This window comes from Falco punctatus, assembly GCF_963210335.1.
Source record: "Falco punctatus genome assembly, chromosome: 6".
Lineage (NCBI taxonomy): Eukaryota > Metazoa > Chordata > Aves > Falconiformes > Falconidae > Falco > Falco punctatus.
Window position 1 is genome coordinate 16549707 of NC_137585.1, and position 273643 is coordinate 16823349.

General features: G+C 42.9%; 5 protein-coding genes and 2 long non-coding RNA genes across 16 annotated transcripts; 3 read left to right on the forward strand and 4 right to left on the reverse strand.

Annotated features, from left to right (window-relative positions):
• The first annotated feature begins 1037 nt into the window (after positions 1–1037).
• Positions 1038–22658, forward strand: CYB5R3 (cytochrome b5 reductase 3). Of its 2 annotated transcripts, none has more exons than XM_080392883.1 (9): positions 1038–1223; positions 5659–5793; positions 9633–9705; positions 12200–12306; positions 13655–13784; positions 15484–15567; positions 15703–15788; positions 18019–18118; positions 20215–22658. In XM_080392883.1, the coding sequence occupies exons 1-9, from the start codon at positions 1053–1055 to the stop codon at positions 20385–20387; spliced, it is 1059 nt and encodes a 352-aa protein (XP_080249009.1). In that variant the 5' UTR covers positions 1038–1052; the 3' UTR covers positions 20388–22658. The 2 variants fall into 2 exon arrangements, with proteins under 2 accessions (XP_080249009.1, XP_080249010.1); XM_080392884.1 differs by lacking the exon at positions 1038–1223 and adding an exon at positions 1594–1748.
• Positions 22659–24521: 1863 nt separating this feature from the next.
• LOC308066052 lies at positions 24522–32480 on the forward strand. Its single transcript, XR_013929005.1, has 2 exons — positions 24522–26817; positions 28767–32480. It is a non-coding gene; the product is annotated as an uncharacterized lncRNA (long non-coding RNA).
• REP15 (RAB15 effector protein) lies at positions 26813–27837 on the reverse strand (the record flags this gene model as incomplete). The annotated part of the gene is given in 5 exon segments (XM_080391569.1): positions 26813–27204; positions 27206–27233; positions 27235–27439; positions 27442–27525; positions 27528–27837. Coding segments are annotated over 5 exon segments (810 nt in total), but the record flags the coding sequence as incomplete, so codon positions are not given.
• On the reverse strand, positions 30374–149910 carry PPFIBP1 (PPFIA binding protein 1). Of its 6 annotated transcripts, XM_080392865.1 has the most exons (31): positions 149671–149909; positions 116468–116541; positions 95421–95474; positions 85779–85940; positions 83536–83741; positions 72827–72913; positions 71502–71615; positions 70813–70944; positions 64222–64314; positions 61769–61883; positions 60247–60279; positions 58853–58914; positions 58053–58137; positions 54978–55135; positions 53927–54057; positions 52326–52379; positions 51104–51164; positions 49956–49985; positions 48565–48736; positions 47032–47064; positions 44616–44757; positions 44207–44335; positions 43372–43522; positions 42021–42132; positions 41788–41876; positions 36975–37097; positions 36040–36165; positions 35001–35189; positions 34268–34447; positions 33845–33910; positions 30374–33099 (listed from the first exon to the last, which is right to left on the reverse strand). In XM_080392865.1, exons 4-31 carry the CDS (start codon positions 85840–85842, stop codon positions 33013–33015), a joined length of 3024 nt encoding a protein of 1007 aa, XP_080248991.1. In that variant the 5' UTR covers positions 85843–85940; positions 95421–95474; positions 116468–116541; positions 149671–149909; the 3' UTR covers positions 30374–33012. The 6 variants fall into 6 exon arrangements, with proteins under 6 accessions (XP_080248991.1, XP_080248992.1, XP_080248990.1 ...); XM_080392866.1 differs by lacking the exon at positions 95421–95474 and having other exon boundaries at positions 58062–58137; positions 149671–149910; XM_080392864.1 differs by lacking the exon at positions 95421–95474.
• LOC308066054 lies at positions 85949–109145 on the forward strand. Its single transcript, XR_013929007.1, has 2 exons — positions 85949–94956; positions 95458–109145. It is a non-coding gene; the product is annotated as an uncharacterized lncRNA (long non-coding RNA).
• A 22975-nt stretch (positions 149911–172885) lies between the features above and the next one.
• BMAL2 (basic helix-loop-helix ARNT like 2) lies at positions 172886–210857 on the reverse strand. Of its 2 annotated transcripts, none has more exons than XM_080392870.1 (17): positions 210452–210857; positions 202100–202247; positions 200775–200810; positions 197694–197732; positions 194895–195052; positions 192532–192611; positions 191678–191770; positions 189579–189696; positions 188618–188761; positions 186785–187025; positions 185694–185800; positions 184981–185131; positions 183574–183629; positions 182616–182724; positions 178578–178665; positions 176766–176874; positions 172886–175451 (listed from the first exon to the last, which is right to left on the reverse strand). In XM_080392870.1, the coding sequence occupies exons 1-17, from the start codon at positions 210840–210842 to the stop codon at positions 175315–175317; spliced, it is 2205 nt and encodes a 734-aa protein (XP_080248996.1). In that variant the 5' UTR covers positions 210843–210857; the 3' UTR covers positions 172886–175314. The 2 variants fall into 2 exon arrangements, with proteins under 2 accessions (XP_080248996.1, XP_080248997.1); XM_080392871.1 differs by lacking the exon at positions 210452–210857 and adding an exon at positions 203947–209987.
• An 8749-nt stretch (positions 210858–219606) lies between these two features.
• STK38L (serine/threonine kinase 38 like) lies at positions 219607–269728 on the reverse strand. 3 transcript variants are annotated; one of them, XM_080392877.1, is made up of 14 exons: positions 269520–269728; positions 240426–240570; positions 238627–238678; positions 237252–237374; positions 236589–236672; positions 233816–233939; positions 233092–233246; positions 232168–232270; positions 231314–231375; positions 229590–229707; positions 229056–229179; positions 226193–226288; positions 224448–224539; positions 219607–223501 (listed from the first exon to the last, which is right to left on the reverse strand). In XM_080392877.1, the coding sequence occupies exons 2-14, from the start codon at positions 240557–240559 to the stop codon at positions 223374–223376; spliced, it is 1395 nt and encodes a 464-aa protein (XP_080249003.1). In that variant the 5' UTR covers positions 240560–240570; positions 269520–269728; the 3' UTR covers positions 219607–223373. The 3 variants fall into 3 exon arrangements, with proteins under 3 accessions (XP_080249003.1, XP_080249002.1, XP_080249001.1); XM_080392876.1 differs by lacking the exon at positions 269520–269728 and adding an exon at positions 269167–269463; XM_080392875.1 differs by lacking the exon at positions 269520–269728 and adding an exon at positions 246406–246881.
• Positions 269729–273643: the final 3915 nt, after the last annotated feature.

Below are 273643 nucleotides of genomic sequence, written 5' to 3' on the forward strand. Positions count from 1 at the left end.
GAGAGTGGGGAGTGAGGACTTTGAGGTCTCCACTCTTCCCTAAGCGTTAATTCTCAAGCTGGAGCCTCACCTGACAGATCGTCTCCCAAGGTCCATGGTCCCAGCGCCCAGCCTGTCTCTTGGTTATCTCCCCAGTTCCCTAAGCCTCAGCCTCTCAGTCCCGAACTCTTTCTGTAGCAATGATGTTATAATCCCTCCGCTTACTTAGGGGTTTGTGGTGCAGCAGCTGTCCTCAAAGAGAAAAGAGGGTTACACAGCCAGGCACGCTTTTGTCATAGAAATGCCAGGAATAAATCACTCCATTCCTGCAGCTAAATGTCTTCACCTAGACTGTGCAGTGATGTGACCTGCTTACCTTTAGGTTGGTCTGTTAGCCTTCCTTTATTTACCAGTGCTAATCCCCAGGTTTACTGGGCAAACCATGGCCGCTGTGGATGTTCTCACAGCCGGGTGAGCTGCCTGCGGAGCCTGCAAACCCCGTAGTGGGGAGAAGGCAGGCGCTGGGGCAGGCGGGCGGCTCCATGCCCCTGCGTGAGCTGAGGGGCTGAGAGGAAATTTGTAATGTTGGGTTTTTTTTTAATCTTAATATTAGGACTGTCAAGCATACATAGTCCTTGGTTTTGTAAGAAGAAACTGTATGTAGAAATTTTCGAGGCCTGTTTACTGCAAGTTAAGGCTTATTAATGAAGAGCTTTGAGGTCTTTCACATTTAGCCCCGACACAAGGACACATTTGCTTGTTAGTCGTTCATCTGCGCATGTTGATGTGAACAAAAACTTTAGGCCGTCTGGCCGAAATGTCCTTTCTCATTGCACAGTTGGGTTCTGCTTTTTGGATAACCATTGCCCCTAGTGAGCCCGGCTGCTGGCTGTCACCGGCCTGGACGAGCTGGAGGGACTCAGGGCCCTCAGCAGTGCCGGGGCAGGGCCCTGGGCCCCACTCGGTACCGGGGCTGTGCGCGGGGCCCGGCCCTGGGGCTGGGCAGGCGGGGGCGCGGCCGGTACCGCACCAGGGCCGCGGTGGCAGCACACAGTGGTTCCCGTCTCTGGAAGATGGCGGGGCCCTGGCTGCTAGTTAGGAAGGGAAGGTGCTGGGGTTGCACTGCCCTTGCCTTCCCCATCTTTGTTTGGGGAGCTAACACGGGGCAAACGGCGTCGCGTAAGCGGTACGGCAGCACAGCGGGCAGGGGCAAGGCCGTGGTGGCACGGATGGAACCCGCGGCGGTGCGTGCTCTGTGCGGGTGAGGGGGCACATGGAAGGTAACGACGCAACGGAAAGCTGCGAAACCGTAACTACACTTTCGGTTTTTTTCGCGATTTCCACGCCTCCCGCTGCGATCCGTGCGGGCTCCGGGGTGCACCGCCCCGCCAGCCCGCCGGCCAGCAGCCACGCCCCGCGGCCGTTTCGCGCAGCGTCGCCTCAGGGTCTCGGTGCCCCAGCCAGCGGGTTCCCCCAATGACCGGCCAGAGTAGCGCTACCCGGAACCCCGGCGACAGCGCCCCTCCCCTTTGCCGGGGGGACGCGACCCCGCCGGGCGCTCACCGGGGAGGAGGGCCCGGCGCCTGGGCCCCGCCTGCAGCGGCCGCCCCGCCGCGCGCCCCAGCGGGGAGCGGCCTCCCCCTGGCGGCCAGGCGGGGCAGCAGCCGCTCGGCGCTGATTGGCGGGGTGCGGAGCGGCGGCGCGGGGCGGAGCGGGGGAAGCGCTTTCTCTTCTGGTTGGGGGCAGCGATGGGGGCGACGCTCAGCACGGTGAGTGCGCTCGGCTCCCGGGCGGCGCCGGGCAGCGGGCCGCGGGCGGTTGGGTGACGGCTGCGGTGGCACTGCATTCGGCGCCCGCCCCTCCCGGCACGGCCCTGGGCGCGCTGAGGCCCTGAGGCCTGGCCGCGGGCGAGAGGAGCGGCGCGGCGCTCCGGCGGCCCCGGGCGGGCTGTCGCTGGCTGCCGGAGCAGAGCAAGGGCCGCTGGGCGGTGTCACAGGCTGCCCGAGGCCCCTGCTGCCTTCCCTGCCGTGTGCGGGAGGGAAAACGGGGGGGGCCGTGTTGGGAGCCGCGTACGTGCCCGCCCCCCTCCCCTTTCCCCGGGACCTTCCCGTGCCTGGCAGGGCGGGGGCCGGCGGGCCGGGCGGGGGGGGGTGGTGCCGGTGCTGGCAGCCGCGGCCTGCGCGGGGGCATTCCGCACTTCCCCGAGCGGTGCCTCGGCGTCTGTGCCGGTGGCGTTGCAGCGCCAGCCGGGCGGCTTGCTCCTCGGGATCTTGTCTGCCGAGCGGCGGGTTTGCAGTGCTGTCGTCGGTAGCGTGTGGCGACACCCTCGTTCCGCTGCTGGCTGGCACATTCTCTCTTCCCTCTGATGCAGCAGCTCAAGCACTTAGGGCTCTATGTTTGTGAGAGGAGCAGGGTGGAGGTGGATGCAACATATGCTAGTTTGGGTGCAGCTGCTCCTTAGGTTACGTGAACAGAAGAGGTTGAGGCAGATGCGAAGCCTGGCCCTTAATCCTGGCATCATTTTTCCGAAGCAGATAAGAAGAATGTTTAACTATAACCACTTAAAAATAGGGTTTGAATGAGGAAGTGGGGGAGGAGTGACTGGAGCTCCCGAGGGTACAGGATTTTTCTTGTTAAGGCAGCATTTGGTTTGTGTATTTGTAGGGCAGTTCGGTGATGGAGTGTCCTGCCCTACGCTTACGTGTTTAGCTTTTTGCTCACCACGCCCTAGGGGAAAGGGCTGGCAATCTCGATGCTATGGCCTTTCTCTTTCTTGTGGCCTTTCTTGTTATCCCGCAGATATAGAAGTCTGTTTCAGTTAATAAAAATTCCTGAGCAATTACTAATTTTGTGATCTCTATTAGCAAAGATTGCTGCAACTGGAAACTGTTAAGCCACCAGATCTTCATTTAGTGATTCCTGGCCTTATGGTCATCCAGTCCTTCCCTCTGCTGCTGTAGATCTGATTCAGCTTCCGTGGTTGCGGTGCAGTTATCTTCCAGAATATCTTGATATACTCTGTGGTAAGAGTATATAGGTCACTTTAAGCACTGAGAATTTATTTATTGGCAAGGACAACTTTTTGTAATCATTCAGTCTTCAGTTCTTCCACTCTTTTCTGCCCACCAGCTGATACCTTCTAAGTGAGGAACTAAAATAGCTATCCATATTAGCGTGTGTGCTGTTTCTTTCCAGCCTAAATCCCATGAGGCTTTTGCACTAGTTGACCCTGAATAACAAATTGCCTTCCATGATGCCAACATTGTTAAAAATGTTTGTGAAAATTAAACTGCATTCAGTTCCAATAGACTCAGATCTGGCGCATTTCTTCAAGTAGTGATGATTGTGCACACTGGAGGAAAGAGTGTGTTAATCTTATTTATTAAACAGCTGTAGTGGTTTTCACTTGACATCTGATGACCAAAATATGATGCGCGAAGATGAGAGAAAACATTTATCTCTCCACATAAGTAGAGAAGCTGACTTGCAGAGATAGTATTTTGAACTCCACTCTCCTCCTGGCTTCCTGATCATCTGTTTCTGATGTACATTAGTATATGCACACAGAAGAGCACAGAGACACTGGCAGGTGGGGGAGCCCCGATAACAGACTCGGAGAAATGAGCCCTGGCCCTTCCCAGAACTGACTGGGGGAGCTGTTGGCCTGTGGGCTCGGAGTGATGCTTGTCTGTGTGTGTCAGTGGGAGGCTGGCTTTCCTTGGAGGCTAGGGGGGCATGGGATGCAAGGTGTCATGCGAAAGGGAGAGAGGGGAGATTTTTCTCAACCTGTTTGGTCTGTTGATCAGTACCCCAGGAAAGGCAAGACTCTTGTAAGGTACCTTAATGGTGTTCCTTTCACTATCTGTTCCTTGTCTTTTATCCTCCCCAAGGCTGACTCCCTTGATTAGAAGTCCCTTCATGCATAACTTGGAGAGTGGGTCAACTCAGCCTAGCTTTGTGAACATTAGATTGGAGTTGGGTAGTCTGGGAGTTTTGGCACCAATTCCCCCGCTTTGGACTTATTTCAGTCCAGGACTAGTCCATTTCCATCACACATAGGTGGAGCTTGAGTGACTCTAGTCATACCCGTTGTTGTTACTGCTCAGTGTCACATGCCCAGTCAGGTGTAGCAGCACCGTGGAGGCAGGTAACTTTGAGTTGGAGGTGTGCGTTAGTAGTGCAGTGAGAGTATTTCATCTGAGGAAAGTCATTTGGCCACAGGGGTTGGCACAGCCACGGACATCTCACAGATTCTTCATGTGACAACTGTCATGCGGCTTATCAGCTGTGTGGTGCCATCAAGTTCCTGTTCTTGCAGGGAGCAGACAGAGCCTGGCCGCGGTGTCCCCGCTCCGTTTCACCTTGTCACTCCTGTCAGCACGTGCTGAGCTGGCAGGTTGTGCTTCTTAGGGAGCCGTGGCGATGTAGATTGCATGCATGCCAGCCATCCTGAAAGTGATAGCTGTTTTACTCTAAAAAGCTTTCTGCAATACTACACTTTCATTGGGTCCCAATTTTCTCTACTTCCCCCTTCAAAGTAATTTTTCCATGCAGGGGGTGAGCATTTGGGGATTGTGGAACATTTATGGGCAGGGGTCGAGGTCATTTGGAGAGGGAAAATAAAAGGATAAAGGGATTAAAAGGTCTGACCCTGTGTAAACAAGCTTGCTCTGTACCCTTGTCTGGCTGTGTCCTGCATGCAGTCAGCGCAGTCTGTCCTGTGTCTTTGTTAAACTCCACAGCGGCTTACCTGGGGGAGGGGCGCTGCTCTGCCGGGTCTGTGTGGAGGTGTAAGTGCCAGCACCTGAAGCCAGACCGTGAGTCGGAGGGCCTGTGTGTCTGCAGGGCCGACACCCAGTGCAAGTGTGCGATGGCTAGCAAAGGTCCAGCTGAACTAGCCAGCAAGTAGGTGAGGTGGCCTGGGAGCCTGGCGTGTGATCATCTCTGAGGATGCTACCACCAAAGAGGCTGGCTACTGAAGGGGCCAGGGGTCCTGGCTAGCTGCCAGATTCATCGTGGGATCTGTGGTCAAGTGTGAGATCCCCAGTTACCGGGGGTCCACGGCGCATGTGATGGTGTGTGAAGGGGTTGTCTGTGCAACAGCAGCTTCTACGTCCAGATGCCAGCAACTGGGGAGACTGGAGTGTGGGGACAATTGCTGCAAAGACTAAGCCAGCTTAGCTACTGGTGGATCCACCTTGCATGTTATCTATTTCCCACTAATGGACCTTCATCCTGATCGGTCAGGGAAACGAACAGGAGGTGGCCATCCGTGCTGTTTGTGCGAGCATCTCTCTGTGTTACCAGTGTGGCCAGCCACATGTCTATTTAGGTGTGTGTTTATGTGTGTGTGTGCCTACTGGGCATAGGTGCTCAGCCTCACTGGTGGTCGTGGGGACATGGAGCTGTGACAGCCTCGCTTCTGTCAAGCTGCTAGGTTTGGCAACCCTCTGCCAGTGTGCCAAGTACTTCAACGTAGGAGTAACGTCAGGTATGCACAAAGCAAATCTGTGTGTTGCACTGCCTGGTGGTTTTTTCAATACTTCCTGCTCTTACTAGCACAAAGAAACACAGTTTTTTCAGTGGTTAGATTGTCATGTCATGCTACCAAGTTCCATCTCACCAAAATAACTTTGTGTTATGCACATGTGTCTGAACACTCTTTCTGTGTTGATACAGTTGGGTCGGTTTGTGACATACCCAATATGGCTAATCTACACCACCATCCTGAGGAGGCTTTTCGGGAGTCACAATCATGCAATTACTCTGGAGGATCCTGAAGTGAAGTATGCATTGAGGCTGATTGATAAGGAGGTAAGTACATGTACAGTGCTGAGCATGACCTCTCTGTGGAAATGCTTACAACTTCTTAAATCTTCAGTAATGTTGCAGCAGGGTGAATACTTGTGTTTTAAGGAATGGATTTATTTATAAATGCCTCTTGCCTAGTATAACCAAATTCTGTAGTTCTGCAAGCAGCTTGTTTCTAAGCAAGTTAGAGAATGCTGCTTTAGAGATGACCAAACTCATAGTTTCTGCAACATGTGTCGTGTGTCATGGGGTACATCACCAGAAATTCCTAAATTCTGCACTGCTAGATTGGCTATGAGACAGAAGTCATGCTGTCAGGCAGAGAAGGCATTTTTTTCATGGTCGGTAGCGTTCAACATAGTAGTTGTCAGAACTATGTTGATACTGATTCCTGTTACTAGTATGTTACAGGAAGAAAGGTGTTTAAATGATGTAGTCCTGAGAGCATCTGAGCTGCCCCAGCTTCTCTTTCTCTGTCTTAAAAGTAGAAGCAGTTCTGTACCTCCCAGGCTGCTCAGCTGGGTTTTCAGAGGAAAGTCATCACCCTTTCAGGGGTGGAACTTGCTGTCAGAAGTTGGTAACAACTTGTGGGAAGGGGACCAAAGTCATGAAAGGTGAAAAGTCCAGAGTTTCCTTGGATAAACTCACCATCAAAAGCATGAGATAGAAATCTTGGCTTTTCGGGTGTGAAGGCACACCTGAAGTTCGTTTTAGTGTTGACTTTTGAGATCAATGAGCTAGTCAGAAAGTTATCAGAAGAGTTTTGATGAAGAAGACTCTGGACTAGAACAGAGCTTTATTTGAGGTACAGGGAGTGCAGAGATAACTTGGCTTTCATTTGTTCTGTCTGTCAAAGGAAGTTATTACTGTCATTCTGAATTCTGGTTTTGTGGAAACTGAAAGCTTCCCTGTGGCTTGGGCTGGGCAGCATTACTAAATTTATTTCCCATGTGTACTTGCAGTATATATGGGAAATAAGTGCAGTAACAATGCTATTATTATATACTGCCCACTCTCATGAGATCTGTGGCACATGGTTGCAGGTACAGTCTGCCTGACCTGCAGGAGGGGAGGGAAGCTTGAGACACTGCACATGCTTCTGAGAATCAGTCTATTTTCTGCTGTAGCAGTTTGTGACAGAGAAGAATTCACAGCTCACTTTTTTTTCCCTGAATACTGGTGGGGTTTTTTTTCCCTCTCACTGTTGTTATTTTTGTATGCTTTTTTTTTTTTAATCTTGGGATGGAGGAGCAGCTGATATATATAACCAGGTCAAATGCTGCTGCATGTGCTACCTTGATCAACTGAGAATATTTCACTGATGAATGTTTATAATTTTTTGCCTAAATGGGAAATGTGTGCTGGAAACTGAGGTAAATTTTGAAAGATAATAACTTGGTGCAACAAGTGCTAGTAGCTTCTAACATCCTGCCAGAAATCTGGTGCAAGCAGTCTGATCTTTGCTCTTTGTACTAAACTGCTCAACATTGCCATATCTACCTCTCTGGGAAAGTTGAAATTAGTCAAGAGTCTTTCTGACGTGCTTCAGTTTGTATTTTACAAGCATTAAACGTGAAGTAGATGAGAACTTTAATCTAAAACCTCCTGTCATTACACAAAAATATTTAAACTTGGGAGAGAATCATGGCTCTGAGTGTGGTTGTGGAGCCTGCTCAAGACATCCATGTGGCTGGCTGGTTTACCTTCCATTGCAAGAGGAATTTAAGTACGCTGGTAGTGTTGCTTGTAATGTTGCTGCTTTTGCTTGCCCAGACTAGCTAAAGACCCTCATATTTTAAAAATTTGTGCTTTTCCCATGTTCTATGCAATTATGAAGCTGTTGATACCCTCACCAGCAAAGCACCAAAATGATTTGTGGTTAAACCAAAAAATGAACAAATGAACTCCCCGGTTTGGGAGTAGCTGGGGTTTGTAATCTTTAACCCGATGTATTTTGATGATAGTTGAGAGTACAGCTTCGCAGAAACTTTTCTTGATGGACTGTGGCTGACTGAAGCGAAGGAACAAGAAGCTTTCAGGAAGGGAAGTTGAAGGAATCACTTAGGCCAATTTCACAGCTAAAGAAAATGGACAGATGATTGCAACAGAAGACTTAAGTCACATGTACTGGGCTGCCAGGCAGCAATACACGTGAAATTTCAGGAGGAGTCTACTTTATGCAGAAACAGGTTTTAGGTGTCTGTGGTCTCGAAGTTTGAAAAGTACTGGTCTAGAGGATGCCTCGTTTGACATGCATGTATCTTTTAACACAGATTTTATGTATGAAAGCTGGAAATTGAATGTACTATTTTGTGAAGCTGTTGTGAACAGAAGGCTCTCTTTCTCTACACACTGTCTGCGTTTTACCCACCAGCTGAAACATTAACATCAGCCCAAACTGAGTATGCCATACCTCCCATCTGCTGAATGGAGAAACAGGGGTCACAAGGCTGCTTCCTAGTGTTCACCGTAGGAAAAAACTTTTAAAATATAGTTAGGTGTACTAATGTAGTTTATGCCTGAAAAAAAGGCCACAACATCAGGGGTTTTTTTTATTAATTTAGTCATAATTCATTTGTTGCCTTTCAGTGGCTTCAGCAAAGCACCAGCTTGCAAAAACTGTTCTCCAGCTTTGCATTTGCAGATGCGAGTGTGGAAAACTCCTCGGCACCTGTAACTTAGACACAAATGCATGCTGGTGGCCAGAGGCCAAGGGCTTCCAGGTGCTTGGGGTAATGCCAAATGATGGCATTGGGGAGCGTAGTGGAGATGACCCCATGCTGGAAATGGCTTCTGCGTGCTGTTTCAAGGAGGTATTTAATCTAGCCTTGACTAATGACGTGCTGAACGGCGTGAGCAGTGTCTTGGATGTGTAAACCAAGACAAAAAAAGGGTTACGATACATTATAGGATGTTTATGAAATTTTCTTCAGAAGGCACGTTCTGTCCCATGGGGTTTTAGAAAAAGTCATTGAATGAGGCGTTAAGCTGTATGCTGTTTGTTTCTGTTTTTTTCAATCCCATGAATGTGACCTGATTTTTAAGAGAGAAAACTTTGGTAGTATAAGAATTAACATTTTATTTAGTTATTTACCAAAATTTTATTCAAGATACGACTTTCCTAGTAAAGTCAGGCTGCATAAACTCAAAAATTTATAATGAAGTTCTTATCTAAATGGAGTGCTTCTTTTCAATTTTGATTAAGGATTAAGTTTTTACAGGGAAGATACTTTTAAGGCTCTTAGCATAGCAAAGGGGACCAGGTTGGTGCTACTTAATCTTCTTGACATCTACCAGTGTCTTCTGAAATCATCCTCTACACTGAAATAGTTAATTCATCTGGCTCTGAGACATCAAAATCATTTTTTTTGGCCTCTTAACTCCTGCATATTCAAGCTTTAAATGAGAATTAAAGAACTGATTAATTCTTATCTTATGGCCTTCTCACAGAAGGCAACATAAATGTTCATACTAGTTAGAAAGCTATTGTTTAGTCTTAATCTGTATATTAGTATCTTATTAAGTTTTGCTATTACATTTAAATATACATCAAAACAGTATTTGCATTTGTCTGTTTTGTTTCAATTTTTACTTTGGAATTACTTCTAAAATATTTTGAGGTAAGTTTTCAAGGCGTTTGAATGAAGAGTTGACTTCTGCAGGATTACCATGTTCAGATGAATTCATATTTGCATTATGCAAAAATTCGAGTTAGGATGCTGCACTCCTCCCAATATTTAATCCTGCAAGAAGTCTAACTAGCATATTGGTTTTACAAGTAATATCACAAACATTAAATCTCAACAACACAGCTGATTATTCTTTTTCTTTTCCTCTTTCAGGAAGTTAGTCATGATACAAGAAGATTTCGATTTGCTCTCCCTTCTAGAGACCATATTCTGGGTCTCCCTGTAGGTACGTTCCGTCTTTCCTTACTGAGAATCCAAGTGCTGTTAATTACAGTATAAGGGATTTTGTGGGGATTTTTTTTCCTAGATTTTGAACTGTTGAGTTTCAAATACCATCCACATGGCTTGAGCTGGTATTTAGAGTTTAGCAAGATTATCCTTATGCTGTGAGTCATCTGCATGGTGTGAGAACTTGTGTACTTACAGAGAGCGTACATACAGCTTGTTTCTGTGAGGACAGTAGAAACAAACACTGATCTTTACTTGTATTTTTCCAGTCTCAGCTCTCCAGTGCGTGTGGTGTTCTCATGGTGCTTGGTCTCTGTGGTCCCTTTCCATCCCCCAGGGCATCACTCTGAGCTACTCTTCCTCTAACACATGCGGTTTACCAGATGATCTGCTCGCTTCTGAATTTGCAGCTAGTCTCATGGAATTTCTTAATCACCATGGGGTAGATATTTCCTTAGGCCTTGCCATGTGGCGTGTTGCCTTCTATAATAGCTTAGTGCTGTTGTTTCCTATGGCTTATACAAAGAGCATTTAATTGCGACTTGTGCTTAACAGGGACTTGTGCTTTAACAACCTGTTGCAATGATCTGTGGATCAGCTGCTTCTTGGTAGTCCTCAGCACCTTTCCAGCATTACAGTCCGTTGTGTTTAGGCTCCCTCTTGTTTAGGGTATATTATTCTCTTGACGCTGTTAAGTAGCGGTGAGGGCAAAGCTGGTTTCCCTCCCTTGCCCATACTGAACCCTGACGAGTGAGCTGTCTCGCCTCTGTAATTGTTCTTGTCCTACACGCTAACAGAAGGGAAGCCGTGTGGGCTGAATTTGGCCTGCTGGATGCCACAGCTGCTTCTAGTGTTCTAGTAAGGTCAGGGAAAATCAGCCAGTTGTTTCAGCATAGCTTGAGAAGGTGTGTGCCTGGCCCCCCATGGTCCAGGAGCAGCATAGTCTGCTATGTGTTGTGCTGTACTCGGGCTAACCTGCGGGTGACTGAGGGACTGGTTTACTGGGGGAGGCTGGGGAGGCAAAGGTTGCTGAAAGCTGGTGGGGGTGGTAGAAGCAGCTGGGAGCAGCAGGCTTGGCAGCCATGGGACAGATACCAGCGTGCACCCTGCATGTTTAGTCCAGCACCAGCGTTTTGCTTTTACCAGCAGCTGGAGTGTTACAGGAAAAAAACATGATTCACCCTGGGGAGAGTGGGATTGTGTGTGGCCCTATGCAGAGGCTGCCAGCTACGGTCCTGTTAGGGCAGGGTAAAACTCTTAACGAGTAAGAGCACAGGGCATGTTTTCCCTTTGGGAGGAGCATCTTTTTTAGATTTGTACCAATTCTTAAAGACACGGCCCAACAGCAGTCCCATCTGTCCAGGTTCACAGTGCAGTAGTCACCATGGGTCTGCTCCTGGAGGAGGGGACAGTGAGGCCACCCCTTGCCTGGAGGAGGAACGGGAAGCTGCTGCTGCTGCTCCCTTCAGGTCTTCCCTAGCAGGAAGGAAACACCCATGCTACCAGATTTGTATAGGTTTTGCTGAGAGGGTTATTTGAATCATCCTTACATTATATTCATGTACAGCTTCAAGTGTCTTATGGTTGCTCGTTTCCCAAGTCACCAGGTAGAACATCGTCATTCACCCACTGGTTTGCCTTGCTGGCCCTCTGGCTTGGCAGACCAGCTCCTGGTAAAATCCCCTCTTTGTGCTCCCACAAAAGGCAGAAAAGCTGCATTCATCTTAAGAGATAGCTTACTCTGTTGACCTAGTGGTGATAAAATAACAAAACCCAAATCCCCCCTCCACCCCAGGTATTCCTCTTTTAGGTCTCTTCAGGATGTTGGAATTTTATAGGAAAACCTTTCAAAGGAGTTAATTCTAGGGCATTTTCATCAGAAACATAGACATTGAGGAAAGAAACTACTGTAGAGAGTTCAGTGAATGTGTGACAGGTTGAAATGTGATCGCTACATTCACATGCTAAGCTGGAGGAATAGCAGGGTTAGAAAAGTGCTTTATATCTAGGCAGCCTTAGCAGTGGCAGCTAGAAGACCTGGTAGACATGAGTGGTCTGTGGCCAAAGTAAGAACAGTTATTAACTCAACTGTAGCAGTTTATAACTGACATGTTAATAAAGAAGTGTGAACAGCACTTGATGTTTTTTTTTTTTTCTCTGGTGTCCTTTTAACTTGTCTGTATGGGAGAGACGTGCCACATCTTTTGCAAGATCTCACGTGCAGTTAGGGCTTTGGTAAATGTAAATGCGTGAAGCTATCAGAACAGATCAGCATAATATCAGCAGTGGAGTTCCAGGTAGAACCTGGGCACGGTTAACAACTCTGGCAAAGTGTTACAGTGTCAGGAAAATGAAAGAGGAAAAGGTGTTGCCCCAAAACGAGGTAGTTAGGAGAACTTTGAGACTGTATTTGCAGTCTGTGCCAAGTCAGTACATCCACTGAAAGAAGAATCTTGTGAAAGCAAACTGCTTGTTTTCTTCCCTGTGTACAGGACAGCATATCTACCTGTCTGCACGGATTGATGGAGCTCTGGTTGTTAGACCTTACACTCCGGTTTCTAGTTACGATGACAAAGGCTTTGTGGATCTTGTTGTCAAGGTGAGAATGTCATGGCATTTTACCAGGCTGGGCAACTTCTGAGCCCACCTTTACACCTGCAGTGCTACGTGAAGTGTGGTGTGCTGGCTTCTGCTCAGGTGTGTGCCACTGCGGACTTCCACTGTTGTAACAAGTGATTTGTAGTTACCTGCGATCCATGTGGCATTTTGCAAGCTCTCCTTTAGCGAGTGTGTCTCGTGAGATGCTGCATAATTTTCTGTATATGCGTACTGCAGTTTACCAAAATCTGCGTAGACCTGCAGATGTTCACACAGCTGTTTTTAAACTTTCTGAAATAAGAAATTAACCTTGCCTATCAGCTTCTTCTGAAGCTGATATAATATGATCATTATGATCATTAAGAGCAGTGATTGTTATTTTTACATCCAGAAGTGTGAATAACTGATTTAATTGGGAAGAATGGGATTTTGAGTCTTGTGATGATGTCCTTTGGTCTCTTGGTAGCAGGACTAAACAAATACATTTGAAGATGATGGGAATCTAAAACCTGAATATTTGCACTGGATTTTCCCTTAGAATTTTACTCAAGTTTTTTTTCTTCTTTACAACTTATAGCACTTTATTCATGTATGGTGAAATTAGATGTGAATTTGCCTTTTACTACCTATTTATTTTCATGAACATGATGTTGCACACTGAAGACGTGACAAGGGAAAAATGTAAATCTTTGATCGAAATATTTCACAAGACTCTCTTCCTGGTGTGGCTCTGCATGCATGCAAATGCTGCTGTTCTTGTAAAAGTTGTAGCTAGTCTCAACTTGGAACTCTTTCACACCCATGTGATTTGAAACAAAAATAATTCCAGCACAGTTCCAGCAGTGTAACTACACCCATTCATAGCTGTTGGTGAACAGTTGAATATTCAGCAAGCTGATACCCACTTTTTTTGTTACCCTAACTTTGAGATGCATAAACAGCTGGCTTCCCAAGAAGAAGGTTTAGGTATATCCCTTTGCAACTGAGCTGTCAGGGATCTTTCTCAGAAGTTTTCTGTTTAAAATCACAGTGGATTTTTTTCTTCTTTCCCTCCTTTTGAAATTGGGTGTAAATCTTGTTGATTATTTAGAGATATTTCCTATGTTATAAAAAAGCAGTGGAGAAATTGCCAGTCTGTCCAATCTGATCAAAACTGGGGCAAGAGTGGCATTTAAATCTCTTTCAGAAAACTTGGTGCTTCTCTTACTGTGAGTGAAATCTTCATTAATGGTATTTCTTAATGTAGTAATTGTGTCCTTTGTATGAGGAGTATGGGTACCTAAATATTTGAAGGGTAAATGCTCATCTTTGAGCAGTCAGATTAATTGCTTCATTGTTATTTTTGACAGGTCTACTTCAGAGGTGTCCATCCAAAGTTTCCTGATGGAGGGAAGATGTCCCAGTACATAGACGGCCTGAAAATAGGGGATACTATTGACTTCAGAGGACCAAGTGGCCTACTTGTCTACAAAGGAAAAGGCAAGGCTGACGCAGAAGATAGCATTTATCCAGAGTAAACAATAACAAAAAAATATAAAGTAATAGTAGTAATAGAAAAAAATGTCACATTTTTTTTCCAGCTGGGTTCAAATCTTTATAGAATCACAGAATAGTTTGTGCTGGAAGGGCCCTTTAAAGGACAGCTAGTCCAACCCCCCTGCGATGAGCAGGGACAGCCACAACGAGATCGGGTGGCCCAGAGCCCTGTTCAACCTGACCCTGAATGTTTCCAGGGATGGGGCATCTATAATCTCTCTGGGCAACCTGTCCCAGTGTTTCACTACAATTTTGTACAAAATGTCTTCCTCTTACCTAGTCTAAATTACCCTCCTCTAGTTTAAAACCACTACCCCTTGTCCTGTTGTAACAGGCCCTGATAAAGTCTATTCCAGTCTTTCTTACAAGCCCCCTTTAAGTACTGTAAAGCAGCAGTAAGGTCTCTCTGGAGGCTTCTCTTCTCCAGGCTGAACAACCCCAGCTCTCTCTGCCTGTCTTCATAGAGAAGTTGCTCCAGCCCTCTGATTATTTTTGTGGCCCTCCTCTGGATCCACTCAAACATGTCTGTGTCTTTCCTGTGCTGAGGACTCCAGAGTTGAACAGTGTCCTCCGGGTGGGGGTCTCACCAGAGCAGTGTAGATGGGCAGAATCTCTGTGGCTACATTTTGATTACACACTGCATGAATTGAACCTTACCTATCACCTCTATTTATTATTTGGGTTGTTATTCTCAATATACTCACCTTCTCCCACTAGACACAGGGATTCTTTTCTGTTATTAGCATCTCTGCACAAAAGAAATTGCTAGTTTCTTAAGTAAGACAACAGCTATCTTGAGGGGGATTGTTAATGACAATAAAAGTGTTTGTTATTGGTACTGTTCTCAAAGAAGGGAATTCTCTCCGTGCTTATATGGACATAGTTTATACACTGATAAAAATAATTGCTATTTGCACTGTCCAATGCTGATTTTCCAAGTGAAAATGAACTTCATCAGTAGGAAGTACTTTCATGCCAACGTAAAATATCTCACTTTGGCATAGTGCAGCCACAAATGTGTCACAAAATCCTTCTGGCAGTTTTGTGAGCAGCAGAACTCAGACACGTGGTTTTCCAGAGCTTTGTATATTGTGTTCATGTTATCCTGGATGGAGAGAGCTGTGAATACAACAAATACAACATTTTGGGCAATTTCAAGCTCTTTGTCAGATTTGGCTGAAACTGGCAAATCGGCTCAAAAAGAAGAGATAAATATACAAACAAAAAAAGTACACTCTGCGTATTTCATGTTTTCCCTTAAAATAATCTGCATGGGGTAAATAAACTCTGTGAGCAAATGAATTCCTTTTTGTAGAACGGTTTCCAGGATCTGGGCTTCTGAATATCACTAGAGGTATGGGACGTGAGCAAATAAAAATACAGGTAGTGATGGCTTGATGCTATAGTCAGGAGTAAGTAATAACCCATGCCAGTGTCTGTGTTTTACAATCTCTAATCATCTTTCAGGATTTGTTGTAATTCAGGACATCTTCACTTTTGTCTGTTTCCCCCTCCTGCTATATGGAGGAGGAAAGGTGACAAGGCTGAAAAAGTCAATTAGCTGAATGTGCTGAGAAGGGATCACAGGCACTGTTTCCTGCTTGCTTCAATGTTTTCCCTCTCTCTCTCTCTTTCTCCTCAGGAACGTTTGCTATTCGGCCTGAAAAGAAAGCTGAACCAGTTATTAAGAAAGTGAAATATGTGGGGATGATTGCAGGTGGGACTGGTATGTACATACAAAGATTCATCCTTGGTTTCTGACAGCTGGTAGATGTATTTGTTCATATTTTCTCTCGTGCTCACTTGCATTTTCTTTTGCCCCTTTGCATTCTCGTATCGTTGACCTGCCTTCCTCTTTCAGGGATAACACCTATGCTGCAGATCATTCGAGCAATCATAAAAGACGAACACGACCCTACTATTTGTCAGCTGCTCTTTGCTAATCAGGTAATTCTGTCCTGTTTTCTATTCATAAACTTCTACTTGACTAACAGAACTCCACTCAGCAAACAAAATTCTTGCTGAGAAAACCTGGTGCAGAAATACAAACCCTGAGGGGAGAAGTGAACTGAAATGTTGAAAAGTTCCTGTATGAAAGCACTGTAATGAATTAGTTTTTTAGTGTGACTACAGAAATTCTGCTTTCCTTCCAGCTAATGCTTGCTTTCCTGTGTCTCGTTGCTCTGTTTCTAATCAGGTTTATAAATATTGTAAACCTCTGCATTTCTTTGTGCAAGTTGTTAATGTTTTGGGTGGACTTTCAGAGCAGTCTGTCTTAGTGGAAATGTGAAACAGGTGGACATCTGTCTCCTCTAGCAATTGTAACTCCCCAACTTCACAGCAGGGTTTGTATGTGGAATCTTTCTGTTTGAGAACAGCGTAGGTGAGGCTAAAATTAACAGTGGCCTCCAGCAGCTCCCTCAGCTACGGAGCTGTGATTCTGCAAGGTTGTCTTCTTTCATTTCCCTTCCCTCTGTCAGTTCTTCACGTGTTTCCGTTGCTCTTTGAGGTGTGTCGTACTGCGGTGCTGGACAAAGGGAAGATCTCTCATCCATGAAATCCGTGTGATTGAGATTTGTTGGATGACCAGGCAACCCAAATGGTGGTGTGCTGCTGAACTGCAATGCCCCTTTGCCTGATGTTAATAATTTTGCTTTTAAATTTCTCCATGATAATAGCTCATAATCCAGAAACAAATATTCATTATTTGTGGTGAACCTCACTTCATGGCTGTGTTTTTTAGCTTCTTTAGGCTCTCCTATTCAATGTGTCCTCATTTCCTTTGTGCCGTATCTGAATTATAAACCAAGATTTTTCTGCTCAGAAGCTATGATCTGAGTGCCAACAGATACCCTGTTCTGATGCTTTATTACAGTAAAACTTCCTTGAGAGCCCTGCCCATGCCCTCTGGCATCGTGTGGCTGGTGTGGCTGCAGCAGCTGGTCTCTGCTGAGCCCTAGGAGTTGGCATGAAGTGCAGTCAGTATGAGGGCAGGAGGGCGAGGATTTGCTGTGAGTAATTCAGAATGACTAATACACTAGACTAAGACTAGAGCTGCTTTAGCAACCTAGAAAACCTACTGCTTCTTGCAGGGAGGACTCTGGGAACAATTGCCTGTGCATTAGCAACAGCCTGTGTAAACATCAATCCTTGACTTACTTAAAGAGTCCTTGTACCCAGTAACTGCACAAATACAAAGCAGCCTTGTGACAAATGGTCAGTCAGGAAAGCCTGCAGACTAGATGGTTTTTAATATTTTTAAACACTTAAAATATTTTTTGACGTGTTTTGCTGATCTTTTATTTGGCCCTTTTGAAAGAGCTGTGTTGGATTACAGATGACAATGTACACGGGCTCATACTGTGCATCTGACTAGCGTGCTTTCCGCTGGTAGGGCCCAGTAATAGCTTTTCTGGAACACATGCAACTGCAGATCCAGAAATAGGCACCTTCTCGGCAATAGAGGCATGTTCCTCCTTACCCCCACGGTGACAGACATAGCGCCAAATTATTAAAGCTGCAAAGGATGGTACCGTATTTAATCCTTAGCCATCTCCCTCCTTCCCAAACTGCAGCTGCTCCTACAGGATTAAAGCTTTCTTTTGGCCTTCAGTGTTGCATCAGGGAGGAGCAGAACTTGATACCCTGGGTAAAATTTGTTCCAGACAGAACTCAATGCTCTTCTGGTTATTTGTTCCACATCCTGTTTAAAAACAAAGCAATCTCTGTATGGCAGTGCTGATGAAATTTGACGTGGCAAAGGTGAAAAACCCAGCGTTCTCTTGACAGAGCGGCACAGTACGGAGGGGTAGGAAGGTATTTGCATGCAGTCGTGTTTAGTTTTTTGATGAAAGTTCAAGTGCTGAAAGAGGCCTTTACTCTTCTGATGCTACCACTAAATCCCTGAACAAGTGAAGGTTCTGTGTTTTGATACAGGTTTTGCTTTGTTTTATTTTTTAGAGGGAAGGCATTGCATGGTCAGGATTTTTGAAAGTTATGAACCTTTTTGTTAGCTCTGCCACAGCGTAGTTTTGGAAATAATGTGTTTGCTCTGTTCAGCTTGTAAAACAGAGTCAAATTATCTGTTCCATCTCTCAGGGCTGTAGCTAATGCTTTGTGGTCATCTGAGGGCTGCATTCAAATGCAGAACATAATCATTGTTTTCCTTACCCTGCAGACAGAGAAAGATATCCTGTTACGTTCCGAGCTGGAGGAGATCCAGGTTCAGAATCCCGGTCGCTTGAAGTGCTGGTACACGCTGGACAGAGCACCTGAGAGTAAGATCTAACATGCTGCTTCTGCTGCAGCTTAAGTTACAAGTATTAATGCATGTTTGACAGAAGATATGCTATGTTGTGCATACTTCTGCGCTCCTTTCTTGCTTAATGAATCATATCAATGCATCCAGTAGCATCGTTCTTCACACCCTGATGCACAGAAACTCTTAGATGTAATCAGGCTGTGTTACCGAAGGTACAAAGCTCACCTCAGGTAGTGCAACATTCCTCCCATGACTACACGTGAATATTTACCATTATTTACTCTGGAAAGAGACCTTTCTTTCTCCTTCCCCGTAAAAAAACATGTTATCTTACTGTCCTGTGTTTAGAGCATGCATTAGGGCAGCTGCAGTGGGAGTGTCAGGCACTGTGTCTCACGGAGATGTGGCCAAGTGCAGACTCGTGCCTAGCTGTCATTGTACAGCAGTTCATGGTAGCTGAACTTGTTCGTAGGCAGTGGAATTGCCTTTGAATTAACAGTGGTTCACAATGAAAATGCTGTTCCAGCTTGGTGCAGTCCAGATTTAAAGATAACACGATATAGTTGGCTGGTTCAGGTGAGAGGATGAGCTAGCTGAATGTGCCTCCCTCAGCTGTGCAAGTTTGAGGAAGGAAAGGCTAAATAGTTACAATTGTGAAAAGGCTCAATGGTTTCTGTGTCATTCCTTGTCATTTTCCTTTCTTACCGTTCCTCCTCTTGCCCACCCGCATCAGGATGGATTCACACTCCTACTGAGTGGTACTTCAGGGCAGAGAAGGAAAAGCCATATGCCTTCTCTCACCTTGTGACCACAAATACACCTCTGGTAGGGTAGAAGGAAGGGTCTTGCTGTCCCCACAGTCTGTCGCTGTTATGTCATCTCCTGCAATTAGTCTTCACCTGGAATTTATAATCATTGTTTCTTTTCTTTGATATTTGTGAATTCTGAACTGATCTTAGCAGTTGTGATAAAAGTTCCCCCTCAACGCTGTTGTGCGGACACTCACTGCCATACATGAAACCGGACCAAACCTGGAAATTTTTGGTTAATCTGTGGGAGAAAAATGTATCAAGCCTTACTTTGCCCAAAGGTTTGGGTCAGCAGCTTTTTGCATCCAGGGCTGGAGATGCAGTGGGTAAACCTGAATCATAGCATTAACTGATTAGCACCATGTGACGTGCGGAATTAGACTCTATAACTCGAAAGTTATAAAGTAGGTATGTTTATTGCACGCAGATGCACGGGGGATTGCTCCTCCACAAGCGTGCATGTCCGAAGTGACGAACCATCTCACATTTATACAATAAAACAAATGAATATTCAATTAACGCCTATACATATTCGTTACCTAAACCCCACTTCGTATGTTAATTAGCTTATCAGTCCTTTGCCTGGAATGTGGTGGTCTTGCAGGTTTGTAGGTGATTCATGTCCTTGTGACCATCCGATCTTCTCCAGCAAGGAGACTTAGCACTCCCTCCCTCTAGATAGCATTGGAATGTCTCTCATCCTTTTCTCATTCTCTTTTAAATAGCCCCTTTGTTAGAGGGGCAGGCGTCTCCTCAAAACTGTAGTTGTCTCCTCAGAGCTGTGTGCCTATGTGACCAGACACGCACCCATGACCAGTCACCATACCCACATTCCTGGGCAGACATATACAATCACAGTCGGTGTCCATCGTCCCCATTTCACACTATTTCTCCATATCACATGAGCGTTCCAAACAGGAACAACCTCATGAGCTAGATTTCCCCTAGTTAACTTACAAGCAGCGGGGTAAAGAGGAATCAATGTTGTTGTTTCACAGTGCTGGGGCTGAGAAGGTTCACAGCTGTGCTTGGGATTTCCTTGGGGCTTTTAGCAAGCTTTATTAAAAATTAGCCCTTGTTTTCTCCATACATCAGTTTTGCATCTTCAAAGCAGAGGTGGCAGCTTTCCCATGTAGCATAACTGTGTTGAGGACATTAATGTGAGTGGAATTACAAATGCTACAGCCCAGAATGTTACTGGGGAAAAAAAAAAACCAAACCCCACATCATGCTAAAGTGGCTTGTATCTGTCTTTTCCTTCTTTTCTCCTCATTCCCTTTCTCCTACTTAATTTTTTTAACAGATTGGGAGTACAGCCAAGGATTTGTGAACCAAGAGATGATGAAAGACCACCTGCCCCCACCTCAAAATGATGTTCTGATCCTCATGTGTGGACCTCCTCCCATGATCCAATATGCTTGCATTCCTAACTTGGACAAACTGGGCTACACCAAGGACATGAGGTTCTCTTTCTAAAGAGGACCGATAATGCAGTGATCTTGAGTAAAAGGGAAGAAAAAATGTTTAATGGGGAACAGGACTAAGTTAGAGATGGCTGATGCACAGTGCTGGGAAGCAACATTTACATTAAAAATGCTTCATCTTTTCTGAATTTCTGGCAAGTAAGACACTGAAGCTCAACTGTATTAAAATTGTACTGTATGTTGCACAGAGACAATTGTATTGTGGAAAGATAGTGATGCCTAGTGCGGGGCTATAGGGTATATTCCACCTCAAGGGAGGACAGTATAGCTGCTTAGGGCAGTAAACACTCATTTATGCTTTTTCTTAGCATTGTAATCAAACGGCAGTAATATCCTACTTCCGAACACTGTGCATACCCAGTATTTTGTGTGGTATGAAGTATGAAAATACACGGAATGTGCTGGATTATCCACCGTTTATGCCAAATTTTAATCCTTACAGAGCTTTTACAGTATGAAGGCCAGGGAGGAGCGTTTGCCTTGTATGTGTGGTCTTTGCAACATCAGAAGCTTAAAGGTTCTTGTTCAGTTGAAGGATGACAGTTAACCAGTTATGACTTAAGCATGACTGAAGTTGTTCAAGCTGCCTTGTTAATCAAAACAGAGGTAGACAGCAACACAAAAAATTGTTTCCTTTGTATTTTGAAGTAGTCTCTCTTAAATGCAAACACTTCTCCAGCTGGTCACAGTTCTCATCCCTGGGCAATGAAAGAAACTACAGAAAGCAGGCTGCTTTGTGCACTGTTTCACAAATAGCCGGAATTGGTTGTATGTGTGTGGAATACCAGGGAAAAAAATAACAACTTTTGTATGTATTCTTAAATAGCGGGTGGTGCCATAGGAGTACAAAAGCAGTTCTGGATGTGCTGTGCAGTGAAAAAAATGCTGATTGAAAACCGGATCTAGTTTCAGTTTCTTGTTTCCTAGAGAAGGATTTGGAACAAAGGGGGCTGAGCTCAGGTTTCATTGCCAGGGTGGGTCTCGGGTAGCCCAGCTTCGCCTGCGGTGTGGTGCGTGCCTGCAGCTGGGGGACTTGCCTGCGTTTCTTGCTCAGGCGAAGCCCCAAAGGGTTTTGCTTGGTACAATGCGTGGGAACAGCCTTAAGTCACAAAACTGACAGCAAATCCAAATGTCTCACTGAATCTAAAACCATTTCTTAGATACTCTTTATGATAGCTCTGGTTTTTATTTTTGTAATAACTTTTTTTACAGCAGCCTTTAACCTAGTCTGTAGTAAACTTAAGGCATCTTGTGTGCCGAACCTTCTGCTCCTAAACAACAGAGATACTGCTGAGATTAGAGCTGTCCTGCAAGGAATCTATGGAACTAAAAATCTTGCTTTGGTGATGAAATCAGAGTGACGGAAAGGGTGTGTGATTGTATATGAAGAAATGTGGATGTTAGTTAGCTACAAGTGTCAGTGTATAGTACCAGTTTTAAAAAGATTCTGATAGGTATTTGAGGGTTATAGCTTGCCATGTTTTCTTTTATGCCTGTACAACAGATGGGTACTGTGTGCTTACAAGGTTAATTTTCACCATGAATTAAATGGAGAAAAAGATACACAGTTATTTTAAGGAATCTCAAATGGATAATACTGTTAATAATTTTATTAATTAGATGCTTGCCTCTGAAGTCTTGAATTTTTGATGTGTGCTTCTGAAACTTGTTCTTTAATACTATGCTCCAAAGTTCAAATAATACTTAAAGTAAGTTTCAGTCCCTCTTTTAAGAGATGAAAAGCAGACATATGAGAGAAATTATCTTGCTGCTGGTTTATATCAGTGTGGGATATGCATAGATTTTTTAATTATTTAACGACATTTTCTTGTTAAAAAAATAAGTAGCTGGTTACACATCAACTATTTTGTATTACTTTGCTTATTCAATTACTGGCTTTTTTCACATCTGTGTAAGAAATAAAGTATCTTGCAGGTGAATCACCTGTGTCTTACTGAGCAGATCATCTTCAACCTCATAAAAGACAAACTATATTTGCAAAAATATCTCTATAAAGTGAAGGTTCAAAAAGAAAAAAAAAAAAGCCTGTTAGATTTGTTTACTCAAGTGCTTATCTCTTTCGTTTGAGTTTGGTGAAAACTGCTGTGTTTGGATGCTGAGTCAAGGAGTAAATGGTCTCTGTTTTTCTCCCTGTCACTCCAGTCTCCTCTTTTTTTACCTTTATTTTGTACATCTTCCTTGTGAATATGAGACTCTTTATATAAAATCCTGCTTTTTATTTATTAAATCTACTGAAACAAAACTGTGTTACAGTCCCTGTTGCTTGATGGTCCTGTACAATAGCATTTAAACCAACTTCTACCACTGACACTTAACATGTTATTAATTTCTTTTCCTTTGAACCAAGTCATCTGTCTTGTAGAAATTTGAGTATTCCTCCAGTTTTCTGACAGGATATGCTGAGTACTACTAAGGTCCACGTTACAAAGCAGCTGTGGAAATGTGAACCTCCTGTATGAATTTTGTGGAAACGGGATCAGAAGGGCTGCTGCTGCTTTGGCTTTACCAGAGGTGGGTCCCCTTCCCTTAGCTTGCCACTGTGCAAAGGCAGATACCCCACCCCCCCACCCCCCCCAAACGGTGAAGATGTGCTTGCAGGTGGCTGGGGTCTTTCTTCAGGTGCCGGTCCTGTTGCAACAGAGGATCTGAGCATGGAAGGAGGTAAGGAATGAGCTGTTCCTATCCTGCTTCGGTAGCTCACTCGGTCTGCAGCCTGCACTTCTTGTGGTGCTGCAGCAGTCCCAGCTGCGTGTCTGCTGCTCCGTGCGGGCGTTACCCCTGTCACAGCCACGGTGGCCGGAGCTGCAGGCAGCCCCTGGCTCTGTGCTCTGGGATACACGCGGCGAAGTGACCGCTTGCCCTGACCAAGGCACCTGTCCTGGCTTCCCAGCTGCCTGTACGAGGGGGGGGTCTGTCTGCTTCAGTCTTTCAAGGTAGTGTATGACGGGTAAGGAAATACGCGTCGCCTCAGGGGTTTAATAGTGTCCTCTGAAAGTTGCTGGTAAAAAGAACTTGCTTTACAGAAAAGAGCCTCATATTGTTCCTGAGCTTTTCTCCTCGTGATCCTCCTGCTTAAGTAAACAGGAAAAAACAGTGTGTTGCCTGGGCAAAGCCCGTGCAGCATCCAGGCTCTCCCTTGCATTTGTAACTTCTGACGCATTTGGGTTGAGTGTCAGTGGGGGAACGGGACTGAGGCAGCACGATCTGCAACTCCCCTTGCTTGAGCAGCATGAGGGGGTAGCAGCAGCATTTGCTTAGTGCTTCTGGGGATCATACCCTGCCTGCCACCTCACCCTACAGTTTGAATTAACAGGACAGGACCCTCTTTATAAACAGATCTATGCAGCGGTCGCAAGACATCTGCGTCGGGCTGCTCTCTGTCTGGCTTTAGCCTGGCTCCCGTCAGTGGGTGTTAGGAGTGTATGTAAGCAGCTCGTTGCAGCAAATTCCTGCAAGTGCATAGCTTCCAACCATTCTAACAGTCTTTATTCTAACAATTGTGACCCTTCACTCGTGGATGCTATCAGCCAGTGGCCTGTGCTAACCATGAAAATGAGTCCGCGCAGCAGCAGAACAGAAATGTCTGTACAGCAGGCGGCGGGAGGTTTTATCCTCCCAGGGTGTCGGAGACAGAAGAGAAAGTAGGGGTGATTGGTGATGGATCCCCCAGGGAGGAAGGGTGGGAGAGTGTGTGGCTGAGCGACAGGACAGCTGTAATGAAGGCTTCAGCCAGGCAGTGAGTGTCTGTGTAGCATACAGCTTGGGGTACACGGACCACAGTGCTGGAGCAGAAGCTGGGGGCGGGGGGGGGGCTATGCCAGACACCCTCCTGGAGTAATAAAGCACTGGTCATCCCTGCTTGAGTCAGAAACTCGTGGTGGACCCAGGTAAGATGGGTATCTGTGTCCTGTGGCCCAGGTAAGATGGGTATCTGTGTCCTGTGGCCCAGGTAAGATGGGTATCTGTGTCCTGTGGCCCAGGTAAGATGGGTATCTGTGTCCTGTGGCCCAGGTAAGATGGGTATCTGTGTCCTGTGGCCCAGGTAAGATGGGTATCTGTGTCCTGTGGCCCAGGTAAGATGGGTATCTGTGTCCTGTGGCCCAGGTAAGATGGGTATCTGTGTCCTGTGGCCCAGGTAAGATGGGTATCTGTGTCCTGTGGCCCAGGTAAGATGGGTATCTGTGTCCTGTGATAAGCTACTGGGGTGCTGGGTTCTGTTGTTTTTTCTTGTTACGAAGACCAACTTGGCTATGTTACAGCCAAGAGCAGTGGTGCTGCAAGTTTCCTTTTCTGATAAACTTTCTTCACTGAGCTATGCTTCTATGAGCTCTTGAGCTCAATGGCAGCGTAAACTATATATTATACTAAACTATACATTAGCAAGCAATGTCCCCAAAGAGGGGATGGAAAAACCACGCCCAGAACAAACAAAAATGACCCCACAACCCAACCCCTTCACTTCGCTTTTACTAACTTTATGAGGTAGGTAAATAAGATAGCAATTTAATGCAAAATTAAAGCTTTTCTGCTGGTCTTTTATAACCCAATCAATCCTGCTGCAGTGTTAGTTGTGCTGTTACTCTAAATGGGTGGAAAAAACCCCATCAAAACCAATCCAAACTCCAGCCCTCCTGAGTGGGCAGAGTCTCCCCCCTCCCTGCATCTATCCCCGTAGCTATGCATGCTTTCTACATAAAACACCAGAACTACCCCATGTCCCACCAAACCCCTGCTACACACAAAAAGTACAACAGCATCATAGAAGCGTTTAGGTTGGAAAAGACTTAAGATCATCAAGTCCAACCATTAACCCAGCACTGCCAAGCCCATCACTAAACCATGTCCCTAAGTGCCACATCTACAGGCATCTGAAATGCTTCCAGGGATGGTGACTCAACCACTTCCCTGGACAGCCTGTTCCAACGTTTGATAACCCTTTCAGTGAGGAAATTTTTCCTTGATATCCAATCTAAACCTCCAATGGAGCAACTTGAGGCTGTTTCCCCTTGTCCTATGGCTTGTTCCTTGGGAGAAGAGCCTGACACCCACCTCGCTACAGCCTCCTTTCAGGGAGCTGCAGAGGCAGTAAGGTGAGGCCTCCCCTGAGCCTCCTCCTCTTCAGACTAAACACCCCCAGTTCCCTCGGCTGCGCCTCACAAGACTTGTGCTCCAGACCCTTCACCAGCTCCGTTGCTCTTTGGACATGCTGCAGCACCTCCAGGTCTTTCTTGAAGCGAGTGGCCCAAACGTGAGTGACACCAGCCTTTGAAAAACAACTGTATCTCAATGAGTTATTTCAAAACTGAAAGGCTTCCCTTCTCCGTACTAGCCCTGCATGTGACTCCACAAAAATTTCACAGTTCTCTGCATGTTTGTTTTTGTTTCAGTTCCCCTTTCAGCCATCACACCTATGCCATGGAAAACTGCAGACGGTTTTGGCAGCTGCCCCATCTTACGGCTCAAATAGTAAGTAGAAAAATATGAATGAGATTTTGAAATTTTTATTTTGTTAAACAAAATTACAAGAAAACTATAGGTGGAGGAGTTTTGCACTGACAAAATTATTCAAGTAGCTATAAACAAAGTGAGTTTACCGATTTGAAAACTGAGCAGGTCTTCCTTTACTGGTTAACAGTAGCTGAAACAAAGTAATTACAATTCTGCAAGCCAGAAGTCTCACTTTGTCCACTAAAAGCTGATGGAAATGGAATAAATAAGTCCTTAAATGCAATCAGCTGCTAAGCTACTGAGAACAAATTCATCGTGAAATAATTTTGCCTCCTCCATACTCTTTTGCATCATTAGTCAGGTGCTGCCTCTGCTGCCATGAAAAGTAAAAATACCCTCCATCTCCAGGGCCAGGTTTTTGTCCCTGTTGGTTGATTTTTCCCATTTTCTTTAACGCCAGCCCCTGCCCTTTTGCCATGCGTTGACCTGGTGCCGCCACTCAACAAAACCAGGCTTTGGAGCCGGGACCAACCCTGCCCCTGTGTTGCGGTCACAGCTCTGAGGCCCTCTGTAGCCTGGCACTGAGCTGCTTTAAGGGGCAGGTAATTAATATGTTTATCTTATAGCTCATTTCTATTGCAGGGAAGGGCTTTTCCTCTTAGTTGGGAACCAGCTCACTCCTCCAAACCGGTGTTCTTAAGCCCTGATACTGTCCTTCATGCTCAGTGAGATCTCCTGACCAGAAGCAGTATGTCGTCTTTATTACAGACTCTGCCGTCGATTACAGGAAAAAATCTGCCACACGGTTAACAGAGGCTGTGAGTCAAATCTACCATGACCTCCCAAAGGCTCAGGGTGATAAAGCTTTCATCAGCTCCAGCCAAGACTATGTCTGGTGAACAAAATGTTCTGCAAGAATGATGCGCCTTCTATAAACATGTTTTTCTGGCAGGGTATGTCCTGTTGTTTTAAAACTTGGAGAGACTGACTCAGCCTGGCTTCTGCAGGAGCTAAGGGAATGCAAGGGGTGGAAGGGAAGGTGGGATGTGAGGGGGTGCAGAGGATGGCATGTCAGAAGAAAAGCTAAAGAGGCCAAGCTGAGCCCAATGCAGCCTCTGGTGCTGGCATGCAAAGAGCCGCTGCTGTTAACCAGTGGTTTACAGAAAGTTTGTGTATGTATTGGCCACCTCCTTTGGTCTGTTTTTTGTGCCAAGGCAGTTTTCCAACATGTCTTTTGTGGGTAGGAAGCTGTTGGTACTAGTGACAAATTGCGGTAGCACATTCCTGCCCAACAGGCGGCATTTTTGCTCCTCCTGGGCAATGCTGTCTAACCTGACTCCTCAGATGTGCCTCAGGCTTCCCTGGCACACGTGATGAACAAGCCCAGGCAGTCCCATCCCACCAGGCGGCACAGCTCTACCAGCTTCCCAAACCTGGTCCCACTTTGGAAGCGGTCACCCACCCGCGCAGCTCCCGCAGCTGCCCCCAGCACAGCAGGGCTGCCCTCCCAGCAAAGCTCGGCCAGCTGCACCGCCTGCACCGCCAGCCCAAGTTTGACTTGCTTGTCAGCTCCAGAGTCCAGACCCAGCGCACCCCACACAGGGAGGACTGCTGCTTGGTCATTTTGCTTGTCATGATCCATTCCTCCATTCCCTTTTCATGCAGAAATTGAAGAAGTTGACCAAAACCATCTCGCTCAGCCTGTTTGTGGCTGGCTGGAATTTGCTCTGAGGATCTATGAAACCAAGATAGTCCTTCCACCTTTGAGATGCATGGACCACGCCTTGGCTGAAGACTTCACAAATGACTAGGGTTTCAGCCTTGTTCTTCTGGTTGTCCTTGGGTGCCTTCTGGCCCGTTTTCTGTGCAGGACTTCGTTTCCACGTGCAGACTGCCTCAGGGAAGTCCCTTCCTTTTCCAGCAAAGGCTTTGTAGTTGCTGGGCTCAGCCAGACCTATTAAGCATGCACGTGGTTACCTGCTGCCTTCCAGATGAAGGTCATGGCTTTCTCCTGGGCGTTTCTCTACAGCTGACTGAGCAGCAACCAGCCCAACAGGCCCAGTCACTTTCCCACCTGAATTCATCTGCGCTCGTTTTCCTTGCTGTTAATTCTGGCACCATTTCTTCAGCTGGTGCTATCCCATTACAGTCTGATTTTATCTCCTTTGATCTCCTTTCCAGGACTATGAAGCAACCTTTTTCTTTTAAATCACCCAGAGTAGGCATCCAAACCTGAAGACTTCTACAGGGTGCCTGAAATGACGTGGTGGTGTTTTTTGATGGGCTGTCGGGTGTTGTATTCCAGTATTAACTGCTGCTACTGTCAGTAGCATTAGTTGTGCCGTGGCAGTGCACACCACCTTGGACTTTTGGCTCAACCAAGAAGCTTGTGCTGTTGCTGCCTGTAACCGGATTATCTCAAGGAAGCTTGGACAGTCAACACAGCACAATGCAGGACTATCAAATGCAGCTACAATAAAATGCTTCCTATTCTCCCTAGCAGTGAAAGCTGGAACACAGGCTTACCGCGGCAGCAGGAGCCAGCCCTGTTCAGCTCTAGATGTTGCTGGTGGCAAATGCACCACTCTGGTCTCTTCATTGGTCCAGGATCTCACCATCTTTCTGAAGAAACAGGCTCTGTCCTGCTGAACGCTGCTCTTCCTCCTCTTCATTCTGAATGAGTGAAGAAAGTGCCAAGGATCTGTCTTTCTCTGCCCTCTTTACTCCCATTGCTCAAAACTTCATTTGATCGATCTCTCCTTCTGACTACAGCTGTTGTGCTCCTGCCACCCAGGGAAACACCTTCTCCGATGCACGGGCTGGTCAGTCCGGCTGCTGCCCTTGGGTCCTCTCTCTAAGAAACAGATCATGTCTTACATATTATGTGTCTTTTCTTCCACAGGTCTTCAAATGTGTCATGGGCCCATCTCCATTCCTTCAAGACCTTCTCAGAGGGAACACGCTGCTGCTTCTCCTGGTATCTCTGACTGTAACTCTAATTTCCTTTCTGATCAAAGGTTCTCCATCACTTAATACTCTCCTTGCTGACCACTGCTCCAAATCTACTTGCAACTCAGGAAGCTTTTCTTCTTAGCTGCCTCAAAGAGCACAATCTTCTTCCTCCCAACTGAGGATAAAGAAGCTCAGTAGGAAAAGCTCTTGCTGCAAAAGAAAATGCCAGAATACTATGGTGAAGCATAAAGTATGCACTGAGCAATCATAACAATAAAGCCGTGCAAGGTATAAAAAGTACGCAGGTAGAGTAAGTGCAACTTCTTTCCTGAAGGGAAAGCGAGGATGCAACAATACCTAGTGGATGGGAATCAGAAGAGTAATTCCAGAGGTTATTCTGGATTAATTCTCCATTCCTAAGCATATAGGTAATTTAAGCAAACGGAAAAAAGCTGGGTTTAACCTCCATAGGCTCTTGAGCGATACACATCTATCTTGTCCTCATCACTGTAAACAAACAGACAACAAGTTTATTACACTCTAGGTTTCAAAGTGTTTATCCTCATGGTTCCCACTGAAATGTTGGGCTGGTGAATAAAACCACAGAAATTAAGGTCATGAGACAGGGGTTCTGCATTTTCTGGTACATTATCTGGGCTACACTGGGCAAAACATTGATCCATCAACTGTACCTGCACCCCAGCAACAAAAAGTACTTTGGGGAAGCTCAGCTCCTGTTGGCAAAGTAGCTAGAGCACCTCTGACTGCTGAGGGCTCCACAGGCATGAGGAGGGGAATGACACCTGGGACCAGAGAGACGGGTGCCCAGCAGCTCACGATACAGATGGATAGCAGTTGAACTCAGGGGGCCTCAGCGCCGACCTCTCTAAAGCAGCACAGTCATCAAATGTGGACTCTCATGGCTGACTGCTAAAAAGTCTGTCTAAAAGACTGACGTCTAAAAAGTCCATCTACTTTTTAGATGGTGCTTTTCACCTGCCTGGATGCTCGAGTCCCCTCTGTATTTCTGTACAAGCGTGGACATGCAGCTTCTAGTCCCTAGCAGCGTTCTTCCCTCCTCCTCCTCAGGACAGGAGCAGACCTACATCCCCCACGGAGCAAGCCAAATTCGCCTGCAAATGCTTGAAGCCGGAGGAGCCGAGGGATAATACATGCCCACGAGGTGCAGGTGCCTACTTGTCCAGCTGGGCTGCAGGGCTGGCCAGCTGCCCTACCAGCCCAACACCTCCCACCACCCTCCCCTGCCCCGCAGCCCCTGCAGGGCCAGCGTGGGGCTGCCCGGGTGCCCCCTGCACACGTGCCAGCGCCTGTTTCTCACAAGCCCATCACTGCCACGGGGCGCAGCGGGGCTGGATTTCTTAGTTGTCAGCTGAGTCCTTCTGCAGGCACTATCGACAAACGAACTAATGAGTCCACAAAAGATGGGTGATTTTGCCCCTTCTCCTTCATCTTTTTAACAGAACAAAATGAGCTTCCTAGGAAAATAAAAAGGAAAAGACGACAACACATTAAAAAGGAACCAGCTTCCAGAAACACTTTGCATTTTCCACAGACTTTATTGGATTTTACATGGCAATACACAGTAGTTACATTGCCCTCCTCAAACACGCACAAATTAAAATACCCCGGTGGTATCAACTGTGTGCACACGTGCGCAGTAAGCTTTCTCACTTTATCACTTGCTTTCATATTCCACCCCCATAAAACAACCAAGGTTCAGATGATAGGCAGCTGCAAGGGGATGACCTGGCTTCCAAACAGTGAGCGCAGGGAAGGATTGTTCAGAGCAGAAAGCTGCTCACACTGGACTTAAATAAACCATCATCTGCCATTGTTGATATGGTTGCTAATAGCACTGGACTGAAGAGAAATCAGAGAGTGTTTGTGCCTATTTCAGCACATAATGTTGCGTCGCTAGCCCCCTTTTTTCTTCCCCTGTGAATATCACAAGTCATGTTCACTAGCCAGTGTCTAGCGAGAGTGAACCTGGAAGAATACTTCTGCTCAGAAGCCTGCCCCATGTCTTCCCAGTGCTTCTGCAGCATTAGGGAGAACAGGGTCTTAAGTTCAGCTTACATGTAAATAATAACCATATGCAGAGTATCCACAGAAAGAGAGCCCTGAATTCACATCCCCAGCATCTGCACCCTAAAGCTGATGGCAGGCGTGACAAACATGTTATCTCTGCCTGAATAAAATAGCTCAAACACCCCCAAGACTGCAGAGGAAGAAACAAGTGGCCACAAATTATTGGCAGACAGGAATTAGTCAGGAACATTGAATAAAGCACCAGTTGTGATCTGTTTGCAGACAAAAGGTGAGCAGCACAAACTCTTACTTATACATTATGGATTGTTTGCCTGGCTCCAGTTAATAAAGAGAAAAAAGCAGCACCTGATATTATGTACAATACAACCAGTCCACATCAAATTTTTCACCTTGGTACATATGTAATAGCCTACACTGCACATCCTTCAAAGAACCAGGCTGGTAATAGCTCATCAGGTTTCAATAATATAATGCTAGAATATGTCTCCAATCTTATCCCAACATCTGATGGGAGCTCCTTGGGAGCCCCTGAAGGAACGTTTCTTCCTTTCCTAGCTTTGTTAATAGTGTTTCAGGAATAACCACAAAGTCTGTGCCAATCTAACATCCCTTGCACCACACCAGCAACGTGTCAGAAACAATCTCACTTCCAGCAAGGAGAGCAATGAAATGAGTGACAAACGCTTGGTAAAGCAACACACCACTGCAAGGAACAATTCCAGCTGTACTTTTTTTTGCCTTTACAAAGCAAAGAAGCTTCATGCCATTGTGCTAAAATACATGCAATGTTCAACACCATACGCATAACCACTGTAATAAACAGTTCCTTTTTTTTTGTTTGCTTTTGGCTAGGACACCTCGCGGTACTGAAAGTCTGAAAAAAGATTTCCACTGGCTAGTTAGGATTTTTAAAAATCTGATGATCTTCAAAAGCAGAGGAGCTTTACTTTAAGAAGGTAAAATGATGAGCAACATGTTTGATATTTGAATTTTGGAGGAAAAGTCCCACTTGAGGTTTAATATTATGAAATAATATATTTCCTATACATTTCTCTATATAACTTTATTTTTTTGCAACTACATCATCTTTACATTAGTCACAGCACAGAAATATCCCTTCCATACGCAGGGAGTACTCTCAACTTTAAGGAAATTTTTTAAGTTGTAAGTCACAGAAGTTTTAATAACCTTGTTTGAATGCTATAACTACTGCTGCTGGGAACAAGAAAGAAGATGTTTTAATACGTGCAGTTTCCATAGGAGTCACTGCTAGAAGAAATGTGCTTTATAATTGTTTCATCCCAAATGGAAGATCATTAAACTGTGCACTTAGTAAAAAGCAATGAAAGCAAACAGTTCCAAAGGTCAGCCTGCCTTTTCCAGTAACCAGCTGGTCTGCAAACTGGCATAATTTTTTTACAACCCTTTCCCCTTCCCCTACACCTTGGACTTTCCATCACTCTATCTCAGAAAATTTAAATTTTTGCTTTTATACGTAGTTCATATACTTCTTTTTTCTTTTTCTTTTTTTTTTTTTTTTTTATAAAACAGTATAAAAATAAGAGCAACAGTCAAGAACTACCAGAAGGTTTATGCATGGCATGGATGACTAAAATCCTACATTGGATACTGTAGGAAGGGCAGAACTGGTATTTGTGCCAAACAAATGCACTTGAAAAAGAGCAGTAATGTCTTTTTTCAGCTGAAAGCCTAGAGAAAGCTGATGCATGATATCTACAGATGCAATACTTCTACCTAAAATCATCTGTTATTTTGAAACAGTATAAAGGGTTATCTGAGGCTGTGAATAAGCAAAAGGAGCACTATCATACCACATACATTTAAATGCAACACTGAAACATATCACCAGTTTGTACATTAAATATAGTAAAAACAATTACCATTCACCAGTGTCTGGGTGTTTCTTATGGCAACTTTAGAGTAGGCACCTTTTTTTTTCCTGCCTTTTTTTTTTTTTTTTTTTAAATCTCTGTGCCTGCCAATGTTACTTCTAACAAACAGAAGCAAGAGCAATGTAATGTACATGATTTGCTGCCCGTCACGTGTAATGATGACGTTTCTTGCACATAGAGAAGTGAACCTTTGTCAGTGCCTGGTGGTTACTGTCACACGTTAGAGTCCTCATCTGTTATACTGGTGCTAGGAGAGCGAGTTGCAAAGTCTTTAAACATTTCATCTTCTTTCAACATGTGCTAGAAAGGAAAGGAGGGAAGAGTCAAGGTTCAGGCCCTCACAACTGAAATCAGGAACCCAGGATGGTCCAGCCCTGTGCCTGGCAGCAAACACCGCTGTCAGCCCTGCCAGCCACTGCTTCGTTCTGCTGAGGATGTTTTTCATTCACACTAGTGACAAACCAGCTCAGTGCTGTCTGCTAGCCCTAACAGCTCGGGAAGGCTGTGGCTGGGCTCCCACCCAGAAAATGCACTGTGAACCCCAGCTGGAGCTCACCACCCAAGGGCAACCCGCTAGCCTAGAGCCAGATGCCACGTCCTCTGCCCTCCCCAGGGGTCAGCGAGGAGAGCTGGCAACCATGGGTCACTGCTCCCTGCTGCGGGAACAGGCAGGGATCTTCCTTCTCTTTTCCCTTTCCTCTCTGTCCCCATACAAAAACCAAAGGACCTCAACTGTTCTGATAAGTTCTGATAAGGCTTTGCTACACCCATAATGTGCACAGTATTTTATATACTTTAGCCCTCAGCAACCAGTGGCACTTCACGCTATCCAAAGACTAGGTCCTGCTATGCACTGGAATCTGTCAAAGCAATTGCCCCCAAAACTACAAAACTCAGCTGCTTGACAGAGTCAGTAATAGCAAAGAGAAGTTGTACTCAGTGTATTTGTATTACACAGCATCGCTACTTAGTAGTGGCAACTGGGAAGGGGTTTATACCCATCTCACAGAGACCTTATTCCACAGACCCCACTTTCAAGCCTTACAGTCAAGTTGTTGATGCCTTCAGAAAACGCTCCTATTTGCCTCACTGTCCCTTCTGAATCTTCCATCTATAAAAAAACCAGATAATGAATAATAAATCAATAATAAATTCATTGTATGCCATGAGAGAGTGGCAATTAAGTGCAGCACATAATGTAACTGCTTGATTACAGCTGACATGATCAGAGCAAGGGAGGAGCGTGACGTTTTGGGAGAAAACAGTTATGGCAGAGTAGGTCCTAAAAAGGCTGCATTCACAGCTTGAACCTCCTTGGGCTGAGAGACCTTTGTTAGCAATGCCGTGCGACTGCAGGAAGTCAGGACCTTCACAGGCCAAAGCAGACTGAAGGCTTCCCTGGGGAAAGGAAAGTTTTCCACCAAACCTGACAGCACAGTTAGAGTCCAAACTGCTCAAATGGACTTACCTGCTCCAGTCTGTCCAAATCATCATCATCATATACTCGGATATCCAGGCCAGGCTTAAAACCCTTCTTTGTCCCACTTCCAGATGCCCGCCCCAGCTCCATAGGACACACATACTCTTCCACATCATCTTGCTTCTTCTTCCTCAGGCTCCCAAAATTGCTGAAGGCAAGTTTCTTTGGCTTACAAGTGGAGAGAAAATTGACAAGAAGTTAGAGAATCAGCAAAGAATCAACAGGTTGCTTACCCTCGCACTGGTATTTCAGTGATGAAGGGTCAAACCCCCACTGCTCTCCTCAACAAAGACCTTCTGAGTAGCTGTATTTCACAATAATTGCATCTGAACGGACAAGATGTGTCCCCTCATTCTACCATTAAGACACCACCATGTAAAGGATCCCAAATGTGATCAGAACCCTACTGCATTAAACCATGAGCATACAAACCATAAGAGACAGTCTCCCTCCTAAATACTTTATAGAACAGACAGAAGGACAACACATGAGTGCTACCTCTTGTCCGTGCACATAAGAGGCTGAGATGTGGTGCGTTCATGGCAGACACAAGAGTCAAACCCATTTGTGCCGAGTCCTGCTCTCGTGCTTCTTTCATTAGCAGTAAGCTCCCCTTCTCAGACCTTACTGAACTGCCCTCCAAACGTGGCTAAAACCAGCACACTGGAGATCCAAATGTCGGCCTGTAAGCTGACACACTGACCCAGAACAAGTGACCAACCTTTACTTTGGCAGTTGCTGTTAGGAGGACGTAGTCTGGGGACTCCATGGCTTCACGTTTCTGCTGCTGGGCCTCCTGCCCGATGAGGAGGTTGAAATGAGTTGCCAAGTGCCGTCTCAATAGTGTCTTGTTCGGTGGGATGTTCAGCAGCTGTGCCATGGTTTCTACATTGAAACGAGGCTCCAAAACCTATTAACACAGAGAATCCAGCTGAAGCCAGTACTGTCTGATGAGCTCTCAAAGACTTAATCAGGCATGCCTATCTTGGTCACTTCCTAAGGTTGCTTTGGGGTTTTTGTTCGTATTTTAGAGGAAACGTACAACAAAGAGGGAGAAAAGAGAGTTAACTAGTTGAAGGATTCATAAACCACTACCAGGCTTTCCTTCTGGAATTGTAAGTAGAAACATATTGACAGGTAAGAAAGGAACAGATAAATCCATGCTTAACTCTTAATGTGTGAAGCTGCCACAAAATGTTTACCAACCATCCTCTTCAATTCTGGAAAACACAGCCTTGGAAATGATGGAAAATAAACAGACATTAAATGTTTTGGGCAGGGATATACCTCTCAATCGCCACAACAAATTTCTGCAAGTGTTAAGTCTCTTGTCTGGAGTATTTGATGCTGTAACAATTGAAAACAATCCCAGCTGGACATTGAAATCACAAGTTTTACAAAAGTAACAAGCCTTCTTCACAAAATAAAACACGTATCCAGGTCTAGGAAGGAAGACGGTGGCTGTTTAACAGCACGATAGCAGTGTACTTCATTGTGGAACAGGAGGTGAGCACCATACGTACGTTAAATCCTGAGTGGAATATAGATAATGAAACCCATTGCTGCCCACACTAATCCTGCCCAAGAAGTTCATGTCCTTTGAACTACGGAGTAATAAATTTTGATAGCGACTTCTTACTAAGCAGAATAAGATAAGGTGTGTGCAGCAAAGGTGTCAGAACTTTGCTCTAGTGATTCCCAGCCGTTTTTTTGGTTGTTTTTTTTTCCATAAAATGGAACAGGCCAGCCTAACGCCTTACCATCAGTCCCCCATGCACACCGCTGCCCCGCAGGTTAGGTGCATACTCTGCCAGATCAACGGAGCGTAACCACTCCATCACACGATGGTTGGTCCACTGGGTGACCTCGGAAGGTGTGACGTTATTCTGTGAACAGGAGGAACACGCAGTTAAGAAGACTTTCCAGCTCAGCTGTCCCAGCCCCAATCATTACTGAAACAAACCTCTCCTGCCCTTAATGAATGCAAGTCCACTTTGGAACTGGATAAAAAAGCTTTTTGGATTGCTATCTTGCAGCAATACCAACATGGAGATGGGTCTGGACAGTGGGCAGGTCTGTATTATGCTTCATGTCATTTGATTATCCTGCTGTGCACTAGGACTACCTGCAGTTTCTACCAGCAGAACTGAAAATTTAGTTAGCTCCGTAAGCCGCTGTGCTTTTTTTGCAGATACACATTGTGAATCTAAATCCAAGAGTCTGGGTTGCTTCATCATGCATTGCCCTACGCAGCATACGCTGCTTCCAAAACAAACTGATGGCAGTCTCCCATCTGGTAACAGGGACAAACTCCTTTTACACAAAAAATTTTGAGACAGCCATCAATTTTCCAGAAAGTTACATAAGACTCTTAGTAAGAAGTGGTCATGGAACTCAGTGTTGAAGATGATTTATGGTCCAGACAGCACATCAAAGAAAACAGCCAGCTGTTGGCTAAAACGTAGGATACTTGGCAAAGGGGGGCTTGAGTCTGGGGCCACAGCAGGTGGAGGAAGGAAAGTGGTGTTCCAGGTAGTGATGGCAGAGCATGAGACTGGCAGAACAATATGAGGAAAAGGAAACCAAAAATGAAACCAAATGAAATGGGAAGGAGAAGACAGAGCAGGAATAATCAGAAACACCAAGGAAAAAACCCTAGAGGATTCCTCTTCACAGCTTCACCTTAAAGCAGTACCTCGTCAGACGGCCTCCTGCGCAGACAGTTGGGCTCAAAGTTATTTATTCTCAAAACCTGAATGGCTCTTTTGATGCTGAGGTGGTGGAGGACACTGACAACTTTCAAGGACAGCAAGTCATCCTGTTGAAGAGGAAAGGGGAGTCAAAGAACATAGATGTACTTACTGGTGGAACCAGCACCTGACTGGAGGAGACTGTTTCGGATGTTGGCTTAAAATGGCACACCTGACACATTCCAGGGTAAGATTTTAATACACGAGACACGTGATTAACGTTAAACCATCTGTCCTAAAATAAAAGCTTCCCACGTTGCACTGCACTAGCTCCTGGGCAGTGTTCTTCACATAGGGAACAGAGCTTAGTATGAGAAACCTGGGGTAACAAAGAGCGGAGAGGGTGAGGTGACACATCCTCAAGCAATCTGATCAAAGCCAGGACAGCTTTCCAGACACCGCATTAGACTCACTTGGCATTTGTATTTAATCCTGCCGAAAGTTTTAACACCACAAACATCCAGCTAAGAGTTTAACTGAAAACAATAAATTACCCTGAAAATTGACCACAACTGCAAATGATGAGCATTTTTCAAAACGGTTGTCACAAGTGATGGAACGATGGACAAGGTGACCCTACCCAGGGCTGCGGAGAAGTTCACCTTAAGACTCCTTGGCCCCATCTCACGATCCTTGTGTAGCTCCTACCTTGCACAGGCACCTGCTGCGGTTCAAGGGAAGGGCAGCAGGTTGCCCAGGAGTGCCAATTCTCCCTCGTGTGCCAAGGGAGCACACTGGACACACGGGCAGCCTGGCGGTGCTGTTACACCACACCATCTTCAGCGTGGAATGAGCCACTTCTCACATGTCACAGGGCAAGAGCCTGCGAAGGCACAGCCACACTCCTCCCCTGCAATGCACCCTACAACCATGGAATCATTTGGGTTGGAGAAGACCTTTAAGATCATTGAGTCCAACCATTAACCCAGCACTGCCAAGTCCCCCACTAAACCATGTCCCCAAATGCCACATCTACACGTATTTTAAATACCTCCAGGGATGGTGACTCAACCACCTCCCCGGGCAGCCTGTTACAATGCTTGACAACATTTCAGTGAAGAAATCTTCCCCAATCACCAATCTAAACCCTCCCTGGTGCAACTTGAGGCTGTTTCCTCTCATCCTATCACCTGGGAGACGAGACCAACAACCACCTCGCTACAACCTCCTTTCAGGCAGCTGCAGAGAGATAAGGCCTCCTCTCAGCCTCCGGTGATACCGACAAAAGCAGCTGGTTCCTTCTCCAATAGCTCAATCCTTGCAATTTTTTTTACTTAAACATTCATCTCATGGGGCACTTATTTTATAGCTCACACAGACGAGCTGTTTAGGCTCCTACCAGTGCCTACGGAAAGTGTCAGTTCGTGCAATGCTAAGGAAAGAGATGGTGCCTCACAGCACCCCTCTCTCTGCACTGGCCACAGGGCACAGCCAACCGCCTCTGGCTGAACAGGTAGCTTTTAGATGTCAGGAGCTGGGAGAAATTAGTTCCTCCCTTTGTGACTACAGTAGCAAGCAGGAGTTTTGCTTCGGCTCCATTAAAGCTCCCTTTTCTCCCTCTTGTACTCGGGGCTCCTTCAAACCACTGAGGAGGGGTGAGACAGAGCCTTCTGGCACCCAAGGGGGCTCAACTCACAGGACACGTGGACAATGCCGAAGGAGACAGAAGGTTTAGATTAGGCTCACAGGTTAAAAAAGGCTGCTGGTGCTACCCAGCCCCCTGACGTGCTGACTGGTTTGCAATACATGCAATGCAGAAGGTGTCACATTTTGCCCACCTCTCATTTCATTCCAACATATAGCCCCAAAATTCAGCATTTCAAACCCAAAATAATCATATTCTCTCTCATTTAGGGAGCCAAGCCACGAAAAGGAGGAGTATGTGACAGGCCTGGCTAGACCTCCCAGCTCGCTGGCTGTGGCTGTAGCTCCAGAGCAGCGCTACAGAAGAAAAACCTCCCCTGCACTGCAACTTGGTCACGTGCTGGAGACTTGCACTCCTGCTGAAGTTCAGTTGTAAATCGGTCCTAACTGTGCCATTAAGTGTCTCAAAGTCCAATTCTCTGCTGGTGCAAGTTGGCTGCCTTCGACAAATTTATGCATCCTTGTGCCAAGATTAATCTGGCTTAAAATGTTTTAGTATTACTTATGGATTTTATTTTGCCAGAATATTTAAGAATAGATTCTTCGTTTACCCAAACATTTCACTGCGTTCAGCTAACCTTATGATGAATCTAAGACTAGAGTTTCTATGTCATGTTTTCTGATTTCTTTATTATAAAATAATAAATATTTGCTATTATTTATTTTGAGTCAGAGTAACTTCACAAGATTTTAAAAAGTATTTCCTTCATACTTTGCATGCAGCTGTATTTAGTTGGTCGTTTACACTGAATCTGTTATAATTTTATGGTCAAAATCTGTTGAAAAATATCCCCAGTGATCTACAATTAAAGGGAAGTGACAGGAAGAATATTTATTTAAAAGGCAAAGCTCCTGCTATGCATCCCTCCTCTGTTCACCTATTACTTTTCTTTTTTAATACAAAAAAGACCAACTGTTGAATAATACAAGTCCCCTTACATTACAGCCTGTGCTGCGTCTTATCTGTGTTCAATCCCCGTTCAGTTAACACCGCGGTAGTAAAGTCTCTCAACACAAGATCAAGGTCAACGGAGCCTACTGGCATCAGATCACCGAGACTTAAGAAGCAGAAGACATAAACTGCTTCCTGCTTTTATATTAATGTCTGGCCTTGAAACACCAAAGGAAACAAACTACATAAGCAGTATTTAACATTTGACAGAAATGGACTCAACAGCAAAGTCACGCCAGGTAGCCAAGGCAGGTCAGTCCCGGGCAGCGGCTGCGGTGCCTCAGCAGCACTGTGCTTGTCTCAAAGGAGGAGAGTTCAGTGGATCAACCCTAGGCTTCCTCCTGGTGCTGTTGTAAAGCCTATACGAAATACATGCAAATGGGGCATAAAAGGGTAACTTTTACTCTGTCCATGGCATGGCTTGTGAGAGAACAGGAGCGTGATTGATTTCAACTTTGTTATACAGAAGAGATTAATATCAGCGCTGCTTAGTTTGCATCTGTGTCTCCACAGAGACGAACAAAGATCTTACCTCATCTCACCTGAAACATGACACAAAGGAAACCTGCTGGGTTGGCTTCAACTAAAAGCTACTAAATGTAGCCTGTTTTCAAACAAGCTGGCTCTTAAAACTGCAGTTTTCTTCAAAGGAAATTGCTTGGGTTTTATTCACCTGAACATCCACATGAATAGGTAAGTAGACCGAATGTTTGCTCACTGAAGAAAAAATTTCCACCTACCTCTATTAGTTAATTAACAGCAAAGGCCCAGCTGCATGAACTGTGACCACAGATTTTGCACACTTCTGTGTATTTCCAAACACTGCCTGAGCACACCAGTGTCATGCACAACTGTTAAGCACAAGATTGCCCATTTCTCGTGCATGAGCCTGTTAGCTCTTCCACCTTAAGATAGTATCTTTTAAAGCTGAAAAGAATATAGGAATTACTTGCAGGTGAGTAGTAGTATCAGAGCTTCTGTCTTCTATCGGTTACAGCTTTTGCTTAACACAGGACAGCCACTACAGTTTCAAAGGGTTCTTTAAAGACTGCAGTGGAGCCCACAGACAAGTACAGCATTTTGGCATGTCCTTTTTGGGGTAGTGATGTCTCTGACACTCTGACCTCCCTCAGCCTTCTCCCTACAATCACCCAGAAAATTTGAAGACCCAATTTATGAACAATTCAACAGATTTGAAATTATTGTCCCATGAGAAAGTCCCATGAGACACATGAGACGTTTAGCTGTTGGAGAGAAGTCTGTACTTTTGGTACACTACGTGTGCAGAGGCGTAGCCTCTGCGATGCTGCAAAAGCGAGTAAGCTCCAACCTTAGCTTACTTGCAGTACATTCAGTCATCTGGGGCAGAACTGACATGTGGAGACAGCAACCATGTGGCCCTTTTATGTTCCTCTTTAAAACTTTTAACAGTCCCAGAGTAATGCACAGAGGGTCAGCCAGCCTCCAGAAGGTGCTGACCTTCTGCTCGAGGAAGCTACAAGCCCGATAGCTGTGATCCAGCTCTCTGGCTCCTTGTGGACACTGGATCCCCTAAGACTGGTTCTGCTCTCCCTGGATGGACACGAGAATGGTTGGCTGCAACACAAGAGCTGTCTGAGCAGCCACAGAGCCCCCACTCATGGGGCCAGCCGGGGTTTGGCCAGTGGCCGCTGCCCCAGGAGGGCTGAGGGAGAGTTGGCAATGGTGGTGCCCCTTCCCCAGCCAGAGCCATCTGTCTCTTGGGGTCAGCTGCTGCCTGGACCCCTCTTCCCCTCCACAGAGCAGGGGCAGGGAGCGCGTTTGGGGCCAGGGCTGCTGCCAGGAAAGGCTTGGGGGCAGCTGAGAGGAGGTGAACACGGGAAGGGGAGAAGGCTGTTCACCGAGGCACATGGCAGGGCACAGCTGCTTGTGCCCTGGGGTGCAAAAAAGGTTGCTGTCACTGGCGAACTGACCCAAAGGGAGCAGGAGGAACACGAAGGCTGGGATGAAGTTGGAGGGCGTTACATTAATTTATTATCAATGCAGTTGCAGCAATAGGCGCAGTGAAAGCAGTTCTCTCTCTAGTCTCACCTGGTCTTTAGTGAGTACGTCAGTGTGCATTAAAGCGGAGAGAAACTGAGAACATGAAAAAGATGTCAGGAAAAGAAAAGCCATTTACTCACCACGCTCATGTAATGCAGCATTCGGCCATCCACCTTTCCTTCATCAAACTGGGTCTTATACTGGGGGAGGCCAATGTCATCCAGCCACCCTAAGGCAGAGACACACAATCATGTTAGTCTGGTAGCCAAGTTACCTAGCACCAGTTAGTTTTCTTCTCATTCTTTGAGCCCCAAATTAGCCATGATTAGGAGCCCTATCTAAAGTTGATCTTCAGCATGTAATAAAATCTTACTGGTAACCCAGTGGTAATCCAGTTTTCCATGATTGTTTTCCTCTTCAGATCCGAGTGCCTGCAGAGCAAGCTGAAGCTTCTTCCGATGCAATGGGTGCTTTATCCCAAGCTCCTGTGAAAGGAAGGAAAGCAGCCAACCTAGAGACAATACTGTATTTTATTTCTCCCTCTGCTGAATTACAAATGGTTTCATTGAGTCACACTGTACACAGCAGTTGCTAGTGACTTGGCAGGTGTATTTCCTATTTGCTGAGTATCAGCATCATTTTAGCACATGTGCAGCACTAGGGAAGTGGTGGATTAATTTCAAAATGTGGTGGATTACAAACTGTATGAAAATGTCAGTCATGATATTCTCATACCAGGTTAAAAAAATCCCACAATATAAATCATATTAGCATTCCGAAAAATACTTGATGGGATTACTTCCCTCCCTCCCACTTTGGCAGGTAAGGTTGAAAGAATTGTTTAGTTAAGAACATATGAAGGTCCCAGGAATTACTGAAATTTATTACTGCTTCCAAATGCATAACTTTCCCAGTTTACTCGCAAGTGCAGCCATTCCAGGATCTCTTCAATCCCATATACACTTTCACCAGTGCTTGCTAGGTAATGTTACCTCTATGGCAGCACTATACACTCTAACACTATTGCAAGCCACTGTGTTCATATCACGCTTTTCTTATTCCAGTTGTAGTGTGTCTACCAACTTTGAATTAGCCTAATTGAGAAAACAAGCTTACTATTTGGTGAGGAGAGTGATTTTTTTTAGAAGCTGAACATTCAAATGTTAGCAAATACTGTGGATTCAAAGTATAAATCGAATCAACTATTCTTCTGTTTCTAGTTGTAGAAAAAAGACAATTCTGTAACGATTTAAGACAAAGAGACTAATCACCACGTGTGTACCAAATCCTCATTCCTCTTTGTATAAAATGGGCAGAAAATATAATCAGACCAAACCAGCAGCTTTTTACACCCTCTCACACAGACCTAAGATAACGGTACCACATATGAGTGCTAATGAATCAGGGCTACAAGCCCATATGATAATGAGGCACTCTCATGTGCATATTTTTAGAAGGTAGCACAGCCGATTGCTATGTCCATGCTTAATGAAGTTAAATCACATAGGTGTAATTATTAGTTTCAGCACACAGCATTACATTTCTATGGAACTTCAACTAAAAAGAAACGGGTTTGGCATCACTTCATATGACAATATTTTAAAAATTCATCTTGTTTACGTCTTTATTTTTACTGGGTGCACCTTACAGACATGATTTACACGCACAGAAACAGCAATTTTTTTGTACGTTTAACTGAAAGCAGTGTTTGCAGTATTTCTCACCTTTTCCAGATCCTGCTGAGAAGCCTGGAGAAGTGTTTGCCCAGACAGTATCCAGTGTTTGCCGTTACTCATGTAAGAGCCTAGCCCTTGGTCCTGCAGCCAGTTGCAAACCTGCTCCTTTGTCCACTTTGCGAATGGCATGTCCAGCTCACTACAGAAGATTTTACCAAAAAAAAGACTGATAAATCCCATGCCTCAAATCTCCTTTTCCCATATATAATAAGAAAGCCAAACCCTAAGCCCAATCCATGAGTTTTTTGTGGGAGTTGGGACAATCTCGGTGGGGGAAAATGTGCATCATAGGTGGCTATCAGGTGAGCCTCCCAAGGAAGAGGGTTTCTCTACTTCTGAACCGTGAGCACCATGAACTGCGGATAGCTGCTGATCTCCTGCCACGATCACAATAAACATGGTCTGTTAATACTACTGAAAACAACCACTTCTGCCACCTGAGTGGCTAAAATGCTGAACTGGGATCATAATGTTTCACTTTAGCTTTTAATACCCAGAAATGCAGCAAGAAATGTACCGGAGTAGTATCTGTCACTGCCAGGCAAGGGCTCGCACCCTGCTTCTGCTCCACACAGCCTCAGGGCTGCAGCCTGTGAAGCTGTGAGCAAGGCAGGCTCTGCTCAGCAGCATCACCACACCACCCAACCCACCTCAACTCTGCAAAGACCATCTCTCACGGAGCGAATGGCCTGGGAGCCACCTGTTTCCACTTGCCAGGAGAGGGGGCATTTCATCTTGGCACTGCACTTATCCTTTGGACCCTGTGCTTGACCAGAGCTGTCGGGAAGGCAAGCACCAGCACACGTGGCACCACTTGTCTTACTTGTGAGACTGCCCCAGGTCTCGAGACCAGCCCAGTCGTGGCCCCGCCGTTGCTCTCGTCCCTCCTCTTTTGAACTCCGTCTCTGACATGTCATCTGGATTGAAGGTGGTAGACTGACTTCTTTTAAGTCTAGTTTAAAGGAAGAAAGCATATTCATTTTTTGGCTGAAGAAAAGGCACGCTGCTATCACTGCAACCGATACAAGCAAGATCTCCTAACAGGGTTTGTAGCTGTTCTTCTACCTGCTACTGACCTGCTGTTCGCTCTCAAATGGCACGCTGGCTCCTGCTCTTGAGACAGTAAACCATGGAGCCACAGGTTGGAGGGGGAAAAAGGGAAGATGTATTCCCAGCAAACCCCTGTGCAAGCCCCAGCTCTGGAGAATGGTCATTTCTCATCTTTTACTTACTTTCCAAATAACTTCTTGATCCCCCTGGCCTTCTTCTTGGAATCCGGAGAAGGTGGTGTCATCTGTAGACTATCAGTTTCTTTTGGGCGAGGGGGCAAGCCAGCCAGATCCAGGTGATCTGCAGATCCCTTCTCTGTTTCAGCTATTGCAAAACAAAAGCCCCATCAAGACCCACTTACACAAGACTGCACAGACACACTCCTGAACTTGGGAATAACTCTTGCTAGAATTAGAGAGAGCCACCACGGTAAGAAAATGGGGCAAACAGGGATGGGAAAATCCAGGAGAAACATGTTCCTCCTTCATGGACCTGACTGGGAATACTCCAAGGCAGTGCTCTGCAGCAGTTAAGTAAGTGCCTTGCATCCAAGATGGGCAAAAACCACCTTGTGAATCAATCACTGAATTAAACCTTAGGTTTACTCTTCCCTGGGGAATGCTCCTACAGTCCTTTCACAGACAGAGCTGAGGCATGTGGATGCCCAGAAACAATTCAGCGCTGTGGCAGGGAACCAAACTACGAGTCCCCAAAGCACAGAAAAACAGTTTTCCTGCAGGCATCTGTCCTAATAACCTGCACTACTCCCTAAGCTCCCCACCCAGGAAGTTCCAGCAACAAATTCTCGTCCCAGGAGCAGAAGGATCCTTTTCCCCTCACTTCTACAAATTGTGGAATATTTTGTTTCTCTGCAGAGAAACACCACAGAGTTTAGGCTCTGTCTAAACTAGGTCTTCTGAGTGATCCACAAAGCACCTCTGATTAGAGACCAAACACATCACCACCCACTTTAAAAGCATTAAATCTTTGATCTGCAGCTGTTCTTTTCTATGACAACAAATCTGAGGGCTCCTGTCCCCAAAAGGGAAGTCGTCACAAAAGCTAAACTAAGAAAGAAGAAAACTCTTTTTAAGATCAATTAAAAGGAAAACTAAAGAAATTGCAGTTTCTACTAGGCTACGTTAGCAGAGATGTGCAGGCAAGTGCCAGACAGCTGAATAAAACTACCACGTGGAGTTTATGCCACCTACTCGCTGGGGAACAGTGATAGCACAAGCCTGTTCAGATGAAGCAGCTGTGGCAAGGCAGCCTGCAGCAGGCTGACAGTCAGGCCTGTAACCACTTTTACCATCTTTTAACACGGCTGTGTAATTAGACAACCATAATTTATATTTGAAATGGACTCTCAGACTTCCAGGAGAAAAGCACGCAAGTTATGTGAATCAAGGTAGAGCATATATTGCCGGGACACGTGGTCTCAAGCCACAGAGTTAATGCTGAGGTGGCCACAACGTGCCACAAACAGCAACAAACTGCAGGCTTCACCAGTGAACCTTTCTGCTAGGCAAACTTTAGACAATTCAGCCAGAATACATTTGGACATGTTCCATTTTCCACCAATGCTTTAGATGTTAGACCTTGCAGTGGAGCAACAAGGTCGCATAAAAGATTATTTCCAGGCACTTTCATTTGCCTGCTATGGAATATGGGGATCCTGCCAGTGGCAGACAGCACCAGCGTCGAACCAGGCTTTGGCATTTGTGGTTTTTGCTTTACTTGTATAAGAAAAGGTGCTAGCTTAGAAAAAACACATTTAAATGGCATTCTAGAGAGAGACTACCAGGTCAAGGGTGGATGCATTAGTAGCAGAGATTTGCGGGTATTGCAACGTTTGCTCTTCTACCTTGCTCCCTTTCACGCACTGACACAATCTAAGGGGCCATATGGGAAACCGAGTGGGCCCGAAGCACTTGGTCTCTTCATCAGCGAGGGGCACATCGGGTGGCTGTACAACCACCCGGACTGACTGACAGAGCTCTGCTTGCTAAGACCCCACAGGTCTTACCCACCTTTGCCAGAACCCACCCAGGGAACCCCCACATCACAAGACTGGTTTTTACTGTGTGCATGGCTCCATCCCCATCTGGCTCAATTATTTCTCATGTGTTTATTATATAACAAATATAATCACATCTTAGAAAAGGAATTATGTATCCTTCCTCTCAGAACTCTCCTGAGTAAACACCTGTGAAATACACCTCGTTCCCTGCTTTGCCACCCTTTAAGCTCTTCCAGGGGCTCCAAGACAGGTGACAACACAAAGGTGCCTCCCGTATTTAAACATCACCGATTCTCACCTGCTACCTCCGTCTGTGGGTAACTTTGTGCTCAAAGTTACGGCAAAGGTCTCTGCAAATTAACCCGCAATCTCTCTCATTAGTAGCAGTTACTGAGAAATGGCACAGCTGACTTAGCAGAGGGCAAGTGTTACATGAAAACTCCTTTTAGCAATGGACAAAAGTTTTGATGCATAGCTCTGGTGTCTAGTTCTTGTTTGGAAAGTGTGTGGCCATAACCAGCTGTTAGCAGCAGTCACAACACAGCGCTGGTACAGGCAGACATGCAGGATTACTATACCTAAAGTAGGTGCGCTTGCACTTCGACTGCGATCTTCAGATATCCAAAAAACGCACATAACCACACGCAGCACAACGGGAGAGAACACGCAGAGGGACAAGGTAAAACACAGTTCAAAACTTACATCAGCAAAATACATGACAAAGGGAGGGAGGTACATGAGACACATGCGCCACACACAATGCTGAGTTCACACAGAGATTAGGATTACCAATTCACTGTTAATCCCCCTCTCACAAAAAAAGAAATGCAGTAGAGTGCTATGGTGGAGAGGGTAAAACAGCACCGCAGTCACTTCGGTGCAGGGAGGTCACTTGCTCCGCAACACATTGGGCAGGTGACTCGCACGGGCTCCCGTGAGATGGCAAGTACCAGGACACCAGCTTTACAGATGGAAGCACTGCAATCTGGATAACATAAAGAACGCAAATTCACAGGACTCTGATCCAGATGGCCCATCTTCCAATCCTTTACGACAGCCACAAGTACTCCACTTCGTTAGACAAATTAATTTCAGGGTGAAACAAGTGATTACACAAAAACACACATGAAAAACAAAAGCAGACTCTAACCCTCAGAACAGACTGTACATCTACTCCAAGTAACTACTAGCAAGTTCCCATGCTATATGTCACAGGCAAATGTGGGGAATGTATAATAAATGTATAGGTATGTTATTTCTTTTGAACAAAATCTAAAATTGTCTTTGAGTAAGAACAGGAGACTCTTCTGCTCAACAAAGCAGAAGCTATCCACCTTCAATCTTCTGAAGATAAGAGATAAATTCCTAAATCTCATGCAAGAGAAAGCCAAGAACTTTAGATGAATGTCAGCAGATCTGATGCACAAGACTCACTTGACGCTTGAACTGGAACAGTGGAAAGACTGCTATAGCACAGCAGTGAATGCAAGTAGGATTTCAGTTGGTGGCAACAGCGACTTCTGCATTAAGCAGAACATTTTATTTATTTCTTTGTCACGTGCAAATGTCATCAAATGACAATTCCAAAACAATCCACTCTCCATTACAGGTCCAAAAATTAACATGAGCTTAAATAACTTGTCAATCCTGTTCCTGTTGTCACCATCTCTTTGCAGAGCTGCTTCAATACACATAAAATAAAAGAGGGAGACTAAGAACTGCTGCATCATTTCTGTACAATCTTATGCATCAATCTTATAAAAGATAAACTGAGGATGGAGCCCAGGGAAAAAACACCCCACAAATCCCATGTGTGAAGTACTGCCAGACAGCTAGCATTTCAAAACAGCAGCAATACACTACAAGGTCCCAGGGGAGATATCACAGCATAGGCTGAAAAAGATCAAATGCTTCATTACATCAGTGAGAGTTTCTTTTCTGGTTTTTTTTGTTGTTGTTGCTGTTTGGTATTTTCCAAACATTCCACTGAGAAAAGTGCCACCAAGTCACAGTGAGGCTAAGGCTGGCCTTCCTGCTTCTTAAGACAGTTACAGCTGTTGTTAAGACCCTTCAAAATACACAAAATCTGCATGCAGGTGCATGATACCTACCCAGATTGGGGGCACTCGCAGTCCTCTTGTTATTCTTAATCTTGAAAAAGCCTCGTCCAAATGAAGATCTGGCTTTACGGGTACCAAAACTGTCCTCGTCGCCTGTGCCACCATGAGAAGGGGACTTTGGAGGGAGAGTTGCAAAATTCTTACCTTCCACAGGAGGTTTAACCTGCTCAAGTTAGGTAAATAAAAGATTCAATGTCAGGGAATTGCAAAAGGCCTTTTGAGAGAGACTGCAAAGTGACTGCTGACAGCTAATCTGTAGAGTCCCTCTCATTTGTTACTACAAGAAAACAGAATGCAAAAGCCGTAAAGGAAAACATAAACAAGACTCTCATTCAAGTACCTTCACGACCCAGGATTACCATCACTACCTTCTAAGAGTAACCTGTCTTCTTTAAGATGTTTCTCAGCTTCTGTAAGGCTGGCTTACAGGTATGGAAAAGGTAAAAATACAGTCCTGGAAGGCTGTGAACTTTTCTAGCTTTCCAGGGTTCCCGTCTCCCCCAACAGCAGCTGTAGGGGCAGTGGGAAGCAAAGAGAGAGACGAGACCCCCACAGTATACCCGTTGTCTGCCAAGTGTCAGACAGCTCTTTTTGTCTATCACTGCTCTGCAGCTTCAGAATTAATGGATTAAATGACTATGTCCATTGCCAAAGCTGAGAGGAAAATAGGTATCAAGCAAGGAGTATAAATGCCAGGACAGCCATCCTACACACCAGTTAACCAAGCACTAGTTTTAACCTTGCCAGTTGTTTCACTGTCTCTTTAAAAGAAGGAGGGAACAAACCCAATTACAATCCAAATATGACCCTTCGGCTTTTGCTGAATCGATACAGCATTCACCCTACAGGTGGTATCTGATGTACATCACCTCTTCTCAGGTCTTCCTATAGGCAATAATTGTTGCATGCAAACTACAGCCATACGGTACCGCAGGGTAACTGTTCTGCAATGACAGTCTTTTTAGCAACAGAGTCTCTACTCACAGAAAACAATTTGGAAAGCCAGAGGCTTTTAAAGAGACACTAATCAAAGGTAATTACAGATTCAGTAAAATACTTAATGGTTAGCTTTGTTAATTACCTAGTGGTAGAACACACGGGGGAAACGCTAGCTTAGACGGCAACCTTATGCTCAACCAATTATGAAAGATAATCCATGTTTGGGAAGACAAGAACGTGTGAGACACTCTAAGCCTGACACTCTAAGCCTGACACTGAAGTGATGATGACAACCATCATATTAGTCCTCGCTCTCTTGTCTGCAGGTCTGCTATTCCTCCTCTGGAACTGCATGCTGCAATTTCACACAACTGAGCTTTTCAACACCCGCTCGCAGTCTGTGTTTCTCTGTGTACACGCATGAGCACGCACACACACGTTACCTCTGTTGGCTTCTGTGCAGACTCTCTGTCCTGTTTGGGAAAGATTAAGAAAGACATTTAAAAAGCCATGATTTACAGCCAAATCATTACTGAATTCATTACGGTTACTCAGAGTTAAATTCTGACTGGAATACCCTTCCCCACCTATTTTTTGTCCCCCCAGATAAATCTCTCCAGAGCTGTATTTCACACAGGTTAATTCTTGCTTTCTTTGAGGTCAGTGAGCTGGTAAGAAAATATAGTTGCTTCGGTTTACTTTGTAAAGGATTAGCTGTGTACGTTATTAGCGACATGCCATCTGTTAAAGCACTAATGGGCACAGCTGGCTGAGGGGACCCAAAGCAGGAATCAGACAGGGTAGAAGCCATGTAGATAAAACATCCACAACCTCCATACCTTGACGTCCAAAAACCAACCCCCTAACCCATGAACTCTAGCTCTCATCGTCAAGTTCTGGTTACATTTTAAGTCAACATTCCACCTGAGCTGTGAGGCACAGCTCAGCGGTTTGGGTCAGGGAACTCAGGAGCTTTTAATTTAGGCTGTCAAAAGAGAGTACAGGAATTGCCCTGATTTGATGACATCGTTAGAGGCTAGCTGCTTTTGGTCACTTCAAAAGAGACCTAAACTGAAGCTATCACCAGACATACAAAGGCTCAGTGTTTTGTTCCTGAGCTCCTAAAACATACAGTCATCCCACACTGTATTTTATAATGCATTAATTACATGGTCTTCCAAAATTCTTCGCCTTAAACACAGGTAGGAAGTGGTAGTGGGAATTACTTTCTTCTTCTCTTAAATCAGAATAGCATATAAATGAAAAAAAAAAAACCCAAACCCACAACCCCAACAACTCATTATTTGAGGAAAAACACAGCAAGACAGTCTCAAGGAAATGCCTCATGGAAGAAAAAAAAAAAAAAAGCACCTGTGTTTTCTGTGTTTTCAGAGACAGAAGATTTTCACCTTTAATAAAATCTGGACAAGGTCACACGTATGTGACCGTTGCTAACACATGACATGAGGAGCCCTGTGCTGACTCAGAATTTCTCAGAAGGCAGCAACAGGGCATCCACGGGGTCACTACCACAACAGAGACATCACCCCTGTTTCTAAGAGGATGGGAGAATGTAAGAGACCAAACCAACCGCTTCAGATGTCTCTTTTCTCAAACTGCTCAGACTGCTGGACTTCTGCAGCGAAGAAGTTCTGAAACAATAACATAAAACCCAAGCCAAGTTACTGGAATTGAATTTGCCAAGATAAACATATTCTCAGGAACATCTTTAAAGAAAGCATTATAATATGTGATGAGATATACTAAAAACAAAGACATTTTGAATTAAGGCAATCAATGCACTAATAAAAGCCCACGCAATTTCACGAGATACTGTAAGAACCTCTACATTGTAATTACTGCTGCTAATGCTTCAGTGACATGATGTCTACCTTTGGGTATTTCTGGCTTCTTATTTAATGTTGTATTTTCAGAAGCATAAGCAAAAGTTACACAGGCAAAGGAAGTGATATAAACAAAGCTATGAAAAACAGTATTTTTAGCAACAGGCTTCTGACTAATTTAATCCTTAAAGAAGCCAAGCATATTAAGTCAAGCATGTGCGCTTTAGTATTTTATCCGCAGTTCCATTTTCCATTTCAGATCAGGTATCTCCCAACTTCTGGTGGGATTTACAATCTAGAATACTTAAGTCTGGTTAAAAGAAAGTTACCATTACAATTTCTCCTGCAACCAAGTACAAATTAAGAGTAACTTAACTGAATTTTACAAAGTTACCTATCTTTATACCAACATAAGGGGAGCAGAATTTGGCTTTGGGAATTCTCATGGCACTAAGTCACTTGAAATAAAAATAGCTGCTGAGCCTCACTTTGTGTACCAGACAAAACCTGTTGACTTAGGCTCCTTGCTAACAAATAGCTTTGACTCAGCTTTGAGTTCATAAACAGTCCCACTGATCTCCCTAGGCAAAATGGCTATAATTAAGAAATTAAAACTGTTTTCTCATTGGAGTCAGCTTTCTGCCACTATCAAAAGCAAAAAGCAAATCACATGTACATGTACTACAGAAAACTGTACACTTTGAAGTATATTGATGGTCTACAACCAAATCAGAGATGCTTCACAACATAAAAAAAATTAACTGCATATGTGCACAGATAAAGCATTGGAAAATAACGATTGCAAAAACATATAGGACATGAGCAGAAAACTACCACCACTAAGTATCATCTTGTCTAGAATTAGTGGACATTATTTACACGTGTATGTAAAATATGTGTTGGGGGAGACTTCAAGTTGAGAATCACATATAAATATGTTTCCTAAACATTTTTTATTATGATACTTACATTGGACTATCACACAGCTGAGTTTCTGGGGAGGAACCCATTGATCTTCCTTCACTGTAAAACCAAAAAAAGATAGGAAAAAAGACAGACATTTGGGGATCCCGTCCACATATCTTGCTGATACAGAAAACCTAGAGTCTCAGCCTGCTTTAATCCTGTTTTCACTTCAGCTGTTATGGTACTAACACATGGCAAATTTTCCCCTCTATGGTGCCAAGTCTTGTGAAAGATTAAGGACAAAGGTGAGCTCAAGAGCCCCAGGAAAGGCAACTGACATTGCAAGTTGATGACAATACTGCACTATTCACCTTATATAAAAACAGAGGTTACAGCATGGGCAGGGCCTGCTGCAGCACCAAGTGGTGGAGGTCACTGGCTCTCTGTCAGCCACCACAGTGCATGACATTTTGCTGCAGGTTAGTGTTTTGACTGTTTTTTTCCATGACAGGACACAGAAGAAATCCCTGCTGGTGATGGTTAGAGCTGCAGGAGGCACAGCACAGCAGAAAGCAAGCAAAGCTGGTGATCAGGATAAGATGCTTTCTTTGACTGGAACTGGAAAAATCACACATCAATTTGTGCTTGCACGGATTTTCAGCATCAAGATCGATGACAGTTTTAAGCCAACAAGATTTCCTTGCCTTTGAAATCTTAGCATTTGATAACCATTTAGATAAAGCCAGGGATTTGGACCCAGAAAAAAACCCGCAGCACAGCCTTTGTCTAGCTGCAAGTGTGGTGCACTTTTCAGTACTCTGCAGTGCCAGTCCAGATCTGCAGGGGCCAGGTTTCCTCACTCAGGGAAGAAGGGTGCAGGCTTAGAAATGCTGGAGGAAGCTGACGGACACTTGTCACCCAGGAGGCTGCCACGGGGTTCAAGCATGGGTGTCCCTGGGTGCCACAGCTCAGCCACAGCCCCAGGGTGCAGCCACACATCCCCACCCTGGCTTCCCTGGGGCATTGTGCCTGCACATCTCATCTGGCTTTCAAAATCTCAGGCAGGGCTCTCATAAAAGTGAATGAACAAATGTCTTTGCAGTTCATCACACCAAAGGACGGCAGCAAGGAGATCTCTTTCTCTGATCTTTTGAAATGCTGCTTGGGTTTCCTTCTGGGGCTCCATGAACAGCTCAAGTTTAGAGCTGGAGAGCCCTTTTGTTGCAGTTTTGGCAGTGCCTTACAGCAATCTTTACCAGCTGTGGAAAATGTCCGAATGCAAATCACCAGGAATGCATTTGTGCTAGCACAGCCAACACTATCTCAGTCAGACCTAGATGATGTAAACCTAGATAAAAATGATTCTGTGTCCTTTGCTACATTAGATCAGTTTTTCTCTCCTTCTGTTCATTTCTTGTGAAGCAGCTGGTATAGAGTATGAGCACTGCTACGAGCAACAGCAACCAAACTAATACTTAATGAAAAAGATTTAATCAATGCACTTCACAAACATAAGCTTCGTTTGCTACAGCTAGTCAGCTGAATACTAGCCTTGTTTAACTGACTTAATGACTTGACAATACAGTAACTGACAGACTATTACTCTCATTAAATGTCACAGAACACTGGAATTAAAATTGAAAAATACATGGAAACAATAATACCTCATTTCACTTGCAGGATCTAACTTAGGCTGTGTTTTCACTTTCTCTGCAACAGTTTCTGAGCTCTTGGATGTTGATGAGAAAGATGGGATCGAAATCTGTAAAATACTGGTATGGATCTGTAAGGAATTCTAAAAAGAACGAAGAATACATGTTAACACTGTTTTGAGCTGAAATTAAGCAGTCATAGGTGAAAAAAAGAGTAACATAAATTATGAAAAGAAGGATCTGAAATTTAAGATTTCTTTCTATTGTAATGCAATGATTTACTACTTGAAAGATGACACTGAAGATAAAACATGAATCATTGCACAAATAAGCTACAGCACAGACAAAAACCTCTCAAGTCTTTCAAAGCTGCCTGCTATCTCTACCACAGGTCCCATGAAGGGTAGTTCACTTTTCAGGTTTACTCCTGTCCTCATCCAGTCAGGGAATACCAAAAAGCTGCTAAACGCTGGATTTAATTTAGTTTTTCTTCATAGTCTGTTCATGCTGTTTAGTTAAGTAAGTCAAGTTCCCGCTCTGACTCAGAGCTTTAAGAGAAGAGTTCTATAGTTTTATTACTGGAAAATGTGATTGCAAAAATCAGAGACTAGACCACAACCTACCTATCATTTAACTGAATGGATGTAATGATGATTGCATCCTTTCAAATATGACAGGATGTATTAACTAAGTCCCAACACATTTACTTCAAGTTCCTGACAAATTAAATGCAGCTCCTAAAGCAGCGTTGATATGAAAAGTCATTTCTATGTTTCATAGGAAAAGTAGTTTAGACCCATTCTCATGACAAATACAGCTATTTGCTGTCTCCTGATCCTGGTTGATGATTAAGAAAAATAAATTTGACTGAACTCAAATGAAATTCCTCAGCAGCTTTCACAAGAAAACTACATTCTCCAAAAGGATACAGGACATCACTAAAAACTGTGCAACGCAGAAAAATATTTTCAGAAAATTGAGTTTTGGCATCTTGCAATATGAATTCAGCACATGCAATGTTTACAAGGAGTGATGGCATTAAATAAGGAAGAAGAAAAGATACCTCTTCATGAATATTCACATTAAACTCATCGTGGATTGGAGATGCTGTTACTGGGGTTGGGGACGGGCTTTTCTCTGGGTCAGTCAGGCTTGGTGTGTCCAATAAAACCGTGGAAACAGACCCTGAATTCAAGAAGTCTTCACTGTCACTTTCCTTGCCTGGAGGGACAGAAGATGGAAACTTGTTGGCTTTACTTCTGGATACATGATGTCCCCCGCTCCCACGCAAGGCACAGCCAGCATGCTCATTTATGAGCCGAAAAGGGAATAGGCTAGGATTTTTACAAATTTTTTTAGGACAGACTACAATAGAAGAAGGGGAGTCATTGCCAAATGTCGCTTCTGAATTCAACCCCCACAACATGGCAGGGTTCGAGCAGAGGGAGAACATACATCTGACAGCAAAAAGCCCAGCAAATGCCCTCAGGGTGCTTAGTGGGATCAGTTTCAACAAGCTGAATAAACTGGAGTAGTTATTTCCTGTCCTGTGTTCTGGAATTTCATACTAAATGCTTCTCTTCCTTTATTCACTAGGGAAAGACCAGGGGGTCATGTCAGCTGAGACTTAAGATACCTTTATGATATCTTCAAACTACCCATAGGCAAAATGCAGCCCATTGCACAAGAGTCTAACACCAGCTTTTAAGTATTTGCAGACTGTCACAAATTGTGTTTCATTTAGGTAATGCCACAGCCCACACCAGCACCTGGCATCCTCTGCTCCCCACAAATAACTCGCTTCTGAGCTGCCTCAGTACTACCAAAAGGCTTGGATTTCCACACTTGTCATGGGTACCTGAGTACTGACACTGACAAGAAAAAATTAAAGGCAACTCATACTTTCTACAAAGTGAGCAGAAACCTAGCACTCATTGCCAAAGACGTGATGCAAATACAAGCCAAAGTCTGTTCACAGCAAAAACCTCTCTTGCCCGTTTTTCATTCCCTGCAATCTCTGTCTATGCTCCATGAACTGGCCACAAAGCACAGCTCCCAGAGACCTGAGGTCTGTTTTAACACCCTGTCTTTGAAGGCACAGCACTGCATGGAAGAGCAATACCTATTCAAGAAATATTGCATGGTGTCTCAGCCCCCCCATCAACACCCTTCCCCTTCCCTCATGGATAACGTGCTTTGCCAGCCTTGCAGATTGAAAACATGCAGCTGTGTCCTTAATGCACAGTTTCAAGGAAGGAAAAGACCCTACATACCAAGATCCAAAGCACAGAGAGTTTTCAGCCCAGCACGCTCTGGTGCGTGCCAGCTCCTATCCTGGCTTACATCCATGGCACCGGACTAAAGAGAAGCTGCTTCCAGAACCCACCGCTGCGCCTGCCTCGGCTCTGCAGTGGCTGGGGGGGTGCAGGACAGACAGCTGGAGACCATGGTTGAGGGCTTTCATGGAGCCCTGCGGATCAGCTGGCCCCTCAGGAGCAAAGGTCTGGATCTCCTTGCTGCAGTCACGGCCTCTCAAAACCCAGGCAGAAGCAAAGAGGGGCACCAGGAGCCTCTCTTTTCCCTGGGTCTTAGCTCGAGTCTCAGCAGCATGTCCAGATGGGGCTCTGCCCTCCACTTTTCCTGCCCTGGCTCATGACAGCAGACCCAAGAGCCCAAACATAAATCCACCCACCACAAAAATCCGTATTTTGCCTCCTCACTCATTTCTGGCTATTGATGATCTTCATTCACTCTTTGAAAGCATCTCTGGGGGCTCCTACATCCCTCTCCTAGGAAGGTCATTCACCTCCAACATTTGGATGGCATACACAAGCCACAAGCCCTTGTCTGTCCTAAAGACAGCTCAGGCAATGGACCGGGGTCAGTTCAAGGCCTCGGGAAAGGCGGGTTGGCCTTCTCTGGCCTTCAGAGGACTCCATGACAAGGGAGGTTTCCATAAGGTGGTAATACAACGCTGTGGTGCAGACTATTAAGTTGCACATATTATAGGCACATAGATTATCACAATGCTAACGTGTTAAAAACTTTGGGGACAGGTCTTTCAGAGGACAATGACCTATAAAATGCAACTTGAGTGATGAAAGAACAGGATGATGCAGGGAAACATCCCACCAGGCCAGGGTTACTGCTGTAAAGGGAGGTGCTCATTTTCTAACACCTGAGTGTTTTCATCTGAAACCCCAGAACCATTTCAGTTCTATGTGCGTTTCTTTTGACTTTCTTTTAAGGGAGGAAGGAGAGAGACAGGGTATTCAATACAATCACATCAAACTGATGACCACCTCAACATTTATCATCTTTGGGGGTCAGAAGCTCCTGGATCTGGAAACTTTCACCAGCCTTGGAACACATGGAATGGACTGTTATATGTTACAGTATATATTATAGCTACCATTTCAGGCACACAGTTAAGCTCATTATCTGGTGGCAGAGAAGGCTTTTTTTTTTTTTTTGGGGGGGGGGGGTGACAAAAGACTGGTAGCAAAAGCAAGCCTGCCCCCCTACTGTGTTAAGGAAGAAGAACTCTTCCATAGCTGCTGCATGTGGTATTTGTGAAGGCTTCATTATATGCCAAAGATGTGGCGTGTCATCACAACACAGTCCTGGCAGCACACCCACTTTGCTACAGACACTTTTGCAGCTCTCGGGCATTGCTCTTACAGCGTGTGCAGCTGCCGGGGCGGTGCTGGTTTGGCTTGCAGGAACGTGCTTGCTCAGGCACTGCTCTGCTCAGCTACCAAGCCCTCCCCAGGAATACACGCAGGAGAAGGGAACAGCAATTTTTAGCAGTTAATGTAGTTGCCAGCCCTGAAAGGCATTTCAGAAGGCTGTGGAAAGAGCCTGAGAGCTTATCATACCCAAAATAATTTTACAAGGGGGAAATAAACAATGTGACTATTAATAATAGTTACCACTACCAGATGATAAATGGGATAGCACCCAAACGTGCAGCTGCCTGGACAAAAAAGGCAATTTACCAGTTCACACCAGTTAGAAGAACTGGCTTTTACTCTACCCAAGAGATGATTCCATATTAAGTCTGAGTTGATATAACACTACCACAATGCACCTAGAGTTTCAATGCAAGTAGGGTTGGGTTTTTTTGATTGTACAATACCTTTTTTACCTTGAGCCAGTATCACCATGTCTTGAACTTTCTTGTACCTATTCAGAGATTGCCGAAGCTCTTCTATCTTCCGATCCTAAAACAAAGCAAAGTTGTGACTGTGCTTCTTCCTTCAGTGAATCAAGAATAAGAACTACAAAGACTAGATAATCTTCAGTTTAATCGGTTATGAGACTAAAAGAAATGGGAAGTCTGGATGGGAGCAGACCCAGAACTCTGAGAGGCTTTGAAATATCAAAACTTGTATTTAGCAAAAACTAGCATCTGGTTAATCACCTGAATTGTTCCAGTATTGAAAGTCAATTTCAGGTCCCTTGTTAAGTCAAAGGTAGAGTATAACAAATTTGCCACGTACAAAGAAAGCAGTAATCAAAGGATTTAGGGCTTTGGCGATCAAAAGGAAACATCCTACAAAGTGCACATGCATATGAATGCACAAAAACATACATGAAAACAATGAGTATTTTACAGAAAGCCCTTTTGGAAACACAGTTTGTGGTATCTCATGGGACTTGTATGAAGCTCTTTACATTTTCAGATCATGGTGTAAATTGCAGTCACACTAAACTGAATGACACAACAGTGTAAGGACTCTGTGTATACACAACAGAGCTCATAAATGCTCAGTTATAGCTCCTTAAAGGTACCGCAGTGCTTCTCACAATAGTGAATCACTGATTCTTTCAAATTTGATTTTTTAATTGCATTGTGACAAGTTCATATATACAGATTTTCTTAGAGATTTAACTCAACCTGATGAATGACTACTGAAAAAATAATGACTTTGCTACCTTCTCTTCATTTGCTGCCATTAGAGATTCTACCGCCTTCTTCATTTTCTGTACCTCTATATCTAAAAACACAATACAGTTCTCCAAGTCAATTTAAATAAGACAGTGTAAGGAAATTAAAAAAACAAACAAACACACACAAAACACCTAGAAGCAACTTGGTAATATCTGTCTTTTAATTTGTAAATTTACTTTCAAAACATAAGCCACTTAAATTCTATTTTAGAAGGAAATATATAGAAAAAAAACCCTTTTTCTTAAAAACATTTTTTCTGACATTTTTATCAACGAAACGATGAAATTCAGGAAATTTCCTTACCCACCCCTCCCTAGTCTTAGGACAATGGAAAAGTCAAGAGTAAAATTACTGCTTGACTTTCAGTATCTGCATCTTTCAAATAACTGCAAAACAAAAAGTCCAAAATATAAAATATGGCATCTGGAGTGCAATAAAACACATCCTCATTACAACAGTCAACAAACACCCCAAATGGCATCTCAAAACCCCACTATACAAAGCAACAGGATTAATGGATATGATGAAGAAAGCACTGTGCAGTGATGCTTAGTCTTAATTCAGTACGGATGCAGAAATGAGGACAGCACAATGGAATGATACAAGTATTTGCTGTGATGAGCAGTCATGCTGGGATATATACTGTAGTTCAGACTTGGAAAAGGTCTCTAATACAGATGACAGTGTTCTGCACTTCATCTATAATCCTTACTTACAACAAAGTATAAATACATGCAAACATATATGTTCTAACAAGGTTAGATTCTGCAGGTGTTCTGGACTAGAAATTAAAAAAGAATTGAAATAATATTAAATTTTGCTAAAAATCTTCCTTGCATAAATGAAGTGAACTTTAGATTTCATTACAGACACAGGCAGGTGGCCAAATTCACAGGCAAGCAAGCATTTTACCTTGGTTTTAACTTCCTAAAATTTCTTGGAAAACAAACAAGAGTGGGAGGAACATTTTCCTCCTTAATGAAATGCAAGAAGAAAACAAGCTGCCTGGCTTTCTAGATGAAAGACACACTGGGCTAAAAGAGCAGCTGATCCAGTTCCAAAGATTTTCACTCCATTATGCTAACTGAAAATCTGGTCTACTGGATTGTTGACTGCATTTCATTGAGAGGCGACTGTTTTTTGAGTCTCCATGAGACCACATCTTTCTTTGCCCATCAGCTTTTCTTCAGAAAACTTTGGATTTAAAGTGTGATATATCCACTCTTATTCTCACACTTTACTGTAAGTGTAACTAAGGGTTATAGATGATACAACCTCACAATGTTTGTTAAAGCAGTTTTGCAAACACATGCAGAAAGCTGTTCTGGAAAGCACTTCTGAAATGCAAATGCTTGCGGAAAGACACCAGAAACCTTACTTTTATCTTTGAGCTTCTTTTTACAATTTTCATCTGTGCAGGAAAATCCATTGGATTTGAAATTAGCATAAAGGTTATGACATTAAATAACTTTTAAGACAATATAGATACTTAAGGAAGTCAACTATTCCTCATGTATCATTGCAGAGGCAAGCAGTTCAGCGTTTCAACCTGCACTCCCGTGGTGCTGACGTTCCTAAAGGCACAAAATAGTCTCTCTGCTCTTATACACAACTACCCGTCTCAAGAATGTATTTTTCAGCTTGTAAGGTCTCAGAAAAGGCTTATGCCAATAGAGTACTCTCAAGCTAACACTTTACTGGCAAAAGCCAGCTAAGTGATACCGTATACATATTTGTTCAGAAAGCACAATTCAGCTAATGGGGCAGATCACCTGTGTTAGCTACAAACATCATTATTTAATATTAGTCCAAGGCAGAAAAAACATGGCTCATCACGGCAGAAGATCTCGTGCTGAGCTATACTGAAAACTAAAGCTGAAAAGCAGCATAATGGGTGTTCAACGTCAGCGGCCCCCAAGAAGCCCCATTTAAGCAGTCATAAATGCAATAAAGTCAGACATTGTTCACATTTAAATGGTAAAAAAAAAAAAGGAAAAAGAATCACAGTTCAATGTGGTTACTTTTAGTGATCTTATGCAGTGGTTTTGAAAACAGAACATTTTATTAAATAAAATGTTACAATCAACACAGAGCATTTTCCTCCTTGGGTCAGGGGAGGAGACTAACTGATCTCTTGTGGCTTTATTTTTCTAGAAAACATACTTTAACAGCACAATCTTAAAATCAGCAATAACTATCAGTGAGATATATTCAGAAGTGAAATTGCAGTAGGATGTAAATCTGTTGAAAAAATTTTTGAGGCCTTAAAGAAAAATTTCTGTTTTTAAATAAGTTCCCGAATTAAGTTTCTCCCAAATAAATACTGATTTTGTTTCTTCTTTGCAAGCAAATAAAAGAGTTATCTGACACGTAAAATTTCTATGCTAATTAAAGCTTAATTAGGATTTAGACTTGACTAGTGCACAAATCCAGAACCAGTCTTCGATTTCAGCTATTTATGGCTGAGTCCACACTGAAGATTACCAGTACACATCATACTTTGGTCTGTAGTTCAGCTTTTCCCCTTCCTTACCAGTAACGGGTGTACAAGCAACACCCAGCCCACGTAGAAAGTTTCCTTATCAATATAATCTTTTGGGGGAACTTGTTGAAATTAGTTTAAGGATTTCTTTACCAATTTGAACTGCATCCTTTGAGGCACTACGCAAACCATGTAAAGAGCTAACTAGGGATTACTTAGGCTAATTTAAAGTTGATCAAGAACTTGCTGTGACAGTAGGTTCAGCAGTTGCATCGTGAACACCAACTAACTATATTCAAAGAAGTAAACACAAAGGCAGAAAGTGCATGAAAATTGAGGCTTTTATCTGTTATTGCAAACATGACCTCGGATGAGGTGACCTCGGAGGACATGGTAACAGAGCCTCCCTTCTTCTTACCTCTGTCCAGTATTTCAATTCCTTCTCCTTTCAGCTTGCAAACCAATTTTTCTTGTAATCTTTTTACCTCAGCTTCCTTCTGCTCTAGTTTGTCTTTCAAAGCTGCTAGCTCATCCTGTAATACACACAGAATCACTCAGTGAAAGCTTCCACACTCATCTGAGACGTTTCCAAAATTCCCTCCTATGAAGCACGGCGGACAAGTCCTCAGCCAGTGAAGATGACCAAGGGCCCCCTGACATTTATACTGGCTGAGGGTACACCCACCAAACTGAGTCTGAACATCACAACAGACCGTGGAGTCCACAAGGGGACAAAACCAGGGAGCCTACGGTCCGAAAATGTTGGCCTCATATATAATTGAGAAGAGATTTTACATCTAAATTTAACTAAAGCAAAAGAAGTAGTTTTCTTATTTATTTAGCCTTGCAGAGACAGAGAAAGTGCAGGTGATGAGGCTGAATGTTAAAATTTACATACACTTATTTTGGTATTTATAGGGCATTTTGCATGTTCAAAGGTGGACAATTATGGAACCGCGCTTACACCAGGCTGAGGACAGTTTCAGAAATAACCACTGATTCTATGAAAGAAAAATAATCACAACACCATCAAGCACATAAACACATACCGGAAAGCAGTTCAGATGAAAATGTGGTACCTCTGCCACAGTTTGGGTTTGCTGATCAAGCATTAGGAAAGGAAACTTAGAGCTGAGATTCACGGGAATAAGACAGATGGTGTTTGGGGGAGTTGGGGTGTATTAGATAAATGCTAGCAAATTTTAACTTAGATCTAACCATCTGCACTAGCAAGTGGCTGGCACAGATCCATGCACTTAACTTTTTAAAATCTGAGTCAAATCCTACCCAGTTTAGTAACATGTTTCTTTGATGTCCGAGGATATCTTGTGCAACAGCATCATCAAGACAGGACTCTCAGTGCAAATGTACCCAACACTGAAAATTTAATTTGTTCAGTTTGTAAACAAAACAAAACAAGGCAAGACTCACAATTTTGGCATTTACAGCTTCTAACTGAAGTTTTAAATCCTGAAAGGAATAAACCAAACTAGAATACTGTGGCTTAAGTATATTCCTGAGCTTCCCTCAAAAGATCTGTTGCAAATATACAGTGATGTCTGTGACCCAAACTATGGCCCAGACTACAGGATGTCTCAAATTGGTTCCTGTTTGCTCTAAAGCAATATTAAAAAAATAGATCAATCTTAAAATTGTCAGTAAATCAAAGCTTCTTCCAGAACAATGGTTAGGCAATACAGTCCTCCAGTGCTCCAACTTTAATTTTGATGGGATTTCTGTGAGACTCATGCTTCTCCAAAACAGGACCACCTCTTGGTCACTAGAGAAGCTGCTGTTGTATCCCTGTACAACTAGAGCTGCATGTGGTTGTTGATGCATATTTCTTCCCCGAATTAGAAACACACTGTAAACTTACATGGTAGAGGGGACAGTACAAAACAATCACTATTTTCTAGCTAGTTTTTATGCATAAGATTTTTCCAAAAAGGTGAGAAAAGCTTCTGTTTGAATAACGGATGTAACCTACAGAAGAGGCGATCTTTCCTTGGAAGGGGAATGATTTAATCCAAGTTTAATTCCATTATGTGTAACCTATGCAAAGCCCACAACACCAAAACCCTCTCCCCTCCAATATAAAAGCTGTTTACAAGGAATATCTGCATAAGGAGCTTTCCACATCTAATGGGAAAGGGCACACTGCATATCAACACACAGCAATTAATGAAGAACAGAGCACGACAGCACGATGCAAGACAGACTGTAAAATGGTGGAACATGAAGGATTCAAAACAGACCCAATGTTACCCAGAAACTACTACACCTTTAGCATCTGGCTTTTTTGCTCCATCCGTTGCTTTTCATACTGCATCTGACCCACTTTGATTTTCATACTAGAAAGTTTGGCCATTAAAGACTGGTAACAGAGACAGAGGAGTGAGAGAAAACTAAAGATAGAAAAGAGACAAGGCTAAATGGCAAAGCGAAGTTAGACACTTACAGAAACAGGCTGCTAGAATTACTTTGGTGAATGCTTTCTCATCAGAAGTGGCTGATTTTTAGCACATTTAGGAAAAAATAAATGCTTAGCTTTGGTCTCACCTATGGCAAATGCCTTACGTACTGCAACTGGTGTTTCTTGACACATATGTGAAACAAGGGTGTAAACTGGTAATAAATTTACTGTTAACAGCCAGCTGCATGGTAAGTTATCCTTCATAAAAAACAATGTCCAGATCTGAAAAACACAGCTCGAAATTTGGAAATAACCCGTGTTGCTGAGTACCATGAAACTCCTGGGCCTGAGCGTGCTCAGGATTTTGCAGGCTGCAGGCAAGGACTGGGGAAAAGGCAGCGAACTTCTAAAGCCTGACTTACACCCATCTCTGCTTCTTCCCCTCAGCCTTCACTTACTTTGGTTGTTTTCAGTTTTTTCTCATACTGGAGTCTTTCATTGTCCATTTCTCCCACTCTCAACCGCAAGTCATTTATTTCCTGGATCAAATCCTGAGTGAGGGAAAAAACAAGACCAGAAACAACAAAGAAATTCAGTAAACAAAACAGAATAATTGCTACCCATTGATAGGACCATGAAAACATAGCAGCAATAAAAGTCGCTCCATACACAAACACACACCATCCAAATTCATAGCTAAGTCAAGCAATTCAGAGCTTCCTAGGTATGCAGGGACTGTATTTCTCAGTTTCGGCATTAATGCACTGAATGCAAGAGGGCAGAGGAAAAAGGAGACATAAACTGAAGTTGTGTCCCCTGTGTTGAGGGCCAAGAAAGGCCTCCTGCCTCTCTGGCTGCTCAGCTGCTTGGATGTCTGCTGCTATGGGCAGGTAATGGAAAACGGTGGCAGCTGTCCTTCAATACACAGCAGCCACATCCTCCCCTCCCCTCACACCTCAGGCTCACCAGCTGTCACCTGCCTTTTCAGAAGATGAAGCCATTACAGCGTAAATACACATTTCCACCACTCAGATGAACGCCTCTACCTGATGGCTGAATGGCAGAGCCATCCACTGGTTTCCACAAGCACAAAGGCCTATGTGCTTAAGCATCAATGGCACCACTACATCCGAGCTTTGCAAATTCAACCTGGTTTGGAAGAAACTCGGAGCCGGCACCAAGTCACATCTGAGCTATTCAGGAGAATGGCTCGACCTCCTGGCCATCCTCTTGGAAAGACCTACTAGGTCTGGAGGTCAGCCCTGAGTGCCACCAGCTCTACAGCTCCCTTCCTGCAGTGGTGAAACAAACTCTGAGTTGCACTGCCCCACCAAGGTGCAAGGCACTCTTTCTCCAAACCTCCCCATCGCCAACATGGCAAAATGGGATCTTAAGTGGCCAGCTGCAGACCTGCAGGAAGCCTGCGGAACAGCCAGGACAAAGTATCCTTCTATATAAGAGATAACAAACCACAGCTTATTGGGAAAACGATTGTCCTGCTCAGCAAGGGAACACATCATCAGAAAGGTGTCTCTTTCATGCAATTCAAAGTTGTCCAGCAAGCTGTGTTGTGACCTTTAGTTGATGTATGGACACCAGACCAGTGTTATGTTTGTGTGAAAAAAGAAAAAAAAAAAAAAAGAAAAAGGTAAAAAAAAAAAAAAAAAAGAAGTTTCTCAGCAGCTACTGTAACACTGTATCACCAGGAAATGCTTCAAAGGAGGAGATAAGCTCTTTGTGCACCCTAGAAAACACAGCAGACTGGAACCACAGCACAAGGGCTGTTAAACTACCAAAAGATCGTACAGTACTTGGGTCTCGTCTTTCTGCATGGTAAGGCAAACCCTATCCATGTTAAACAATGCTGTACATTGAGCTAACAACTATAAGCACATTTTTTCAGAGCTAGTTATATAATTAATGGAGATCTATACTTTACAAAATAACAAGCCAGCACCTGACATCCACAGGTCCCTAGTACCACCTGCCTTCCAGCCCCACACCACATCTTCTGAGCTTACAGGCCTCTGGTAATTGTTTTGTGCTTAACAAATCTGATGGCGACAGAGCAGCATCTGTATTTCTTTAGTAAGATCCAAGCTCAATCACCAGAATTACAAGGAAAATGAAAATTTTGATGCTATTAGTAATTACTACTGCTAATGTATGACTTTCTGATTTGGGTACACCTGCAATTCCTCACTGATTCTCCAGTGTGTGACCTTTACAAAGCACCTAACTCTTCTAAATATAAATGTACATGGATGTCAGTCTGCATGACTACACCAACTGAACTCTTCCTTGTCAATGTCAAGTGTTTGAGACCTCTAACAAATCTACATTCCCAGATCTCATGGTCAGCTTTGATACTATGACGATTTGGGGGTTTTCTTTCCTGCAGCCATCATTTTTGCTTTGGCACGATCCAATGTCAAAACATGCTGTGTAGCAATAACTGCTGAGGTTGCTGCCTACGTATTTATCACTTTTATGTGATACACACAACTATGTGGACTTTTAAAATACTGAAGAAGGAGAGGGAAACCTGTTATCCACATTCAAAAGGCCCCTGGTGAGGCAAAACATATAACAAACCAAAACTTTTCTCCTTTTAATGAAAAAAGTTAGCACAATCCTTATCGATTAACAGCAGTGTCAAGATGCACTCACAATCTCACAGAGAGCAGAGCAGTCTTGCAACCAGTATCCAAGAGTGTAAGATCTTGGAGCAGAAACTAAATTCTTCTGCTTAATCTGTTATGGACCTCATGGGTAATCAGAACTTTTACCACTGGTCACTAAAAATACTGTAAAATTTCTCAAGGGTTAAATAGAACTAAAGACAAGTCCTAACAGCGTTCTTTGCTCCAAAAATATTTCCAATTACTCTCTTGCAAGTGCTACATTAACTGATGTCTTAAGTTATCTACAGCACAGTAACTCTAAATGACATTTGTTCTCATCTTTTTGAGGCAGAGGACTACATTAAAGATTTGCCAGGTTCCATATACAGACCTTCACTAGTATAAAAGAGATGGTCACACCTTGCATAAATGAGCAGAGAAAAAAAGAAAAGGCCCAAAAAGGGCTGTCACCCCTGCTACAGAATTATTATTTAACTTTGGGCAAGCTACTGGAGGTAGAGACTGCCGAAGGCACTGAGGTTCCCTAAGAAATCCTAATCCTCCCAGTGTACTTCATTTTCCTGCTTGCTGCCCTCAAACATCTATTCTTCTCTTCCACTATTCCCTGTTCAACTGATTTTGGCTACAAACCCTTCGCAGCAAGGACTGCGACTTGCCCCTCCTGCAGCAGCCCCAGCAAGGACATCATGGCATTGTTCGAAACCTGAAGGTGCCAGCCATTGCAACTGCTTATGACGTGAAGAGCTTTTGGGACCAGCGTGATGTTTGAGGTGTGTACGTCCCCGTGGCACTCAGGGTATTGTATATGTTCATCAGGATCTGAGACCAGACCAAAAACCCATGGAGTTCCCTGGCTGACCCGGATGAATCAGCTGTAAAAGTCACCCACATGGTGGCCAGTGTATGGCACCGGCTTTGCCTGCATTTAATACCTCCTCTGCAGCCACCCCTGAACGGGTTAAAATACCTGTCTTGGGCATAATGCATGTTCCTGTCTTAGAAGCCTGAAGACCAGGAAAGAGCCATGAAATGGTCCTCTTTTGATCCAGAGTCAGGTCTCTCCATGCAAACACCCAACTAGGTGGCTCCCAGAATGGATCCATAAATGGAGCTGACAGGGTGGGACACACAGACTCCTATTTCCCAAAGCCTTTTTCTTTCCTACTCGTGTTACTTGCGCTCTTCGTAGCAAGGCCGGCGAGGCACAAAAGAGCAATGATAACTTTAAGCTACAGGGGTCAGTGGCTTCGTTACTGGCACTGGAAACAAAAACATTGTTCTACACCACTCAGAAATTCATCTGCACAAAGGAGACTGGTGGTGTTTAAAATATGAAGAATTTCCCACGAGTGAGCCAGTTTACCCTCTGGCTGCTGCTTCAAAGACCGTGTCTGGTTATGGACTCCTCCCTAAATAAACTCCCTTGTACGATACTTTCTTACATAAACTCAGCCCAAGTCAGACCACCCGTGCTCCTTAAGGAAAATAATAATGGTGTCTGCTAAGAAAGTGGAAAGACTGGAATGATTTAAAGAACAGAACAATTATAAATCTCTATTACGTATACAATTAGCTTTGAAAAAGCTGTGTATTTGTGAACATCTAGAGAGTAAAGTCCTAGAGTACAAAGGAAAACGCTTACAGATACAGTGAAGCATCTGTTTAGAGAAAGAACAGTGAATATGAAAAACCTACCAAGCTGGAATGGGCAGTTGCAATGACAGACATAAGTAATAGCTGGATAATATGAAGGATTTAATCTGAATGGTAATTCTGTAGGAGACAGCAGCTCCACAGAAGCTGTTGTAAGACATCAATGTTTTGTTTTTCCTTTTCACTTCCATTTCCCTAAATAAAAACAGAAGCAATATTCATAGGGTTTTTTTCCCAGTTTGGGTATGAATTCTTTTCCATTCTGAACACTGTATGTAAACGCCATAATGTGGTTTATGGTAGAATATTTTAAATATTAATTTAAATACTCAGATCTGCTGAAATAATTGATCATCTACTACTTTAAACAGGAATATAATTAGATTAACACTGAATAAAATACTGCGTACTTCTGAGTAAGTACTGCCTCCAAAATACCTGTTGAGAGATTTTGCATGGCTGAGACCCTTATAACTAATTAGCCATTCATTTTTCCACTGAACAAAATGCAAATTAAGACATATTATCCCTTTCAGTGTCTAAGCCTAAGCCTTTTTACAGGTATAAAGTGTTGAAACAAAGAAGAAACAACGTAATAATTTCTATCACACTAAACTACCTCATTCTGGTTTTCAAAGGGAGGGAGGAACATTTTAGTAATAGTTCATTACTTCTGGCATAAATATCCAGGATAAAAATCTATATAGCCCCTAATTATAGTAATTACCTTTTAGACATTAAAATTACCTTATTTTTATCAAAGACATTAGGCTTATTTCTAGGTATTTCAAAGAGAAAGGTCTTCACAGCGGCCACGGAGGTTAGCCTCTTGCACAGAGCCTCCCGTGTCGCAGGGCATGCTGCGGTCCCACACTCTAACCACTTCTCTGGGAACAGAGGTAGCTCCACGTACGCCTTCTTGGTGTGCTGAGTTGTGCTATTAAGTTATGGAGAAACTGCAGTTTAGGGGGCAACAAAGGAAGGGGGAGTACAGGCAAGCTCAGCAATGAATCATATTCAATAAAAATAAGGATAGAAAGAGAGGAAGCAAATCACTGAAAGCCCAATCACTTTTGTTACCTGTTTTGGACAGCACAAGAAACCACAGGGTGTTTACAAACGGAGATGCAGTGGAATCCACTTCTGAAAGCACCTGGTCACTGCAGTCACCTGGACCAAACTGCCTCCCCAAAGCCATTTACTGCTGTTGACTAATTTATCTATCATTTGGGCTGCTTATGACAGCTGCCAGTATACAGGTGAAGAGAGTTACTTGTTGTATGCTATAACTCATGAAAGAGCCAAGCACTGTGTGAGCAGAGAGACCTCATGGGAGCTGTGAAAGCAGCCAGCTCTTAAACACACCTCCTACGGATGCAGAAGACCTTCAACGATTCCCTCCACCTTTCCCCCCACCAATTTCTCCAGCACTGCCATGCACAGTACTTGCCTGGACTGCCAAATCAACTGCTTTTAAGGCAATGCTGTGATACTTCACATAACACCTGGTATCAAACTAGAGGAAAAGGTAACAGGAGGCAACGTGAATACAACCCACAGCTTAGCAACACCCAGATGTGCTACACTGCAGGAAAGGACACTGCCACCACTAAGTAAACAATTACCACCTTTCAAATCCGAACATGATTCGAGTCATTGTTTTTCAACCAGTGGACTTCTCTGGGTCTGCAGATTAATACAGACAGGTCCAAAGAGAGTAATTCAAAAGCAAGTCTAACTTTTGCTCTTATGCTTGCAACACAAGTGAGGAATGACACTTCACTGGAAAACACATAGGAAACTGGAAGGGAGTTGGTAAACCACTGACTAAAGTGGAAAGGACAGATTTTGTCTCCTGTGATGGCATTATGGCTTCTTTCCTTCCAGAAATGAATGACATCTGCACCGTGCACAATATGAACATCTGACATTTCAGCTCATTTATGAACCCAAAGTTGGAAATTTTGTTCTGCTTCCTAGGCAGACTCCAAAGTATTTCTGATATGGGGTATGTCACTCTGGCAGCAAAGCTCACTCTGATTCTTGGAGTTTCCTGGAAAAAAAAAACGGCTTTGCCCACTTGCTCCAAGGCTTTCTGGCTTCAAACGTGAGCAAGGTTCAGATACACAGATCAGCGGTGCACAGTGGGCAAATGCCCGAGGAGAGCACGGCCAGAGGATGGCCGCTCTGCCTGGCACTGCCTGGCACCGCACACCACTGGGCTTGAGGCCAGGCTGAGATGAGTAACCGCTGGCCTCGCGGTCCTGGGCTTCTGTCAGGCTGGGGTTTGAAGTAAGGCTTCAGAATGCCCTCACACAGAGTCATGTCATTCCCTCCGTAACTGAAATCAAAAGTTGTGTCTTCTAGTGTGTTGTGCCTTTGCACGTGCATGCTTTTTGCACTTGCAATGGGCTTAAGTGTTTGCCTCAGACATGCTTTTACTAAGAAGATGACATTCAATTTGGGGCAGGAGCGTGCAGTATGTCCATGATCTTATTTAAATCCATCCTAAATGCCATTCCTCCTGAGATCTGATGGCAAGAACCAAAAACTGGTTTTGACAAACTCTTTCTAAACCAGAGTTTACCAAAAAGCACACTTTTCATTTTAAGAGATAAATCTTTAAACCTTAAAGACTACTTCTGTTCTTGCCTTGCAAAAAAAGTAAAAAAAAAAAAAAATCCAGGAAGTTTTCAGGTAATGTGAAGCCACATGTAATTTTCACAATTTATTCAGTTGGGTTTTACTCACCTCTGCGTCTCTGAATCTGTCCTCACAGTCCAATCTATCCTTCTCTACAGATGTAAGCTTTAACTTCAGAGTGGAAATCTCTGCCATAAGATCCAGCTTCTGAGTTTCGAGGGATGTTCTGCTTAAAAGCTCCTGATTCAAGACAAAGAGGAAGAGAACAGAATTATTCATCCAAGGGGAAGAAATAAGCAATTTATTTCTACAGCTAAAGGCCTCTTTCATGGGGAAAAGTATCACCCTCTTCCTTGGCACTATCTGAAGCCCTGGGACACAGCCACTACCCATCTGACAGACTCCAGGCACCTAGGATGCATCTGAGATCACAGGGGCACTATCATGGGTTGGCTGACAGGACAAGAAAAAAGCTTGTCTGTCATCACAGTTGCCCTGGGCAGCAAGGAGCTTTGAGGGCAATGCACCCATCCTGCCAAAGGCTTTAATCCAAGTCTCTTTGAAGTTCAGCAAGGAAAGGCTCAAAGAAGAGCAGAACTGGATTCCTACAGTGTAAAGCAGCACTGACATTGCTAAGCACAAAGACTTTAAAGCAAATATGGTAGAAAATTATCACTCAGTTAAGAGACATCAAGAGATGCAACACCTTGAAGTGCACTGCTCTCACCAAAGCAAAATGCAGTTCATTAAGACAGAACAAAGACAGACAGAAAGACAGACATGGGGCTGTGAAATACCTGCTGCAGCATTTCTTCCGTGGCATTCAGCTTCTCCCTGTGCTCTTCTAGACAAAACTCCAGATCCCGAATCTTTTCTCCTTGGGCCTCCACCTGGTCTGTAAGCACACTTACCTGCACAGCAGAGAAAAAGGGATGCACATCTGGTACCTTGCACCCACGCCATATGCGTCCCCTGAAGAACTGTATGAGTAACAGTGCTGGATGGGCCAAAGACTAAATGGGACAATGGGGGGCGGAGGAGCAGCAGAGCTCTGCAGTGGGTACAACACATGGCAAAGCCAACAAGAAAGGAGGGAAAGCTTTCCCCTCACACTTACTGGGATTATAGCCAGAGTTCTAGTGGATGCATTGCAGTTCTGCATTTCCCCTCCTCACTTGTCCTGGAAGTTTTCACAAGGGGCAGCTTGTGACTTTGCTGTGACAATGCATTAACTAAACGCCACTAGCTCTTACCTTAACAACCAAATAGCTAAACCTCAGTGCATGTAATTTATTCTCCTTTCCAAGTGACTGCACACAGTGTGCCATAGCATACAGCTTCTCCTTTTCAGAACAATAAAAGCAAAGGAGTTTAAAACACACAGACTGAGGCTAGGCAAGACTGAGACAAAACTTTCGAGACTGCGAACCCAATCCAATTTTGCCTTTTCTGAATGAAGTTTTTCTTTTAAACAGGCTTTTTTGAGGAAATCTGCGGTACTGCTGGCAATGAGGGCAAGCTGCTTAGAGCAGTGCTTGGCACTGTCACAGCTCCTGGACCAGGTCCGCATCAGGGGATGGCAGGACACCCGTGTGGACCAAAGGGTACTTGGACCAGGCAGTCCCGACTCCAACGGCAAGAGTAAGCCAGCAGGCAAGAGCACTCGGGGCTGACCCAGTCCAGCCCAGCCCAGCAGCAGGTGAACAGGACCTCTGGGCAGCTGCTTGTCTTCTCCCACCTGTTGGCGAGTCCCGCAGCTTTTGTCACCTTTCACAAGGACAGGGCACGTGTCACCTGATGCAGACAGCATGTGAATGGTCATGGGAAATGGTGATCTTAAGGATAAACATGGGTGTAAGAAGGTGGTTGCTCTGTGAACCTGCTCAGCTAATAAGATTCAAAAAGAGATCAGATACGCAGAAAGGCAGGCCTGCAGATTTTTTCCTGCAATCTAAATTCACACCTATCCTTACTCTGGGTTAACTCGCAGGTATCAGCAAGGCTTCTGAACTCTGTCCAAAACGACACAACTGCAAACAAATTCTCAGAGATTTTATCACGTACCATCAAAAAGTCTTATGAACGCCAAGTGCAGAAAAAATTAAATTAGGTGGCTACTTACTTGCAGAACAAGAGATTCCTTATCATTTTCCAGACGAGCCAGCCTTTCTTGATACACATCTCCATTCCCAGATAGGTGTCCATTAGTCTGAAAGACAGCAAATACTGCATAGCCAGCTATCGTACCACGTCATTCAACAGTATCAACACACTTAAGCAATATTTTTAGTCTGCACAGTTCAGGAACAGATTTAAAGTATTCTCCAGCCCCCAAAGGGTTACAAGTCAAATAAAACTATCAACAAAGGATACAAGACCACCATTCAGGACAAGAATTGTTCAGGGGCTTAAAGATGAGAAAGGAAGAACCTTCTGGTGACCTAATTCTGCAAAATTCACTTACTGTGCATTCAGCATTTTGTTAACAAAATTTGTGCTCAATGATGTACTATGCTAAGCCACATTTGCAAAGAGACAAATACCCTAAGACATTCAGCAAGTGGAAAAAAAAAATCAACGCACAATCTACAAAATGTGCATTATGCTTCTTGCAAGTCAAACAATTTTTTCTAAAACACACAGTAAGAGACATCCTTTTGCATTAGGCACATTATACTGGGTATGGTTGAACGTCTGCACTCTAAACGCATCTCTTTGTAAAGCTGCCTGGGGCTAAACAGAAACAAGAATACATGTTAATGCTATCAGAGAGTTCAGAGGAATCAGCAACTTTTTTTCTTCATAATAACTTCAATGCTCTTGAGCAGTGAGGAGGATTTTACTGTAGCCATATTCAAAGCTGTCCCAAAGCACTTTGTGATGGACACCACAATCAGATCTCAGCTCAGAAAAGAAAATTCTTGTTCCCATCATTGCATAAATTGCTTCGAGGAGTCCGAGAAGCTGCTCTGAAATCCAGCGTGCTCAGCAAAGACTCTCACTGATGCTGAGGGGCCTTGATTTCCTTCTGAATATGTGATGAAAAGGATCCTCATGCCCTGCTGAGTCTGCAGCACAACCCTGCCTTGAGAGGCCACCACCACTTAGGAGCTGCAAGCCTTGTGTTCCTGCTTTGAATCTTCCTTTCAAGCAGCTCACCTCCCCTGATTGCAGAGGATGCCTGAGGAACCCTGCTCACTACAACTCCTTTCGTAAGTTACATGTCTGACCTTGGGTGGTGGGAGAAACTGCCTCATTTGAAACTGAAAGAATGAAACTCCCACCAGCACCACTTCAGGATTACACATAAAGCAAATGGGAGGGGGTACAAAGTGTCTGACGTCAGCTTACACTCTCAAGAAATCTGGCTGCATCCTGGCAGTTTTAGGTCAGTGTACAGTAGCAAATGTGTCTCCCAAACACACGTGTAACTTTTACAAGATGACCACAATATCTCCCCTGAAATCACTAGACCTACAGCAGAATAAGAAAGGATGCTCTCTAGTAATTTGTACCAATACCTCATATCATAACGATACCCTGTACCTGAACTATTTAGCAGTAAATTACTAGGTGTTCTGACCATCCAGACACTAAGCGCCAAGGCAGATTTATTTGAAACTTCTGAGTTTGCCCTGTTTTTCCCCAACCTCTATCAGAATTTAGCTCATGCAACAGGATTCCATTCAAGATCAGTGAGATCTTCAGTTCTATAGCACTTTAATTTAGGTGAAAGAAGTCAAAGAGCTTCCAAAATGAACTTGTTAGCTGCTCAACTAGCAGATTATGCTTTAAATTTTGTAACCTGACTTGTACGTAAAACAAAAACCCTAGGTTTTTGCATACTTTTGCTATTCTGTAGCTCCCTTCTCATTCAAAGTCACCCACTACATCTCAGGCACTTACTCAGGATCTGTAAGAACAGCATCTGTATTTAATATACAACACATTCATCAATCCAGTGTGTGTGTCTGATGTAGGAAAGCGATATTCATCCCTCATTACAAGCGGGCAGGTGCGGTGCAAAGATATCCCTCCGTTCTGCTGGGGCTAACATGAAAGCCCTTCTCAAAGCACAGACTCAGCTCCCTGCCTCCCAGCCACATCAGTGCCCTAACCACTGAACCTCCTGATACCTCTAGTCAGTGCAGCCAGACACAAATTAACTAAAACCAAAGACTGCGTGAAGAGAAATATGGGGAGGTAATTTATGATGCTGTGAAAACTGACAAGGTGTTAAAATAGAACATTAGTCATTGTGCATAGCATCTTGCCAAGACACCTTTGTTGTTAAACTCCGTTCACATTTCTCAAAAAAAAATATTCCTGTTTTTCTCAGCACAACATACTTGGCTTTAAAACAGCATTTAGAGAGAGCTCAGGCTGCAGCTTCACATTGCCGTAAGAAAGAGGGAGGAGGTGGTAGGAACCCCAAACAGGACTGGAGTAAAGGTTGCTCTCCCACAAAACCAAAGATGTTTTTGCTGGCTGTTGCCAGAAATATTCTGTAATATCTGCAGAGGAACAGACCTTTGCATACAAACCAACAGCAGTGTGCTTCTTGCCTGAAATGATGTAACTTCTGTGTAATACCTGGGACTAACTCTTCATTTTAGGTATGAAAAGGCAAGAAAGTCACTGACTTCAGTTTCAGTGGGGAACAAGATGAGAGTTGGAGAAAGAATGGCACAGAAAGGCTATGGCACCTATCTCACAGAGCAGCAGCTCCAGCACCTCCTATGGTGGTGCAGAGATCAGAGACCTGCAGGCAACAGCCACACGATACCTTCCCACATCTCTCTGCTCTGTCTTCAAAGGTAAAAAAGTTGATAGCTGGCAGGATTTTCTTCCCAGAGAGACGAGGAAGGAAGAGAGCAGATGAAATACACGAAGAACAGAGCAATGATAGCAGTGGGCAGGACTGAAGAGAAATGGAGAGGAAAGATGCCCAAACACTGGATATGGGAACGAGAGCACCAGGAGATGGGGTGGAGGGAACCCTAACAGGGAGGAACGGGCTGCAGGGAGGTCTGTAAGATGCCAGGAAACCTGGTGTGTGCAAAACCTGAGCAAGCAACACTCAATGCATCCTTCAGGAGCAGTTTCTCTCCACCTGGGTACCTGCAACCTCCCTGGGACTGAGCCTGGCAACTATGCATCCTGCAGAGCAATGGCTCCACTTGCGGGGTGGTGGGCGTGCAGGGAGGAGAAAAAGAAAGCAAATATTTAACAACAACTGCAAGCATATTTGGGGCAGTTGGTAGTTCTAGATCAAATTTGTATCATCAAAGTCAATACAGGATTAACATAGTTTACTATCTGTGCAAGGCAAGCTTTGCCATTTTCCAAAGAAGGCTCTTTTTCATCAGCAACCTAAAATCTATCTTCAAGTAAGCGGTTAGACTTTGCATGTGTTTTCAATTTAGGGATTAATTGCAAACCGCTGTATTGGAAGAGAGTGCAGATTTACCAATACTGATCTAAAACCAAAAGAACAGTTGTCACGATGCCACGGAGGCTTTGCAGAAGTTTGAGGTTAAGCATTTACTTAAAATGCCTTATAAGATCAGACCCAGTGCGCTTAAAAACTCTGCAAGATCAATCCATGGCTTATCTGTTAAACACGTGTGTAAGCTTTGTCTGCAATCATGTAAGTGTAAAAATCCACACTGCTCTGGAGGGAATTATTCCTGTAATAAATAGATGCATCACCAAACTTCCACAGCTTGCCTGCCCTCAGTCTTTAATCCCTTTTTTTTCAGCAAGTGAGTTAGCATTCCAAACCACAGGGAAGTTTCTAATAGCTGCTGTTTTAAACCTCCTCATAATAATAATGAAAAAAAAATCCGCTTCCTCTCAACTGCTAAATTCTTCTTTCTTTCAAAAAAACCCCTAATTTTTAGCCCTCATTTCCCTTCATTTTCCCATCTGCTTTTGACACAAAATAAGCACAAATCATACTGTTCTTGCTGTAGAGGCAATTCAATTTGTATAGAAGGAGCTGCCACTCCACAGCATTATTTTCTTGTACAGCAGATTGCACGGACTGTTTTGACCACCACAGTCCAGTCAACAGTTGGGCAAATAAGCTGTCCCTGACATCTCTTTCCTGACCATCTGGAGTTAAATTAGAGCTCATCAACATGCTTATGTTGTTCAGATCATTATAATACACATTACCTACGCTTAGTTAAGCACAGCTACCGCTGTTCTGCTTATTCACTCAGTTTTAGAGAGTCCCTTACAAGGGGGCTCCTCCAGCCTCAGCTATCTCAGCGTCACTTGGTGCGCCATGGGCAGAGCCTCCAGATTTTCCAAGCAAAGTATTTGCCACTGTTTCCCCTGTGATACAGAGCCACGGCAGCTTTATCCTCTCTAAGTATCGATTCTGTCCCAAATGATACTAGTCAAATCTGTCTGAACACAATCCGTACCAGTGTTTAACCAGTTTGTGTGGGAGCCCACCGCTGCCCTCCCAAATCAGCATCTCTGCATTTCACGCCTCCCCACTCATCGCTCTGAATATCTGCAGCCTGCTCCACATGCTCAGGCAGCAGGCAGGCAGACCTGCTGCTAAGCTTTTCCTAAAGTTTACAGATTAGTTCCTCCTTACAGAATAAGCAAGGGAAAAAAAGCCAAAAACCCACGCAAACCCCCCTGCATTACATTTTAAAGGCTTCACTACAATAAAAGTGAGTTCCAAAAGAAAACCGGCTTAAGAGAGACCGTCACTCTGAGAAATTTACCTGAAACATTTTTTAAATATAAAGAACACGGCTGTTGAATAGGGAAGATGCAACCATTTCACATTATTCAGTTTCTTCAATAGCAACTCAGCTGCCACCCGATACAGGAGAAAGCTGAAATGCTCATTCCCTACCAGCGCTGCCCAGCTATGGCTCGCCACTCGGGAAAACGCAGGAGCCAGAAGACACACAGACAGCCTTACCTTATTTAGCCAGACGCAGTGTCCGTGAATGTCCCAGCTGTACTCCATGCTGGTCATGACTATCTCCATGCATCCAAGGACGCCACTGACTGCGGCAGGCGGGCGAGGCTGAGCTGCAGCCCCAGCACCACGGGCACCCGCAGCGCCCAGCGGTGCCGTCAGGCTCCTCCGAACCCAGGCGCTGAGGTTAAGTGACAGGTTAAGTGACAGCAGGTTTCCTTGCCTGGCCAAGGAAGGAGGCGAACGTGACAGCAGAGCCGGAGCAGAGCTGGAGTAGAGCCGCGAAGCAGCAGCGCTCCTCAGGCGGAGCAAGCAGCTCCTCTGGGGAATTAACACATCAAAGCCCGGCAAGATCAACCCTTCTTCAACCTAAGCCGGCCGCTGGGATCCCAACACGCAAACCCAGGAGAACGTAGGCAGGTGGTTGCAGAGCTGTGTAAACCCGACCAGGAGCAAGGGCAGCCCCACGCAGGTGGCAGCTGGCCATCTCCACCCTCGCTCCTTGCCGAACAGCACAACCCCCCCTCTGCACCCTCCTGGCCCTGTGGAAATCATCCAACCCATGAGAAAATCATCCAACACACGAGAAAAGAGCGATTCCGATCCCTTCACCTGACTACAAGGTAAACAGGAGGGAATTTTCTTTTCCTGACGGGCTATTAATAAACCTGGAAGAACACATGTAACTCACTTGTAGGCGCCAAGAAAAAGAGGAAGGAAAAGTTGACTCAACTGTCCTAGGTTTCACGAGTGGCTTGTCTCAAGTTTATGTTATATTTTAGAATGACATAAAATGCAGCAGTAACAACCAACTGTCCTCACACTTAAATTCAAATTTACCCAGTAACAGCTGCAGCATAAAAAAATCCTTAGTATTTTTGACCGCAGATCCTAGCTCTGGGAGTCTTGTGATCATCACAGACCCCAAAGCTTTTATTATTAAAAAGAAACATTTACAACTACCCTTGATAGATAAAAATCTCAAAAAGATGAATACTAAATAACCCAGAAGAAAAGAGCATAGCAGAAGAGGAGCAGAAGCTGCCTTTTCTAAGCCAGATTGATGCATTTGGGATTGGGAATGGTGATTTTTGACAGCTCTGCCGTTGGGGCTGCACGGGTTGTTCTTACTGCTGATGAACTCATCCACAATGCATGAAGATGCCATGCCAAGACATGCTATAAATAAGCCCATATTATCTTCCAGTGTTAAAAACACCAGTCTGGATGACCACCTTTAGCAAGAAGCAGGGTCCTGTGCTTCAAGAACTCACAGACAAAAAATATTGCCAGGAGGCAGTTTATGACGACAGGCTGAAATGGTATCACAAGGCTCCTTTCATATTGCAGCCTGAGGAAGCATCTCAAACAGGTGTTTGGTGGTAAACATCTGTGTGCCACACATTACCATAGGACCTTTCAATAGCTAAATTCAACATAAGCAGAAGCTGAGCCGCAGGAATGCGCTGTACGCCCACACTAAGACAATCAAACAACAAACTTTGGTTTGAAGACGAGATTTTTCCATGAATAAGAAATATGAGATGATTTCTGGCTAACCAAACCACTTCCTCCACTTGGGAATCACCCTGTTGGCCAAATAGGCCAGTATCACTCTGTAAGATTACAAGCTATGTTTATCCAGCCAGGAAAATTTCTCTTTGAAATCTAATATTCCCTCATATTAACTCTCATTACTCTCCCAGCCACTCTGGAAGAACTGACTTGTTGAAGAAGTGTCAAAATCTGAGGCTGGTCTGTGAGACAACAGATCTGCTAGTCACAGCAGCAACACTCTAGATTGCACAAGCCACCACGGGTACCACAACTCAAATTAACTACCATCTTCAGGTGAGCTGAAAATGTTCTTCAAGAAACCTCTGGAGGCCATAAAGTTTGGTTTGCTTTAATGATCTTACACTCAACTTCAGAAATTCACTTCTGGAGTGAAAAAAATTTATTTTTTATATATATGTTCATAATCAGAAAGTCACTTCCCAAGCTAAAACCACAGTTGTACTTGCTGTGGATTTTAAAGAAAAAGTATTATCCTGGCTCTTTCATTCCAGGAGCACATCCTTTAAAGAGGAGAAGGCACAAAACAGGACCCACATACATGGTTCAGATCAGGATCCTGGGGAAGCTGGCTCTGAGGTGTGGGAAGGGACTGTCCACCCACTTCTATCCTTCACCCTCCTTTTTAACAAGACACAGTTGGTTTCTTCTTTCTCAGAAGGTTGTTGCATAAGATGTATTTTTTAAAAAAAACACCAAAAAAACACTGTTAAGAAAGATAATAACCAGAAAAGAAAATTTTCTCTTGTTTGCTTCAACTGAAATAAAACTGGAGCAACATTCATGACCGGGAGCAAGGTTCCTAAGAATTATTCTTCAAGAGATGGATCTATCAGCTTCCAGCTGGACACTACAGGGCTGCCTTGGTCTTGCAAAGGCAAGAGTTTCATTTAAAATGGTCTTGTTACTGGGGATGATCCTACACTTCACTCACGTGCTGTCTGTAGTCAAGCCAGGAGCTCCATTTTCACAGAGTACAGCACGTGTTTTATTGAAGCACACATCAGAATACATTAAACATTTCTGTTACTCAGAAGAAATCTGAAAAAACTCCAAAACTTTGGAACAGTTATGATCTGGCTGTGGATTTCAGGTCTGGTCCCCAGTGAAAGCACCCAGACCCAACATGCCTGAGCTTAGAAAAGGCCTCAGTACCTTTCCAGACCTTGCACAAATAACCTTGTTCGTAATTTTAACCACGGACGGCATTCATCTGCCCTCCATGTGCACACGGAGATGTGAGCAGGGTTTCAACAACACAGTTTTGAGTTGTAGATGGACAACTAGTACTGACAAGGTAGAGTTAAACTGACTTAATTGTGCAGCGGAAAGCGGCATGTACAACTTCTTTGAACGTCCCATGGGGACTATCCAATGGACTCTCTTGGAAGAGCTCTGCCAGATGTCCAGGCTCTGTACGTGTGTTCTGGTGTCACGTGACCATCTGGCACCCACCAGTTAAAAAAAATACATCGGTATGAGGTGTTTTAACTTGCTGGCCCTTTTTGAGTGCTTGCATAGACTCCTTTAACACACTGGGAGGAGCAGAGAGGAAGCAATCACTAAGAAGTGGTACAGGGACATGGAGCAGTCAGTTCTGGCACGGCAAAACTGAATGTTCTTCCCCATTTTACAGAAGCAAGCAACTTTGGGAGACTGCTGTCAGGCCCTTTTCCCAACTAGGGCATCAGCGGTTTTCCCTGCAGAGGCCAGTAGAAGATTTTTCTGTTGTGACACACTGTTTGGCAGCAGCAAACACTATTTTTGCTTTCCTCTGAGACAAGAGAGACTTGCTTACAGCTTTGGATGGCATGTCATGCACCAGTTCCAGCAGCTTGGAATAGTCTGGTGGACGCAACTTCTTCATGCACGGAGGAATAAACCAATTTCAAATCAAGGAGGTGCTTCCCTTCCTCTGTAAGGATGGGCATAGCTGCAGAATACCTTCCTGCAAATCATTTGGGCACTTCATGTAACACCTTCCTGCTTAGACAGGGACTGACAACACTGGTGGCACCTGCAAATCCCAAGCTTGTAGCACAGTACAAAGCATAACATTCAGTCTTTCCTGCTATGGTCTTTAAGGGTGCCAGAGAGTACAGCGGAGTAACTGGAGGCAGACCGAGGAGAAGCATAGCTGGAATAGCTATTTTCTGCAATATTCTGTACACACAACCGCTGCACATCTTTTCCAGTGTTCAGGAAGCACTAAGCTGAATGGCACGAGACAGATTAAGCCCATGGCTGCAATGAAAGCCATTACTGTCTGATTGCCACGCAGTGATCCACATCGCACGAGTCTGAAGGACCTCGTTCCAGATCCTAACAGCCAGGCATCCCTAAAATCACACATCTGCCATCACAAAAGGCAATGACCGGCTTTCACCTCATTAATCTCAACAGGCACTGCAGCCTCCAGCCACACTGCTGGGCCCCTTTACTCCAGAGTAACATGCAGTGGATCAGCATCACTAAGCATTGACTGCTGATGTCTATGCACACCATGGGGAGCAGTTAATTTTCCAAGGCTGTTTGTCTGGCATATGAACTTTTTTTTATTTATAAAGGCCATACATGCATGAAACCTGTTATGACCCTCGATTTCTGCTCCACACAGAGCAGAGACTACTTACAGCGATGTTCACTGCTGTACATTATGCAGGAAGGAAATGCTGATGTTAGCAGGAACTCTGCACGTTTTAAAGATCTGATTTGAATGTCACTCCTGTCTCCTCCTGATCTCAGCGCTGGCTTCCATGCTTTGACAGCGGGGGGCACGATCCAAATCCCACTGGCAGCAGTGTGAAAGCTCCCACGTGCTTCATTAAGTTTCAGGCATTTTCAAATGCGTAGTTCAAAGCACAGGAGAAAAAAAGAAAAAAAACTCTCCCTTCCAACCTTCCTGCAAGAGCTTGGGACACCAGCCCATCACGCGAGGCCAGGTGCCTGTCTCTCCCGCAGCACTGCATGCTGCCAGATGGCACATCGGGTCACCTGGCGCCCAGCCTGCGTGACCCAGCTGCCAGTTTGGCACCCACAGTCCTGCACCCGCCGCTCCGGGATGCAACAGAGCGCTAAAATAAATTTGTTTATCAAGATAAAAATGCTTTTTGCAAGATCAGCCGTGGCTCCAAGGTGACCGAACCCTTTCTGAGGGGGTGTGATGCCAGTCCTGGGAAGGGACCAGGCGACAATGGCTGCCTGTCCCAGCAGCAGTAGTGCGTAGGGTGCAACACAGAGCCACCACAGCGGCCCGTCCTGCATCAGACCCGGCCTTCATCAGATCTGCCATCCCCATTTCAGCAGCATGGTGTGAAACCTGGCCAACACCAAGTGTGAGAGACAAACAGGATCTGGACACTGCTGTAAGACTTGGCAAAATACCTGGAAGCGCACACCTGCCGCTGTCATAACAGCCACAGACTGACTTAAAACCTAAAGCATGGCCTCTAGAGTAAGTCTTCACTTCCACTGCTGGAGCTTCCCCAAAACCTGTGCACGATCTGACCCCCAGAACAGAAACCTCGCCACAGACCGCGAGCACAAGGACTCGTCTCTGGCCCTGCTAGGAAGTCACCAGTCACAGGGCACCTGGAGGCAAAACCAGTGGGCCCTTCCAAAATGATGCCGTGTAACTTACCTTCTGATAAGCACAACATTTTATTTCCCAAGGTAGTCTTCAGGTAGCTACCACTCAAATAATATCTGATGATCTGGAAAACCAGGTCTTGGGGAAAGAGCCCTGTCAGGTGTGTTTTGGTGTATTTTTAAAGCAAGGTGACAAAAACTGGCAGATTCACAAACACAGAAAATATAAATTTGGTTTGGTATCCAGATTAAAGGGATGCTGAGCTTGTATCGCTCGCTTCTGTTATAAACCAGGTAAGGAAACTCAGTAACACTGGTCCCTGTAGAAAATACACACTGCCAAAAGTGCTCTTCAGTGAAAAGTTCATACAGAAAACAACTCCTCTCTGCCACCATTTAAGCATCTGATTCCTACAAAAATGTTTTTCTCCAGCCCTCCGAGATAAAAATCCAGTCACCAAAAATTTTTTGCTCCCTAGATTTGAGAGACAATGGTACATCAAAGAAAGCACAGGCCAACGCACCGCACGAGCCATCTGGGCAACAGCTTTTCCAAGGCCCCACAGCAGCATCTCCAACCCAAAACCTCTTCCCTTTGGTTCTTTGAAATCTACTCTAATTGTTTTTAATGTCTGCATAAAGCACAACCCCACTGCCTGAGTCAACCTAGCTAACATAAAAAATGAGCGCCTCATGGGCGAAACAAGGCGAGACCATACCATTTGACTTTGGAGCCATTCGATCAGGGTCTCCGCCGTTGAGTCCGGGACCTGGCAGCGCAGCCCCTCTCTCTCGTCCGCTTCCATCATCTCCAGCAAGCCCCTCAAGTCCTCCACCAGGTGCAGTGCCCGCAGGCCCCCCATGAAGGGAGAGGTGGGGGACTGGCAGTCAAAGATGCCATTGGAGTACTCCAGCGCCTTCGAACCTGGAGGGAGCAAAATTGCATGGCATCAGGCATAAGGCAAGCAGGTCAGACACACAGCAAGGCTCAGAGATGTAAGTGGTGGCATTTGCACTTGGCGGGCATTTATCTGAAACAAACTCGTCGCTAGTGCTCGATTCTGTCCTCACCATGCAGCAATTTGGAGAAGGGCAAGCCCTTGCCGGCATGCTGTGTGGATGGAAGCTCCTGCAGGAAGGAGGTGGGCTGATCTGACAGGGGATGTGTACACCACGGCCGTGCCCACAGGCTCAAGGCAGGGGCTGGGCTCCTGCTCCCCAGGGTGTATCGGAGGCACTAAGTACTGGGGGGGAACAGGCTCTCCTAGCGCTCCGAGTCACCCTGTAGGGACTGCAGGACCCAAGTCAAACAGTGACGGTGTCCAGAGGAAACCATGCTCTGCATTTTACAGGTAGGAATATGTTATGCTGCTCCAAGGCACTGGAATTTTTTAAAAACAATTAAAAATATATAAAGATAAATAAAAAACCCAAATCACTTCTACACAAGAACAAATTTTAAACCCAACAGTTTGATGTGGTAGCCCTGACATCTGCACGTTAATAAAGAGAAAAATCTCCTATCTGCATAAACTCACAGTACATATATTTGACCTACATTAAAAGTTGCTATATCTTAAGTCAGGAAGAAAACTATGAATTCAGGATTAAGGTTGATTTAAGTCAACCTAGCTAATTCCAACTATAATTTCAGCACACTGATTTGTGACCTTAATACTGTAATGCCTCGGGCACAGTGAGACGTGTTCATGACAGAGCATCATTTGTACTGTCAACTTTTGGAAACTACAGTGATATGCCATATATGCACTTCCATGAACTTTCATTCCTCTCATCTGGCAAGCCACAAAAATGCAAGTATTCTGCTAATTCCCTCTGAAAAAAACGAAAGAGAAATAATCCCCACAACAGCACAGGATTGATGTCCCTTTGTTATATTACTTTATATAGGTCTGTCTCAACAAGACACATGGGTAAATGAAGTCTGTGGTGACTTCAACATCTCAACACCACATTTTATTTTTATATTAAACCTCATCCTGCCATAATCAACTTAGGCTCTTGGAAACAGATACACGATTGGATCTAAATACCAGTATCTACTTATGGAAATAACTAAAGGTACAGCTTAGAAGTATTTTTAGAGATCATTATGATCCAACTGAATCCACTTTACATGTGTTCCTGCTATGTGTCCTTAATATCTTTAGAAAAACTGTAGAGAAAATTCATTGTTTGAACAAAGCATCCACCATATGATTATTTTTTTCCCTAAGGGAAATTACTCTAAGAGGAACTATTAAAGACTTTATAACTGTGTTGCTATCCTTGCAGGGTATTTTTTTCGGTTTGTTTGCATAGCTCTGCTGGAATAGGATTAAACTATTAACTTCTTGCTGCTTTGCTCCTCTATGTTGTGTACTTACGCTATTTTATGACTCACTAGACTCAACTTAAAAGCAGAAGCTGTATACTTTGCAATGCCTCTCCTTGTCCACTTACAATTTACAGGTACTTTTACGTTCAAGGCAGGTCCAAACCAAATATTTGGACCCAAAGCATCCCAATTTTGAAAAAAAAGAAGGAAAATTCAGTTTAAGTTTTAGCTCTTCAGATTTGAGAGAAGTTCAGAGTAGCCAGTATTAGGCAAACTTACTCTTCCTGCCTTGCAGCAGCTCTTTAAATACAGTCATCCTGGATTGAAATGTGCCTTGTCCTTGACTTTTATGGTGCTGTGTGCACCAGCTGAACTGCATCACTCAGCCACTTTGAGCAGCATTTTGTTAGAAGACAGAAGAAAAACTACTATCCATTTAGCTGTGTCTTTTTTGTAAAAGTCTGTGCAAACTCTCCACTCCGTTTACTTGTAAATTCTAAGCTATAACAGAAGACACCAAACACAGTTACCAGCACGTTCCCTTCTAAGCCTGAAACTCTGCCCTTCCAGTATGAGAAAGGAGGACCAAAACAGCTAAATGAATAAGCTGCCCTGAGTGCTTACCTGCTATAATGCCATCCATCTGCTCCAGAGCCGCAGCGAGCATGTCACTTGCATCACTCATCATCTTCTCTCTTCTCAGGAACAATCACCAGCTACACCATTAGGAGCAATAAATCACCAGTAGTGTGAGTTGGATCCAGAGCCTCGAGTCTGCAATTTAACCTGCAAAAGAGAATTTAATTTCACTGCACGTTCTCTGAATGCAGACACCACAGCTGCCAGACCAGCAGGAAGACTGGGGCCGTTTGCTGACCACAGGAAGACTCAGAGGCGTTCACCACCAGGCACAAACTGGCATCAAAGAATCAAAGCACCAACCTGATGATCCAGTTCCTACTGTTGGTCAGCCAGTGACCTGCCCCTGCCCACAGATACCACTGAGGGGGCATCCCATAGAAGACAAAGGTCTTCTATCACTAAAAGGAAGCTGCAACCCAGTAATGAACAATGCGTCTACCTGTATTTTTTCTCCCCAAGAATTTGTTGGTACAGAAAAAGAGGAGTCTTACCATTTGCCCAAGGTATCTGGGTGTCTAACAATCCAGAAACCCCAAGCATGCAATTATTTGCCTACAGGCAGGAGGTCTCAAACGCCCATGCCTCGCTGGATGTAGCGTCCATGCACAGACTACCCCTCCAAAGACGCTGCTCTGCGCTTAGCAGCGCTTCAAGCTGTAATGATGCAATCATATCAAAAGATCATATCCTAAAACTTTTGAAAGTCAGAAGTGGTCCCCAGAGGAGTGCTTCCAGCAGGGTCTGGCAAAGCGAACCTGCCCCACATGCTGCCTGGGCAGGTGAAATAGTAGATACGAAATCCCGATGGGCTACAAGTTGGCACTTGCTGAAGTAGAGCTGCAGAGGTCAGAGGCATACCCAGTCCCTCCACCCCAGCACAATGGACACACAAGTCACCCAAATAGCCCAGATTGCCATGGCTTTAATCTAAGACATGCCAGACTACTTCTGATATAAATACAGTTAGGGAACAAAGCTAAACAAACACCAGGAAGGAAAACTCGCTTTAACCTTTTGCATACCCTGCCATTTGGTTTTTGTATTAGGCCGCAATGCTGCTGACATTTGCCCCAACATAAGCAATTAAGAAAGTTGTTCACAGTATCTCTGGCATAAGTCCTGGAAAAGAGTCTACTAAAAAAAAAAAAAAAACCAAACCCAAACCAAAAATTCATGTTATAAACTGAGCTTTCCCTCCTACGAGTCACTTTATTGTTCTGACCCAGCTGGGAAGTAGCTCTTAATGGAGGCTGCCAGCTAGCTTTGCTGAAATACTACCCTTAAAATGCCAACAAACATTTAATCTTCTGTAACAAAACTTTTATTACACAAAGTCGGTCCAAACCCTAAGGTAACTTTTGAATGACAGCACAAAGACTACTGCACCTTTGACAAATGCCTTGCTTTATTATTTAGTTGCCAGAGTCAGAAAAGCCAAGAGAACTTCAAAAAGTCAAAATACCTGTAAGTTAAGGTGTTGCAACTCTTAAAAAAATGCAGTAGCATCATAACTGAAGACTTCCAGCCTTCCAGGAGGAAGCCCCCACTTTTAAACACAACGTAAATATTAAACTTCAAGCAGTACAGTATCTGCCAGAATATGCAGGTCCTACAAGACGTTTGGTCTGGTGCCTCTGCATCCGGTAAAAATGAGCACAAAACGCAGCTTTTGCAAACACATTCACTTGGACAACACTGTAGACGATCTTGGTTTTTCTCCTTTAGGGTTTCCTGGTTCTGATAATCAGGTCCTGCTCAAGTATGGGTGTCTATGAACGCAGAGTGTGGATGGTCTGTGACGGATTTTCCTCTGAAGGCAAAAAGCACGAAGAGGGAGCCCAGGGCTGCTGCTGCCTCAGGCAAACCACCGATTCCTCATAGCTCTAACTGGAAAAGGCCCAACAACGCAAAACACCCATAAACCCACAACAGTCAATTAATGTTTGGGAATCAGGGGTTCCCACAATTTTCCCAATATGCATAAACACCTCCTGGGGGGAGTCAAGAAGACCGAGCCAGACTCTTTTCAGTGGCACCCAGTAACATGATGAGGCAAGGGGCAAACATTAAAACAGAGGAAATTCCACCGAAGCATTAAAAGGAAAAAAAATAATTAAAACCTTACATTTAAAACAAAAGTTCTTAAAAAGCTTGTATACTGTGAGGATGGCAATCACTGGAAAGAGCTGCCTTTTTGGGGTCTCCATCCTTGGAGCAACTCACAGCCTGACTGGACCCTGCATGGCACAGCCTGCCCTGGGCATCCCTGCTTGGGGCGGGGGGTGGACTGGAGACCTCCAGTGGTGCCTTCCCACCTCAGCCATCAGTCAGCTCAGCGCAGCTCGCAATCAAGCATTGAATACAGTACTGAGGAAGACTCAGTACTAGGAAAAGCCTACTGGAGGCTAAGAATGTGCTAAAGAACAGTGCTCCCTAATCACGTTTGATCACAGTGCATCCCTTGTTTCTCGCCTTCTGCCTAGGAAAGACATTAAGTGGGGGCAAGGAACTACTAATTTATACTTGCATAATAAAGCCATGGCTCATAGGCATAGAAAAATCGCCACCCTTGTGCTTCATCCAGGCACAACCAACCCTCATGTTTCCAAAAAAAGATCTCCTTGCTTGGTTTTATCCATGGCTGTCAAAAACCCCTCAGACAAGAGCAGCAGTGGTACCAGCAGCATCCAAGAGACCTCCAGTGTCTACCCCACTGTTACCTGGCCCTACATTCAAGGAAAGAGACACGTGAGTCTGCACAATGCTTCCTCCACTGCTACTGCAAAAGGAGCAGCAGTGAGAAATTTTAAGACAAAATTTAGTGAAGCAAGACCGTGAAAACACACTGATCTCCAAAAACCCTTCCAACACTCATGGAGCATCTGTTAGCAGCCCGACCAAGCCTACAGCTGAGAAACTTGAAGAGATGAAATAAAAAAGAACAAAAAGTCTCCAAGCTGAACAGCTGGAGATAACGCAATAAAATCTCATTTTCCTCATTATTTCGTCCTAAAAGTGGTCATTGAAAACTAGCCTGGAATAGCACATCCTGCTCTGGCCACCTTCCCAGCACATTGCAGCACATCTAGCAGTCAGGAAGTAAAACCGCTGTGATAGAAAAATAATATTGCAGGCATCCTTCTCCGGTAAGGGCACGGAATCTCTTTTATCCTTTGCACACCATCATCAGCACACGGGGAACGGATGGGCAGGGGGGAAATCAAAGACCTCATACACCAGCGGACCAAAGAACCATACTGCACAAAACAAGAAAAAACAACAAACCGCAGGAGGAAGAGGGTGGAAAGGGGAGGTGCAGAGGGAGTCAAAGGCAGGCAATTATTAGACAGAAGTCATAAATCAGCAGCGCTTTGTGAATTATAGGGATGAGGACAATAAACACCAGTGGATTAATCCCTGTGCCTACTGAAGGGCACCAAGACTGCTTCTGACTTCACAAACTTCAAGAGCAGCCTCGGCTGACTGCTAACACAGCAGAGCTTTCCCGATATGTATGTTCCTTTCTTTACCCTTTCCTTTCTATGGCTTTAGTCAAATAGAAATAAAAGCTAATAGAAAACTCAAGGCTTCTGAGTTTTGTTGTTGGCAGTGACTAAGGAAAATCATGCAGTCAGGTAACAAGAACAAAAATCCATCTTGGAGAAGTGCAGTGGAGCTCCTTAGGAAAATGAGGCACTGCTAATATTTCAGATGATGTCAAGCAGTTTAAATTATTTTCATCCATGAAATCAGAAAAGAAGGGAAGAAAAAAAAAATTACAATCCTCATTTTAACACAGATGGATCTATGACACAGCAGATGAATGAGAAACCAAGGTGAGCATAGGAGACAGAGAGGCAGACACACAAAATCCACCCCTGGCATAATGCCATCGAGAAAATACCTGGGAGGAAAGTACTGACAGCACCCCGTCTGACGGACCATTTAAAATAAGTTTTCTCTTGCTTTCCAAGAAAATGACAACACTTACCTTCCTGCGAGTGCAATCAGCGCCAGGTAGGGCAGGGGTGTTGTTTTTACAGGGACAGACCCCCTTTTTAGGGCTCCCAGCTGAATACCTTGCTCACGCCGACAAGAACAAGCACTGCTTTATCAAGGCTGTATTTACAATCCACCATTAAAAAATAAAAATAAAATACAAATGCAGCTATTTCTACTACCAGTTACAATTAATCTTATCACTAGCTGGCATTTCTACCACATCCCGGGCTGTGACAGAGAAGACATTATTTGGTCTTACTTGTTTAATGTCCCCTCCTCTGGTTTGAACACACCAGCCGGTTGCTAGGGCTATGCTGTTCACTTTTCAGTAGGTGGAGATTTTTTATTTTTATTTTTGAATGACATACAAACCCTCTGGCTACAGTGCTTATGAAGATGTATTCCAAACAGCTTACAGAGAAAACAAAATAGCTGTCCTGCAAATAAATCCAAGGAAAGCTAGAAAAAACCAAGGGGCTTTGTGAATGAGAACTGCAGTCCACTGGATGCAAACAGGAAAGCTGCCTGAATGTGGATTTCAAAATCAGGCATTTAATTAAGATGGCAGACTTTAAAAAAAAAAAAAAAAAAAAAGTAAAAAAAAAAAAGCACTTAAACATTTCACATATGTAGGAAATTACAGTCTCCCCACTCAGATGCTGTCTCTTTCCTAGATCAAACACCACACACAGAGGCATCTAAGGGCAACACCTTCAAACCTGGTATTTTTATTTATTTTGGGGGTGGTCTCATTCCGGATGTCCACCTGCCAAACACACCATGCTTAAAAACCCACAGGTTCACAGAGCTGAAGAGAATCGGCTGCCTGCTAGCAGGTCTGAAGGCCAAAAGGACACGTTGTGCCCTGCATGGAACCTCTCCAGGGAAGGGCAGGGGCTGCCCTCTTGTCCCACTCACCATCCTCTTTGTGCACAGGCTCTGCAAATGCTCAAGTGCTTGGCAAGAAAGCATCAGCTACAGGTTATTTTTATTGTATGATGCAATAAGATGGATGACTTGAGTTTCCCAGCTCTCCTATTCCTACCAAATGTTCCTTAAATGAGGAAATTTTGATACACAGAAAGTAAAAATCTTAATTAGGGCTTGTTTTTGAGAGCTGTAGAGAGTAAAAAAAAGGATGCCCAAGAGCAGGCTGTTGCCCCAGAGCAGTCTACCACAAAAATACAACAACAAAGCTAATAAATTGCAGTCATCTTTTACTATTCTACCACAAAAGTAAGACCCCAAATTTCACCCTGCTGCCACAATTCATATCCCTGCATTCCTGGTCCTACACACACAAGATGACTGCGCAACAGGTCTGAAGCATCTTACGGATTCATCTCTATCGCCTTACAATACTAAAGTGATACATCCTTAGCAATTTTTACAAGGTAAAGTTGTTTCATGAAGATAAATGCCACTTCAGACATATAATCACATCTATTTCTGCTTTTTCTGGTGGGCCAGAAGAGAACACAAACACGCAGACTTATCTGCAAAATACATTTCAACCACAAATAAAAAACAGCTTCGAATGAATTCAATCTAAATCTCTGACAGAATTTCTCATGGGATGTTTTGAAGATACTCAACTATAGTGCCACCAGTCAGTAGCATTTTAACACTTAATGATTAATATATTCAGCTACTTTACACTAGGAGCTATTAACATTTCTTTTGACTCTATTTCATACCTTCCAGGCCTGAAATAAGAAATTAAAAAAGGAAATGGATCCTTGTTGAATACATTGCTCTGGTGTTTTCCAAGACAAGAACCAATGAAATTTGAAAAGTAAAACTAGGAAACGCTGAAAACATCTTAATGGGAATAATGCAAAGAAATATCTTAGCATGAGGCTGGGACAGGAAACTAGGCAGGTCCCAAACATGCTTTGAGCTGTGTCATTCAGACACTGTCCCCCTTCCCCGGGGAGAGGCCCCAGGTGCCAGGTGGAGGCAGGTACCACTGCTCAGCTCCCTCCCGGCCATGGGCACGCTGCCCTGGCTGCACTGCAGTGGCCGGACAGCCATTACACACAGGCTGAGGCAAGGAGGTCCGCTGAGACGAGGCACGTCCTTTGGCTGGTCCTTTCCCCTCCAAGTCCTCCATTCCAGGAGGATGGCTATAAGGAGCATTGTCCTTGGAGTGGGAGCCCAGTGGGGCCAGGCTTAGAACCCACCAGTCCGTTGGTTCAGCACCCTCCGAGGGCCCCAACACTCGGTCATGCAAAAAGGATAAACACCATTATGAATAAAAACCAACCCAAATGTTAGCAAAAGCTTACTTAAACTGATAACATCTATTTGGTTTTATATATATCAATAAATGTCTTGAATTTGCTGAAGTCTAGTCAATGACATCAAAGCAATGCTGTTCTCATATTATACAGAACTACAAGAAAGCAACAAATGTCCCTTTGTTCCCTGACTCTAGATCCTTTCTTTGTTCCCTGAATTTCATTATTTCTTTATTACAGAACAACCATTATTTATTTATTTTAACTGATAAAAATGAATGGAAGCACACTGAGGCTGAAAGCCTATCCCACAGTATGTAAGAAATGTCTTGAGATAAAAGGTATTAAGCCATAGAAAAGACTTAAAAGTATTTTAAGAGCATAAAGCACCAAAGTCCTTCCAAGATACGATTTTTTTATACCTGGCAAAAACTAACCTCAAACCACACAACAACTTTTATTACCAACCACCTCAGTTGCATTCTGCCTTAAAATTTGTTAAACGCCTCGATTGTGAGGCAAAAGCAAAGCCTCAACAAGATAAGCATCCTTCAGATATCTGGGCAGAGATGTATACACAACAAACAGCTTATATAAACACCCGAAGTCTCTGAGTCAAGGTTTATGGCTTGGATTCATATCCAGTTACAAAACAAACCATTTATTTTGGTCTGCAGTATTGAAATCATTCCGATTCCTTATCTCTACTACCCTGTTCTCCAGCAGCTCTTTTTTTGTTATTGTAATTGAAATGAATTTAAAAAACACAGCAGGTGACTGGTTATGTTGTTTTGTGATGCACAAGTGAGCTCTGTGATGGCTGGATGGCACTGAGTCAGCCACAGCAGCAGTACCTTACCTGCAAAGCAGCCGTGTAACACAAATACCTGCCTGCAAACACCCTTCAGACTCACTCTTTACTGACAAGCAATCCAAGGTCAAATGGAGGCTTGCAAAAAAACCCCGCAGGTATACTTCACTTTAGGCTGTTCATATTTTACTGGTTAACTATTTAGTAAATGCCTTCAACCACTCACCTGAGACAGTCTTATGAAATCAATGCCTTATTTTCTCACGTTTTGCTTGGGTCCACTGATTAGGAAAACAATTGAGATATTCATTCCTCACTGAGACTGCTAATGCAAGCAAGGAAATGCCTCACATTCCCCAGCAACATGTTATTGACACACTGTGGCCACACAGGCTACGAAACAAAGAGACACTGTTGGTAAAGAGTCCAAAAAGTAGTTCTTCAAAATAACTTAAGAACCATGAAATCCTGAGCACAGACCCCTGCTTAGATCTGACTGCATAGCTCGTGCCGTTTTCTTTCAATGGGCTGGATCCAAAGATCAAATTCAAAACTTCCAGATCTGAAAGAGCTTGGCTTTAGATTTTGGACCTTCAGGTCTAGGAGTTTCCAGATCCACAGTTTCAATGCTGTCACTGCACAAAGCAAAATTAGGGGGCACCGACCATCAAAAGCCCAGAAAATGAATAAAGTATATTTAGCTTGAACAGCACTTTCATACGTATCTGTTATAAACAACAGAAAAACCTTGTAATTCTGCAGCATCAACTGTTACATGGGGAAAATCCGCATATAAAATCCCAGCATTACACCTTTCCCCTTCTATTGCCTCTGATTTTGCTGTCTTAAGATTCACCATTCAGGAGGAACATGAAAAAGAACAGTGTGATTTCTGAAGTACATGCTTTGCATGTGGGGATACTTCTGTCTTTTAAAGACTCATGGTATCTGAGAACTTGATGTTGCCAGTACCACCACTGCACTACCATTACACCAACAGTGCCCCGATACAGCATGATTTGCCATCTCTTTTCTCTTGGTGTTTTAAAAATGGAGCAGGGTAGAATTCAGCATGGTTGAGGACTTCCACCCTCCCAAGTAATAGAACAGGACTAAATTTTAAAGAGAAACACATAGGGGGAAAAGGTGAAAAATAATAAAATTTAGGGCAATTTTCACTTTGGTTTTCTCTTGCTCACCTGAAAAAACATGTGGACCTTTTCACCTTCTTTTCTGCTAAACTAAACAGCTCATGCTGGAGCTTTGCCAACAACTTATGTTTAGGTAGTACATTTGGGAATCTGACAGAGTCTACATCAAGAAGACCTGCTCTAGGCAGCATGTAACTTTAGTCGCTGTTAAAAACAGGCGTTGTACCTTTGAGATTCTTGAAGTATCAGATGTGGGGGGACTGTGCACTTCAAAACAAAGACTTCACATTTTTCAATCAGTTCTCAGCTGTGAAAAGGCCCAAGTAGTTCACATGCAAAACACATTCTGAAACATGTGTTTGTTATCGTCAATGAGAAAGCACAGGCAAACGCAGTCACCTCTGTGTTTTGACAGCTGCCATGTGCGCTACCCCACTGCCAGCCAGAGCAGCCCCAGACAAAGACTCCGCAGAGCAATGCACTACCCAGCTGCAGCACAAGGAGATGCCTCTTGCCCAGGGAGCGCAGCACTGTAGGAACATTCTCCCCATCCCCTCGGGATCATCGTCCCCTTCCCCTGGGGCACAGCCTGTATTTGCTGCCCAGCTCCAGAGCTGCTTGTTCAAGGCCAGGCTGAAGAAAAGGCACTCGCAGACATGGCTTTTTCCCAGCACTGCTCTTCCCACACTTTCTCTCGACCGGCTTCTGTCCCCCACGCCCCTTCCCAAGATAAAGTCTCCAAGTCCTAAGACAACACAGTCCCAAGTCTGACAACCAGGGATTTCGGTAACGCTGGAGTAAGCAAAGCTTTTTTATATTTTTTCAGCCAGGGGGCAGAACACTGTTGATTTTGTCTTGCTTTTTCAACACCAAAGTTTCAGTGCCAAGAGATGAAGGACAAAAGCTATGCGCTCTCAGCTCGAGGAAAGGGTCCTTCTCTTCGGAATGCTGTGCTGGTGAGTAGCAAGCAAACAAATCATCCCCCCAAATCCCCTGTTATTACAGTACCATTTTAAGGAGCCATATTCTGTCTGCAACGCTGTTTAATACTCAACATTTCTTGGCTGGGGAGCCCCGTGTCCTGCCTACCCTTGGGCCAGCCAGTCAGACTGATACCTTGCAAAGGTGTTTTCATGTTGTGGTGGTGCCCTTTGGCCTCCAGCACCACTCAAGGCTAAAAAACTCAGTGGAGCAGGTGCTGAGCTGTGCCTGGTGCTCAGAGGAGCTCACAAGAGAAAGGTATCAGTGCTTCGGGAATGGGAACACTGCTGGGGGGGGCGGGAGGGCTACACAGATAATACAGTCACGGGGTACGGGTGATACTGAAGTGTGAGGGCTTTTACCAGCAAGGTGGAAGGAGGCAACAGGTAAGCATCAAGCCAGAGCTCTGACCTCTGCAGGAACACACCATGAAACAAACCTGGTCCCAGCGCTACTATCTTCCCTTTCTTCTGCAGCAGGAAGCGGAGGGAAGCTGGGAAGAAAGGAGATAAAGGAAAAGGGGTGACTTCTTTCTGCTTCTTCTCCAGTAAGAAAGACCTAGGGATGGAAGGGAGCAGCCACTCTCCATACTGTGACCAAACCTCTCTGCATATGTAGGAGGGGGAAATATCCCACCCAACACCCAGGGCCCCATCAGCAAGATGGGCAGAAAGTGCCAGCTTCACAACAAAGATGCAGCTCATGAGATGAAGAAAAACCTTAGCGGTCAGAAACTTCAGAGATACTTGCATCAATGCATGTTTGATGCCCAACTGGGGACAGAATTGCAGCTGCTACAAACCTACCTACGGATATAACAAGGTTACTGAGACTGAGGTTACTTGCTACAGATGATCTGCTAAGTGTGAAACAGTATTTTTTTTAATTACATACAACAATGTAAAATGTCTGTTTCATTACATATAGCAATAGACTGTGGTTTATTACGGTCTTTACTAACAGTAGACAGCCTGTAGTAGACAGGGCTATAATGCACTAAAGTGGAGAATAAAATAACTTTTAAGAGCAGTGCAAGAAACTTTGCAATTCATTTGCAGCAGTACAATGCAAATACACCTACAAACCACCTGGTTTGGGTACCCAGAGCAGTCTAACCGAAGCAAGGGGCTGCAAAGCTTTCTCAGGTAACAGGGTTAGCACACACCATCCCATACTGCTCAGGCCAGTGATGCCATGATCCAAGCCAACAAGTCTGAAGCAAACTTAGGTGTGGCTGAATTGTACAGCAACAACAACATAGAAATATTGTCCTGTGCAAGAGCTGAATTGTCTCTCTCCATTATCAGGCATCTGCAACTTGTTTAAGCCAGTCTACAACTCTGATATGCCAGTCAGGTTTCCAGAGTCTGCTGAAAAGCCAGTCTTACATCATAAACCTTGCAATATCCGATTTCTCCCAAACTTGAGATCTTAGAGAAGTAATTCCACTAGGATCTTAGTTTTCATTAAGAAAGAAAAAAATATTATTGAGCCACGTGGCTGTTGAAGGAAGTCTGATGTGATCTAAGAAAATCCTGAAAGTTTGAACACAGGAAGCCCCTTATGTGATATGTAATATAGTAAGACATGGAAGGGATGTGGATAGGGGAAGCAGGATCACCTGACTTTTTTTTTTTTTTTTAATAGAGGGGAAATAAATCTGCTGCAATAGAAGAGGAAAAAAATCAGCTTATGCTGCTTAACCGTTTCCCTTCCCTCAACCTACAGCTATAATTAAAATAAAGCTTAAAAAACAATGCAAGTAATTTAATAGTATTTTAATTAAAAGTTATTATAAGATGAGCAAAGGTAACCTCACTGCTGTTTCATATTGTATTGGGGAAAAGCAGTTCTTGTGTACCTTCATACTTTTATAACTTTCTGAAGCCCCACTGTAACAGAAGATAGATAGCAAGCATGGAACAATATATCTAGGATTTAAAGCTCTGCCTAGCCCATGATTTATATACATCTCACTAGTCCGCCTGTACACACCCCACCCCCACCCTTGAACTCTGGGAACTGCTAGTGTAATTCCTGCAATTAAGAACTTTGATGCCAGAATCCTTGTTTGCCAAAAGGAAAACCAACCACCCCCTCCTCCAGCACAGCTGGGCATGTTTTTACAGGAGCGGTTGCCCACTGTAAAAAAGCTCAGAGCCAAGATCTGAACTCTCCCAAAGTTCAAGGTATTAGAAATCTGTAATCCAGCACCCTTGTTGCCTACCAAGGATCACCATGGCCCTACTCCAGCAGAGCAACCAATACAAATCGGAACTTTTGGGAGCTTAACACACTGTTCTTTTATTTGGCCATATCCAGGGATCTCTGCTGGACACGAGGTAACAGTAGTGACCAAGTGTCACGCTGTAGCAGTGTCGTGCTTTGGATTCCCTGCTGGAGACCACATTAACTTCTTATTGTCATGGACACTGGCAACATTGAGAGATGGATACAGGACTACTTACTGCCAATGATGTTGAGATCAAAACTAGTACAGAATAGTTCAGTCCATGCTGACTGGCAACACTCAATGTTTCGGATGAATTAATGACCCTTAGTATTTCCATACAAATGCTCCTCTGAATCCCTAATTTCAAGATAAAACTTGAAAAACCTCAAGGGATCAGATACACTTTTAATGTTACATTTCTTTGAAGTACTTTCTCTTTGTATTTCAACAACACTTCAAAGTTTTCCTACTTACATACAAATGAAATTAGACGTCTGATGCTAAAAGAAGCAGACATTAGAAGTGTTTCACAGTTTCCCAACTTTCAGGTGGGGGAGGAAGACTCAGTATACAGAAAGAAAGGTATAAAGAAAGGTATATATTAACTATAGACCGATTTTCACTACACCAGTTGGCCAAGAAGGGGTTCTTCGTGTATCAAAGGTCAAACAGAAACAGGGTAGAGTCCCAGCCCCACCTGCAGTTGAAGATCCTGGTCCCAATGAACACCACAGGTTTAACCTGTAGGATGCAAACAGTCTTGCTGACATCAAGAGGGAATTTGTGATCAGTGGAAGTGCCCAGTCCATGAAGGCCACAGGAGGGAGGAGGTTGTTCATAGGAAATACAAAGATCCACCACCTTTGAAGCCTAACAGGGGTGAGCTGATCATCTTCAATGATTTTCTTCTAAGACAAGGGGAAGAACTCAACAGGGCTCCCAAAATGCTGTGAAAATTGCAGTGAAAGAGAAAAGGTGTGGCTGGCAAGATGTACCAGGTCTCTGTGCCTCAACCAAGGATCTCACTGGACCAGCTGAAAAAAGAAGATCTTAGAAATTATCCTCTATTACCACGCCAAAAAAACCCACCCGAAACCCCAAAAAGCCACCCCAAATAAACAGAAGTAGACAAATCATTATATTTTTTCATCATCACCATGAATTAGCAGCTTCCCAGCAACCATGTGAAAATCTGGGGCCAAATCCTTCGTGGTATACATGGAGGCTCAGGAGTTATCTGGAGATAAATCTCACTTACTCTCAAGCACCGACAAAGTTTTAAAAGGTTGATTTTTGCTTCATATATAATATATCTATGAAAATAACTATTTAAAACCTACCGTCCCTGTATTTTCCTTTGCTGGGGCTGAGTATTTTTCACGTGCTTACTGAGCCATCACTAGAGTACTGTTTCCAGGGTGGGGGTGTGTGTGTGTGGGGGGGGGGGGGGGGGTAGGGGTATCTGTGTGTGTATTTAGCTCTGAAGTACTGCAGATTTTGTTTCCCTGGCTACAGTTAGGATGGGATCCTCCTCTAGAGGAGGATCTTACTCTGACAAACGGAAAGGAAGCACTGAGCCAGTCTAGTCCAGGCTTGCAGAGGACACTGGTGATGCCAAGGCCCCAATTACAATGATCTTGCCACTTAAAACGAAAAGAAAATCCAAATCTGGCAAGAATCTTTACTTCACATATACAATAGACATGTTTAGAAAAGAAACATTGCTTATTTCAGGATGTAAATCATCATACATCTTCATGCAGGGGCCCTGTCACGTACAGCTCCTCTCAGAGACTCATCATTTATTTACCACCATATGGTAACAGGCTGCAACAGAGGCATTTCAGCAGCTCTGTGAGGTTGCCCCTTCAGTCACCAGACAGAAATGGGGGCAGCTCTACACCACAAGTGTGATGAGCTGCTCACAGAAAGGTGCACTGCTGCACCCACCCCCTCCAGCAGCACTACAAAACCCCTAAGGTAACTATCCTCCTTACAGCACAAAATCTGCCACTTATGTAGATGGACTCACCTACTTCAGGTTTTGCTGGTAAGGTGTAACTACCATGATATTTTACTTTGTAGAGGTGTAGGTCTTGTTGATAGACTCTGTTGCTTTTGCAAATGAATTAATATGCATCAATCAACATGAGTGTGCTTGCTCCTGGTATATTACAGTTTTGCAAGTACTGAAATACATTGGAAATACTGTGTTACTGAAATAATGCTGTTATTAGCAGGTTTCCAGCGAAGTCCAAAAGCAAGACTACAAAAAAGCTCTAACTGCTTAAATGCTACAACACAAGGACTTCTCTAGGACAAACTTTTAAGACCAGCCACTGCAATGGTACACTCAAATTTGCGTAAGCTGGGTGCTCCTGCAAATCACTACACGCTTCAACTGCTTTACCCAAAGGAACTGCCTTACTTGATCGCTGAAGATAAATACTGTGTGCAAATAAGCTACAAGTCCAACAGGAAGCCCTGCTGAAGCTTGTGGAAATCTGCGTAAGTACAAGGAGCACTTGCACATAACCAAGTGCAAGATTACTGCTATTAAAGCCTTACAAAATATATTGCCATTATGTTGTATTTCATTAACAATAATTTCCCCTGATAGGAAAATGCCTTACCTTATAAAGTGACTGAAGGTAAAAAAACCAAAACAAACAAAAAAAACCCCCACCACCAGGGTTTCCTTCTCATTTTCTGAGTCTAAGATCTATCGCAATACAATCTGAGGAAAACATAGATGGATAGTATTAAACCTGTTGCCTTAAATACAACTTCTTAGAAGTGCCAAAGTAGCGCTTGCCAAAATGGAACAAAAACATGCTCTACACAACTACTCTTGCTGTTACAAGACCTTACCCAGCAAATTACCTTTTGATCAACTTTTCCAACTCCAGTTTTCAAGCTAAAGTAAAGAATCTTTGACAGAAGCCCAATTCCTTGATGTTGTGAGGTGAGAGAAAAGGAAACTACTTTTTTGCATCAGTCTTCACTGGCAAGTGCTCCAGCCACACCACCCAAGTTGCAGAAGGCAAGGGCACGGACTGGGAGAATGAAGGATGGACAGCCCACTGCAGGAGATCAGGTTTAAAAACATCTAAGGAACCTGAAGCTGCACAAGTTCATGGGACCTATTAAGATGCATCTGGTCTTGAGGGAACTGGCAGATGCAGTGGCTAAGCCACTATCCATTGTATTTGAGAAGCTGTGGTAGTCCAGTAAACTTCTCAGGGACTGGAAAAGGGGAAACATGCCCCCATTTTTAAAAAGGGGGAAAAGGAAGATCCAAAGAACTACAGGCCAGTCAGTCTCACCTCTGTGCCCAGCAAGATCATGGAGCAGTTCCTCCTGGGAACTATGCTAGGGCACACGGAAAATAAGGAGGTGACTGGTGACAGCCATAAGGGCAAACAGTGCCTGACAAATCTGGTGGCCTTCTACAACGGGGTTACAGTGTGGATGGATAAGGGAAGAGTGACTGACATCACCTACCTGGACTTGAGCAAAGCATCTGACACTGTCCCAAACTGGAGAGACAAGGATTTGATGGATGGACCACTTGGTCATTAAGAAATTGGACGGATGGCTGCACTCAAAGAATTGCAGTCAATAGCTCAATGTCCAAGTGGAGACCAGTGATGAGTGGTATTCCTCAGGAGGCAGTGCTGGGACTGATGCCGTTTAACACAGTTGTGGGTGACATAGACAGTGGGATTCAGTGCACCATCAGCAGATTTACTAAGGACACCAAGCTGCATGGTGTGGTTGACATGCTGCAGGGAAGGGATGCCATCCAGAGGGACCCTGACAGTCTTCAGATACGGGCCTGTGTGAACGTCATGAAGTTCAACAAGTCCAGGTGCAAGGTCCTGCACGTGGGTTGGGGCAATCCCAAGCACAAATACAGGCTGGGTAGAGAATGGACTGAGAGCAGCCCTGAGGAGAAAGACTTGGGGTGCTGGTGGATGAGAAGCTCAATGTGACCTGGCAATGTGTGCTTGCAGCCCAGAAAGCCAACCAAACCCTGGGCTGCATCACAAGAAGCATGACCAGCAGGTCAAAGAAGGTGATTCTCCTCTCCCCCTCTGTTCCACTCTGGTGAGACCCCACCTGCAGTGCTGCATTCAGCTCTGGGGCCCCCAGCATAAGAAGGATGTGGACCTGTTGGAGCGTGTCCAGAAAAGGGCCATGAAGATGACCAGAGGGCTGGAGCACCCCTCTGGTGAAGACAGGCTGAGAGAGTCGGGGTTGTTCAGCCTGGAAAAGAGAAGGTTCCAAGGAGACCTTACCATGGCCTTCCAGCACCTCAAGGGGACCTGCAGAAAAGCTGCAGAGGGACTTTTTACAAGGGTATGTAGGGATAGGACAAGGGGTAATGGCTTTAAACTAAACGAGGGTAGATTTAGATTAGGTATAAGGAAGAAATTCTTCACCATGAGAGTAGTGAGGCACTGGAACAGGTTGCCCAGAGAAGTTGTAGATGCCCCATCCCTGGAAGTGTTCATGGCCAGGCTGGATGGGGCTCTGAGCAACCTGGTCTAGTGAAAGGTGTTCCTGCCCCATGGCAGGGGGTTGGAACTAGGTGATCTTTAAGGTCCCTTCCAACCCAAACCATTCTATGATTCTACAAAAACACCCAGAGTAACTCTCAATTCTATGAAAAAAAATTTAAAAAGCATTGCCCACATGGCAGATCCTTGAGAAAGCAGTGGTCCCCCTCATTTTTCATGAATTTCTTCATACATTTTTTGAAGAAATTCCATCTGGCCATACATTTAACTATGTATAACAGCAATCATCACTCCAGTTTCTCATTCTATCTCATTCTTATCACTCTAAATTCTCATTCAACACCCAACATTAAAAGGTTCCACAAGTACATTCATAAGAAGTAGAAAAAGGGAAAGAAGGGGAAGAAAAAAGAAAAGAAAAAAAAGCCAGGAACAGGTATCTCTGTGTGGTAACAACCAGATCTCTGGCAGTGGAGTTATCAGAGCCATGCAGCTGGCATTTGGGACATGTTTTTTTTCCCTTTATTAAAACTTTTGACAGTTCCAAATAGCAAGCTCTCGTTTCCTGCAAATGTCTCAAGGATCATAAATGCATTCAGGCTTTAATATAGTATTTTAATGAAATATCAGTTCCTGCTCCTCGTCTTGCAGGCAAAATCTGCCATTTTAAGGAGATAATCTTAAGCAGCTTTCCGAGAAATGTCAATACTACTAAACTGCCATTTCTGTGCTCTGGTTTAGGTTTTTTTCCCCTTCCCTAGTATTCTATTTAAACTGTCTTTAAAAAGAAAGTGGAGAGCTATCCAAGATGAAGCAGTGTGATGTGCTGCATTTTACAGACTGCAAGACCTGAACCAGTACTGTCAACTAATAAAAAACTTCAAAAAAGTAGGGGTTTAATATCCTGTATCGCAGTATTGTGTCTAAAATAAAGACTTAGGAAAGTAACATGAACAAGACAACTACTGAAATGGTGTCCCATTTTTCAAAACCAAGCCTTAGTTATCAATAAAAAAAAGCGTTGACATCCAGTCACACTTCTGACATTTTTGTGCCCATTTCAAAGCTTCTGCAAACCTACTTTAATGTTACTCCAGCAAAAGTTGCTTAGGATTTGTAGAAATGTCTTTGTTTAAGGAGAAGAAATCTTAACTTGTTGTTGCTACACTGCAATACCAACTCTGTCTTCAGTGCTGGAGAGCATTCCCAGTTCTGGGCACCCTCTTCCAACTTAGCACAGTCGAGGACATACCCTGGGCCAAATCCTGCATCCCGTGTTGATGCTGCAGGAGGTTCTGGCTGCAGCAGTGGTCTCACTGGGAAAAGATACCACCAGCATTCAGGGGGTTCCTCTCCAATGACCAGCTTTGTGTTTCCTTGCAGCTTGTAATTAGGCATTGCACATGCTGCCTACACTGCCCAACTACTGAACCAGGAGGGAGAGCCAGAGGGTGTTCAGGTATCTGCAACAGGGGGCTCAGCAGTGGAAGGGCAAAGGCAACATTGAAGAAGTGATCTTCCATGGAGGGAAGTGATTTAGCACATGAGTGTGTACTTGGCAGGGAAGAGACAGGTCTGAGTAAGGTACCTACGACATCCCCAACAGCACGTGCCCCAAAGGCAGCCTGCAGAGTAGAAACCAGTCTGATCTGGCCATGTGTCTGGGGACCCTGAGAGGAGCCATTTAACACTGACCCTACACTCAGTGAGCAGCAAGGGGACCTGTGCCCAGAGGGCAGCGCTCCGGCTATCAGGGCTGCACTGGGAGCTTGCAGGAGGAAGGGCAGAAACCAAAAGATCCTGGGACAGAGGACTTCTGGCCTGAAACCAAAACTGAGAGGCCACGGCCAGGCAGCTGCGATACTCCTTCCAACTAGAGGAAATGTTTTCACACTCTTGCAGGCAAGTTCCTACACCACAGGCACTCCTCAGGCTGTACTCAGCAGTGCTCCTGGTTGCTCAGACCCACCTGCTCTGTACTCACGCAACACCTCACACTGTGACAGCCTGGCCCAAGGCTCTCCTGGTACTACAGCAGTGTGGTCCAAGGCAGAAAACTTCCAGCTTAGGTGGGGACAGCAACACAGAAGTCTGTCAGCTCACGGGATAGGTCTATGCTGTGAAAAATACATTGCTTTTCTAATTCTGGCTGCCAAATTCTAGACAGTTAACCTGTCTGAAGACAGACATCAAGATAAAGTAAATTGGGTGTCAAATCAAAAGAACCAGCTTAGTTAAACCGGTCGCCCTGAAGGGCTTAGGTGAAAAGTTGCTCACCTGAGCTGAGACTCCTGTTACTCTGGTCTTCATGGCTATTTTAACAGGTTAGCCTACCCAAGTAGAACACACGTGCATCTACCTCCGCAAAATTCTCACCAGTGGGAGCTTCTCACCCGTGGGAACTTTGCACCAGTAGGGAAAAAGACAATGCTCCACACAGAAATATCACCCAGAAATCTCAAGCACAGCTCTACACTGCTACTACGGCCACACTTAGTACGACTGAATAGTCAACTTGCGACTGAGCAACCATCCTCTCGTAAATAATCAATGCTATACCTGTCTACAGATCTCAAGCAATTCATCTTCAAATCATTTAGAACTGGGCACAGTATGGGGGAGAAAAGAATCAAGTATTATTTCCCACTAACACTGGAAAACAATACAGTGCTCTTCTGAAGTATGAAATATCAAGCAACAATAAAAAGAACAGAAACACACCCAGCATGCATGCCTGCCCAAACACACACGGCACCACAAGGATGTCTCCAGTATCTCTGCAACAGCAGCCTGTTCCTTGGAGGTTTCTTGTCCAAGAACTGTGACCCAGCCTGGTGCTCCTTTGCTTGCAAGATCCGACAAGATCCCAAGAAGCTGGTGTGGCTGCAGGCCAGCGACCTTGTGCTGTGCCGTGCTCTGAAGAGCCATATGCAAATGCCTAACAAGAGTAACATGATTATACACGTCTCCTCCTCGGTTGTAACGCCAGCAGGGCTCCAAACTTGTTCCAGATAACAGAGGAGATAGCAACTCAGCCATATCTCAATACTCCCTGGCATGGATCACGGCATTCACTACAGCTGTCATAATACACTGTAAATTATACACAACACACCCCCTTAATAATGCAAACCTCAGAACTGTACATATTTTGCGGTAGCAGAAATTAACAGACATTGACAACTAATCAGACAGTCGAAGCATTAAAGGAGACAGATGCAGTCCATTACTACTACTCGCTGTGTACACACGCAGTTTCTTGCCGTCATAATTGACTACACTACGAGTTTCTTCTGATGTAGCAATGTTGCTGGGCTTCTCTTTCCCATCCTCCCAACAGGCAGTTATTTCAGTTGCTAAAAGCAGTGCTGCACCTACCTTTAGTGACGAGATTACTGGCTGACACCACCCCACTCACTGAAGATGGAAGCACACCTTAATACCCCACCCAGGCACCAAGAAACCCCTTGGCACCAGACATCTGATCCAGATGAGCGCTTGCAGGAGCTATCCAGAGCACACGATACCACGTTCATGCTGGTCTGTGCACATCACTCCTTCTACTTCTCTGCCCAGAGCACTGCAGCACAGCTGGCAGAGGTCTTGCGAACAGAAGCACAGCTGCAAAGGCGGCCCCTAAATGAAATGATGAGATGGGCTATAAAGGAGCAGGAACATGGAAGTGAAGGCAAGGCTGGCTACCCGACATACTCACAGGACGCAAAGGCACTAACTTCCAACAGTGTCTAAAACCGCGAGGGGAAGCAGTAAGCAGCGGCACACTGTTGTACTGAGGACGAGAAGCAGAAGAAAGGAAAGGGAAGGCAGCAATACTGGAAATCTGTGCCAAGGTCCTGGATGGAAAAGCACCAAACGCACAAAGAGGCTCCTGTGACCACATGCAAGCTGGCAGCTGCAGACTGCCTTTGCTCTGTTGCCAGACTATTTTGGGGCTGAAACATGGTCAGTCAACAAGGCTCTCCCCGAGACAGCCAGAGACGTGGCAGAGTGGCATCCTCCACCTATGACATTTTCATCTCATGCTGGGAGTTCAGAACAGATACAAAGGGGGCCAAAGCCATCTTCACCTTGGTTTTGGTCTTCCCAAGAAATGCTGTAGCACATGGTGGGATACATAACCCTATTTTCTGTCTGCACGTGGACAGAGCTGGCTGTTTGCTGCCCATACAGCAGAACCACCAAGGCTGCTTTACCACCACCATTGCCCAGGGGACCTCAAGCAGAACAACACCCAGGACACATCAAGTTTCAACTGCCTGGCATCAAACCAAGTAGGCAAACCAGCCGAAACATCCCTGGCGCTGTACCTTGTGAGTGCATCCTGGACTGGCTGCCCAGTTCCGCAGCAGAGCTGACCTTTCCAAATACTTTGAACAGCTCCTTATCAGCAAAGTGGCTTTACACCAGCTCAACATTTCACAGTGTTTATAATCTGGCCCTTTAAATGGGATTGACAACCTAGCTGAACCACAGCCTGAAATAGAGACAGTCTCCCTGTCGGCACAAGGTCTTTTCAGCAACACGCACCCAGCCTGAGATCAGCAAGTTGCATAAGCCCACGTCTGACGACAAGCAAGCTCGTAATGCCACTGAAGTCAACGGTACTGAGAACATGTTTAACACTGGCTGCCTGTTTGACTAAGTGGTCAAAACAGGAACTTAAAATACAAATCCTGCCACCTTTGTGCAACCTGTGGGTGCTTTCAGCTCTATCAGCCCTCTGTCATAAGGTCCACAGTAAAATACCAGCTCTCCTCACCTTAACTGACTTCAGTCCATCAGCTGCCAGACACGACCTCTGCCACAAACTGAACATGAGCAAGTCTCCACAAGCGTCCCAATCATTGTGACTACAATCTTCCATCCTTCTCCACTGACAGGTACTACCAGAGCACATCTACAGTGGCAGTGAGGATGGGGGGAAGGTGTGGGCGTGTTTGTGCCCAAGGGATATACTGAATTTACAAAATTCCCATCAAGTCTGCAACAAAGATGTGTTCTCTTGCAATATGGATCTTGCTCCAGATCACTCTGGTTCAGTGTGACACCACCACCACACAGAAACCCAACTTCTTTACCAAGATATTTCCAGGTAAAAATTTACTTACGGTTACACAGAACCACTATGACCCATGAGCCTGACTCCACAAAGAAAACAAAACAAAAAATACTCAGTGAATCAGGGCAAACAAGAGCTGCTCTATCATATGAGAGAGCTTGCAGGGTGGGAGAGCAGGCTGTACCTCAGAAGTCAAAGAGCTGAGGAAAGCCTCCACTGAAGTGACTGGGAGTCTGGGAGGAAGCTCACCCTCCTGCCCAGCACACAGGCAGCAACTTTGCTGGAAGTTAACAGCCTTTGCCACTCACGGTGAGGAGCAAAGCAGTGGCCACGCAGTCATCCATCTGCAGGGACAGCCTGTAATATTAGCCTTGTTAGTTTATCAGGTACTGATTATTATTAGCTACTGGTGCTTATCTAAATATTACTTTCATTGCTGTTATTTAAAAACAGCTGCAAAGTGCATGAGAAAAGGAATCTCCTCCAGGCGTAGGACCATTGGCTTGGTTAAGTGAGGGAGGTGTTTCAGATGTCTGAGCTTTTGGATGATGCTCACTTGCCACAGCAACGATAATTCTGCTGTCAAAATGCACATCTTGTCCTCATCAGTGCCACTCACTTTTGGTCTCTTAGAAACATCTCCCTCAAACCAGGGGCTGAGTGGCAGGGGATAAGCCCAAGTCCCTACTACTTTATGTACCTCTAATCAGCGAGCCCTGATCTGCTCGGCGGGAAGGAAAAAAGAGAAATGGTGTTTCCCAACCTTGTTACACACCTCAGTACAGGTATACCAGAGGAGAATCAGGCCTTCAGAAAAAAAACAAAGATAAGAAAAAATACGGCAATCATTGTGCTATCCTAATGAAACAGACTGAATTTTCTGGCCTCACCAATAAACACTAGATGATTCCATTTAATTTGATCTCCGCTCATGAGGCAAGGCTATTTCCTCTCCTACTTTCTTACAGTAACTCAGATTTGTCTATGTCCTATTTTTGGTGTCTAAATTAAGAATATTGCTCATAACCAGATTATATGGCATTTATTCTGAAGAGATACTGATACAGCTAAAAATTCAATATAAACACCCTGTGGATGTAAGCCATGACATTTATATACTGGATTAATAAGCACTAAGAGGAATTTCTGATGTAGGGCACATGACCCTCCCTTCATTTCAAAAGCAATTATTTTTAATACCATGATTTTGGAGTGTGACATGTCCTTGAAAATACTTGTAGACAGACAGCTTTATCGGAAAAGCTTCCAAATCCTGAAAGGCCAACTTCAGGTGCATCTCCAGTTTTGGGATAACAGAACATCTGGGAGCGAATGTATGGGCTGGCCAGAAGATAAACATGCTGAGACAAACATCGATTTTATGCAGTATGGATCCGAGCCTCCCTTAGACAAACAGAAAGGCTTGGGGAGATTCAAGACAGAGCTCCTGCTTCAGCCCACCCCCAGTTGTAGCAAGCACTGCTCATACTGCTGTTGCTGCCAGTGGAGACCGCCCTGTCCCCAGCCCCTGCTCCCGTCACGTTTTGGAGCAGTCTCACCGCTCAGACCAGCCCTTGCCTTTCACACCTTGTCACCTACTCCTTGATATTTTCCAGATACATCAAACCTGGAAGCTACTGCCTTGTTAACTTCAGAGGGCCGGTGTATAAGTTTAATCGTAAAAGAGAACACAGCCAGGCTCCCTGGTTATCACTTGTCAAACCTGGCCAGTGTCAACTAAGCCTTTCAAAATCAGGAGAAACAAAGAACTGGCCAATTTGTCGTAATGAAAGCTGAAAAGATGACAACAGCTGGTTTTCCATTCAAGACCTTGAATGTTCCCAGTGCTTTCATGTCCCAGACAAAAAAAAAACAAAAACAAAAAACAAAAAAGCCCCATCCAAGCTCCTCTGGGCAAGAGCCATCCACACACCTGGTCCATCACCTCCCAGCCCAGGGATGCCCAAGCAGTCCCCAGGGATGCCCCAGGCAGTCCCCAGGGAAGGCATGTTCCTGCTGGCATCCTGTGCACCCCTCTCAGCACAATGTACCTTCCTGGTGAAGCAGCAGCTGAGGTTGCTTCCCTCAAACGTCATCAAAAATCATCAATCGTCCTGCTAATCCTAGCCCTTTCCAAAACCCACCGTAAGTCCCAGAATCATGTTACTACAGACATACTATGCAAAGTAAAACTAAAAAAAAGGGGCAACAAGAAGTCCAACTATCATGCAAGGTTTGCACGTGAGGGTGTGGGATGCAGGCAGTTGGGTAGACACGTTTAACATGTAAGCTGCAAATCTGAGATTTTAAAAGGGAAAAAATATTTTGTGTTCCCTTATGTTATTTCAGAATGGAATTTCTTAGTTAAACCAATAAAAGCGGGGAGGGCAGTAATCAAGTTTACTATAGGGAACTGGCTCAGATACCCACCTCAGCACCTGCCCTGTTTCCCTCTGGCTGTGATCACATTCTGGCTGCCAGCTCCCACCTCTTTTTTCCTTCCTTCCAAGCTGATGTCCCTTCTCCCACCACCCTTTTCCCTCTCCTGATACTTTCCTACCCTCCTGAGTGCCCATGATGTTTGTGATTTGTGATCAACCCATAATACATGACAGCTTCTCCCTTCTCTTTGCTGCTTGCAAACAGTTAGGAGGAAGCATGAAAAAAAGGAAAAAAAAAACCAACCTAACAACCCTGCCCTCAGTTCTCATGCTTGGCACAACTGCAGCCACAAATAGGCGATGGCAGGAAAAGTCCTCTTCAGCCCCACGACTACTGTGTTGGACCTGGGGCGATGGTGCTCTGAGGAGCAGCTGCCATGTGGGGCCAAGCACAGCATCCAAATCTCCATGCTCTGCTGAGCAGAAGGACATGCAGTTCTTCTCACAGCTGACAGGTTGCCTGAGTTTTGGTGAATTTGCATTGGGAGGAAAAGGAGAAAAAAGAAGTATCCAGATAGTCAAGTAGCTCCCTCCCTCTCTTCATTTCAAACACCTAAGTAACACAGAGAGATACTAAAGTATTTCCAAGAAATTCCTTGGTAAGGGTATCAGCATGATCTGAGCAACTCACCCTGAACATGTTCTTGGAAGCACTCACCGTTTTTGGATGCAATACCAAAAAAAAGCCCAACCTCCCAAAACACAAAATTAAAAAAAATAAACAGAACAAAACAATCCAAGGCAAACATGCAGCTCTACACACACTGAGCAGTGTTAAGTAGAGCTTCTAAGCAGCTGAAAGTCTCGTGACAGAAGCTGTCAGATGACAAAGGAGAGACACAAAGACCCCTCCACAAGTGCTTGCACCCTGCACGTAAAGCACGAAAGTCTTTATACCAGCTGTTCTGCACTTACTGCTCCAAAGCTCAGGTCCCAACCCAGCCCTGAGGGCTCCCCAAGCCCAGCAAGGGAAAAACATCCAGATTTGTGAAAAGCTTTATTCAGCTCCTCAAGTCATCAGCTGACAAGTAATCAGCAATTTAGGTATCATGAGAAACACTGGATGAAGCTGGAGCCCTGTAAATATAACATAGCTCAGGACAGCTCTGCTCGGTGCTGGGAGTATGTACAAATGAGCTATGTAAGAGATTCAAAGGAAAAGGAGGAAAAAAAAAATACTGGCTGCGATACCTTGGTGCTGCTTGCAGCTATCCATTGTTGAAGGTCTCATCTAAGGCATCAGGATATCTGTCCCACTCATCAGAAAGAGAAAACTAAATATAATCCTGGAGCTAAATCTTGAGCCCCTAAAAAAGACTCAGCGAAGTTTTGTATCCCTGGGTAAGAGTGCATGGCTGAAGACAGCTGCTTTCTCCATCACCTTCACTACCAGGGCATGCCCAGAATAATGTTGTGTTAAGCCAGGCAAGACTTTCGCCAAAAGTTTATCAAACAAGGCATCTGAAGCCAGCCAGAAGGTGGCTAGGGATCCTCTGAGAACCTGTGGAGAAGCAGCCACAGGATTTTCCAAAGAAAAATGAAGAAATTCTCTGTGTGATTTCCATACTCCTCTGCACGAAGCCACTTTTCACCAAGCAGATTATCAGTCCTCCCCAAGAGGACTAAACTGTTCTAACATGGCCCAGTGCTCCAAAGCACCTTTGTAAAAAAGCCAAAATTCCTGAAAAAAGAAGTTTTAACTAACTTTGAACAAGCAGTTCATGAAATTGTTACCACGACTTCCTCTGTAACAGAGTTCATAATTCTATGGTTCACTGCTTAAGGCACTCACCTTTTCTATATGGCATGCAACACATTTGAGGGGGTCTTTTCAGTTAATTAAGGAGCTGTAAATCAACCCCTATAGCCTAGTGCAGTTGTATTAAACTATTTCTGCAAATGAAGTAATCCCACTCTGAGCCAACAACTTCCATTACAGCCCATAAGGGGAAAAAAAATTTAAAAATTCTAGCATGGCACGTGGTAGATGAGACAAGAAAGATTAGTTTCTATATATGCCATGTGTTAACACAGTCACCATTTAGGATGGCTCACTTTTCCCATCTCAGTCTCAGATGGAAAACAAGATGGGGGAAAAATATCTCCAAATACTACAGAAAAGTTTTCCACTTTCTGGTTCAAGGGGGGAAGAGGAGGGAAGGTGCAGAAAGATCCCACAGTGGCAGTGGGCAACACCCTCCCCTCCCCAACAACCTTAACCCAATTTACATGCTACGTAAACTCCAGACAATTCCTCACATACCTCTAACCACACACTGAGAAGTGACAACCACATCAGTAAGTTAAGACAGCGTATTTAAAAAACAACAGCAATGAAAAAATGCACTTAAGTAAATAGTTATCAAGGTTAGGCCAGATCACTAAAGATAAAACAGCTCTCCCTTTCCTTCTGCCATCAACTCAATCAAGCTTCCCACCCTCCACCCCCCTTCTTTGGTTTAAAAAAGAAAGAGGTGTGGTGCTGCTCTAGTACAAGTCAGGGAGCCGGGAACTCAAGTTGATTTTGTTTCTCCTTTCATTGCCTAAGGTCACTTGACTTGTTCACTCTCCCCTCTGTAAAATGGGGCAAATAATAATGAGAAACTACTACACAATGTTATAGAAATTATACAATTCAAAGCCGTATAGTTCTTTAAAGATGCAAACAAAGTGCCAAGCATTATTACTAGATGATGAAATGATATATTTTCTCCCCCAAGCTATACAGAGGAAGAAAAAAAGCCATGCAGTCAACTGTATTCCTAATGAGATGCAATACTCAGAAAGTGGGACATCTTAAAACAAATTGGACAATCTTCTTCCAGCTCAGAAAGATTATTCCCAATACATAAACCTCACAGGATTATAAATACAAGAAAAGAAACATACCATTTGACAAGGTTTCTGCAGACAAAATAAGCTTGTCTAAATAAACAGGGAAAATACACATTCTCAGTCCTGAAGAGAGCAAAAAATTCTCAAAGACGGGAGGAAATGAAATTAGAATTGAAAGCTTTGTGGGGGATGCGTTTATGTTTTCTGAATATAAAGCAACTGTCAGGACTGGGAAAGTCAAATAAATAAAAAGAACCGGATGGGAGGGAGGCAGGGAAATGCAGGGTGCAATGGAGAGGTCACATGCTAGATAAACAGGGCAGTATGCTAACTATTTACAGATAAATACAACTCCCTCTCCCTCTGCAGAGATTTATGTATATTAGAGAGCCACCATCAAGTACTGTGGGTGAACACAACGTTAAGTTCATTAACGTACCCAAACCACATCACATAAGATGTGAAGAGTGAAAGCATAATAACATACTGCTTTCTGCAAGCAGCAATATTGCCTCTCACAAGAAAGGGAGGAAAAAAACCAACCAGAAAAATCCTGCCTCCTTCCATCCCCACCACCACTTGCCAGGGAGGCACTCTCCCATCCCCACCAGTCCAAGGATCATTGCTCAGCTGACAGGCTTACATGGGACATGGGGCATCATTCACACAAAAGAAATGTTAACTCAAAACTAAATAGATCAGTGGTTTTAACTCTCACAGAACCCAGCAGCAAATCAGATAAAACCCGACCTTTGCTCAGCATCCCTAGGTCATTAAATTCCCTAATACTACCGTGACAACATGCTGGGTTATGGCAGGGGGAGGTCTGGGCAAGTGGAAGGCAACTATTTGCTGCAAATGAGGAATTTTACCTTGTGCTGGACCCTTTGCTGCGCAGCAGCCTCGGGTGATGCATCACCACAAAGGCAATACTGCAGCCTTACCCACCCTGAAGCTGCAGCAGTGTGAGCTGTGCCATGCCCCACTCCAGCGCTCTGCCCCACGCCTGCCCCAGCATGCATGCCACAGCCCCTCTGCTCCAGCAGCCGGGCAGGAGTGGGGCTGGGGGTGGCCTGGGGACCACCCGCACCCCAACCGCGGGCAGCGTTACACCTCCTATAACCACGCACAGCAGCCACAGGCTCTGGGGAAATGTTTTAGATTATTACTATTTTGAGTACATTTCAGTTTAGCCCAACTGTTCAAAGCCCAGGAAAAGCTGTGTGGGGGCTGGACCCTGCAGGACAAGTCACCAAGTGCTAACAAACACAATAATGAGACGTACATAGAAGTAGCCTTGTAGGTCTTTCCCTCACATATTGTCACTGGGGGAAAAAAACCCAACAAATACAGTAACAGGGGTGACTGGACGGGCGCTGTTTCAGCTTCAGACAGCTAGACAACTTGCTGTCACCAAGTGCAGACTTTAACTTGAAGTAGTCCCAAAAACTGGCGAAGCAAGGTGAGGATGAAAACCTGCGCAGATTTTGCTAGAAAAGAGCAGCAGCCGCAGGAAGTATGACTGAATCTGGCTACACGGACGTAGCCAGGTTTCTGTGTCTCCATGGCACCTCGCTACGGCAGCTCTCTCTGCTAAGGCTTATTTTAAAAGCCTTATTTGGCTTTTCTGGGTTTTTTTTATACATGCTGCCTTACTGTGGGCCGTGGTTGGACTGTCAGCACCATGCTTAACATTGTGCTTGCTAGGGAGGAAACAACGGGATGGGAATCTGTGCTTCTACAGCTAAATAGAGGCAGCAGGCAGAGGCACAGAAATACATCACTCGAAACACACCAGCACATTCTGCATGGCAAGACTGGAGCTCAGACATCTGGGTTGAACTTGGGGCAACACTGCAAGAAAGTCCGTGTTCCTCCCCCTGGCTGGGAGCAGCAGACAGCAGTCTGAAACAGCCCACTGCTCCTGTCAACGCTCAGTCAGGCACAGGAATTTCTTGCCGTCTTGTTAGGAGAGGCTCTTATTTGTTTAATGGTGAAAGCAAGCAGCAGCTGGAGAAATCAGCTCCAGCTTTCCAGACCGATTGCTGAGGGCAATGGGTCTGACTTGAACAGCATGCCTCCAAATACCAGAAACACACCAGTACTGGAGCTACGGAAACAGAGAAAAGGACTCAGCAGCTGCTACTACAGCCTGGGATGGACATGGACACACACCCCTTCCCAGGAGCAACAGCACAAGTGACGGAAAACAAAGCAGATTTAGGTCCCAAAACTTCTGCTGCTTTTAGGGAGAGGAAACCAGCACAGCATCTGGAGAGGGAAGAGGCAGACTTCCAGTGAAGGCAAGACATTAGCACAGTGATGCCAGCAGATTGAAAGTCTCCAAACACACATCCAGCAGAACATGGCTGCCAGCCAACATCGGACTTCTAATGATGTTTTTACAACCACGACAGACCCAAATCCAGCTGGAGTGCAGGGCCAGCTGAAGCGTAATCACAGCAACTCTGATAAGCAGCAATAAAACTGAAGAAATGTGACCAGGATGGGACACAATAGGTGATAACCACTCCTGGAGCCAGCAGACATCTGATTAAAAACCCAGGGAATAAAAGCATTTGGCACTAGAGTTTAGGGTTCCTGACAAACAAGGAGCAACATCCACTTCTTTCCAGGTCCAGTGCAAGACCTCGGGCAGCCTGTGAATCCCACAGAGAACTCACACACAGTGATTTAATGTGGGAAGGGTCGGAGATCCAAGAAGAAGCGCTCCAAAGGCTACGGAGAGGAAAAGGGAGTAGGAGAAGGGAAATAATATTTCAAATAAGACACCAATCCTCACATACTGTGGGCCTGCACCAAGGCTGGGGATACAGGACAGCACTAAGGAGCAGCAATACCCAAAGCCAGAAAAGCCCCAAGCCCTTGGTGAAAGCACACCGGTGGTCCCAGGCAGCAGAGGAGGTCCTTGCTGCCCTTTCCAAAGCCCAGCGGCTGTTAGCAAACCTGTGGGCTGCAAGGCAAGCACTCCCTCGGGTCACAGGCTGTTAAACACTGTGGGAAACAGCAGCCACCACTGACCCTATCAAACGGCCCTGGGGCGGCACAGGGAACATCATGATGTGCAGGGGAACAGGAGGGGGATCCAGCCCATCCACCACAGAAAGCGCAGACAAAAAGGCAACAAGGCCCAGCTGGAGTGGGCAGACCGCCTTATGAAGCATGGAGACAGCAGTCAAGAAGCCCAGTACAGCTGTGGGACAGAAGAGGGCCCTGGACAGGTGAACAAATAAATGACCAGATGTGCCTTATGTAAATGCGCCACAGGAAGGGAGGTACGCTTGCTTCTCCAGCAGGCACCACCTCAGAGAGGATGGTACAAAGACTGCACTCCTCATCCAGCGATGAGCAGCTGGGAGATGAGAGCAGCTGAAGGGCAACAAGCCAAGACAAAGGATGCAGTGTGCTAGCAGACACTGGTCTCCGCAAGTGGTTGTACGGAACAGGAAAGATAGCAACAGCGTGAGTCAGGAGAGACCCAGCAAGCGGCTGGGATCTCAACAGTGGTCTATGGGGCAAGCACATCCCAGCTGCGGGGTGTGTGGCTGAAGGGCAAACACAGCAATTTGACCCAGCTCTCCAGCTGGAATCTGGGATGCTAAATCATGCTAGATCATACTGTAATACCCAAAACAAAGTAGATGAGGGATAACCATTCCCAAAACAAGACTGCCAGCTCTGACATGCACTAGGCTACTTGGATCAAATGAGTCTAGACTGAATGCAAAATGCCACTCCTTGAAGTCAACTAAACTGGGCCATTTCCACAGGCTAATGCGACAAATTTACTTTTTTATTTTGCTGAATATGTTTTCACATAAACTTGCCCCGCTAATCTGAAAGCTCTCGGCAGTTCCTCTGCACACTGCCATAGACCTGTTGAGTCAGATTAACTGCACACACACAGCACAGCTGTATCAAGCAGGCATGGCAACTGGCCTTGTACTGGAGCATTAGCACTACTTTAGCCCATCTTGTGCCACACAAGAGCTCCAGGGGTCATTTCACTTTTATTTCTTGGATAATCAAAATATACTTCACTACTCTGCCACAGTCCATATGTTAATTCCAAATCCACTGTCTTTAAAATGTGAAAAGCCTTCCTGAATCTAAACAGCGGCTCAGACTGTGTTAAGTGATGGCTATCCTTTAAAAGATACCGAATAAATGGATGTCTATAGAAGCAGAAACAGCATGACATTCTTCTACAACTCCTGCTGGAAGCTGTACATAGCATAATTTTAATGACATTTGAAATAAAAGCCTAAAGGAGCTGTTGTGTAAGGTATCAATCAAAAACCAGCAGATTTGTAGATAATAGACATCAGCAATGCGGTGTGTTAGATTACTCACCCAGAGGAGCACACTTAACGCAGATCTGCACTGTCACTTGAGCAAGTACCACTGATCCATATAAACTTCTGACACTGAAAAGAGAAATCGAGAATTTTAATTAATCACTACAAAGCCTGAGGCATCTTAACAGTGATGGCTTTTAAAAGTTTATCATCAAGCGACACAGGATACAGTAAGCACAGTGGATGACGTACATAACAGCATTAAAAAGAGCTAATATTGAGAGATTAAAGGATGACAACTGATGTACAAAGGGGAAATGAGCTTGTTTATTCCAAGTAACTCCCAGCCACACTATTTCTCAGTATTTCTGTATTACATGGTTGGCCTGTGGCTGCCCTCCACCTCCCCAGCTGATCACACGCGTAACACAAAACTAAGGTGGCAAATGATGCCTTGAAAGACTTTCTTCTCACTATTGCAGTATCCAAAAATCCCAAACAAACACCCCATGGCATAGAACAGCTAGAGACCAGAGCATAAAGTGAAGCCAGGGGAAGTCGAGCGGCCCACAGCACTGAACCAACCCTACAGCTCATTCCCAACCACTATTCCTGAGTCTCTTTACTATGACTATTCTGGTAAATCAAAGATGTTCTCTGTTACTGTGGTTTGACATTATGTTTTATTCATGGATACTCCCATCTACAGATTGTGGTCAAAGTAAGAGCTACTGGGTGTGGGAAGCTTGACAAAATTGCTCTGGGAGAAGGTTCTGGGTTAACTTTGAATTTGAAATGCAAAAGGGAAGTTTGGGGGATAAAACTCCAGACTACTAACAAAAAACTTCCAAACCTAGGCAATTACATGAACTCCCATTAGAAGAGACTTAAGAATCTGTAATTCATACATGAATGCTCAGTGAAATACGGCTGGTAGGAGGACTGAACCTTGAACACCGCAGTGTACCCCCACCTGGGACACTGAGCCAGCATGCTGAGATGCTGCTCTCTGATCAAAAATCATACCAAGAGCAGGAACAGATCTTGCCAAATCAACAGAAGTACAGGACAAGCAAGCAACATGATCATAAAGAAAAGAATCAGCTCAAGAATAACATAGTATTAAAGAGACACAGACTAAATTGGTTGTTCACTTGGGGCAACAAAGACCAACTGCAAATATCCAGAAGGTGCAAACTTGAACAGAGAGAACTCAGCCCATGCATGACTGGGAGATGAACAGAAAAGAAAAAAAAAAAAAAAAAGACAGAAAAAAGGCATTTTCAGGTCTAAATATTAAGAACTATAATAGATGGTCTCGGGGCACACAAATGATTGGGTGCTCATGGCTTCTCAGAGTAGTTTTTTAGAGTAGACTGAACAAAAACAGTGGGTAAAAAAATTACACAGAACACAAATGACCAGGACGTATGAGTCTGTGCAAGCAGACTCTGTCACAGGACTGGGGCTTCAGGCTATTGCAACAGAATAATTATGTACTGAACCCTGTGCAACACAGGAAAAAAACATCTGTCAGATGGAAAAAGAGACAAAATGTGGTAGGAGGGGAAAAAAAAATATTTGAGGTTTCTATAAAGGGTACTGCAGAATGTCATATACAAAACTACAAAGCTAGGGGAAAAAAGTTAGTTAACAGTGTTATTTTAAGTCTGCTTAAAGTAATACCAAGGGCTGAAATGGAAAACCTATAATTAGACAGAGCTTCTCCCCTTCATTACAAATATTTGACTCCAGCTGAGCCAGGCAAGGCTCACAAATTGACGGGATCCCTGTGAGTCCCACTGCCTGGGCTGCCAGGACCCACAGGCAGCAGTCGGGCAGAGGGGAATGTGATGTGGAGCGCCGTGGGATCAGTGGGATTCCGAGCCTGTGCCCCGCTGCATGGGGCTGGTTGGCCAGCCAGCCACCTTCGGTCACAGCTGGTCCACCCCTCTTCACACCCACTGCAGAGGCAGCCAGCCCCAGTCTCCTCATGGTCTTCTCCAGCACAGGGAAGTCCCGGCAGCTTGTCAGAACAAGGCTCCCTGCCACCCCTGCCTGGTCTGCCTCCCTCCATCGATGTCGCCTTTAAGGACAAGAGAGCCACGCTGCCCACGAGCGTCAACCCCTGATTGATTTGCTCTTCCTAGTGTGGGCGCTGGCAGCACCACTGCTATTCCCGAGCCTCTCCACCACGACTATTCTGGTAAATCAAAGATGTTCTTTGTTAGTGTGCTGTTTAAATGACAGTTTAGTCATTTCCTTCTCAACAGAGTCACAGTTACACATACACAGACCACACCTCGGGCACGCTGTACGGCTGCTCGCCGTCTGATGAGGAAGGGAGCACTAGCATGCATTTCTCAAAAGTGAGCTAACTGCCTTAGTCCCTACCTCGTCACCATAAGGATTCAGTTTGTTTCAAAGGCTGCTAGGGAAGTGGTCTACATTTCCTATCCCCCCTGCTTTGCTCCTTCCTCAAACTCCATTTAATTTTTACTACAGAACTTCCTGTGCTGGTTTTGGCTGGGAGAGACTTAATTTTCTTCATAGAAGCTGGTATGGGGCTATGTTTTGGATTTGTAATGAAAACCATGTTGATAATTCAGGGATGCCCTCGCTGTCGCTGAGCAGTGCTCACACAGAGCCAAGGCCTTTTCTGCCTCTCACCCCATGCTACAGGTGAGGAGGCTGGGGGTGCACGAGGGGTTGGGAGGGGACACGGCCAGGACAGCTGACCCCAACTGACCCAAAGGGACATTCCATATTCCATATGATGTCATGCTCAGCGTATAAAGTTGGGGGAAGAAGGAAGGGGGGGACATTTGCAGTGATGGCGTTTGTCTTCCCAAGTCACCGTTACCCATGACGGAGCCCGGCTTTCCTGGGGATGGCTGAACACCTGCCTGCCGGTGGGAAGTGGCGGATGAATTCCTTGCTTTGCCTTGCTTTCGTGCACGGCTTCTGCTTTACCTATTAAACTGTCTTTACCTCAACCTTCGAGTTTTCCCCTTCTACCCTTCCGATTCTCTCCCCCACCCCATGGGGGAGAGCAAGCAAGTGGCTGCGTGGGGCTCAGTCGCCAGCTGGGGTTAAACCATGACACTTCCCCAGAAATCTCAGACTCTAATCCTAGAGCTAAGGAAACCTCTCTTGCACAGCCTCACCTCTGAAAACTATTTTCAAAAACAATTCCTATAGGGCTGGCTGTGACATTCACCCCAGTATTTCTCCTGGCTGAACAGGACACAGAGCTCCAGGGGGCTTTACCCTGCGACCTGCATAGGATGCCTGGAAGGCTGCCAGCCCCCAGGGGAAGCTGGAGCTCAGGGACACTGGGTGAAAACAGGGACTTGTTGGGACTTCTGGGGAAGGGTGGAGTTTTACTGGTTTAGCTGGAAGGGTAAATTATCATCCAAGAACAGCAACCTAGGGAATAGCTGCTCTTATGTCACACACGATACGTGCCATGAAGCCCTGATCAGAGGGTATGCAGGCAGCCAGGCATCTGGGGGACGGGAGTTATTCATCCTCTATAGCAAGAGCTAAGCTCTCCAACGAGTTCAATCTAAGTTCAACTTCAGTATCAAAAAAACAACCTCCCAGAAAACCACATTCATAATCAAGAGTCGATTTTTAGAAATAATTTAAGAAGTGCAGGACTAGGCAAACCAGGTGAGATAGAAGTTAATTGGATTTTTGCTTTCATACAGAGAACATCACAAAATATAGATGCCCTGGAGGAACCTTTCCAGTATCCCCAAGGGAAAAAAAAAACAAACACCAAAACAAAACAAACAAAAAAACCCTGCCAAGACAAACATAAAGGCAAAACAAGAGGGGTGCACAACATGAAATTTGTTGTCCTTTCCAGACTACAATCTCTTAACCAGGAAGAAAACACAAACCCTAATCTTACCTGTTCAGCAAGACTATTTTACCTTTCCAATCAAAGGTTTTCTACAATAGCCACCAATGTCTTTTTCAAACTCAAGAAGCACAACTGCATGCAATTATGCATTGTATTAATTAAAACAGGACACAATCCCATGATTAAACACTGAAAAATGCATATGTTGCATTGCATTTCAGGACACAATAAGAAGGCTGCAGCACTATTTCTTTGCTTTGTGCCCACTAGAAGGTTTGCTCCAGGAACATTTTTGGAAGAATGTGAGTACTGCAAGCAAATAATCTGATTTAAATTTGTTCTTTATTAGATAAAAATACAGATCTGTTTTTCCTAATAATTTCTGATAAAGAGGAGCTTTAAGATCTGAGTCTCTCTACTAAAAGCTAAAAAATTACCCTGTAACATGGGACCCAAGTAGTCAGTGCACAATTAAAATTACTCCTCCTTCCGACATATTTACTTCATGTCTGCATGTTTGTGTTACAATTAAAAAGCTGCAATGACATTCTTCCCACATTTTTAAAAGAAAATTCCACAGGCAACAGTACTCAAAGACATCTGTATTCATTTATCTCCCACCACTCCCTCTGATCCCAAAACACTCCAGGAGCTAAGCCTCCTACACACACGCCTGAATTAATTGTGAGGGCCAGCCGTGCTTGATTACCAGGTTTTGTAATCGGATTGTTTACACCTTGAGGACACGGTCAGACTGGTGAGCAAGTCATCTGGGCAATGGACTCGGGACTTCCAGCACCAAGAAATCACACAGGAACAAGGCACCTGGGCAGAAGGGTTGTGGCTGCCCAGGAGAGCATCAGCTGGTGAGCAAAGCTCAGCCTGCTGCAGGGGACAGTGCAAAAGAAAGTGGCCGTACTTTCTCAGGCAGAGAGCGTTTCTTGAAATCCGTGGTGAAGGTTCAAACTGCTCTGCCCTGCAATGGAAGCAGACGCTGCCTGTAACACTGACAGCTCAAAGGAGTCACAGTTGCCTCTCCAGGAAACATCTGACAACAGGCGGTCAGCAGCTCCATGCACATCCTGACCTCTCACCACTTCAGAGTGGGGGATGTAAAAGCCTCTGCTTTCTCAAGGTAGTAGTGCTTGGATATCTTCTGACAGCCACCTCTTTCCACAGCTTGACTGCCAGGAGGAAAGTTGGCAAGCAGCCTCCTCTGCTCACCTCTTGTCTGCCATGCACACCACCTTTGGACAACACAACATGAGCAAGTCCTCAGCTTCTTCCAGGCACCCTCCACCTGCAACTGAAATGCTTGTTCCCAGAAGCCGAGCTGCAATTGCAGCAGTTGCGCCGAGCCCCAGCTTCACGCAGATGCACATGAAGGCTCCCACGCAGACACAGCTCCTTGCCCAGGCATGCACAGGCATTTCTGCAATCTCATTATTCAGCTTCCCCCAGATCTATATAAATTATAAATTATTTTTGCAGAACTTGGCCATGCACTTTCAGCCTTTCCAGCATGCACTTTCAGCCTTTCCAGCAGTAATAGCTAGGTCATCCTGGGCATTACAAAGCATCTTTTTAAAAAAAAAAAAAAAAATTACATTGAGAAGATTCTTGCTTGAGAAGTTTATTTGATACTTGTGAACTCTAGCTCTAGTCTACATTAATAGACTCCGTTTTTTCTCTTTAAAGAATGAATCAATAGCTACTAGATAGAACTTGACTCAAAAATTTATGAAGGAAAATTAATAGCATGTACATTTCCAAGGAAGTCAGTAACGTAAGCTGAACATGTCCAGTTACCTTCCTTTGGAAAGGTGGACAGAGAGTTTAAAGCCAACAAGCAAAGCAATGAAGACACATTAACAGTTTGAATGATTTGGGGAGCTAACGGTTTTCCATGGAAAAAGTCATCAATGCATGTCTTATTTTGGTATGCTAATAGTACAGATTTTTGTAAAAGGCCTTTGGGCAAAGGCTGGTTTGAACCTGAATGGAAGTAATCCAGGCTGCAGCTTGAATAATTTCCCTGCATTTGTACCTATCATCTATCCACACCAAGTAAGTATCACCCACCAATACAAACACACAATCTCTCTCACATTTAAATCATCCTGCCCCTGGATACATTTTCCAGCTGCTGCTGCAGACCACTTAACAGATCTCTTATTTACAATGGGACAGGCTACCCGCACTGAGACAAATACATAAAACACAGATGCGTTAGCCCTCCTCTTCATTTTTGGTTTCTGGAAGGCTACATACCTTTTGACACTGACAAAAAACACGCAGCATCCACATTAACAAACCAACCTGGTTTGGACATTACTATACCCACAGCTGAAACCCGAAAGAGTAGTTGCCCATCCTGCAAGTGCCAGCCTGGAGCTTAAAAACTGAGTTTCAATCCAAAACCAGAGGGTCTGGCACACACGGAAACCCAAAGTGAAAACTAAAGGGACCCAAGCAAAACTAACCAAATCATCAACTCCAGTGACCCAAGCAGCTGTTCTCACATACAACAGTATCTCCTACCACAAAACAGTACATTTGAACAATGTACAAGCACAAATGTCACTGAATAAACATACTGGTGTTGGTGGATACAGACAACACAGCCAACCGCCACAGCAAAGATGCACTTTCTGGAAGTGTAATAAAATGTAAATAATTTCCTGAGTCAGAGAAGAATAACACCAGACAGACCATTTAATGAAGTACTTTTAAGACCAGTAGCAAAAACAAACTGCAGCAGGTTTAAATAAAAGCTTTCAAATCACTAACTTATCAGATTTTAAGTGAAACTAGACATGATTTATGTAAGGAAAAACTTTATGACTAATCTATGAGTAATTTTATATTGGAGCACCACTCATGCAGTTTCTGTCAGCTAGTGCTTTGTTTTTAATTCTACAAGCCAAAGCAACAGGTTATGCAGTTTATCATCTACAAAAATGCAGACGTCAGTTGATGGAAGATGTAGAAGTGACTGGAAGACATGGAAGATTATTTAATGAACTTAATTGAAGATCTCATGCCCTCAGCACCCATGTTATGGAAGCAGTGTGATAAGAAGTCTGTGCAATCAGATAAGGGGAGAATTGAATCTCCTGGAAGACACTTTCTGTAGCATGAATTTGATACCACCAAATACTGGTCTTGTCAGTATTCTGCTTCCTTCACAGTTATGTCAAGTTTGCTGACACCAAGGTGACTGAAGTCACTGATCCTGTTAATCACATGAAAACCCAGAGCACGCAGGGTGGACAGCCATCTTCAGGCATCACTTCTGTCCCTGTGTAAATACCAATGTCCGGTTGGTGTCTCAAGCAGCCCTGGTTCTGGAAGCCAGGAGGCTGCAAGAGTTTCACTAGCGAAGATTTTTTTTTTTTTTTTTTTTTTTTAGGGTAAGATGATCACAGTGAGTTGTGACACTGCTATTGCTAAACAAACCTGAGAAGATTATCAGTGTTTTCTCTCTCTCACAGGCACCAGTTTGGTCTTAAACTTCTACACGTGCAAAAGAAACAAGAAAAGCCTCCATGTGTCTCTTGGTTGGAGGTTTATGGGACACCTTCAACCTTTGTATCCTCTGTCAAATGCAAAAGGAGCTGCTCTATCAGTGTTCTTCATCTTCTTAATCTGACTGTTGTTGCCACACACTGGTTTCTGTCTTCATAACACTACTAGAAATAAGCACAAAACATTCCTTAGAAGAAAAAGATTGGGCTCACATGTAAGGTTTGCCATAACATTTCCCAGGAAGGTGCCCACCCTCCAATTATCCTGAATTGTTACAGGCATCCTTCGCTTTGAAGTTCAATCCTAGAAGGAACTTCTGCAACACCACAAACTTACAAAAAACCCTTTTAATGAAGCATCCAAACTCTGTGTTTCCTGACCTGAGAAGTGAGTGGAAGCTATGCAAACAGCAAAAACCAAAAGCACTTACCAGGAAAAGGAACAAAGTAACATCCTTGTTGTTGTTAAGAAGAGATAGTCAAAAGACTTGAGTCAAAAACACCAGAAGTTAGGATCAACATAACTACATGATTTGCCAGCTTCACAAGTAAGTTTTATATGTTTATTTTGGTATTTTTCTGTGCAGACACTTCGATTCTTTCAGCCATTTTAAGTTGGTTACGTGCTAATATACATGCACACATCAGGATTCAGCTGTCACATTTTCGTATGTGCTGCAAATAATCCTGAAATACCATTTCTACTAATCACATTGTTCCGCACAGTTTTAAAGCACACAATTGCAGAATAAAACCCTCACCACATATTTTTGGCCTGGATTCTAAAGGAAATTAAATTTTTGCGGTAGTGTTGTTTGTCAGTCCTCACCCTATTAAATTTTCAACTCACTAGTCAATTTTGACCACATTTGGCAGAAGGCAGAGAGATCCGAAAAGGTGTCACATTCTTATGTCTTTCGGATAAATTAATATGTAGGTAGAGGAGACATCCAAATTAGCCTCACATGGAGTCAAAAAACTCTGCTGCAAGAAATCAGCAACTCCCTGCTTTATTTGGCTCCACAGCCACTCTGTCAACATCTGCATGTGGGCATCCAGCACCATGTTGACTCCTGTGGGGCCAACATGGGAGACACTGGAAAGAAACCATGGAACAAACAAAAAGGGAGGGAGAAGACAATTCGGAGATTAGGGACAAGGAAAATGAAGAGGTCCAAAGAGAAGGACCACAGGTCATGGCGTACAGAAGGCTAACGCACACAGGGGAAACAAAATCATAAAGAGCTAGGTTTTGTTGGCTCTGCTACCTGAGGGATAGCTGGTGGCAGCTCCTCGCCATCTCCACACCTACAAGTACGATGACATCCTTTCCCTGTCCCCGCTTCCACACCCTGGGAAGCTCACAACACACCATTCTCCCATCACAACCTGGGTTAGCTGTTCATAAGCCATGTTTCATCTTCAGATACCCACAAATAATGCTGGATGCTACTGGGCCCACAAATGGAATATGCCTTCAAGCTGGCAGATGGGACAGGAGTAGCACAGCAGCAGCTGAGCTCATGCTTGGGAAGAGCCGAGGCAGACTAGCCCCACCTCAACCCACAGTGTCACAGCTACAACAGAAAGCAAGATCCCTCTCCAGAATAGTCACCTACAAGCCGCTGCCACCTTCCTCTTCATCCCGGGAAAGGAGAAATGCACACCACATCCCACGAAGCTCTTGCGAGGGGAGGGAAGCACCCCGGGGGCACTACTGAAAGATGACCAACAGTACTGTCTGTAAGGAGTACAAAGGCAACAAAAGCTTGTGAGCCAAATGGAGATCACTTGCAACTTACGTGTGATGTTGCTGCCCAAGGAGCTCTCAGTATCATAAACCCGGACAGCTATTAGGGGAATGAGGAGCACAATCAAATTATCCTCGCTCCAGAAAAAGGGGAGCGCTGAGGGCCAGAAAGAAGCAATGACTACCCTGAGAGATGCCAAGCAGCCAGGACAGGCAAGGGGAGCACACTGCAGAGCCAGGATGGACATCCCCCCCCAGCCAGGGCTGAGCCACCCCAGGGCAAGTCCTACAGCCACCGGTGCCAAGTGAGGTTCGCCCCACTCCCTCCCTGCGCTTAGTGACTGGCAGGCAGACAGCAGGAGGTTTTATGCATTAGTTCTTAGAAGTGAAAGCTTCTGCACCATAAAAGCAGAATGCAAGTATCTCCTCCCCACTCTTCCACAAGCCTTTCTGGTTTAGTTTTATTTTATTCAAGAATCTCCTTTACAACCAAGCTATTACATCACTTTGAGGAGGAAGTAAGGGTACTGCCATCAGCATTAAATACCCTTTTCAGTAACAATTAGAGGGCTTTATCCTCAGAGGAAAAAGTTCATTAGCTTTCGGTCTCTCCTCTTCTTTAAAAAGGTCTGTGTCTTGCAACAACAGAAAAAACAGTTTTTGTCTCAGGGAAAATACTAAGGATGCAGTTCAAGACACAGAAAAGATGCAGGCAGAGCATCTCACAAGATAAACAAGACACAAACAATTTCCCCTTTTAGGCCAGCACTTCAAGTTACACAAAAATTTAAAGTCACCAGCATTGCCTTCCCCCCAAGGTCTCCATGGTCTTAATATGCAAACCATGTCTGCAATGGCATCCCACTTGTCAGAGGGCATTTCACCCAGCCCTCAGACTGAAGCCTTGTGTGACCACAGCTGGCAGGCTCTGCAGGGACGGATGGTCACAACAGCCCAAACAGCTCCACTGCTGCAGCAAACACCCCGGGGCAAGAGCAACATGTGTCCTATGGGCAGCACAGAGAAGACGCTGGCCCTGTCAGGAGCGCTGGATCTGTCCTGCGATAAGATGATGTCTCTCCAGCCATCATAGTCTGGCTCCTCTTATTAACAGCAGGGTGCTGGCACCTATAGCCCGGGGCTCTGAGCCAAGCACTGCAGCGTGTCAAAAGCAAGGTGGCACGGTTTATGGAATAGAGCTTTGAGACACTGGGGCTGGAAACACGACAGAGCCTGAGCATAATAATAATAAAGCTATCCAACAAAAACAATAAGCCTTAAATCACAATTAATTACAATCAATAAATGCATCGTAGCAGGGCCTGAAAAAGAGCCAGGTGGGGATATCTGACCCCAGAAAGCAGCATCTTCATCTACGAGCTTTCCACTCCACTTGGTCTTATTAACTCTCCTACTTCACTTCCCCAGTTTTCACTCCAATGGAGGAACAAGCAGCCCTAACCACCTAGCAGCCAAGCAGAGATCAGTCCAGTGAAAGCTAGTTTCATATTTCACATGAAATATGAATAAATATTTCATATTTAATTGGTTGGTTGGTTTCGTGGAAGGACAGCTGGTTTTTTAAGGAAAGAGGTAAACTTCGCTTAGACTCCAAAATGAAAGTCAGATGTGAAAGAACTAGTTATAAAAATGCTGAGGGCAAACAAGTGCACCATTAGGTATATGTTGTATTGTATCTTCATTTAGAAATCAGCTAAAAACCATCTTTCCCATGGGGAACAGTTAATATTGGAAGCCACATACATCCTACACAAGGATGTCTGTATTAAACATCCTACATAAAGATGTCCCTAGAATCCTGTAATTTAGCAAACCAGATTTTTAACTGCTGTGTAAAATTTGGGTGACAGCAGAAAGACTCCAATGCCACGTAAACTGATTATTTTCCACCATGTAAACTGGGGAAAGGACCATCTTCAGCATCATGTTCTGAGAGGTGGTGGAGCACAGGGAGACCCCACCCCCTGTGCAGAAGGGCTCGGTGAAACCTAAGCCTTTCAGTGGAAGATTGCAGACTCCGTCTCCTCAAGCCATACCTAGCAGCACATGTTGCTGTCCCATGGAAGAGGTGGCAGAAGGAATGGCGGTGGGAGAACTGGACAAGGCCTTTTCAGAGAAAGTCACCACCACACCTCTCACTTTCTGCAATCCAACCCCCCCCCCCCCCCCCCATTACCATACACAGTGATTTACTCTCATTAGAGCCCCCTCCACAGATGAGAGGTTGCTTCAATGATGGTGTCAGGATATGGACAAAAAGCTTCCAGGTGACAGCATGTTTCTGCCTCAGTCCCTTTTATCCCTAAATACCTCCTAAGAGCCCTATAAATTTGTGGAGGGGGAAAAACAGCCTCCCAAACTTGACCAAACACTAAAATATAGCTCCTGTTTTATCTACAGAGCAAGTCATCACTTGAAAAAACATTGGGGTGTATGGGCTACAGTACAAAGGATGACATAAGAATACAGGTAAGTTGACCTGAATTTGCACCCCAGTGCTTTTCAGTGGCTGCCTTAAGTGTTTTTATGATCGTGAGCAGTCAGCTGTTAAGATTCTCATTAGGAACGGGAGCACTGATCCAAACAGAGGCAAAGGCTATTTTACTTCGATTTCCACAAAAACCCCTAGCTACTGAGGTCCAACACAACTTTCACTTCCCATTCATTCCTCACTTACTGTGTTGTCTGGTCCTTAGGTATACAGAACATCCCTAACCCCAAAGACAAGGTCTAGCAGATGTCAAACTTGCAGAGCCCTGAATTTAAAAGAGGATGCAAGTGAAGACAAGCATCAGACAGGACTACATAAATGCAATGCTCTACAAAGCGTGATCTAGATGAACAAGAAGAACACGAGAAATGAAGTACAGAGAAGAGGAGGACAGATTGGGAAGATTTGTACGAGCAGTGTGTGCAGCACTGAACACTTTACTGCACAGAGAAGCCAGCTAGCTACTTTCTGTAAAGAAATGCATCTCAAGCACAGGGCTCTCAACATGCATCACCACACTCTTTTTTTTAATTCTGGATTTTTTCACCCCTTCTTCATGCAGGCTGAGAGATCACCTGCTGCAAGATGAAATTACTAACACAGCTTACTGCAGGTCCTGCCAGACTCATTAAATCATGGTAACCCTCACAGACACGGCAGCAACGAAGCTAGTGATAATGCATTTCTCCTTTCTGCTTGCTCACAGATTCTAACTCATTAGAGCACTTATCTTTATTAGAATTCCTTTATGTAGCCTAATTTTCCAAAAAAATAATTGCTCTCCTCTTCCCCTGGTAATAGAAATGAGACAGAGCTGTAAGTGATTTCATTTGCTGTTTATTCCATGGCTCTCCATTCCAAAAGTTTCTTTCAGATGTTCTGTATAAAGCCAGATACACTGGGTCATTAGAAAATGTCTCAGAGAAACCCAAAGTTTCATCAAGTTTTGTGTGGAAAAGATGAGTAATTTAGGAAGCTTTACATCTTTGAGTTTACTTTGCATTTCTTGCCAAAAGAAATCATGAACTTCCTTTCTTAAAAAACAAAACCCAGAGAGCACTGAAGAATTCATCTCTCCACTCAGAGCAGGGTAAACAGAGTTTACCCAATGCTCAGAAAGAGTCACACCCGTGTAAAACAAGCACAGAAAAGGAGAGCACGACAGATACCCGTACCACACGCAGCAGGAGAGCGATGCAGATCTATGCCCTGGCTTGCTTCACCCCTGGAGTCTCAGCAATGCTATCTGGTAATTATGCTACAGTGTGGTCTGGCAAGCCACAGGCTTCTGGCTTCAGGTTCAGGGCTCTGCTGCCAACTCGTTTGGGGGCTCCAGCACATCTCTTTACCATATTGTCTCAGGCTTCCCTCAGGGAAAGCAAGAAAAGACAGCCTAAACCCAGAACTGTTACTCTAGCTACGACTACAGTCCTGTGCGTGCAATTCAAACTCTAAAGGCCAACCTCACCATAGCTTTTTCAACATTTTGTTGGACCATCAATATGCCGGATGCCGAAAAGGTCACTGCTGAATTAATCACTGTCCTGCACTGACCACCACTCCCTACAAGTGAGTCAAAAATAGGGAGCACGGATTTGTATCCAGCCTTCCCTGTAATTCAAGAGTGTTCATGACAGATTATTTTGTTTCTGGCTGAGTCCAAGTCCTTGCTGAGCCCTCAAAATTTCTGTAAATGCTCACCAAGGAAGCTAAAATGAATCACTGGCTTGCAGCACCTCATGACACGCTAACCTCATGGCTTTAGCTCTTTAAAACTGTCCACCCCAAGCAAAAGCACAGGCTGCAGTTACAAACTCTGAACAGCAAAAATAGTACTATTTAAGACAAAAAAAATATGGTTTTTTTAGGAGCAGAGCAATTCACAGTCAGTACGTGCAAAAACCTTCTTCTACACATCTCTACGCTTCCATGTTTTCTAACAGACTTTCCATACTGCAGTGAGATTTGTGTAATTACTAGCTAGGTACTGAGAAACTTAATTGTACTTTATTAACAATTAAGGTTTTGTCTTCCTATCCAAGGGTTCTACTACTTTTAATTAAAAATTGCACATTGTAACATTGTTAAAACTATGCAAATCCAAGACTGTGAAGTCAGCTTTAATAAATGCAAAGGTAATCTTTGAGCCTCCATACAAGGATGCTGATACAGAGTTAAAAATAAGCTTTGTTGATACAGACAAAATCAAACAAACAAACATGTGAGGGTCCAGGAAAGAGTCTGAAAGCTGAACTTTGCATAATCCACCCTCAGTACCTTTTCAAAGGGCCAATGCGCCGATACAAGTCTCCTCAACAACTAACTTAAATGGAGTGCTTTACAACAGTTTTCCATCAGATTTGCAGCAGATGGAGGACTGCAGCTGGGATATCCTACATGGCAACCACACAGACCAAAAAGCCAAAATGAGGCATGACTCAACGGTGCTGTAAAGTCAAGAAAGTAAGAGAGCATTGAGTAAGATCCACAGGAGAGTCTGCTAACCCAGGCTAACACCAAACATTTTCTCTGTCTGTACATAAAGGAACTGCTTTCGATTCAAAGAGCACTTTTTACAAGGTTATAGGACTGGCTTAATGGAGCACTGCCTAAATATCCATTTCCTCGAGCCAAGGCTGGATTAGTCCCAGAAAGCCAAGTTCTGATGCTTGTACTTGTACATCATGAACACAGAGGGAGAAGGTGCCAGGATAGGGCTAAACCAATGTTGAATGTTTTCAAAGTCCTTTCATGTCACAGATCCTTTACAGTGGTGAAGACGCAGTCTAGTCACAAACCCCAAAAGACAACAATCCAGATGTACATGTACCCACTGATTTCAGGAGCTGGAGCCAGTTGCTTCCCTGAGCAGCTGCAGTTAGCCCTGAGATGGTCTGAAGGGGCAGGGTGGGGTGGGAAAAGGGAGGAAAACTGAGGGAAGAGAGAGAGGCCGTATGTCTACCCGAGCACTCTCCTCAAGGAGGCTGCCTCTAACCTGGGCTGGAAGAAAAGGCTCTCCTCCCTGCTTCATGGCCATCCCACCACTCTCCTGCTCCAGCCTGCCCAGCCAGGGAGAGAGAAGGGCTGCACTGCTGGCAGGCACATCTGGCAAGCAGCTCCCACAGGTGGCCACCAGCTTGGCAGGGCAAGATTGTTCCAGGTTGCATGGGGCAGCAGGGAGATCTGCTGCAACCCCTCGCCAGTCATCCCTCCGCCTTTGTTCAGTCTAAATTCAATGGGGCTGATCATCCAGGCAACTGCCTGTGTCAATGCAAACCTAAAGCCCCATATGGTGTTATAGCTGCAATGCCTAGGAACTAATTTTGGCGAAGTGCAGGGCTATTTGGGAAGCAGAGCCAGGAAAATGACAAATAAAGGCCTGTATGATTTGTCTTACTGGTCCTCCCAGTAGCCATTTCATTACATCACTATTTTCCTAACTAACAAGGGTCAAACTATAATTCATGTTATTTTAGATTTACAGTTTCTTTCAAATGAAAGGTACTCTTATGCCAGGAAGAAGCAAAAAAGGAGATTTATCTGCCCTATAGATAGTGTAGCAAACAATTCAGAAAGAAAAAACAAAGAAACCATTATTTCTCTAGTCTTTTTAAAAAGGGAGAAAACAGTGAACAAGAAGCCAAGATAATTAGCGGGGGGGGGGGGGTTGGAAAAAAAGAGCGGTAAGAGCCTTTATTCCCAGGAAATTCTTTTACAGAATTTAGGAGACTCCAAGTGAGGCAGCTGTACCTCCTGTGACTTGCAGCGTTCAGTTTGGGAGCACACGGAAGGTCACTGCCTCAGAACAGCTCAGTAGACCCACACTGCGTGCACAGGGAACTCAACTCGGAAATGCACTACAGGAGCAGAGAGATGAACTGAAAGATCCAGTGAGTGCAGGAGTGGAGGACTGCTTATCCATGAAGCAGTCCTGCAAAGGGCACCTGCGCAAGCTTGTACGCAATAGCAGACTTCTTTCAGGCCTCCAGAGCATAGTTGCAGCAGCAATGGGAGGCAGAAAAGCTCTTTAACAACACACAGTTAAGAGAGCACCAACTAGATAACACACACGTGCTATGCTCACTCCCAGCTTCAGGCAGGCTAGGTATTTTAAGAGACATATTACTAACCAGTAAATTCAGTTCAAGATCAACCACACTGTATTAGCCTGCTTCTTGCTACAAAAAGCATTTGGAATACGACACAGGCAGCTATACACACAATACATTTTATAACACGCACACAGCCCAAGGAACAACACGTCATGTATTATTGGTAAGCAGCCACTTCTGAGGCAAGACAAACTCTGACCAGCAGGAGAGTAGGGCACAGGGAAAGAAAATTGACAGAACAAGAATGCTAAACTGCTGCAGGACTTAGATAAACAGACTAATTAGCAGAGAGTTTTTCTACATTGAAAAATTAACTCAAGCATTGTCCCTAACTTTACCTCCCACCTACATCTTTAATTTGAGCATGGTACTTTTAAAATGGAGTTGGCAGGAGACACAGGCAAAAGTTCGATTAAGCCCATTTAAGCAATACCTAAGCACCAGTGCAGGCAGACAACACTCAGGGATCCCTAAGCCCTCCAAGTTTTCCCTGCTAGTTTCCCACTGCCATGTGCACAAGTACACCGCCATCACACCCTGTGGAAAAATTCAGAAAGCAACACAACTTTTAAATACGTATTTATCTATATCTAAAATAATATTTTAATATATGTAATATAAATTTATTTTTAAAAGTCTGTGTTTTATATAAATATAGCAGAGCAGATTCCTTGGCATGCTGCAAGCAGAGCTACTGCTATCCAGAGCAGTATCCTTCCTTCAAAGGATGCCCAAGATCACTTCAGTTCCATTCATTCAAAAGGGGCCAGCTCCACCAGGACACACAGCTGAGACCACCTCTCCTCACAAGCTCTTCTCTTTAGCTTCTCTTCAGGGGAGAGGTGGCAAGAGCATCATTCATTACTTTGCACACACGAGCCTTTCATCACTAGCAGGAGCCAGTATCAAGCTCAATATAAGTGGGCAAGATCGCTATGTGCTTAACTCAGTTCTGCAGGACACCAGCAGGAAAAAAAGGTGAAGTTGCCAGTCCCTGTGCAACAGAGGGGGAGGGAACAGTTATGCTTGCCTAGAGCAGGAAGGCATTTCACCCTGAATCGGGATTCCTCGAGTTGGAACCTAGCCAGAAAGCCCAAATAATAGCCCTTCTGCTCACAAAATCTGATGAATCCTGACCATTCACAAGCTGGCTGAAACACAGTTTTAAACTCATTCAAAACACAAGGCGGGGGGGGGGTGGGGGGGTGGAATCCCTCCTTCCATCATCCCGAGAAGATAATAAATCGATGCTTTCTCCTTTCTGGCTTTGACTGTTTTTCATTACCCAGTTCTCCATTCAGTAAATGCTTTCTTCAAAACTGACAAATTTTAAAGTATTGGGCTTTTATGTATATTTGTATACTTCCACCCTGCACATGATGCCATTGGAAACATTTAAGTATTGTATATGCACAGATATGGAAAGTTTGCTTTTACTTGGATTAAGTGCTTGCATTGTTTCTTTGAATCATACAGCTTGTATCTTTTACAGGAAATTAAATTAACACAAAGCATCGTTTAATAATCATAAGAGCTCTCTGACAATTCAATTTGCAAAAAGACAGACCCACATTCTGCATTACAGCAGGTGGTTTGTCAGGCATTTTGACAGAAAATCTTGTTTAAAGCCTTGTCCAGAAATTCAACACCGCCTCGTACTATTCCAGCGACGCAGTCAATGAACAGAAAACAATTACGAGAGCACAGCCAAGCAACCACTCACTCTGTTTGCAGGCGAAGTTGCTTCATAGTTTTAAAATCTGGAAGCCTCTGGGTACCAGCTAACATAATCCAACTGAGCCGCAGTTAGGATCAGCTCCATGAAGGCAAGTTAATACTGATCTGCTTTATTATGTTTTCCTAAAATGAAGCCAGCTCTGCACCGCCAGAGGCCCCAGACTGGCGAAGAAGGGAGCTTGGCAGTTCCACGCCCAAAACCTGCAAGAGGTCCTGGCAGGGACTCCTCAGATCACCTCTGAGGATGCACATGAAAGGGACGAGGGAAAAAGATGCAGAGAAAGAAAGACAGCATCAAGGTGCACAGAGGACTCAAAACAACAAAGAAGCCCAGGGACAAAGGCTGCTACGTGCATGGGAGCAGTTGCCCCTACCAAATACATAAAACACAGCCAGAGGCAGCAGCTCAAACCACAGGAAAGCTGTTGCTTTGACATACTGACCTCTCCATGCACCACTTGATCACCTGTGCCTCCCTGAAAAGCGTTGCTCCCACTCAGCTGTACAGTCTGCCCTCATATACTGCAAGAGCTCTGCATGCTATGCAGTCAGACAGCCCCATCGCAGAGGAGCTCAGGATCCATAAGTAGAAAGACACATAAAAAGCAGGATAGCAAGAAAGCAGTGAAAACGAGGGACACAACATATCCCAGCCTCAGAGGGAAGGAATGACAGAGCTCGGTCTGGCCCCATCCATCTAGCAGCAGCTTCTCCATGAGCCCAACCAGATTTTGTGCAAACAGTGAAACAGAGAGCATATTCCAAATAATTATTCCTTAAGGGGGGGGAAAAGAAAGGAAAGATGCATCAAGTAAGGCTTTTGGGACAACTTCTGCTCCCAGGTTCATGAGCTTTAGCCTATTTTAGTAAGGTGTCTTTACAGATGCCAAAATACCATCTATCCTCCTCCCCTGTGTACATCCACAGCTGGACATTAATCTTCTCAGCCTGACAGGCAGCATCTGCATGCAGCTTCACAGATGTGAATTACAATAGGAAGTCTCGAGAGGAAGCTTCTTCTCTGGAAATCCAAACACAAGTAGTTAATATGGTCCCACAGTGCCGAGCACACAGCCCATGGGGAAGGAGGGATCCAGAAGTGCAGTCAGAAAGTTCCTTCCTCACCACCAGCAGTATTTCCCCCATCCTTATTCCTAAGCAGCATGCTTGGGGGAAAAAAAAAAAAAAAAAAAAAAAATCAACATGCATGATTCAAATGCTACAATACAGAATTGCTCCTGTTCTCCAATACAGGCACCGTTAGCACACAGGATCGTGGCTAAGAATCAGTGTTTCACTTGGAAACTGCCTCTCCTCAGACATCACAGCTCTGCAGAAAGCCTGCAGGTCTATTCACATCCACCAGATCAACACAACCTCTGTGCGGGCAGGAGAGGCAGCCAGACCATGCAGGCGCTGCTTTTCGGTGGAGAAGCACCGCTGTGCTCTCGTGCTGACCTGCAGTTTCAAACTCCGAGGCAGTATCCATCCTTCCTCGCTCGCAGCCCCACAAAGAAGCAGGCGCTGTTGCAAACCCTCCAGAGAAACACACTGCTCTGACTGTTCAAAACCCAGAGTAAACTGGACTGTAAAATTACACTGGTCCATCTCTTGCATCCACTGCTCTTTGACAGCAGCACACCTCCCAGAGCATGCACATTTTTGTACACTTTTTGTTCTTCACAGGGCCTAAAAACCTCATTGGGAAAACTGTGCCCACTCCACAGACACAAACCAGCAAAGCCCCATGCCTCTGAGAGCTGACCCCACCTCAATCCAGGGAAAACCATCCCAGCCTCCAAGGCCGTCCTTAATGCCATCACTGCTGGGAAGTCCACCGTCCCCTCACACCAGTGCTGGGAAAAGGGGACAAGGGCCAGAGCTCCAGCAACACTTTTTCCTGCTATCATGGGAAGTGCCAAGCTCCCCATTGACAGTTGGGCCACCAACCAACCTCCAGCATTCCCTGTCCCCCACAAAAGGCTCTGCAGCAAGGGCAGGGCTGTCACCCACCCACCCAAAGGCTGCCCCGACCAGACTGTTTTCCCCTACTTTCCGCATCCCTGCGGAGCGGGGGGAAGCGGGCATAGCAGAACAGTGCGGAAAACCCTGTCACGTAGGCAAACCAGCTCCAGTGCGGCCCACGTTAGCAGGGCACGCAGCCTGAGCTCTCCCTCCTCCACAGGGAGGCACGTGCAGGTCCACAACCACAGATTCACCCTGAGCAGGCCCACGTTTTGTTTAGCTGCTTTATCCCCAGCACCCCACTGACTCTCTGGACCCACAGTGCTCTCCCATAAACCTGCCTCGTTTCTCGCAAATGCCTACGCAATGAGCTTGGTGTATTGGCTTGCCTCAAAACTTCATCAAGCCTCATAAAGGCGCAGCAAACTTTTGGAGAAGGATTCACTTTTCATTCGTCACTGTCTCAAAGCTATGCAACAAGCTGAGTCTGTGCTGTAGCCTCCTGTTTATCATGGAATGAGTTAACGCAGTTTAATTTGGATTAATTTCATGTGTGGCTTCTATCAGACCCTGGAGAACCTTTGGCTGCCCTCACACTTCTGTATAAACATCAACTAGATCCAGGCATGAGGCTTTAGATACAGAAGGCAAAACCTTCGCCTTGAAGCTTTGCAGCACAAGCGAGACAAGAAGGATTAAAGAAAGGACACCACAAACTACAGCACTCTGAATTTCCTTGTGTGCCCATAGGAGACAGCGGGTGACGGTACAGAGGGCAGGGATGAGTAGAGGATGGACCCCATGGCGGGTGCAGGACACATAAGGAGCATGTCCTCCAGCAGGGCCCACGGAGGTACCCAAGGGTCACACACAGTGCAGCTGCTGAGGCCACTCTTCCTCTCTGCCATGCTCAGGAGGGGCCAAGAGGACAGGGGACACGGGCTCCAGCCAGGCAGCAGCACAGCGATGTAGGATAGCAAGACAGACAGCTGCCACACCAGGGACGACCAGCTAACTGAGCACATGCAATCCAAAACTTCACAGCCTGGAAGGGTCTTTTTTGTTATGGCAAGCAACTGTATTTTGGACTGTGCTGTTGCAACTTTGACTCTGTGAATTCTAACTCCTTGAGCCAGCAGGGTCACCTGCTCTGCGGCTGTTGGCTCTGGAGAAGCTCTCACCAACCAACAAGCCCACCTCTACCCCCATCAGCCCAGCCCAGCACCCCATACACTCCCTGGGGGGCCTGTTTCCTTGCCCCTCACATCCACATCCAAAGATTTCAGCGGCAGAGACCCCACCACTCCCCCCACGGAGGTGGGGGGCAGTACCAGGATGTCCTCCTCCCTTCACCAACCATCTCCCTAACAGCTTGCCCAGACAAAAGGGACAACTGCAAAGGGATCTCCACTTGGGCCATCATCGGGTCTCCATCCCCATTAACCCCTCTCTTTCCAGAAAAACATGGCAAGTTGGACAATGCAAAGCTGAGTTCTCACTAGAAGCAAAAGTGGGACTTTCATTGCCTCTAGCAGGTATGTCACGCACTTTTATTTCTCGCTCTCCTTACATCTTACCCACAAACAGCCCAATGTCTTCGGGCAAAGAGATAGCAAACCCAATGAGGCTCAGAGGAAAAGTGGTAGGGTCCCATTCTTCCTTTCAAAGAGAAAAACAGAGACAGACCTGCCGCACACCTGCGCCTCCCCTTGCTCCTAAATCAGCTCTGCAGAAGCTACATGAACACAGCTGGATCTGAGAAAGGGAAACGTTCCTCACCACATGCAACAGTAAAGCCAGGCCCTCATTACCACTGCCATAGAAAAATGATCCAGCACATGTAGTAAGAACAGGAATTAATCGCAATATCACAGCCAAATTCCAATTTAGCATCAGCAGTCCAGCTGGATACACTGTCCTAAACAACCAGCTAGCCAATCCTAAACTATTAGCAAATGTGTTTTAGCTTCCCCACCCCCTTAGTCCATCCTCTCTGACAGAGGTGCTGTGATACATCAGTATATCAAGGCAAGTCCCTACAGAAACATCATCCTGCTTCAACTGCTTCGGCATTTACAGATGCCTGACAGTAAGCTTAGCCTTGCCTAAATGTGGCAGACCTAACTCTACAGCCTGTTGTTTTCATGCCGTGCCCCAAAGCGAACAGAGCGCGTAAGGCACAGATGCACGCCAAGCACAACCTCACATACGTCTTGACAACTGCATTTTCATACCAGTGCTGGGTTTCTCTACGAGCAAAGTGACTTTTCAGGACAGCACAGGGCAGCATGTCAAACAGCTTCCCTTCACGGAAGCACAACAGGGCGAGACATTTGTTGCAAGAAACTCAAAAGACATGGCATCCACAATATTTGTTCATTGTATCTCCACAATATTTTTCGCCACTTAACAAATAAAGTATCATTTACATCAAAGGCAAGATTTCCAGTTGGAGGTTATTTACTTTCACCTCAATCACAGCAGCTCTGGCAAGCTAAGTCAAGATGCAGATGATGTACAAACCAAGCAGCAAGTGCTTGCATGCTGGGAACTGTTCAAACAGGAATAATTCAATCTTTTTGTAGTCTCACCCCAGCTAATTTGCCACAAGCTGTCTCTTTTCAGATGCTACATGAAACACGAGAAAAAACCCAAGCTGGATTAAGCTGGTATATTTACAAGCAGCTAATCTACTAAGTGTTCAGGTCAGTTCGTTTTCTATGTAAAACTAATTAATGTTTTTCAGCTTCACAGGGTTAAAGTAACAAAAATTTAGTGTAGTAACCAAACACTTATCACTGGACAAGCGCGCAGCAATTACTTAACCAATGCAAACGATTTTCAGTTTGCATGCAAGGAATGTATGGGATAATTGTAGGGCACTCTCTTCCACCAGCATTTTACAAGTACCTTTTAGGTAGCTATGGAGACGTTACAGCCCTCTTCATTTTGCTGTCATAACCAGACAGCTATTGATTTCTTTGTAAAATTCCTTGGAAGAGTGGGGAAGGAAGGGGGAGTTTTAAGTACCACAAGGTCTGAGAGCAAGAAGCTGAAGAAAATGGAAACAGATTTCAGATGGAGACAGCAACACGGAGGCAGCCTTGAACTCCAGGTCCTGCTTTAGTGCTTCTGTAAGTAAGGACATAAACATACACCGCTATATAGCATGCAGGCAACAGAGGGACAGCCTCCCAACCAGCTGCAAAAGGAAAAACATTTCTAGCTGCCACCACCATCATCCTGCGCAAAAGGAGGCACTCTCCAAGGGCGTGCTGCGGTTTTGCTCCGACACAAAGCTCTCTGGAGACACAGCAGGACTCCATCCTTGCAGTCATGTGCTGGGCTAGTCCTCTCTCCCTTTAGGCATCCTCGGCAGGCCTTGCAGGTCAGTACCTCCTCCCCAGGCATTACAGCCTTGTGACAGATGACTGGTCGAAGGATCCTGCACTTCACCCTCCTTCCAACAGCAGCTCCAGAGCTTGCTGTAAGCTAAGCAAATGCTGGTCCTCAGCAGCCAATTCTACCACGCTGCCCAAAATGATTCTGAGAGAAATGCCTTTCACCATATTGACACCTTTATGATCAAACACTTCTGTGTGTGTGGATTAAAGATCACACATCATGATGAGTCTGAAACCTGAGATACTGACCAGGAAAACACTGTGTCACACAGATAAGGATGTGCAAATAATTATGAATTTAGATCCTGTTCAGAAACTCCCTCAGTAATGAGAACAACAGATCAGGCTCCTAACGGATTTTTCCCTTTGGATAAAACAGAAAGGAAAGCCTGTTCAACCAAAACATTTTTCTTAAACTCACCTTAGACCCAGTCACAACAATAGAGCCAGAACCTGCAGAATTATCTCTATCACCAAGCTGCAGGAAGTTTACGAGCACCACCCTGAAAACAAATCTCAATCTTCTCATCACCACACTGCATTTAAAGCCTCACGGCTGCTCACCAAAAGGACGTTCTCAAGCAATATTGCAAACGGAGAGAGAGCAAGCAAGATGCGGCTGCTTCAGAAACGTTTGCACCTATGACAGACCCATTACTACTCCTTTCAGGTAATGTCCATCCATCTATGCAACTGTATCATCAATACTACTTTGTTAATTCGTGTGAAGGCTTGGAAGTGGGGAAGGATTAATCATCCTTTACGCTCTCCAAGAAGCCAGCTGTGGAGTGCCACTACCACTCTCGGGGCATACCAGTGCCACCAGCTGCAATGGGTGGAAGCACTTTGACTAGACAGCACACATATGCTTTCACCACTCAGCACCAGTCAGGTTGGCCCACATTCACAATGCCCTGGTCACAGCTTTGCCACATACTTCTGCAGCCAGCCAGAGGGGCAATGCCATGGGGTGGCCCCAGGACTCACCCCATCCCACAGCCAGCTGCTCCCAGGTGTTCCTGCCACCCCAGCACCACGCACAGCATCCCAGTTTCACAGCAGCACCATGAAATCTGGTGGCATGCCCCACCAGGTGCCAGAGGTATGCCATGCGACTGCAGCAGCCCCTGCTGTGGGGCACAGCCTGGCCTCAGGTGCTGTTGCTGAACAGCTACATGCCTCCCCCTGGAGCACTGCAGGGGGAAGGGGGCACATCTGCACCCCTGACCCAGCAGCATCCTCCCACGCACTCAGAGCATGGAGCCACGCTGCACACACCTCCTTGGGTTCCTCCACCAAAACAGGCTCCAGCCCTCCCAAGCAAGGGTGGTGGGAAGGGATGCGCACTCCCCCACCATGTCCAAATCCCTGGCAGTGCTACATACCCCAAGGATACCCCAAAAAACACATTTCTGTCCAGCATCATCAGAGGTTGCAGTGGTTCTACCCAGCACTACTCAGGAGGCCCAACACCAGCTCCAGGGTGAGTAAGGAAACCTCTGAGAGGATACTTCTGGTTAGGACCTGTTAATTACATGTTTCACATCCAAGGGAAGGTGTAGACCAAGGTAAGGCACTATATGCTCTTTCTAGAGGAGGAGGGGAAAAAAAAGCACAAAACCAAAAAGCAAACAAACAAAAACTATGAAATACAGGAAAATATCCCAGCCTAAGACAAGAAATTCTTCTTTACTGAAATAAGAAAAATAAGTTTAGAGCCAAATTAAGCTTAGGCAAGAAACATAAATATGCATTTCTGAACATTCCTGTGATGTTTCCTTTAGAAATATAACAAATTAGAAGTGCTGTCACAAGTTAAATGAGCTTCAGTTAAGTGGAGAAAAAAAATGCTGATGGCTCTAAGATCCAGCTGACAAGCCTTTTCAGGTCTGCTCTGAACCAAAACCAACTTCCCAGAGATTTTAATTAAAAGTAAAGAAATAGTCTCCTTTGCTTAATCCTGTTTTGGAAGCAGGACAGAGGACACTACCACAAAGCCAGCACCTGAACCCACCAGGAGGCATCTAGCTACCATATGCCTTTCCTGGAGATTACTTGCTCAACACACCCACCTCCTCTTGAAGAAGACCTTTGCTCCACTCTGCATACAGCTGCAGGCAGGAATTGGGGAACGCTCCATGTGCCTTGGCTGCTCTAACATGTCCTGATACTTCGCCCTCTCTGTAAGCCACTAACCCACTGAAATTGTCTATAATGCACACCCTGTTCCAGAAGAACGGCCATTTGAACTTGGATCTTGAGAGAAGCCACCAAGGACGGCTACTTCAGCCTCCAGCTGCAACATGAACGCCCCCTGCCTCACAGCACAGAGGTCCCCAGCAGGTAAGTTACACTTGTCAGCCATGGCGTACATTTTCAGTGTCCCAGCATTTTGGGAAGCATTAAATTTTTCTCTGGTTCTTAAAAAAAGGATCTCAACATACCATCCCTCGTCTCTCATTTAACAAAAGTTTATCAGATACTTCCAGGGCAGGAGAGAGAGGAAAAAGGCTCCAAGCTGAGCAGCACAGGGAGCACAGCCATCAGACCACTACCTCCCACCATAAAGTGTGTTTTCCAGCTTGGACGTTTGGATAGGGAAACCAATGCAGGTCCCAGCCCAGAAATGCTTCCTGCTCCTACACAGCCACAACCTCATCCACAGCCCAGCCTTTGCCTCCCGCCGCATCCTGCACACAGCAGCTCCGGGAGGCAGCACACCCCACCAGGCAAGCTCCCAACACTCCTCTGGGACGGACAAGATGAACCCATGCCACACTTTAGCACAGGTTTATAAACCTAAACCAGGGTGGTAAGAGGAAACACTCAGAATCCACAAGAAAAGCTTCCAAAATAAAGCAAACCAACACAATCACATGGCTGACATCTACGAACTACCCATTCACACTCAAGCTGAATTCCCAATAGACTACATGCTCCCTCTCCTTGCCAACACCTTGTCTCCACAGGACTCCTTCCATATGACTACCTGATCCAAGCCTAAGGGAAAACAGATTCTGGCAGCCTCCATATGTCAAGAGTGATTTTTATAAACCCACCCTAGCTGCGTCCTTGCAAAGCTGTAGAGAACACAAGAACATAAGTGCTACAACCGCGTGGGACAGTAACTATTTTCAGAAACACAGAAACAGCTCAGTGCTTTTTTTACAATGAAGATACTTTTCCTCACCTGCTTTTCAAGGCAGACATTAATCATCATCTTCTCACTCGGCAGAACCTTAAATTGATCTTACAAACACCTTCACGTGCCAACCTCATGATGCCCAACAACATGGAGACCAAAGGGCCTGCATGCTCTTTTCTCCACCCTTTACACTCCCTGTGATCTGGGCTAGTGTAAATAGCTCATCTCTTTCAACAGTACTTACACTCTTCCCGTGTTTCACAAAGGGTGTGTTTCTGCCTAAACATCATACACTGGCTATAGCTAGTGAGTACACATACTTTAGAGCAGGGGTCCTCAAACCTTTTAACCAGGGGGCTGGCGCACGGATGAAGTGGCAGGCAGTCATCTGCGGCTGCTTGGTTTCCCCCCCAACCCCCAGCGGGGGGGGGGGGGGGGGGGCAGGGGGCAGGATTGAGGACCCTGGGGGGCCGTATCCAGTCCACAGGCCGTAGTTTGAGGACCCCTGATCTAGAGAGAAACTATCAAGTCAAGACTTCCATAAAACACCAACCTAGACTTTCTGGATTATTCTGGATCCTCTGAATGGACTTGAAGTTCCCTGAACTCTGGAGGTAATCTGAAATTAAATTTTGCTCAGATCAAGACCCACGCTGTGGAAAGACACTCAGCAGCACAGAACAGACAGTTTAAGCACACTCAGCAAACCCAGCACATCCTCAAAGCACCTGACATACTGCAAGAACCTCGGATGAAGCTCTGTGCATGTAGCACCCATCCTCCTCCTGCCTTCTACCTGCATTGCCCCTGGGACAGCAGGCAGCCAGCAGTAAACCACAGGCCACAAAAACTACCGTGAACAGCACACAGCCTGCGAGCCAGGGCTTGGTCACTTCTTTAAGCACAAGTGTGATCATAAACCTTAACCGCACCTTACTGCTGCAGACAGAGAAACCAGCTCTGACATTTTTGCCAAATTCTGCATCAAGGGGCAAAGGCCAACAGAACAGCCTCCAAGTCACTCACCGAACCACTCTTCTTTACAGCAAGGAAAGACATTGTTATCATTAAGGACCTTCCTTCTGAATTTTAGAAGTTGGCCTGAAATCCTTGGGACTCACACTGAGCTACGCTGAACTCCTTGGCCCATGAATGTCCAACCACAAAGCTGGGAGAGAACCAGACTCCCATGACCATGCCCGCTGACAGAGCACATGGACAGCTGTGTGCACAGCTGCCGCGGCATCAACAAACAGCACCGCCCTTCCTTATCCCCAAAAACAGATCCTGCTGCTGGTTTGGTAAATGCATGTGTGTTCTTGTTTCTGTCTTTCACAAAAGAGCACTTACAGGGGAAAGATTTGAAAACGAGGAGGTTGGGGAGTTATTTGTTGGGCAGTTTGTTTGGTCTTACAGTATTAAAGCTATCTTTCTGTTACCAACCAAAAACTGCATACACTCTGTCTCCCTTCACAACCACTATAGTGTCCGTAAACTATTTTGGGATTATATTCTACACTCATATATAAAATATACACTGTTATTTTTTCCCTAGATTTTTTGTTTCAGAATTGATCAGTCTGAAAAAAGGCATGAAGGACCAAATCACTACCATTTCCTCTTACTTTGACACATGTTAGAGAAGAAAATAAAACTGTTCTCCCAAATCTGTCACATCTAGAGCCAGGACAACCCTTTGATTTAAAATAGCTGATTCATGCTAGTAGTTTTCAGATTTTTCCAATCTGAGACAATTAGACAGCTGTCTTTGACAGCACAAAGATTCTCCAGTTTAGAGTTCAGATGCTGCAACAGCCGTCTCAAATCTCAGCCTTAAGTTATCCACTAATATTTAGCAAAAAGCCTATAAAGAAAGATGCAAGTACAAATCAACATTTGGATCAGTGTACTGGATCTCAGAGCCTTCTGTTCACAGGTGGCATTCAATGGGATTTTATTCATGCAAGAGTTACAACACTATGCCTATGATTACCATCAAGATGTATGCAAATGGCTGCTTAAAGTGACATTTTTTTGTTATTTTTAGCTTACCTCAAACACCACAAGCCAGAGACTGCTTAAATGGCCTCTGGTCCTTGTTCTTTGACACAACTCGCACTGCTTAATGATGCAGAATGGTAGAAGGGAAAGTGAGCATCCTTACCTTAACACAAACTAGGACAGAGGTTTCCAGACCAGTGCTAGACAGAAGATTCGTCTCCCTGCCCAGGTACTCTCGTGTGATATGGGGGAGCCAGGCTTTTGCATTCCCCAGCAGTTTTAGCAAGATTTCAACTTGCACCATGCTTTTGAAGAAAGAGAACCATTCTTCACCGGGGCCATTCCTCATGGTCCTGAGACAACATACGGGAGAAGATGCAACATGCAAGGCACGAAAGTAAGATTTAACAACGTTCCCCCCACAGAGCTCCTCTAGAGACGAGTGCTCTGATGAAGCATGAGCTCTACCAGCCTGGAAAGGCCAAGTGCTCAGCAGGAAGAAAGCACAGGACTCCCACTCAGGGGATACATCAGGTATGCGAGGCCGTACTGCACAGCCAAAGCCCTTCCCAAGCTCTCCACCTGCCTCCCCCATTAATGATGAAGTGACCCAGACAGGGGCAAGCAGAAGAAAAGCTATAGCTGTGACTAGCTGCAAGACCTGTATCTAAATATATTTCCACGGAGAAAAGAAATCAGCTCTTTACATAATTGGTTTATCTTGGCCTTTTGACAGAAACAGAAGCACAGCCATTGGAAAAAGGATAAAGCTGTAACCCACCACACTTTCTTCATGTACAGCAGAAGTCACAGAGGAACAAAGTACTCTGGAAGCTAAAGGATATCAGGAAATCATATATGCCCATAGCAAGGGCAAGACACATCATGGGCAAGCAACTGCAAATCCAGTGTGATGACTGAATTATTAACGGAAAAATCCAGCCTTTAAGCAGAAATAAAGTACTATCTTGGCAGCAAACACTACTGGAAAAATAACAAATGGCCACTATCCTCAGCCTGAGCTGAACCAACACACAAGTCATTGGGAGGGGGGAGGGGGGGCTGGAAATGTATGCATTGTTCCCTGCGTCTCAAGGTGTGTTCACAGCTGAGCAAGAAGACATGCAAAGCAAAGATCCCACCAGAAACACAGCAAGACAGGTGTTATGACTTAGCATGGTCATCTGCTGAAGTTGGAAACATGTAACAACTGCAGATAACAACACCATGGCAAGAGAAGATAAACACCATCCTGTACAAAAGAAAGACCAAGCTTTAATTCTGAATTGGATGCCGACTTCTCTACACACTGAGCAAGAGAAATAATCTCTCAGGAATAACATGGAGCCTCTCCTATGTTATGCCAAGATTAATGCCTGTAAACTTGCCGTTTTCAAAGAGCTATTTAAACAGTAAACTTCACCAATTTCTGAAGCTGCCGTTAAATGGCCACCCTTTCTCCATTCACTGTTCACCTGTTCAGCTGTCAACTCCCCAGCCCTAACAGTCAGTTTCCTACCAAGACACAGGGAAGGCTGATGCCCTTACTACTCAAAACTGAAAAAAAGTCAGCACCAATGCAAAGACTGATAAAGGAAGAGACAGTTTACCCGCTGAGGAGACACTGTGACACAGTTAGACTCTGCGCACACAAACAAAATTACAGTATGTCAAGATAGGGTAGGAATTTACATTAGAGGCTAAATAAATGCTAAATAAATGTCTGGGTATAAACACCAACAGTAAACACGAGGCAAGGCAACGTAGTTTACCTCTCCTGGGTTGGATCCAAAAGCAAAGTCGCTAACGGGATCTCACAGTTACAAATGGGGGAGGAGGGGTACTATTCAGCCCAAGTGGTACGGGTAGGTAGCAACAGGAAGGTATGAGTGGTTTTATTTATGAAGGTATTAAGTGTTTTTATGTATTCTTAATGCACTGCTGTATGCACAGGCTGCTCACAAGAAGAGTGAGCACAACAAAACCCACCTGAACTTTCCAATAAACCTGTTCCTTACGTTTATAAGTTTACAGACGTGGCTTGGCCAGACAGAAATAGGTTAGATCATTATTGTACAGCTTTAAAGCAGCAACATAACTTGAGTTTCGCTTTGAAGCCTGAATTTAACAGAGGTAAGTACGAGAAGAACCTGTCTCAGGTATACCAACCTAACTTGCGTATCACCATTTATAAGCTCAGCCAGAGGTTACCAGCACCTTCTTAAGGAAGAGCACGCAAATTCAGCAGCAGGACAGGGGCTTTACTGACCATCTCTAACACAGGAATTTCCAGGATGCTCCATTACCTCCCTAAATCTAGCCTATTTGGGCTCCTACTTTCTCTGTTGAAAACTACTGCAGATTAGTGGACTTTCCAGTCACAGGTATTTATTTTTCGTGCTGCTCTTGCCCCACGCCAAGAGTCAGATACATTTTTTCACCATCAGTACCGGATTTGTGATCTGACCAGCTCTCCATGCTCCCTGCGCCTTCACAGAAAACACATAAAGCAAAGCACAACAAAGAGAATTAGTTATTCAAACGAGTTCACAGCAACGTTACCTTGTAATGAGTACAACAAAGGTATATTTTGATGTGATCACACCACTGTCAAGAAAGTTACTAAATCTTCTTTGGTTTTAAACCTCTTCAGGGGAAGGAATTTCCCTTCACTGAAACTGCTCCTTGAAGCAGTGAAAGACAGAAACCACAGAAACCCCTTTTGGATGGATTCAAGAGACACAAAACCTCCTGAAGGATGCTGTACCATGCACCTCGTAACAGGCAGCACCGCCTGTCCTCAGGCCATACAGACCCGACCAGTGAGCAGGGACCAGACTTTGTCCTCCTCATCACTAGCAAGAAATGGGACCAGACAGGCTGGCAGCACCACCTGGGAACCTCAGTCTCCCGGGAATGGCTGTAATTTCAGGAATGTTAACAATTATCCTCATGTTGACATGTCACAAGCAAAGTCTCCCCATACATCTCCACAGGCATTTTCATCAGGACTCCATTCCTTCCTGCAACATCTTTTACACTGCACAAGCAGCACAACCCAAAACAGAAACAGGATTTGCATTTAAGTAGGGGGAAAAAAGATGACATGCACCACAGCTTTCTGCCCCATATGATATCCCTGACTTCAAGGCACTCCACCCTGCATTTCAGGGACAAGCAGAAACGTTACTCACTCATTTTTTCCAGAGCATGGATCTGCTACAGACACATGCGCACAGGACAATCAACTTAAGCGTTCTTCAGCAGAACTCTTAAAACCCAGAATTAATCCAGCAAACAGCTGAAAACCCAGGGCAAAACTCGCCAAAACTGAAGAAGTGCTTGAATCTGGACCTATGCATTTGGACTCGGGTTCTCGCGCTTACCTCATTTAAGAGGGTTAGTAGCTGCTCAATACCTAACAGCACCTTGTTCAAAGGCAGCGTGCCTCAAAGCAGGAGCAATGCTGCTGAAGAGGGAACCCGCTCCAAAGGGCCCCACTCCACAGCCAGGCAAACAGGTGGAGCTCCCACTGCCTTCAGGGAGGAGAGAAACATCAACCTCATACTCTCAGCACAGGAACACCAACCTTAACTTATGAGCTACGCAGCATGCCATTGACAGTCATTCTCACCAGAAAACTGAACAACTCCCTCTGCTTTTAGGAGCTGATCTATCTGATACAGCTTTTCAAGAAACTGCAATAAATCCTATTGTCAAAACTCCCACGGGACAGGTACTAAGCCAAACTAGGGAGCACTTCGGCTCTTAATTTCTTACTGATGTGAAGAAGCCGAGAGGCCAAAATGCTTGCTGCATTCGGAACTGAGAGCTTAACAAGATTTCAGTTTTCCTTAGTTTCCTGGATGCCTCTTGAACTGACCTGCCATGCTGCCTCACTGAGCATGCTGGTTTTAGTGAAACCCATACTCACGGTTTTTATTATAATTACAAGTCCCTTTTGTCCTTCACAAATGTAAATCCTCAAGCTATAGCTGCTACCTTTAGCAGAAGCCGTAAAGCTGGAGCTGGCACACTGGAACATCTTCCTCTCCGATACTTGATCATGTAAGCATGGAGAATATTCTCACTCTGTGACCCATTTTTGCTGTTTACTTTTTGGAATGCAGAGACACTCGGTATTGCTCAATCGTGCTGCCATTGCAATACATACCAGAGCTTACACATTGTGCTGTTGGTAGTATCTGTGCTTGGGCCAAAATAAGGAAAGCCAGCAGAGTCTCTGAAGGCTCAGACAGAGACAAGCCTGAGCCCTAAACACTTCATCTGTATTTTTGCACAAGATCGGCAGCACAGCACTTTCCACGACATAGCACGCACATGTTGTTACACCACAGCGAAGCATTTAACACTGAAGCTTTTTTCCCCCCCCAACAGAAATAACTATGAAGGTGCAAAGCACATTTTTACTGCTACAGCTGCACCTCAGCCAGGGTGTGAGCTGGCACTGCTATTTCAGCCTTTAAAAGTCACAGACTTAGAAGAAATAATTACAGGATGTGAGAACCCCAGGCCTTAAATCAGAGCAGCTTTGTCAGTCCAAGATAAAACTCGCAACCGAAGTTTCGCGGTACTTGTGACTGAAGCGTCCTACTAAAGCCTGGAAAGATCAAACTGGAGCCGACCTCTCCCCAAAAAGTCCCTAAAAGCGACGTCAGCGTCTAAGTCGCAGCGGGTCAGGAGCTGATTACCGACCCTCCCTCCGAAACTGCGTTTCTCCCCCCTCCCTGCTCGGCTGCACCGAGCGCGGCGCGGGAGCACCCACCCGCAGCCCGAGGGCCGGGAGCGGGCCGGTGCCTGCCGGGCCCAGGGGGAGCCCCTGGCCGCACCCCCGCCAGCCCCGAAAGCGGCCCGCGGCCCGCTCCCCGCTGCCGCACGGCGCTCGGGGGACCCGCGGCGCTGGGCGCATGGCGGACTCCCAGCCCACGCCTGGAGCGCCCGGCGCCCGCTCCCCGGGGGGACCCCCGCGGCCCCCAGGCGGGGCAGGCGGCCGGGGCCCATGGCGGCGGGGTGGGGAGGGGAAGGGCCCGCCCCGCTGCGGCCCGCACGGCGCGGCAGGAGCCGTCGGTGCGCGCTGCCGCCCGCGCCAGGCGGCCGTGGGGAAGGGCGCGGCGGGGGCTCTGCCCGCCGGGACACAAAGTTGCGGCAGTCGGGCTCGGTTCGGTTTCGGACGGCGGGGCCGGGCCCCGGGGGCGCCCCGGCGCGAACCTTACCTGCGCCCAAACCCCGGCGGGCCCTCCCGCGGCGGCCGCGCCTCCGCCTCTGCCGGCTCCGGGCAGCCCCCGCCGCCGTCCGGTCCGCGCCGCTCCGCCGCCCGCCCCGTCCCGGCCGGCCCCGCCTGCGCCCCGCCCTGCACCGCCCGCGGCCCCGCCTCGCACACGGCGGCCGGGACCCAGCGGGGCCGCGCCGCGCCGGGCCGCGCCGGGCGCTCGCCTCGCTCCCCGCCCCGGGGCTGGGCCTCCCCGACGGGGCGGGCGGCAGCGCCGGGCCGGGCCGGCGCCCTGATTGGGCCCGACGACAGTCACTCGGCGCCGCCGGCGGGCGGAGGGCGGGGCAGGCTCGGCGCCGGACCCGGGCCGCCCCCCCCCGCGGCCCATCAGCCTCGGCCCGACGGGAGCCTCAGGAGGCGCTGCCCGCCGCCGCTCCCGGGGCCCCGGGTGGGATGAAGGGCCGGGCGGGGGCGGCCTCCCGCCGGCGGGGCTGCCCGGCGTCGGCTGCGAGCCCCCGAGATCGCTGAGCCCCCCTCGGGGGAACAGCCCGGGGTGCCCGGTGGCCTTCCCGCCCCCGCCCCGTGGCTGCCGCCCTCCTTGCCCACCTTCGCGCCTCGGGGTCCGGCCCCCGGCTGGGCTGAAGCAGCGTCACCCCCTCAGACGGCTCCTTGGGGAGGGAGGGAGGCTGGCCACGGCCCGAGAAGCCAGCGAGGTGCCGCAGCGGGAGGCAGAGATCACACCGACGGGCGCCCGCCGTGGGGCGGGGTGTGCTCCATCAACTGCCTGGTGCCCACCCCAGTAAAACCAGCCAGGCCTGTGCCTGTTGCATGGCAAAATGGTCGGCGGAGGCCTCGGTGCTCCTCCAGGAGCTGAGCCACACAGCTGGTGGACCTGGGGGCTCGGTTTGGCAGCCAGGTCCAGCCAACTAACTCTTGGCTTTGTATTGACTCGAAACTTTGTATTTATTTACTTCAGAGCTCTTCGTCCCATCTCCTCTGCAAAGGCAGAGTTAGACAAAACTCTTCAGGTAATGTTTTTGTGCATGGAAAAAATGATTTGGTTGTACTTCATTTCTGACCATAACGTCTAAAAAAAGCGGACGTTTCCATTCAGAAGCATGTTAAAAGTAAACATGTTGAATTCTCGACAAAAAAGGGAAGGTACCATTTGCTATTTAAGCACTGTTTGCAAAGAGGGCAAGTCGATTCAAAACACTTTTTTCTGGCATGTTACTGGCCTGTCACGCTGTAGTGTGTCTCAGGTTAAACAGGGGATCCAAGTTTTAAGACTACAAGAAAAGAAATGCATGCAAGCCATGCAATTCAAAATACCTTGGTTTTCTTGGTTGTCTTCTATGTCTAGTACTTCTGCTTCAAAACTTTGGTGGCTAACTGGGTTTTGACACTGTAGCGTCAGTTTCTACAGTTGGTCTTTTTGCCCACTTTCCTCAAATCTTCGTCAATCCTTCGGCAGATATTCATCAGCCTTTGTTTTCCGAATTGACTGTTTTGTTGACTCCTTTTTTTACACTTCAGTCCTGAAAGTGAAGGTTCTTATTAAAGAACCTAATGCAGAAGGGTTTGTTAGTCAGGATGGTGTATGAGTGAGATCTCCCTGAAAACAAATCTGATCTGACAGAACATTTCAAACTGTTTGGATACTTTCATCAAAGAAAATACCTTTGCAAGTTAAGACAAATGTCTGATAAGGCTTTCTGGCTTGCTTATCTCTCATCTCCCAAAATAGCTTAGCCCTTTTTGTTCCAGGCTGGTTTGCAAGGAAAGGTTGATTTTCTCCACCTTTGTGAAAAACGCGGCAGCCTCTGAGAAGGCAAACATCTCACTCATACCTCCTGTGAAGGCCGCAGGAGGTTGCAACCAGTCGGAGTATTTTCCAACAGTCTTCACTGCTTGAGGAAATGAAGAGAAAGAGCTTTTCCCTGACTTTGCAGTGGGAACACATACTGTTTCCGTGGTTACAAATCAATAAATGGCATTAAGCCTGGTATTTCAAGAGCTGTCAGAGGCATTTTGAAGGCACAGCATACACTGTCTTACATGATCTTCTTCGGGTGGTACTTTGAGTTTTCTGCACCTTCACAGTGTGGTACAAGTAGGGATACGGTGTTGCACTACAGTTATTTTTTGGCTGGTTCAGTGAGGTGAGCAGATATGCTCCAAGCCTGAGATGACAGGCACAAAGTGGGTGTCTGGGTGCCAGGGGTGGAGGCACAGGCAGGACCGTGCTCAGCGCTGGCACTGACTCTCAGGTGAAGCCCCTCGCAATGAATAGCACTTCTACTAAATCTGCAGTGCGTCAGTTCTGAGGTTTTGCCTGTGCCTCATTGCTGAGTAATAAATATAGTGCAGTTTTTAATGCGGTTATTCTTGCTACTATCTCACAAGCGTTACTATCTCGTTTTCCACACTTTAAGTGGCTCACCATGATTAACTGGAACTGTTAACGCCTGAGAGTAATCCAGATTTCAACTTCCTCTGGAAGTCATCTGATTTTAGCAGCATGGTGCTCGTTAGCCCCATGCCTCAGTATCAGCGCTAGCTTGCAGGCAGGGCCCTGAAATACAATAACAAGCCATGTACATTACAGCCAAATTTATTTTTTAAAAAAAAATTCAGCACCTTGCTAGGCCCTGGAAGTTTTCCTCTAGACCAAACCCACTCCCCAAAATACAGCAGCTAAAAGAGCCAAGGGATCTCATTCCCAAAGGGCAGTGATTTCACACCCAGGCTGTGCATGTCTCTCATTTCACAACAGCTCAGAAAGTGGGTTCTGTGAGACACTCTCTTTATGCCCCGTCGGGTGTTAACCCCGAAGCTGAGCCAGGGTGTTTTCAGGTCAGGTCTCTGCTACCGAGTCTTCTGGCACAGTTGTGTCAGCCAGAGCTGTGATGAGATAAAATCCTTTGAAGGCAGAGCTGTGCCAGGCACAAGCACCTTGTGCAGACACAGGTATAAGCAGAGAAAATGGCATTTTTGTCTGGGTAGCTTATTTGCTCGAGGAAGCTGAAATTCACTTTCTCAGCAAAAGCTGAGAAAATGGGTTTACTGTTAGAAGTTGCATCTACCTTGGAAATGTTTGCTCTTCTGACCAACTATTATAGTTACGCTGTCAAAGCACTCCTGGCTTTCAGCCGTCTGAAGTATCCGAACTGCTACATACTTAACAATTGGCCTAATTGTTTTAGGCAAAACCTCAAGCTTCAGTATGACACTATGTTCAGTACTGGGACAAATCACTGCACAGTTTCTAGCTGTCAAATCAATAATGTAACCTTCCTCCCCGTGTTTAAATTCCCCTCCAATCCCTTCCTAAAAAGGAGAGGAGGAGAGATTCAGTGACCAAAGGATTGACTTAATCCACAGCAGATGAAGTACAAAATGCCCCCAGACTGTACCCCCCAAAAGGGTCAAACACTGGCTGTCCCACCCCTGAGCCTTCCCGCAGTGAAGCTTTCGAAAATACTGTAAGAAAAGCCCTGCACGCTGAACCTACTGCTGGACTGGTAGAAGGGATAGATACTGCCTTGGCTCTGCTGTGCTGGCCGGAGAGATCTGCTCAGGGCTGAAATGCTTCACACCAGCAGTTTCTCTCTAGAGTTTCTAGTTTCACCCCCCCTGAAAGAAGACGGCCATTTAAGAAATGACCTACCTGCCTCCTGTGCATGGGGTTGTTTCTGATGCCCCTTTATCCTCTGAGGTGGGGTTATCTGCAGGACTGAGAGCCTCCACCTGCAGTGTAGGGTGACGCTGCAGCAGGAGGAAGGTAGAGCACATCACCCTTCCATTTGAGAATCTGCGGTCTAGGGGTTAGTAGTGAAATTTGTCTGTGAAGAGTCTTCCAGAAGGCTGGATAAAACTGAGTCTCCCAGAAAGTGCTGAAGAGAAGATGCCATCTCACACTTTTGTCATCCATGCTGTATTTGTTAAGGTGCTTGGTGTGGCCATCAAGATGACCAGTCTTGTGTATTTTGTCTGGAACCTCGTGCAATTAGTGCCTGAAAACCAAGAAAACCCAGACTTCTTTCTCAAGTGGACAAGAAAACTTCCCATAAAACTTCACACACCCATGAGGCTGAAAAAGTAATTAGCTGCAGGAACTTCTCCAGCCTGACCACTGAGATGAACCTCAGATGTGTTGGTGTGTATCTGGAAATCACAAAAAAAAAAGAAGTTGGTGCATGTTTTATGTAAAATGTGAGCAAGAGAAAACCTCCTGGCATGAGCAGTAATCACAGCAGCCTCAGCTGGAGGAATCCATACATGTTCAGTGGCAACAGCATAGCTGTTGAAAAGATTGCATGCTTTGTCTTCCCATTATTTTGAATGATTGCAGTCATTAAAACAGGAAAGGAGAGATTACGGTTTGAAAGTTAGATTCTTAAGTTTCTGCAGGCTTACAATGCATTATTTTTCTCTCCCTGGAGGTCTTCCACTCACTGATTTAGCTGTAAGTGTATCTTAACTGGACTGAAATACTCATTAGGTTCATGCACATGCAATTTTCTGCCGCATTTTCTCGATTTCTGTATCATCAGATAATTCTTACACATAGACTCAGGAGCTGCTTTCCCGTATACTCAGTAAAGATGACTGCTTTATCAAGAGCTAGAAAGAAGCCCTTTGGGTACGCAGAGTGTTTAGCTTCAGATGCAGGAAGAAATGTTCAACAACTTAGTAGTCAGAAATTGGTGTATAGGCAGTGGCACTAATTTTTACTTGGTAGACCTCACCATGGAATTTACCAGATAAGCACATGTCCACTGAAATACACACACGCAACTTGCACAATGATCAGCCAGCAAGGCAAATACCCCAGTCTATGAACTACTGCAAAATGTTATCAGAGGAAAGCAGGCACAGTGGATGCAGCAGGACATAACAACCCTGCCAGAAACTCAGTGTGTAGCGTCCACCTAACCTGAAGGAGACTTTTCTTTTAGATGCAGTCAAATTCATCGCTTGTACAGCTCACACTGTTAATCATGTCTGACCTCACCACTACCCTTCATCTATGCCTGACTGGTGATGGCACCCTACACCTAAGCTTCTGTGCCCCAAGCACTACGATAACTCTCACTTTTCATTTCCCTCCAATTCTGAACTCATATTGCTCCAGTTTGCCTGGCACTGTTTACATACAGGCATGGTGTTATCGCCCTTTTGTTCCTTTCATAATAACTTTCCCCTTCCCATTCCCTGGGGGAATGTGTAAATTTTTTCCTTAATTTTTTTCCTCAGTTCCTCAGATACCCAAGCACATCTCTTGGTTGAATTTGTTCTTGGCATCAGCTTCTAGATTGCACTGTAATGAAAAACTGCCAGTGCTACTGAATAAAGTCTTTTCACAGTTCTGCTAAAACCAGGCTTACAGGCACACCCAAAAGCCTTCTAGCAGGGCTCTCCAGCAAGTAAACCACTAGTATAGCAATAAAATGCCTTTCTTAAGAGAATCTCAAATACTGCATCCTACCGCACAGCAGTTGCTCTCTACAGTGCCAATGAAGAAAACAAGGGATGAAGGTGAAAGCCGTATCTCGTTCGTTCACAGTGTAACACTGTACAGCGTCTCCCGAGCAAACCTCTGAGCCAGGCGGTGCGTTTGCCCAGCGCAGAGTAGCTGACTAGCTGCATTCGCACTGCCCAGTCCCTCTGCCGCACAGCTGGCAAGGGCAGCCATGCTGTGGTGCCAGCCCCGCTTTCAGAGCCGCGGCTATCTCTGCCCGGCATGCTGTAGACGTAACTGTAGTGACTTACTCCAGGTCACACAATGAGTCAGTGTCAAAGCTAGCTCAGTCGGCTGGCCTCCAGGCACGGGCTTTAACCGGCCTTCAGGAGAGGAAAACAAGGCTGGTTCAGACATTCCTTAAATACTAGGGCTGCAAGGGCTGTGCGGGAAGGCGACAGCATCCTGCCTAGACGTGAGCAGGAACTGCATTTGCTTCCCGTTTCCAAGATATGCGCACCTTGTTTGTTCCTGGACTGACTTCTCTGGAAATGCATTTTGCCAGTGACGCGCTGGGGTGGGAAACACGGCCGGGCCACCAGGCTGAGTCACCCCAGGCACACGCAGGGTAGGAAGGGCTGCTTTCAGGTGGCAAGCACCAAGCAAATTAATCACTCGAAATTACTCAAACCTGCTCTAGCGAAACAAGAGGTGCTAAGCAGAGTCTTAAGGGCTGACTAGGGTAGTCACCAAGCTGTCTTACTGTATCAGTCAGCATGATACTTGCTATGCTCCAAGCAAAGTGACAGACAACCTTAAAACAGGGATTATTTTATTCTGAAAGGAAGAATCGAGAAACACAGAAAATACAGCTCGGAGGGAGCACAAGGAGGTGGAGATCATCAATTTAGCTACTATCAGTTTTGGTCTCTCTCTCCAGAGATTTTACACCCTAGGAATGAGGAGAATAAAGCTTTCATTCATGGAAGGTACCCATATTTTAGGTTGGAAAAATCATCAACGTTATCTTTATTCTCCACATCACTTGTGAGCCCTGTCTTTTTGTATTAAGGATAAGAGACAAAGGGATCCTTTTTAAGTGAGGAGTAAGTCATGTCTGAGTTAGTATGGCTGATATGAACAGTTTATAAATAGAACTTCACTAAGTCTATAGTATTAAACATATACATTATTTACATTATTAAAACAAACAATTCCAGGGACATTCATGAGGCAAACAATAGGGAAAAAATCAAAACCACACTGCTGCATTCTTGTCAGAAGGTGTGCAGGATGAACTGAATTTCAGTTATCTGCTGGCTAACAGGAGAAATAGTTGCCTCTTCCCATTACAAAAGTGTCTGAAAATCTGACTGAAGTTATTACACAGACAATTTAAATTTAGATGTCAAAATTCTTTTTCAGATTGCATTTATTCAGCAATGCCTCTTTTAAAGCTGGTTAAATGTTTTAACTTCCATGCCAGGCAAAGTGTTGATTTTGACATTTTGAAAGAAACAGAGCAATGCATTTGGGAAGAAGAGATTAATACTTAGCATTTTCATGAAATTAAATATTCCAAGAACAGCAGCTAAGCAAAGTAACATGAATATCAGAATATAAATATTGAGCTATTTCATGGGAATGCACAAATGTTTGTCCACTGTTTAGCCTGGTCAAAGCAGTGCTGACAAAGCAAGGAAGTGAAGGCTGGGAAGGATGCACAGTGGTAAAACCAAATGGCACAGAAGTACTGCCAGGCTGCAGGGTTGCTCTGTCTTGTTGAGCTGTATGTTCTGCATTTGTCTTTGGTATTCTGCTGCCACTGCAGCTCCTTCACAGGGACAAGATGTGGCACTTAGGGACATAGTTCACTGGTGGACTTGGCAGGGGTAGGTTCACAGTTGGACCCAATGAACGTAAAGGTCTTTTTCAGCCTGAACAATTCTAAGACGGATAGGCTGGATGCAACGCAGCTTGCAGAAGTGAGCAGGCTTGTGAATGATGAAAAGTTAAAACACGTGCAAAAGAAAAAGCAAGCCATAGAAAGCAGGTGAGCATAACAAAACAATGTGAGGGTGGATAAGCGAGTGTGCATCTCAGATGAGATTAATTATACTCTGAGTCTAATCTTGCTGAAGATGGAAGTCACACGTTCTCTGGCAGCTTGGCTTCATGAAAATACCTGTGGCTGTCACATCTTGTTGGCTAAATGCCTTCCTGCAAAATGGTTTTACTAGCCCTATCAGCTCATTAATGCACAATTTGCTAATGCACAGGCATGAGGGCTGGGTTCTTGCTTCAGTGGTCCTGTTGTGGCGGTTTTGTCTTTGTGCCAAAAACTTCTGAGAACTTATTTAAAGAGACAGTTCTCCTTTAATTCAGGTAACAGTGTGCCATGCACTGCAGCTTTCACCAAGATCTTTAAGAGCTGAAGATCTGTTTCAGTGAGAACAGCTATGTCCATCCTCTTTAAAAATATCTTTTGTTCCTAAAATAAATATTTTATCTTAGAAAAGTTCTTAAAGAAAGTTTCAGATTTCAGTGGTCAAAGTTAGTGTCATTTCTTGTTAACATCTGTGAATATTTTTTCTGATCTTGGGTTCAGCAAAGAACTATCTAAGCATTTCCAAATAACTTACTCTCCAGTTCCCCTTACTTAGATGGCTTCTTGTATAACTGTGTGCAGCACTGCTATATTTGTACATAAACCGCCTTAAAATTCAAACAAAAAATGTCACAAAGTTCAGATATGAAGCCTTTAATTCATATACAAAACATGTGCAAGGAACATTCAAAAGAAGTTTCAATCCATTTAGACATCCAAGGAATGATGTTTTTACACTGAAAATAAAACAAGAGTCAGAAGTAACCATTATCTTTTGGCAAGTGTTTTGCAAACCTAAATATCCCCCTTAATCTTTGGAAATCAGGGCTTAGACTGCATGATATCTAAAAATCTCATTTGCTTTTAAAGTATATGCATGTACTTTTACATATACATAAGTAAACACTTAAGCTGAATTCATTAATAATTCAATAGCCTACTTAAGATGTAAGCCTATTTAAAACAAAGCATGAAATTCTTACATTGGGTATTAAAACATAAGTTTAAATGAATGAAATAAAATTCAAGGTGAAAACCATAAACGTTTGCTGTTAAAGTTTTAAAGAACATAAAATCACTGAACTGATGGAATTACCATCTGTACATCTGGAACAAGAATTGGCTGAACTGAACCAGCTTTTGATAAAAGTGATTTTTCTACATGTGCAGAAAGAATATTAGAGCTGAACAAGTTGAATAATCTGAAACAGAAATAGCAATAAGTTCAAAGCTGAGAAATGTAACTGGGAACTAAACACCAAAAAGCTTGTGTTCCTCGCTAAGCTGTGAATAAAAGCAAGGAATGAAAGCGGCACCTTTCTTCATGCTTATGTTTTGAGGGACACTGTGATCAGCAGCAAGCCCTTTGATTCACTAGCTGTGAGCGATCCTTCTAAATCAGTGATGTCTTAATGACAAATACACAGTTATGAGCTTTGCATGGTTTCTTCTGTGGACAGCATGTTTGTAATGGTCTGTGTGGTTAGTTAAAAATATTGAAGGAGAGAGGGTTTTTGAACTGCACGTGTGCACTGGGAACCAAGCCAGCCACCAAGCGTGCGGCCACCCACCCAGGCAGCTAGGAAGCAGTGGGCTTCCACCCCTGCACATGGGCACCGCGGGGTTAAAACACCAACCACTGCCACGTACCTTCTCCATTCCCCTGTTCCTGCATGAGATGGGTACACATTTTCCTTCACCTGCTTTGGCCCAGGCTTAGCCTGATTTTTCATGTGCTGGTGTGGACAGGCTGGTTTCAGGCTGTTTCCAGGCCGGCTTCTCTTTGCTTACTTATTTGTAGCCTCAGGACCCATACATGCGTAAGTAATAGTACCTTTGTTAGGGGAAGAATGATATATATGAAATAAATATGTGATACGTACGCTTTTCAACGATGTTTCTGAACGATGCGCTGAATTTGCAGTTGTGTGAGAGGAGGATAGAGAATGTCTGAAAAGAGATGTGTGAGAGGAGTATGGAGAATGTCTGACCATTACTGATGGGAGATAAGACAGAGGAGGATGGGGAATGTCTGACCTGGCAGGACATGAGAGAACAGCTGGGTATTGTGAAGGAGAGTAAGATAAACATGGTTATCTAGTAGCAAAAAGGTGTCTGCATGCTTGTAGTGACATATAGCTATGTAACTGCATGAATGGTTTCTGCCCTGAGCCTGGTTGTACATCCAGCTGGAATTTGTATCTGGGCTCAGAGATATAAATATGAGCTTCTCTGTACAATAAAGTGTCTCTGGTTGCACCACACAGCGATGTATTTTCTGTGACAGCAGGTGACCCCTCAGAGAGAGAGGGAAGGGGATGTACAGCACAGTTACCATGTCCCCTAGAGCCGGGGCAGCAGAGCTTAAATTAATAAAACACACCGTGAGGCAGGGCCGTGGGGTCGGGGCTGAGCACAGGGCAGAGGCTGAGGATGGCACCAAAATTGCGCCCTGGCCTGTGGAGGACTCGTCGGGGTGGATGAGGCCTGCTGGTGCAGCCAGGACATGGCATGGTCTCCAGGCAGGAGGTCTGGCCATGTGTGGCTGGGGCAGGGACCCCACCAGCCCACTGAGGCAAGCTCATGGTGAAAGCCAGGCCTGGGAACACCTTCAGCCACCACGGATCAGCAGATAGTGGCGGTTTAACAAGCCGTTCTTTGCCACCTCCCCTGCAGATGCCCAGGCCCAGCTCCTGCCGTGGTGGCCGGCTTCTTTTTCCTTCGTCTGCTGGCTGGCGCTGGCCCTGCAGGGAACCATCTGGGACCTGCTGCCGGCTGGGGACACGCCACGCACGGCCACCCCACTCCCCTGTCCCCAGTCTCAGGGGTGTTAGGTGGCACCAGTGGGCTGATGAAAGCATCTGCTGGCTGCGTGGCTTTGAACAGGGTTGAGTGAAGTCTTGGTGGGCGGCTCTTTCGGGGCCCCTGGTCTGCCTGAGCTACACTGCAGGCACCTGCCCAGGGGGGTTGTGTCCCCCGGGCCACAGCACCTTTCCCCAGGGGCAAGCTTGCTGCTGCCTTTACCGGTGAGGCTGAAAAGCAAACAACTTAGGCGAGGCTTTTGCCAAGGTTAGAAATCAGCAGCAGAAGCCAGCAGCTCTGCTCTCTGGTCCTCCAGTCCAGCACCACGCACCCGCCCTGCCCCCACCGTTGCTGGAAGGACATCCTTTGGCGTTGCATCCTGAACTCCTGTGAACAAACTCATTGCAAGACAGTTACTGCAAAATTTTTCAAAGCGAACACCCCCCTCCCCTGCAAACACAGGAGATGACAGGGAGCATTTCAGTAACATGGGGCAGAAACTGTGCTGCATTTCTTATGATAAAGTGTGATGGAAAAACAGACTTAAAAATCACAAGCCTTTCATGTCCTCTATCGTCATTCAGCCCACAGGATCCCTGTTGGCTACGGTAATCAGTTTGGGCTGTCAGCTATCAAAGCTGCATTAAGTATGTGGTGGTATTTTTAAATTAAACATGTCTTATTTTACATAGAGAAGGACATTAAGGCAAGCCGCACTCACGCTTTTCATAAAAATTATGCAGCTGATTGCTCCTGCATTAACTGGAAGACACACATCAAAGAAGAACTGGGAGACTGACACACGTCCCCAGTGACTTCAACCAAAATGAGTTTCAGGCAGTTTCAAAAGATTTGTCTCATCCAACCCAAATGTGGCCACAGCCTTTCCAAAAAAAAGGCATCGGAAGCGAATTCTCCCTCTGCTTAGAGCCCATGTCCCCTCCCCTGCCTTAGGTCTCAGGATTGATATAACCTGGAATTTGCTTTCGGTGGGGGAGCAGCTGGCCCAAGCATAGTGCAGGCCTGCCAGTAGGTTTTGGAGTTTCACAGGGGGAAATAGTCGCTGTAAATCATGACTTGAACTTCCAGCATCCATACAGTATTGTGAAAATGGCTGAATGAGACTGCACAGCCTATTGCTCTGGGGAGGATGAGAATGAGAGGAGGTGGCTTGGGAGGACAAACATAGTAAGCTTCCAAAATAGGAGATGACGTGATTTACATGCACCTTGGATGGATATGTACCATCTCTAGTGATTCCAACACTATGGGACAAGTTTGCATGTGTGTCCCACTGTCCCTCACAGTGCCCAGGTCAGCCAGCAGCAGCTCCTCCAGCAGGGCAGTATGAGAAGGAGGATTGAGGGACAAGGACAGCGTCATTTTGAACACAAACCAGAAATGAATCACAGCAAGAAGAGGTGCCAAGAGACACAATGGCAATCTCCAGTTGTATTACCCTTGCCTTTCTCCTCCATCCCTTGCTGTAACCTGTTGTAGACACTCGCTTTCTGTGTGAAACTACATAAGGAGCTTCCGGAGGCAGAAACCTATAATACAACTGTAGGACGCCACAGAGCTGTGCCTCCATCTTCATGAGGTATATACTCTGATGGCGCAGGAGGAGCAAGTGCATCATCTTTGACAGTTAAAATCTGCATCTGCACTATGTTCAGCGAGGGCCGCTATCATTTATTTTTTGGTGCCCCATAGCAGATCTGCCTATCTGCTTGAATAGATAGGCCCTTCCAGCTTTTTAGATGAGCTCTGTAGCTTGCAGAAGGGGGAAACGTCAAAGCAGCACAGAATGGTATTTAAAGCAAAGCATTACCAGCCACAGTAGGCAGACCTGGAGTAGATGTTTCTGAACCTAGGTTAGCACAAACTTTACTTGGAATAACATTCTGCTGCACACGTGCTGCACATGTACCAGTGCACTCACTGGGGGCTTACCTGGCTCTGTGGCCATCCATATCTGTCCGTTAAATCAAACATTCCCCATGGTGATGTATTAGGCCAGATGCGGAGAAAGACAGTGCTATTGCCGCAGTTTTGCGTGGCTAAACATTCATAACAACGTCACTTTTTGATCCTTCGGTGTCGGCTCTTCCTCTCATTGCGAAGCAGAATTCATCAAGCGTTGAATTGTTCACCCATTAATAGGGAACGTGAGCAGGGTTTAGACCGTCGTGAGACAGGCTAGTTTTACCCTACTGATGATGTGTTGTTGCAATAGTAGAGAGCAAAATAGTGTTGCAAAAGCTGGGGAGCAGGTGTGGTACCCAGGGAGGATCCCCCCTTGAGACATTGGGGTTGCTTGCACATTCCCAGCTTCTGCTATGCACACAAGATGGTGAATCCTCCGTTCCCATCTGCTTTCTAGTAATCGGGACCAACATTTTGCAGAGTTTCAGAGAAACCCAAATGCTTTTTCTCGCCTCATCTAAGTGCTGTCTCTGTGATGGGAATGTTCCAGGTGACTCTTTCAGTGACAGCGCTGCTCAGCTCAGTAACTGGCAGTAAACAGGGCACTGCGAGTCCTGACTCTGGGAACCTCATTTAACTAAAGGTGGAATCCCGTAATCCTAGATACATCTCAAAATAGCTGATTTGGCAGTAATATCTGATGATGAAGAATGGATCATCAAGGTCAGGTGCAAAATAGAGGTTAGCTATGTCCAACAGAGAGAAGCGTGTAGATTCAGGTACTTCACACAGCCTTCTCTTTGATATTTCAAATCCTTCTCAGTTTTGGGGAATAACATCAGTTTACACTCTGCACACTGCAGGGCACATGTGCTAAAATCACTTAAGGGAACGATTATGCGTACCATCCCAGCAGTCCCCCAGGTAGATCTGAAATTCCCAAGCAGCACGTTTTGGCCATGCAATTCTTTTCAGTGAGACACTAAAGCTTCTGCAGTCTGTATTAACGTGGGGGATAGCAAATCTACAGCTGCCATTGGCACTGTGCTGCACTGCAGAATTACGTCTTCTGTGCATCATTACTTAGGGTTGAATATTCAGCTATAGAGAAGACAGCTGGGTTGGCTATTGTGAGACAGGAAATACTATAGATAGCAGCACAGCACCAGATTCACTTTTAGCACAAAGCTCATCTTTGCATGCCATTTTCTCCAAAACCTTAAAAAGTCAAGTCACGGTAAGAACTCAGACTTACTGTCAATCTGGTAAGATTTAAATATAAACAGCAATTGCTCTAACAGAAGCGTAGGGCTAATGTGCGCACAAGTTCTCATTTTCTTCAGACAATCACAGATCAGCTCCATATGCTGGTTTTCTAGTCAACAGCTGTGTCCCAGCTATTGATTAAATTTTAATTAATCAAGCTGAAAAATGGTGTCACCGCTTGCAAGTGCAGCTTCTCATATGCAACTCAAGTTTGGTTTGTCATGCTTATTCTGCCTGCCAAGAGCAGCTCCCAGCAAAACTGTTACTTTAAGGCTGCAGCAGCGTTTCTGACCGGGCAAGGAGAGCCAACAGCAGGAGACAACAGACTTCACAAGTCTTGAAGGCCAGTCGCTGCAGCATTCTTTGCTATTCCTCTTCTTGGTTTTAACCTAATGGTACACTAATTCATTAACAAATTGGCAAGAACTTTTCAGCCCGTACCTGAGGTGCAACACTGATTTCCTTACAATGGTACGGCATTAGCTTCTGCTCTATATGCTGTTCAGAAATGCAGCCTTAGCTTGACAATAATTACATTTGGCAATCATTAACTCTCCATATGCACTGCCTTCCCAGGTACGCCAGCATCACTAATGTGTGGTGTTCCTCTGCCTTGTGCACTTTATAATTGTTCTTACTGTAACAGTAAAGCAATTATCCTCAAAAAAAGGCCTTTGAAGCGTGCAGTACTTTGAACCTTGTTTTCACAGGCAGAAAACAGACACAACGGTATTCAGTGAAGTCCAAAGGTCACACAGGTTACCTGCAGCAAAGCAGCAGAACTGGACACAGATACTCCAAGTACCAGGATAGTTTAAAATGCACAATTGTTGAACTCTGTATCCTTGTATATGTGATGTAAGGTAGAATAAAAATAGCAATGGAAGAGCTCCCTCCTATTTTCCTTCTCTTTTATGGGTTTACAAAAACATCTGCACCAGCACACATCTTTGAAGGCAAAGTATGTCTAAAGAGGTTGAGGAAAAACTCTCAGTAGCCATCATGAGGGCAAATGGAAGTTGCAGGCACTGATGTTAAAGCACTGAGCCCATCCATCTCCCCCGCCATTGCCAAGAAGCAAAGCTACTGCAGTCAGGATGGTTCACTCATCCCTTTACCCAAAAAGCATGGGATTTTATGAGCAATATAGTTTCACACGGCTGATGGGCTCAGCCTTATCATGCCAATGAAAATAGCGAGTATGTTTTCGACTTTGGCTGTAGGATCTTGACTGGTTTTGAAATAAAAAGCTGAAGAATCATGAGGAGTCTTCCTAGCTTGTTTTGTCTCAGCTCAGCATTTTCTCTTTCTTGCCTGCTCCCACAAGCCCCAGCTGCAGGGATCACCCTTCACCTGGAAGTTCTCAGAACCGAGATTTACAAACATCTCTCATCTGCATAGCACCCTTTGACTACAAACCTACTAAATTAACAAGGACCAAAACCTGTGAGTAGGGCTACCCCAGTATCAGAGGCATAAGCACTTATACACCACAAAACAAACACGATCACAATTGGTGCTGCACTACAACCCGGGTTTGCAAACTTGGCAAAGCAGGCAAGAAAACTGAAGGTGAATTTGATGCATCCTCTCAGCTGAGGAGATATCTCTGCATCCATGTTGAGCTGTGTCAAGACACAGCAAAGCACGCAACATTCCACGGACCAGGTTCTCTCAGCACAGCCTTGGGACAAAGGCATTTGATGCCCATATCCAAGTTTCTACTTCTATAAAAAGACTAACACATAGGTTCAGGGGGTGATTTGAAGTTGCACTGTGTACAAACATACACAAACCTACACCTATCAATACTTACACTAAGTATTATTTTTAGTCTACATTGTGCAAGTCCTTGGAGCAGAGAAACTTCATTGGTAACGTTATTAATCCAGGTTATTTTAGCATTAGTAAAAGATCTCTCCTTCCAAAACTGCAGGTAAAAACCCCACAGTAATAGGATTTGGTGAGCTCTAAACAGCAGTAACACCCATGATATCCTAGCAGGGCTTCAGATTTAATGGTCTAATTCCTCTTCTCAGCATTAAACTCATTTAAGCAATGTAATTCTGCCATAGTACTGACAAATAACTCCAAATGAAATCCCAGATAATGAGGTTTTGTTGATTAAGTTAGTCTCACTCCAGGCTTCTCATTAGGAACACTAGGTAAAAACCTATTTGAATCCTCCTTACATCGTCAGAAGGCAGATGAGGTGAGACACCGCTCTGAGTTACCTCTGTTAGAACATACGGTGAGATGGGGAGGGTGCACTCAGTCATGAAAAGTGTCAGTATTGTTGAGTATGCCTGGTTTAGTTTGCACTTGCCTTTGCACCAAGACATATTATATATGGGAAAACATGGGTATGCGCAAGTGACTGAAGACAGGATATTTTTGAAGAAGCGTGAGAGGGTTAGGCCTTCACTGCTTATGGAAGTGCAGCCAGAGACAGCACCTCACTCCATTACACACCTTGGAAATCCAAGCGAGAGCACTAAACACTCATTTTCCACAGAAGGCCTCGAGGAGAGGAGCATACGTAGTGAGACCAGCTGGGCGACTCAAATCCCAGCCAACAAAGAGTCTTAATTTTCCTTATGATTCCAGTGTATGTGAAGATCTCAACTATTTGGGGAGAAAAAACCCAACTTCAGCAGCGAATGATCAGTTTTCATCTTAAGCTAGATTACAAGTAACGTGGTCATTTCTCCAGGAGAGACTCATTCATCCTTGTGACCAGAAGCGTGCTCCTTTCCTCAGCCTCCTGCTGGCCCCATGAATCTTCCCCTTATTCCTGTACAGTGGCATGAATTCCAACAGGCAGGACCGGAAAACATTTTCATTTCTGTTTATAGGCTTTAGGAAAGTAAGTTACTTGCTAAAAATACACAGCAATTTGTAACAGCAGCTGTAACATTGGGAATTGATAGGCAAAGTTAAAAATCAGGATGTGGTATCCCAAGTTTATGAAGGGGAAGTCACATCTGCTTAGTAAAGTTTGCAGCTATTTCGGTATGGCTGGCTTTGCTTAAGCTAAATGATGGCTGAATTCACATGTTTATCCTGGCTTTGCTCTTCAGCCAAGATTCCTATTTCCACAGCAGAAGCTCTGCTCAGCCCGTCCTTCATGTTTGTTCTGAAGCTTCAGCGAACAGCCCAAATGTTATCTCTGATGCAGAGAGAACTCCGTGATTTCTTAGTTTTTATTGAAAAATATTCTCAAGAGAATGCTATTAATACTTTTTTCTAATGTCAATGATCTTATGGGTTTCTTTAAGAAATATTTTGACTAAAATTGGTGCACAAAAAGTCATATTAGGTTTAAATTTGAGGTGCAGGTCACTTCTATTTAATTTTTAACTACAGTTTTCCAAGTATCTCAATATAATTTTGATGCTGTCAAACTTTGCCAAAAGATGGTATTTTTTTTTCCCTGTGGCTCCACCTGTTTTTCTTATTTTCTTATTTTTTTATTTTTTTTACTTCCAGTGCAGAATTACTGTGCTGCCACAAGCTTTCACTTGACCGCCAATCAAAGAAGCAATTTAATCTGCGGAGTTTAATTCTACCTTGTGCACTCTGAGTGCAAATATTCATTTAAACATGTGGCTAATTCTAAACGGAGCTTGGACTGTGAATAAAGCTACTCACATCCAAACATCTGCAAAATTAAGCTTTCAGGCTATGTTTACACCACAGTGAGTAGTGCCGTGTAGAGGTACCCAAGTTGTATCTGGAGCTAGATGGTGGAAGACAAGCCAGTTAGGTTAGCCCTACAGGCTTTGCTATCATAACTAGGTAATTTCTAGGATTCACTGGTGTGATGATGGTGCTGTACTGTGCCATGTACAAAACAGCCTGTTCAGAACTTGCCCTGGACCTTCTCAAGACAGTACTGCACAGTGTTATCCCATCATTAGTGGTATCAGTAAAGCAGGGATCCTTCTGCAGGAAAATGCTACCTAATTTTAAAAAAGCAACAGCACCCTTGTATACACAGCAGATACCTTTGAAGCACTTGTTTAAAACCAGTTACTGGTTATATGTTTCTACCTTGAAATCAAACACATATAATCAATGTTAGGCCACTATTTCAAAACTACAGCTCTAAAATTGAACATCTTATTATGCAGAACTCCTCCTGAACAGCTACCAAGGACTGTCTTTTTTTAACCAAAGATTAAATTTAGCCATCATGAAAGGAAGCAATGATAATAAACATCATTAAAACTCTTACAATAATTTATGCCTTTTGCAAAACCTTTTATATTTATTTTGAAATGTGGACACCTGCATATCTGAGCTAGAATACAACTTGGTTTTCCACCAAGATGCTGAAACACAATTTAAACACTATTCAAAGACATAACTCCCAGATATCGCAGAAACGTACTGCATCCTCAGTAGAAATACTGAAAAACCTTTTTGCTGTTATTTTCACCTCTGAAATAGTTGTGAACTAATTTCATTGTTTTGACAAAAACATCTTGCCAAAATGCTGTTTTTGAATATAACTCGTACTGCACTCCAGGTTAGTGCCACAGTTAACAGAGAACATGAACATTGCTGCATGTTTGGTTTTTTCTTGTTGTTTTTGTTTTGTTGCTTGTTTTTTTTTTTTTTTCTTCTTAGATATCAACAGCTATATATGACAAATTTATCAGTTCCTGAAAAGCTACAACATTTAGAAAGTTTAGTCTTATTAAAAGATGCATTACTGTATCTACAAGCGACAAAATAAGTTGTGCTATGATGATCTCCTCTGCAGCCGATGGGAATTGAATATATATCAGTTTGTGTATCTAAATGTCCATACATCTATCCTAGGTTAACTGCAGAGAAAGAAATACAGCCTAAATGTAGAGAGGATTTATACCCAGCCCATTTTTCTACTTTGAACTTCAGTTTTAACAGTGACCTTGCAATAATTCTTAGTATTGATCTTGGCCATGCTGAAGCCAGAGGCAAATAATCTTACAGATTGTTGTGGAGTCAAGTTTGCACTCAGTTTTTGCTAGTATAAATCAATTGCAATGTTAAAAGTTCACTTGGGACTTATTCTATAAATTCTGGTCAGCATTCTCAGTGAAACAACTTTCAGAAGAAACAAAATTGCAAAGAGCTAAAAGCTCATTCTCCTTTACAGCTATTTGAAGAGCTGGAAGAAGTTTTCCAAGCTGTTCAAGGGCACAGAAGGGCTTAATCATCCACTGGCATATACAACATTACACTGGGCATTGCACTGAATTACAAATAAAAGTGCCAACACATTTCCTTGCACAAGTGACTCAAAATACCTATGAAGGTCTGATTGCTTAGAAGGAAAAGACAGTCTGGTCATCCCATACAGTATGTGCCCGGTTCCCAGATCAGTAACCAGTTATTTCTCAACATACAACCAACTGAATCAGGACTATCAGAACAAGTTAGAAGTTCTGTGTGTCCTACAAAAAGCTTCCTGCCATAAAAATGTAAATTACTGGACTCTAAGTTACATCTTCCAAATTTCTCATTCCAAAAAATACCTGAATAACTTTGACTCTGTATTTGAACTACAAAGACTGAAAATGTCTTAAATCCAGATTTTGAAAGTCTTATTCTCTATTACCCTCTCTTAATGCCTTCGCTTGATTAAAGCAAGGTACCAAAACCAGGCTGAAAGCAGCGAGATGAGGAGTTAGAAATGGTAACTTGCAGCCCTTCTAAAGAGCATCATGTTTACTAACACAAACAAGCCGTTCCAGCAGCGCAAGCTCCGCTCAGCACTGTGCCCAACTGCTTCCAGATTGATAAAGTGACGTTTCAAATTCTGCTTAGATAATCCACAGAACCCCCAAATCAACAATTTTGAAATGGGTTTGATTATTCAGTACCTGCCTGAAAAGGCAGCAGTTGCACACTAGCCTGAGCAGGAAAATAATCCACTTGAAAATATTTTCCCCTCAGGCTGCTACCAGTAATCCTCACCACCATTTTTGAAGTTACTAACCCTTATGCTTATCACCAAATCTGAAACACCATTACAGCAATGGTGATAGGAACACTTACCAGAATTGGTAAATAATTGGTTTAAATACAGCAAAGATGGAGACAAACAAACCACCCAGCCCCCCTTTGCTTTATCACAAAGGAACTGACGGAGCACCACGCCACAGCCCCTCTCACAGGAGCAACTTTATTGTAGCATGGCATAGAATTGCATTTTAGATTATTTATATAACACTTGTCCAACTTTTTTTATTTTTTATTTTTTTTTAAATGTGTATTTTTCCTGCAACTGTATCTGGAGTTTCACTCCATTTGATCTTTCTGTTTATCTGCAAACTCCCACAACACTGGAGCATTTCCCATGGCTTCCCACCAAAGTGACTGTAAGAACTCTGCAGTGCTGACCTCTGAATCCCGAGACACACAGCACATGTTTTCGTGCTGGCAACACAGAGTTCCTTACAGAACTTGGACACAAAATACCCCCAAGAGTTAAAAGCTACCACAGGAAACTTAAATACATAGTTCATTTTTGAAAAGACAATCCAGGAGCAGGCTGTAAGTTACCGTAATAAGCCACAAGCAAGACAGCTCTGAAAAACCATACGATTTAAAAGTTTTAAAGCCGGGGGTTCATAAAGGGGGAACTGTCATAAAAACCTAAGTCGTCATGAGAGACAGAAGATAAGAAACAACTGTTTGCTGTCTGTCCCAGTACCAGAAGCAACAACCCACGAAGGAAGCGGTACTCTGCAAACAGAGCAGAGGCATGCGGGAAGGAAGACCCCGTCAGGATCCCTGGACACCAGCGCTTTCCGAGGGGTGCTCACACACTCTTGGGTTCCACATCTCTCAGGGTTTACCAAATGGACAAACCAGCCCAAGCTCAGGAAATCCCCCGAGCTGAAAGCAGCTGAACCAGCTCTGTGCTTCGACGCTGAACTTTTTTCTTCAGGAGCCGGCTCGTGCCCCTCGCTGCCCACCGCGGAACGGGCAGCCTTGAACAGCCCAGCCGCTCTCATGCTCCGCGCAGAACGAAGCCCAGCGCTCTTCAGAAGAAGTGTTTAGCAGCTGATTGGATCTTGCCGAACCAACACCAAGATCACCTGGCTGTTGGTTTGGGTTTGGGTTTTTTTTTGCATTGGTGGTGTTTTGTTTTGGTTTTGGTTTTTGTTTGTTTTTTCTTAAAGAGCTCTACCATCTCTTCAGTGATAACAAAACCAGTATCTGATACTACCACTATATTTGCGGGGGCAGGGGGGAAGGAGGTATTCTTAAAGACCTGGAAAATCAAACGTGTATGAAGAATTAAGAAATCAATTTGCTTATCCTGTTTTCACAAGATTAAGTCTAGGAACAGAACCACTCCTGTCAAAGAATTTTTAAACTCCAATTATTTTGTCTAAATACTAAAGCCCCAGTAGTATTGTCTTCTCCATAATATAGCCCTAGCTGTAAAAGAAAGTCTTTAAAGTCCGATTTATGGCTTCAAAGCATTGCATGTTACCTGAGATACTATATAGTTCAACGTTCTGCTGCTGACTATACAGTCCCTTCCAGAAACACACTGATGCGCTTCATTGTTACAGAACAGCCCATTAATTATGTTCCTTTCTCTAAGTTGTGCCAAAGTTCCCCGAGTTTTGCAGGAGATCCCTGATGTCAGGCCATGTAGGCTTAGGTTCTGCCCCAGCGTTTGCAGATAAGCTACCACCCAGACAGGGCCAGAACCATGAGAGCACCAGCCAAGGAAGATCTTCCCCACAGAACTTTTTACGACTTCCAAAGATTGTGTGTTTATTTCTAGAGGTCTTGACACGAAACCAAATGGTGAATAAAAAGTTACGTGTAGCAACTGCCCACATACGTGAACTTACCCTTTAATAAATCAGCATGCTGAGGTACTTTATCCCCTTTTCTCTCCCATTTGACCCAAGGTAAAAGCACTTCACAGAAGCTGACACATAATACACACAGCTCTCGGGAGCCTTAATTGGGTTTTTTGTGTTTGTTTGTTGGGGTTTTTTGAATTCCCAAATGTAGTAGTCCAGTATAGCTCGGCAGCAGCTCCACAGGACCCCAGGAGCTGCACCAGGATAACTAGCTACTTCCAAAGGACGTGAGCATTTTTGACATGTCTCAACGTCTGTCTTTTCCTCACTAGGAAGATACGAATTTTCCAAAAGCAATTAAGCCAGGAACAACCCAGAAAATTTAGTCATGGCAGCCATCTGTCACAGTAAAGGGGAGCTATCGAGAACAATTTTCTAGAAGTGAGGTACATGCAGAATGTGCTACAGCAGCTGTGTTTCACCAGCTCACACATCACTCCCCTTTTTTCCTGGATCCTCTAATTCTGCTGCTCTGAAACATGCCTTTCTATTTTTTAGCCTGCAAAAACCTAAAACCCCAGGTAGCTTCTTGACCTCCATATTTGCAAGAGCAAAGTAATTCTCCCCAGGGATGGCGAAAAAAAAATTAATAATCTTCAGAGAAGTCCTAAGCGGCACAAAGCTGTCCAGCTGACAATTCCTTCCTGGAATTCCAGGACATTTTATGAATTTACATTCTATGTGCCAACCCACAGAAAAGAAGAAAAAGACTAAGTGAAAAAGGCCAGAAGTCAGGGTCTGCAGAGATGCAGCATCACTTAGGCAGCAATAAATTCTTCCTTTGGATCACGTTCAGGCATGGATCATGTTTAAATTCATGGATCATGAATAAATTCTTCAGTTTGGATCATGAACAGGATCACGAACAGGAACAAACTGCTGTGACCAACCATTCAGAGCACCAACAGCACTGTACTCAGCTGAACACTAGAAGGGAATCCCAGGAAGCAGTTACACCCAACAGCACAGAAAGGGCATACACCACCCCTCCGCTACCAACTGCCAAACATTGTTTACAGGAAATGCCAAAAAGTTAAGGTTTAATATACTGGCATCTTCATGATTCATGGCTGTGAGACATGATGCTGTTCTGAAGCGCTGTTTTAATCCTGTGTGCCACCCGGCAGCCCAGGCCACCTGGCCGTCTAGCTCCGATTAACCCAGGCTGGTGACAGCTAACTATTACCCTCCACCCAGCCAGATCACCTTCTCATTCCAGCAGTACCCGGATGGTATTTGTCTCTACCGCACTCCCATTCCCTGCTCCTAATTCTGAGAAGAATTCCCATGTTTTCCTGTACACACAGGAAGCGGTTTCCCAAATAAGCTCCTGCTTGCAACAGAACTTCTCTCCCATCCAGATTTTGTCTTTAATTCTGTCTGTGCCCTCTCTAACAAATCAGTTGACACATCTCCAAGCACAACCCTGATAACTAATCAGGCTTTTAAGAGCCTGTTGACACCTGCTTTATCATCCACCATAACAACCCACACAGGACTCTAAGAATCGTACCCATGTACACTGTTTAAAAAGCTTCTTTCAGGTACAGCCCCATTAAGCTGCAACAGCAGCTGTTTTCAGAATGTAGAAAATGCGTGTTGGTTTGGATTACAAAGTTACCCTGGCTAGCAAATATCATCTTGAGCTACCAAAATCCACATTAATTCAATTCCCCCATTTATATTTTTAGGGAACAAGCCTGGGATCTGAAAGCATGAGTACTTCCCTATTTAAATTCAGTATTAGATAGAATTGTCAGCAGACTCACAGCAGTGCACCAAAATAGCATTTTATTGACCTGATTTAACCACATCCTTCGATAACCTGCACCATGCCAAGAAAAAAAATGTCCGTATCTTACTAGAATTTTATTGTTATATGAACAGAAATAAGCACATACTATCTCAAGTTTATTCAAAAGTATGTATTAATTTCATTGTAAATATTTGCAAGTGACACATCTTTTTGTAAAACTGCTTTAAGACAAAAAAATTAACAAATAAGTAAAAGGAGACTAATAAATGAATTAAAAGTCACAATATTGATCATTGACTGCAAAAGACTCAAAGTTACATTTTTGTTTTTATTTTTTAGGGAAACCCAAGAAGAATCCAAAAATAGTGGTTTGACTCTAGACAGTTATATAAATCTTGTAAAGAATTAATATTCTCCTTCAATAACAACATCCGCACCATTTTGAAACTAATCCAGTTAAAGAAGCTATGTTGAAGAAAGCCTGTATAATTTTAAGTTATTTATTTACTAATTTATCAATGTTAGCTACAGTACTTTTTGTTTTATTTAGAATTTATTTCTAGAATAAAATGGAAAAATAAACTGCATTTTACAGTGGAAGAAATTTAAATTATCAGATTTCATTTATACAAATAGAATTCTATCAATTCTTAGAAAGCGCCTATTTATTTTTTCTCACTTTGCTCCATGATATAGCCCAAAATTAATTTTCTGCAAAGAAACTTAAAAGTTTATTCTAATAAAGCTAGAGAACAGATAATTTTGGCCCCATATCTGTAAAAAAAACCAAATCAAAACAAAAAAACTAGAAGCTGAATGCAGGAAGTCACATGCAAGCTGAATGCAAAAAATCTATAGACTTAAAAATCTTAACTCAATAAGCTGTTCTAGAAAATCTGGACAAGATGTCACCACAAAATTCATAATTTGCAAAACGATTCATATCTATAAGATATAAAGCTGCTCTGCCAAAGCATAGGAAGCCAGTGCATGACAGTGATGAATTTATTCAGGAAACAGTAGTTATCCAACAGTAAAGCGTGACATCTAGTGGCTACCACATCTATTCGGTCACACACTTGGGCCTCCGTAAAAATATTTGAAACAGGCCGCCCATTGCTCACCTTTAGTGTTAAAGCGAACACCACCACGCTTACGGTAGTACCTATGTTTAAGTGTCTGTATTAAAAATATGCACATGTATCAAATATCTTCAAATGCTTACCTTGCATTACCCGAATAAAAAAAAACACAACAGAAAAACTATGCTTTTGTAATACATCAGCAATGCAAAAATTTGTCTGAACTTTTAATACCAGAGATTGAGATCCACTTTGTATATTAATGCTATATTCTTTTAATACAACCTATTAAGTGCCATGTTCTTGAGTAATTTGCTGTAACTGGGACAATTCTTGCAAAAGCTGTCCCCCAAAAGATCATCCTATATAGCATTTATTTACAGACAGCACTATATTACACAAATATTTTAAAAAGTCACAGACTCAAGCAATAGAAAAGTCACCCTAATCTCTCCAAAAACATAGAAACTATAAAATACTATAGAATTTTAACATTTTTTTCACTAGTAGACAGTACTAGCCTCATTCTGGAACCAAGACAATCTATTCAGACTTCTCTAGTTAGTAATTAACCTGTGATGAGATCGAAGTGCTTTGCAATAGGTATAGCATTACTTTTCTTAGGTTCTATGCACTGCCCCTCTAATAGCACATTACAAATAATTCAAGATAGTAATTAAGATTTTGTTGCATTTTTCTTACACTCGTTATGTTTGCAAACTGGGGAAATTACTATACATCTCCAGACAGTCTCTTCTGATTGTTACGGTGATCCAATTCAAATTCTTGCTCCCAGAACTGCATGCTTTATTTACACTTTTGACTACAAAAAATCGCACTTCTGAAAAGGGCAAGGAATCACAAACTGCATCATTTGAGAATTACAGTCAGTTATTTTACAACTGTAGTGTGTGCAAATCATTTCACTGAGATTTAATAGTTACAAATATTCTTAAAACTGTGTGAAACAGTAGGTTCTACAGAAAGTAACATGGATGATCAATATTCTACCGTTTGAAAAAAAACCAATAAATAAAAGTAAGTATTAAAACTAAGAAAAAAAATCCTGTACATTGTACAGTACCTTTTGGTTAAAGCTTTTTAGCAAAAATATAGTAATGTGTTTTAAGCATTCCAGTTACAGATGGTTCAGTATTAAAATTTCAATATTTCCCCTCATGAAAAAAATAGTGCATCTTTCCATAGGTGCAGCAGAAACTGTCTCTCTCTGAACAAGGCTTCAGTCTTTAAAAATATATAGACAGTAATTCAAATGAAACATTAAAAAACTATAATACAGTACTGAGGATGTACGGTTTTGTGCATTACAAATTTTACATTCCTTCTTATTTTGAAAAAGCAAGACTAGAGAGCCCATTGTATATCACTGAGTTCAGCTGGATCCCCAAGTCCTCCATCAGCCTCCAAGTAATTCATGAGAGCCGTCATAGCAGTGTCATCATTTTCACATATTGCATCAAAGTCCAGCTGAGAATTACCACCTATAGAATTATTAAAACATTAACGTAAGCAGTACAAAACATGAAGAACATGGTAACTTTCAAAACTTACTTGTTTGTAACCAGCACCTTTCTTTGAAGTCGAGGCAAACATTTACACATAAATGTTAAAAAAAAAGGTAAGTCAAGTAATAGAAATAATGGCTGTTTGCAGACAGTTACAAGGACATACATAACTTGATTTAAGACGATGACTTGAGTCTCGCCAAGCCATTGGACTTCCTCCGACTGCTAGCTAATAAAATTTGTATCCATGCAGTCAGGTTTGTCACTGAAGTAGAAAACTGCTTTCTACTTTATGTCACTTTATGGGAAAACACAATCATCTACCTGAATTCTCATCTTATGTACTATGCCAGATGAACTCCTGAAACCTTCCAAGTTACTATGTGTTACCTCTAGAAATCAACGCTATACCCTTGCCTTCAACAACAGGAAGGTAAAACGCTTTAGCTCACATATCAATGAAAAACACTTCCTTGCCTATCTTGGATAAATGTTGTTGGTTTCCCTGCCCCCCCCGCCTCCAACCCCTTATTCAAGGATTAGGTTTTAACTTTTTTTCCCCTTTGCCTGTTTTTACAGGAAGGGCTTATATCTAAACTGGAAGAAAGCTATAGGTTATAAACACATCAATAAATAAATACATATGTAGTAACTGAAATAAACGAGGGAGATGGAAAAGTTTTTAAGACCTGAAATATAGGATAAGCATAAACATTGCTTTTATATCACTTTGCCTTTTATGTTAAAAATAATACAGTGGTGTTCTCCTCTTATAGGGTCAGGGAATCCTATATCCAGCCAAACTGTTGCCTTGGTGCATGCTTGAATGAGGGGAAAGAAAAAAAAGAAAAACACGTGTTTTCCTTCTGAAACATTTTGACTAGCCCTTTGTATTGACTATTCACAGTCTGCAGTTCAGAAAGAGATACAGTGCTAAATTACAACTAGTTCCCTTACATTGCACTGAAATACTTTTTCTTACCAATCTCTCTTTTCTGAAGAGAGAGCGAATAAGTACCTAACTAAAACTGTGGCATGCAAGAACGTAATGGTAAAGTTCTGTTACATGATGTTATTTTTGTCATAAGATTCAATCACTGATCAAATTTTGCTGTTTGTCTTTCAGTGATAATACATCTGGTTTAAGAGTCCTCTCATCTTCAGGCAGACAGACAAATCTCTCTACAATTTATACATGGTTGGTAAGTGCTGCACTGAAAATCTACACCATTTCTCAGAAATGTCTCCCCCTGCGATCCCCAAAATATCCACAAGAGAAATAAATCTTACTGAGGAGAGGTTCATTATTGGGAAACGGAATAGCACCCTGGTTTTGTTCTGAAGTCTCTAGAACTTCTGTTTCCGAAGGACATAACTGAATCGCCTCTTTATTTGGCACCTGAAAGAACAGAAGTAGTAAAAGGGACAGAACTAAATCTTAAATTTAGTCACAATTATTACATTACATTACAGTAACATTATTTAGTTCTTAATACTTTGACAGCGATTTATAGAGTAAATGAAAAATATGCACCAACAGGCAGATCTACTGCATTTTAAAACATTTTTTTTTAAAGAAACATACCACTGGACTTGGCTTAAATAAAAGGTGTTACACGAAGTCAGAGGTACTTCACAGGGATGGTGTCTGCTTTATTGAGGGTCTAATTCAATATTCAGCAAATATATCCAGCACAAATTGTACTAGTATATACTTCCCATGTCTAGTACCATAAACTAGAAATCATGTTTGTTGATGTTGACACATTCTAGCTAAAAGATTAAGAAAAATGTTCTGCCATATGCATTAAAGTATATGAATTCTAAACTATAAATTCTATCTTTTCTATTATTTTTGCATCTTGTTACCATCATAATAAAAATATAAGTAGTTTTAAATTAATTTTTGCACTTCAGAAAAATGAGGCTAGCAACAACAGAGATGGAAGTCATCCCCACCCAAACACACCAGGAAAAAACCTCTCCCCGCCCCTGCCTTTTGTTTCATGTAACACATACATGCAACTTAGCAGGACAGATTTCTTGGGTTGCCTGACTTGTGCATTTTCCACTATGAAATTATATAAAGTTGAAATGCTTTACAAAAGCATTTTAAGAACAAATGTGATACCAAAGCACAGAATATTAAGAAAAACCCTTCAATGAACACAACGAAGTTATGCTTATGATGACATGCTGCATGATTTAGAAAGTTCAGTATACACAAGTCCACTAACTCTTAGGAAGAAAGACCTGCAGTAAGGCAAGGGACAGCTGATCATGAAAAGGGAGGAAGCCAAAACAATCTCTAGTCTGGAATAGTATTGTTGGGAAATAAAAATTGCAACAGGAAGATAAACTGTCTAAATGGAAGGAATTCACACTCAAAGAAGCACTGATGAAGTAGTAAATTTTTTGTTCGTACAGTGCACAATATACAACATACAATATACTTTGGTAAAAAGATATGTTACTTATTCCATATTTATGGTCAATAACTATGATAGTTTGTGGTATTACCAGCACTACTAGATTATTAAAAAAGCATATTCTATCAATTTTTAGACTACTGAAATACCTTCAAAGTAAAAATTTTAGACATTTCAAAACTGAGAACATACAACAAATTCTTAAAAGGATCTTTAAGAACATTAAGATTAAAAGGACAAGTGAGAGAAAACAAGAACCGGTATTTTATTGAGATTGTCAAGCTGAACAGGTGGCAACACTTCTACTCTCTGACGAGTTATTTAGCAGAAGTTTTAAGGCAATTCCAAATCCAGAAGAGTCCTCATCATGTGAATCGCACTCGTATTTAGCGAATTTGTAGAGCTTTGGCAGAGATCATGATACCTGAGCGGGGACTGCAGTCCTCTTGGCCTCAGGAATAGCCCCTTAAGACTTGAACTAATGCCCCCATGAATGAGGTTGGAACAACTGCTGCTGTCACACCTCCCAGAAGAATTTCATAGCTGGCAGGCAGTTGGCAACACCTTACACATTCTCTCACAAACACACAAGTCAGGGTAATTTGGGTGAAACATAGGCTTTGAGCTGTTTGACATTAACCTTTTAGATTTTTACAGGCAGAGACATACTCACATTGCTGCAGTTTACAGTTAGAGCTGGAGAAGGCGCCTTTCTCAAGCAATGTGATGGACTTAACTCCCCAGATGGTGAAGAATGCAACCTAAAATTGTATATGTTTAGTTCATTTGCCAAGTCACATTAATCATAAACTGAAAAATAACCTGCAGACCTCCCCAGTCATGAAGCATGAGCCACCTAATCTGAGACAACATTCTTAAATTCTCCTGAAGATTCTAAATTCTTCTGCTCCAAGTTTTGATAACACAAAAAGCAGAAGAGATCAATAAAGGCCACGGGTCATAATTACTAGAGTACACTTCTATTTTTCTGTTTAATCACCAGCACTGACAGACCAAAGAGTAACAGATTTCAGAATTACGCACAGTGGGACAAACAGGTACATTTCAAATACATACAGAATACAGACAACATAAGGAAGTTCTGCTAAATGGTGGAGGGAAAACAACACATCATTCTAATACTCCCTCTACTATTATTTTGTTATACCCGTCTTTCCATATTTTCATAAAATTCCAACTAAAAAGAAAAAGCACTTGTTTGGTACCAGAATTACTTGAGACACTGCTCATCCTGCCTCACCAAACATGCCAGATATGAAACTAAGAGTGAAAATGTTGTACCAGCACCCTTTGGACAGCTTGCTCCCACCTCCCCTGCTCTTCCTGACTCCCAAAGGACAAGGCTATAGAAGAACTGGGGCACTCTGGATGCTTCCATTTTCATCACCTCCTCAGATCCGAAATGTGGTAAGGGATTGGAAGAAAGACAGAAAATGGGTGGATAAACAGCCTATCTTAAGTAAGTTGAGTTATTTGTGTGGAGTATTTGTTAGTTCCCTACATTCCAATATGCAATGCCACATTTCATAAGCAGTACTGCCATCTCCCTAAGCTGGGACAGAAACTCTAGGTTGAATAGCTGTATAGCATTGCTGTAACTGAAACGATCATTCACCACATGCTAATTCAGTTCAGGTATGCTTGTAAATAGAGCTGTAGGCATAGTCCTGAAATTTTAAAAAAAATGAACTTGGTGATGTCTGATGCACAGCTTGAGAACCATCTGTGTCTTACTGATATTAAAAAAAAAATGCAGAGAGCAGATTCAGATAGTAAATACAGTCATGCTATTTGATTATGTTTGTAATCACAAAGGTATCTGATGAAAATCAGCTGGTGTTAGCCTCTGTTGATCACTTTTCTCTAGTTTTGATTGCCTCAGTGTGTGCAAGATAGTAACTTGACTTCATACAAAAGAAAAATGAAGAAATAGCACAAAGTTCTACTCTTCTTCTGCTGGAATGAAATACAGCATTGTTTTCAGCAACAATTCTGGAAAACTGAGCTACATCTGGATGCAAGCAGCTACTTCCAGACATCTCTAGAAACATTCAGTTCTTACTGATGAGGCCTTCAATGGCCAACTGCATTTGTGAACACCTTTAGCTTATTTTCCCCCCAAGATACAGGACTGTATGATGAATATCATGCCAGACGTCCCAGTTACACAGTGCAACTGCTCCCTTCCATACACAGCTGGCTTCTTTTCAGAACCGTCCTTCCTTTGGACACAGTTTACCTTATCCTGCATGACTTTGCTCTTAACCTTTTTTCTTTCACCTGCATAGCAACTTCTTGGGCTATTAATTTCAGCACAAGTTTATTTCTCAATTTCCAGTGTCCACAGACAACTAAGATCACTGAAACAAACATACCTGCACAAGACTAAAATGGCTCAGATCACTGGCCAACGAAGCTGGTAAGCAAAACATTTTTCCTTTCAATAGCTTGTGACATTCAGTTATTAGTTGAGAAATAAGATGACTGTTCCCAAAGAAAGCAACGTAATGTTTCATTTACTAACCAGTGTTCAAGATGTGAACATAACCAGGCAAAACACCAAGTCCAATCAATGACTTGAAGAGTAAGAGTACCTGGTGCAGCTTATTGAGGCATGTGCTCATCACTGCCAGCACTTTCACAAGTATTTGTGTTGGAAAGTAGTTCTTTGAACTCCTAACTTGCAGGGGTTTTGATTTCTCTTAGCAGCCTCACTTTTTAAATTAGAAGCAAGTATAAACCATCACTGTGATCTTCCTGAAAAGACGTTCTGGTTAATCAGACAAACTATGGTAAACATCCTGCTGCCTTAAACTGCTGTTCCATAAAGGAGTGCAGCCCTGCAGAAAGAGATCTGGGGGTTTGGTTGACAGTAAGCTCCAATGCAAGTCAACTATGTGCCCTGGTGGCCAAGCAAGACAATGGTATCCTGAGGTACATTAAGTACAGTACAGCTAACGAGTCAAAAGAAGCAACTGTCCCCCTAGACTCAGCATTGGTGTGGCCTCGCCTCAAGTACCGTGCACAGCTTTGGGCTCCACAATATAAGAAGGATATAAAAATAATAGAACATGTCCAAAGAAGAGCAACAAAGATGGTGAAAGGACTGAAGGGCATGACTTATGAAGAACAGCTGAGGATACTAGGTTTGTTCAGCTTGGAGGAGAATAAGAGGTAACCTCATTGCTGTCTACAACCTCCTTGAAGGAGAGCTGAGAGGCAGGTGCTGATGTCTTCTCTCCGGCGTCCAGCGATAGGATGTGAGGAACAGCTTAAAGCTGTATCAGGGGAAGGTATTAGCAAAAAGATCTTTGCCGAGAGGATGGTCAAGCACTGGAACAAGCTCCCCAGGGAAGTGATCACGATGCAAGCCTGTTGCTGTTCAAGAAGTGTTTGGAAAACACTCTTAGATATATGGTTTAACTTTTAGGTTACCCCATGTAGAGTCAGGAGTTGGACTTGATGATCCTCACAGGTCCCTTTCAACTCAGGATATTCTATGATAGGAAACTATTCCTTATATCTTTACCATTGTTGCCAAAACTAATGCACTTTTTCCTGGAAGGTTTAATATTACTATTCTTTCAGGTCCGGGTTAAAAGCGTCAGTGGGAAAAACTACATGGAACCTCGCAACACGCTGTTCTGCAGACACAGAAAATTTCTGTCATTCATTTACCTGGAACTGGAAGTATAAGATCTGAAGTCTGAGGGATGGCTTCATTATCCAAAGCTAACACTTAGATAACTTGTCCCATGCCGATGAGATGATAGTACCATTATCCTAATTTTAACCTTAACAAAAGTGATTGGACCTTCTGATGAAGCCTTAATTCCTGAAATAGTTGAGACTCAAAACAGACATTTCTATGCACGTGCATCCCAAAGTCCTGGAACAAGGGGGCTCAGAGACTTTTAAAAAAAAAATGTTCTTAGACAACAAATGCTGATACAGTGCAAACTGACAGCGTAATAACCTCTCTCTATATATAAGTCAGGCAACACTGCGGGCACAACACAAAAACAATATATAAGGTTATCTTCACATTAAAATTGTGTTTCTTCCTTTTGAATTCCTTGGCTATACTAGGTATGTGGTAAAATTAGGTAGTTTTAAAAGGGTCAATCTTCAACAATTTTAATCTTGTACAGATTCGCATTTGGAATGATGCAGTTTTTTTTTAATCTACGGCAGTACTGAGAGGAAATTGTGCTAGCACTTTAGTCCACATTCAGGATAATCAGGAAGGGCAATACAGGCTATGAAAGTGCTCCACTGGGGACTGTTTCAAGAAAAGTTTTCTTAGCAGAGTGATGCTATCAGAAAAATGTAAATGCTACTCACAGACAACTGATTTTCTGTTCCCGAATAGTTTATCTACCCATTTCAACGTCATGTGAAGAAGCTGCATCACAGTAACACTTTCAAAGTCACAGTTAAATAATACTTTCATTAACAAAGGGAACTGTATGCCCAGAACAAAACTGTTTCTCACCACCAGTAAAGTGTTCTGCCATGCATGAGACTAACATTAGGTTGTAATTGGTATCTCATAATGCCACTGCTCCATCTAAAAATACTTAATATGCATAACAATAAAAATTAAACTTGAACAACCCCCACATAAACACATATACCTCTCCTCTCTCTCAACTTCAAAGCCTAACGTATGATGTTAAGTGTTTGTTACCTTTGCAATTCTAGTATTTCATTTGCAATTTCGGTTCCTATACTTCCAGCACCAAGAACTGTTCCAGAGGACATTCCAGGTACACTTACTAAAGTCTGTTTTACAGCATCTACAGTTAAAAAACCAAAATAAAACCTTAAGTCTGTAGCAGTTTCATTACACAGCAAGGAACAACCACCTCAAGGATTAATTTTAAAACAGGTTTTGTCCTGTATCTCTTATTTTCAGAAATTAAATTCCTTTAAACACTAACTCATGGCGGAGAGTGTTGTCACACTTGTAATATAACAGTAAGTAAACAATATATTTGTGAAAATTGCTGATCTCCAGTAGTGAAACTAGCTTTAATCATTACCACTTCCAGTCTCTCTGACAGACAATGAAACACACATGAGAAAAAGCCCTTGGATTTTTCACAAACTGAAATCAGTTATTAAAAAGAACAATTTAAAAAGCAAAAATAATAAACCTTAAAGCAAGATAAAATAGCACATAGAAATCAGAATTTATGCACAGCAGAAAAATATTACCAGAGTATTTATCAATATCAGTATCACTCCATATTCTATTGGTAAACTCAGATAGTACAAAACTGCATTTCTTCAGAAAACCAGGCAAAATATGAAAAACATCTGACAGAAGCATAATATCCTATCAACCAAAATCCTAGCTATAACAGAATTTCCTAGAAGATACGCTTACAGCCCTTCTGATGACAGTTATGTTGGACTACCTTGAGTCTTTTCCAGCCTAAATGATTCTATGATTCTATGTGAATGATATGAATTAGGATGCCCTGACTAATGTGAAATTGTCACCACAATTAGCTTTAAAAAACAAAATTAATCTTTCCTTGCACAACAACCTAGAATAAAAAAATGCCTGGATTGAATAAATCTAAAACTGTAAAGATTGACCAGGAGATGCACCTATGATAATTGTAAGAAGTGACACTTGCCTTCTGCAGGCTGGGAACCATAGAGGACCTGTTCTTCAGCTGACTCGTTATGACCTCTGAGATTTAAACAAAAAAACCCCAAAACACACACAAAGACAAAAAAAAAATATATCAGCAAATGTTTCAAATGCAAACCCCAGCATATTTATGTTTGATTTCAACAATACTTTACACAGAGTAAAAACAAATGTCCTCGAACTAGTAAAAAAAAGAGATATTCCTCATGTTTCAGTGTTCAATCCTTTGTACTGTTTCTGAAGCACTGGGTGAGATATTCATTTCCACTTACTCTCCAAATAAAGAAGAAAGGCCAATGTAGTTGTCTGTGTTCCATGACAAGGGAAGGTGGCTGCCACCTTTACTACTAGGAAGGAGACCACTTAACCAGAAACAACTGCTACAAGGACAGGTCAGTGGCTACCTTCTGCCAGCAGCTACTGCCTACCTTCCCTCCTCTAGACAGCTGCAGCCACCCACACCTCCAGGGCAGGCAAAAAGTGCCCTTTGGCTGTTGGGCAGCACAGACCGTCTTAACTGCTCTTCTCTGTCTTCTTGAGGAAAAAGGACATGCATAAAACAGGAGGGTGATCTTGACTTAAGACACCAACCAGCTACAGAATGGTTAAAAGGCCCACTTGACAACTTCATTTAATGGAAATAAAATCCCCTCTGTCTCCCTCCCCAACCCCCTGACTTTGGCAAAGATTCTCAGTATCATCGGAACAATCCAAATTGTAGCTCCATTGCAAGGCACAGAAAATGAAAAAGAAGAATCAAACACACATTTACTGTCTGTCTCACAGGCTCCTCCCTTGCCATCAGTTTGTAGATCAGGTGTCCTCAAACTTTTGGGGGCTGGTGCGCAGATGAAGCGGCAGGCAGTCACCTGAGGCTGCTTGGTTTCCCCCCCAACCCCCAGCAGGGTGGGGGGGGGCAGGGGGGTTCGTAAATACCGGGGGCCGGATTGAGGACCCTGGGGGGCCGTATCCGGCCCACAGGCCATAGTTTGAGGACCCCTGATCTAGAGTATCTTTTTGTCCTGCCTTGCATTTCTACAATCTACAAATTATGCCTCTCCACATTCTGACACATGGTAGGTAGGGCAGCACTTAAAATTAGGTCAACTGACCCATGCAGCCTTGTAAAGTTCAGAAGGAAAATCAGAAGTTCACATTTCCATTTATTCATCTAGTTTTCTTAAAAGACCCTTCCTTTCTTCCTTCAGTAAGAAACTCTTTCACTTCATATTTTCTACTGGGAAACAACACAGTTCCAGGCTACTCAACCACTTTTTGTGCAGTGTTGATATTTTCTAGTCTTGGTCTGCTTTTTAAGCAGGTTGCTTTCTGCTAATGCTAACTGTAATTAAGACAAAAAATAACATGGGGATGCACATAAATTACTTACAATACCACAGTGTTGTTTGATACAATGTACTCCAGTTCTTTGGTCCATGGATTCATGAAACTAAACCATTGACTCTTTAAAGTAATAAAAGTCCCGTTTTTCGCTCTAAATTTGTAGGAATTTGTAAATACTTTTTCTTTATTCTGCAACACTAGATAAGAAAGGAAAGTTGTAATCACCATATTTATACTTAGAAAGTTAAGAAAATTAATCTGATTTATAGCATCATAAACCCAAAATGTTTTTGACGGCCAGAAATACAAATTAAATGCCAGAACAACTGACAAGACCCCTACTAAAATCCAACAATCTTTTCAGCAATATTATTAATCTTAAATTAAACACCAAGTACTATGTTTCTGCAAACCACTAGTAGGGAGACTCCTGACTTGGTGAACATAATTGGTGTCTTTAATTACATGATTAGGCTCTTCAGCATTCCTTCTTCATTCTTATGAAGAACTGAAGCAGAGGGTTGAAAGAAGCATTAATATTATTCCCTTGCGACTGAAGCACTGCACCAAGATTCAAGACAACAGAAGCTTCTCCCTGCTTTTATTACAGGCTTTATGCAGGCATGTCTTAATGCAGATGCAGAAAAGGACAATGCTAAGATTGTTTAGTTTTATTAATTCTCAGCTGCTGCTTTTTTGATTTTCATACAGCAGTTACATGCAGTTGTAAGTAGTCTGGGAGGACCAATTATTTTGTACCTTCTTTGTGTTTTTCAGCTAGATGATTGTGATCATCTTGATGGCAGTACTCATAACAAGAAGTTCCTAGAAGCTCTTGTGGCAGATACCCTAAAATTGCTGTTGCACTGTTAGAAATAAAAACCATGAACTACAGCGGATTCAAACAATTGCAAAACTGTTCTCTTCAGTATCAGATAAAGCAGAAAATTAATATTCTAAGAAACAGATGCTTGTGTTCATGTTTGGGAAAAAGATATAGTATTAGTTTAGCTCTAAAACAACAGGAAATATCATTCACTGCAAATCACCCACTTGCAACGAATGGCAATTCAAAGACAAAGTAACAGTGTTTAAACATGCAAACCACATGTACACACAAAATACTTATAATCATTAGGTCTTCCCATTAGCCAGTCAGGGTACTGGTCACACATAAAGGAGTCATTAAAAAAAAAAAAAAAATAAAATCCAGTAGTTGAATTTTGCTCTGTCACTTAAAGGAATAGGTTTAAACTGACACTTGTAGATTCTTTAATATACATACAAGATGACTGAAAGCAATAAAAAGCTTCCAGTGACAATAATGAAATTCAACATGCAAAGCAGTAACTCAGTCTCTACAACAAATTAGTCTGTTTTAGAAAGTTCAGAAAATAGGGACTTAGCTTTCAGGCCTAATAATTTGGTACCTAATTTAGATATAATGTATTTGTTCCAAATAGTAAGATTTTAAGAATTAATAATTTCTGTTTAAGTGATTATTACTTAAGTCATATGCATAGCTATGAAGCTCTAAGTTGAATTTTTTCTTTATTAATAAATAAGTATGAGTGCATTTTGACATATTTTAATCTTGCTAGCTCATCTTTTCCTGTAGGACATTACAGGAATACATTTATATTACTTTTATACACTATATACATGACACTTATGTCTGCCAAAAAACCCAAAGCCCAAGTATTCATAGATTCAGAATGAACTGCTTCCTGTGTATAGCACCTATAAATTCTATCCTGCTTGAGATATTACAGTTCTGACAAAAAGTATTAGACAATCTAACTAGTGGTGTCACTTGTCATTTTCTCTTCATTAAAGAACGAAACGCTTACCGCTGATCTACATAAACAAATTTTCCATCCATGGCAAATCGTGTAACAAATTCTGTTGCTTTGACTTTTATCTCTCCACTCTTTTGTGGAACAACATAAGGGTGTAACCTCCCAATTGCAACAAGACAGTTAAAGTTACTACTGCCTTTTTCTACATCATTTTCCTCTTCTACTCCCACCTCATTAGGAGGCCAGTTCTTCATATACCCAGTACAGTGAATGGTACAGTATTTTCTGTGATCTAATAAAAAGAAATGAAATAAGAGGCAGTTATGGTTCAAAAAGTAAACTGAATTACTTTCTTTTTCTGTTCACTGTGAGACCAGCAACTGTATTTTATGCTTACCTACAACAACTGTACAAGGCTACAGAAAATATTAGAGTATATTTTACTATATTGTACTAAAGTTTTGGCTTACCTGTAGACAGCACTTCTAACTCTATGTAAGATTTAGAAAGAGAAGTTATAGGTGCTGGCAGTTCAAACACTTTCACAGAGAAAGTAAACCAACAGTCTGGTAACTCACAGATCATTTTAATTTACAATACATATGAAACCATATTAAGAGAAAATGAACTGAAGAGGCTCTCTGCAGCTTCCATATCAATTACCTATTGTGAACATGATCTTATGCTTATTGCAATTGCTAAAAGAATCGGTAGAGAAAACAACCCAGCTTATTTTCTATTTATCTTAGGCTTCTTAATTCCTCAGTTTTTAGAAGTCTTAAACTACAGCATATGCTGTTTATTCACTCCTATGGCTGGTAGACTTTGCTGCCTATATAACATGCAAACACCCCCATATGCATCGAGGCAGAGAGATGACATTAAGTGTCCTAGAGTAACTAACCTTCAAAAAATTGCCAACATATTCTTGATACCTGTATTATGAACAAATTACACTTTGCGTAGATTTATTTCCTGTCTGTTACAGAAAACATATATCAACTCTGTAAAATGAAAAACTGAGTTATTCTACTGTGACTCTGTCAGTCTCTCAGATTGTCGAGGTGCCTTCCCTTAATACTGCTTTCGCGAGAAACATTTATACAAGTTAAGCTCTTATCTCACCAAGTTAGTTGGCACATCAAGGGAGACTGAATTCCATTTACTTACAATTACAGACCTATTTCAAAATCTTCTATTGTATGGTATATCTCAACAATAACAGGTTACATTGAAAAACAGAAGTAGAAGGATTTCAGGGCCAAGCAACTTCACCACAGCTTTGCAAAAAACAATACTAAGGTATTAAAAGCTGGAAATTACATTTTAAAAAGATCCATTCACTGAAAGCTTGAAAAGGGTATACTGCTGTACAGGCATGGCAAAATATGAATTAAATCTAAATGACTGGAAAAATGATAAATTAACTACTAAAAGAAAAAGGAAAAGTCATACTTTAAAGTACACACAGCACAAAGTAAATAAAAAAAAGTCTCTTTACTTGCTTGTTTTTTTTTCTTCAGAACAGTAGATTTTGCGGGCCTTATTCACAGTTAACTTCAAGACATATGTTATTTAGTCTCATTCTTCTCATCTGCTCCAGTGCTTTCAAAAATTTCCCTGAGACTTCTAAAATTTGACTACAACAGACCTAAACAACCACTGTACCTCTGGTTCCTCTCTCCCTCTTTTCCAGGAATGAACAGGGAGGACAAAGAGTACAATTAGACTGTTTTTCAAAACATGCCTCCAGTACATATTTACACCTCTCTACGGCTACTTTGTGAAGTCAGTGGTAACTACAGGGGTCACACTAATGACTCGGACTTAAATATACCAAGTTTCAGACAGAAAGCCCCCACTTCATCTACACTCTTTGAATACCTTTCTTCTTTGGGTTGGGCAAGCACTCCTTTTCTTCTTTGACTGTGGTCCTATTACATTTTATCCGACAGAAGAAGGAACGTCGAGCACCAGAATTTAGTCGAGCTGGTCCAGCTTGAAAATCTGTGTGTACTTGCAAGCCAGCTTACAAAAATTCAGTAAAGCAGTTAAAAATTCAACAATAAAACTTCAGAATACAGGCCTTTTCTTAATTTTAGCTTCTAGTACATTCTCCTTACTATCTAGCTGCCTAAATTTTGTCTTTACAATTAAAAATGGAAAAGGTCTAGTAACTTAAATAGGGCTAAGAAAATATGACTGTGTCACAGATTCCAAAATTAAGAACTAACAACCTATTTTTAAACCCTTCTTGATATTCTGAATGGTATTTTGATAAATTAAATATGCTTTATAAACCTTCAACGTCTATTTGGTACAAGGAAGAACTGCAAAGATGCTTACAAAAGCCAGCTATAAAATAGTCATTAGCTGCACAGTACATAATGCTTTCCATATTAGAAATAACTGTAAACAAAATAAGATCTGTTTAAATTAGGTTTGACACTTAGCATTTTCAGAGAAGACAGTGACTCTTGATATTGAAGTATTTTATCCCATGTTCGACTACATCAGGTCTTTTTGTATTGACAAGACCTATCAAATACAAGAAAAGAAAGTAGTATGCCTGGTAGGAAGAATGTCAGACCACATCTTGGTAAATGTTTAACAATGCAAATTTACTGAACACTTATTAAGTAAAATAAATTCTTTTCTGGGCTAGCTTTTAAACTCTAAGTGCATTCTAAGCAGCAGAAAAGCATTCAAATATGTTTGGTTCATAGAAACTATCCTGCAAGTTTGTACATCCATGCACATATGAACACATGAATACGTCCTGCATAATAATTAATTTATTAACATCTCTTTTAAAAAAATCTGAGCACATTTGAATATGACTTACTTTTCCCATCTATGAGCTTCTCCCTAGGAGAGATATCCGAAGAAGAAAGTTGTTCCTTAACTTTCGCAACATCTTTTGGATGCAAGTAATCAAACAAACTTTGTCCAATTAAACTGGCCTATTAAAAAAACCAAACAAAAAGCAAAAAAACAAAAGAAATAAGAAATTTTAGAACAGGACCCCACACATTACTTGTCTCAGAAAAACAATTTTCTACACCATTAAAGAAGTCAAATACCACAGTTACTCTAAACAACAACATTTTGCTCCACATTTAAATTGCCATTGTTTAATATTTTAATAAAAACAGGGCAGTAAACCCATAATTTGTTACTTACCCTTTGAAAACCAGCAGATTTAGCTGGATATTAAAAACAGTTCTGTAAAACCAAATGTTTAATTTATGTACATAATATGATTCCTCATCCTACCAAAGAAGGTTATGCACAAACAACTCCACTCCCAGATATGGCAGGGTAAGGAAACCGGAAAAAACATTCATGCTGCCTAATGACTCTCAGCTCTAATTTGGCTGGACAAAATGGTACCCTTGAGCCAGGTGCCACCTGGAAGCTGGGGTCAGCTCACTTCAGCACTCCTCAGTAGGGCATATTTACAGGACTCTTTCCAGCTGGGATCCATTCAACCTGATGACTTTGCTGATGCAAAGTAACTGGTCTGCTGCACTACTGTAGGCAGCACTGATTTCTGTGAGAATTTGTTTCAAAAGAATTTGGCTACTTTTGGTTTTTCCCTTGCTTACCTTCACCACAGCAGATCAAATCAATGGGTAGAAAGGAGCTCTGTTGACAAGCAGTATTCTAGATTCAAATTGCAACTTATTTTGGACCCACGACACTTGCTATGTGATCACTGCATACATAAAGGGGAGCACTTTTCCAATAAGCCAGTCAGAAATGGGTTTAATGAAAAGCTTCTAAGAAAGCAAGATGAACGTACAGCCTCTTTCATTTGTCCAGTCCCCATCTAACCCTAATGAAAAGGGAAAATAGCCACTGGGAAAGGCTAGCTACTACTAAGTAGCCTTGTCAAAATATATAGGTCTAACAAACAGATTAGGCTGCAGGATGGATCCATAACCTAGAATGATTCCCAAATAAGCTAATAAATTCATGGGTTGTCAGTCATGTTCTCTGAAGCTCTTTGGCTGGAACAGCAAAGGTTTCATGGGTTTGGAAGTAGGTATGTCTGATGTGAGAGACTCCAAAAGCTACTTTTTAGCCCCTGAGTAAATTCAGTGTAGGAAAAAAAAAAAGTTTCATGCTTGTTCCCATAAAATTATTCATTTCACTTTAAAAAGATATATTAAAAAAATAAATAAAATAAAAAAATTATAAAGCAGTCCAGATTGGTTACCCTTCCGTTTATGAAGAAAACAAACAGAACACAAGTGGTTTCAAAGTTATAGAAGTAGACAGATGGAAGCACTAACTGTTTTGGCCTCTATTTTTGGAACAGAAGTCATAGATACATGAATAAGTTGTTATGCCTTGATTATTTATGGTAATTGTCCATGATGTTAAACGTCAACTAATAGAAGGTGCTTATACTTTTTCTATTTCTCTTATTCTATGGGTTAAGCTAACTCACACTATCTCAGTTTCCTTCAAGTTAAGAGTATATAACACAGATAGTTATTGTGGATGAGGTGTTACATAGTGCATCTGAGCATAAAGGCGTTACACCATGGAAAGCTTTTATTAACTTTCACTGCTGAACTACCAGTTTTCCCTGGCCCAACAACAAAAAAAAAAAACCCTCAAATAATTTCACTATTTAGTAAGAAAATCTCTTGGAGATAGAAATTAGGATATCTTCAAATTACCCCTTCCTCTCAGACTAGCAGTTTTGTTAAGGATGATCAATTGACATCCAGGGCTATTACTCAGGTCAGGAACACTGACTGTACTTGCAAATATTTTGTTCCACAATATTAAGCCTTACCTGAAAGGGATTAAATCAAAGAAGTTCCAAGAAGTGATACACAAGGACTGTTTTTCAGTAACATTCAACAGAAGTTTAAAATTTTCTAAGAAAACGCACATGGAAAGCAAACCAAGAAACTCAATTATAACCACCTGATCATAATTAAGTATTTTGCAAACTGATTCTGAGACAAACAGAATTTTTCCTCTGTTGCATCCAACCACAAATAGGAATCCATCTGCAGCCTGAAAATATAAAGATACTGTCTTTAAAACCATACAATATAGCATTTATATTGATGACTACAAGGAAGCACACTTTTTAACTTGTATTTTTTAAATTAAGTAAGTTATAAATCACACCAAAAAGCAATTAATACTGCAAGGACCAAATCAGACCTTCAGCTACAGACAGCTAAAGTTTCTTAAACACAGCTTTGGGAAAAAAAGAGATGGCTGGCTGAAAAAGAACTTAACTTGGGAGTCATCTTACAGACCTTAGCAAAATCTGTTATTACAACAAAAGAAAAAAAATAGTTGCAAATGAGAAAGGGTAAAGGGGTGTGGGTATATATGAAGTGTGAAAACAAGACAAATTTTCTTTCAGGTATTGTTTCTGCATCTTTTTCAAAGCACATCTTTAAAAGTTTAAAGTGAAAGAGAACAAACAACTGCAAGTTTATTGATGCATAATTAAAGGCATTCCCTATACTTGCATGTAGGCTTCAATATCAACGTAAGAAATTTTATGTATTAAATACACAGATTGTATAAAGATTTATTATCCCTTCAAGGGGCTGCTCTCTGCCATGTTCACAAATCATTTTTGGTACCCCTTTATGAAAAAGCCTATATAGTGTACAGAATTTATAAACCAGTACTTACCAAGTACGTCAAAGCACGTGCTTGACAGAAAAGATGGGGAAGAAAGCACTCTCCAACAGAAAACCCAAGATAATGGCAAGCTTTAATAAGGACATCATTTACCTGAGTTTCTGTCCACTTACCCTAAGGATTAACTGTCGGAGCTCATCATCCTTTAAAAATGAAGGTTTATACCGGACTTCTGTATAAGAGCTAGTGGAACCTGGAAAATAGATTATTTGTACATGTCATGTCAGAAGTTATATTTTAAATTCACTTTTAACAAAGTTGTATTTTTGTATTTTATAACTTTTCTTTGCAAACACAACAGCTGACTAAAAAAAATATTTAAAATTCTAAATGTATTTTAAAAGCCCTCATAAACATATGCAGGCACACAACCAGTTTTTTCTTGCCTTTTACTTAGCATAAAACAAGGAAACTTCTGTCCAGATATCTTTAATGTACTGCTAGATAAATGGTATTATGAGAACTGAATTTTCTAGAAATGTTTCATAGGCCTATTTCAGAATCCTTAACATTTGCTGAACGTGAGTAATTCCAATGTTATCGTCTTTGGCATGAATAATGCTTCATTAACACTATTCATCCAACAATCCAAAAAATACTCTATTGCAGTTAAATTGAATGTCTCACTAGATGTAGTGAGACTGACTACTTTTACTGCCCTAGCACCTGTGGCAAGTACTCTAAAATAATTATTAGCCATTAAAACATTTCCTCAAAAAATACCTAGAAAAGTTGTGGTAGACAGCAGTTGAACTTTCCAGCAAATTTCAACATTCAATGTAATTCCACATAGTATCTTGTATTTTCTTAAAGCATTTGTTTTGAAGATACATATAACAACTGTGCTGCATGGAGTCCAGTTTTCACATCCCACTTAAAATATAAATATTTGAGCTGCAGATTTCTTGTAGATGCCTATTCAAAGTGCAAGTGCAATTACTGCCCTGCTAACTTGTCATGTCATTTCTTTACACAAAATTCTCAGCCTGCTTGGGCCAGCAGGCCTCTAGAAAATCCTTCCAACCTAAACTGTTCTAGGATTCTATTATTGTCAAGTTAGTAGCATAATTAGTTTCCTACACTCCTTTGACTCAAGGCTAACGCAGTTCTTATTACATATGTTTACTCATAACCAATTTTTTTTGCAGTGCAGACAAGTCTTTGACCTTTGCTTTCAGTTGACCAAATTATTACTCTGAAACAGTGCTGCCAAAAAATCTGAAATCTTGTGCGCTGCTGATAGACTATGTGATACACAACTTGTATTTGGATATAATTTTTTTAAGGAAGGAAAAACAAAAAAAATCCCCAAACCTAGCAATAGCAAAAGGAGAAGAAATAATATATCCTGCTTTGGGCCAGACACTAAACCATTCACTGAGATCCATGATTACTTTCACTTTGCTAGCTGACTAATAAAAACTTTTGATAACTTTTTCTTGGTAGTCTCTAACATTTCACGTGTTTAAGACTTTGATTACATTAAAGTCATCAACCATTCTGTTTAAGTATGTTTTGTCTTACAAAATTCCTTGACTACTGTTCTTGCAGGCACAAAAATAAGTTTGAAAGGTGATTATGTCCAAACATATTTTTTTCTTTAGTGTTACACAACTGGGTTTGATTTTATGAAGTTATACTGTAAAAGACTTAAGCTATCACTGAAGTGAATTCTCCGTGCTCCCTACCAGTGCAACTACTTAAATCAGTTTCTTTAGGTAAGCGCTAGCATAGTTTCCCATTGTTGAGGATACTTTTTTCCTAATCTCACAATGGACAAAAAACTCATTGGAAGTATGTGGTATGTTATAAATGCCTTGGCCTTCAACTTAAAGCCTTCCCAAAATTTAGTTGGTGCTTTGTTTGGCTTTTTTGTCTGTTTTGGGATTGTTTTTTTCTTTCTAATGGTCTTCTTCCACTATGCTGTAAATTTCAAAGTCAACAGATAAACATTAAATTCCAACACAAAGGTTGACGCAATCACAAATATGGGAAAAAAACAGGACTACGAAGACCATTTGCTTCTCTATTAGCAGTGTAACTGCTGGCATCAGTACAGCACCACAGTTATTACTGTTACAGAAAGAATGATGTAATGTGGAGAGATCACAGAACACAGAACATGTTTCATTTGAGAGTCTGAAAATAATGAAGACAGACTTGCTTGATCATTTTAATTTTTCAAAAGAAGCAAGGAGCCACTTGATTGCAAGGCATACCCTTATCAGACAGAAAATAATCAAGACACTGAAGGGTGGCTTGTTTTCTGCTATACTAAGCAAAAAGAAGAAATCAAGTTCTGGAAGCCACAAACAGCTAAATCTATAGATTTACTATAGCTGAAGTATAGACTTGGAACTGAATTTAGCAAGGAAATGTAGAATAAATGACCCCTGATTTATTTAACATCAAAGAAAATACACAGTATAACTCCCAACAGAACAAGGACTTTCAGGATTAGTTTCCTAAAACCCACCTTTTAAAGATTTTAAGTGTTGCACAGCCATCCGTAACACTGTAAGCTTGTCTAGCTTTCGTGCCATGGGATTGCACTGAGGTATCATAGCAGACAATTCCTCTATCAAATTATTCATTTTGTCTCTTCTTCGTTTTTCTGTTTGACTGTGAGCCTCCCTAAGAAGAAAAAAATATTAAGATGTAGAACATATGATTTTCCCCATAATATTAATCAATTCAATTTTGGGAATGGAACATACCCGAAGAAGTATTACTGTACTGAAATACTACTTGTATTTGACAACTGAATTGGATTAATTTGAACAAAGCAGGAATGGTCACAACAATGATGTGAAATATTGAGGAGGAAAATATCTCAGGCAACAACTTGATTATATGTGGCAGGAAGAACAGGCTATGAAGACTTACAGAAATTAAATTCTTCTTGTGACGCTTGACGTCCAAGAGAAAACTTGACGCCTTACTGTATACCAGAGAAATTTTAATGTCATTAGGAATCACTGGAAGGTATTTCTGCTCCCTGGCCCTATCTCTGCTTGGCCTGTGTAACTAGCACAGGGGTATTCAATCTGCTACTTTTTTTTTTTTTTTTTTTTTAAGAACAGAATGCTCCCTGTACTCACTACAGCATCTCTGAACTGTTTTATGCAAACACACAACAATCTGAGATGAGCAGTGTCTTCTTACTTCATTACCTCAGACTGAAGACAGACACAAACATAAGCACTTACTGATAGCACAGTAGAAGCAACATACAGTATGTGCCCATAAGAGATGTAGTGGAAACCAAAAGAAAAAGCTATGCCTCATGTACATTCACCACAGATATTCCAGAAAGCTTGCCCCCTCATTCACCTGATGCAATGGTAGAAAGGGTTTCATCCTCAGTGCATACCTTGTGTCTCAGGTTTCATCTCTTGGTAAGCCTCTGTCCCAGAGCACAAGCACAACCACTGAATGAGAGCTTCTCTTCTTGGGAGTTTTCATCAGAAAACCCCTTCTAAGGCACATAACAGTGCACATGGCAAATATATTTGTATTTCCAGTCACCTTTTCCTTTAATTTTTTTGTGGAATATGTTAGCTTTTCTAGTTGATCTCCTCCCCTCTAACATCCTCTAGCAGATTGAGAAAAGTTTAATTTATTCTATTCCTTCCTTACCTAGAAGACAAGCTAGCCACTCAATTAAAACAAATATTTTCCTTTCTGATTGAGACCAAACACAGTGGTAGTTAACCAAACTGAGGGACAACAGGTTTTGGTTAACTGATCTCCAACACTCTTCCACTTCAGCGTACTGTAACAGATGGTGTTAAAGGTAATAAAGGTGTAATAAAGTACACCTGGCCTGTTGAGAAAGAATAAAGTTGAGTTTTAAATACCTAGTAGTTTATTATTTTCCCCCCAAATAAATCCCTTCTCCACACAAATAATTATGGGTCATTCATCCAAGCAATTAGCTTTTTTTCTCTCTAAAGCCTTTTTAAAAATTTAATTTTATCAATTATTCTCAGCTCTACAGGTTCACCTTTCCTTCAAGTCAGGCAGAAACAATCAATAAATATCTTGTGTACGCTCCTTGAACTGTGAACCTCATGAAGGCAGATACAAACATTTGGGAAAAGAGAACAATCTTCCACATCTCTAAAAGTCAGTAAGAAATTATAGAAACCTGAACACATGGATGCAGAAGTTCAGGCGATGACTGGATAAATCCGAAGCCTTCTGTTACATTACCCAGTTACAAAGGGGAAGGAAGAAAAGCAAGTTCCCCAGTAACTGTGAGAAAAGAACCACTGGAGGGAGATTAACTGTCAAGCAAACCTTCAAATAGTCATCTAATTATTCTTTTCCTCCAACTAATGAACCAAAACTTAAGGAAGAAAATTAACAATACAATATGAAAGTTAAAGCAATGTACAAAATAGAATCTTGATAGCAATCTGAGATACTCAGTAAAGTAGAATCAATTTTGGAGTTAAACAAAAACCTGTAAATATGCTTTGGAACACTTTCTTCAGTTTTATTTAAATTACAGGAACACTTGATAATGATTAGTTAGCATGCTGTATACAATAATGATTAGTTAGCATGCTGTATAAATAATGCTTTTGACAACAAAGTGGCTTATGTATTTCTGCTTTGACATCTCTGCTCCCATGACAAATGAAAGACACATTTTTAAAACAATACAAAACAAGTCTATTTTTACTAAGTGGCTTGTCTATAGTTTAAAATACTTGTTTGGATGAATCATGACTGCAATCATTCACACAGTATTTAAATTCTTACAAGTGCTTTATTTGAATTTCAATTTGGATTCAGGAAAGATGTGAATTCAAAGTGCAATGGCAAACCTTGAATAATTCCCTATACAAAGCTTCTTCCAGAACAAGAATTCTTTGTCATGGTTTAGCTGAACCCATTTTCATGTGGGATAAATTTTTATTACCTCCAAGTGTAGACAAATCTAGAAAAAACAATTCTGAAATTCATACAGATTGAGGATCAGCTCCTCCCTTCACATATGACTTGAGCATACTGCATTTAATTCTCACCTTGAAAATTTTAACCTCAGGGTTTTGCTAAACCATCTGAAAGATTCTGCAACACAACTTTCATTAAAATTAGTAGAAAATAAAATCCTCAATGAGGCTCTAAAAATTCCTATACATTTGGGAGGGAAAGAAAAAAAAATTACTGTTAAATATTTGACAGTTTAATAAATGTTACTCACTTTTACTATTGTAAATCCTAGCATTTACTAGCAAGATGTACTTTTATTGTAAATTAGTACCTGAAATCTTTTATTTTAACGTGTTCTTCATCTTCACTCCTAGAGAAAACAAGATATAAAATTTTACATTGCATATTTAATACTAGGCACTTCTATTCCTCCCATGAATTCAAGAAGATATAGAAAATGCTACAAACTTACCATGGCTTTAACAAAAGCAACTGATAAAAATTCATGAAACAAAACCTACCTAGCAAGTGATACATAATAGAAAGAGACCAAAACATAGGTTCCAATATTCACAGTTATGCGAAAATATTACGGGGATATTTCAAAATTACAGGGCTATTTTTATTCTGGAGAAAACAACATTAATGGAACATTCAAGTAACTTAAGTATAGGCTTGATTTTATCTAGAATTTTGCAAGAGATCATCTATTCATGTTTTTATTTCCAAAATATCATTGTCAAATGATGAAAAAAGCAACCCTAGCCTAGACTGGGCCTAAAATACAAGACAATCATAGGGCTCATATCACAGTAATACTTTGCAGCAGGAAAATATGAAGGATTATTCAAACAAGAGAAGATAAAAAATCATTGCCCCAAGATCACTGTATTCTTCACCACCAGCTATTAAGAATTTCAGAACGTGGCCTAATAGTTATCTAATCAATCCCGTATGAGCGATTTGGTACTCGCAGAGAGGCAGTTCCCATACAAATACTGGCTATTATTTTCTTCAAAAGAAAAACTGATACAAATATTTTTAATCTTGCTACAGCAGTTCTTCAACTTTTAATTCAGCAGTGGAAACATCTTAAGCTTTGTCTAACTCTGAATTCCATTCCAGAGGAGAGACCTGCTTAGCCTATGAGCATTTTAGAAGAAGCAGGTGTTGAATCAGAATCAGTCAGCAGTTGTCTCCTGTGAGGAAACAGAAGTAGGAAGTAGAAGGACGGTTGAAGATTACGGCTTTAGGAAAGACTGCAAAAGCTGCTTCCACCTATAATAACTAAGTGCTGACCCCAGCAAGGATCCAGCAGCCAGAGCAAAGTTAACACACAGATCAGAGATCCAGCTCTTCAACCTGGGATTTCACTGGAACACAAGAATTTTCTAGGCAGTCTGATAAACCCAAAGACAGGAGGTAGGCTGGGCTCACAAGACCCTAGGGCTTTTCTTCAGTGAAACTGTTTTAGATTTAGATGAGCTGGCAATAACTAATATTTTTCCTTTATTTTAAAATAAACTTTTATCAGGAATGTGCATATACTTTGAACTCCAACAGAAGTTACACTGTCTGACCCTAAGAGCAGTAGCAGTAAGGAGAAGCCAGACCAACTGCAATGCAGCACACAGCCTGTTAACTAATTCTCCTTCTCCCTCAGAAGCCCCACTTGGGGAAGAAACTAGAACAAATTGGCTGCTCAGGCAATCAGTCACAGCCTTCAAAGGACTTATATAGCCTCTGTCCTAACAGCTGTGTTGTTACTGCTATAAATAGCTAGATTAAAACTACCTTGACTATGTGAATATAAGATGAAATTCTGCTTCATGGCTATAACGTAATATCATATATACTTAAAATAATATAATACTTAATTGGTATTAGAAAGAACAGAACCTGTATTAATCAGCGGAAAAAAAGGAATACCACCTTTTCTTCTATTTTCCTCAATTAATATATTATACATAGTTCCCCATTTCTTCTAAAATGGAAGCAGAGGTTTTAAAGACAGAGGAGAATTATTTTTAGTTACACTTTTCCATCATGAGCACCATGGAAAAAAATCCACAAAGAAACAATTTTTCCCCAAAGATTTTTACACAACCCCACAAGCCATGTACCAAACACTGACTACCCTGCAGAAAGGGATCTGGGGGTCCTGGCTGTCAGCAGGCTCAGCATGACTCAGCAGCATGTCCTGGCAGCCAAGGTGGTAAACCACATCTGGAGCGCAAAGACAGCATAACCAGCTGGTCAGAGGCGATCACCCCGCTGTATTCAGTGTTGGTGCAGCCTCTCCTTGAATACCGCATGCAATTCTAGGCCCCACAATTTAAGCAGGATGTGAAGGTCCTTGAATGCATCCAGAAGAGAGCAGCAAAGCTGGTGAAAGGGCTGGAAAGATTGTCCTATGTGGAGCGGCTAAGGACTCTAGGTTTGTCTAGGCTGGAGAAAAGGATGCTGAGGTGACCTCATTGCTCTACAGCTTCCTGGGGAAGCGAAGCAGAGAGGGAGGTGCTGATCTCTTCTCCCTGGTAATCCAGTGAGACAGGACATATGGGAATGGTTCAAAGCTGCGGTGGGGGAGGTTTAGACTGGACATTAGGAAGCATCACTTTATCGAGAAGGTGGTCTAACACTGGAACAGGATTCATAGAGAGGTGGCCAAAGCCGCAAGACTGTCAGTGCTTGGATAACGCCCTTAGCGACACACTTTAAGTTTTGGTCAGCCCTGAAGTGGTCAGGCAGTTGGACTAGATGATTACTCTAGGTGCCTTCCAACTGAAATATTCTATTTTATATAAAAAGAACACTGCACAGCTACATATAAACAAATACGTTGTCCAGGTAAGGTATCCTGGTGCAGAAAAGAAATCACATTAAAGTGATCATCCAATTAATAACTATGCCATCACATCTATACAAAACAGGTTTACTTATGCTGCACAGCCAATCTTAACTCTGGTTTGCCACCTTGTAATAGCATTCTTTTAACATAGTTGTGGTAGCTCTATTTTAAAAAGCACCTGGCAACATTAAAAACAAAAAATGTTTACAGGTACCAGTCAGAGAAAAGTAGGAGACCTTCACCTCCCTAGTCTTCTCATTTAACTGCTGCTCTTCATTCACTCCCATTCTTACCTTAAATTCGATACTAACAAGTCTGGTAAAGTCATAAGCAAAGGGGAGTGTATTCTTAGAAAGCAGTATCAGAAAACCTTAACATTGGATAACATTGGATTTGCCTATCCATCCTGTTAAATTAGCTACGTTTATCACCTTGTGCTGTACAAAGACCGGCACTTAAAGCATTCCTTAAGGCAAACCACACAGCTCATCTAGCCAAACAGGAAAATGCAACATACTGATAGCACTGAAAATAGAAATGGATTCATTTATAAATAAATACCTTTTCTGAGCATCACCATCAGCTTCAACTGCATCCCTGCAGAAACAGGTAACAAAGTAAGCAAAGTATAGTTTGAAGCACAAAAAGATGACTTGATATACCCAATGAAAAAAAGTCACCAAACAATTTTAGCGGAAGCCCCACTTGGTTCGTTATTTTCAGCAAGACCATTAGGTTTTAGAAACTAATGACTAGTTCTTATAGAACAATACTTTTGCAATTAGTGTTTCAACTTGGACATATTTTTTTTAAAAAAACAAAAGTTTCACGAAATCAGAGAAAGATCCAAACTTCACGGAAACATTATTCATGAACCAGCACTTTTATTGAACAGATAGAAATCAACAAGTGCTACTGAAAAAGACTGGAGAATTTATTTTTTCAGAAGTGAATGTATTTCTGGAGTTTTCTGTGATCTACAAGATAACACTTGAATCTCCAAGTTGACAATTATACCAACATCCACAGTGTAGCTACATTCTGTACATCAATGGACTATATATGGAAGAAGCAGTGATTACAGAGAATTGCTTTAATAATCACAAATACATGCAAATTTCCTACTTCCTCCTCCTCTTTGAAACATAGATTTACCATGCTAGTTCGGAGATATTTGTAATGCACTAGATCTGCAGGCTGAGTTGCGTCCCTTACTTCTGGATGATTAATAGAGGTTTGAATAGATCACTTTTAACAAATCTTTTTTTCTATGTAAATGATTATTTGGTTAACTGGCATCTGTTTAGCAGTTATAAAACAGGAGAAAACAGTTAACAGTGTGATCTCAGTAGTCAAGTATGACCCACTTAAAAAGACTGAGCGCTACTGTAGGACAGTCCTCATTTTTAGGTCACAGGTCTGTCTGGACATTTAGTGAATGGCTACCCTGGTCACTGAAGAAGCAGTTCTGATTCCACAGTTCTAGATCAAAGGGCTTAACTAGTAATCTTGTTTCCCACTTTAGGTGATATTCTAGCGTGTACTTGTGAGATTCCAAACAACTCATCATCTTGCTGCAAAGAGAACTTGCCTTTACTAGCAGACAAAGAAGGAAAAAAAAATAGGACTGAAATCCCAGCATTAGAGACACATTATCCAGACACTTCAGGCCAGGAAATGGCATTATAGAATCCTACCTGTATCCCTTGGATTTAAGGATTATTTTTCTATTTTTAATAACTCAGGACTGTCAAAGAATGCATTTGGAAGAAATTGTAATAAATAAAGGAAAGAGAATTAGACAGTTCATGCAATTAGATACTGCATAAATAATAGATGAATGTCTCAAATTTATGTTGAGATACATACAGAATTGATTTACTTACTGGTTATCAGAATCACTTCCTTTGCGCTTCCTTGGAATCTCAGCTGCAGAAGCATTGAAAGAAGCAATGGCAGCAGGCTTAGTTATCGGATTCATGAGGCTGGGGACTCCAGAAGCAACGCACGTCTTTCCATCTACTGTGAAATTATCTATGAATGATGAAAAAGCAGCTCAGTGCCCAATAAGAGCTACACCATCATCTATGCACTCTGATTTTCATTTGAAAAAAAAAAAATTGCACATGGGTGGCTTCTACGCCTCTGACACAAAAAACATAAAGGTTGTACTGCTGCAACCTAAATACGGAAAAGAGTACATTGTCTTCCCACCGTTCTGCAACAATCTCATCAACCCAATCAACACACCAATGCAATATAAAATACATTTATTCTCCTCCTTACACAACCTTAGCGAACTATACTTAAAACCCCCAGCACCTCAAACATCCTGTTGCAAAATCACAAGATGTGGCATTACTTAGCAGATCAAAACACTATGACTAACATGAGATTAAACTCAAATATATAGTGAACTATGCTTTTTAAACAAGCTGGACATCCAAACCCCAAAAGTTTGCCATAACTATGTTTCTGACATAAAAATATACCATTATACATAACATCAGTCATGTAAGTCAGATGAGTCTTGAAAGCTTGTCACGTTCTACCTCAAAGTTCCCTTCACAATTCTCCTCTCAATAAAAACTGCTTTGTTTCTGGAGGGACAGAAAAGAAGTCACAAGCCAAAATAATCCTAGCAACCTACCAGGAAAAGAAAACTGTCTCAAGGAATCTAAGCACTATTACACTTTTATTCTACCTCCATGCAAAGCTATCACAAAGAATCATCCAGCTGACATTTAGGTAAAGAATCAGAATTAACTGTTTCAGCAAATGTGCAGGCACTCCTTTAGGCTTAATGTATTAATGAGGAAAGTATCCTATGTGATACATCTAGAAACAATAAAGAATTAACTCCACGAAGGGACAGATGGGGGATCGAGAGAGGTCATTTTAAGAAGCGCACATCTACTTTCAGCAGGAGGCAAAACCCAAGATGAGTACTTTCAAAATCTGTAGGAAGAAAAACTGGATACTTTATCGTGAGCTTGCTTTTTTTTTTTTAGCATCTATGCTGTCTGTAAATGACAGGTAAAAATGTGTAAAAAGAACGATACACAGTGTATGGTTTTTTCCTCTTAGGTGTAAGCACATCTCACACCAGAAAAATTCCTTCTAGGTTCTCATTTTCTGCTAGAATACAAATCTGGAGTGTTAAACGAAAATAGGCTAATACTTGAACAACAGCTTGTCTGGCCTTCCACTAATCCTCTCCCTACCAAGTCAGACTACACAGTCAGCCCCTGTTTTATTTTAGAAAGCTCTTTAACTCATTAAGTCGTGCAGGAAGTTAAAAAAGAAAAAAAAAAAAGGAAACTCAATAAATACTTGATAAGTAAGTAACAGCCTTTGGGTATCTACAACAGAAAAAAAATTTGGTTACCTCAAATACATAACATATTCAAGTTAGGGATATTAAAAAAAACACATTAAAAGAAATGACATCACTATAACTACAAAGGCACAAATGGTAGATAATTTGAAATATTTTTATGATTAATCGTCACTTCATAATAGTCTCATTTTATATTTCTACTATAAATTCAGGCAATTATATATTAAAAAAAAATGTAACTACCCACCTCAATTCCAAAGGAACTCTTTCTTTATAAAGAGTAGTTTTAATTCACTTAGGTCATAGCAGCCTACAGTTACTAGATTCAATTATTGAAGTATAATCACGCTTCATGAATAAGCATGAAAAAGTACTTACTAAACAGAAACCTACATGTATAAAAGACAAGAATGCCTTCAGCACAACAGATTCCTTCGTCCTGGAACAAAGCAGGACAGAACAGACCCACTGACCTAAATACTCCATTGCACACAGATGGCCAGCCTGCTTTCTAAACTACTTTGCTTTAAAGAAACAAAATGAAATGCATCATTTACAGCTTTTCAAATTTATACTTCATATTATCAAAGGAACTACTATTTTTTCTTCACACTCAAGGCAAATTCTAAATACTTTATTGTCATCCTCTACATTTCCCAACAACACCCTCTTCTTTCCTTAACTGAGAAAACCAAAACTGTTTAGACTACCAGCAACAATGACCTATTAAGAACTTCTACACTAAAATTCTTAGGTGATAAATTGAATCCCAAATACTACCACTGTGGCAAACTAAATGCCATGTTATATACCATCTAACTAAATGCCAATAAAATAGCGAGCTGATCCTAGACAAAAATATAAAGAAACTGTATTGATCCCTGACATGTACAGCATGCAGTCTATATTGATTCTCAAAAACCCCAAACCAAAACCCAAAAACAATGTCAAAGAAAACAAATCGAGAAATTAATTTAAAGCTTCAGAACTACCAAATGTAGTAGAAAAGTAATTATCTGGAATTTAACAGAGAAGACCAAATCTTTTTAATACCTACCACTCACTGAACAAGAAGCAGACAGAAACAGCTCATAAAGCAAAGTCAGCTTTGAGAAGTCAGTAAGTGTGGTTTAAAATTATCCCTTAAGGTTTTATAATAGCTATCAATATGATAGCAGGTGATTCCAAGGTGCTTACTCTCTCCCCCAAGAGAGTCTTAACCTCATGTAGTCTGTGATGAAAGACTTCTTTACTTCTTCAGCTATGCCACTTCGGAAGAGCTGAATAAAGGATTTAAAAATCTTTGGGTTCACACAGAGAATGAGCTAGAATGCACCCCAATAACCAGGGTGTGCTTCTATGATAGGAAAAAAGCTGGATTCTTACCTTCCATTTGTGCACCTCGCTGAATTTCTTATATTTTTAATTTCTGTGAACAGTTTCAAACCATTAACATCAAAACCAAACACCCCTAAGAACATACGAAGCCAAACTAAATGTTTACCAATTTCACAGCATTCTTGCTTCATGAAAAATACTATCCAGAAAGACCATTCTGTATTACAAGTTTATTTTCCTGGAAAACTGAAATCATCAGTCAAATTTTAAACTACTAGAAACATTTTAATTCAACCAGAGATATTTTTGTTTACCACCCCAAAGGCTATTACTTACACTACTATGATTTGCAAGTCAAAAAACCTGTCATTTCTCAGTTGGAATTTAAAAAGAAAATATTCCTGTTCATTTCAAAATTTTGCTAATACCCTGGCACACTGATAACCAAATTTTAATGATAAGTGAATGGTTCTTCACATATATATGTCTATTTATGATCTATGTTTGGCTCTCAGTGTAAAGCACATATGCTTACCTATATTACAAATCTGAAGTATTTTAAAAGCATATTACACACATCAGGACAGATGAAAGTAACACTGCAAAAAACTCCATGTAATCATTCTTTCTGCAAAAATGCCAAGACCATCCAAACACTGGAAGCACACTGTATGAAAAACGCCCTGGTAAGTGTATCAGAAATAACAAAAAAAAAAAAAGACTAACTTTAGTGTATTTCATAATCAGGCAAACAAAGCATTGAAGGAATGGTTATCAATATATACAGTTCTTACCACATCAACATACAAAATCATACCCTACTGAACTACAACCTCTCTTGTTTTTCTACAAGAAAAGAGCAAAATTAAAAAATTACAATCCCCAAGGGAGTTGGCAAGGAAGTGAAGAACTGCAAATAAGCCACATGAAACTACAGTTTAGGAGTGGGATATGAAGTAAAGACATATGAAATCAACCACATTCCTGCGTTCAGCAAAGGTTCTACATAAATCACATGCAATGCATTGAGAAGCAAGGCTTGGGAGGCAACATTTTTCCAGTTACTGACAATAATATTTTCTAAACACATGCCACATTCCTGAGCTGTTTTTTCCACTAACAGTTTTAAGGTCTTCAGTGCCTAAACAAACAAGATATATTAGAAAAGGCGTATGGCCAAACTCCACCAGCCATAAAAGGTGAGACTCATCTGAACAAATAAAGATGTCCACATCTGAACTAGCCATTCTAGTCCATCTTGGAGGGAAGACGACATTTCTAGGGTGATTCATCTCTACCTAAAATAGATTTCTACAGTTGGCTAGATGAAATACAACATTTCTAGGGTGATTCATCTCAATCTAAAATAGATTCCTACAGTTGGTTAGATGAAATACAGTCCAAGAGTGCCTACCTCTATTCAGTAATTACACTGAGACCAAAGTAACTAGCTCAGACTTGGATATCTACTCTGTAAATATCTAAGAGATAATTGAGATGAATCCCACCCATGGTGGCTATAGAACTATCAAGAAATTCTTAAAATATAACAGCCACAGAGAGCACCTGTTTGTGTCATTTGCAACAAGTTTAAGCTCAAGACAGTCTCTCAAAATTATTGCCTTAGTTATGCACTACAACCTCATGATCCACTCACCCCACTATGAAAGGTTAGCTTTTCTGGCTAGGTTTACTCCTCACAGACTTTGCTAAAATATTACTTAATATTAAAAGTTATTTTGACTTTTCAGAATCATCAAATCATGCAAGATACACATAAGCACTCCAAAAAATCAGCAGAAAAATACAAGTCATGTAAGCATTAATAAGTTAATAAAAAAGCTGTCTGTCAGCCCCTCAGTTTAGCCAGTTTAAACAAGAACATCTAAATCCATCTATCAGGATATTACAGTAAAATACGCTTGAAATAAAATGTCGATGAATAAGTACATTTACAAAACTTATGGGTAGCACTTTTCAAAGTCCGTGAATAAATGTACAAACCAGACTTGGAGAAATGTCACAGCTCTGCAGCTGCTTAAGTTAACAAGGTAGTAACACTGGCACAACCTTTCTAAGAATAAGGTGGCACTTTCAATCCAGCTTCCCATTTTGAAACACTTTCTGGCAGAAGGAAAGGTGAAGAAAGAAGCTCCTTTGAATTGAAATTTTTAAGACCACAGACTATATTACAAATGTGTATTTTCCAAATTTATGTTCCTGGCATGCAAAAAAATTCAAGCTTTGACAAGTTTAAAGAAGTCAATGTTAGATTACAAGTGACAGTGGTTAAAGTGGCACACAAGGGTTCTTTAGTCTAACTTGATGAGTTATTAAAATTGAAATCTACTCACACAAGCTATTAGGCTATGTCTAGTAAATACGTATGTAGTAAATACAATGGCATAACAGCAACAGGTCGGTAGAGAGAAGCAGCTGGTACAAAAGTCCCTGCATCTAATTTGTAAGTGTGTTCAGGGAGCTTACGTTAAATCACATTTAGCTTGGTTCACTGGGCCAAAAATCCTTACAATGCATGTATTTTAAAGCTGTCTGAGAACAAACCACTAGTTCAGTCCCTTATGTTTGGAGCTGAGTATGTTTGCTATGTGCCTGCAGTAGCGCTAACCCTGCTACAACAAAATTCAAGTGTGGTTTCTTCTGAAGGGAGTCCAGTGAATTTATACCAAGCAGTAAGTGAGGATGATGGGATGCAATTCAAACCAGTATTACTGCTCTGAACTAAAACACTAATGGGCACACAGCCTGAGTATTTACTTGATTTCAGGGTCTCAGTCTAAAGTACTTAGGAGCACAGTCATACAAAGAAGCAGAGATATACTCACATACACAAGTCTAGGCACACAAGCAACCTAAATTCTCTAAACTGAAGTACTCAAGATGTCAAGTTGGAGCCTTAAGTTTTGTGACAATTGACATGCTATTTTTTTTTTTCTTAAGATAGATTTCTCTGATTACCTAAGCAGTTACAGATATATCTATCTTTATGTGTAGCACACACAGAGGATACCTATTGAGTAAAATAATTTCAAATAAGTCTATATCATGTAAATTGCTTTATTTTATTATGGAGTTATTTTTCTAAAATTATTAATTCTTACTGCTGATTTTCATTAAAGAGTGAGAAAGCTACAATTATATCTGACAGTACTATATGAGGAAGAAAGTTACAGGTGCTGTGATACGCATCACTTTACAGGTCCTGCAGATCTAACATCTATAAAACAAAGAACCATATTTTCTAAACAGAGGTGAGACCTGTATTGTTGCCTTTATTTATTTTAGAGCTTTGAAATAGGCCACAACAAGCATCTTCAGACTAGTTACAGCAAGTCTGGCATCCAGATCATAGTCCACAGTATCTCTCATTGAAAACTGGGGCAACAATTTTCATTGGAGTTGTGAAAATGGCGGAAATCTACTGTCTAAAACAAGGAATTTTTCCCCCCAAAAAAATTTATATGCATGTGTAATGCAGCAGCAAGATACAGAGACTTCAGTAATAAAACCATCTTATGAACAACTTTCTATAGAGAGAATAAACTCTTACAGGTTAACTTAAGAACTATGGATTTGCTTTTAATATCACAAAACTATGAAAGGAAAAATTACAATATCCTGAATTACAGAATTTTAAATCAAACATTAATACAGGCAACTGATTACTGTCTGCATCTATTTTTACTTATTTTCACCGCTCAGAAGACAGCGACAGCCAGACCTACTACAGTATTAAAAAGTATGACTGTAACTAGCTATGGAAAAGATACTATACAAGCCTTGAAAGGCTACCCTGCTTTCCCAGTCACTTTCAGGCTCAAACCAGGTTGCTGACAGAAACCAAGTCTCATAGATCATAGTTCATTACTGGAAAAGAAAAAAGGAACTCTCCAATTATACACTGCTAAAGGAATGGAGGGTAGCTATTTTCTTTTAAGTTTTTGATTCATATTATTGGAAAATGCTGATTCCCATCAAGTCAGCTGCAGAACTTCCATGGGTTTAGCCAGCCCTAGAGTCCAAACAGGGGATTTTCAACAATTCACAAGGATTCATTTCCCACAGTCACCCACCAAATTATTTCTTCTTACAATGAATTTGAATCTTAGTTAATGTGAACTGTCCAGTTTAGTTTGTTTTTCATAATGTGCAAGTATAGCAAAATAACATGTACACCCAAGTGAAAAAAAACCCTCAAACTATTAAGCAGCTAACCTTAGTGTAGACCTATTCCACAAAAATTAAGATACTTTTATTAAAAAAAAAAAAAAAAAAAAAAAAAGAGAAAACCTGTTTCTTCAAAATCCATTAGAAGAACAGGTATAAACACGGGTAGCAAATGAAAACAGGGAGGCGGGTTCCTTTCACAACAAAACATGAACGCCTATGTTTCATTGCTTTCCTGGGTCTATTTGTATGTCTGCCTATTTGGAGTTTTCTTTATTTCTATATTATTAATTATTTCCTTTCTTTACAGTGTGCGCATGGCATAGAAACAATAAATCCTTGTTTTAAGCACAATTTAACAGAGTGCAAAAATTCTACAAAAAACTCACCAAAACCTCGGCTTTGTTTTCAAACACTAGACTACTTGCTACGAAGTTATTCCAGAATTTAAACAATCAAGCAGCAGACAGAAAAATGCCAATTACTCTAGACAATCAGGATCCCCACATATATTAAAGCACACATAACAGGCGCTTAGAAAACAACTACTACACCTAGAAGAACTGGTGCTAGCTAAACAGAACTGCAACGGCAACTTAGGAGAGATTCATTCACTTCTGGTTTTCCCAACCCTGTGCAAAACACTTCTTTCTCCTCGGAGAAGCAGCACACTCCTTTCAAAGCAGGAGGAGTGCAAACAGCTGCCGGTGGTTTATAACCAACCTTGCCGTAGGAATCAGAAACTTCTGATTAAGAACAAGGAAGGAACATCAAACCTTGGTCACTATAGAGGCATGGGCATGCACACACACACAAGCCAAAATCACTATACCCAAACCAATAAATGATGCTTACCTACTAAAAAATTATATGAGCATATTGGAAACACTTAGAACGGCTAGGTGTAGATCAGAAACGTTAAACTACATACTGAGTTAAAAAAAACCGAAACAAAACAAACCATTTTTATCGCATATCACATCAGTATGATGACACACCTGAACTGTAATAGCAGAGGCTGAGAGCGAAGGGGCAGAGAGCGAACCCCCTACCCGGGACCCCCCTGCAAGCGCCCCCCCAGCGCGCCCCACTGACCGCGGGCAGAACGGGGCCGGCAGCGCCCGGGCCCGGCTGGCTGACATACCGCACCGCCGCAGCGCGACACCGGCACCGGGCCCGGGCCCGAGTGCCCTCACAGGAAGGCCACCGCCACGGGCGGCCGCGCACAGCCCGGCGACATGCACCCCTGCCCCTGTACGGCGGGCACCGGCCCCATCACGGCGGCGGGCAGGCACACCCCGGCCCTCACCGTACCGCCACAGCTGGGCAGGGGGAGCAGCTGCCTTCAGCCGCCCCCTTCCCCCCCCCCCACCTTCAGTGGCCCGCCGCTCCTCCTCGGCCCCCTCGGTGCTTCCCGCTCCTGCCTCGGCCATGGCGGGCGGCCCGTGCCCCGCTCCACAGCGCCCCCGGCCCCGGCGGCATGCAGGAGGTGAACTGAGGTGACGGGAGCGAGCCCGTCCCGTCAGCCCCCCACACACTGGCACCGCCTCAGCCGCGCCGCCGCCACCGCCCTCCTCCCGTCTCGCCCCGCCCCGCCCCGCCCCGCGGCACACTTCTCGCGAGATTTCGGTCTGGCGCGGGCGGCGGGGGCGATGGGAGCCTTGGTTCCAGCTGTGCCGTCCCTCGGGCTGTTGCCGTTCTCTCAGCCCTCCACAGCGCAGGGCTGCAAGTGAGCAGTGGGTGAGGGCCGGGGCCACCCGCATGGCCCTCCCCTAGAGCTCTGAGACCCGCGAGGGTCGTCGTGGCGGCAGTGGGCCAGGCCACGCCACGCCACGCCACACCTGGCGTGCTGAGTGTAATGGGGGTGCCCCCGCACCCTTCTGGCATGTTGGAAGAGCCGGGGTAGGTGTGGGCCGCTTCTGACCTTTGCAGTATGAGGGGAAATCTCCAAATGGCTTTGCCTTGGCCTGTGTACCTGTTACATTTTCAGGGTGCTGTACAGAGGACACCTTGTCTGAGGAAGAATCGACATCTTGCCGTCGTTCTGGTGGGGAGAGGCCTCTCTGGGTTATTGGGTCCAGTGTGTGGTCAGAGCAGGGCAGAGAACAGGCACACATAATCAGTAAAAAGTAGCATAAAAATAGGTTAACTTTTACCAGTATATTATATTGTGGTAACAGACCTGGATTACACTAGATGCTGAGGCTGTAGCTATGTATTTTGCCAATAGCAGGAGTGCAGTTTTGAAATGAACCTACCTATCATCCGCATTGGGCTTTGGTTTGCATCCTGGAGTAGTCTTGGTATGTGCAAAGTGTATTCCTTTGCCACAAAGAGCTCAAGATGCGATTGTAAGAGGTTAATGTATTCCAGCAAACCTCACTAGAGCTAGTCTGAAATGAAAATTTCATCACATGCAGTGTGGGCACCCGGGCCCGTTAACTTGGCTGAACCTCTCTTACTGTCCTGCCCTGTTTGCTAATACTGATGTAGCCGGGGCTTGCTCGGTTCCAGTTGTAGGTGTGGCAGAATAGGCTATTGCCTAGACTCACGCACCCTTACCTGTGCCATCTTCATGGGCTGCATGTGTGTCACCTTCTATCTGTCGCACTTGGGTATGAGGGAGCTTAAATGTACAGTGCAGCTGGTATTGCTCACCAGTAAGGCTGGATCTAGGTGATCGGTGATATGTGTGAAGAAAGCTACTTCTGCAGGTGTACTGTTCAGTGGGCTTTCAGAGCATCTGTCTGTTATTAGTAATGGGGGGTCCTTCGGAACTAATAAAAGTAGGTGTAGTATTTTGGAAGGTATATTACATTCCTTCATCATCTGTTCTAGTGGTTAATATCTCAGTTGTCAAAACTTACATCTTTGATATGCAGACAAGTGATTGGGTTTTTTGAGCTATGGACATAGTAAAATTACTCAAGATAAAAATAAAACCATCCTTTGCTAAAAGTTAGTAAGGTAGTGTGACTAAATACACAAAGATCCATGTGGGTTTAATGAAAGCAGGAATATTATTTACAGAAGTGTTTCCATCATTGACTACGTTATGCTGAGGGGAAGTATATGTATGGGAATGCCAGTTATGTGTCCAGGTCAAAGGAAGTTGCAAGCTTGCAATGGCTTAAACCAAACATGTGGGTTACAAAATTGCTCTGGCAGAAATAAATTGCTTGAAAGATAGTTTTCTGACAGGCTGTTTTCTCCAAGAGGATAGTCACATGCAACAGAAAAATGGGTCTGGGCTGTAGAAACAGTGCAGAGGAACCTTTGCAGTAATGTTTATAAGCATGTTACCACTGGTGGTAAGACTAGAAGTGATCATGGTTATTTATAAAATTACAAGAGACTGTTTACTGTTGACTCTCTTTAAAGAAAGAAAGCTTTTTTCCTCCTTCAAAATTAAGGAAACTTTGAAGTCCTACTAAAGATTCTTACTATAGTTTGATCTACCTGGACAGAAACCTCCTATGTGTAAAACAGCTGTTTCTATGTCTGTTTTCTCTGTGTAGGAAAGTTGGTGTTTTATCTTGGGAAAGCTAGTACCTTGGAACACAAGTCTCATCAAACCTTTGCTTCTCTGCTTCCATCATTCCATCTAAGACAACAGTTCAGTACTGGTTTTACTTTAATTATGTATAAACATCTATGTCTGCCAAAACACTCTCTACAACTACCTGTAAGGAGGTTGTAGCAAGGTAGGTGTCAGTCTCTTTTCCCAAGTAACAAGCGATAGAACAATAGGAAATGGCCTACCATTGCACCAGGTGAGGTTTAGATTGGATAATAAGGAAAAATTTCTTCACTGAAACATTGTCAGGCATCGGAACAGGCTGCCCCGGGAGGTGGTTGAGTCACCATCCCTGGAGGTATTTAAAAGACGTGTAGATGTGGTGCTTAGGGACATGGTTTAGTGGTGGATTTGGCAGTGCTGGGTTAATGGTTGGACTCAATGATCTTAAAGGTCTTATGCAACTTAAATGATTCTGTGATTCAATGATTCTAAGAACCTGAGAAAGTAAATCCTCACAAAATTACATGGCCAAATGCATTTGAACACCTATGAGTTTAATGTAATGTGGTGGAAGATCAGTAACTTGCCTACTCAATGACAGAGCTGGGAAACAAATCCAGAAAATAAGGATGTGTTTCCTTCATAGTTTTCTGAGATTTAGGCAGAATTTACTTGCCTGAACTCCAGACTATAATTCCTGAGAATGATTACTCTTATGCAGTCCCAAACTCCGTTTGTGCCATCTTTTATACTTCAAAGCTCCCAGCACATTTCACACTCAGCTGGGAAGCACCCCCTCTGTATGGGAGTGGGCAGCTCAGGGTTCAGCCAGGCATATGGAAGGGCCAGGCGGGTGAACTGCTCTTACAGAATATGCTTACCTGGCCAGGGAATTGTGGGTTCCAGTTGGGGATGTTGCTGAAATATAAATAAGCTACTGCAACAGTCTCAATGCACACTTCTTCATAAGGTACTTTCCTCCCCTTGCAAATTCAACTTTTCATCTCAGAATTTCAAGTTATGTGTAATCCTGCAGTTACCATTGCAGTGCTATATGTATTCCACCATGCTGGGTTCAGTTAGTTTTACAGAATTTGTATCGGACAAAATCAATTACAAACCATTTCTGCCCAAAATGAAATAAAAAGCAGCAGGAAGAGCTAAAACCCAGAAGTTAGACAGTGTTGCCATCTTTGAGAAAATCATTGTCATTAATGCACATTTGTTTTATTCATATACTACAAATTATATTGAAAAAAATTTCCAAGAATTTGTTAACAGGAAGCTTAAATGTCATGTTTGGCCCTGCTAAAGTACTCTTTTGGCCCAGTTCTGAAGCTAGGAGCTCCCTCCTCCAGGTTTGCATCATCAGTGGACACTGAAATGTTAAGGAGATTTCAGCAGAGTGAGTCAGCCACATTGACTAAAAATGTTTCAGAGACTCAGTAACCACAGAAAGTTGCAGATGGTCATTGTTACAAAGCTCAATGAGTTAAAGATTTAAATAGCTCCAGAAAACTGTTCTAACAACCTTAATAGCTATTAAATACAAACCCTCTCTATATGGGAACATTCAATGAGGATATTCAAAATGCAATAGTTTTGGGGTTTTTTAATCTGACTCACTAGAAACAGAGCTAATGCACCTTATTCACATTTTATCTCATATTTTTTAGTGTAACAATAGAAGTACTTGTAATTCAATGAAGAATTTTTTGGCACTTTATGATATGTCTAAGTCAGGAAATCAGATCAATCTCAGCAATATTTCTGCCTGTCATGCGAAAGCACGTGTACTTCTCATCCATGGTCAATGTCACATATCCTGGCACTTAGAAAGTTCTTATAAACATAATGCACTGCCACTTCATTAACACAGGTTTTAAACACCATTTATTATACCGGTTTCTTATTCCAAGGCGACGATTGGTCTCTTCACTGATAATTTCATACATTTCATATAAGTCATTAGCCTTAAACCTTGGCAGAGCAAGATCCCAGTTTATGTAAGGCACTGATTTTGAGTAGGCCACACCTGATATTTTTGCCCCATTTTTAGGTGAGCACTTTCTCTTGAGTAGCTTTTAGCTATAAAATAGAGAACAGAATGCTTTATGTAAGCAACAGATAGCCTCTTTTTTCCAAACAACTTATACAACAACTTGCTAAAGGGGTAAAAATAACAATGAGACCTCAGAGCAGTTAAATAATAGCCTGAGACAGCAGTGAAAGAAAGGTGTCTGTATTATTACTCCTTTTTCTTTTCAGTAAATGATTAATGACATCAAAAGCATGTCTTAGCTGTTACAAAGGACATGAAGAGCATCCAGCCAGCATTTCTCTCAGATACCATCCTGAAGAGGATGCGGATTTCTGTGTATTTGCTGGTGCCAAGCTAGGTTCACGCACGCCACGCTTAAGAGACCTGTTTCAGAACTGAGAGCAGCTGGACAGAAGTACTTTCCTCCTCTGAGGGAACACTGAGAGTCACTATGTTATTAGAGTGACTTGTATTGCTTCACGCTTAGGTGACTGCTTAGGGTGAGCTAGCTAACTTTTTCCTACTGAAACTTAATAGCAGTAAACTAAAGTTACTTAGCGTACTTGTAAATACAAATACAATTTTTTCACAGACTTCTCTTCCAGAATGCAAGTTATTTATGGTTTCCTCTCAGACCACAGTATTACATGGCTCAAAGTAACGTGAAGAACAATACCTGTATCCTGAATCACTTGTGTTTTTATAGATTACCTGTGAACAGGCTAGCTAGTTTGAAGAATGAATAAAATGAATAAAAAAGTCTGGTTTAGTCTGTGGTTTGTGCTTGAAAGTCACTGGATTATTTTTAAGGGCACCACAAGCAATTGGTTGACTTTGCTATAAATTCTGTGTCTGTGCATCAAAAACCTGCTATCCTTTTAAAGCAAAAGTTCCTCTCCCAATCACAGAGTCTTTTGCTTCAAAAGTTATATAAATAGCATAATTACACTGTAATCAGCCAATAATAAAAATAAACTCCTTAAAGTTATTTCTACTCATTAATTGGCACAGAAGCCCTTTGAAGAAGAAAAAAAAAACCAAAAAAAACCCCAAACCAAAACAAAAAAAACCCAGCACAAAATAATTCAGGCTTTGCCAGCAGTGAGCTGTGCTATACTGACACAATACAGTGAGTGAAGTTGTATGGATTATGATATGCAGTATGTCAGACTGGATTGTGATAGTGATATAGTCTGGCCTTAAAGGTCTGTGAGTCATGGACAAATTCCTTGCATGATGAAACAAGTTTAGTTTGAGAAAGAGCTTCCAAATCCTACTTGCTTTCCCTCTCTGATCTCAGTATTGGAACCAGTAGGATGACCAATTTACTGTGTGGTTTTCTAACAAAACTAAAACCAGTGGAAAAGATCAGCATTTTCCGAAGTGCCTGCTTTATTTTGGAGTCCTGGCTGATGAGATTTGTGCCCACAAAGTAATATGCTTGCTTGTAAATCTCTTACCTAAAACTCTCTGTGCTTGATGATGCGTGCCACTTTTGATATGAAAACAAAGTAATTTTCTGTTTTTAAATAGCCATTTCATTCTTGGCAGAAACTGGTATTTCCTGAATGCCTAACAAGAGCCTAATGTCTCTGAAAAACAGTATTGCTGTTACAAATCTCTACGCAAGGATAAATAAAGCTGTTTAAGGGGCCTGTTGAAATGAAAAGCAATTGAAATGTGCCCATGGTGCACAAGGGGCAGCCCCCAAGCTGAGCCCTACCTCTCCGGGATCAGTGAGACCCCACCCAATGCCTTTTCTGCTGTGGCTAAAAGAGAACAAACCCAGCTGCGAGGGCAGCATATCTCCAAGGCCAAAACAGCTTTTCTTGGGTTTGCACAGAACCACTCTGTGAACCTCCAAGCTGCAGCTGTCTCACCCATCTTGCCTGCAAAGGTCCTGACAGTGCCTTACATCACTGCCTGAAAGCCTTCGCCTTGGTTAAAGCAGACTTGTCGCCCCCAGTACAGATTACTGGTCTTTTCAAATGTTAACAGCCTCATATGAAACAACTGGTACAGGAACAATGCAAAGATACAGAAATGTAAGGCACCTTCAGTCTGTGCCACTACTCGAGGCAGAATTAACTGAAAAGAGAAACCAACAACTGTTGCACAGAGTGGGCCCACAAGATGTGTAACGTTACTCAGCAGAACTGTGCCAATTGCAGGTGTCGCATTCGTTGTTCACTACCTGTGAGCTTCACAAATCAAGAAGTCATGCCAATCTGGTTCATAGAATATGAAAAATCCATACTGGGGCCCAGTAACATACTATGCTATTTCAGAAAAAGGTAATTAAGTAAATTGTATATTTTGCAAAGTTTCCTTGAAGTATTAGTTTGTTTATAAAAAAACAGGTAATATCTTCTTCTTTAATAGCGTAAGTACCATGCAGGTTTCTCACCACTGTATTTGAAGCCAAAAGGCATCCTCTTCATGTACTGCTTTTCAACCAATTGAATTGTACAGACAGTAAAATCTTTTTGTCTCATTTGTAAAGACCACAGAAGCATGGCATCAGCAAACAGCTTGCTTTTGAGACCATGCTTGTTCACTGGTTTCTTTGGGCTTTAGATAGGGATCTTCCGCTGACGTCAGTGGGAGCTGGATGAGACCTCAAAGGCAGTCTGCTGGATTGAAAATCTTGACACGTGTGTCTGGTTTTACCAGTGATTCACTCAGTCATGACCAAAAAGTCACTGAAGTTCTCATCTGATAATTTGTTATTATTAATTAGATATATTGAAGTCAGAAGCAGACTTAGTATGGGAATTGTCAAAGACTAGCAGAGCTATTGCTGTTTTTGAGTAAGCCCTAACACTAGGGAGATGCCTGTTCAAATCGGCACTCCCATTTCATGTCACGAAGCTTTGTAGATGGCTGCACGTGCTTAGACGTAGCTGAGGGGAACGTCTTGGCACCTGCTTCCTCTTGGAGCTCCATCACCTTCATATTCCAGGCTGCACACCCACACCGAGGGGCAGATTCAGCCTGCATCCCTGGAAGGAAACAAGGTGTTACATAGACTTGGTGTTATAACACTTGCTATCTGTAGCTGCCGTCTCTTTTTCAAAATGTGGAGCAGGGGCTGTGGTTACGCCTTTACACAACAGCTTTAAGGTCACAGCACTTAATCTGCTGATAAGCTGCCCTCTCCACATCATTTAGTTTCGCGGGCTGGAAACGTACAGGCAAGGGCAAAGATTTTGTCTTTGGAGGGGGGAGGATGGGCAGAGACATCTGGAGGGGAAGGAACCGCTACCAGCTGAAGGTGCACTGCCGGGGGACAGCACGTATAGAGAGCACGTATTCCTGGAAGAGAGAGAAGCTGCAGCAGATGGTGGCTCACTCGGAACAGATTAAAGCAGCTGGTATGGGAACAAGATGTGGCATCAAAGGTCGGTTCAAACCAGAAACAAACTGTTCCTAGCAGTACTCTGACTTGATTGAGAAATTTCTCTCCTCGGCATGGAGAGGTTCAAACCCACATGCCCCATTTCCCCAGAGAACAGTAACCTCCATGCTACCAAATAACCTGGCCAGAGGTGGTGGGAGGAGGTGGCGGCAGTGAGATCAGTTCTCTCTGCACGTATAAAGATTCATTTCCCCTTACACCAATTGTACAAGTGCTCCTGTGCAATGAAGTGTACAAATCTTGGTGCCATTACTATTGGCAGTAAATTCATTGTATTATATAGACATTAACTTGCCCTTCAGCTGTCCCAGCAGGGCCAGTAGTATCTGGCCCCCTTCAGGTGGCAGCTTCTTTTAGGCAGAAAGGCATTCTGCGGCAGAACCCAGCACGGCTGACAGGTTACAGCCTGCTGGCACCCGTATTTAAAACCTGCTTTCATCTTTGAAATTCAGCTATGGGACAGGAATTTTAGAACCTCTGTGATATTTAAAATTTACATGCATGATAAAGAAAATTACCTTAAAGTAGTACATTACACACTTCCTGAACTGCAAATACATCTTTGTCTAGTCCACAGCTGGGAACCGCTATTGTCATGACTCCCAACAGCAAGACAGACGGTTTCAAATACTCCTCCCTTCTCTTTCCATAGGACAATTGTCAGAAGACCTTTTATCATCCAAAGCATAATTGTTTTGCTTACGTACAAGGCACACTGTGCAAGAATAAATAAATGAAAAATGCACAACAAATACTTGCAGTTTTACAAACACTAAACTATAAAATATTATTTAAGTGGTTGATTTAAAAATATTCTGCACATGGTGAAGGCATAGCCTTTATATTTGCCATTAAAGTGCTGTGGTTTTGAGGAACAGCTAATTTGGTAATGCAAAAAGATAAGGAACTAAGCCCCCATATCCTTATAATATGTAGCTCTGAGATATAATATATATGGTTACTGGAAGACAAGTGTAATCCCATTAAATAAAAATTGTAAAACTCTGTTAAAATGGTATCATTCACTGAGCTCAGCAATTCCCAAGTGGAGGGAGGGCTGTTGTTCACTGGAGGGCTCCAGGGAAAGCCAGTCGCCAGCTGCTAGCTCCCCTTTGCTTTCAGCTGCTCAACTCTGTAATAATTTTTTTATGTGACTATTTCACAACTGCGTCTGCTGCCACTACTCTGAACTCAGCAAGGAACAGGGAAGAGGAGGACAAAATTGTTTCTATTCACTATATAGTGAATTGAAGGACACAACTGGCTGTGGAAGCCTTTCTTGAATAAATTATGGTCTGCAGGGAAGGCGGCAAGTCTCTTGTGAACAGCAATAACCATTTTAGAAGTAGCTTCACATGACGGCAGTTGGTACAAGTTATGCAATTTTTGCGCTCTCCTTGGATCGAGAGTAGCAACACCGGGGTTTTCACTGTCTGTGGAATTCAAGATGAGAATACACAAAATATTGTCTCAATTCCTTAGACGTCTCCCATACCAGAAGATAAAGAGATCCAGTACACTGGTGTGAAAAAAAATCAAACCGGCAACTTTAAAAAAAAATGCTACTTTTATTTTCAAATGCTGTAAAAAGCCTCATATAAATTTTTATAATGCTTCTATGTAACTTTCCCAACCACAACTAATGAAACAGTCTAGGAAAAATATAGCAGTTGCCATTTTGACTCCAAGAACGAGCTGCTGTAATATATCAACATTAAAAGGACAAAGTACAGTATGTTACAATGCTTGTAATTGCTCGTATTATTGAAAGTGAGAGCACTTCCTAAGCATTAGAGTATAACCGGGCTAAACTGCAGTATTCCCTACTTGCTGTTGCAGAGGAGGAAAATCACCTCTTTAGAAAGAGCCGACACAACACCCTTTGTACTGCTTATGCCCATTTATCTTGGTAGTGTGGAGAGCTTTCAGCAAGCCCCTTTGCACTTAGGTGAATTCACCCACGTCAGATGCTATTATTCCATACTGTATCCAACGGCTCAGGTGTTTAACAATTGACCTATAAAAATAACACTTATATAACTCTCCAGCAAGGCAAATTTAACAGTGCAAATGCAGTATCAACAATATTTGATTTCTGAATGCTGGCAATTTTAACTCCTTTTGCACATGAAACAACCTCTGCTGATGTCCTGTACCTAAGGCCACTCACTCATGCTGATTGGAGATGGAACAAAGTGCAAAAGCTCAGCTGCATTTCCCAATCCAAGCTTCCTCCCCAGTTTCAGGGTATTCAGGTCCAGAATTTGGATTCAGGCTTACCACTTCCATCGATGCACTCACGTTTTACCTGCTGGAATAGGTTAACTTCCCAGCAAACCTCTGGTAACAACTTGCATACACAATTCCACATTTTAACAAAAGTTAACAAAACATACTTCCAGAAAATAAATTTTTACATGGTTGCAATCATCAAGCCATTTCAGGATCTTTGGTACTCCAAGAATAAGAAAAATAAATGGCACAGTGACAAACATTGCCAAAGGAAAAAACACAAGGAATGAGGCAAAAATAACAAAAGATATGCTGCACTTCCATTTTTTTGAAAGCCAGTGTAGATTAACATTCTGTTCTCTTTAATTCATTACAGTGTCACAGTTTCGCCTTTAAAAAAAATTCTATCATCCTAAAAGCAGTAGTTAATAGTTTAACTTGACTTACTGATTAAAATAATGCTATGTTTAAAAAAAATTAAAAAAAATCAACTACTACCACAATACAGGAGTTTATGCTAAATAGGCTGCAGGCTGTTTCCCTATGGATATAACTCCTATGTGAGCACTGATATGATTAATCATCCGCAATTTTAAATGAGTATTATCTTTAGTGTTACAGATATAGGGTTGAGCTTTTTCCCAAGTTTGTAAACCAGTGAGTATGTACAGACATAGTTGTTTAATAGATAGCTTTAAATTAAGTGTGTATTTATCTCCCCTCCCGCCAACCCCACAGGAAAAAAAATAATAATAAGATCAGCAGTATTACTGAGCATTTGCAGTTTCCATGAAACTTATCTTGTCTTGGCAAGTTCAAGCAAAGACTTCTTCTAATACTACACCAATAGGGTTACTGTAGTCTTTTGAAATGTGCTGTTCGCAGGAATTCCACTTCTGGTGTACACAGTGCCCCATGAGTGAGACTGGAAAGCAAAACTAATAAAAATTCTCTTTTCCATAGCGATGTCCTTTGAGGCCAAGTTTGCATCTCAGATGTTTTCTGCCCAGGCTCCTCTGTCTTGGTAGAATGGATTGAAGCCCTTAGAAAAGGAACTTCCTTTCCTGAGAAGCCTCCAAAACTGCCAGGGTACTGGCAGAACAAAGTATGAAAGTGTAAAGGTGGATTTAAGTGAGTGACTGCTTTGGGACAGTCTTTGGATGAACACAGGTTGAGCTTTGCTACATTGACAAGGTAAAGAACAACACCAGAGAATTTCTGAGGGATCTTGCCTCAACAGCAGTAAAGGGGTGCTAATTAGTGTAAGGTCTGGGAAATAAAACTGGGAGATCAATAAGCTGTTCCCATGTAAAGTTCAGCATAGCCAACGTTCTGATATAACTGTATAAATTGGATGGGCCCTGAGGCACTGGCTACTCCTCTTTGGTGAGCTGAAGACTCATTTTTTTTGTAGAAATGCAGAATAAGTAACAGATATCAGGTGCTTGGAGAAAGACAAAATGTTGGAGGAAAGACATCACTGGAGTCCTTGAGGAAACTAATAGCTGTTGGATCAGGGAAGACTACATGCACATATGCAGCAGATGAACATCCCAGTGTGTTCTTCAAGCATAAAAATAATTCAAAACAGCTGATACCATGGTGCCCAACAGCAATAAATATTTCTGTAATGGCTTCATAAATAGTCACTTCCATTTTGCTGCAAAAGCCAGTCTAATGGCATCTTCCCTACTACATGCCAAAACATTCTCTGCTTCACTCCAACGGGTGCTGCAGAGGCTTTAGAGTGCTTTTCACATGCATTCAGAGGAGGAAGACTGCAACAGTGACTCTGCTTGTTCAATTACTGGGCAATTGGTCATTGCTGTAAATCTCTTTTGTAACCAGAAAATGATGTCAAAGATCTCTACTGTATTGTGATAGATTCAAAGTACTGCAGATAATATGCTAGATGCTAGTACAGGCAGAAATATACACAAATTTTTGTGACCAGATAACTGTAAACTGTTCGAGAAGTGCAATTCAATCCTGAACTGCTGCTGGGCTGAGAAGCCAAACCATACTCTGCGTACAGAGGGATTTGTGCTTCAGTTTCCTCGACCTAGGAGAAGGAGACCTGTCTACTGTCAGTTTGTCACCATCCTGCAGACTGGGGAGAATAGCATTTAGATGCCCTGCACAATTCAGTCGTGGTTCCTGGAAACTGGGCTGCAGACTCAGCTGTTCCTTTGTAATCCCATGGTTCATGTTAGACGGAGATTCTAGAAGAAGACAGAGCCAAGAAGAGGACAGGAGAGTGGGTCTAGCTGGGCACTCCGTTTCTTCCAGCTTGGCAGAGGCTGCTTTGGGATATTCTGGAAAGAAAAGGCTAGAGCAGGACCGCTTCTGCCTGGAACTTCTTAGGGAGACAAAAAAGAAAAAAGCAGCAACTATCATTTAAAGCAGAAATGCCACTGAAAAGATCACAGGGACTGTCTCACCACCACACACAGTGGAAAAAGGAAAAAAGAGAAGGGATGATGAGCTGATAAAGCCCTCCAGTGGGGAGAAGTGAGGGTAGGCAGGGTACAAGTAGACCCCACAGGACACTGCTGTTGAAAATAATTCAGTGTTGCCACACTCATGGGATATCTGCCGACCACAACTGGAATACCCTTGAGCAACTGCTCAGAGAATTTTGCAAATGTGGGCAATGTATTTTTTATACTGCGTATCTAAAACCCACCAGGTAAGCAGTATAATAACAATGCTGCATAAAATGATATGTTTTACTCCTGGGTGGATTAGATGGTTTACAGTACAAACAAAGCCACAGTACAGAGAGGCATCATTAACTGTTATACACACATAGGCAGTGCAGTTAAAGGGATGTACGTTCCTTTTATTCCAGTACCTTCGTATAATAAAGTTAACAAAAATATTCAAATATTTAAAAAAAAAAAAAGCGAGCTGGCACTGCCAACTAATTCCTGTAGTAGTCTTAGAAATCCTAATCCTGTAGAATTTCCTTGTGAAATTGATGCGCACCAGAGTCAATGTATTGATAACTAACGCCAAGCGGGTCTGGTGATGCAGCTACCTGAGGTTTGTATTTTTATTTCTTTTGTGGGTTTGTGTTTGTTTCACAACTTCCCGGCTTTCATGTATGAGGGGATCGAGCCACGCTGTGTGAGCCCTTCAAATCTCTTGTAGGTGTAATTGAGGAAAACCCAGTCTTTGGATTTGTAGTCAGGTTCTGTTGTGTTTGGCACTAGAATTCAGAAAAAAAAAAAAGGAAAAAACAAAACAAAACAATTAAAACCAGAGCTGCTTCTCACAGGACTTAACACAGCATTGACATACACAGCCCTGAACTCTTATTTCCCTAGTCAGCAGAAATTCCTTAAAGAAATCCTGTTTCTAATCAGGTCAGTCACCTTTTGTCAATGGTCTGAGAAGAATTATAATTTCAGCTTGTACCTCTGAAGTGGAAAAAGGGGGGGTTTTGTTTGTTTGGGTTTTGGGGTGTGGGTTTTTTGATAATTCTTACGGTAGTTCGTGCATCTACACTTATTACTACATCATCATTACTACTACATCAATTAATCATTTTTAAATATCTGCCTATCTTTAAGCCATTAATAATTAAATGAAAGCAGTGGAAGCTGGGAGAATCCGGCATGTCAGAGAATCAAGGCTTTTATGTATAAAAAATTCCTACTACTTGCCAATAAAAATGAACAACTAAAAAAACCTTAAATGACTTGCAGAGCCACTGAGATTCACAAATCATTATGTTAAATAATCATCTGTCTGAAAATTTTTGCCCACAAATATGTGAACATTTATGTTTGGCATGAAACTCAAGTCACTAAAGATCAAAAGCAAACCAGTGCCTAACGTTTTACTACAACTGGGGTAGACAGAGTGTGTGATAGAAAACTATATATGCTGACTACATAGGCAAACCATTTTTACCAATAGATTTAATTGTTAAAATCAGTGGGCTTCTTTTCCCTCTAAAATTCTAAGGAAGCAGAAGTTATGAGAGATCATAGTTTTACATTTCTATTTGAAAAAGTCTCTAGAGCAAGTCTGTATATTACCTTGATTAGGGTATCAGAAAAACCAATATAAACAACAACAACAACAAAAGCATCTGTGGAGTATTCTAGCATGTCACAGACAGAATTTAGAATTTATAATGGCAGTCTCACCTGGCTGTAAAATATCAGATTCGGGAAATTCATCAAAGTTAGAAGTATCATCAATACTTTTGATTTCTATAGGGATTGCAGCTGGTCTTTCCCTGTGAATAGAAATAAATGCCAGCCTAGTGAATACTAGGAAAACATCCATTTAAGTTCCAGTTTTGTTTAACTTAGTTTTTCAAAGTTACAACATCCCTTTAATTTAAAGCACAAAGTTTCCACCGAGTCCAGCAGAGATGTATCTGACTCGCCTGTTTGCTGACGCCACAAGGATATTTTTTGGTTTCCTATCTAGCATTAGTATCTTCTTGGCAAACTTGAGGAAAACATAATTTTCTCATTAACTGAAACAGCATTCCACACTTAGCTGCCATACAGCTATCACTACAATCTTGGCTGTCACCAAGAACTGCTGTGGTTACCTTCCTTTCATAAACCCAGCCTACCCAGCTGAGCAGGATTCTACTTGCATTTGGAGCCATCAGATGTGTTGCTTTACAATTCCAGCACTCATCAGCCTGGACCTCATCCAAATACCTTTTGACTATAGCTCCTATTTCTGACACTCAGTCACCAGCATCTCTTGTCCAAAATAGGCTGGCTCTGACATGCTACATCAGCTCAACAATTAGGCAGCCCTTTAAGAAGTTTTAAGGTGGCTTTCAAAGTTTCTTATGTGATCTGTCCCATGAAAGCATTCAAACTGGAACATGGCACTGTGGGAAAGTCATTAATTAGCACCTGTAAACTTAATACTGTTGTAATTATTACAATTAAATGTACTTATGGGCGGAACAGGGAAACCATTTTGCCAGGTTGCCAGATGCAGCATGAATAGATATGTTACTGCTCTTGCTGCTTATTACTGTCTCCCACACTGATAAGTTAAATGAGGCTTCCTGCACCAGAGGAAATGAGAAGTACAAGAGCTGGACAATCACACACCCACAGTATGGATGTTCATGTAGAAAACTGCAGTATTGCTGAAGAAGCAGATCACCTCAGACCTTAAAGACAGCTGAACAGTAGCCATCATTTCAACTGAAAGTATCTGTAGGGCCATCAAAGTCTGCTCTAAAGGTGTTACCATTTTGGATACATGCAGATGTTTCTCAGCATCTGCAGGCACAAGTTCAGGTTGGAACTGGTACAGCTGCCTTGGCCAGGCCCTCTACCCAGGCCTGACCCAGCAGAATTTGGCCACAGAGGCTACGACTCTGAGGGGAGTCAGTGCCTCTGCCCAGCGCTCTGTAGACGTACCGGTTCACTCAGGTGTAGTATCTGCAGCGTGCAGTAAAGACATGCCCTGTGTTTTCCTCCTACTTGCTGCCTCTCCTCTTCATTCATCTATTTCCCCTGCATTTTTGGAATAGAGTTTGCTTTTCTTGTGCTCCTATTATAAAAAAAGTCAATTATAGCAATAGCTGCAGAGCCCACTACCTAGAAGAGGAGCTCTCCGATGATATCAAAGCATACATCAGGAATAACACAGCCATCCTACCACCATTTCTTTCCATCCTGGGCACTCTGGGGCAATCTGAGGCATCTCAAGGCAGTTAAACTCTGATCACATCTATGAATGTCAGCAAGGCCTGAAAACCTTTGCTGTCACGCACCTACTGCCAGTAGCTGCCTTTCAAAATAAAAAATGAATGGAAATAATTATCCTTGACTCCATAGTACATGAAATTCTTGCTTTCATGGCTTTTGTTCTCTCTATAAAATGTGTATATCTATATACACACACATACCTGATATGTCCCCAGTCCACACCTTCAAAAAATGGATGACTTTTTATCTCCTCTACTCCATTACTACCAATTCTATTTTCTGAGTCAATACAAAACCTGAAAAAGTGAAAAAGGTAAGGGGAACATTACAATAAATGTAGACAGAAGCAACAGCAAATAAAACTGTCACGGTATCCTACATCAGGAATTTGAGGAAGTTCTTTCAAATTGTTCCATTACTCTGGGTAATGTAAGAGCAGCCCATTGCATGTAGAAGAAAAGGGAAATGGAAGCAGAATATTGCTGGAGTCCCAGAACAAAAAGCTACGATGACAATAACTTGTAACTTCTTACAGGTTTGTGAAAAGCTGCTGCAAGTTCTAGCCCTGCAAGATTAGCCTGGAATTGAGGCTTAAGTCCCTACCACTGAAAACTCCTCTACATGTTCTCAACTAACAGACACACTCAGTGAAACAGGACCACTCTCTGATGTCACATTTTGGAACTACAATGAGCCAGACACATTCAAAACATGGCACATCCCTATTCTGCCAGCCGCTCCCTCTCCCCACTCCTTAGAGGCCCAGGTGCTGGTGGTACCGAGACCCAAGGCCTATTTCTGATATGGCCCAGCTGCATAACCTCAGCTCATACTCCAGAAGAAATTGCCAATTTATGAGAAGCAGCTATGGGAAAGCCCGTAGAGTCAAGTAAGAAGAAAAAGGTGAAACTGGAGACAGATGGAATTGTTCAGATGGAGACAGTTACCTGCTCCAGTAGGCAGGAGGAAAAACACCAACCAGGGAAAGTATAAAATCCGAATGAAGAAAAATAGGGAGGTGGAAGCTCTCTGACAGCAACTCAAGAGACATCAGGGATTTGTTCCAGTGAGCAGCAGAGGCTGACCCTTCTTCTCTGGAATGATGCCTGCCAGGGCCAATGCCTAGCTGGCTGCAAAAGACTCTGAAGTATCTCACCAAGGAGACGATGAGCATACCCAATGCTTAGCCTAGAAGTTCATTAAATCCTAGCTATCCTTTCTATGTGTTAGCAGAGACGTAACTGCTTTGTATTTTTGCGCTGTCCTTGCAATCTCTTTGAGGATGGCAAAAGATGTCAACGGTGACACGAAGAGGGAGGTTTACAGAAACAGGAAACAATGCCCATGCCAAAAAACCCGCTTGGTCTTGCCAAGTGTGGAGTCACCCAATGACCTCCTGGCAATGGGGAGTACCTGGTAGCATGGGGATGTGGGCCTCCTGTTGCTCTAAAAGTCAGCTGACCTTTGTTAAATGAAATCCTGTTTGCCTAGATGAGCAAAGCCTCTGGTTGGTGATTCAGTTATCCTGAACTCATAATCTCTCCACACAATCACGTCATCCAGATTTGAAGGCACTCTCCACATCAATGCATTGCAATACAAAAAAAGGTCCCCTTCTTGATAGTTCAGTGAAATTTTCAGCAGGTAATTTAGTAACATAGCAAGTTAGGCTATAAACTGTCTCCAATTAGACTGTAATATTCTTTTACTTGTAGCCGAGTGTGACTTGGGGAAAAAAACCCACCTGATTATATTTCTATTGCAGCCCAGCCAGTTGGTTGATGCCAAGTACTAATAATAGACCTCAAACCTTGTAACAACAGTTAGACAGACTAGGTCTCAGGATTTGTCAAGGCTATGTCTGAACTTGAGCTTATTTTAGTTAAAGAAACTTTAGCATTGTCTGCAACTTCCTTTAACTGAAATATATCTTAACTCGTCCAAGCTGCAACAGACAAAGGACCCAATGGCCAGGTGTTTGTTGCCTAACCTGTTGTTTTGACCTCATTTTAGTAAACTGTAACTAAACATGTTTTACCCTAATGTAAATCCTTCCATATAGGGAGAAAATCGAATAAATTCACATAGTCATTGTCTAACTAAATTCATGAGCAAGAAATGTTAACAAATAAACTGCCTGGAATATCTAAAAATGCCCCAAACTCAGCCAAGACTGAGGAAGAAGAAATCCTCAGCAGCAACACTTCCCAAAACTTTCCAGCTACTCTTTCCAGCAAAGAACGCAGGATACTGACAACACACAGGAGAGGTTAAGCATAATGCTAGTGAAATAGATACTGAAAACACAATAAAACTGTTACACACTAACTTATTAATGAGGATTAGCAATAATTAAATAATTTGAACTGTTAGTATCACTGGATTAAGAATAACAGTTTGTTCTATTTCTTACGTTTGTTGTATGCTACTGGAGCACTGCTTGAACTAATAATAAAGTTTACTACTTGGCTCTGACTACAAAGTACATTCCTCTTTTTGCCTTTAATGAATTTGTGTAAGCTTGTAATTTTTTTTTTTTTTTTTTGGGGGGGGGGGTGTCAAAGCCAAAAACCACATCCTCCCCCAAACCTCCCAGGTCAAGAGAGCATTTCTGCCTGATCTTGATCCCTAAACCCCTCACAAAAACTTCAGTGCAAACTGAATGGACTAAAACCTACCATTTTGGAAAAAGTGAGTAAATCCAAAACATCCAAAGATTTCTGTTCAGTGCATTAAATACTGGCGAGCAGTTATTTTCTAGTTCCCTCTGAGAAGAGGCAAATTTTGTGTTAATAATTTTTTTCCTTTTTTCCCAGTCTGCTCTGTTTCTCCTAACACTGGTACAAATCAAGATCATTACAGCTTATTCCTTCACGTTAAACAAATGGCAAAGGGAAAAAGACCTTTTTTTTTTTTCTTAAAAAAAAAATCCATCAAGGATTGTGGCACAGAAGAAAACAACCTTCCCTCCAATCTAAAACTTCTTTCATGTGGAACAAAATTAACCTAATGGAAGATAAGACTGTCTGGGTGAGCGGCCAGAAGTGAGCTTTTGTTACTGACCTTAGAATTAAATCCTTTGCTTTCTCTGAAATGGGCACCTCTGGAGGAAATACCAATGTTTCTTTCCAGTTCATAACTTTCCTGTAAGTTTCTTGTGGTGTTTCTGAGCAGAAAGGTGGATACCCTGCACAAACAAACAGAAAAATCAACAAGCTTTTCCCAGAAAAGGAATGTGACCTGGGCCTCTGCTTTTGCCAGCATGGCACCCAAATCTAACAAGGAGTACTAGCCAAAAGTTTTCTTTTGTAATGTAACATTAAATGGTATTCCGTTACTTCCAGGTAATAAGACTGACCCTCAAAAACATTTAATAGTGAACAATTATTCACTAAAACAACTAACTGAGGCATCATCTCTTGCTGCCTTCTTGGAAAGGTGGAACATTTCAAAGCTTTCTGGAAGCTGAATTTACGGCTTACTTCAGGTGGAACTGAATGAAATTCTGGTACCTCCACTAGGCAGGGAATCAGACTCAGTGAACTAATGGACCCTGTTACCTTTGAAGTGATTCTTAAGTCAGGGTCTTTAACATACCTATTAGCATTTCATACATAATCACTCCCAAAGACCACCAGTCACACAGCTTGTTGTACCCGGTCTGCATAAATACTTCTGGTGCAATATAGTCTGGGGTTCCAACAGTAGAATATGCCTGGAAAAAAAGAATAAACTCTTTAAAAATAGTATGATTTTACACTTTGGAAAACCTTTTCCTGGGGATTCACATATAGGGTACCTTGTTATTTGGATGGACAAGAACGCTTAATTTGAAAATTCACAATATCTAAAATCCCAAGAACATTATTATTCTACATGGGTAAGCACAGAGAACCTTGAAAGTAAATGGAAATCACCCTCCCTAAATGTAACGAAATCATAGATTATTCCCACTGCAATATCAGAAGGTCATCTTAGCTAAAGTTTCAGGTAGCCGCATTACTAAGATATGCAAGTTCTGCTGGTTTAGTTTTGGTGTAGGTTTGTTTTGTTGTTGGTTTGGTTTTTTAAAAAGGGATAACCAGTGGTGATCCCTTGATTTGTGCTCTTAATTAATTTGAGCTCTTACTGGACCCAAGCTCCACGCTTTTAACTTTTACAACATGCGGCCCAGATGATTGTGGCTAATAACTAAACCTTGAGCTATTTCTCTTTACTGATGGAAAATTTGCAGGGCCGGAGGGGATGACCAAAAACCAACAAAAACACTCACAAAAGTCCACCAAGACCAGTTTGGCTAGAAAAAAAAAATTCACCTGTGTTTGTCTGATCAGAAACAAAACACTTCATTTGATTGAACGAGGCCAAGACATTTAGTTTTAAGCCAATAGAAAACCAAGAATATGGCTCCTTCTCATTTTGGCCTCTTATCCTCTGTTGGACCGTTTATTGATTCACCTAGCTTCACCACACAGTTCTGCTACGTCAGTCTTTATGGACCTGGAGATGTAGACTTTTCAGGGATTTGACTCCAAGCAGAAGTAGTAAGGGTGTGAAACACAGCCCCTATGAGGCACCATGGCTGCAATGTAATCTCATTATATCTCACAAGGAAAGAAAAAAAAAACACCCAAAAGCTTTTTGGGAATATCACTGCAGCATATCACTTCTTAAACAGGGCGTGTAAAACAAAAACTTCAAAATTTGAAACCTGAGGGGTTTGCAACTGCTATTTGGTGAAGATCAAGAGCAGGGCTGAAGTTCTGAAAACTCATGAATGACCAGATACTTCGCTTTGAGTTAATGCCAGAGCTCCCTTTATTACTTGATTATTCTTCATTGCAAACCCAAGCTGCAGCACTCCAGTCCCAATACCCTCCACTGCCTTTCCATCATATTCCTGTTCACCAAAAGGGCACAGAAGTTTTGCCCACAGTTCTCTGAAAAAGAACTACACAGCTATGCATCTTCTTGTGCCACTGAACCGCAGGAGTTAAACCCAGGAGTTCACACAGGGTGCCAATACCAGATCAGTCTAGAGACAAACACAAGAAGGCATAGAGAAGAGCAGGGTCTTGATAGTCACAGCTCTGGAGACAGACCAGACAAAGCAACCCTGGTCTCTGGGCTATTCCACAACTGGAGTCACTAGACCACCTGCTTTTGAGTTATTTGCAGTTTGGGAAGCTTGAAGAGAGCGACATCTGTAAAGAATGATGGTCTTCCAGTTTTTTAAAACAGCAGCATTAATGCCATGCTTAAATTTAACTTTTTTTGCAAATAGTTTAAAAGCAAAAAAAATTATAGTTTTATTAACTTACCAGCTGTCGCCTGTTCTTCTTCCACGTTTCTGCTTTTCTCTTTGAGTTCATATTCTGAAAAGCTAATTTACAAAATAGTTATTAGATAATAAATACATTTTTAAGAATTAAAGGAAAAGGTTGACAGCATTCTGTTTTCAAAGAATAACTATTTTATATCCTTAGAATGCTTTAGTCTAGAAACAATTACAACTGGAGAGGTGAAAAAACCCAGTAATGAGTAACTACTGTCCAATTTGCAGCTGAAACTCATGTAAGTAGGACACACAATCTGCAATTTTAAATTAAAACTTGATATAAGTTTTACAGATCGATTTGAGATCAGTAGCACTTGTTGTTGCAGCTGGCAACATATATTCAGATACGGGTGATGTTTTTTCAAGCAACAAATGAAGAATCCAAGAACTGCAGAGAAGTTTTACATTTGTGGAGTAAGACAAACGTGGTGTGTCACTAAGGCATGTTGATGAACAACTTTACTTTTACAAAAAGGTTCATGAGATTGCCCCTGACTTCAGTTGGCACATGAAACCCATGTTCCTTCTGAAAGAGCATTTCTGTAACTTCACTAACATTGTTATGAAAAGTACATTGAAGTATATTAAAACATAGATACATTACATAATGTGGATTTTTATATGTGTATGAATGTGCAAAAATACATTAACATTGCAGAAATCATAATTTCTTTCCTGTGAAAAGCTTCCATGTCCCAGGGAACATGCATTTCCAGTTTTCCAATTACATGCAATCAGCCTGACCAATCTTGCTTATCCCAGCAGAACTAAATTATGATGTGGCATAGCTGCAGTTCAGAACTGTTGAATTGTTTAACTAGGACACCTTATACTTACAGAAGTCACTTGGTGGGTTGTGTGTAAGGTTCCTGTAGAACTCAGTTCTGTGAGCTTTCTTTAAACCTGTGCATAGCCCAAAATCGGACAGTTTTACATGACCCTAAAAAAAATAAAAATCAGAAGATGAAAATGTAATTTAGAAAGGTAGTGCTTGAAAAGGGAAGTTTTAATAACTGCACGTGCCTTCTCAGGCCATGATGGACTTGCACAGGACTACCTAATCCAGGGCAAGTAGGCAAATAATGTCTGAACCGTGTACTGCGGGAGCGTGTTTTCTCTCAAACAGGTTATTGCCCCTGGGAATGGTCTACAATTCTGCAAAAGCTGAGGGCAGCTAGTTTGCCTGGTTTTGTTTTGAACTGGATACCACTGAGACTGAGAAAGCCTCCAGGATAACATTCCTTTGTTTTGATGGTAACCTGGCTTTAACCAGGTTTCCAGCCATCAATACCAGATAGTCCACAGACTTGTGTACTTACTGAGTGCGAGACTCATTGTAGTCAGCCTAACAGACAGAGTGTTTCTGCTGGTGACTGGACAGTAACACAAATGAGATAACTGTAGGAACTGAACTGATTATTTACCATTGCTTGAATGTTTTGTGCTTTCATTTGTCTTGAAGTAACTGAGTGTATCAGTTTTTAATATGCATGAATATGAGCATTTGGATACCCTAAGTGGGTCAGGCTTGACTTAAAAGGGTTAAAAGCTTTTCCAACAAAAAACAAGGGCAGTTTTGCTTTAAGTATATTGGTACAAGGAAAAGATAGTTAACACCACTTTCTTTACACTGGTCTTTACTCCAGCTAGTTTAAATCACTGGTGTGGCACTACTGGTTCCCACCAATTAGCACCACTCTAATGGCATCATCTGCAGACAGATGTTTAAAAGCATAGGCAATTTACATGCACATGACATGCCTTAGCATCCAGCAGAAGGTTATCTGGTTTAATATCTCTGTGGATGAATCCCAGTTGGTGAATAGCATCTATGGCCAACACAGTTTCAGAAATGTAAAACTGTGTCTCCTCTTCTGATAAGGTATCTTTCTTCATTAGTAAGGTCATCATGTCACCTAATCAAAGAGAAGAAAACACAGCTTAGAAATCAGAACATTTTAATCACAAGACTAATTCTACATGAAACCCCAGTAGAATCCAAATTTAACCTTGTAACTGGCCTTATAGCTACTAATTATAGAACTATTACTGTAAGGACCTACAAACCCAACATACTTTTTCAGTAAACTGGATGTAAAACTGTTGAAAATTCTAAATAGGAATTTTAATTGGACAGCCCAAGAAGATAATAGTGAATTGTAACACATAATACATGAATTGCACAAATAAACTGTTTAAACAAGAGGTTTTATTTTGATTTTACTGTTAATAGCTTCAGCAGTATAAAGCAGAACATTGGATTACAGTAATTATTTAATCCAAGTCTATTTTAACACCCCTTCATAATCTTTCTCTTCCCCTAAAAATCAGGAATGGTTACATTACTGTGACATCTTTTCAACAGCATTAAATTTTTTATTATCACAAATCACATAGCATCCTTGTTTCTAAGATTTTATGAAGCTGACAACAAAAACTAAGGAAGAGGTACTTTCACCACCTAACACCACAGCATACAGCTTACCTCCAGGTAAGAACTCCATGATCAGGTAAAGGTTTCTTTTATCCTGAAAGCTGTAAAACATTTTCACTACCCAGGCTCCATCTGCTTCAACCAAAATATCTCTTTCTGCTCGGATATGGGCCACCTAGATTTTTTTTAGAATTACCGTTATTAAAGGACAATTTAAGTATTTCAGCAACAAACACCACATTATATTCCTAGTCCTACAATCTATTTTAAATGATCTTTACTAACAAGGCTATTTTTCATGCTCTTTTCTTATTCATATTTTTCATAATTTTTAACTAGATCCTACAAAGTCCTTAGAAAATACCCACCAGAAATCAACTTAATGTTGAAAATAACCATTCACACAACTCTGCTGAAGCAACCTCTAGAAACACAAAGCACAGACTGCTAAGCAGGGTTTGGTTTTTTTGTGGGAAAGAACTCATAAAGCTGGTGGAAAAGTGCAATTCCCTTCTTTACTACACCCTAACATGAAATAGGAACATCCAAAAAAATTATAAAGCTGACCATCACAGAGCTTTATATGGTAGTGTCCCTACTGCAAGCTGAGACAAAAATTTAACATGCCATTCAGTGTGCAAATACTGACAAAAACATTGGAAAAGGCCAGAGCTGGTCTTAAAGAATGCAAGAACCAAGAGGTAAAATGGTAGATGCATTATGATTACTGTCAGAAGTTACTAGATTTCTCATATAAGTATACAAAGAAACAGAGAGCTATAAACTATCTATATAGAAGTGGTTATAACTGAGTTAAAACTCACAGTTTAAACTTGGCAAGATAAACCTGGGGAATCTTCTCTAGCAAAAGTGACACTGTCTAGACTAATTTCTTCCTGCAAAACCCAATTCCTTCATTGCTGTGAAGAAGAAATGCTTGACTTACAGGGAACTGCTGTCTGGTTCCCAAAGCCACATTGTGCACGCCACTGATGGTGCATGAACCCCTTCCAGATGGTACACGTATGTATGCACATACAGGGCATACCTTACTTGAACTGCACGGTAAGTGCCTTGGCCAAGTGGGAAAAGGACTGGGATGCATTTCAGGCCTTAGAGATGATGGCAGGTAGCAATGAGCTCAGCGGCCAGTATTAAAGCAGTGCAAAAATGGTAAGGGTCTTGGGTTATTTAAGGGTGGGGGGTACAGGGAGAAGATGGAGCCGTTCCTCCAAATGATGTGCATGAAGCTGGCCCAGAACTAATATGGCCATGGCTGCTGCTGATGTTGGTCCTGGGCAAGTGAGTTTGGGAATGTCTGACCTTGCCCAGGATACTGCAGTCCCAGCTGAGGCTTTGAAAAATATACAGGGAGCTGCTACCCCATGAATTCACTGGAAAATAAGAATAATAGAGATTGGAGGAGGGGTGTATGTTTCACTGGAATGTACCCTCATCCTGAAGAAAAATGAAAGACATATGCGTGGAAAAAATATTTCTTGACAGCTCTAAGGAGTTTCATTATTCATACACTAGAAGGCAACTTCTGGAGAGAAAATATGTACCACTATTCCAGCTTTGAGGGCTATTACCAATTAACAGCAGTCTTCTGCACCTCTTCACCAATTCTACTGGCCAGGAACATCTTCACATGTGTATGTTCTTTTCACAGGGCAATGGGTTCTCTCTCTGCAGTAGGCACTCCAGCTTTGATTTATCTAGCTCTGTCTATTCTTGTTATTTCTTTCTACCCTCTGCTCCTCAATGTAGCTATAAAACACAATGTTAAAACCTTGCTTAAAGAACAGCCAGGTTATGTCCCAGTGCTATCAGGCTTGAAAAAAAAAAAAAAAAATCTCAATTTTCTTGTATTTGTGCCCTGTGTTGCTTTCCATTGAACAAACCAGGCAATGAAAATTACAGCAGATAAACACTCTCCAAGGAAGATTACTGTCCCGAACTAAATAGAGAGTGTGAGCTAAGCCTCCTTGCCACATCAGGTTCTGAAATGGGGGCAAGGCTTCAGAGGGCCATACACATCCTGGCTGCTGTGCAGCACATGCTGCTCCTCTGGTTCCCTATATTCAGGGCAGGGGCTTGAGAAGACAAAAAGTCTGTGCCAGGGGAAAAAAAAAAAAAAAAAGTATGAGTACCAATGCAGAGAAATGTAATATAAGATCAAATGATGGGTAAGGTTTGCACTGGTAAGAAGTCTTCTTTCATCTGCCCTTTCCCTTGAGACGTTCATACTTGATTTCTTTGCTTTGTGGTGCTACAGTACTTGCTGTGTCTTACAGGAATTTGCAGTGAATTACTAACTAAAAAGTGAAAGCAAACCCCAAACCAAACTAATAAAAACAAAGTAAAGCAGAACAAGACAAGAGCTGATTAAAAAGCAAAATAAAGGAAAACAAAGCCAATGAACAATGTGATATCTGTCAGTATCTAACCACCAAAAGAAAACATCAAATAATCTCAGTTTTCACTATGGCACAGTATTACTTTGCAAGAAGCATCCTCCTTGAAATGCAGTTTTACAGATTAAGTACCATAAGGTCTGCATTGATAAAGGAAGGGAGAAAAAAAAATACTTGTCACTATTCCAAATAAAACATTTTTCAAAATGCTATTACATGACCTTCTTTCCTAACTTCTGCTTATTCTTTTGTACTACGGTAGCAACTCCATAAATGCTTTGGGCTGCTATATCATCATTAGGGCTTTCGAAGTGGAAAAAATGGCCAAACAGTATCTGCCACAAAGAACTGTGGGAATTTTCTAGACGGTATAAACTTGAAATCTAGGGGACTTATCCAACACAAACCTGCTCTTTCTCCAGCATATCTGCTTTTCTTAGTATCTTCATTGCATAAATGTGACCAGTATCCTTCTTCTGAACAAGGCGTACCTATAATGAGAAATATAATCCAAACAATTCTCTACCTCAGAAACTAGACCCCAGCATGGAATCTACTGGAAGGCTCTACTGGGCATGGAACAGTTCTTTTGTCAAACGTTCAAAAACACATGGAAAAAAGAAATGTTTCTACACAATGTACAACACTAGTACTAGTGATGAAGTTTGAAGTAGTTATTTTTTTAGACAAGTTAGCAGCCACTAACTAAATTCCAGGTAGCCGTGAGATTGTGTACACTAAAATTCAGGAGCAGATACAACTGTGATGTGATGCCAGGCAGGCAGGATGTTTACAGAGAGGAGCTCTGCAACTACAAATCCATCATTTCAGAGGGCCAAATGGACAACAACAGTTTGGGAAGCTGTGGGAAACTAAGGGCCTTCCCAGAGGCCTTGAGAAATCAAGGCACATAATTCATTACTGGACTTACCATACTTGCACAATTACTCAAATAGCTATTCTTCTGCAATAATATTCCCCAACTGGAACTTTTTATTCTATACTTAAAATGTTTCATTTTAATATTAAATCCAATTTTAATATCCTATTCAAGCAAGAATGTCACAAACCTCCCCAAACGCTCCTCTTCCTATAACTTTCAAAGATTCAAAGTCATCCAAGCCAAGTCTAGTCCTCTTCAGTCGCAGAAACTCTGTTTCTTTGCGAGCATGTTGTGACCTGCGCAATTTTTTCTAAGGAGACACATACGCATACATTTCTGCGTTATTGGACAGTAGGAAATCAAGATATACAATCTACCTTCCTGTGAAGCATTCTCTCTCCCATTAGGATTACAGAGAAAATGTAGAAGAAGTCTTTCTGAATATCTCAAAGTATGATCCGTGAGCACAGTCTTTTATATAGAGGCCTCAGGCCCAGTTTCACTTGGGCAGGGGATGCTGGTGTTGGGTTTTTTTTATTACTTAAATAAATAGTTATTAAAAAAATGAAAATGAAAAAAAAATCATACTGGTTCCAACAAAGTACGTCAGTCCTAAGGACAAAGTCACTAGCTGAGGCAGTTTTTGGGTAGGGTGAAGGATCAATAAAAATTGAAAATTGCATCCCACTGAAAAGCGTGATGACAAGGAGTCTCAGAGGCAGCAGCAGAGACCCACCTTACACTATTTATAGCAAAATCCATTTGGTTTATGGCAGGCAAACACTCTTATTTGGAAGAAAAATCTGTCCAAATCCTGTCATGTCTTTTGTTCTATAAAAATGTCAACGGGATTCACCCTGAGAGAAGGCACGTGCCGACCTATGCTCCCAAAGATGCTGAGATCTCAGATACTGCTAACGAGTGCCATCGCTCAGGCACCTGCCAGGTTTTGTAGTAGCATGACAGCGTCATTTAAAACCACAAGATGGCATTAGGCACCCACACTCACTTCTCCCTCTTCTCAGAAGTTACCAGGCGCTGCTCCTACTTCCCTGCCTATCCTGAAGGCAGTACAGGCAGCCATGGTGTGACAGACCTCAGACAAGGCAATTTACTGAGCAAAGTTCTGAGAGACGCCAACCAGACAGAGATCCCTTTTCATCTGTATCCGAATGGAGAAAAGGTGTGCCCAATTTGTTGTTTAAATCAAGAAAAAATGGTTCAGCATTTTGCTTTCTACCCACATCTAAGAGCATTTCACATTTTTTTCCTGCCAAACATAATGGCAAACTACTTTAATCTTTGAAAAGCATGTCATATACCTGCTGCAGCCATATGTGTCATAAGGACTAAGGGTGGCTTGAAAAGCCTTAGCTATTACAAGTATCATTCAAGCATACTCACAGCTTCCCTAATAAGTTATTTACATTGGCAATGTTCATTTACAAAGTAAAACTTAATGTCATGCTAGCTAATGTTTCTGTAAGCTCCTCAAATGCCAATTTGAAGTAGTGGAACAAAAGCAAAACAACCCCTTCAAAGGTTACTTAAGCAGTATTTACCTCCTCATCTGCGAGGCCTTCCTCTTCCATAGCCACTTCTAGCTTCTTCTGCCTGTGAAGGGGAGAAACAGGAGATTGCTTTTATTTATTAATCATATATTCCATATACCAAAGAATATGCCTTAAATGGAAATCTGAAGACTTAACTGCACACTCCACCCATTTATTCATTTGTGACCAAAGCTGTTGAAAATGCATACGCAAATGTAAGACCATACTTATGTATTTGCAGAATTAGGCATTAAATGTTCAAAGGTATAACCACTCTCGTGGCTTATATTTCTTCATCTAATCTTGTTGAAGTAAGGCTGTTTTTATCAATTAGGATTACAAATCAGAATAAACATGTTTTTTTCCACCATTTCTATCCCAGCTCTACCTTCAGCCAGCTCCAGCCTTGTTGACCTCTCTCTCCCTGGTCACACTCCTGGTCCTGCTCCCCTTGCTCTCATGCCAACTAACTCTACCCACCCTAGACCCATCATCATTTCCTCCCAGTGTCCTACCTAGGCCAGGGCTCACTGTCCCAGGACTCCTCCAGCTGGTGCCGTGCCAGGCTGGGAGGGTCTGAGCAGAGACTGAAGCCTGGAAGTACCCCACAGATGGCGGGGGGTCAGCATGTGGCAATGTGTCTACTGGGCCCTTCTTTTTCCACCCATGGGATGCTTCTTTATGACCATCAGGGTGCAGCTTTCAGAAAGCCAGTTACCCACTAGCAGCGGCCAGGAGTTTGAAGGCTGGGTGCCAAGCTGTGGGTGTCTTTCTGCACTTTGGGAAGTACAGCAGGATCCCCTAAATTAAAGCAGACAGTCTATTCTCCTAACTAGAAGCAACTCAATTACATGGGATAATGACTAAATATGACGAAGAGAGAAACCTCGCTGCTTGGCTGAAAACTCCTCAATTAAAAACATATTACCAGGGGAATGACAATTTCACATGCTGATGACAATCTGAAACACAACATTCATTATAATCAAATGCTTGGTGCGTTGACAATTCAAGTAGCACTTCACCACTTTGCAAGCAGAATTGGGCACTGATGAGTGAAGTTGAAGTGGAGATGACCAATGCATACTCCTGTGCAAGGACTACCACTCAAAACCACCCAAGAAGAATTTAAGGGTGGGTATCACATTATCCCCAAAATTCTTCCTGTCCACCCAGGAGCCTCTCAAACCACCCATCACCAACCCTATGCTCTTTGCTGCCCCTTATTTCCACTCCAGGCCACCCCCAGCTTTCTGCCTCCTTTTCTTACCCCATATCCTGTCAAACACCTCTCCATTGAGTTCCCTACCTCCTATACACCCCCTTCTGCAGGGTTTGAGTCTTGGCATGAGCTCCATTCTGCAGAGCACAAATAGACACCACAAGCCACTGCCTTACACAACACTAAGTTACCACCCATCAGCAGCTCTGCTGCATCTACCTCTGTAGTTTATTCCCTCCCGCACACGTGGAGGAACCTGAGGTCACCAACCCCACACACGCTCTACAGTAAGACCCTGCACAGAGTGGTTTCTGCAAAGTAGAAATAACCTGATGAGGAGGTAAATTGTACAAGAACATCAGAAGTGGAGGTCCTCAGTTTCTCAGTGACTGCTTGGTGCAGTAGCAGGGGATGTTCCCAGGTCTCGCAGCAGAGCCAGCAGCTGAAAGGAAGCCTGCGCCCTTTGGGGATTAGCTCCTTAAAACCAGAATGCTCTGTGCATGTGGATCAAAGTGCCCTTAAACACACACTGCCAAAAGCCAACAAAGAAGAGCTCAAGAGGGGTGAGAGGAGGCAGAGCCAGTACCTGGTTTCTCTCTCTTCGTGCTGTATGATTAGGTTGCTGTAGAAGTTCTCCAGTGTAAGTTTGGCCACCGTCACTCTCTCCCGGGTGTGGTTACTCATGGGAAAGGATGTTGTAGTCCCTGCAGTCATCGCCATGGTAACATGTACTGAAACAGAGCATGTCAAATGGTTACTCACTTGAAAAAAAAATATCTATTTTAAAAAATATACTCCTCTTTCCCACTCCCCATCTCAAATTCTTAGACACTACAGAATTCACAGGAAAGGTACTGTGGATACATGATATAAGAAACTCCATTAAAAAAACCTGTACTATAAAATTATCCCAAGATAGCAGGAGGACTTACTACCCACTCTCTAAAAAAAATAACAACATGTTGGCAAAACAAAGGGTGAATAATAGCAAAGAATGATGCAGGCTACAGGCAGCTCATTCAGCACGCTTGTCCACGAATGAGGAAAACATACCTCCGGTGGACCTGAGCCCAGCCCGGGGGAGGGAAGAGGCAGCAAAACATGGAAAGGAAAAGGGGGAAGTAAGAGAAGGACCAGACAGCTCCCACAGCTGGACATGTCACAACTCTACGACAATTTCGGACTGCAAAAATCTTAGATGGTACCAAAAGGACAGGTTAAAATGAAAAACTAAACAGGCAAAAACCCTAATCTCATTCAGAGGAGAAGCTATTTCACTCACGGCTGGAAGATAGCCATCAAGTATTTTCAGATTTTAAAGCTGCTCAACAAAATTACATGTGGACAGCTGTGGGGTATTTCTAGAAATTATCACATGAAAATGAAAAATGGAATTGCTATATTTTAATTGGAAAACTGCTGTTTCTGGGTTTTTGTTTAGTTGGGTTTTTTTAAAGCAGCAACCAACCACCAAAAATAGAAAACCCTTCCCCACCACAAGACCATTAGGCAACCAGTCTTTCTGTTTGTTTCCTTTGCAACCATCTCTGTGCCATGCCACTGATGAACGAAATGAGCATTTTCTGGAGTGGCTGTTCATTACAGAGCTCCCTGTGTCTGGATTCTAAAATTTGCAGGGGGAGTAGTCTTACGCTGCTGTAAATAACGTTACCCTTGTAGGTGAAGTACTTAGAGGTCAGGGCACATGGTCACTGAGCAGTTGAAAACTTGGAAGAGGAAAGGAAGGTTACTCTCTTTGATAGCTTTCCTCTTCAACCCGAAGAACTTAGATGTACTAGAACACCACTTTTGATGCTGGGAAAAGCCATCTTAGGACAGTCCTGAGTCCCTTGCAGCTGGTCTAGGGAAGACAGGGGAGATAAAAACCCAACCCAACTGAACCCACCAACCAACCAAAAATAATAATAAAAAAAAAAATTAAAAAAAAAAATATCACAGTTTGTGCAAGGACTCATGCCCTACCTGGAGGCGCTTTAGTAGAGCCTCACAGAGTGGAGCCATGAACAGCAGCATCTCAGCCCCATGCTCATTTGTTCAGCTTGTTTAGGGGTTGTTTTTGGAAAATGACACAGAAGTACATGCAGTTCCTTTGATTATTTACGTAACCTTCTATATCACCAGGGGATTTTGAGGAAGACAAATCCCAAATTATGATCTTCCAGCAGATCCTAATACTACTTAAGGTGAACCGATTAAAAGTTTCATACAGAAGGAAATCTGCACGTCCACATCAGGACAGGAAGATTGCTTAACCCTGCTCTGGATTTTGTGTTTCAGATTTGTCTGCTGCCCTCCGGGAGGATGGTATTTTATCTTGTGGATTTTTAATTGGATTTGTTGCAACAATAAGATATTTGTTGCCAGAAACACAGCTGCTGTGTCACAAATAAAGGCTTTTTATAACATTATGTAGGTATTATTTTAGCTGTGTATTTTGGAATGCGCAAGACGCCAGAATTCTGAGAACAAAAATGTATCTTTCTCTACATATACAAAGAGGTTTTAATTACAATACAGCTGCTTTAAGATGATGTCAATATTTCTATTTTTTAATGAGTCTTTTATCCCCTTCAGTTTTCTACTATAGGAATATGAGAGCTGTCAATCTTAACAGTCTTTACTAAAAATTAAGGGGTTCTATTCTTCACACAAAGACATACCCCACACTGGACACTGCTCCAAAAGCTGGCAGAACTTAGCACTGCTCTCCCTATCAAGTCTGTTGTACAATACCGCACTCTTTCTCTCCCTTGATAGGTGGGAAAAGATAAATTAACAGGTATCTGAGAGCAAAACCAACAGCATGTTGACACACCCAAATCAAACAGAGAGCAACTACTGACCACACACTGGTATCTGCGATTAAGTTATTTCAAGAAATGACCTAATAGAGTAAAAACCTGCCTTCTGATCATTCTGAAGTGCCAGGATAACGTAGCATTAACCCAGGCTTGAAATGGATTAACCTTTACTTAAGGTATAATGAGCACACTCTAGCACTAGCAAACAACAGGGTATTCGTCTTTTCCACGTCTTGTATTCCTGGTAGGGGAAAATAAGACTGCAATTTTATTTCCTGTTAATTTGTTTTTCCATGCTTCTATACTCACAAATGTAGACGTTACCAAACAGCAAATCTAAAGTCACTTGATTTTATTAAGCCTGTAAAAAGGAGATAACTATTCTGGCAGCACAGCACACTATGAATAGCAGGGCTGACCCTCACGATGGTTCTACAGTAGGAGAATGCAGACAAGAACCCAATCTGTAAATTAGTAAGCTCAGAGAAAGCTGTTTACCAGAGAAGAAACTTGTACTGACTTTACCATCACACCATGACATAAGCTCACCAAAGCAGGAGGGCTACATCACTAGAAGCAATTGCTTCCAGCATCCCATTTATCCTACACACACCCCACCAGCCCTGCCTCCAGACCATGCTGCACCACAGCACATTATTTCCTTGAGAGAGAATTTACCTTACATTTGCTCAGACTGCAACCAGTGTCCCCAGCAAGCTCTGTCACCATGGGGAAAATAAACAACTTTGTAAAACCAAGTGGTGCCCTAAGCTCTCCAGGTTCCCCAATATAAGTGGAAAAGAGCACAGACCCATGTCAACTCACAGCCGAGAAAATCTCTTCATCCTTTTTCCTCCTGCCTCTCTGCTTCCACTAGAAAACCCTCAAACAAAGCACAAATCCACATCTCAAACAAAATATTCAGTTGGGAGTAACCAAGTAAAGTCCTTGAGCATGACCTTTATAAACAAATGATACCGGAGGGGATGCGGGTGGAAAGGAAGAAGCTTCAAAATGGGGGCTTTTATCGACAGCACAGGCTATTTCTACTGACCTCGCCACATTAACGGGAATGTTTTGAAAAGGTGCCACCCATAGTTTCTTGGAAATGCCCTCAAAAACCTACTAATTCACCCAAATTCATTCCATTTGCATAATGGAACCATTCTATTCCTGCTGCATCACCAGCCCTGCACTAGGCTCCCTGGACCACGGAGAAGGTCATGTTAAACCAGCCAGAGGCATTTGGCCAAAACTCCTCTGGCTGCTGAGGACCAAAGATCTTTCTTTCTGAAGGGCCTGTTAATTCGGAAAAAATGATATACCACTGGCTGTGAATGAGAGAGACATCAAACCCATCTAATCGACAGAAGACACTGAGCAGCGCACAGCCTGCAGGACATCACCTCAGAGCTGCCAGAAGCAGAGATGCCATATGTGCTGCTTGGCCCAGAAATCAAGCCTGTGCCTCCTGGATGGATGGCTGAACTCACAGCATGAGCCTTTCTCCTGATGCCTGCTCAGCTCAGCAGCAAGCACCTACTCCATGGGGGTGAGGAGCTACAGATGTGCAAATCTTGCCCGCAGAGGCAAGTGGGACAGCAGTGTAGCAGGGAGGAGTTGAAGGACGTTCCTGAAGGATGAGAGCAAGGTACAACAGCAGAAAGGGGACAGCAGGCCCAGTGCTAATAAACTGGAATTTTCAAATGTTTCCTCTAAGCAAGTCTCTCCAAACTCAGCACACGCTATTTCAGTTGGAAGGGACCTCTCCTTTCTGCTAGAAAAATGCTGCCTGGTCAAAGCATACATTTGATCTTTTTATTCCCAGATCTTTCCTGACTGGGAAGCGGAGAAAGGCCAAGAAGTTTACTACAACTTCAATCCGTGCTACCACCTACCACAACAGCTCTAGTCAAACCCTTGATTGATTTTCCTGACAGAAGCTTCCAGCTTCTGCTACACAGCTGGTAACTCAACACTCATGTCCTCTCTGGGGCAGTTCTTGGCAGCTCCCACAGCCTATCATTAATTTTTTTATATTAGACTATCAGATTAATGAGAACAAAAATCAGAGGCAGGCATCCAATCCCACCTGCTACAACTCAGAGGAGGAGAGATGGAAGAAATCAAGGCACCTGGAGAACCATTCTCCCCTGAAAGAAACACTTGGCACTTTGTGGGATCACTTTCTAATCAGGAAGGGATGAGAACACAAAATTGAAGCCTCTTGCACATTGTCTCCAGCTTTCACAGCTCCAGCTCAGGGCATCCAGGATGTGTGAAGGTGAGGGAGAGCACAGAGCTGTTGCTCTGGCAGGAAGGAAGGATGGAGGTTTGACACCCTCAGGAATTTTAGAGCCTGTTTCTACATCTCCAGGTAGCTCTCGCCTTTAAAGACACAAGCATAATAAGGGATGAAAGAGCATCCTGCAACAGATGTGCAACAAGACCTCAAGAAACTGGCTTTATTACCCCATGGCATACTTTCCAGCCTGTAAAATGAAGCAACAGGACAGGGATGTGGAGTAGAAAGCACAATCATAACACTTCACATCATCAAACATTTGAACTGTAGTGATGATGAAGATTCAAACACTTGGATAGGAAAAAAAACACCACCACAAAACCAAAACAAAACCAAAAAACCCAACAAAACACACTAAAAAACAAACTCCCAATGCGGGTAAGTTCATAATTTCAGATCCTTCTAACATATTCTTCCAACTGTTCACATTTACTTTTTCAATGATTTCTCATTTCAGTGAGAATATAAGTATGTGACAGTATGCCACACGCAGTGAAAACTGAAACCAGCCTTTCCAGCTATCTTCCTTATTAAAGAGTTTCACATTTCTCAGGATACTACAGTAATCTATTTGATCAATTCTTGCTTTCTCTTACACAGATTGCCAGCAAAAGAGCAAGTCTGTGCCAGTTAAACAGTGGTATCACGACTGGGCTTCTGTAAGAACGGGTTTGAAGGTGTCAGTCTCTTTATGCACAAATCTTCTGCACAACTGTGTTGTATCATACAGCTTGTTCTTACTATTAAATAAGGCTGGATCTATACTACCAAATTAATCTGGACCTAAGTCACACAATGGAAATATCATCCTCATTTTTGAAACCATGAGTGTAGTATAATTACACAGCAGCCCTAGAATAAATTTACTCTGGACTCATTACTTAGTGCATATTTAAGTTAGGGAGCAAACACCACATATAACTCTCAGAAAGAAAAGCACGTTTTTTTCCACATGACAGAACGATGCTACTTACATCAATCGTGCCACTGGGTCTCTCATTTGGATTTAAAATGTAAAGCTACATACACATTCAACAGGACAGGGAACACCAATCCTTCCTCCCAAAACAGCTACGTCATTTCATAGAAAGGCTGATAATAATTTTCATTTATACACGCAAGCACGCCCCTAAAGCCCAGCAATTAGGAAGGCTGTTACAGTAAAAAGGGTAAAACTGCAAAGTTTATAAAGTTTCCTTTTACATTCCAAGGAAATCTGTCTCTTGAATGAAAGCCTCTGGGTAAGGCAGATACTGAAACATATTTCTGCCTTTCAAAGTTCCCATTTTCTCAGCATGACACATTTTGTCATTCAATTTGCTTATGAAATGAAGTATACAAATGGTATTTTTCAAGAACTGGAAGGTAAAAGAGAAAGGAGAGAGAGGCTTTTAGTGCCAGACCTGTTCCAAAGTAAACGCATACGGCTCAATGAGTACCTTCAGAAACGCCAGCTATCACCACCGTGCGTAGTGCGGGAGGGAGCTCTTCTGGGTGAGAAGCTAGAGCGGACTTAGTAACGTTGCTTGGCTCCTTACAGACAACACAGCAAAGCAACTTGCAAAACCAGGCACTAAAAACTACTGCTGACGAGGATTATATTTAAAAAAATGAAGTGCCATCTAGAAAAGCAGCATGGATACAGCAAGGCTTCAAGTATGAGCGCCAGCCCTGCTGTCTCTATAAATTGTTTGGATTCTCTTAAAGAGAGACAGGATATATATACACACACATAAAAAAACCTACCCACCATACACAAATAACAGTATGATTCACACCAAAAGGCAGTGGGCAGGGACAGATGAAGTAAGCAACCAAAGGCTCAGCAGGACAAGGTGGTGTGACATACCAGCAAGAGCGAGGGGAGGAGCAGCAGCTGGAGCAGCAACCACCCAGGCACCCTGAGCAACTTCTGAGACATGCAACTGTACGTGGTATGAACTGCAGAATGGCAGAACTGAATGGCAAAAAGCAAAAATCAAAATGCTATACAAGAGCTGATAGTTCCAGTGATGAAACAGAAGGAGAAAGTGGTCATACTGTGGTATCAGCCTGGAGGGAAATTACTTTCTGCACTACAGTTCTGCTAGCACAAGTGTGTCAACTGCGCCGTGCATATTTTCACCATCCAGTTGATTATACTGAACCTCCTCGTGGAGAGGTTCCCTGCCTTCTTTTTCTATAACCCACTTTCAACTTACTTCCAAAGCTTTCGAAAAAACAGAAACAAACAAAACACTACAGGATCCTGAAGTCTTGGAGCAACAAACAAACAAGAAAACTCTGCTACTCCAATCTACATCAATTTATGGACCAGTATTTTTTAACTCTTGCAGCCTGATCTTAATACTTGTGTTATCACTGAAGAGAGCTTTCCATACTAAGAACAGAGCCTTGTTCATTTGTCAATAAACCCCCCCCCTTCAGCTCAATAGGTTTTGACCTAATATTCCTGTGCCGGCATCTAGATGATGTTAGCTGCCCTACTGCTGTTACTGAAGTTCATAGTTATTAGATCAGCATGTTTGCCAAGCACTGCTCTGGGGTGTGTTTCAGAAAAATAAATATTATGTTCCTACATAATTCATGTTTTCAGTAGTATCACCATTCATAAGCCCCTATTTTATTTAATATGCTACCTGAGGGAAGCAACACTCCCTGCCAAATAAAACAAATCAGATGCTTCAATGCAGATTCCTCCTCTTTGACATTATTGCCAAGACCAGATCTTTCCGACACCCTCCAGTTTTTACAAGAGTTCCCACCTGAGAAGGGAAAATGAAACAAGACTGCAATAACACATCACTGACACTTTAGCATTTCATTTACCTCATTTATAGACTTCATTTCCTTTAGCTTGTTATTCATTCCCCAATGTGTGTTATGTTCTACTAAGTTTTGCTAAAGTTACAGAATGAATTACATTTGTTCTATTTAAAGGAGCACTAAGAAACTAAGTAAAATTAGCCCTGTCAGAACAGGCTTTGCTATTTAAAAGCAAAAGATGTTCAAATGTTTTAGCCATTTTAAGTCATTCTTGCTTTCCCCATGGAGCGTCTGGGTGAGCTGCCCATTATAGTCACAGCTAAAAGCAGAGAACACTCCATGACTCGCCTGGCCCTAGCTCATAAACCAAAAAGGGTGGACACTCCCAGTGCTCGACCCCCACAACCATGAGAAAACCTTGAGGAGACATTCACAGACACACACGACTTGGGCATGGAAACGCTGCATGGGTCCTGCAGCCTTAGCGGCTGCTGCACTTCTAGGACCGACACCAGGGAAACCCAGGGGACAGCAAGGTCCAGAGAGCAACTCGGAGCATCAGTGGCTGGCTCCAACATACCCCCTAAACTCCAGAAGAGCTTTTCACCCAATGCACCCAAGTAAAAGATGCTTTTAAAATGGAGAAAGTTACTTTCCTACCTTGAGGTAGACTCCTAAACCTCTACGTACCCAAAAATGTCAAGGAGGGGCTCTGAGTGGACCAGGCAAAAAAACTCTCAAAAAACACCACCAGGTTCCTCCCTCAGCAAAGGCCAGGGCTGTGCGCACACTGCAGGCTGGCATGAGCTGGTACTGTTTCTGAAAGAAGCCGTCCCACTTTCCATCAAACCATCTGTTTGTTTCTCTCCTGCTGCCACTCACGCTTTGTGCCAGCATGAGAAGCTGCGTAACCCAGACTGAGGAACCACACCAGGCCGAAACAATTTCTTTTAAAATAGTTTTGGTGACGCTGGTTTCACTTGTATCAACTGAAAAGGGGTGCCCTTCCCCAGGCTGAGCCTGTTCATGCCTTCCCATGGAGTCTGTCCGAAAGCGAGAAGTGACAGGGCCTTGTCTTTTAATTTGGCTCACAGAAATTAATCTCACAAATCATTCCAACACACCCACAGTAATGATAAGGAAATATTTCCTAATATGGAATAAAACCTGAATATTGGAGTTGTGCTGCACTCCAGGATTTCCTGCTATTCAACGAAGCTGAGCAGCAGAAGTCTCCCATGAACAGCAGCTGTGATTCAGTTCTCTGCTACTTTCAGCCAGCAGCAAGCACAGCTGGCAAACACAAATTCATTTCCCTGACGGGAAAAGATACGTGCTGGGTGACACTGTGCAAGTATATACAACAACTTGTATGTATGTGGGTACAAATATAAACTGTGTAAATCTACACCTATATAAAACACATATCTTTGTTTTCTTCCTTTTAATCTTTTGTCCACTTCAAGTAGCAAAGAAATTTTTGATCCAAACATCATAACCTTTGCTGCCACTAGCACGAGGAGACTGGTTACCTAAAGTTTAGAAACAGAAATGACCACTAATAAGGTCACTTCCATCTCAGCTCCACTTCCCTCAATCTTTGGCAATACAATTACATTCTTTATGCTTTACTATCAATAGCTCTGTCCCAAAGTTAAGAGTACATTTTGAGACATTCTGTACTTAGAACACTCACACAGCGTTGAATGACTTGCAATGACATGAATCTTCATGAGCTCAGTCCTTTCAAATAACTAGTTTTATTTTCTTTACAGTGGGCTTTTTAAGACAATCCAGTCATTTGGGGTTTAGCAGTACCCACTCAAATTGCTTTACTGTGCATGTGTGTGGCTGGAAGATAGGACTCACCCACCCACTCCACGAACCTCACGTAGAGGGAGAGAGAGAGGAGAAAGTAAGAGAGGTTGTACTTCTGCTCCATCAGCAAGGATACAGGGCCAAAACCTGGAACAGGAAGGTAATAGAGATGCTGGTGTATCCACACACTGTTCTGTCTTCCAAGGAGTGCTCTAAATGGGAGGTCAGCTCAGGACAGCACTCTGGGCAACTAAATGAAGCACAAGACGTGATGCAGAAACTAGACTTACGGTCCCATGCAGCCACCCCTCTCTTCCAGGTTTTACCACAGCATCTGAATTGATGCATTTTAATTTACTGGCGATGAGAAATCAGTAGCTTGCTGAAAAGCTAACAATGTTGTGCAGTGAAATGGCATTTCATAGCTTGCTTTAGCTCATTTGTATCTTTCCTTTCTCCTGACTCTCCGCAAGTTTCATAGAGCTGCAAATCTTTGTCTTCTTAGAACTGTCTAAAAACAGGAAGCTTTTCCATCTACCGAAGTAATTGCATTCCTGCACATTTCAGCATTTTCTCAGCTTTTAGCAGGTACTTCCATCAAGGCATATTCAAGACAACAGTGTTTTAAGATCTTCTAAATTAACTGGCATAAAAAAAGCCCAAGCTAACTACTTCCCTGCAATGTTTTGGATCATGAAACAATTACGAACAGAGCAAGGTCAATGACAAAAGTCTGCTTCCTCCTTAGTTACTGAAAGATATGCCTCATTCCAAAAAACATACAGCTGTCTAAAAGTAAGATTCAGACGCTGGGGATTTCTCTACACCTGGCTTTTTCACGGCCAAGAGACACCACTTAGGATAGATGAGTAAGAGGAGGAGCTTCTTATGTGGCACCTGCATAAAGTTTCCTTGAACTAGCAGCTTTGATCCAAGAATCTCTACTAAAATTTTAGGCATGCTGTAAAGCCTGTTTTCTAAGGAGCCCAGGGAAGCAGGAGCCAAGTGGGGTTTCACCTTCGGGAACTAGGAGGGACTTTTGCATTGGAGAATGCTGGAGGAGAAGAGGGCATTAAATTTGTTTTTCTTTTTACTGATATTATGTTCAAATCCCTGACTCTTGCTCTTTTTAGATCACACCAATCAAATTAAATATTGTAATTACACACGGTAAGTCCGTGGCAGCAAAGGAGCTGACTGCTAAATCAGATGCAGAACATCAATGACTGGCTATGGTCTGTGCAATGCCTCTGGTCAGGGTTAATGAACACAACAGATCCCTCTGACCTCAAAAAGCTGCAAATGCAGGTAGTACATCTTGTTAGTACATGCAATGCTGCAGAACAGGTGTTTGCCCATTAAAATCCCACTACAACAGTTAATTTCTTTAACTGATTTTTGCAGAAAACAGCTGTTGGCAGATAAAACAGACTACCTTGATAAGGTCGAGCATACAGAGATATGAAAAGATGTCTGCAGTCTCTTGATGTAAGAGGAATACATGGTACCACTTTCCTAGTGCCTGAAGCTGGGAAGCAGATTTGGAACACTACGGATGGAGCTGTGCCATACTCTTACCACCAAGCCATCAGGAGTTCTGGCCATCATTACCAAAGGTGGAGAAAGAAACATCACCTCATGAAGAATGTAACGGCAATATCTGATCCCTACAGTGATAACAAGGACAACTGCAAAGAGAAAGCATTACCATTCTGCCTTATTATCAGACTGTTTTTAGGGCAGAACAGTCAATACAAATGTGGTTTGGCATTTCAACACTTATATCACTTTGAGAACATACATATCACTGTATCCATACGTATATAACTTTGAGAACAAAAATATACTGCAAGTGGGTAGCTGGGGCTTATCCTTCTGAGATTTACAGGTTTGGGTATAGAGCAGAACAGCCTTGCCTTCATGAAATCCAAGAATCTTCCTGCAGCCTATTGCTTAAGATCCCAACTGCTCATCTCCTCTAGGGCTAAGAGTGACCAGAGAGAGGAGTGCTTTGTAATGGCTATGCGTATATATACATGATCCCTCCTACACAATCACATATCCACTCTTCTAGGAAGATAAAAGAAAGGTAAGAAAGGAAAAGAAATTAAAAAAATTGCCCTAGGTGAAAGATTATTATGTTTGTGATGGGCATTCGTTTCCCATGAAACATCAGTCTCCCATCTTGGCCTGGGAAAGCTCGCTCAGAATGGGTGGTGTTTTCCTTTACATTAATCTCAGAGATTTGATTCTATTATCAGGTTTCCTAGTTAAAGGACAAGACAGGCAAAAGCAGGGTGTGGGTAAAAGCTCTGGCTATATCCAGCTGCAAGATAAAGTGAGAGGGAAAGGAACAGAAGATATCTGCTAAAGTTTCTGTAAGATACTAAGGCTGTACATAGCTGCTATACTATAGTTAATCATGCAAGAATAGGCAAATTTCCAGATTTAAAAAAACGTATCTTAAAAAGCCCAGTTTCATGCACTTTCGAGATAAACTGTATGAAAGAAGAAGAGAACAAGATGACATCTTCTCTAGGAGAAAACCTTTTCCACCAAGAAAGCCTTCAGAACAGTCTTGCAGCATGCCCTGAGGGCTACGCATGCTCTTGCCCGAGAAAAGGAGCAAGACTCATCAGCAGAAGGACTCTGCATGAAACACAGATCAGCTCATACAAAGGTATGGGCTTTACAGGAAAGCAGAAGGAAAAGCAACACTTGTGTTCCTGCAGAATGGCTCTCACTGTCCCTTTTCAAGGCCTAAGTTTCTATTGCCCTGTAAGGTGACTGTCACTGTGCTTCCACTTCTTTATCTGCCAAGTGGAGACAAAGATGAGTGGAGTTACCAGCAGGAAATCTGAATGGAAATACCAGTTTAGTGCAAACATTGTGTAAAGATGGAGACTGGTGGAGCGGCAAATAAGTCTTTCAGGCAGTGACCTGAATTGCTTGACAAGCTGGATACAACCAGCTATTTCCCATAAACAGTAACCAGAGAAAAACCCAAATAAGCCGTAGGAAGCATGAGATAATTTCCACTCTTGAAATATTATTTAACATTAATGGTTCCTTGTGAGGATGGGCCCCATGCACAAGGCCCTTACACAAAAAGGGATAGACATTGCTGCCAAGTTCTGTTTCAAAGAGTGTCAATGCAGGTCTCTCTCTTCTTAGAGAGAGGGGTCCCTCCCTCTCGCTTGCACTGATCCCTCCAGTCCTGGCCATGTAGTCCTACAGTTTTCCCAACAATGCAGCTGCAGGCACAGGTGCGTTAGGTGAACTCAGCAGCTTGACAAAACTAGAGCTACCAACCAGCCCCATGCTCTTGTCAAAAAGAGCACCACTCTTCCATAAGATCGGCAAGTTGGTTTGTCCCACCCTCCAACTACACAACTGCTAAATCCAATGAAAGTGGAGTAATGAAACGTGGATGGGTACAGAGGACAAGGGGGAGAAAAGCACTGGCCCTTTTGCCAGCACCAGAATTTGAACTACATCCAAGAGGGCTTGGATACGCTGGTAGCAGTGGGAGGACAGGACTCTTCACAGCGGCCAGTTTTATCAGATTGGGTACAACATACAACCCAGAGTCTAATGGTAAGAGCTGTTAAACAAATGTTAACTCTTACTAATAAGTCACATTCTTCTTGCACTAACTTTTGCTGGCTCCATTTGGAAGTTGGCTGATGGAGTAGACAGCTTTGCCAAGCTTTCAAAAGACAGGCTATAACTAGATAACTAGTTTCTCACATCTCCTTTACTTCAGGCTGCAACAATACCGAACATAATTAATTTGATTTTGATGAAAGTCGTTATAGTGAGGCTAATCATGATGAACAGGTATCTCCTAGACAGTGTATCATATGCTGCACTCTTCATGAATAATCCTAGCTATATTTAGAGAGACCAGGAAGGGTTCCTACTACATCCTGCTCTCGCTTGCTTCAGAAGCCACACCAAGTGGTCCTCCTGGAACGCTGCTTGGTTCCTGTACATTGAACAAAGACCAACACTGACAAGCAAGCTCGAACAGCAACGCTGACATGGAGCAGAAGTCTATGCTATGCAGTAGACAGACATAATTTGTACTTGAATTTGAATAATTTTATGCTCACCCAAAGAATGCCAAGAGCATGGACTCAGACCAAAGTCTGGTACCTGATCTACAGTAACACACCAAGAACATCCACCTTAAGGCCCACTGATTTCTCACTCATTCCTTAACGTGTCTCCTCTCATTCTACTCAATGACTCTACCAGAATAGCTACCAGCGAAAGTATCCTTAACACAACCTCTAATGGTGACTTGAGGTGAACAAATCTTTCTGCAGAACAAAACCACATTAAATTCCTGGTATTTGCCAATGATGCAAGCACTGACATCGTGAATATTTTGAGTTTTCTTTTTCTAATTGCAGACTACGTATGTACAAAGGAAGGATACTCTTGTGGGTACAACACAGGAAACTGCATTAAGTAACAGAGGATCTGGATTCTATTTTATTTCCCATGCGCTAAAACAAACCCTACAGAAAAAAAGAAAGAAAAAAAACATACTTAGGGTGTGCCTCAGTTACCCTACATGAAAACAAACATACCATTTCTGTACCTAGCAGGACATGTTAGGAGGCTTAATGAGTTCACATGCACTGAACCTGGGCTCTTAAGAGGAAAGATGCTAAAGAAGTATTTAAAAATTATTTATTAACTCATTCTGAAAACTCATTATTTAACCTGGTCCCAAAACTCAGGAGACACGTGGCCCCTGCCTTGTCATTGCACTTCTCTGTGCTGCCCATTTGATCAGACTGGATGAGATAACCACTACAGTTGACTGCAGAAGAGGCATTAATCTGCATCTTGTGGTTTGAAAGGGTGTGTGGCAAGATAAGCAACCGAAATTTTTTCACTGTTCCAAGGACAGGGTTGAAGTCTTATTCTGATTTTAGAAGCTGGAGGAAAATATATGGCAAAAGGCAATAGAAAAGACAAGTAAATGTTAATGTACTGCAAGTGGCCAAGTTTGGTGATAACTTTTCCAAGTTGAGCTACACTCAGCCTTGGTGAAACGTTGCTATTGTGAATCCAGCTGAAAGCATTCATTTGAATGACTCCCCAGTCAATGTTTACACATTCTGTTGCTCATATGCAAATAACATTAATCGGCTGTCTTTTAAAACACTGATAAATAGACATTTGGAAAGTTTTACCAGTTCCCGGGTAAAGCCACACAATGTCAGGAATGTAGGCTGTCACACTTATGATAAAACACAGGGTAAGAGAGAATACGTCTCAATTTCACCAATCACTAGGAAGCTCTGCTACATTCTCTTCATTTCTGAAAATATGAAGGGTATTAGAAAAATAAAGAGAAAGGAGCTAATGTAGTATTAGTACAGAATAAAAGACATTTGCATCTATAATTCCTCCGATGATTAATTATTGCTTTAATTGAGTCTTAAAAATACATTTCAACTTGTACTCATTTACAGGAAGCAAACCAAGTGAAATCCCTTATTTTAGAATATCCCTTGCAGTCAGAAAAGGTCTGTGCAAAAACTAGCTCTTTTTATTCCACAGATTATGCCTCAATTGATACCTCCCTAGCCTAGAAGCATAATAAAAATTTCATTACTCTCCCCAGCTCGAAGATGGTAACACAGCAATGGAAGCAAGATCTGGAGGCTAGTCTATTTTTTTTTTCCGTCCCCTTGAGTAAAATCTTGCAAAGTAAATCAGTAATAAAGTAAATTATGGAAATTTCAGCAAATCCTGGAGGCACAGGGAAGCTGCTCGGCTGGCAGTCGCCGGGAGGGAAGATGTACCCTCCCCCTTCCCAGCACGCCCAAAGCTGCAAAGGGTCTCTTGAGGCTGTTCCTGAGCCTCAAGCTGCTCTCCTCCTGTTAATGCCAGAAAGCATCTTCATCTTCCAACGAACTGGAGCTGCAAGCTTTATTCTGCTTCCCTATGCGATGTACCTTCCTTCCAGCCTTGAAGAAAATTATGTTTTGCCATTTTAAAGTATTTTCCACCCAGACCCTGAGGTACTTGCAAAACTGAAACTTAACACATTGTTATCTTGGTACGGAGAAAGTCAGCAACTGCATCACTATTGACTATGAAGGAAAATAAATGAACCCAGGCTTAATCCTGGGAAGACTTTGAAGGTGAATGACCAAGGGAAGAACTTGACCAGAGAACCCCGCCTTATAGCAAGTATCTACAGTGGCCTGGGGAACAGACCCCTTCCAGCTCCACATACTTAGTAGCAGAAATAGATCCAAGATAACACAGGCTTACATAGCATCCTCCACATAGTTCTCAAAATATGAGGGCAATTTTAATCTCATTTTAGAATTGGCGAAAATGATGCACAACAAAATTAATCAGAGCCACCAAAATAAAAAATAATTAAAACCAAGTCAACTACGCAGCACCTTACCAGCATCTGAAGCATAAAGTGTAATTTGCAAAAGCTGCCAGAAACCTGAAGGAAGAGCCGAGACATGGAATTGCTGCATTAATCTCAACTCTTACCTTGAGTTTAGTATTACAGTCAGATCAGGTCAGCACTGGGGAAAGACAAGCTGCTTCTCTGGCAAGCCTTCATACAGATACACATTTGAAAATTAAAATGTGCACTTAAGGAACATAAAAATGTTTTATGGAATCTTATTTTTAACACTAAATGGCACAATGAAGCATGGGAAAAAACTAGAATTACAGCAGGGAACAGAAAAAAAAATCTTAGTTGACCTGAGCCCAGGGTTTTTCAGAAGTGCAACTGCAGAGGAGCTCTACCTACTTACACTGTCGTTTACATGGGGCCCTGGGGCTTTCACAGCTGCTATTGAGGAAGCACATTCTTCACACTCTTCTGGAGAAAAACAAATGGATTCTGACTAGCTGTTGGCAAAACAAAAGGAATCTGTGAACTCACAAGTTTTTGGATGCACCTGAAGGGATATTTTACTAAGGTGAAGTTAGCAGATTTCATTGTCGAAATTTCAGCTGCCATAGGAAACGACTCAGAAGTCACACAGCAGTTCCAGAGTGTTTACATGCATTCGAGGCTGCACAACTGGAAGTCAACCAGGGCCTTGTTTGTACCCATCTTTTTCTCCTGAAAAAGATGTTAACCTCTGTTCTACCAGCCGTGGTGGCAGAGTCCTAAAATTGTCACCCTTGCAGAAGGTAGAAGCAAATATCTCCTACTGCTTTTTCCACCTCCATTGACTACAAAGGATGGTTAAGATGACTGGCTTGGATGTGCAATTTTCAGCACCCAAGGCTAGGTAGATGAACCCTGCCTGGCAGCTAATAGCATGCCAAGTCTCATTATGGTACAGGTACCTAGAATTAACCTTTGGATTTAGCAGTCTGCTTTTACTGATCATCTCAAAAGCACGTAACTGTTGGCCGTGTCTATAACAGGTTTCTCAAGCTGTTTTAGAAAGCCAGCCTCATCAAATAGTAGTCCTACAGCAAACGGACTTGTCTTACAGTTAAAATACGATCCAAGGGCCAAATGAAGCAAACAAAATAGGTGGCATCCATCCTCCAACCCCATCTGCACCACAGAGCACCTCCAGCACAGGAAGACCAGGCAACTGTCTAATGTGGATAGACCCAGCTCCCACCAAACTTAAGACAATTTGAACCCAACTGTGGTTTGAGCATCTTGTAATTTTTTACATCCTTTAGTTCTGGGCACTTCACAGTAAAAAATATTCTCCACAAAGAAAAAAGATGAAGATCTGAAGCTCTCTATATAGTGTTTGCTAAAAATACCTCTTTGGAGACATCCTTTGCCAAGTAAGTGCCAAAACTTCACAGGCTGTATTATAACATTGAAATATTTGTAATGTGAGTTTGTTGTGCTTCTTGTGAAGCATGGCTGGCAGTTAGAGATGGCATCTTTCAGCTGAAAGGCCTGGTCCAGGCAATAACTGGAAATAGCTTGTTGATGGCTTACATGAAATGAGTCAATGGATCTCAGTCCAGCTCTCAATAAATTAGGAACCACATCACAAAAGCATCTGTAAGAGTCACTTCCTTTGTTGATACCATTCTAAAGGCCAAGGACTGAACAAATAAGACTAGGCAAAATGAATTATCCTCCCTAAAAATAGCAGGTTCCTTCAAAACATGAATTGCTTTTACCTAGCATCTTTGGTGAAAGTATCCCGGTGTGCTTTTACAAAATATGAACTAATCTATGTATATCTTTAAGGAATACATGTAACCCCACACTTTCTCAGTAGGAAAACCCAAGACCTACTGACTCCCAACATGCCAGAGCCATGCAAAAGAAAAGCAGCCAACAGGAATATTCCTGTCCCACATGCTAACTGCACTTCTGCTTTCCAGAGCCAACAAAAGTTTAACACCTCCCAAGTATTCTTCTTTAAGAAAATTTAGCATACAAACATAGGCTGACCTTGAATAAGCCACTCAATTTCCTAATAATCACGTCATTAGGAATATTTGCCTTGTCTCTTGCCAATAAAAGGGCATGAAGGAAGTAACGCAAACTCAGAAAATTAAGAAAAAAGTAACAGTACTTTAGACTCTGCTTTAAGAACACAGAGTAATTTGAAGAGGACACAGATAGTATGTCAACAAAATCTTTGATCACGAACATAAATCTTAATTTCTCATAATAAATCCCCACACCCACAGAAAACATCATATAGATCCCAGTGAATCAAGTTTGCTAGAAAGCAAAAGCATACATGTCACAAATACAATTCAGAGCAATAGTTTTGAAAAAAAACCCAATCAATTACATTAATTATTTTGAACTTTGTTGCATTTGGATGGCACAGGGTAACTGAATATAAACACAATATTAGGGGACTGGTACTGCTTAGTAAATTTAGAGATGCAAAGTTGAGAGAAAATAATGTTTTTCATTCAAAGATTATGAAAGCCTTCTGGATTTTGGTGGTTTGTAAACAGCTGCTAAAGTGGCTAAACCATGGCTCTGAAGTATGCAGAGTCAAATATGGTTGGTACCTCAAAGAGCACCAGATCTTTCAATATTGAAAAAGGCACTAATAAAAGGATCTTGGTACATTCATATATTCTCTCTGCCTATCGCTTAAAAAAATAATTAAAAAAAAAGAAGTCCTAGGTATCCACAAATGGAGGCTGGATTATGCTTTATCAGTCCCCTCTCCCTCAAATTGGTGAGCATTTTACACCAAATTCAATATGAGTAGATTTATCTTTGTATCAACAAAAGAGGCTTCTTGCCTAGAAGCAGCATTGGCTGAGGTACCAAAGGAAGCCAAGAATTAAAAAAAAATATTATTTTATCTATACATTAGTTATCAGCAAATATTAATTTAGATCCTATTAATCTGGAAAGCCATGAGAATTCATTCAGTGCGGCTTTCCTTGTAAAAAGTAAGGTTTGCCAAATTTTATTTCTGTTACAAACCCTACTCTCTTGGTCAAGCACAAACTACATGCCCAATCTACCTAGAGGGGAGAAAGTAGGAGGAAAAAGCGTAAGCAGGTGTAGCAGTTGTTATACTACAAGGAAAAAAGTCCTTATTTCCCTCCCTAGATGAGCATATATGATGAGAGCTTACTTCTGTAAGTGACTTCATCTTGTAAACCAGATGCTTTGTTGACAAGATGATCACCACTCTTGAATAGAAGGAAGCTGCACCCAAAGCACCGATTCAGATGTTCCAGACAGAAGTCTGGCCTTCCATCCAAGACAAATATGGAGCTTAATCTGCACTGCTCTTACTGTGGTTTATTAGTCTGCAGTATCTGGAGAGGATTTACTTTATGATTCAAAGAGAAGGGGTTGGGGGGGTGGACCTGTCTTAACCAACATCTTTCTGGTGAAGTCCAGCCTTGCCTTGGCAGGCAAGAGAGGGAGGAGAAGGGCTTAAGATTCCACAATGACAGAAGAAAATCTCATCATGCAACTGCATTCTTCAGCTGCAGAGGCAGATGCAGATTCACTATCACTCTCTAATGTCCTAAGTAAGAATACAGAGCTTTCCTCCTCTTAGTCTGTATGGCAGCATTCCTTAAAGATGACTTGACTGCTTCAGAGCACTTAGGCAGAAGAACCAAGAAAATACATTTACGTTCTGTTTCTCAGACTGAGAAAATTACAGTCAAACAGAAATAAGATACTGTCAGGACTAGTTTCAAAAGCAAGCTTCTACATGGAAAAAATACAAAGAACACTTAACAGGTTTCAGTTATGGGTTTTTGCCCTTTTTTTAAAAAAAAAAAAAAAAAAAAGAGAAGAATAGTATAACCAAAGTCGTCATCACAGTTCTCTTGCAGCCTTTTCTCCCTAAACAGCACCAGCTCATCCCACACCTGGGGGTCAAAATCTGAAACTGACACTGGACTGTAAACAAAACTGAAATTTGTTTTCTAGATATTACTGCATTTAATAAAGAGGGCAGAGGGAAGATTAGCTAAAATTAGTTATCTTTACTACAATATAACAATTTTCCCCAGTTACCTCATAATGACTTCCTTTTTGATTTTTTACTTTCCACTAGTCTTTCAATCCTTTTAAATGCAGTGATCAAAAGTACGCATGAAAAAAATGGATGTATCTATTAATGTTTTTTCTCTAAATGTTGCTTTCGATTGTAAACATTCTTTTACAAAGCAGAATGTTGTTTTGCTTATTTAAACAGATAATGGGCAAGTATCTTTTTTTGCTGCACCCTCACCACAGCCAGAGTTTTGCATCTTAGTGACAAGCTACGGTGAAGGCAACAGCACTTTGGCTGGCTCCAAGGAACCTCTTTGCTAGTCTCCAGCAAAGGTGTTCAGCAAAGTTATTCTGTCAGCCAGGCTGCAGCACGAGCCGTGAGCAACAATTGATATCAGTGGTGTAGGTCAGGTTGTATTCAGAGACATGAAATTCTCAGGTTCGGGCGATACAATGTTCATCTGTGGTTTTGAACACTGAAAGGAATTTGTTCTTCTTTTTTCATTTACCACTACACAATTGGCTTACATGTCTGTAAGCAAAAGCAGTTAGCATCAATCAGGTGCCCTTTGGGATTAAATAGGGCTTAAACATATCCAAGTGCAAGCCTAAGACTTTGGAGTTCTGAATGAACCACAGCTGTGAGAGACAATGCTTTCAGTATCAACTTAGAGCAAGTGGCACTGTGATAGCAGGGAACGCGGCAGGTTGTACTCAGATGCCTCCTGAAGAACCGAGTGGAAAGTTCCTTTAGGTCACCCTACAATAATATCAGCACCACTGATGTTGGATGAAGGAGTTGGGATTAGAGCTGCAATATATCGTCAACTTGAACATCCACATATTGGTTAGCCCACTAACACATCCACAGTCTGAGATTCACAGCACCATCGGGGGGGCCTGATTGTATGAGTATAGTATCCATTTCACACACCTCATCATGACAAAGCCCAGAGCAGTAAGTCTTGGAAGACAAGAGGACACACCACCATTCCTGTCACAAGAAACTTTGATATAAGTTCATTTGCATCTAAATTACATCCCAGGTGTAACCAACCCTCTGGAAATGCCAAGATTTACATGCTCAAACTGATTAGCTGGTAAACATACTATGATCCTCACCTGGACAGCTCCATCCTTCCACATATTACTACCATGCCAGCACAGCTGAAATCCAAGTTTTCACCTGATGCATTTGTTCTGAAACACTACCTTAGCTACATGGCCTCAACTCTTTGGAGACAACTGCATTTCCTTGTGCACCTGGGGCTCGCAGTGACTTCAGTGTGTTCCTTCATGTTGAAAGAATGGATGAACGCTGCCTGTAAACACTGCTTATTACTGAGAACTAGAGCTGGTCAAGAAGTGGAGGCATGCTGCAACGTAACGAAGAAGCTAAAAAAATTTCCAATTTTATTGAAGGTTTGCCAGCAAAGTTTGAAAATCTAAAGCATTCCACTTTGTTCTTTTCCCTTTATCACTGGCTCATGAGAAAAAGGCTGGGAGAGAAAAGGAGAGGAAAAAGATTTAACAGAGGGAAGAAGGAATCCCCTTTCTCTAATCCTTTCATCTTCCAAATCAAAATAACTAGTTTTGTTTTTCCAGATCTTTATCTCCCTTCATTTAAAAGCTGTCCTTCTCAAAATCATATAATAAATTACCTGCAATTAATTTTCTTACCTAGAACTATTTCTGGAGATTATTGTTCCTAATACCACAGCTCATTGTAACTTAATGATTTCCAACCCGTGGTCCACAGACGCTGTCAGCAGCCTGTGGCTGGTCAATGGGACAGAAGTGTTTTTTAATCAAAGGTGCATGGTTGTCTGGGAGTGTTGTGGCTTGACAGTAGCCTGTGGTTCACTGGACTTGACAACCACAGCCTCAACTTCTGTTGCTGTCTAACCCCTCCATGGCTTGTATAACTTAACCTCAGAGACAGCTGTAACACTCAGATTCAGCTGAATATCAGGGGGAGCTTTATTTGACTTCAGTTCCACATGTATCTCTTTAAGCAGATACTAAAGGTCAATTATATTCATGTTTTATACTACACACACATTTTTATTTTCCCCATGAGGATCCCCCTGATTTAACGTCTGTATTCTGCACTTCAGGCTTTTCAAATACTTCAAAACAGTCTCTGCTCTACAGGTTTTTATTCACCTTATTGTCATTTTGCCTGACTTAAAGTTCACTCAGTTTCTAGTTGGAAAAAATTCAAAGCATAATCAATTTACAAAGGTTTATTCCAGGTGCTCTTAACATACAATTACTTTTTTTATAAAGGAGAAAAAAAAAAAACCCAAACACAACAAAACCAGCCACAAAAAGGTTTCTAATTGCTACTTACGCAACTGAGCAGTGAGGCCACCATACCAGAGTACCAGTGGGCTAAGATGCTCCCATAATATGTATTTTATATGAACTCTCTTACTCTGTTCAATGAAACTCCTTGAGAAAGTGAACAGTACAGTGTAGGGAAAGTCTCCATACAATAATTAACCAGAAGAGAACCTGTTCCTAATACATTTCAATAGAAAATGGTCATGTATATACTTTGCTCACAAGAGATTTGAGAGCTGAATTTATGGAGAACTCCTGTTTTAACAAACCTTGCTTATCTGCCCTTAGTCATTACTTTGTAAGATGCTACCTATACCTGTTAAAATTGTGAAAGGACTGAAAAATCATAGTTATAATATAATCAGGGTTGGGTTTTTTGCGCTCCCTCCCCCAACTTTAATGTGAATAATTCCTTTACTACAGCATTTCAGCAACCAAAATTCATGCTGTAACTAATTTCACAAAGTGAAGGAAATAAATTTTAAACTCTAAGCAGGAAGCTTAATTTAGTAAGAGAAATTTTCTTTAGGCACACAAAATTTTTGATGCACCAAAGTGAAATATGGCAAGTCAGTCACAAAGAGTATCAACTCGCCTGCTCAACCAGAGCTCTTCTCACTTTAGTGGACTAATCAAGTACAAACAAACCCAACAAAACCCAGTGACAAAGATGCACGTTAATGACACCAGAAGTGACAAAATTGCTTTCTTTCACTCATCTTGACAGCTGGAAATCACTGTGATATACTCAACTGCTTTCCAAGACACTCCACTATTATGATCTGTACCATAGGATGACCTTACTTGACAAGTCTCAAAGTGTACTTGCTACAAATACCTGTTGACCAAAAGCCATTACTCCACTAAATAGGAATGTGTTTTAACAGTTTTTAACAATTGTTACAAACATGTAACAGCCATGTCTTTTATTGCTGTATGATTGCCTAGCGTCCCACAGAGAAGCTCATGCACAGAACACAAATTCCCTTATAGCTCCAGATGTTAGAGCTTGTTAAATTATGCTTTTAATTATTGTTAAGCTGACTTCATTCTTCATATTCAGTTTCTACAGTTTGTAAAAACAGGTACTCCCATTAAATCCTTATCCTGTGATTGAATTTGTTCTCCTTTCCTGATCTGCCAAACACCAAGTACCACAAAACAGAATAATCCAGTTATCTTTAACTTCAAGAAACAACTGCCTTTAAATAATGCGGTACAACACTTTTGTCTGTGGAGCTACTAATACAAGCTTTCTTCTTTGTACAGGACTCAGCATGCTAAAAATGAGTGACGTTTTAAGTGGAACAATTCTTTCATCAGGCTGATATTTGGCTGGCGTCCTGGCTACCTCCCTTATAAGGCACCAGTGAGAGGGAAGGGCTGGAAACACATCATGCAACTATTTATTGCAAAAACATATTTAAAATAAATTTTAAGAAATATCTGTGGTAAACACTTTCCCACCATACAAAGCAAGACAAAAGCAGCCTGATGCCACTGGACTAAGGTCTGCTATTTCTACCTGGTTAATCTGGAAAAAGGGAATTTTTCCTGAAAGGAAAGGGTTTTATCAGTTTTTACGGGAAGGAGTGGAACACTTAAGCCTGCGAGCTGCTCCTGCCTTCTCCACATCTTGGTTCAGACCTAGCTAACCAGACAAAGAGGTAGTTCTGCACTGAGAAATAAAGGGGAGATACCAGACCACACCTATGTCCTGTCACCCTCTACTGTGTGCTCAGTTGTGACACATGGAAAACTAAGATGGCTAATCTTAAATTCAGCTTCAAAGAATGGTAAGAGGGTTCTGTGGCTAGGTAATCCACATATTGGCTGGTTTGTACAGAACAGCTCTCCTGAAGACAATGAAATATTACTTGGAATTTAACTATCCATTCTTCTTTTACTACTGCACTCATAATAACACTGAGGCTTTCTAGCAAGTGAAGCTATAGCTGTGCTGATGTTACATGGCAGCTTTGTCAGGCCTCTCCATATTAGATTCAGTTCTACTCATTCTGGAAAACACGTAGCAGAAGACAATGATCTGCGGGAACAGTCCACTTTCAAGTGGACCCCCACAAGTGACTGAGCTCACGCTGGTAACAGTGCCAGCAAATTCAAGGTTTGCGTACATGGCAGAAGCAAATCTACCTTGGAAATGAACACTGTCCCTAGAAAACCCTTTTCCCACAGAGCACACTCAAAAGTCCCCAAACTGGCACTGGTCTGGCAGGAAGAGGACATCTGTCCTCTATGCAGGTTCCTAGTGACGCTGACAGAAGTTCATGGTAGAGCACTAGCTGTGCTAGGTAAGTTGTCTCACTCTCTCTTGCATCAGGGACAGGGAGATGGAGCCTAACCTTGGACAACCAGAAGAGCCCCCCTAAGCACACACAACTCCCCACCTGTAGCAAGCTGCTTCCGCCAAGCGGCTTACATTTGCTGTTTGCATCCTTCTTAGCAGTAGCTTCAGGGTAGTCATGTGTCTTGCCACAGTTACAGTTAATTCCACTCCCCCCTCAGTTTAAACTCCTGCATATGGAGACTGACTATTTGTAACTCCTATGGCTTGGTGTGACCCAGTATCTTCACTTTAATTGCACCCAACTTAAGCAACACCGTATTTCTCATAAGCATTATTCTACTATAGCACCTCATTAAAAGGGCCCTAAACAAAGTACTTATTTCCAGTAAGGTAGCCACTTGACTAAAGTTTTCTAATTGTCTGGGGCATGGTTTGCTTGGTTTTGTTCTACTACAAGGAGATTTACCTGCTAAAACATCTTGGCACATTTTATATATGCACTAGCATTGCCCTACTTGATGGGACATTACACACTGTACTCTCAAAGAACTGTAAAGTGCTATCTTTATTACACACGGTGAGACCTTTTGCTATTGCCTTTCACCTGTCCAAAGATAACAAAAAGGTTTTTTGTTTCCGCTTCTGTGGAAGGAAATTTGACAAGTTCCAGTATGCCAAGATCTTTGCCAAGTCTGCAGTTCCTCTACAGCTTGTCAGCGATCACAGGCTCAAGCTCTGGAACATAAAAGACATAGCTAATATAAGTTGCAATACAATAAACTCTCTTCCTTTAAACACAATTCCTCTCCCCATACTGACCTGATTTATCCATTTACTTCCTCCCTCCCATTCATTCTGCCATCTATAATAAACTCAACTTGTTTGCGCACCTGTTCACACCAAGCTATTACTTAATATTGTCTGCTCCTTGTTACTAAAAGGTGAATGGTTGTGTCTCTTTCTACTGCTTCAGGAGATTCTCACTCTTGTGCAATCCCATAAACCCAGAATACCATGTTCATCAACCACTGTTCCCTTCACTAGTAAAAGTAAGGAAGTCAACTGTTCCTTTGACAAACAAAATCTCATGTAAGTAGTCTTCTGAAGCAAGTTTATTACATAAAAATTCTAGGTATCTGCTTTCCTCATATTCTATTCAGTTGCAACTCCCATAAAACCATATGTCAGCTAACAAATTGCAAGTCTGTAGATATAAAGACATACATCACAAACTAAGTTCCAAATCTACAGTTCAAACCAGAATGTAAAATCTGATGCCAAAATTACTAAGAAATCAGAAAACAAGGTATTTTAAGCATAAAGATTAATACACTTTCCCAATCTGTTGTTTGCCTTTGGCTTTCTAAGTCTCTACAAAGTGTTGAGATATTAATGCAAGCTTCACAAAATCACCTGATTTCACAAGTAAAAGACAGTATTAACTGTGACAACTGCCCATTTTAATGCTTCCCATGCTGATCAAATAATTTATGACAATGAAAATATTTTTTTCCAATAATTAATTCCCGCCTCCAGTTCCTGTTTTGGTTTTATTGTTGTCAAACAAAAACGTTGTTTTCTCATGCAGATGCAGGAGCAGTGGGACTGCCAAAATTTATTCTGCAGTTTTAGACTGCAGAGCTGTGGAACTTTTGGTACCAATCAAGTAGTGAGTTCTACTCTTCTGTGTTTAGCAACAACTAACTTCTGATCCTTCATGGAAAGATCTCCCACCTTAAATACAGTTCACTACATGCACTACTAAATTCACACCATGCACTAAATAACTCTTCCTTGAATTCATACCCTGTAACATTAGATTGGGTTACCCTCACTGTTACTTCTTTTTGCATAACAAAAGACGTTATTTAGTCACCAGACTTTGAAAAATCCTGCATTGACCCATCTTGAAGAATTAGACTTCAGTCATTTATCAAACCCACATTTTCATGCTACAGTAATGCAATTACTACTGGTGACAGGTACGCTCTAAGTGCAGCTATACGTTGAAATGAACTGTGAACAAGAGGAAGATTAAGTGATTTTGTAGACAATAATATGTTTGATTTATGTTAACTGTCATTACCGTAAGATACATAATGCCTCTTTCTCGGGGACTAAAAGCAAACCATTTACCATATAATATCAGCTTAGTAGTCCTTGTGCTGATGAATACTGTATTCAGAGAAGTAATTCTTTCACTTGTAACTTACATGTATACCCTGCACCTCCTAGAACATGAAGTTTTATCAGTTGGCTTTGCATTTTTAAGTAACTCTCAGCTTTAACTTGGTGGGAAGAAGAACATTTTTACTAGAATAAACATGGACTGAGTGAAAACCTAATTTATAGGGAGAAGATAAGATTTAAAAACAAGACAAACCCATTGCCTAGAGAGTTACAGTGGACAAAACCAGTGCTTCTAAAACTATGAATAAGCCCCTTGTGGCCACTAAAGGATTCAAGAGATCCCAAACTACAGCATGTAACTCAAATGATAAAAACTTCTACCCACCATTCAAGCTTCAGGGGCACACAGACAGATGAGCCAAAAGGAGGCTACACAGAAGTCCTGAAAAACAATAGCTACGCAAACCTCACCCAAGCGTGTGAGAAGCTATACATATACTGAACTCCATTCATCGTACTATCCCCTATCAGTCCAATCCATGACAGGCCCACAGCAACTCCACCAAGAACAGGATCAGACCCTCAGAGGTCAGTTCCCGAAGGCTTGCTTGCACAAGCAAGCCCACAATGGATCATCTGACAGAAATCCAAAACTTCTGTTCTCCAAGGAACACTCCCTCACTGCGCATCAAGAGCATAGGGACCCGGTCCAAGTCCACCAGAAGTTAATGACAGGGTATGGGGTTTCTTTTTGTTTGGTTTGGGTTTTGGTTTTTTTATTTATTTATTTTAAAGAGTAACTTCAGGGGTGGGGGCAGATACCTACCCACTGTAAATATTTGCTTCTGAATTCTGTTTAGCTAGTGGTTTGGGGATTTCTTTTCCCCTGAAGTATTTGAGAAATAAAATGTTTATAATATCAGAAAATTTTAAGCTCTGTTATAATACAATATTTAAATTGAACTTATACGTCCAACGTGAAAAACAGCTGAGTTCCATTTCACAGAGCTACACAAATTTGACTCTTCCTAATCCTAGACATCTTTCAACAAAAGCAGGAAGACATGCCTACATACAGCACAGAAGGTAAAACTGCATCACTTCTATTAGATACAGGAAGAAATTTCTCATATGCAATGAGCATGGCCACTGCTCATCACCTCTCAGGTTAGTAGCCTATAGGCTAGCATTTCAGTTAACTGCTCAGAGTAAAATTAACACTGATACTCTTTCATCCCTAAGTTCCTAAAGGATAAGGAATGAAAGCAGTTTTTAACATTTCTGTGTATATTCAGACATCTTTTATGGAACACGCACAACAATTGAGCGAGATTTTTTAGCATTACATATGCTCACAAACAAGATCCCTCTACTTCAAACCGTAATCAAAATACTGAACCAGCATACATGACAAAATCCAACGTCTGTGGTCTCCAAAATAAATTTCACTGCTCTTCAGCAAAGAGCAAGTAAAAGCAAAATAACAGGAGTATATCCCACCACACATCCTGTAAGATTTTTTTTAAGTCAAACTTCAGTATTACTTTTTATTCAGAGGCTGCATCAAGGCTCATTTATTCCTATTCTGGATTTTGCAACAGGAAATCGGGTGCGCGCAGTGGCAGCCTTTTAGCATGCATGTGAACTCTGTCGTTCTAAGCGGAGACGTTTCAAACGAATTAAAACCAAACAAAACCAGGAGACATGGCACAGTTCTTCAGTTTAACTTTTCTCTTCGTCACCGTGAATCGCCTAAAGACGCAGAGCACGGGCCGGGCTGTCAGACCGCGGGCCCGATCCAGACCCCCCCTGGCTCGGGGAAACGGTACAAAAGCCGGCTGTGGATTTGTTCGTCCCAGAGTGGAAACTTGTGAGGTTTTGTTTGCTTTTAAAGCGCGCATTACTGAGGTAACGTCGTCCCTTTGTTCGTTTATTTTTAAAGAGGGCAGGAGAGCCCGAAAGCCACGTTCTCACCGCGGGTACACCCCACACCGCCTCACGATCGCCGGCCGCGCCTGAGCCTGACCCACGGCACGGCACCCACACCCCCCACCTCGCCTGCCGCCCCGCTAAGCGCCGAACCCACCCGCCAAGCGCAGCCCCTGCCCCCGCCACCCCGCGGGGCGCCCCCGGCTCTCCGCCAGCCCACCCGCCACGCCAGCCCCTCAGCCCACGGCGCCCTGCCGCCCGCTGGCTCGGCCGCCGGCCCCGCCGGGGGATGGAGCGGCGGGCGGTCGCGGCGGGGCACCCCCAGCGCCGCCCCCCGGGGAGACCGGCGAACTCGGGCAACTTGTGCCGCTGGCGGGAGGCGGCAGCCCCGGCTCGCCCGCTGGGGGCAGGGGGAGAAGTCACCTGAGGGGCAGCGCGCCGGCGGCAGGCGGGCAAACTGCCCCGGCGGCTCCGGAGCCGAGAGCCACCCCCGATGCTCCCGCCTCCTCCCCGCGCTGAGCAGCAGCCGGGCGAGGGCTGTCCTCCCTCACACTCTACGGCTATGGCTGCTCCTGCTGCCTCACGGTGGGGGGGAGGAAGGCGGAGAGGGAAGCAGAGGGAGATTTCCAGTCTCCAATGACGGGGTCCACTCTCCCTCCGCACCACGCCTGGGGAACGCCGCTCCCCCCACTCCGGGCGCCGCCGGGGAGAGGGCCGGGCTGGGCCGAGGGGCGCCCCCGGGGCGGAGAGCAGCGCCGGCTCCCCACGGCACTCACCTCTCCGCGCCGCCCTCCCGCCGGCTCCCCGCTCGCTGCCTGCGCCCGGCGCCTCTGCGAGCACTGCCCCCTCCCCCGCGCTAATGGCAGGAGGAGGAGGGCGGCGGGAGGGCCTCGGCCCAGGGATGTTTACTCGGCGGCTCTCGCGAGAGGCCGGCGCCGCCGAACCGGGCCGCCATTGGCTGCTGCCGCCGCCCGCCCGCCGCGGCGCGGCCCGGCCCGGCCCGCAGGCAGGTGTCTCGGGAGCCGCAGCGCGACCCGCGTCCGCCGTGCGCCCGGCCTGCCCGTGCCCCCGCGCCCCCCTCGGGGCAGCCGAAAGTGCCCCAGGAGCGGCGGCCGGGAGCGAGCGGCCTCGCCTGCGGCTTCTCCCGGAGCGCAGCCGCTGCCCCGGCTCCCCGGGCGCCGAAGAGAGTGCCTGTCGCCTGGGTCCGCGCAGCCGGCGTCACCCGTGGCTCCCTGCAGGCCGTGGTGCCGAGGTTCACTGAGGAGACCCTGCGGTCAGGAGGGCACTGTCACTGTAAAACTTGCCTTGAGTAGACATGGGCGCCCCGGTGCTCAAGCAGAAGGCAGCAGAATTAACTGGAGGTCGTGCATTGTCAGGCCTTTTGCTTTTGTATCTTTCTGTCCCACTACCCAGGTAGGATGGTGAGGATGTTAACACAGGCAGAAGATCAGTGAAACCCCATTTTGGTTTTAGTGCTATCTGGTCACAAACCAAAGCGGCAGCACTTAACGGGGGAAGCTGTTACCCCAGGGGTGCAGGGATACAGATGTCTTTCAAAGGCAGCTATGTAGAAGGCAAATCTCTAGATCAGGGGTCCTCAAACTACAGCCCATGGGCCGGATACAGCCCCCCAGGGTCCTCAATCCGGCCCATGGTATTTACAGAACCCCCCTGCCCCCCCCCACCGGGGGTTGGGGGGGGAAACCAAGCCGCCGCAGATGACTGCCTGCCACTTCATCCGTGTGCTGGCCCCCTGGTTAAAAAGTTCGAGGACCCCTGCTCTAGTGCTCAGATTGGGAGAGTGACAAAGTACAACCATCTTACACTTCTGTCACCACATGCAGCGTGTGGAAGCTAGTGAAAATTTGTCCTAGTGTCGTCACTTCAGGATAGATGCTGACAAAGAGGACTTATCTGGCAGTTGCGTTTAATTTGTTTTACCTTATCAGTCTTTATATAGAGACGAGAGTCTTAGGAGCTCTGCGCATGAAAGCAGACTTCTTGCCCCGAGATTTTACAGTCTCAGGATCTGCAAGTGTATCTACACGTCCCCTTTGCCTGCAGGCAGAGCCAGGAAATTCATCATGAACCTCCCTGAGCACTGTGGACCTACCTGCTGAGACCAGTTTTCAGAAGCATTAGATTTGGTAGGTTTGAAATAACAGAAGCCTCAAATTAGCATGTTTTAACTTGAATGTTTCCTGGAGGGACTGCCCTTTGTGATACCTGAACTCCGTTTCCACATTTGGAGCCTGCAGTAATGAAGTTGTGCGTTCACGTTTACCATGTTGCAGCGTTGAAAGTACAGACAAAAATACCAGAAAAAGAATTAGCAAGAGGGGAAAAGACACTCTACACTATGATTGGTAAATTAAAAATAAACCAGTTACGGACCTAGAAAAGCGGTGTTTCACTAAAGCACTCTTCACACTTTAAAAATCTGTAGCAGTAACAGTAACAATGGTAAATAGGAGTGACAGACACCCCTGCCCTCCACCAACAGGAATGGGACTGATTTTGACTGGGGGATTTCTGGTATTTCAGAGTTTTGGTTTCAGTATCTGGGTTCTGTCTGTTGCCCTGCTCTAAAGCTGTCAAAGGGAAGTTGGGGAGGCAAGGTCAGTCTCAGAGACAATGAGGACCAGCTGTGACAATGAAAACTGAATGAATATTCACAACATGACGTTACAATTCCTGACTTGCTGCTGCTACTCCTTTTGTGGGTCCTGCCAGCACAGCAGATGGCAGACACTGAAAGACTGTTGTGCCAGTGGAAAATTACTGAGTTTTGTTGGTGCTGTGTATGTGCATGTGTGAGGGGGGAAGTGGGGCAAACTTGTATTTATTTAATAATTTTCAAAAGAGAAAAGGAAAACAAATGGTTCCTAAGACTACAAAAATTACTGGCATGTAAAGAACTGGTCTTTTATTTTAGATGAATGATAAATGTCTGTTTATGCTATAAGTTTTCCTTGTAATCTCATATAACTTTCCTCTAAGGTCAGAATCCTGAGTTTTCCTAAATAGTAGTACAATTAAAAAGAGAAACAGCATTGTAGTAATAGCATCGGCTGTTACTTAAGAGACCTATGGAAAAACTAACTATTTCATGTTTCTATTTTTATGTGACTATAAAAGTATTTATGTTAGTGGACTTTCCATTGCAAAACAGACACAGTTTAATTTTATAATTTTACGTATCTTTTTACATAGCTGTACATGTAGAAGGTTATCTTACTCGATCTTGCAATGGGATCACCACTTGCAGATGAAGTCAATGGGATATCTAACGTGACTACAGTTAAGCATGTCGGTAGTCTTTGAAAGTCTGCATACTTAAAGAAAGTTGCAACCAAATGGTCATCCTGAAATAAACCACGGAAGAACCAAGCCTGCAAATAATGTTTGTGCAGACAAAAGAAGTGTGGAGACTTGACAGAAATACATGAGGTTTTAACCAAAACTGCGATCCAGCTTAACAGTTATTAACAGCAGTGTTTGCCCCATAACTTGTATTTGTGTATATATGCAGTTAGCCCTTAATTTAGAGGTATAAGTAACTATTCACTATGTAGAAGGGCAACATCTCTTTAAGTTGCCAGGCATAGGACTTACAAAACCATTTTGAAGCAAAATCTTTGCTCGAAATGTGCATACTTCTGCACACTGTGTAATGTTCCAGTCCTGCAAGTTGCAACAAGCAGCAAAAAGTTCTGCACCCTCTGCTCAGACGGTTCCGGCTGCAGCATTGGGATACACCCTGGTGCGCAGCAATTAAAGGCAAACACAAAAGCCTAAATACCTCTTGTCAAATTCCACTGAACCTCTGAAGCCTTCAAAAAAACTTAGGGGAAGGTCTGTAGCAAACGAAAACAATATTGCCCTCATTACTGTAATTCAACAGAGGGATAGCTTGTATGTGAAAGGACATTTATGTGAGGTTTTGACAATAATTTCTTCTGCAGTCAATTGATGTAACAAATAGAAATTGCTGTATCAGAGTCATGCGAGAGGTGCCTCTTGGAAGGATTCTGGGGTTTTTTTAACCATGAAAAGTTCTCAGCCGCAGAAATAACCTGTAAATATTTAATTCACAGGAGGCATTACAAGTAGTTTGCAGCTAACTACTTAATGTAACATTTAGGAATCAATTCTGACTTCCCTTTCTTGCTTTCTTACTACTTTCCTATACAATATAACCCAGTTGTATTTCTTCAAAATAAGCTGAAAAATACCAAAACTTTTAAGCCTGATTAAGAAACAATGCAGAGCTAGGTAAGCGTAGTGCAAGCTATACAAAAACATTCACACAGGTTTTCCAGTGTCTTATTATGACTTTTTTAGCTGCTGTCATTACTATTTTTAATCCTAATTTTACTTCTAAGTCCCTGATCTGCCTAAATAACAGAAGTATATGTTTTTGTTGTTTAACACGTAGAAGGCCAGGAAAAAACACAAATCCTTTAATCTCATTTATGATGCTTAGCATGCTATTACACAATTCTGACAAGATTTCACACCTGCTGAACATACTGTAGATCTTCAGTTGCTTGATTCCAGTGGGGCACAGTAGTGAAATCAAATATTTAGAAAATGCTGTGGAGTAGAAAAAAAAATGTAATTTTGTAATAGGCAGAATGCAAACTTAGAAGGAGGCACATATCGTTGTACTTCATATGCAAAGTTTCACCGTTAAATTAAACAATTAAGTTCTTGGGCCTGCAAACACTTTAAGACTTAGGTAACACTGAAATTGATTGGGTTTACTTCTGTGAGACTGCTGACAGAACATTATTCACCTGGTTGTTCCCTGTGTCAGGCTCCATATTTAGGAAACTGTCATCAATATTTGAAAAGATCTAACAACATAGGAATTCTACACTGTTTCAAACCTAGACTC

Coding starts and splice junctions, on each gene's coding strand:
- BMAL2 (XM_080392870.1), bottom strand. CDS start 210,842: ATGCGGGTGGCCCCGGCCCTCACCCACTGCTCACTTGCAGCCCTGCGC. Junction 200,811..202,099: donor GGAAGTGATTCTGATAACCA/GTAAGTAAATCA, acceptor CTGTTTCTGCAG/GGATGCAGTTGAAGCTGATG. Junction 183,630..184,980: donor TCAAACAACACTGTGGTATT/GTAAGTAATTTA, acceptor TTTAAATCTCAG/AGGTCATAACGAGTCAGCTG.
- CYB5R3 (XM_080392883.1), top strand. CDS start 1,053: ATGGCGGGGCCCTGGCTGCTAGTTAGGAAGGGAAGGTGCTGGGGTTGC. Junction 1,224..5,658: donor CACGGATGGAACCCGCGGCG/GTGCGTGCTCTG, acceptor GTGTTGATACAG/TTGGGTCGGTTTGTGACATA. Junction 15,789..18,018: donor AGCTGCTCTTTGCTAATCAG/GTAATTCTGTCC, acceptor CTTACCCTGCAG/ACAGAGAAAGATATCCTGTT.
- STK38L (XM_080392877.1), bottom strand. CDS start 240,559: ATGGCGATGACTGCAGGGACTACAACATCCTTTCCCATGAGTAACCAC. Junction 229,708..231,313: donor AGAAGAACAGGCGACAGCTG/GTAAGTTAATAA, acceptor CTTTTTTTCCAG/GCATATTCTACTGTTGGAAC. Junction 226,289..229,055: donor GCAAAGGATTTAATTCTAAG/GTCAGTAACAAA, acceptor TCACTTTTTCAG/GTTTTGTATTGACTCAGAAA.
- PPFIBP1 (XM_080392864.1), bottom strand. CDS start 85,842: ATGATGAGTGATGCAAGTGACATGCTCGCTGCGGCTCTGGAGCAGATG. Junction 42,133..43,371: donor CTCAGCAGGATCTGGAAAAG/GTGAGAAATACT, acceptor TTCCTTTCACAG/GAGCTTGGGATAAAGCACCC. Junction 37,098..41,787: donor TGCTGCATTACATGAGCGTG/GTGAGTAAATGG, acceptor CCTCTTCAACAG/GATGACTTGCTGTCCTTGAA.